We start from the raw sequence: 215,369 nt of genomic DNA, 5'->3' as shown, positions 1-215,369 counted from the left end.
ACTTCTCCCCACTATGTAAGGGGGTTAGCAGCATTTTGTTATTTGACTTTCCAATAACATCTTGGCATTTATGTTTGAAATACTAAAATTGGATCCTAGGCTTGAAATGATCGATTTTTAACGTTTTCAGGGCTTGAAAATGTGTTTCGCACATCGTTGTATGTACAAGGTTCTTCAAAAGAACTTTGAAGTCCATATATATCATGTTCAAGAAATCATGTTAGGCATCATTCTTGTTAACTTTGTACTGAACATGTCTTCTTGACATTCAAATGTTTACAAATGCTGAAAAGTAGGCACAATTTAATTGTAAGAACAAATAACCAAGGGGCAAGGGGAAAGGACAATGCGGTGGCAAAATGTTCCCGCACATAGAAGCTTGTCGTTTGTGTAATAATAAGAAATAAGTTGTCAAAAGATGTTCATCGTGAATATTCAGATTTGCAGGAGCTTTGAGAAGGAAGGAACATGGCCAACAGTTACAGTAAAATAGTTCAGTCGATGGCCTTTTTGTCTGATTCATTGTAGTTTTATCTATTGTAGTTTTATCTATAAGTTACATTATCACACTAGTTTTAACGATCAGTTTTGAGTAATGTATTCATAATCTGGTTATCCTACTTCAAAAATTATTTGTAAGAGTTTAAGTTATAATTTATAGAATTTATAGACTTATAATTTATATTGTACATTGGCGTCCTTAGATTATATGTAGCGGCCAAAACTAAACTTTCTTTGCATTTTCAGCAGGGAACTGGGAAATTATATGGAATAAGATTTCTTTTCTTTCGGCACTATCTCTTTTCAGCGTTCTATTCGGCCTTCTGTGTATTTGCACATTAAAGAGCCGCTGCAAAAATAAATGGCTTAAAAAGTGCCGGCGGAAAGAGAGGCGGCGTAAAGAGTGACGGCGTGAAGAGACGGCAGCGAATTAGAGGCGGCATAATGAGAGGCTGCGAACGTGAGGCGGCGTGTAGAGAGGCGGCGTGTAGAGTGGCGACGAAAAAAGGGCAAGCCCTTTTGGCGAATCTGGTCGCGTGACCCTTGCGATCGCTCGATTGCGATCGCAGAATTGATTTCCTCTCTTGAGGTTTGGTCGCACGATCGCTGGCAGTGCCCCAGTAGATTTAGACGCGTAAACAATATGGCGATTACAAGGCGACAAATTTTGATCCTCATCTTGTTGAGGCGACGATTAACATTTGTAAATGTAGTATAAATAGTAGGCTCTAATTAGCTGTTATATTAGCTAAAAAAATTTTGCTTCGCCTACTGTAAATAATTTTATAATGATAATAATAAAAAGAAAGGCACTGCAGATTCGCAAGAGAAAGAGATTTCGGGTAAGGAAAATATGCGCAGAGAGATGTGAAGAGGGAGAGTATCATCAGCTTGTTAGAGAAATGAAACTTTTCGACAAGGAATTATTATCATTATAATTTATCATTATAATTTATCATATTCAAACACAGAAACCTATCAGCTAGTAGGCCCAAAACAAAAAGAAAAAAAGTAAAGATAAATTTACATATAATGCTGGTCTTCCTAGGGATCATGCTTCGGGAAAGGATGCTCATTTTGCAGCAATTCCTTTAACTTCTTTTTGAGCGTGGTAATCGTGGAGCTCATTCTTCTTTGTAATGGGATTTCGTTCAACGCTCCAGGTTTTTACAACATTTTTTCTTGCAACATTTTAGAATGAGTCCTGATAGTCTTGAGGAACTTTTTAAGTATGTTGCCCCAAAATAACAAAGTTTTCTCTCAGAAGAGAGCCAATTGATCCGGTAAAACTTTTTCTCAAAGTAGCAGAGCGTGGAGTTGATTTTTTGGATAAGCGCTAAAGAAAACAAGACAGGGTAATGAGGCATTTAACGTAAACCAGATAAGACCAAAACATCTCATTGGTTCTTGAGAATCTGGTCGCAGAAAAGATAAAATCTATTCAACTCCCAAAAGCAGTCGATCGCCATTGGAATGGGGGATCACTGCCACTGGGTTGCGCATGCAAAGAACCGTAGCCGCGCGATCGCCGAATCACCAAAGTGGAAACCCGCCTTGCGCTGTGGGAGCCGGCCTAAAAGGACTGCCCTTCTGCCGATCAGTTTGGCAAAAATTAAGGCAGCTTGGCAAAAAGCCTATATGCCGGTACCAGCAATGTGACTTCACCTTCGCAAAGGTTTTTCATTTCGTCTTCCGTTTAAATGCGAGGGTTTATATAGGAAAGACATTCGCCGATTCTAGCCCGTTTCTATTTCCCCTGGAGAAAAATGTCCGTGATCTCGACCTTTACGATTTTTCTGCTGAATGTCCTCATAACATTATTTATGTAATGATGAGCCTATAGCAAGCGAACAATTCTGACTAACATGATGTGCCCAGCAGCAGAAGATTATAGAAATGCCAAAAGAGAGCTGGGTTCCAATAGCCTGTATTCCGGACCCCTGACTTCAATATTTCTACTAACAGAGGTGGTCTAGAGAAATTTTTCTTTCATTTGCATATTATAACTAGCCTAAAGAATAAAAATTTCGGTTTTTGATGGAACATACGTTATTTAGAAACGCTAAAAAGTTCGAGAGAGCGCGTGTCAACTGTTTATGTTATTGAATTGCATGATGAACTTTTTGCAATGATGATGGATTCATACCTCAAAATTTCAACACGTTGATTATCCAAGCGCGTGTTAGCAGAAAAAGAGACTGAAGAAAATGCATTAAGAACTGCATTTCAACATTTCAGCTTGAAATCCACTGCTTTCACAATACCCCCACAATAATCACTGCCCTGTATCATAGATAAAGATGCTTTCTTCCACTACATCTTTCCATTCTAACAATGAATTAGTTGATAAACTGAATAAAGGACGCCAAAAAACAAGGGTTGACCCCATGCTCTCAAGCAAACGATTATATAGAAATGCGGTACAACAGCCTAATTAAACCCCAAAGCAAGGCTATTCTTGGTCCACTGAAAAAATGAAATGACAATTAACAATCGAAGTTGTTGGGAGGACACAGGTTTTGCGGTAACCCGTACCACCCTTCCAGTCTGATCTGATACATTATCCACCACGAAACGAATAACGCTATAAGAAAACAACATCATTGTAAAAGGTCAAGGAAAACAGTTTCAAAACGCCTTCTCAACCTGAATCAAAGAATTAAAGTTGATAGAAATGTCTCGACAATTTTAAGGAGGCATTCAAGTTAATTACCCTTGAATTTTTCACCACAATATGGATAAGAAATTGATGAGTGATGACACTCAGATGAGGAGCTTTTCGAAAGCGGGTTGAAATGGCGGGTCAAAGCGCCTATGAGACATTTCATTCGAAGAGGAAAAGTATCATGTTCCATGTGAATCCATGGTATTAATTTAGGACTTAGGGTAGAACACCGTTGGTTATGAACGGTGATCAATATATAAACTTCGTCCACGATTCTAACAAACTGAAGTAAGATTGTTAAGTTGTAGAATGTATGTGAAAAGAGTGAGGCTATGCACGGTTTTTCCTATTGCGCTCGGTAAGAATGTCCCTTTTGGGTGAATGCATACTTTGTTAAGGTGGGCCAAAACCTTTAAAAGAGCCCGTTCTTAGGTGAAAGAAAACATGTAGACAATTTCAACATTACTGGAATTCAGAATAATATTACTACCAAACACAAACAGCACTCTGTGACAAATTCAACGAAAACAAATGTCATTGAAAGAAGGATAAAGAGAACCAGAGGATTCAGACAAAATTGTCAAAAAGTGGAAGGCTCGTTGGCCACGACTGAGCTTTCTCAACACCAACAAATCCGTTGGGTCACGCACTTTCACTGTTCCAAAAGTGGAAGGGCATTCTAAATGCACGTATTTTTCTTTCTATTTTTAAAAGACCAAGTGTAAATGAGTCCATATTGCTTATGGTGTTAGCTTGGGAGAATGTCCAAGAATTTACCGTCTCAAATGAAAATGAAAATATTTCGTCTAATGGTTGTGTTGTTGACCGGTCTCAGCTGACTCAATATACAGAATTACAGAAGCTCTTATCATTCAAAAAACTAAACACAGAGTTTCGAAAAAATGTTATCTTGATCTACATATATATATATATAGTTCCCTATATGCAGCAAAGAATGGTAAAAGAAAGCCGTTTAAACCGCCTGACTTTCATTAACATCATAAGCAGAAATGAATTTCTTATCCATATCTAGAAAATTTCACAATTTCACGGAGAAATGCATAAGTGAATCGAACGTCTGCTCAGTAGCGAATATGAAAGCCATTGAACAAAGAATATGAACACTCTTTACCAATCATTTAATATTTTTGCCTGTTCGCAAAAAATCTTAAAAATAATGCATAATTACTATGGAATTTGGAATCAAAGATTATTCCATTAAAAAATTTATCAAAATTTGCTCATTTTTCCTTCTTTGTTCATAAAATAATTCTTTTTTGCTCTTCCATTCTCTTGTTGCTTTTCCATTGATAAATTTTGAGTTCTTGCCACCTTTCTGTTACTTTCAAAGTAAGCCCGACCTATATCTGATCTTTTATCACTGAATAAAGCAAACAATTTATAGTCGGGATTAGGGCTCTGTTTCACATGAAAGCAGGGATGGCGCTATGGGGTGTCATGGGCAGATGACACCCCGTCGGCAGCCCAATAAAAGAAAAAGAACTGTCGGCGCTTTGAAACTGTCGCGTGAGAGTTTACTTCTTTTATAAGAACCATTAAATTGAAGTTCAAAGCCGACAGTTCCAAGAAATTTTCTGGAATGTATTTTAAACTAAAGGACGCAGTCGCAAAACTTTTCTGCTCGCTTCGCTCGCATGAAAGTCTCTTCTGATAATTCCTTTATATTCAGTTAAAATAGGCCTAGATGCTTGACCTTGACGTTTTCCTCGATCTTTTTTGAATAACAGGAAGGTCATACTGTCTTTGACAGAAACTAAGCAATAAATGGCTCCAACCTGCTTCGCCAGTAAACGGTGTAACGGCCTACAAGCTAGGCACATACAACGAAATTGTTAGTTTGAAGTAAGTATACAGTTTTTCGTTAATTTTTAAAACGTTTTAAAATTTAAAGAAACTGTGAATGGGAGCTCATGAAATATGTCGGCAACCATTTCTAAAGTCGTCGGCACTTGAATTTTTCTATAACTGTCGGCACATCGTTGTTTGAGTTCTAGCGCCACCCCTGCATGAAAGATTTAGGTTTAGGCCATTTTCTTGGCTTAGTACTCAAAACTATGACCATGTGCATTGTGATTTCAAAATAGCAAAAATTTTCCCTCCTGTTTTCTTTCCAGTACAAATGAAGCTCTTTGCTACATTATTTCCAAAGTGTTAACCTGAAAACCAAACAACCGTTTGATAATTGCCTTCAAACGAGACTCTTTTTTACAGAAATGGCTAAAAACGTTTGAAATTAGACAAAGATTTCCTCCACAAATGCGCACGTAAGCATTTAGGAATAAATGTGAATTGTCTTCGAAGAACTATATTTGCTCACGTAAACCGAAAAATAAATAGAATTCCAATATAGCTCTTAATCAGGAGGGTCCGACGGCCCAAATCACTCTCCTTTCAAAGCTTTAATGCTTCCCCTCAGTTGGCCCAAGCCATGTAAGCCAATACTCAACATTGAACAAATATTCTTTGAAATATTTCAAGCAAGTCCAGATATTGGTTTGATTATTTAAATTTTCTACTAAAAAATTCCATAGGGTACGAACCTCATCCAGCTAATGCTCGAAATTTTAGTGATTCGTTTTCGTGGCCAGTGCTTTGTAGGGTAGAGGCTGGGCACAGGCTAAAGGAAGCTTCACGCCACAAATTTGAAAGTGGGGGGAGGGGGTCAAAGGCTAACGAAAGTGGAGGCAAGGCTTCTTTCACCTTTTATTGCAGCTTTGAAATTATTTGCTTCGCAAAATGTGAAGCAAAAGTAAGTAGTATAAATAAAATACTTTCATTTTGTAAAATGCTATTTATCAGGGCTGCCCCCCCCCAAGCAAAGAGTTGTATCTCGGTTTGTGGATGCAACAAACTGCCGGCGATAATACTGGAGACCTGATTTCTTCCGTTGCCATAAAATTTCAAAGGGGAACTAAAGTCACCGCAAATCCCTCATGCCGATAGAAGAAAATCTGCGTAGGAAATGAATTGAATGCTATTCAGCCTTGTTGGGCGTGTTTTATTACCCCCATTAAAATTAGGCTGACTTTATATAGCCACATCTTCCATCATTTTGAAGAGAAACATTGCTCCGCCCTGGCTCCGGGAAGTTGCATGCTACACGAGTTTCCGCAGTTAGGAAAAGTGAAGACAATAGCACATCATGAATCCAACTCTTTAAGCTCATAAAGTCTTACATAAACAACCCACACATCCAAATATAAGCTACAGCAAGAGTCCTTAATGAACCCTGTCTGGAACATAACTCACAGAGACTTGATAAGGGAACTTTGCGCCAAGTAAGAAACGCGAAAAATCAGTTACTGTGAATTGCTGAAAATGCCGCAAATTGAAATTTAAAAAGCAAATAATTGAGAAGTAATGCATGTCAATTCGACAACTGGACTGACCAGGCAGCCCTAGGTTGTTAATCTAGGCCTTCGTCCTTTTTGCTGTAGATTCACAGACAGGGTTTTATCATCATTTATTAAGAGCATGAAGCCTCTCTGCGCCTGTTTACAATAGTGCAAATTAGATTGACGAAGGGCGTTTGTGTGGGATGAAGAGTGACCACAGTGGCAAGGAATCGAATCATATATGCGAATTTGAATCTTTTGAACACTGCATTATTCATTAGAGGCAATTTCATAAACTTGGATTTCTGCGAGGGTCGCCAGGCCTTAAATAATTCATCCGTTCCATTGAAAACAAGACAGAGTGAAATTTGGATAGTGGTTGTGCCCTGCTTCGCACCGTCATTCTTTTATTGAGCTGATTTCGACCATTTTCAGTAATTGAAAATGTTAACGACTGTATTGATAATAGCAATGGGAGTTTATAAGCAACGATTGCGTATAATAAATCATTGGTTAATGATAAAAAGACGCCAGTTATCACTTTCTGAGCCCAATTAAGCGTGCCTGTTGACAAGGATTTAAAAGTGAAACACTAAAGCAGATGTTTGATGGAAGTCGTTAATTAAAATGTACCAATATTTTCACAGTTTTAGTTGCAGTTGAAAGCCTAACTTGCAAAAACAGGTGAAAATGGCGTGCTGATTTTCAATATTTCAATTGTTTCGATTAAAGCCACAATCACAATGCGTTTAATTCAGAATGACTCTGTTGGGAGTTTTGTGTTGTAAAGCAGGCCACATAAAGACATTGTCCTGTCTGCAAATTACGTTAAGTTGGCAGAACAAAGGGCGGATTTACCAATTTATCATGTTATTCATGCATGCATAGCACATAATATTTGTGTAATGATTATGAGTGTTTTGCTCAAGGTCGACTAATCCAGATTAGCAGATACGTTCTAAAATTGTCCGCCGCACAGCCTTATTCACAGCCTTGTTCGCATCGCCATCGCTGGACAGCGCCAGACGAAACAAGACCTAACCCTGTTCACTCATCTCGTCAAGAGACTGAAATCAGTTGATAAACGGGATCGAAGACGACAGCCACAGAACCCAATACCCTGCTGCTGCAGTTTCTTATGAGATTATATAAACGAATATTTGCCTCGCTGTTTCGAGTGATATCGCGTTGGAGACCAGACATCTGGCTGTTTATTTACATTTTCATTCAAAGATGAAGCTTCTTTTGATTTTCCATTTGTTCGTTTTATTAGCGTGGATTTGCACAGCACAAGGCTCGGGATCGAAACAGATGAAGTGTGAGCGTATTACAATCCCACTTTGCCAAAAAATCGAATACAACTTGACGTACGTTCCTAACATGTTCGGGCATCCAACACAAACGGATGCAGCGCTCCATGCCCATCAGTTCTGGCCTCTGGTTCGAATCAACTGCTCGCCAGATCTCAAGCTTTTTATTTGTGCGACGCATGCACCGGTGTGCGAAGAGAATTACGGAAAGCAGTTGCTACCTTGTCGAAGTTTTTGCGAGAGGGTTCGAGATGCATGTAGTCCGGTGATCAAAACACACGGAATGAGTTGGCCTGAATACCTTGATTGTAACAGATTTCCCGAAAACTCGAGATTGACTGTTTGCATGGAGAAAGATTTTGGGAATGTTAAAGAAAAAGTGAAGCGCCCTACAAGCGGTGACAAGAAAAATCGTTCCAGACTCATTATAAAATCCCAGCCTAAAATAACGAAAGCAAAAACAATTGATAAACCTGACCGTACTTTGAAAAAAACTCGCTTGAAAGATAAAAGAAACTTTTTCGAAAAAGGTCGCAAAATGAACCAAAACAGGTTTGAAACTTGTGGCTGCATGTGCCAAAAACCGTTTGTCTATGTGAACAGAAGTATCGGTGACGGGCCCACGGATGTTCCTTCTTGTGCTCTCCAATGCAAAGAGTATTTTTTCAGCAGGAGTCAACAAAATCTAACAACCTTTTGGATCACTCTCTGGTCTTTTCTGTGCTTGATATCAACGTCTGCTACATGTGTTACAGCTCTTATTGATACAGACCGATTTAAATACCCTGAGCGCCCTGTCATATTCATTTCATTTTGCTTTTTCATGGTGTCAGTTGGGTACATTATAAGATTAGCACGAGGATTTGAAAAAATTGCATGTAACCCTGCGACAAATTTATTGAGGTACTCTGCCACAGGCCCCGCTGACTGCACTACAGTGTTTTTACTGACTTACTTTTTTGGGATGGCCGCTTGTATATGGTGGGTTATTTTAGCATTGAACTGGTTTCTGTCGGCCGGTATGAAATGGAGTGTCGAAGCAGTAACCTCTTACTCTCAGTATTACCATTTTGTGTCGTGGTTTATTCCCACCGTGCAAAGCATGGCTATACTAGCAATGGCTGGCATTGACAGTGACCCCGTATCTGGCTTGTGCTTCGTTGGCAATCACGATAACGCAATGCTAACCATCTTCGTCATAGCACCTCTTCTCGTTTTCTTGACTATCGGCAGCTCCTTTCTCATTGCTGGCCTGCTAGCCCTTTTTATCAACCGTAATGTACTTAGAAAGAAAGGGGCGCGTTCGCCAAAAATGGACAGGATGCTTGTAAAGATTGGAATATATGCAGTTTTTTTTCTTGTGCCTGTTGCAATTACCATCCTTTGTCACTTTTATGAACACAATAATAGAGAAAGCTGGGAGAAATCGAAGAACTGCCCATGCGTGCGGGTAAAGGATAAGCCCAAGCATTACGTGTTTTTAGTTAAATATTTGATGACCTTAGTAACTGGACTAGCCACTGGCTTTTGGGTTTGGGGAACAAAAACCGTTGAATCATGGCGAAGATTTATAAACCACATCTTTAGGAATGAACAGGAAAGACAGCCAAAAGCGGTGGCATTGTAGTGTAATTATGTTGCTGGAATCAAGACCTACCTGGACAAAATTAGTGTTGCCTTCCAGCGCTGGAACTTGATTTCTGAAGAAGATAGCAATTTCATTCCTTTACTTACATGATAAATTTTACTTGCATTAAGTATTGGTAAGAAATAACTTAAAAGATTATTTCTCGTTAAGTATTGCAGACTGTAAATGGCAAACGTAGAGATATTTTTCAGAAGTGTATCAGGTAACCTCTCTTGAATAATCTTTTATGTGAACATATTGGTTGATATTTAAAGTGCAAACATTATTTTTTAATTATAAAGGCCACCAGCACGAATTTGGAGGCTCTTGTAATTCAGTGTAGGATTGTAAAAGTATCAAGGAACGTTAACTGTTGACAGAAAATAACGACAGTTAAGCTAATCAGATTCATCCAGCAACATTTCAAGAAATGGCTGCTAGAGTTATTTCGTAATTATTTTCAGCTTCGTCTTTGTAGCTACGAATAGTAGCTGCAGTTTTGAAAAATAGAGCCGTGAACTCGTAAAAAACCGTCTTCCACCAGTGTTATACCTCAAAGACACAGTAACTATACTGCTGTTCAACGAGGGAAAAGACGAGGGGCGATTCACTCTTGCAAATAACGTACGAGATTTTGCCTAAAACAAAAGGATTTCTATGGATTTTCAGATAAAACAATAGGATTTTTACAAAAGGTGTACGAGAGATTTTCTTAGAGTGATTTGCCCCTCGGGAAAAGATAGACTTGTAAAACTTGAAATCTCTCCTAACTATTGCTCATTTGTCCCATAGCCAAATCAAAATCGCAACAGCCAAATTAAGATTCATGTACACGCAAAACGACCTTACGCTGCAAGCTATAATTCTATCTGCAAAACGCACGAGTATAATGGTATGGGTAATGATTATATGCGTCTCCATATACTTCCCTCTGTTCGTTTTTGTGTCTCTACTCATCGTAAGGTTTCCAATCTGGAAGCGAAGAATACTTTATTATCCCTGGATATTCACAGATTAATTCTGACCAGCAAAACTTAAGATTAGCCCAGTAGATGAATTAACTTTTAAAAGAAAAGATTTCTTAATTTTGATGACGATTACACGTAAAAATTCTCCTCTAAGATTTCACAAATGACCTAGCCTCAAGTAAATTGAAAATGTGATATCCAATAACAATTACATCCAACGATAAAGAACTTTATCCAATGATAAAAAAACACAGGAAAGTGGTCTGTTGTTATCCTCAAAGCCATGATTTTGTGGAGGTGCGTGTGGCATGCCTATTGCAGTGAAAAAAGGTATTTGACAATTGACACACATGAAAAGAAGGTTAGTCTTCACAAATTTAGCATGTCTGTATTTAGATAATCATATGCAACGTCGCTTAAAAATAACCACAGAATTGATGTTTCTAACATAGGGGCCGCGCCACTGATCCTAGACATTAAAGGGACAAGCAATGTAAAGAAAGTCGCATATTACCCCCTTCGCTTATAACGCTGTTCTGCCAGGATCAAATCTTTGATTGAATAGATATTACTTTTTGACATTTGCATTCATGTGTGACCTCAATATCCCTCTTGATTATTGAAAACTCCATAAATGCAGGCAAATTTTACTACTTTGAATTCTAATTTCTTTATTTTTAAGATTTTTCTATCCAAGTAACAGGTGGACATTATTTAACCTTAGAAAAACTGGAAAGGTAAAGAAAGGAAGAGCCATGCAAACGAAAATAACTGAAACGTTCATTTTATATACAATAACGATAAAGCTCTATGGCCCCCTCCCCTCAACATTTTTTGGCTCAAAGAAAAAATTAACGTTGACGTCAACCTCATAAAAAAAGGCTGAACAAAAGAGGAATCTAATCCAGCACCTTTTGTGAAAAGGGGTAAATGCGAATATGTTCTTATTGATGGAAAAATAATTGTGCCAAAGGTGTTGGAGAGAAGCTTCATTGTGTTTTGACAATCACAACACAGTTAATCATATAGGAGTTAGGAGTGATGACATAGAAGTTGAGAGTTTTAAATTATGACTCAAAGGAGATTTTTTGCAACACAAAAATCAACTCCATTCTTTATCCAAATACTGTTAAAGAGACAGGAGTTCCTTTAGTGAATAGCGTGTGATTTCTCCAGCGGTGCAGTACTAAATGTCTCGATAAAGCGGCATGAAATGCTGTAATCCTACTCTTAAAACCTCTTATCGTTGGATCAATGTTCAAAGCAAATTGCATCAATCACCTTCTAGAGAATGGCATCTTTTCCTGATCTTGTTACCAACTTAATTTTCCTCTTTACAAAAGGCTTTTATTAGGCCCAATCGTGATTTCATGCAATTACACGTCATTAGATTACAAGCATAGTCAGAAACATGAATCTTGAATGCGCATATGACCTGAATTAAGTCTCTACCAAGGAAACCGATCCGGACTACAATTGTGTTCCCTCATAATTGTCATTCAACAGCAAAACACTAGTCCACATGTCTTTAATACTCACTCTTGCTGATACGATTTAAAAAGATTTCTGCAATGTACAACGTCACCCTAGCCCGTAGGCCAAACCATTGATTCTCCAATACAATCAAGTTAGAATTATAATTATTCTTATTGCCATTTTTTCATAAAATTGCACGGATCTAAATTCCTTCATTAATAAAAACTCTATACCTGGTCTAACTATCTTTCAAGCAATTTTTTTCGCACACCGGACTAGAAAAACATTAAAATTTACAAACTTAATTTTCAAATTCACACACAATCCAGGAAAGTCAAGATATTCATACTTCTTTCCAAAATTCGAGCACTCCTTCCAAGAAAATATAAATATTCATAATTCTTTTTCAAATTTGTGTACTTTCGAAAAAGATACAACTCTTATTCCCAAATTATGTTATGTTATGCTGCCAAAAAATAAAGAAATAATGGGTTGGGCGCAAAATATTAAACGAGTTTAGTCAATTGAGACACATGGACGGCATTCGCTGTCTGCATTATCAAGAAGTGCTCCAGAATATCAAAATGATGAAAATGATTTCCATACTTTCCCCAAATCGCTGGAAAAAATAACAATTGACAAAATGGAATGGAAGAACTGCAGCTTTGTCCAGTGGGATTTTAAGAATTCCAAATGGTCTAAAGTCACTTTTTTAAAAGACGAGGAATACTACCTTTATGATGCATCACTGAAATACGTAACTCGCTTTTCTGAATCTACTGTACAACACAGACGAGAGATGCCTCAGTTCACAAGGTCATCGAAGAGTACAAATCAACACACAACAAGTGGACATTCATTTTGAACCTCTAGTAATTCGCATTTGAAAGCTGTTAGTGCATCTGTCAAGAGTTTTTGTACAAAAGGGCAAAAAATGCAAGGTTTCAATTTTTAGCAGCAAAGAAACGATATAAAAGATTTTCGCACCAAGCGAGAAATTTGCTTTGCATTGAACTAGATGGTGCTGTGTACCAATGACATTTCATCAACAGAAGCAATTATGCAATTCTCAGGTTTCATGGTCTTTTTGAATATTTTTCTTCTCTTGTGTTCAATTTTCTCACTTTTCAACCTACAAAAATACCTGAATATCTGTCTAGCTATTATGGAGTTTCCTCTAATTGTTGACACTGGCGCATTTCCAAGATTTTCTAACTAATTTTTTACCCTAACAATCACAAATTCCCAGAAAGTGAATTTTCACTCAGGTTTTTTTACCCAAATTTAAACACACCAACTATGGAGAAAGCTTTGATATGGAAAAACAGCTCTTTTTTATCAGTTTTCTAGTTAAAAATTAAGTGGCTGCAATTAGTTTTAACTAGCTTTTCCTGCTGAGCGTACAGTCATGTTGTTAGCAGGTCCGCTCCGCTCTAAAAGCACGCGTCCTTTCTCACTTAGTACCACAAGCATTCACATGAACATCATAGTGATCGAAATATAATTTTTGAACTTTATAAGGGCAACAAGCTGGCGCTTATCGAGGACCTTCCATCACATCTGCATCATTCTCAGGAGTAAGAACAATTTGCACTCCTCTCATAAAATGTTAATAAGGTGATTTTACGAAGAACATCATTTTTCACACAGGGTGACGGCTTTAAATTAGATAAACAAAGTCATCAAGGGTCACATTTTTCATGCAAATATTATCAACGCATATGGTGAATACTGACAATGCCGTATTTAGGGTCATTAGCTTTCACTACTCATCTTTTATCAAAACTTGGGTCCTTTGGCCACGCAAAATGAAAGCGTTCTAGTCCAATGAATTTTTCAAAATAAAATATTCGTCTAGGCAGGAGTCAGCTCATTGCATGTTGAGATAAACAGGCAGTTCGTGATAAAGGAAGGCAGTTGCAGAACCTGAAAATGGTTTTCAAAGAGTCTTCTTTATAGTCTGTTTTTCTTGTTGACTAGGACTATGTTGACTTAGGTTATTCTACCGCGTTGACTTAAGAGACAATCCTACCGCCATCACGAAATGACTTGCATCTCAAAGCGACTTGCACCTCAAATTGACTTGTTCTTCAAAGTGACTTGTTCTTCAAAGTGACTTGTTCTTCAAAGTGAATTGCTCTTCAAAGTGACTTGCTCTTTAAAATCACTTGTTCTCTAAAGTGATTTGTTTTTCAAAGGAACTTGGTGAGAAGAACCTTCTTCATCCCGGCATCTGCCTTCATCCCGGCATCTGCCTTCACCCCGGCATCTGCATTTCTACCGTGATCTCTTTCATATGAGGCTGACGCACATACAACTGCCACACTAGTCATCTTCGCCACTTAGTAGAGGATCGTATGCCTCAAACACGTATTGATTTTCATAATCGTTCCAATTTGACTGAAATGGAGCCCTAAAGGTTGCAAATAAACAGTCGAGGTGTCAGAACTATGCAAATGTTTCAAGAGAATGAATATACCATGTGATTGTTGGCAACAAAACTACACAAGATGTACCATTTAGACTGTTGAATAAAAACAAGCCTTTAAAAATTGAGGCACAAAAGCTGTGAACGCTCATCAGGTACAAAAATAGCATCGATATAATATTAATGGCCGCGCTGTGTCGATTTTTCTTGTAAAACCAGACTATCTTGTAATAGTGAGATTTGTAATTGTAGCTAAAGTTGAATTGAAATGTTTCCACATTTACAACTGGGAAATATAAACATTGCTTAATCATAGTTATTAGAAGCCTACCTCTTACATGATAAGAACTATTTAAGAACTATTTACAGCCTACTATAAGAAAGTATAGCAGTACATGATCGTTTACATTGTTTAAGGCTTGCAAAAAAATCTCTAGTTTAAAGAAGAATAACAACAATGTCATGGAGACTCGTGTGAAGTACCTAGCCTGTGCCACTAAATTCGTGCACAACTGAATATAAGTTAAGTATTCTAACGCACTTTAATGTCCCTATTCATTTAAAAAATTACTCGCACTGACTCGACACTGATACCACTGTGGAGGTCATTTTCTATGCATAATCAAAATAGAATGACAAAGACATTGCTGATAACGCGCGCACCATCTTCTGACCCATGAGGTTGAGACCAATTGTAATTTAGCTAAGCGTTGCTCATCGACTATTCCACAAATACCTCATGCCCATATAAGCCATCCTTTACTATCCTTCCCACCATCATGCTCATAGCCATCCTTTTAAGTCATGGATAGCGAAGAAGGATTTTCACCCAGGGATTTAGTAATTTTATGCATCGATTACAAGAGTCATATTCACGTTTGCATGAGCAATCTTTTGCAAAAAACTTACAAATGTTTTAAATGCAAAAGCAAAAAAGGTCCACGAATCGCGTTGCAATGAGCGGGTGTACTTGACTTAAATCTGTTAGATTCAAAATAAATTTTAAACGTTGTGAAGTTGCTAAATGTTTTAGTAAAAGTTTATTGAATCATATTAAATGACAAAATGTTGGGGTTATCTGACAAAAGTAACAGACATTTTAGGCCAATAATTTCTCTTCAAATGATTCAGCGCAAACTGTATGCAGATAAAAATAATCGCCTTACCAAATAACATATAAAAATATAAATACCATTATAAAAATAACATTTAGGAATCAGACAAGCCAAAAAGGCATTATCGTGAAAAAAATCCTCTAGCAGGAGAAGCCAAAGGACAGAATATACTTTAAACAATAAAGGAAAGGCAAGTAAAGTAGAAACATTTTTTATGAAAATGGAATAAAACATCAAAGTTGGCTGACCTTCCTTGGAAACTTGAATGTTCTAATTCATCCTCACTACTTGAATCGGTTTCACTATCATCTGAAACAGAGAGGCTAGGCTCAAATATAGAACGAGCGAGTTGAAGAGAATCATGTACATAAAATGATTGATATTGCTAGTCTGAGGTTAGAATATATTTCGTTGTCTTGTTGTCTCAGTAGTCGGAATAATCTTATGACTCAGGGAAAAAGGTTAGAAAATACGGCAACATTATCAAGCATCACCATTATCAAAAAATTATCGGAATAATCTTATGACTCAGGGAAAAAGGTTAGAAAATATGGCAACATTATCAAGCATCACCATTATCAAAAAATTATCGGAATAATCTTATGACTCAGGGAAAAAGGTTAGAAAACATGGCAACATTATCAAGCATCACCATTATCAAAAAATTATCGGAATAATCTTATGACTCAGGGAAAAAGGTTAGAAAACATGGCAACATTATCAAGCATCACCATTATCAAAAAATTATCGGAATAATCTTATGACTCAGGGAAAAAGGTTAGAAAACATGGCAACATTATCAAGCATCACCATTATCAAAAAATTATCGGAATAATCTTATGACTCAGGGAAAAAGGTTAGAAAATATGGCAACATTATCAAGCATCACCATTATCAAAAAATTATCGGAATAATCTTATGACTCAGGGAAAAAGGTTAGAAAACATGGCAACATTATCAAGCATCACCATTATCAAAAAATTATCGGAATAATCTTATGACTCAGGGAAAAAGGTTAGAAAACATGGCAACATTATCAAGCATCACCATTATCAAAAAATTATCGGAATAATCTTATGACTCAGGGAAAAAGGTTAGAAAACATGGCAACATTATCAAGCATCACCATTATCAAAAAATTATCGGAATAATCTTATGACTCAGGGAAAAAGGTTAGAAAACATGGCAACATTATCAAGCATCACCATTATCAAAAAATTATCGGAATAATCTTATGACTCAGGGAAAAAGGTTAGAAAACATGGCAACATTATCAAGCATCACCATTATCAAAAAATTATCGGAATAATCTTATGACTCAGGGAAAAAGGTTAGAAAACATGGCAACATTATCAAGCATCACCATTATCAAAAAATTATCGGAATAATCTTATGACTCAGGGAAAAAGGTTAGAAAACATGGCAACATTATCAAGCATCACCATTATCAAAAAATTATCGGAATAATCTTATGACTCAGGGAAAAAGGTTAGAAAATATGGCAACATTATCAAGCATCACCATTATCAAAAAATTATCGGAATAATCTTATGACTCAGGGAAAAAGGTTAGAAAATATGGCAACATTATCAAGCATCACCATTATCAAAAAATTATCGGAATAATCTTATGACTCAGGGAAAAAGGTTAGAAAACATGGCAACATTATCAAGCATCACCATTATCAAAAAATTATCGGAATAATCTTATGACTCAGGGAAAAAGGTTAGAAAACATGGCAACATTATCAAGCATCACCATTATCAAAAAATTATCGGAATAATCTTATGACTCAGGGAAAAAGGTTAGAAAACATGGCAACATTATCAAGCATCACCATTATCAAAAAATTATCGGAATAATCTTATGACTCAGGGAAAAAGGTTAGAAAACATGGCAACATTATCAAGCATCACCATTATCAAAAAATTATCGGAATAATCTTATGACTCAGGGAAAAAGGTTAGAAAACATGGCAACATTATCAAGCATCACCATTATCAAAAAATTATCGGAATAATCTTATGACTCAGGGAAAAAGGTTAGAAAACATGGCAACATTATCAAGCATCACCATTATCAAAAAATTATCGGAATAATCTTATAACTCAGGGAAAAAGGTTAGAAAATATGGCAACATTATCAAGCATCACCATTATCAAAAAATTATCGGAATAATCTTATGACTCAGGGAAAAAGGTTAGAAAACATGGCAACATTATCAAGCATCACCATTATCAAAAAATTATCGGAATAATCTTATGACTCAGGGAAAAAGGTTAGAAAACATGGCAACATTATCAAGCATCACCATTATCAAAAAAATATCGGAATAATCTTATGACTCAGGGAAAAAGGTTAGAAAATACGGCAACATTATCAAGCATCACCATTATCAAAAAATTATCGGAATAATCTTATGACTTAGGGAAAAAGGTTAGAAAACATGGCAACATTATCAAGCATCACCATTATCAAAAAATTATCGGAATAATCTTATGACTCAGGGAAAAAGGTTAGAAAATATGGCAACATTATCAAGCATCACCATTATCAAAAAATTATCGGAATAATCTTATGACTCAGGGAAAAAGGTTAGAAAACATGGCAACATTATCAAGCATCACCATTATCAAAAAATTATCGGAATAATCTTATGACTCAGGGAAAAAGGTTAGAAAATATGGCAACATTATCAAGCATCACCATTATCAAAAAATTATCGGAATAATCTTATGACTCAGGGAAAAAGGTTAGAAAACATGGCAACATTATCAAGCATCACCATTATCAAAAAATTATCGGAATAATCTTATGACTCAGGGAAAAAGGTTAGAAAACATGGCAACATTATCAAGCATCACCATTATCAAAAAATTATCGGAATAATCTTATGACTCAGGGAAAAAGGTTAGAAAACATGGCAACATTATCAAGCATCACCATTATCAAAAAATTATCGGAATAATCTTATGACTCAGGGAAAAAGGTTAGAAAACATGGCAACATTATCAAGCATCACCATTATCAAAAAATTATCGGAATAATCTTATGACTCAGGGAAAAAGGTTAGAAAACATGGCAACATTATCAAGCATCACCATTATCAAAAAATTATCGGAATAATCTTATAACTCAGGGAAAAAGGTTAAAAAACATGGCAACATTATCAAGCATCACCATTATCAAAAAATTATCGGAATAATCTTATGACTCAGGGAAGAAGGTTAGAAAATACGGCAACATTATCAAGCATCACCATTATCAAAAAATTAGTTTTGAATTGGCAGAATGAATACTAGGATAAGGCATTTTTGAAAAAAGCATCTTTGAAAATGACATTATCGAAAGAGTTTTAATTTCGAGGTTTGACCGATAAACGATGTTATTTCAGGGGTGAACTTCGATTCATAACGGAAAGAATTTAGCACACTTTGAGCAAAGGTGCAGCAACAAAAATAGAGATCAAAAAGAACTCTTAGCATATGATACGTTGTGTGGGAGAGGTAGAAGGTCGTCATGAGAGAATGCTGAGAAAGAAGGCAGTACGCACCATCCTTTTGACTAAACTTTTCTTCATCTGAAGAGAAAAAATCATCCTCTTCAGGATAATCGTTCCTCCAGTTGTTTTCACCTACAAAAAAATGTAATAAAAAGCTTTATATGGGTAGCTAATCGCATTCTGAGCCTATTAATGTTTGCAGCGAAAAGAGTAAGCTAAATGTATTCTAGACGGCAAGAAAAGAACTAGTTCGAGGAGATTTTTCTGCTCTGTTTCACATTGTCTTGAAATTTTACAGCTTGGGAGTCTTCATTGATCTATTGGCATCAATATTATCTTCATCAAAACAAACGAGGAAATACAAAAAAGCACACCATTGGAATCATCTTCATCGTCAATAGCAGGCGAGTTTTGCTCATCTAGTTCAATATCACATAAGAGATCTTGATCTAATGACTGGATGTACAATCTAAAACAAAAAAGAGGTTAATGACATTGACAATCTATGGATAATTGTTTATTAGAAAGATTCTGAGAATTCTAAGCAGGATTCCATGGGAGGAATTTGCAAGCGGCTGGATATTTGGTTTGCTGTGATTGATGTAGGAAATGGTTTTTTAACAGGTTTTCATGTCATTGCTTTGCTGATAAGTTACTTTGCATTTGGCTTCGTGTAAAAGAAGGGTTGTCAAGCGATTTTCGTCACTTGAAAACTGGAAAGGATAAAATTCAATTGATCTAAGCAAAGACAGGTTCTCTAATAATGTTTGGGTTTTTCAAACATAGCTGCTCTCTGATTGAGCCAGAGAGAGAGAGAGACAATGTGTTAAAGTCTCAACCCAATATATACTACAAAACATTACAGTCCCTACACGAAAAACCAACATTCAAAGGGCAATTAGTAATGCCATCTTAGTTCGCTCTTCCTTCAATAAAAAAGGGCTCAATATAAAATCCTCTATTGATCAGCAACAAGAAATGATTATACTTAAAAGTAATCATAATCAAATCCCTTTTAAAATATGGGCTGAGTTCTCTTGATTCAAGAAAAATTCAAGAAACAACAAAAATTCTTTAAAGACTTACAGAGACTCGGTGTCACCTAAAACCTTTTCCTGTCCATAATAAAGATCGTAGACATATTCTGAGTCTTGTATTTCAGAATCTAGAATGACATTTTAACACATCAGGACGAAACATATCAAATGTGATGAGAACTTAATTGATTGAGAGTTGTCGACCATTTAGAAATTTGAATGTTTTTACACAGCTTTTACCTTTGTTATTAGTTGAAAAACCAAAGGGAGAAAGTTGGGTTTTAGAAATTTTGGGATGTTTTTTCTGAAAATGGATGTTATGCAGGCAGGATGGTGGCCCTCAATATTTAATTTCATAGTCTCGTTTTCAAGCAAATTAACCCAAACGCATATTTGGGTCCACATTCCGCGTTTGTATTTCAAATCAAGTAGATTTACATAAATTTGGGGACGTTTATATATTGGAGACGTTTGGCCTCAGTTTCATGTTCAATGGCTAGGGGTTTTGGTAGCTTTTAGGGGTTAGGTAGGAGTAACAAGGTATCTAAGTTTTGGCTAGTAGATGAAAGAATATTATATTGATGTCATAATTAAGAAACAAGTTTGAATTTTTGTTTAAAAAGGAATTCTGGCAAGAATTGATTTACCCAATAAAGTTAAAGATAACTTTCACCTTCAGAAATAGTAAGTTTTTCTCGAAACATTTTCATTGAATTGCATAAAATTTCTAGTGTATTGGATGAATTCCCATCAGAAGAGCCACAAATAAGATCCTCATCATTCTCTTGTATCAAGTTTTCTTTTGAGACATCATAAATTTCCATAAGCAGTTCTTCTTTTTCTTTTTCCTCTTCAGTATTGAATCTGTTAATAACAATGTTCCGACATAAACAAAATATAATGTTCTACTCAAATGTTTTGTTATCTCCAAATTGGCACAAGAAATGTCCTGACTTAAAAATAATTTTGCATTAATTAAATGCTATTAACTTAACAGCCTGCATCAAATACTTCAAAGAGTAGTCATAGGGAAATTGAAACTACAAGACAAAACAAACAGCAAATGAAGGACCTTGCGGCATCATAACTCTGTTTCTTACAGTCAAAAATTTCCTATCTTTATCAAATCTTTAAAACTACTAATAAATTTAAAGTCCTTGACAGTTAACCAATGCATCAGGCTGTAACAGGGGCAGGACACAGTGTGCTTGAGATTCAAGTCAAACTTTGTCAAAGGTTTTAGAAACAGCAGCAGATAGCAATAAAAAGGAAATCGGAAAGCAATTATTCACCAGGGTCTCGTTCTTTTGAGATTGATTTCACAGATTTGTGATTGACTATTGTTGCTAAATATGAATACAAAAGCTTGATGAAAACAGAAGACCAACCCTTGATGGTTCAGGACATCAGATTTTGATGTAATTTTGTATGATTCATATGTCTTCTTCTTCTAAAGAAAATAGTTTTTATAAAAACTTGTATTTGATCTTTAATATTTTGAAACAAAGAATACTTTTTATTGAACAAATATAACAATTTGATTAATTATCACAGCAATTATTCTTATCATACTAAACTTAAATATAAACCAAGGGCCTGTTTATATAAACTAAAGTACAGTTTGAATAAACTTTTATTAAACCTTTTTATTGCAAGAACAAATATTCTCTTCAAGAAAGCATCCACAATTCTAGCAAAACTATACAGGCTGAGAATGAATTTCAGTTCAGTTCAGTTCAGTTTCATATTCTTAAATCCTCAATATGCAATTTATATATAATAAATACAAAGAAATTATCAAACTAAACTACATAATAGTATAAATACAAATACAGGACAAAATAATTTGTATGAAGGGAATTCTTAAAGGAGGAGATCTCTCAATAGGTAAACTAATCGAGGAAAGACCCTCCCCCTACTATTCTAGGACAATAATTGAGCAGTTTTTGATGAGTTTCAATACAAAGTAATTGGCTAAAATGCACATACTCTCTTCACATAAAATGGGGACTTTTCAACTAATTAAAATCAGCTGGAAAGATTCAGAACGGAAATTTAGCAGTTATACTAGCTCACTGGTTGATCTTGTTGAACAAGTGAATTCTAAGTTTCGATTTGAAAGGTGTTTTTGATGGAGAATTTCGTAGTTCAGAAGGAAAATTATTCCACAGTTTACCACCAAAATATCCCACCGACTTTAGTCCATATTGAAGACTGTTTTTACGGGACAAATATAGATTACCTTGACTGGCCTTTCTTGTGGGGTTTTGGTGAACAGAGTTCAAAAATCTCAGAAAGTTCTAGAAGTTTGAGATTTTTGAAAATTTGAAGTGAGGGGGACACGCCTGGCTGAAATGAATTTGCTCTGACTGCTTTTTTTCAATTTGAAAATTGGCTCAATATATGATGAAAATGTTTGTAAGAAGGAAATTGTAAGAAGAACACTAAGGCCACATTGTAAGAAGAAAAGAGACAGAGAATTATACAGGCAGAGAAAGAAGTCTAATGGAAGTAGGTTTCTAATTTTGAAGAAAATTCCACATGTTCTAGATAATTTTTTTGAAAGTTCATTAAGATGGTATTTTCAGCTTAGGTGCTCATCTAAAAGGAGTCCTAAGAATTTAATAGCACCATCAGTAGAAATACTTACAGACATACAGATGAAGAGGGAAAGATTATGTTATTGGATCTTTCAATATTTAATGATAATTTATTAGCATCTCACCTTTTTTTGACTGATCACAGCTTTTTTTCTCAGCTCTCAGTTCACTTTTTTAGTTCGATTAGCAAATCATTGGAATCACAATAAATGTTTGTATCATCAACCAAAAGATAAAACTTAAGTTTCTTGGAAGCATCAGGTAGACCATTGATGTATATAAGAAACAGTAATGGTCCTAGCACAGATCCTTGTGGAACACCACAAGAAATTTCAAGCAAGTCAGAATTACAGCCATTAACAGAAACAAATTGCATTCTATTAGAGAGATATGAGCTGAACCACTCTAGTGCACATCCATGAACACCATAGTGTTCTAGTTTAGATAACAAAATACTATGATTAACAGTGTCAAAGGCCTTTTGTAGATAAATGAAAATACTGCAACCAATCCTTTTATCATCAAGTGTATTCCTTACAGCCTGTGTTTGACTCACTAGAGCATGATCAATGGAATGATTTTCTTGAAACCCAAATTGTAATGAGAAGAGAACATCTTGTATTTAAAGAAATCTATAGAATCTTCTGTACATTAACTTTTCAAAAATTTTGCTGAAGATAGATAAAAGAGAATGATGGTTTGATGGAATCTCATGATTTCCTTTTTTGAACAATGAAATCACCTTGGCTATCTTGAGTTTATCAGGAAATATACCAGAGAGGAAAGATTGGTTCACAAGACTAGTAAGAATTGGGGAAATAGAGTACCAAATGACTTAAGTAATTTGATAGGAATACTGTTTGGACCTACAAATTTTGATGGGTTTCAAGTGTTAATCAGGTCAATGACTTCCATTTGAGTTACTGGAGAAAGAAAAAGGTGAGTTAGAAGTTCTGTTTGATACATAGGGAAGAGGAGATTTGAGAGTCTTTGGAATTTTCTTGGTTATATCACCAAAATATTGGAAATTTTATTGTGATCAGATATCACACTACCATCTTTATCTTGAATTTTGTTGATTGAAAATTAACTAGATGATTTATGTGAAATTATCAACTTTATACCGGACCATAACTTTTTCATATTTTGGTTATTAGTTGAAAAATAAGTATGAAAATATCTGGCTTTATTTTCCTTTATTTCGTTAGCTATGCGGTTTCTAAACTTTTTATACAATATAAGATTGATATCAGATTTCTTTTTCTTTAATTCCTGCAAAACTCTGTCTCTGATTCTCATCATTTTTTGTATTCTATTGTTGATCTATGGTTTCTCTTTGAGCTTCATTTCCTTTCTGCTCTGCTGTTTAACTTGGGCATGTTTATTGGTCAAAGATGTAAGATCATACCAAAATCTATCAAAATTATTGTTTAAATCTGTGTCACTGTTTTCCAAATAGGTAAAATCAAGCTTGTTAAAATCCTCCAAAAAAATTTCTTCCTTGAATTCAGAATAGTCATATTTTAAAGATACAGATTTATTTTGACTAATCTGAGTATTTTTCAAAATGAAAAATTGAGGGAAATGGTCTGAAACTTGCGTAAGTATATTACAACTTGATATGTTAGCATTGGTACAATTTGTGTATATGTTATCAATAATTGATGCTTTGTTTTCAGAAATTCTAGTAGGATGATGAATAGAAGAAAGAAGGCTATAAGAAAAAAAGTTATTGACAAAGTTACTTGTTGGTGTATGAGAGGCATAATCTAAGAGATTAACATTGAAGTCATCTATAATAAATACCAGTTTGTTTAAAGATAATTTTGATAGGATATCTTGAACACGAGAAGTAGGGTTACCAACATTGGAATTAGGATGTCTATAAACACAGCAAAATATGAAATGTTTGTCATTTTTTATTTCAATTTCAACCCAAACAGTTTCAAAATCAGGATTGCAGGCATCTAAGTCAACTCTTGGAAAGTAATGAAAGAATTTTTGATGTACAAACCAACACCACCATTTTGAGTAAGTGATGAAGTCTTAAACAAAGTATAGTCTGGAAAATCAACATTAGATAAGATGGGATTGTCTTTAGAATGCCATATTTCAGACACTCCAATCACATCAAGATCCAAGTTTGTGTGAACAGATAGAGAAACTAATTCATCATGATGAAGGGGTAAGCTTCTTATACTCGTGTGAAGAATAGAAAAGTCATTGGAAGATAACTGTAGGGAACAAAGTTCAGCTAGAGTGAAATGACGAGAATCAATATTAAGAGGCATACGTTCATCAACATCATAATCGCTAAGATTAGGTAAGTTGATTAGGTCAGAAGAAGTTTCAAATTGCGGTTTCCAGTCTACAAAGGGAGGCAAATTAATATGACGAATCTCTAACAATTCATCATCATTCAAGGAACCAAATGAAAAGATCTCTGTGGTACATTGCTTACAAAACCAAGGAATACCACCAGCTTCTCTTTTAAGTATTTTAAAGTCTGAGGCAGAGATATCATTGCACTTAATATGGATATAATTATTGCAATTATTACAAAGAAGAGCCTTTTGATAGTTTGGTATATGTTTGTGGCAAATACCACAAGAGAAATTATCTTATGAAAGGTATACAGGAACAAAGCAATACGACGACGAGAATCCAATGTCATGAAAAAGATTTTCAAAATAAATTGAATTTAAGAGTATACTAATATTTCGCCCCGGCATACAGGGCTTCATCAGAGTAAATGAAACCAACGAGTGAATGGATTTGAAATGTGAGATGGTGGTGCCGGATTGGTGGATGTTGAATGGTGTGAATGCAGCGCAGTGGAGAGAAAATTGGATGATGGAAGTGGGGGAGGGAAAGGTGGTGGGTGATGTAAGGGGACGTGGGTGGTGCTATGGAGATAGATGCAATGGGATGATAATGATGACTATAAACATGAGAAAAAAAATTATCTAGGCTTGTCAATGACTTCAAAACTGAAGCTCAAAAAAACAACATAAAAAAACAGAAAAAAAGAAAAAAATTAAGGAACTTGCATGCTCAAATGAAAGTTTATTAAAATACAACTGACTTTGAAAAGTTCAGGGCTTACTTGACCAGTTTTAAAGATTTATTAACCAAAGGAAATGTTACTATCAACTGCAACATGTGTGCTCCTGTTGCTTCTGTTGGAATCAGCTTTTCGATTCCCAACTTCAGGGGGTTTCTCTTTCACTACCAATTTGTCCTCAATAAAGTAGGTAATCTTACCCTGACCATGAGGTGCCAGCAACTGAGGAATCTGTTCCTTTCTTCATTCTAGGGTCTGTTGACTGAAGACTCGCAAGAATAGGGTGGCTTTAACTTTCTTGCAGCTGCCAAAACTTGTACCTTCATTTTCCAGTTAAGGAATTTTGCAATGATAGATTTTGCTCCATCTTGATCACAAATGCCATCCCCACGTGCAGTATTCATTCCTGTCCCAGGCCTGCTTGTGACTCTGTGAGCTCTCTCAATACACAGTTAATCTATAATTCGAAGCAGTTCTTTGACTTTTGACTTGATACGGGCTTCTGTGTCTGCCCATGTTTCCTTTTCTTTCTCAGGAATACCAAATATCTTGATATTGTTGCACCTGCTCTGAATTTCAAGATATTCCTGCTTCCTCATCACATTTGATATATTGGCTTTATGGCTGCTCATTGCCCCATCCAGATTTTGAGAAAGAAATTCCAGATCTTTGACTTTATCCTGAATTACCTTCATATCATTCCCAGTGAATTTTAAACTAGCTTTTGCATCATTCAATTCAGATTGGGCTGACCTTACATCGTCCTTCAGTTCACCGAACAACATGGTCACCAGTATTTTCTTGCAGTTCAGGGAGTTATTTGCAAACTGTTAACACTATCTATTATGTCATCATTAATAAATGTATAACAATTAAACTGAATATTTTTAAATGTAACCAAAATGTACCATAATCATAAAATCAAGATTGCAGAAATTAGGCCAATGTCTAGATCACATAAGAGCAGCGTGCACTTCCGCCATGCTCAGGGACCAATAAAAAAATGAATAAGGAAAAACCTTTGACTCTAATATTTTCTCAGCTGGAATGCTTTGGACTTCATCCTGTAAGAAATTAAATTGCCTTATTAAAGAACTATCAAATAAGAATTAGGTTACATAATGTTGCTTCCTGAATTTGACAAGTTATGTGCATAAATATGAACAAATTGGGAGAAGAAATCACATTGATGAACTACAAAAGCTGAATAAAAGTGGATAGAAGTACAAAAGCAACTTTATCACAATAAAGAGCTTTTCTTATCTGACATTCTCATATTCAAATGACGGCTAACAGTGACACCAATGTTTGTACAAGGTTGTTAACTAAAAAACCAGGCTCTTGATTAAGTAAGCAAGTTTAAAGAATACAGGTGTCATATAAATAATCTATGTTGAAAAATGCTGTTATTTGCAGCCTTTAACTGCTACACAATTAGAGAGTTGTAAGGTACAAAAGGAACTACTCAACAATTAGTTTGGTAGCATCCACATCTGTATCCTTGAAAGATGTTTTCACAAGTTTGAATACACAATCTAAAATTGAGTTTTTGTGGAAAAAGATGGTTTGTCTAACCAAGAAAGTCACATATTTAATATCAACGATGAAAATTATCTCTACATGTTACTTGAAGCCTGTTAACTTATCAAAAATATTTTTTAAATGCCTTGCAATCCTTACAAAAAATTACTTTTACACTATAATGTAACAGCAAAAAATTTAATAATAATCATAAAAATAATTATGAAAATAACAACACACATATGTATATAGAATAGGCCTTTTCAGTATAATGAAGTACTGCTATCAGTAAAGGTCCTCTATGATAGCTACCAACCTGTGCGTAACAACCATATATTTGGTTAATGTACATTAATAGTATAGATTGACAGATAGATTGATAGAATCAAAGGCCTTAGTCTATAAATTCTATGAAGCAGAGATATACATTCCTACTTGGCTATAACTAAGCGAAATGGCAAGGTTCTACATACATGTACACTTATGTTCAAAAAGTACTGGGACACATTTCGAAATTTCAAAGACATTTCATGCAACAAATTTGGATAGACTCTTTTAAAACCTCATTAAATAAGTACAGCAGCTATTTCCATGAAACTTTCACAAGACATTGTTGATGTTTGGAAGCATTTTATGTAAGCCAAACAATTAAAAAAACCTCAACCATAAAGTTTCTATAGGCCTTGAGACGAAAACGTGCGCTTACAAATTACTTTCTACTAGAATAAAGCAAATGGATTTTGTGAAATTGCATCAATTGTCGGATGCTCAATGAGTGCAACTTTTCTGGTGTCTAAAAAGATTTTCCATACAAGATCAGTAAAAATTTACCAAGGGATGGCAGACGGAAGAAGTTTATGATGCCGTGGGACAAAGGTCTTTACTGAGGGAACTGCAAAGTAATAGGTTTGAATCCTTACTAGAAATTATGTTATCATGTAAAAAGAAGCTAAATATTGGAACATAAGCAAAAACATGGCTATAAAAATCATGAAAAATACAAATTTTCCAGCTTTATAGGAAGAAAATGCTCTCTCATAACAAAAATTAAACATCCCCAACGAATACAATGGCTTCTCCTTGAATGTTACGCAGTTTTAAAAGTGACTCGAGTAAATGGCAATAATTTAATAAGATTGTAACGTTTTCGTTGATGTAGCAAACTTTATTTGAAGCTTAAAATTTTGATTTTGTAATTTCTTTTATAAATTTCTTGGCCTAGATTGTAGAAAGACTGTCCAAATTTGAAAAATTTTCCGTTGCAAAACCGAACCCAACGCAACGCCATAATTCGTTTATCGAATTTGTCCCAATACTTTTTGAACGTAAGTGTAATTGCTTTTGCATCGCTTCAATTTCTTCTTTATAAAAGCAAACATTCAAACCATAAATATCAAAGTTATTGATAAAAATCAAGATCAAACCACCTTCGTCTTCAAAACGACTGGGTGAATCTTTGGACTTCTTTGCTCTTACCACTAAAATGAAACCATTCCAGATACTTAAATTAGCAAAACAGTCAAAATTTAGGTTAAAACTTTCCCTGAGCAACCTTTTAGCAAAAGATGCACACTTGTCAGCAGTTGACTCCCTTTTAGACGAAGAAAGTTTTTAACAGATATAGACAACGTAACCGAAAACTATTTACGAGACTCACGTAGCGCTTGGAACGGGTCTTCTGTCCTTTTCCTCTTCAGACGCAAAAGTGTAACTCGCTTGTTAGCAGCCATGTTTATCCCGAAAGTGAAATCGAGGCACCTGGACCTGGGCTCAAGTTGCACCGGGCGACGATAACCCGATGATATAGAAGCGCCGAAGGCGCTAGGTTTCTAACTGGGCATAATTGCCTATTGAGCTCCGGGTCAAACTGACTCCGGGTCAAAATAAAATCTCTACCATCATTTTTTTTCAAAGGGGCCGACAAATTCTGACGTCATGTCAGCCCCGGGGAGAGAATTTCGAGACTTTTTAGTAAGTATTCGCGTGAAGAAAAGATTGGATTCATGCTCTGAGAACTAAAATAGTCGGGGAAGGTAGTTAAAACGGGCAGGGGACTATTTTTAGATAAAAAGAGGTTCGGGTTTCACAAGTTTTCTTTGAGAATGGCCCGTCATTAGCTACACATTAAAGGTTTTGAGCAACACAAATATAGAACAACCCATCCAATAGACAAACTGCACATTTAAAAATTATCTGGACCTCGCCGGGAGCATAAAATTTTTACTGAGGCGGAAAGTTAACCTCTTCTTTAATCCAAATTATAAGTTGTAAGAGGTTGCCCATTGTATTCCTTCCCATGCAGTACATTGTTATAAAGGAAACATACTACAGTAAGACAATTATTGGTGGGGCTTCAGAAACCCCCCCAGCCCCCCGGCTCCGACGGGCCTGAAAAATGTGATTGCAACAGGGCTACATGTACAGATTTACACTATGGCATGCACATCTATTTGCAACAGTGTGTCTGTTGTGATCGAATTTAGTTAACGAATTAAATATTTTCCATTTTCATAGACTTCAAGAAATTTCATTTTTCTGCATTATGGTGTTAAGATATCAGTTACGCTCAAATTATATTAAACAGCAAACAGAAATTATATTAATAGCTAAGAGACAGTGGCGTCGATAAGAAAATTCACAGGAGAGGTGAGAAACTTTCCGCCAAAAATCTAACAAGCATTTATATTTTTTCATAAATTGTAACAAAATATAACGACATCAGAACTGAAATAAATATTTTGACATATACCCCTTTAGGATTGCTTTACTATTTATTTATTTTTTGTCCCGATCCGGGGTCGATAGATTCTCTCTGTCCGTTGGCAAAATCACAAAGCCTCCGAAACAGACGAAGACATGATTGACGGCCTCTTGATAGTTCTAGCCCACACGAACTTCAGAGAGTTGGATTCCGCTTGTTACTGGGTTGTTCTGCTTGTTACTGGGTTGTTCTGCTTGTTCCTGGGTTGTTCCGCTTGTTACTGGGTTGTTACTGGGTTGTTCCGCTTGTTCCTCGTTTTAGTAAGGTCTGTTTATGCCCACAAATGTTTACTATCAACATTTGAAAGCAGCGGTATAGGTTATCAAATGTGATTAACAAACATGCAATGCTGGCAATGTGTCATCACAATGCCTCTCCAGATAAGATATACTAGAAATAGCTCTTGCTAGTACTGCCCGCAAACAATTAGTTCCTTGATAATGATTGTTTTGAAAATTCAGGTCAGGATATTCGAAGAAGACACCATCTTGGGTTTTCACAATTTTATAAAAACAGCTGCTCTAGTTGATGCTAAACTATTCTTTTTATCAAGAATTTTTGGCGTTCAGTTTGCCTTTGATTTAAGTCCAATGCCCTTTTGAAAATCATGAAAGTTTTTCAAGGGTTTGACATTTATTTTTCGATAGTCACGCCAATCATAACTTTTGCTCGTATGGTCTCGAGTTTTTGGGAGAAAGGTGTGGCATTCGACTGGTTTTGATTCCCAAAACTTCGAATCAAAACTTCCATCCATTGCGGAGAACCGAGCTGTGATGCAGCACCGTTTTCGTGCCAAAAAAACCGAAGGCCTTTAACAGAGTCTTGGCAGAGCAACGCTCCGAAGATAATTCCCCTCCGCACAAAGAGGTGGCGGTTAACGACCTCCTCGACAAAGCCGATTGATTGACAATGAAATTGATTGACAGTTGTCATGGCAGCAGAAAAGTGACAAAATCTGCTGACAAAGTGCTGACAACATGAACTGAAGCTTCCATATGCTACTTATACGCGGGGCAGACTATAAGCCCTTCACTCGCGCGCTATCGCGCGCGAGTTGCGGGCAAAAACACTGAGCGCAGAATGGTCTAATATTAAAACTTAGACGAATCAGAAGTTTCGTTCTTTTCCAGCTATAGTCGGTCTGGGGATTTGCTCTGGAAAAGGTATCGAAGACAATGAAGCCCGTACTATAATTTTTGGCGCGAGCTATAGTGAAGCTATAGTCAGGTTTGAAAATGGCCTTTTAACCAATAGGATATGAGTATCCACGTTACTTCTCCGCCTTCTGTCCCCTGTAAAGCAATAGTGGAGTATAGCTCGTTTTCACATCCTGGGTCCCCTGTAATGTAGCTTCAAAGGCAAGGACCTACTAGGGAATAGACAGGGACGGCGGAACGACCAAGCGGCAGGAGGGGGGGGGGGGGGGCAGGCACAAGTAAAAGGGCTTTTGAAAGATAATTCTCAGCTTCTACAAATTCATACATAACTGCAATTTTATTTCGATCTTCTGTAGGTATCTTCAACATTGGCTAACTTTCGGCATAAGGAATTATTTTACATGTTTTGAGAAGTTCAGAATTTTTAATGAATCGCTCTGATTATTACAATTGGCCAGTTTCAAGGGAACTTTATTAAAAACAACCCTTGCCCCTTCTGTCAAAGGGCAACAGGGGCGGTTGTACCCCCACACCCCCTTCTCTGTCATCCCTGGAAATAGAAAAAGGATGTTCGAAGGAATATTTATGAATACGAAACAACTATAAACACACATGATTATATCATTTGCCCATATAGTGGGCGTGTCCCACAAGCAAGGAGGGCGTGGTCTCAATCCCAAAAGATTTGAGCTATAGTCACCAAAAATCCTGGATCCGCTCCTGGATCGCTACATAAAGGTATTAAAGGAGTACAAACCTTCGGGGAGCGCAGGTGGTGTACCGATTGAGCCAACATGGCCTTATTTCAAGCAGTTGCAGTACCTCGCTCCGTTTATGAAGCACAGGCTGACAAAAAGCAACTTTACTGCTGAGCCAAGTCTCGAATCACAGGGAGAAGCAGTCTTTTTGAAAGCTATAGAGGAAAGTGATATGGTGAATACCAGTGCAGAGGAACTGGCTACAATAGACCATGCTTCAATGTTTTTTGCTTGTTGCAAAAGTCACGCCTTTATCCTTTGCACTAGAAATACTTGCGCTATTTCTTAATAAAAACTATTGATGTGTTGTTTCAGAGCGATGGTACATATGTAGAATAGAGCAAAGCTTTCATAACAAGAAAATTCATCCATCAAACTGTTAACCAACGGATATACGAATAAAACATGTAAAAACATTAAACTCATTACTAAAGTAAGGCCTATTCATGCTACAAAGATATTTATCTAAATGTTGGACGATTGGACCATATGAATTTCTTGTTACATAGTCATGTTGCCAGTGTGCTTGGAATTTGTCTGTTCCAAAAGAAAAATGATACATTCTACCAGTGGCACGAAAAAGGAAATGTCAGCGTGAACTTGAGCTGGATGGAATAGATTTCTGAACAGGTTCTGATTTTGAGGGATTAATGGAATTGAGGGAGGCTTGGATGCCCTCACTTTGAAAGAGGTTTGCGTATAGTGATTTAACATCTAGTGTAACGAAATAAGAGAGATGCTAGTGTGCATATCGAAAGAGCGCAAGAGCTTTGACTCCAGGATGGAACGTTGACTCACTCATTAAAAAGTTTTCTCTTGCTCGTCTTCCCAAGGTCAGGCAAACACATCGGTGAATTTGTGGATGCACTAAGCCAGGGTCGAAGTGGGTACGATTGAGAATTGATTTAGTGTTACGGGAAGCGAGGACCAGTTCCCCACATTTTCAACTTTTGCCAGGGCAAAATTATTTCTGCAGGGCAAATATGCAGCCACTTCCCCAACAAAAAGTACAAAGCGACGCCCCTGCTTGCGTGTAAACCATAATTTTGAACCACGGCTGTTTATATACAATTTTAAGTATATACAATTGGCATGACCTTTTAAGGATTGTTTTTAGGAGCATTTTTATAAAGAACATTGTAACATGAATAATTACAAACGACCTTTGTCTGTAAGAAATTTTTGACTAAGGCAGCCTTTCCACTAGCCTGGGTTAAAACATATCCAGGTTACAAGTTATCCGTCTTTAAAGTCAGTCAAGATAAAACAATCTATCCTAATTGGAGGAGACTCTGCGTACTCCGATTTGAGTTCTTCGAGCCTCCTCGTAGCATGGAGGTCGCTGTGCACCATCCCAAGCCCTTCCCACATCTTTGCCCTATCCTCAAAAAACATACTGTCTTTTCTTTAAAAAACTGATGGAATAGGATATGTACTGTTATGATATATGTAAATTTGATTTGTTGCTGTCAAGAGCGAGTTGGAATAGCCAACAGGAATACATCTCTAATCAGAACGTAATAAACTGTGCTCTGCACAGCGCGCCTCGATGCGGAGATGAAGAATTGTTTTTGTTAAGGCAGATAAATTTAGCTTTTGATGGCTGTAGTAAATTGCTTTGGAGATGCCAAGCAATACAATTGGCCCTTGCAAACTACTTCACTGATACAAGTGGTCCTTGGAAAACCTTCTTCCCTCCTTTGAGAAACGAAACTGGATCCTCTTCTAGCCCTGCTTCAGCCAAATAGTGAGGTCGAGGAGCGTTCAATTCAAGGTCAACCGGGGAAAAAATGGTAGAAAAGCGCATTTTCCACCATCCCCTAAAATCGCCTAAAATCGACCGTGGGGAAATATTTTTATTGATGTTTATATGATATAAGAGGCCACACTCGATAATCAATTACGTAAGGAAAATTTTTTCTATTCTAGGCTTGAATAATAAAGAAGAGTGCTAATAAAGGAAGAAGCCAGTTTTTTTACTGATTTCCCTAAAAACATGGGCGGGAATTTTATAACCGACAGGCAGTTTTTGAATGCTAAAATACAAAATTCGCTAACACACCATAAGCGAGGGACATTTATCTATCTTTTATGGTACATAAAGTTGTTCAATGCCTTAGCAATTTACTCTGGGAGGGGCTATTGGGGGTACTGGGGGCATGCCAGCCAAAGATGTAATGTCCTTTTGTGATTTCGATATGAAGACAGGTCATTATTTCCCGATAATTGGTACAAATTAACGGCTCACTTTCTAGAAACTGGTACTCTTTGGATAAAATATGGCAGAATCGCTAAGCAATTTAGTGGATTAAAACTTTGTGATGTGCAAGCTAGTTTTTAACAATGGAAAGGCAGTACACGTTATGAAAAGGTGTCTCAAACATCATAAAGCACAGTGAAAGACACGTAAGACTTGATTTAAACAATTATTCAACAAACAGAGACGACTGTCGTCGAAACTTTCTTAACCCAAGAAAGGCACCTCGAATAAGTAAAGATGGTGGCGCAACACCTTGTTTTAAAAGACTGCAATCAAGTTTTACTGAGTTCAGGTGGAAAAATGTTGCTTCCTTTGTGGTAATGCTGCTACAAATTACTATATAACGATGAAGCATCATTCCAGGTAAGGCTTTCTCCCGTAGAGGCCCCAAAATGCCTGAAATTAGATATTAAAGTATTTGAAATTAATTCTGCTTTTTTTGTATGGTTAAAGCGTCTTTTCGACGGCCTTGAACTCAGGCTAGCAAAGTGGGTCCGTCAAAGTGACAAGGATTGATGGCTAAATAACTTGTCCTTGAGTATCAAATGTGATATTGCTAAAAAGATTGACTTTAGTAATGTTATCGACATTTCTGCCTTAACAAAACTTGTAAACTGGTACTGCAAAGGCTTGAAAATTAATGAGCAATCGCTAATAAAGTGGAACTGCCTCTTGTCACTTAAGACATCATCTTTTTCATTGCCAGCAAAATCGAAGCTGTTCCTAACCCTCTTCTATCTGGGAACTTTTCCACTTTTCCAGATTCATGGAAATCGGCCAGAGTTACCCCAATTTTTGAAGAAGGGGACAAAACTGATAAGTCTAACTATCGCCCTATTTCAGTTTTACCCGTCATCTCAAGGCTGTTCGAAAGACTTGTGACTAACCAATTGTACCAGCACATGAGTGATAATGGATATTTATCCCCAGAACAGTCTGGCTTTCGTAAACTTCACTCTACCGTAACATGTTTGCTTAAAAACACTGATGGCTGGTATAAAGGACTAGATTTGGGAAAGCTAGTGGGATTAGTTTTATTGCCCTAAAAAGGCATTTGACACGGTGGACCATGGCATACTATGCAAAAAGCTAGAGTTTTATGGTTTTCAGCATCAGCCGTTAGAATGGTTTAAATCATACCTTTACAACCGGAAGCAATACTCTAGGGTAAACGGTGTTGATTCATCAATTATGGAAATAAATGTTGGTGTACCCCAAGGCTCATGTCTTGGACCCCTCTTATTCCTCATTTATTTAAACGACCTCCCACTAGCTGTCCAAAAACAAAGGTGTCTATGTATGCAGATGATATGAGTCTTTGCCATCAATCGCATGATATCACTTAGCTGAATGAGGCCATTAATAGGGACCTTGCACACGTTGAAAATGGCTCAAGGGCAACAAACTTTCACTGAATGTAATGAAAACACATGCCCTGCTTATTTCCACCAAACCTAAGCATAAATCATTAAAGAATCAAGGCGAATCTTTAGAGCTAAAAATTCAGAACAAAGAGCTGGATGTTGTTCAAAAAACCAAATATCTTGGAATACAAATCAATAACACACTAGATTGGAAGGAACACACTAAAAGCTTTTTGAAGCATGCAAAATCCTTTCTGCCAAAAGAAACTCTGAAGACTTTGTACACAAGAATTGTGGAGCCACACATTCGCCATTGTTGTCGGTGTGGGGCTGTTGTGGTCTTTTCGAAATCAAACGCTTACAAAAACTACAAAACGGGGCTGCTTGCATTGTATCTGGCAGCAGTTTTGATGCACCGAGCCAACCACTCATAAAGGAGCTGGGCTGGAGGACCATAGACGAGCTGATCACTAATGAGTCAAATATCATGGTCTTCAAATCGATTCATGGACTGGCTCCACAATACATGTGTGATCTTTTCACAGAGAAATCCAAGTTAAATTCTAGGAATCTTAGGAATACATAAACTGACCTAAGGCTACAAAAGAAAAAATCTAAAAATGGACAGAAATGCTTCTCGTTTAGAAGTGCTAGGTCTTGGAATGACCTCTCAGCTGAGTGTAAACAGGCATCTTCCTTGATCAACTTCAAAAAAATCTTGCGAAATTGTAAATTGTATATTTGAAATTACTATTTCGCCTTTCGTTAAAGATATTTGTAATAAAATGAAACTCAAGTTAAAATAGGATATTTTTTAGATTGTAAATAGTGAATTGTAATTAGGATAATTTGTTTTTTTATGATAATTATGTAAGTATTTTAGGTGGAGGGCTCCTTGAAAATCAGCATTGCTGAAGGGCTACCCTCTTTAAACATTTGAAATGAATGAATAAACTAATGAAATGAACAACAGTTTGAATAAAATATTTTCGGGAAGGGGCGGGGTCTGGGCTCATAAGTTGACTCACTTTTATTTGCCGCGTAACACTGCATTCATATCTATTTTGTATAAACAGACCCCAGGCCGAAGATTCGCGAGAAGGTTTAAGAAAATATGAACATTTTAACCATGCTAAAAAGCAACATATAAAGCCCATACTAGCCTTCAATTTCAGAGCAAGGGCATTTGGCCTTCGCTGCAAATTGGGAAGTCATGATGACTTTAGCTCCAGGGCCCGTACCACCTAGCAGCGGCGCTAGAAATCTATGTCACAACGATACCAATACAAGACAAGCTTTGGAAGGATGCGGCATTATTCGTGGACTGAAAATGTATAACCTCGTCTTCAAGGCAGCATTGATCTTGTAGCAGCAGACGCAATATATAATCATATATCATGACAACTGCTCTTCACATTTCATACTGGGCAAAGAATTCCAAATACCAGAGGTCCTTATCAGAAAGAATTGATCTATCTGTGAAATTGTTGAAAAATTAGTGCTCTCACTTATAATCAAGAATTTTCAAAAATTTTGGCGGGTTAGCAACAAGATTTTATTATCCTTCTACTGTTCAACCTATACTCAGGGCCCACGCCACAAATTTTAAGTGGAGGGACCAAGCTCTATACATTGAATTTGAATTTAGGGCTAGAAAACAGGACATCTATGGAAATACTTTTGTTTACCAAAATAGTAGGGGGCATGGCCCCTCCGGCCCCCTGATGGCGTGGGCCTTGATATACTCAATTTTATTTTTCAATTGTCCACTCGAATACCTGTTTAGCTACCAAATTCCGAATTTACACCTTTAATTGCTGCAAGCTTTTCATATTTTTCAGAATCCCTGGGCAGATGATATTGAGTATATTGTCAAAAAGCTCATGTTTTCAAAAGTATTCGCCAAAAGTTTTTCCCCAAATTGGGTTTTAGGCGATTTTGGATATGTTATAAAGGAAAAAATTCAACGTAAAATGATGTATATAAGTTTTTCTTTTTTACTAATTTGTTCCTGGTTCATCATTTCAACGACTGCACCGAAAGCCAACCTCTTCCCATCAACCCTTGTCTCCAATTTAAAACTTGGCGATCGGGGATAACGACCTTGTCATTAACCTCCTTCTTAGTTATCCTCCTTCTTTGTTATCCCCCTTCTTTGTTATCCCCTTTCTTTGTTATCCCCCTTCTTTGTTATCCACCTTCTTTGTTATCCCCCTTCTTTGTTATCCCCCTTCTTTGTTATCCCCCTTCTTTGTTATCCCCCTTCTTTGTTTTCCTTCTTCTTTGTTATCCCCCTTCTTTGTTATCCTCCTTCTTTGTTATCCCCCTTCTTTGTTATCCCCCTTCTTTGTTATCCCCCTTCTTTGTTTTCCTTCTTCTTTGTTATCCCCCTTCTTTGTTACCCCCCTTCTTTGTTATCCTCCTTTTTTGTTATCCTCCTGTCATCATCAATGTTACTAATCAAGTTCTCCAACTGCAAAGTTCGCAAAGCTCTTCTACTTCTAAACACTTCTAAATCTGGTATACCAGCAATTGTTCTCAAAACGTTTACCCCCGAACTCGAGTCAGTTCTTAATAAACTATCCACGCGGTCCTATTCACTTGTATACTTCCATCGTCCTGGGACTAGCGAATGTCTTCGATTGATGACCGGAATTTCATCGTACAAGACCTTATAACTAGAATGTTGCTATCGCAATAAAACTGGATAGAAATAGAATAGTGTCACTTTGTTTATATTTTGCATTTCAAAAGTTTAATAATTATCAACTTGGAATATAATTTACTTCCATTTCCTGTGTACAAAAAACCCACGTCGCAAATCGCATTTGTTTACATGCTTTGGGTCTAAACAATCCGAAAAAGCCATTTCGTTCGCTTACAAAAGGGAACAAGACCGGGAGGCAATAAAAGTCAGAGTGAACGTTGTACGTTGGAATGTCACATTGAAGATAAAAACTAATTTTTTGAATTTTCAAGAGACTAAAACAACCAAGTGGAGTAGAAAATATTTTACCATCCTTGCCAAAAGCAATAAACACGCCCCTTCTGCTACCCGCCGAAACCTTCCTTCTTTACCCCCAAAACAATATTGGTTAGCAAACTTTTTTCGCATTCGGTTGTAGCACCATCTTGAGCATCAACAGCCACATTCCAAATACTTAAATGTATAAATTTTCAACACGGAAAGGACTGCAGTGATACCGAATCAAGCGTTCACGAATATTCGGCTTCTCGGTAAGTTATTCTGGTTTTGTTGGGGATAAAAACGAGGTTTTTCTATGACAAAAGGCCAAGACGACATAAACTCTGGTCACAAGTAGCAATTTCACAGAACATTGCTTTATAACTGATATCTTCATTTTATCCTAATGCAAGACACTGAATATTGTCATTAGAACAAATTTCTTTTCCCTTAACTGGAAAAGAATCGGAACTGTCTCTAGTAAGTGTAAAATTTTTCTTTTGTGCTGAAAAACATATTATCTGACACGGGAAAGAAGGAATGTTATTAATAATTCAACTAAGGGAGAGAAATACACGTTTAACTTTATTAATAATTGTCCAAATATTCCTAGAGAGTCTTTAAATTGTCGCACCTTGTTCTTGTAAAAATCCATTATAATCCATTATAAACTGTCTGAGATGATTCCTGCTTCAAAATTCTATTTATATCTGCAAAAAAAGTAATGCCGCAAATTACAGTTCAACTGGCAAATAATGTAATTAAAAATATTAATCAAAATGGAATGAACAATACAGAGGAGCGTATTTTAAGTAGCGTATTTTCAAATACAAACCCCTCAAATTGAGGCAGCGTGGAATCCGAACCTTTTTGAATGTAATGTGAATAATAACAAAGGGTCTTTTAAACACCATTATAGTCGCGTGTAGCTTCAACATCAACCAAAAGGAAATACACACAATTTTCATTTCTAGTGAACCGTCTGGCCAAACCTTATACAAGGAAAATGTAGGGAGACTGATGAAAGATGATGAAAGTCAGGGTTGACTATAGGGAGACTGACCGCCCAATTAATCTCAAAATCAAGGCTTTCTAATGCGACTTAAACCCTGTCTTTAAATAATAACTATCGTTATACACGACACAAAGACCTAGAAAAAGAATACTACCGGAAAAGAAGGTTATTATAAAAAGTTCTGAACAATGTCTAACAACATAATGACTCATGTTGTTACAAGAAAAAACTAGAAAATCTACCTTGCTTTTCTTCATTTGTTAATTCTCCTTTTGGGAAATTGACATCAAATGTTATGTATAAAAATCCTTTCTGTAGGTTGTCTGAATAGTTTGGCATGCCTTCATTTGCTTTCTTGATTTTTGCGCCGGGCCAAGTTATTTTTTCTCTGTGAATGTGGACTTTGTGTCCATCAAGGTGCTGGATGTCTAGATCAAAGCCATTCAATGCATCCACCAACGACAGTGTCACATTTGTGTACAAATCATCGCCCCTCCGTTCAAATCGGTCGTGCCTAAAACAGGATTCAAACTTAGATCAAGATCAAAACACATACTAGTAACCTACCCCAAAACCTAAAGGGGAGTGATGATCAAATGCTAATAGGAGAAACCCATCAAGCGCAGGGGTCAAAGATATTCGTTCTTGTAGCTATCAAAGTGGGAAAGTTAAGCGGAGCGGTGATGCATACAATTTGCAATATATTTGTTTAATACCCCTAACTTAATCATCATAATTTAAAGAAAAAGTCTTCAACTTATTTAATATGCTTTTTTGGCCTATCATCTGTGAAAGTTTCAACTCACCATCTAAAGATTTTTTCAGGCAAGATAACAATCCAAAGCAAAATTATGGCTAAAGAGAATTTGGAGTTTTGATTCGAGTCTCTGCCTGAGAGAACAATCAACGAATATTTGTCTTTTTAGAGCTGACGTTACACATAACAGAGAATACAAAAAGGTGGACTCCAGTCTCTACCATTATGCTACCAACTCGTTTTTAATAGCAGGGCACCACCTGCGTAAATTCCTTGGCACCCACTTACTTCAGAACACTGATTTTGAACTTCAGATCTCCAGGGTCACCATCAACATGCGGCTCTCCTAAAATATGACAAAGGTTCAGATAAAACTTAAAAAAAGACAAAGGTCCAGATAAAAAACGGTGATAAACAGCTTGACTAAGAGACAGTTCTAGCAGTCAAGTCCACTTTTCATAACTATCCTGTTCTTTACATGCGACCAGTGCAATGAAATGTTTTAAAACCGAGAGTAGGTGAGCCAGCTTACATATACCAATCGAATGCACCAATCTATCTTTACAAAATAGCTCTCGAGTTGCTAACCTTCAGCAAGAAAAGGGTATTCTTGCCCATCAATCATGCCCGGCTCAATCTCCACTTCCAAAAGTTTTTCCTCGGTTACAAAATTGATCTGCGGACAATCATCGCAAACTTCTTCTTGCATCATTTGGAAGCGACCGGGTCCAAGCTGGGTGGTCTTCATTTCCATTCTGCAGTTGCACTTTCTTGTACCCGGAACTGTTTTTGCAACAGGCTTGGCCCGCATTACCTTGAATAATAAATAGCAGCAAACTTAGCGAAAAGACAAAACGGAATTGGAGTCACAATGGTTCAACTGTAGATAACCAAATGGAAGGTTTGACTGCTTCATATATACTTTACCTCGACAAACTCTCCAGTGTACAGCTCCTCTAATGTTACCTCAAGGTCCATGACAACCTCAGCACCTTTTGGCGTCTCAGAATGGCGGTTCCCTTCATTTTGAGATCCAAAACTAAAGCCGAAGCCACCAAAAAAGCTGAAATCAAAAGAATTACAAAATGATAAAACACTTCATAGCCTGAGTTTTTATTCAGCTTGCAAAGCAACCTTCATATCAGAAAAATGGCATATATAGTTTTTTAAAACAGCATGAACTTTAATTTTAAAACTTGAATTTTTGTTACAGTTATTTAGGGTTTCTTTAAACATAAGCACAGAAGTAAGAAGAAAATCTGAATTATATTCTATCTGAAAGTTAAAAATTAAAGATATGACCTTAAATAAATTGCATATGAAACTAATCTGAAGAAAAGAAACTTTCTCATCTTTCAAGGTGTGAAAGCCTTTATAGACAAAATGAAAATAACTATTAATACAGAGACCAATGAATGCAAATTACAGCCAGTAAATTAGAGTCAGATTCTTACCACGTCTTCACAATGCAGAAAATGAAGTGCATCTTAACGGAGGCAAAACTTAAAACTTACGATGAAAAAGGGTCAAATCCCCCGCTATCTTCGAAACCACCCATTTTCTTGACACCTTCTTCTCCGTGTTGATCATATGTTCTTCTTTTATCAGGGTCAGAAAGAACCTACATAAAAAAGGGAACACCTCTTACATTTTGAGTACCGCATTTATTCCAACATAAGCCGTGGCTTATAATTATTCTTTGGCATGTTTTGCTGTGGTTGATAATCAAGGGTGTATTGTAAACGAGGGTGCTTTCATTGTTTTGCCCAAGCCTTGCCAAACTTTCCTTACCTTTAAGCTGAGGATGATACTGTAGAAGATGAGGAAAAAATACTTCTGGACAATATTGATGATCCGTCATCTAGACGGTATTGTTCTTGGTTGAACTTCTAATGTTTAATTTTTTGGTTTATGCACATAACAGGTTTTAATCAGCTTTGGTCCGTCATTTCAAACAAAGTATCTCTGCGTGGTTTTGCTGGTGCAGCTAATAATCAAGGGCGACTTTCGAACAAGGATGGTTTATAATCGAGTAAATAAGATAATTTCTCAAATTACTGACAGAAATGTAAGTAGAATGTAGAGAGTTTCAAGGCGTTTTATTAAAATGGCCTTGTAAATGTAAATTTTATTGATATCCTTGCCAATTTCTTTTTCCAGTTGACTTTTTTTATTGAAGGGATATTGTTGCAAAACAATTATTTTTATTAATATGCTTAGCAACCTTGCACAGCTAATCAGCTTGCTTTCTTATATTATCACTCTTTTATCTTAAAATAACACTACTGACCAATTTACTACAAACATGTAAGACAGGCATGGTAAAGGGCGCTATACTCTGTCGATTGGATAGAGAATCAGTAAGAGATATTGTTTATGGTACTGTACTCTGCATCATGCACTGTTATAGTAAATTTTAGGCAAGGTGATTTGGTTGCCAATCTTCCTGATTACCTCATAAGCTGCTCCTAGATCTTGAAACTTTTCAGCAGCTGAAGGATCATCAGGATTCTTGTCAGGATGCCATTTCATTGCCAGCTTTCGATATGCCTTTTTAATTTCCCTATCTGTTGCATCTCTAGACAATCCTAAGATTTTGTAGAAATCTCGACTGTGAAGAGACAAACAAAACAATTAAAAAATTTTGAATTGAGCCAGCAATAAATAGAAAAAATTATATAACAAAAATTTTCTTTTCAAGATATTCAAATGAAGTTGTACACATTGAATTGAATTTGAAGTCCCGCATAAAGGCCAAACTCTATCCAGCAAATTGTAGGATCTGTCAATGTTGCAACAAAGTGCATTTTAGGATTTAATAAAAGTTTAAAGCTTGTAGCAGTTTGTTCAGTAAGAACAAAAAAAAAATAATCCATAAAGGATTTTGGTTTCTCTAAAGTCAACATTTGCAACATCACGGAAGTGTCTAATTGCTGTTAGGGACTATGTTATGAATATTTGTCTTGTTAGAACTGATGTTACACATTAATAGAGATTACCAAAAAAGTGGAGTCTAGTCTATACCATTATGCTACAAACTAGTTATGCCAAATAGTAAAATGCTTCAGTGCAGGTACTTCAAAAATATTATTAACCCTGCAGTATCTGCAAAACACTGATGTCCATAAAAAATTCAATTTTTTCATCTTGTTAGATACCATTCATATCATCTATAACCACTGACAGATACATATTGTAACAAAACAGCAATTCATTTCATTGACAATGGTATGCTCTTTTGAAAATTACTAGTCTGAATCATATTTTGCTTCAATTTTTGATTTTTCCCACTCAAGCAAACATTAGTACAAAATTTTCAGACTAGACTATATTCAAGTTGCTAAGGGTAGCAATCAGGGACGGACACTTGGTCAAATATTGGGGGGGGGGGGTAAGCCTTTTATTTTAATAAGATGATGTCAAAGTTCCCATTGTTTTGGAATAAAAGACCATTGTCCTCTAAAGTATTAGGGGGGTGGCAGTTGCCCCCCTTGCCCCCCCCCGGGTGACTGGCACTGATAGCAATGTGAAAGTAATTAATTTGGAAAAAAGTTTGAAATGGCTTTGAAAAAGCAAACATTTTACAACATATTGGCTAAAAGCTTTTTTACCTGACACTTCTCAGAGCATAAAACATCAGAATAAGGGTCCGAAAGAACACAATGAAAAATATGTACCTAGTTGTAGATGGAAATAGGCCAATCAGAAAAAGGCAAGCACAAGACTGGTAAAGTTGACCAATCAGTGCCGCGAGAATAAAGAAAAAATTACCACTGGAGTCCAAAAAGGAAAATAATTCTTTCTGTCTACACAATGGCGGTTTTTGTGTGTGTGTGTAGATCAATTCCAAAACTGCTAGGTGGAAAGAAGACCGGGCTCAGCCAATTATCCGAAACATGTTGTCATTATAGAGTTTTGCACAATCTGGGTTGTCTAAAAGATGTTGACCGATGGCAGAATCACTTGTTTTAACAGTATTCCTAGACCTACAAGATCTAGGAGGCTGTTCTCTTTGAGGGGTAGTTTGGTTTCTTATGTGGAAGGTACATGCTGTTTTATCCTATCCCCCAATCTTTGGGTTGTGTGTCCTACGTAGCCAGAATCACACTGGCATGTAAATTCATTAATAATAGAACTTTTTTGTTTTAGCTCATAAATAACGCAATCCTTTCGATCTATATACAAACAAAAAATTTGCCATTGTGTAGACAGATAGAGTTTGTTTTCTCTCTTGGAATCCAGTGGTAATTTTTCTTTAAGCACACAGCACTGATTGGTTAACTATACCGGTCTTGTGCTTGCATTTTTCTGATTGGCCTATTTCGATCCGCAACTGGGTATATATTTTTCATCGTGTTCTTTTGGACCCTTACTCTGACATTTTATGCTCTGAGGAGTGTCAGACGAAAGAACTTTTAGCCAATATTTTGTAAAATGTTTTCTTTTTTCAAAGCCATTTTCAAGTTATGTACCGCCATAAAATTGTTCACAAAAATGTTTAAATTGCCAAAAGCTACATTTCATAATTAAGCAAACAGTAAATTGAAAAATGTAGCCTTCATAACTGAGTTCAAAATGCAATGAATGATTCCTAGTACAAATGAACTTATAAATGCTTTTAAAAACTTCTAGACAAATGGCAGGAAGCTCTTGAAAAATCAAGAGCAAGATTCTTTCAATTGAATTGCCAATAATGAGCAGCAATGAACAATGGCAAAGAAATAACTAAGGAAAATTTTGTAAGGATTGGCATTGCCCTCTTGGTGCACCCACAAGAATCTGCATGATTTGAGTACCTCTTGTAAAAACGTAGACTAGGGCCTAGTTTTTTAAAAAAAATATGGGAAAATAACTCAGTAATGTCTAATCTTCAGTTGTTGGCTATTTCTGATTTTTTTTTAATTTCCACATTTTTACTTAGTTAGAATAAAAATTGTTTTCTTGTTGTTAATAAAACTGTCTTTCTGTGTTTACACAATGTGTCTATGTCAAGGTTAAAAAAGTGAGAACAAATCAGGAGGTGTATTACTAGATCAATGTTGATTGGCCAGAGATTGCCCTCTTGGTTCAACTGTTGCTCACTATGAGTATTTTGATTGGCTTTTTAAATTTCACAGGGTCAAAGTCATTTGGTTTCAAAACTAAGTAAGAAACTGTGTTGGGTTTCAGTTGTGCCAAAAATTCAATGAATTATTATGGATGATTTTATTTTTGTACCATCATTTAGAGTTTATAAAAATGCCAGTCTGGATTTCATGGTAGTTTTCAATGAGATCTCAGGCGTGCACAAGATATAACCCAGGAGCAAGAATGCATTTGAAATTAAATGTGCACCAAATTTTCCATATTCTTGAGTGTGTGCACTTATTCTCTTTATACATCAATTTTACACAGTGGCTGTTATTCAAATTCCAAAAAGTTTCCAAGTAAAGTTATAAATGGCCAAAGACAAATGGTTATCTCAAGCAGGGACACTGATGAGCTTAGCAAGGGGCAAATTGGTCAGAGGGACAGGGGACCAATTGCACAAGGGCCTCAAGGTCTAAGGAGCCTCAATAATTTTCTTGAAATAATACTAAAACATTTGGTACCAAAAGCACTCTGAAAAGGCAGGAAATGTATGAACATAGAATTTAAAGAGTTTTTTTCAATTGTTTTACTTCTAAGTTGATATTTTAATTGCACCTAATGGAGAAGCCGAAGAGAAGTACGCTGAGAAAGGGCCTTCACCGCACATAGTGAATCTAATTTTCAAACAGCTAGAAATACCTAACTTTGATAAACTTCACATGCTTGAAACAGCAAAAATGATGTTTCAAGTTAATACTAGCAGAACTTCTATCAAAGGCGAGCTTTTTAAAACAAAAAATGTTCATAAGTATAATACAAGATCTTATTATCAAGGATTTTCTCTTTCAATTATCTCTACAAACTTTGAAAAAACTTTCTTACTTTTGATGGTATCAAATTATGGAACTCTTTCCCCTTAGAATTAAAAAAGATGCATAACAAACGTCATTTTATTAAGCAGATGAAACATTTTCTCCTGGGAAAATTGTAAAATCTTTAAACTTGATTATTTCATAACTGCATTCAGTATTATTTTATCATGATAATCATTACGGTTTTATTCAAATTTGAAATTGTATATAATGTAAAACACGTGAAGCTGGACACATGGCTCGATAGCTTGCTCTAAATTCCTTTTCATTTGTTCATCAGCCTAAAATTTTAAATAATTTGATATATTTGCATTATAAGTAACTAATTTTATGCTGAAAAAATATTTTGAGTTTGAGTTTTGTTTTGACGCTGGCAAATCATATACGGATAACGGACACGTCAAGATCTTAATTTGTAATGGCAAATTACATGAAGTGTTTTAATAAATTTCACAAAATAAAATTAAACAAAGAAACAAATTGTTTACACAACAAAAGCCACTCACCCAGCTAATACTTGGTTAAGGATATTTAGAAAAATTACAAGGCAGCAAGCGTAGGAGAGCAGTTTGATAGGAGACGCCATTTTGACGCGAGTTTCCAACTCAATGTGGTAACAACAGCAACATCAGGTTATGCCCATAATGCACCGCGCTATGGAATTGTTGCACAGTATAATCAAAACGGTGGCTGCCGGAGAATGTGACAAAATGGCTACTACCCATGTAATTAAACATTTCAATGAAAACAATGAAGTCGGCGACATAATCAATCGCGTCATTAAGATATGCAGAGATGATATCGCTTTAGAATCTGACTTGGAAAGACTAACTGGTGTGATATAACCTTGCATTTATATTAATTAATGTAACCAAATCCATTGAATTCTATTTTTTATCCTGTTGACGACAGGGCCGTAAATCCCGGGGAGGGGGTTAGAACCTGACAAAGTTTTGCTGAGTTATTGCAACAAGCCTCAGGGCTCAGCCACTGTGTCATGGTGTCCAGCGCAAGTTGACTATTGTAGATGGCTGTTATTTATGTTTGCAGAGTTGTGTCGAGTCGGTGACGATGCCCATGGAGGGGATTAGCCCCAAATATCTTATCCACCGGTCACCCCTGTGGAGGGGAGGATCCAGGATTTTTGGTGACTATAGCTCAAATCTTTTGGGATCGGGACCACGCCCTCCTTGCTTGTGGGACAAGCCCACTATATGGGCAAATGATATAACCATGTGTGTTTATAGTTGTTTCGTATTCATAAATATTCCTTCGAACATCCCTTTTCTATTTCCAGGGATGGCAGAGAAAGGGGTGTGGGGGTACAACCGCCCCTGTTGCCCTTTGACAGAAGGGGCAAGGGTTGTTTTTAATAAAGTTCCCTTGAAACTGGCCAATTGTAATAATCAGAGAGATTCATATAAAATTCTGAACTTCTCAAAACATGTAAAATAATTCCTTATGCCGGAAGTTGAAGATACCTACAGAAGATCAAAATAAAATTGCAGTTACGTATGAATTTGTAGAAGCAGAGAATTATCTTTCAAATGCCCTTTTACTTGCGCCTGCCCTCCCCTCTTGCCGCTTGGTCGTTCCGCCATCCCTGTCTATTCCCTAGTAGGTACTTGCCTTTGAAGCTACATTATAGGGGACCCAGGATGTGAAAACAAGCTATACTCCACTATTGCTTTACAGGGGACAGAAAGCGGAGAAGTACTGTGGATACTCATATTCTATTGGTTAAAAGGCCATTTTCAAACCTGACTATAGCTTCACTATAGCTCGCGCCAAAAATCATAGGTTGGGTTTCATTGCTTTGATGTCTTTTCTAGAGCAAATCCTCAGACCGACTATAGCTCGGAATATCCACTGTAGCTCAATTCTGGTTGGTTACTGTCAACAAAGAACGAAACTTCTGATTCGTCTAAGTTTTAATATTAGACCATTCTGCGCTCAGTGTTTTATATCTTATCTGGAGAGGCATTGTGATGACACATTTGCCTATACTGCTGCTTTCAAATGTTGATAGTAAACACTTGTGGACATGAACACATTTTTAGGGACTGCAAGGAAACTTTGTATTTCAAAAATCAAACACTGAGAATTTGACTATAGCTCGAGCTACAGTTGCTATAGTCTGGATCTGCTCCTGCCTGTGAATAAATCTAAAAAAAGATGTAAGGAAGCCTTTTTATAAAAATCCTAACTCAAAACCTAGTTCCTAAAGTTCCTAACTTCTGAACCTCTATTAGTCGAATTGCGGTACCAAGACCTCCATAATAGCTCCTTATTTTTAACTGCACAGGAATAAGACAAAAAGACAAAGAGGGCAAGAAGCATAAAATTAATTTGCATAAAAGTACTATGTCAACAAAGAAGTACTTTTGCATTTAATTTGATATAGAGAGAAGCAATTGACTAAACTATTTATTATTAGAATGCAATAAACTTTGCCCAGCCTTGATTTTTTTAAGAAAATTTAAATTTGGAGTCCAAATATGTTCTTAGATACATCCTTATTTTTTTCGAATCCGATATGGTTTAAAGAAAAAATAACACATTGCTCTCGAATAGAAAACCTTTTATTTTATTTCTCCAATGTCTGTAACTAGGGTTTAAGCATTTTCCTTATATCTGTCACTAGACTCTTTGCCCTCTAAATTTCTCCTAGAAACAATGATTCTCAGCCCCCAGGTTCAATTTATTCAATCTGTCTCTGAAAAATGTTATCAACTCAACTATAAAAAAGTCAACATGCTAAGAAATATCTGTAAATACCTTCTATGGAGCTGAAAAACCTTACTAAATCTAAAAAGCCTTTTTTGCTTATTAAGTTATTGTCCCTCATACTATTTCCCTAATACATAATAATAATAATAATAAAAATAGTAATAATAATCAAATTGTAGATCATCAAAGAATTTATCTTTGATCTTGTGTTTGAAACTATTGACATTCTTTGCAGATTTTAGTTTTGACGGTAGATTGTTCCAAATTTTGGGACCAAGATATGAGAGGCAATTTTGCCCTATGTTTTTCTTTATATCTCGATATCAAAATCTATAAAGATATCAAAATCTTTTTTTATTTTTAATGCATAGAGTTATGACATTATCATTTTTGTTAGAGCTATTTTGAATGTGCAAGAGCTATTTTAAAATATATTTGTTTCAAGATTATTTTTTTTCAAAATAAATTTTTATCTGCTTTTTATGTAGCTCTTAATTTGTGCTTCATTTCCTTTTTTATGAGTGTCAATTTCAATAAAATATGCCTTGCAATCTTACTAATGTTTTTTGAATATGATTAATGTTTGAATAGAAGTGAACTTATATACATGTATTCATACATAAAAACTGTGTACAATTTTACGAATATTCTGCCTACTTTTAATCTAAAAGTGTTCAGTTCTCATCATTTCACTTGTGAAGTTTGTAAGTTTGTATTGTATAAGGTATCATATATAGATCTGTTCTATTATTGCAGTTATTCTAGATGAATATCAAGAGCAGCCTCATTTGCTAGATCCATACTTAGGTAAGACTAAATTCATGCCATATTTTTCCTTCTTTTCATGTAATGCTTTTGTTATGTTGATAAGGGGATTCTGAGCCAAAAACACTTTTTCAAATGTTTTGCCAACTGCTTAGGCGATTGCATTAAAATGTGATTTTTTGTCAAAAATGCCTGCAAGTTTCCTTTTTATTATGAATTTGCTACTCTATTTCATTTAATTTGCTACCAAATGTACAGATGTTTTCTCTACATTTTACAGAAGAAATAATTTGCAGTTGCCTGGACACTGTAAAAGACAAAGAAACCCCAGAAGAAGCCTTTCACCAAACCTTTAGATACCTCTATTTGATTTGCAAGGTATTTATTTATTTTAAAAAAGTCACTGATTGGTTTGCAGAATGTTTATTAAGTGTAGACTGTTACTTATGCAGAAAAAATTGCCTTGTGTTAATTAACTTTTTGTTTTACATTTTAATTTGAAGGGTATGATTTATTTTCTTTGGAATCTAGACAAGAGGAGCAAAGTATGTTTTAAGATTTTTCACACATGAGGTGGCTGATATGGAACCTGTCCTGCATTCTCTATCTCAGCAGAACATTCATGATTTTAAGGTTAGTGCCTGCTTGTATTGCCATCGTAATTTTGCATTGTGATTAAAATTTGTAGTATACTCTTTAGCTAAAATTTTCAAATTGCAAAATCTGCTGATGGTATAGGGGAATATAAGAATAAGATGTGTAAATGAAGAAAAGTCACTGTAGCAGGCTGCTTGTACCAGTGGTGTATGCAATGGGCAAGGCAGTTTTCTGAGCATTAATATTATGATTTGCCAGGTATGGGAACCTGAGAACTAATTTCCTCACTTGTTCTTCATAATTTCAGGTAAGCTAGAAGCATTAGATGTGAAGGTGTCACATATCTAAGTTTATCAATTAATTAAAATCTTTATGAAGTGTGAAATTATTCAAATTATTATGGGTACAAAGATTATGGTTCTTACTCAACATGTTTTTTCCAATAATTTTTCCAATAATTCCAGTTCAGATTTTGAACAATTTTTCCTTCAAGACCTTTTTTTGAATTATTTCTCTCTGACTACAGTTCATGCTCAAATTATTTGCATTTTTCTAGACATGGCAGACACGGTATTGTTTGTTGCTATGGCTGTCAATCATTTGTATGATTCCTTTTGACCTGGTCAGATTTGATGGATCATCAAATGAAAATGGAAACGGCATAATAGATTCCATCCTTAGCAATGTCAAGGTATTTTTATACCAAGTTTTACCGGTATATTTACAATTTTGTCTTATAGAAGTAAAACAATTTCTCTTTTTACTTTTTAAAACCATTTATTTTTCATTTTATTTATGTCAATAGTCAATACTTGAAGGTATGAATCCTGTATTTTAGAAATTCATTTCTGTTGCTGATAAATCAAGAGATGCTGCAGCTTACCTTCTTGCCAAGTAAGATGCTTTTTTCATAGTTTTGGTTAAATACAATTAGCATTCAATGGCAGATCATGAAAGATACCTTATTGGAAGGAGGAATATCGACATTATAGCTGTAAGAAGACAGCAATGTTCTCAGTGTATAAAAGTCGATCAGCCAGGTCGAAAACGCGGAAAACGCTGAACACGCGGAACATGCAGAACACGCCGAATATTTGAAATTTTGCTTTAAGCTTGTAGAATGCAATTACATAAACAAAGCAACAGAGCACTTTCAAGAATTAAAATGTAAGAACTTATTTTCAAAGGAATGAGAATTCCACATTTTCCATGTTTTCGATTTGGACGAAGGTGAAAACCGAAAACGTGGAAAACACGGAGACCTTTATTAACAAATCATATTTGCTAATTTGATGACAAGAGAGGTATATAATGATTTATTAAACCTTTGATAAAGTTTATCACAAATATTGCCATTCAAACTGTGTTATGAATACAACGCAGTTTGTCTTAAACATCTCTTACGTTGGCACAAATCTTCAACCATTTTCATTGGTTAGACCAGTAAGGTAATGATGAAATGTCCTCGATTTGTTTTCTTATCAAGCACAGACAAGATTGTGTAGGAAAGTTCCATGTGAAATCTGCTGGGACCGATTTCCACGTTTTCGATTTTGGACGAAGGTGAAATTCGAAAACGCGGAAAACGTGAAAACCTTTTATAATCAATCATATTAATCAATCGACTTATCAAAGGCTCAATAAATCATTATATACCTCTAGGTCATCAAATTAGCAAATATGATTGATTTTAAAAGGTTAATAAGTTCTTTGAAAATAAGTTCTTACATTTCAATTCTTGAAAGAGCTCTGTTTGCTTTGTTTATGTAATTGCATTCTAGAAGCTTAAAGCAAAATTTCACTTTTCTGCGTGTTCCGCGTGTTCCGCGTGTTCCGCGTTTTCCGCGTTTTCGACCTGGCCAAGTTGATCTGGTTTATCAGAAGCTTTGAATCAGGGGAAAGTGCTTTTATAAAAATTAGTTTCAGCAAGATACAAAACGATCCTTATTTTATTTTGGCTTAAGGTTTAAGCCTGCACTTTTGCTTCCGCATTTTTGAGCGAAATCATTTTGATTTATATCTTTTCAGATTTCTTTCACGCCCTGATGTTAGAAAGTTGCACCTTTCAGAATTTCTACATTGGTGCATTGATGTCATAATGAGGGCCAATTACAGTGAGTATTTATAGTAAGAGTATGCCTACTTTAAAGCTTTGAAATGCTTCAAAGTTATACCATGAAGTTGTTTCTTCAGAAATTTGTAGAAAACAAACAGAAGGTTTTTTTAAAAAAAACAAATCATTTAATGGAGAGGGCTGATGGTTGAAATAGCTTTGTATCTTTTGGCAACATCTAATAAGATTTTAAAACTCAATTTGGAGAGGAATATGTGTAAGTAAGTTCTAAAAAGTATAAAGAGTTATACCTGCCAAAAAGATTTTGTCCATTTGAAAAACTGAAGGATTCCAATTTGCTGGGTTACTAGCTAGCACAATTCGTCTATCTAACACTTCAAGCTGGCCTTCAGCTCATTCTCTAAGATTTAACATGTGGCACAAAACTATTTCAGCAGCCTTACCAGATCAGATCTGATTATCATTGGCAATTCTAAGCAATGTAGTTAATCCTGAAGCAAAAACTGCATGTTGACTCTCATGTTTGTGACCGAGATGCACCATTTGAAAATTACAAAGTTTAATGCTATTTCAGGAAAGTTTTACATACTCAAATCTGTTTTCATTGCAATGGAGATTTTTGAATAGGAGAAGAGAAGAAGTTATTCGGAAACATACTAGAAATTGTCTCATTAGGAAAAGTTTTGATAATTCTTCTCACGCCAAGCTTCTTGTTATTGCTTTTCAATGATGACTTTAGAAGTTTTGGCTCAATCGACTGGAGGAAAGATGACACCTTTCTGGACTCTGTCTGGCCGAACCTTCCGAAATTCCGGGCTGTTAATTGCGAAAGAAGCTGTATTTTCGTAAACATGTTTCATTAAAACGGCGGGTAGTATTTCCCTTCATAACCAAATTTGGAGGGAGAACGCATATTTCGGACGAACGGAAAATCTAGAATGAATCCCTTTAGATGAAATGATAGCTAAGAATCATTATTTTTATCAGACTGTTAGATTTTATCATTAGGCTTTTTTTGGCCTTGAATAGTACGTCATCATAAACATGGACTCTTTTTTAGCTGCGTCAATGGAAGGCTTAAATTCAGTCTATGGCAGTTTATCAGTCCTTGTAAGTATTTCCTTCCCTTGAAACTTTTGTTGACTTGGCGACACTGAAATGAATGGACGATCAATCATCAAGTTATTGTTTTTGAAAGGTTTTTAGACTTTAATGTAAAGCTGTATCAGGATTTAAGCTGTTTCTGGCGATCCTCCACTTTTTATGTAAAATTGCATGGTGAAATCACATTTATACGATTGGATAAATTGTAGAGTCAAGCTAGTAGTATTAGACTGACTGCGCATTTTTTGCTTTGTATAAAGGCAATGCGAAAAAAATGTCAAGTATGGAGATCCTAATATCAATAACAGCGTTGACTGTCATTTGCTAAAATTCGTTATATATATATTATGACAAGTACGTTCTGACAATTGTAGCAATTTACAGAAAGAAAAGAATACGGCTAGGCCATGAGCAGCAAATAACCTTATTTTACTCAAAACTTGACAGTTTACGTATACAAAATTCTACAGCTGAAGATTTTCTCAGTGGAGGGCATTTAACTTGCAACTTGAACGATGTCACATATTGCCAGCACCTTTAGCAAAAGTAAAATAAACACAAAGTCACCAGCCCGCCTCATCAGTTGCATTTAAAATTTCGTTATCTTTGAATTTTCTTAGTTATCTGTACTCGTATCAGGTTCATTTTGAGTTATTTTGGTATAAGCACTTATCAAATTTTGTCACTAAAATACTTTTAAATCTTAAAGTGCCACTGAACTGAAAAAAATGAAATTTTTTTTATTGTTGATTCTGGTAGACCTATCATCGCTGATTTCGGAAAAAAGTTTAGTTTTTTAATTTGGGGCCCATAAATAGGGGTTTCTGGGGTTCTTCTGCGAGTAGGTCGTGCGAAAAGAGGCTGGGGCGAGTGACGCATTCAGATTTATATAGTCATTTCAGCCATAGTGAGGGCTGTAAGAAGATAAAAAGATACAAATTGTGTAAAACATGACACAAGCATGAAACTTGATAGAGATAGGCAGTTTAATACGCCGAAAAAGATAGGGTGTGAATAGACGCTGACAAATATACCCTTGTGCTATTTATAGACTGGGGTACTAGGTTCCAAACCTCTAAGCAGTAATTAACATAATTTAGCCATTAGATCGCGATACCAGCATGGAACTTGGTAATAATAGGCAGTTTGATACGCTGAAAAAGATAGGATATGAATTGACCCTGAAAAACCCCCTTGTGCTATTTATAGAGTGGGGTACTAGGTTCCAAACCTCTAAGAAATAATTGACATAATTTAGCCATTAGATCGCGAAACCAGCATGGAACGTGGTAGTAATAGGCAGTTTGATACGCTGAAAAAGATAGGATATGAATTGACCCTGAAAAATCCCCCTTGTGCTATTTATAGAGTGGGGTACTAGGTTCCAAACCTCTAAGCAGTAATTGACATAATTTAGCCATTAGATCGCGATACCAGCATGGAACTTGGTAGTAATAGGCAGTTTGATACACCGAAAAAGATAGGGTCTGAATAGACGCTGAAAAATATCCTTTGTGCTATTTATAGACTGGGGTACCAGGTCCTAGACCTCTAAGCAGTAATTGACAGAATTTAGCCATTAGATCGTGATACCAGCAAGGAACTTGGCAGTAATAGGCAGTTTGATACGCAGAAAAAGATAGGGTCTGAATAGAGGCTGAAAAATACCCCTTATGCTATTTATAGACTGGGGTACCAGGTCCTAGACCTCTAAGCAGTCATTGTCATAATTTAACTTTTAGATCGCGATATCGGCATGGAACTTTGTAGAGATAAGCAGTTTGATACGCTGAAAAAGATAGGATATGAATTGACCCTGAAAAATCCCACCGTGCTACTTATAGGCTGGAGAACAAGGTTCCGGATAAAGCAAGTTTTTTTCATAATTTTCATTTGGATCACGATACCATGACAATGATGCTAACAATGATGTTACTGCTATAACCAGGGACGCCAAGACATTCTGGAAGCCAAAACGGATAGGCGATATTTGCAACCACGAATTCTAGATAAGCCTAAATTGATTCTTTTTCATGCAAACGTTTAAAAAAGTTTTACTTTTAAAGGCATAATTTTGTTACTTTTAATCAATTCCATTTAAAATGAACTTCTACTTTTTGAGGCCCCCTGACCACGGGGCAATTTATCCCATCTTGACGGCCCTGGCGATAACTGATGCTTTGACAGTGGCAACGCAAGTTGGAAAGTGGGAAAAGCGCCGAAAAATGTGCAATTTGTTTGGTTCTTTAATAGAGCAACTTTTTCCCTTGATCAATTTGCTCACTTCTATTCATAATTTGTAAAGCTGTTTGTAAGAGCATTCTTATTCGACACGCTCATTTATTCACAAAAGGTAAATGATCGGGATGAAGTCTTGGTAAAAACTGCACGCAAAAAGTTCGCTTATTTCGTATCGGCTCGAAATTTTCGCAAGAAAATACCTTGCACATGTCTTGTAGTTAGATAGCTAGTGATATTTAGAGCACAAGTATCGCACTATTTTCACCCACTTCACGTTTTTTGGTTTTTTATCGCACTCGAAATACAGCTTTCAGTACTGAAGTCCGCATCACTTCCGCGACTCATAAACGTTAATGCGTCACACATTCCTGAAATTCCTCACAGACCGCGCACAAATTTTCGCACAAAAAGTCTTGAAAATCGCAACTTTGAAGCGTTGTAGCTTCAAAACACTTCACAATTCCGAAAAATGAACTTCACCATCGGATTCAGGAGCACTGACTTGACTTAGAACATCAATAAAAAATTTTTTGATTTTTTCAATTCAGTGGCACTTTAAAGGAGAACAAGATTTTGGAAAATGTACCGAGAGAAAATGTGAGCTACGAGTGGCACGACCAGGGCAGGACTTGGATTGCGTACAGAGGTACCAGGTCGCGGATTTGAGTCCTGCCCTGAACGTTCCAACCGCTCACATTTCACATTTTATTTCAATGTTAACTAAAATCTTTAAGAAAGTTTTTTCACCACGGAGCTTAGTTGCTTTTAAACCATGATACTGAGAAAGGCTTTTGCTCGGCAAAAGGTATTCCGCTCAGTTCATCTGTGCTCGCACTTCTACACCATGATATCCATGGAAAGGAAAATAAAATTACCGATGGATTCCACCCACAAATCCTTCTAGACTCTAGTTTTCTTTGTCGCCGTTTAATATATTACAAAAGAGTAAAGATTATTACCAATACCAAAGCATCTTGACTGTTCAATTTCATTTCATCCTGTTTTAAACTCTATGCTTTTTTTACAGTGTTATATTTTTAAACACGGGAGTAGAGAGGACTTGTTGGTTCATGGTAAGAATTGCTACTGCATTATTTAAAACAGAATAAATTCATGTTGCCTTTATTTAGCAAAATGATATTGTTTGTGGAAGGGAGGAAGTGAAGTTGTAGTTATTGTTGCCAATAGCATTGATTTGACTTCTTTGTATTTTCTCTTGCAGCTGTTGACATATTTAGGAAAATAGAAGAAAAAGAATTTGCTTACACATTCGACATTCTTTTGAAAAAGCTTACCACCAAAGTTGTCCAGGTATGCTATTATAACTTTGTTTCTTGGTGTGTTTGATCAACACCAAGTTATTAAGTGGGGCCTGTAGATGATAGACTATCATTCACCTAATTACCTAATGACATTTACCTAATGAAATTTACCCAATGACATTTACCTAATGACATTTACCTAATGACATTTACCTAATGACATTTACCTAATGACATTTACCTAATGACATTTACCCAATGACATTTACCTAATGACATTTACCTAATGACATTTACCTAATGACATTTACCTAATGACATTTACCTAATGACATTTACCCAATGACATTTACCTAATGACATTTACCTAATGACATTTACCTAATGACATTTACCTAATGACATTTACCTAATGACATTTACCTAATGACATTTACCCAATGACATTTACCTAATGACATTTACCCAATGACATTTACCTAATGACATTTACCTAATGACATTTACCTAATGACATTTACCTAATGACATTTACCCAATGACATTTACCTAATGACATTTACCCAATGACATTTACCTAATGACATTTACCTAATGACATTTACCTAATGACATTTACCTAATGACATTTACCTAATGACATTTACCCAATGACATTTACCTAATGACATTTACCCAATGACATTTACCTAATGACATTTACCCAATGACATTTACCTAATGACATTTACCTAATGACATTTACCTAATGACATTTACCTAATGACATTTACCTAATGACATTTACCCAATGACATTTACCTAATGACATTTACCTAATGACATTTACCTAATGACATTTACCTAATGACATTTACCTAATGACATTTACCTAATGACATTTACCCAATGACATTTACCTAATGACATTTACCTAATGACATTTACCTAATGACATTTACCTAATGACATTTACCTAATGACATTTACCTAATGACATTTACCTAATGACATTTACCTAATGACATTTACCTAATGACATTTACCTAATGACATTTACCTAATGACATTTACCCAATGACATTTACCTAATGACATTTACCTAATGACATTTACCTAATGACATTTACCTAATGACATTTACCTAATGACATTTACCTAATGACATTTACCCAATGACATTTACCTAATGACATTTACCTAATGACATTTACCTAATGACATTTACCTAATGACATTTACCCAATGACATTTACCCAATGACATTTACCTAATGACATTTACCTAATGACATTTACCCAATGACATTTACCCAATGACATTTACCTAATGACATTTACCTAATGACATTTACCTAATGACATTTACCTAATGACATTTACCTAATGACATTTACCTAATGACATTTACCTAATGACATTTACCTAATGACATTTACCTAATGACATTTACCTAATGACATTTACCTAATGACATTTACCTAATGACATTTACCTAATGACATTTACCTAATGACATTTACCTAATGACATTTACCTAATGACATTTACCTAATGACATTTACCTAATGACATTTACCTAATGACATTTACCTAATGACATTTACCTAATGACATTTACCCAATGACATTTACCTAATGACATTTACCTAATGACATTTACCTAATGACATTTACCTAATGACATTTACCTAATGACATTTACCTAATGACATTTACCTAATGACATTTACCCAATGACATTTACCTAATGACATTTACCTAATGACATTTACCTAATGACATTTACCTAATGACATTTACCTAATGACATTTACCTAATGACATTTACCCAATGACATTTACCTAATGACATTTACCTAATGACATTTACCTAATGACATTTACCCAATGACATTTACCTAATGACATTTACCTAATGACATTTACCTAATGACATTTACCTAATGACATTTACCTAATGACATTTACCTAATGACATTTACCTAATGACATTTACCTAATGACATTTACCTAATGACATTTACCCAATGACATTTACCTAATGACATTTACCTAATGACATTTACCTAATGACATTTACCTAATGACATTTACCTAATGACATTTACCTAATGACATTTACCTAATGACATTTACCTAATGACATTTACCTAATGACATTTACCTAATGACATTTACCTAATGACATTTACCTAATGACTGCGTTTTTCAATCAAGTACAATGCACATGGAACAATGTGCTTATAAGGCTGCAACGTCACTATTTTTGGACTCAAATCACTTTGACAAGTAATAATTATTTATTCATTTATTAGTAATAATACATTTTTTTACAGCGACTTGGCCTTTGCCTTTTGAAACCAAGACTAGCGCCGTGGAGGTATATAAACCTTAATTTCTTTCAGCCTTCAAAAGAATGTCTGCCATAGTGACGTCATTTGAAGCCATTTGAAACATGCTGGAAAATATCACAATTGAAAATTATTGATCTTGTTATTTCAGATATCAAAGAGGAAATAGATCTCTGCTTCATAATCTTCAAAACCCCTACAACAATGCTCAATGTGTGAGTGTTTTTTTTTAAAAATCTCTTTGAGTATATAGATGTCAAAATATGTAGCAAATTAGGATTGCCATTTCGTTACAACATGAACTCAAGAATGCAATTAATTAGAAAAGTGATAATTCTAAATAGTTTATTTATTGAAAGATGTCCCACAGTGTCTTGTTTATTGTAAAAATTAAAATAAACGGGTATTATTTTTAAAATCGGTTTCTTATTATTTTGTTACATTGAAAATCATTGAAGCAATAGTGATTCAATACTTTTTTTAAAGCTTTCAGGAAAAGGACAGGGTGTTGATGACGATGGAGGCTGCGAAGAGGTTTGTTTGCATCAATTGTTAAGCAGCTTGTTTGGTTTTCATTACTGTTTGTAGGTGAGGTAAGCCAGGGTATGCATTGACTATTAATTGTTCAATTGCTGTTTTATCTATTGCTTATCTTTTGCAGGAGAACTACGAGGTACCAGAAGATATTGAGCAAATCCTCCGTAAGCGAGCTTTTGATCAAATGCGTTGTTCATTCAACATTGCGCTTTAGTGTATTTCCTGTTAGTCCCTTACTCACATTGACGCATTGACTTTTCGTATAGCTATCAACCAATGACATTTGATTTTCCAGAGCACATGCTTTTTGCACTGAAAGATAAAGACACAGTAGTTCGATGGTCTGCGGCAAAAGGGTCAGTACTCATCACTCTTCACTTAAATCAATATCCTTACTTTCAACAATTCGTGCATTCTACAGTTAGTAATGATACTTTACCACAAGCTTTGTTGATTGCAGGATCGGAAGAATATGTGGCCGATTGCCAAAAGATTTAGCTGACGATGTTATCGGGAGTGTTCTGGAGTTTTTCAAGTAAGTCAGTATCCGCCTCTTTTATTGATAGATCTGACACCACAAAACTATTATGGACATCAGTTCTTTCTTATAAACTCCATTATGAACGTCAGTCACCAGGCTCTCATAGTTGGTGTATTATTAAAAGTGAGAAAAATAAGAAAGTAAAACATTTAACTTGATTATGCCTCTAATTCTCTTTGCAGTCCAATGGAGCCGGATACAGGCTGGCACGGGGGTAAGTCATTGATGATTATTTGAAATGCCTGCCCAATCAATCTAATTTTTGCATGTTAAAACCTCTGACATCATTACAGCTTACTGCTTCTCGTAGAATGTCTCACAGTTTCTAATACATATTGTTTTTCATAGGGTGTCTTGCGTTAGCAGAACTTGGAAAAAGAGGCTTGCTTTTGCCTGAGCGATTACCTGAAGGTACATTTTCACTGTAACTATGGAAACGTAGGAAAATTAAGTGAGTTTGGGGAGAGCCAAATTTACTGTATAATGTAATTTGGAGAAGCTTTTCATCTGACGGGAGAGTTTTTTCTTTAATTGCAAAGTAGCTGTCACTTCTCACATCTATGCCAGTACACCGATAAGAAGTCTTACTACGTTGCACATGCAGCTTACTTGTTTCTTATTAAAATGAACTGTGGCAGGATTGATTGAGCAAGAGCATTATCAATGCCAAATTTTGTCTTATAGTCAGCAAATTATCGTTTATGGAAAATTGTATCTTGCAGTGGTTCCATTGATTTTAAAGGCCCTTGTGTTCGACGAGAGGCATGTCAGTTATAGTTCAGGTAAGCATGAAATTCTCGTTCTGCCGGATAGATTGATTTTGAATACAAGCGCATTGTATCTTCTATTGCACTGCTGCCTTCAAGCAAGTTATTCATCGTCAAAAATACTGTTTACAGGCGCAAATGTGCGTGATGCTGCTTGCTATGCATGTTGGGCATTTGCAAGGGCATACGAGCCCAAGGAACTAACTTCTCACGTTACAAAAATAGCCAGGTAAAAGTCCAACGGGCTTTGTTTGTAATTCAATTGTCGGCCTAATGGCTATACATGTTTTACTGTAATATCGCACATTTTTGTTTTAGAAAATTTGGTAATTTGACATGATATTGTAAATTGAATTTAAATCATGACATAGCTTTCCTTTATGGTTTGCAGTGCCCTGGTCATCGTGTCCTTGTTTGACAGAGAACCAAACTGTCGTCGTGCTGCTTCGGTAAGTATATCCTACATCCACGTGACTGCACTTGGTAAATAAACCAGACTGCATCATCAGGATTGGAAAAGACCAGGATTGGAAGACACCAGGAATTGGAAAACACCAGGAATTGGAAAACATCAGGAATTGGATAAATCCATGAATCTTCCCTTAAAGCAAGCTTGCGAAGAAGCATACATGAAAACACATCTAGAAAATCAATGGGAATTCAGAATGTTTGTTTACTGAATTTCTGCTCAAATCTTTCGAATTTTGAAACAATTATGTACATTTGTGCGATTATTGTTTTGTTTTTTCCGTAGGCAGCTTTTCAGGAGCACGTTGGCCGACAGGTTTGTTGGTGTTTGTATTGTAAACAATTATAATCATAAATGCACGTAAAAAAGCGAGTAGATAATAGCTGTCATTTCGTCTCTTTTAGAGGTGCATGCGCCACTAAAACGTAGAAAGGTAGCAACGAATCCTGCTCCTTGCATTACATCAGAATTGAAAAACCTGATGAATGAGTGTCGCTTGGTATAAATGAGATCTGTGAATGATGCTTCCTATTGTTCAGTTTATAAGAAACTGCCGAACTAGCCTAATTTACGACACCCAAAACAATCCCTTGGCAATGTGGAATATAATTAATAATGTTTTGCGTAAGAGCTCAAATCACACAGTCACTCAGAAGACAATCTTTGATAGTACAGAACTAAAATCAGAAATAATAGCTGAGAAAATTGAAAAACAGGAAACAAAAACAGTTGTATCGAATTCAAACTACAACCAGTACGCGTATGTAGAACATATGATAGGATCCCCGTCAAAATATTAAAAGATGCGGTACACTTGTGTCTAAACCATTAACACTGGTATACAATGCATCTTAAGAAAAGGGTTTTTTCCCTAGACCTGGAAATTGGCCGGAGTAACACCAGTTGTTATGGCGGGCATTAAAACGGACGTCAACAATAACCGGTCAATTTCGGTGCTTTCAGCTGTGTCGAGGATTTTAGAAAAGCTTTAGTTTACTCAAACGTTTGCTTTTTTCAAAGCCATTTTAGAAAAAATTGTACACGATTAATTAACGGTGTATCTGAAAGGACAAAATAACCTAATTCGTCATAAGTTCGCTGAGAGATCCCAGAGTGCAAAGTATAGAATAGAAAATTTTAGAGATTTGCAAAAGAGTTAGAATATGCTGCCAAAAATATGCTTCTTCTCTGCTGCCAAAAACTGGAACAATATCCCTGACAGCATTCGAAAGAAAGAATCAATCGCTCGTTTTGAAACAGGGTTTATAAGAGAGTATATTGTGAACCTTCAAACGTACAGATTCCAAACACGTCTCTTTGGTAGAGCAGCGATTTTGTTTTCCCTAGACACATATTGCTAAAAGTTATGAATTTGTTACTTTTTTTAAAGCTGAAAGGATGTAAATATTCTTGTGTAAATATTGATAAATATATTTAATGCACAATAAATCCCCGACTTTACGATATATTCTTACAGTATTACTTAATTTGCAATTTATTTTCAAAGTATTACCAAAGTTGCGATATATTTTTATAATATACGTGTTTTTTTGAAGGGCACTTTTCCTCATGGCATAGATATTCTCACAACTGTTGATTACTTTTCCGTTGGAAATATCACAAACTGTTACATCAATCTCAGGTAACCAAGCAAAATGTTTGTAGTAAAAACATTGATTTTGTATATAAAGAACTGGAATGTTTTAGGTGGCAACGCTGAATGTTGCAACGTTCCACGCTTAATGCAGTCATAAGGCAACGGTACAGCTTTGCCTACACGGCATCGAGCTCTATAAGACCGACCGGTAAACATTGATTTTTATCTTTAAAAATGTAAACATAATATAAGATGACGAATTATTGTGACCATTTGTTTCATACCAAAGTTGTTGCATTGATATTTTATTACCCTTTGTTTGTTATGGTGTCTTTCCTCCTAGTGTTTTCGTCGCCAAATTTCCAGAGTATACACAAGCAATCATTGACCATTTGGTTGATTACAAAGTTTGTCATTGGGACAGGTGAGGCTGACTTCTCTCTCCGTTATCTGCTTCTACATAAACCATCTTGAAAGAGTTAAGTCTCTATGCGAACACGACAAACGTTATACAACCAGAGGCAACTGACATTTTTTACTTTTAGGAACGTCCGTCAATTAGCATCGCAGTCTCTTGCGAAGTTAACAGCTGTATCACCTCATTACATGAAGTGCAACGGTAAGCCTCTTCCTAGCTTTTTCATTCAACTCCCTATTTCTTTTGCTTTCATTTTAAACTCTCTTTTAAAAAAAACGTTTTTTGACGACCTTCTACTAAGAGATTTTAATCTGCAAGGGCGAGGCTAAAGCTTTTGTGTCAGCATTAGCAACAAAAAATTTCCGATTTGACCTTGACGAGTTATAGAGTTATACCACATCCTTGTTGTATTAATTGGGGCATCTACCAAAAAACGGTTGTTTGAGACTTTGTTGCTTGTTGTAATGTTTGGCCTATTTATCCGCAGTTTTTCCAAGTATCCTTTTGCTGATAAATTCAACGGATTTGAATACAAGACATGGTGCCTTGCTTGCAGTCGCAGAAGTCGGCGAGGCTATCTATTCCGTTTGTGCCGATAAGAGGTATCTATTTTCATCTAATTAGGAATGCTCATATTTTGGCTCGTTGGTCCACTTTCAGTTGTGATTGTTTGGTTTATTTTGCTTTTGCAGTGGCTTGTTAGATGGTGAAAGTTTACATCGAATAGAGAATATCGTATCTTTTGTAAGTAAAAATTATTTTTTCATATTCCCACCAATTTCTATCTAAGGCAACTTTATATTTGAATTGATCATATCACGTTTTAAGAAAAAATGCGATTTGCAAGAAAATAATTGTTCAAGCAATCTTTTTCAGCTAAAGGAAAACAACTATTTCAAGTGAGTTTTTCAGTTTTTTATTTGATTAGAAATGTAGATTTTGATATTCTGTTATCATACGTGAGACCAAATCAAAGCAACATCTGATTTAACTTAAAACAACTTTGAAGGTTTACCTATATTTCTACTTTTTTACTTTTTGATTTTTTCACCGTCTTATTATTAACCGTCTTTGAGGAAATTTACTTTAAATTTTGTTTGCTTTTTTCATTATTTTGTCAATTCTAGCGGCCTGGAGGGCGACTTCATGAGAACCGCAGGTATTCAATTTTTCTTCCTCATTTTCAACCTTTTCGACAAAGCAAGTCTTATTTACAACCCAAGAAGAAATTCTTAAATTGAGATAGTTTTCAAGATGTCGAACAGAATTGGTAGTTTACAAGTTGCTTGCCTACTAAGCACGAGCTTTTGGGTTTTATGATAAAATGGTTTTCTTGTCGCTTGTGGCTGTCTTCATGCAGTTAAATATGCAATTACTCGAATTTAAATTGGTTTAAACTGTATCTAATTTTTATTATGGGATTTGAACTTGCCATATGTTTTCAGAGGAAACATTCCAAAGTGCACAGTGTCTCTCATACTAGTTTTTGTTATTAAGTTACTTTGTTTTTCTAGTTTGCAAGTTGATTGAAAAGTTTTCAGCGGCTCGAATACCAATAAACTGGAACGTTGTCGTAGGTAAGACTATTTTAGCTAGTTATCAACAAATCAATGTTTTTATGACAAGTATAACCACCAGAAATAAATATTTTTATGATATATGTGACAGGCTCCATTTGAAATGCCCACTTGAAATGTTTGACTATCGAAAGGGATGTTGTAATTCGCGTGGCCATTCATGCTTCACTTTTTTCGTATCATGTTGCTGAAAATTAATTTCAATTTGATCTAACATTTAAGATATATACTGTCTTAGCGTATATATACACGATTACGAAATCGAATGTATTTAAACAAATAAGATAAAAGATAATATTCATAATTACATTGATAGAGACCAAATCAGAAGGTTAGATTGCACTAACAGCAACCCCCAAGTGTTGTTTGATACTGTGGTAAGGAAGGGCCGGGAAAATTAAGTCAGGGAAAAGTTTAGTCATTGGCTATGCAATTGGAAGATTTGGGTTGAAACAATTTTCGGACTTCATTCAACCATTTATACTGCTCTGAAAACAAGCAATTCTATGAAACATTTTTAACTATGAAATAATTTTTAATTATGAAACATTCTATGAAATAAATAACAGCTTCATTTCCTTTAGAGAAAAGTGGCGAAAGATATTTTTCGAAATTAAATCGGTGAAAAAGCCTACTCGGTTAAAAAATATAATTGGAGAAAAAAGTTAGTCAGGTATAAATGTCGGGGATAAGTACTGGTACCGCAAAATACTATAATATACTAGTATGCTGTGTTTCCGCTATTTCATGCCATCTTCAAATAATCACTTTCCCTCGTTTTTCTTTCCTTTACCTGAAGAATTTCAATTTCAAATTTTGTTAAGCAACAAACTACTAAAGGGTATGACCTGAATAAATACATCGATAAACTATTACTACGAGTTAGCTGCTTGGGATGCTTTTGATTCGAAAAGAGCTTTTGAGTCCAGCACTCCCTGTGCTTCTATTAAAAAACAGTATACTTTTGATGCCAATACTTAAAAATTGCAGCACAATCAGTTTTTGTCTACATTGGGCTAATCAGATACTTCATTTTTAGGGGACTGGCAGGAGGTGATTGACGAGTGCCTGGCGCATACAGTAGCATGGATCCAAGTATGATTTGATCTGACAAAAATTGTGTTTGCTTTTTGTAATAATTTTGAGTTTAAAAATCGCACATCTTGAGATGAAAAATAATATGTCCCTTTCCTCTTCATTTTTATCCTGAACTCACTTTTCTCTCTGCTTGCGGGGTTTTAATTTATTGAAAGTGAATAAATTGAATTCAGGATATGGGCGTGGTAGCATTCCATGAATTGTGCAAGTGTTTCTACGGAAGAAAGGGTGCAGAAGAGCCAGGTATGGATTTTTTACATTCACTTTTCGAGATGTTGAGGTATCTCTTTCATCTAGTTGACTTTCATCTATCGGTTTATCGAACGAAACCGTCGTTAAATTTTGGTTTCAAAACCGGCAACATTACGGGCATAACAATGCATAAATGCTTAATCAATCATTCTTCTTGGACGGGGGGGGGGGGGGGGGGTTGGGGCTGGAGGGGGTTTGCGAACTAGAGTCTTGGGTGAACAGCTAGATGAATGCAAAATAGAAGCGTAAATGTTTGTAGATGTATCCCAAAACGGGAATAAGTACTGCGTCTTTACCTCATTTCTCCTTTGTTAGGTAATTCATTGGTTGATCGCTTTTTGGAGAAACTTCAAAGTTCCTTTCACTTCGACAGGCGAGTACTTTTACATTTTTAAAATAGAGAGCTTCAAGGAGAAAGGGGTTTAAAAAAAATTATCTGAACGACACCATACAGATAATTTGTTTTGAAGACTTTTTCACTTTTTTAAAGTTCATTTTTAAAAAATAAGAATTTTGCAAATGGATGTTGACAACATAAACATTTCGAAAAGGCTCCAGTTATTTTGTGTTTCTTTTCCTTTGAATTTGTGCGTCTTCCTGTGTTGTAAAAATTAAGACGTTAGGTTGGAAGGCTATTCTAGTGTGAGGAGTTACACATTGTTTGTTATCTAGGATTCGAAATTTCACTTTTAATGTTTACCCCCAGTAAAATGCTGTTTTAATGCTATTTCGTCATGAGGTTTTCCCTTGCATCCCAAATAATTGAAATTTTAAAACAGGGAAACTTTCAAGGTAGCATAGTCATTTGAAAAGTAAAGGGGATTTGGTTGCGAACTAAATGATCGTGTTCTCTCTGTTAATTTTTCAATGTCGAATATTGATTAATTGATTTAAGATGACGTAACTTTTTTATGTTCGCTTTGATATAACTTACGGGGGAACCTGCTTGCTAAAGTTTATCATTTGTTTGTAGAATGGGATATGCCCTTGGCCTGGGGGCTTTGCCAGCATCCATGATCGAAGAACGTAAGACCAAAGTGAGTCACTATCCATCTAGTTTCCTTCTATTTAAACTACCTACCCACTTTAGGTTCAACAGTGAAGCATAATGAACACAGTTTCTACATTGATGTCTGATCTACTTTGTTCTCAGACTCTCCAGCGTCTAGTATCATTACATGTATCCTATCACATGTATCCTGTCACATGTATCCTGTCACATGTATCCTTTCACATGTATCCTGTCACATGTATCCTGTCACATGTATCCTGTCACATGTATCCTTTCACATGTATCCTTTCACATGTATCCTGTCACATGTATCCTTTCACATGTATCCTGTCACATGTATCCTTTCACATGTATCCTGTCACATGTATCCTTTCACATGTATCCTGTCACATGTATCCTGCCACATGTATCCTTTCACATGTATCCTTTCACATGTATCCTGTCACATGTATCCTGTCACATGTATCCTGCCACATGTATCCTTTCACATGTATCCTGTCACATGTATCCTGCCACATGTATCCTTTCACATGTATCCTGTCACATGTATCCTGTCACATGTATCCTGTCACATGTATCCTTTCACATGTATCCTGTCACATCTATCCTTTCACATGTATCATGTCACATGTATCCTGTCACATGTATCCTGTCACATGTATCCTGCCACATGTATCCTTTCACATGTATCCTGTCACATGTATCCTGCCACATGTATCCTTTCACATGTATCTTTTCACATGTATCCTTTCACATGTATCCTTTCACATGTATCCTGTGACATGTATCCTTTCACATGTATCATGTCACATGTATCCTGTCACATGTATCCTGTCACATGTATCCTGCCACATGTATCCTTTCACATGTATCCTTTCACATGTATCCTGTCACATGTATCCTGCCACATGTATCCTTTCACATGTATCCTTTCACATGTATCCTGTCACATGTATCCTTTCACATGTATCATGTCACATGTATCCTGTCACATGTATCCTGCCACATGTATCCTTTCACATGTATCCTTTCACATGTATCCTGTCACATGTATCCTGCCACATGTATCCTTTCACATGTATCCTTTCACATGTATCCTGTCACATGTATCCTGTCACATGTATCCTGTCACATGTATCCTTTCACATGTATCCTTTCACATGTATCCTGTCACATGTATCCTGTCACATGTATCCTTTCACATGTATCCTGTCACATGTATCCTTTCACATGTATCCTGTCACATGTATCCTTTCACATGTATCCTGTCACATGTATCCTTTCACATGTAACTTCACATTTAGCTTCGTGTCGGTATGAAGAGACAGTTTAAAAGGCCTCCCAGATAAGCATGTTTCTAAACTAAAATTTGTCACAAACCCAGAGAGTAAAACACCAAAAAGAAGCTGTGTTTATAACTCAGACACTTTAATACAAATAAAACATACGAAGCATACTAGGCCCTAACCTAACTTAAAGCCTTACGACGAGTGACAGAGTTTCGTTCAAATAGCTTCTCCTGTCTCCATCCAACTGACTCTACTTAAACTACAACTTGTATATATGTACGAATGGAATCTAAAATTAGCAATACACGATAATTATGGTTACTAACCGATAACAAGTAAAAGGAAGGGCTAGGTTAAATGATGCTATGCAACGTAAACACATCTAAATCAAAAGTATGCAAAAATGGTATAAAACTACGCAAATGGTAACCTATGACTAGGCCTAAACAATGCTGGGAAAATCCCGCACCTGCAACATAAACAATGGAAGAGGGCGTCGCCAACATGAGACAATGCTATGACGCGAAACAAATGACGTACGAACGAGAGGTATGCCACAGCTAATGGTATGCAAAAAGGAACATAGAGAAAATCCTAACAATGAATGGGCTAAGGGGTATCTAACAAAATGGCCTAACTATACTTAAGAAAATTGTGACAAATTTCAAGAATTCCCTAATTTATGACTTATACTCAATTTAAGCTGGGAAGAGAGAGGAATATCCTGGAAATAGATCTACGGCATATGCCTAATGTCGTTTACTGCTTCTAATTTTTCGTTGTGTTCATTTAAGATCATCGATGGGTTGCTTCAGTCCCTTGTTATTCAAGAGAAAACTGCCGGAATATACGCAGAGCCAAGAAGGAATGCAGTGAAGGCATTAACAAGGTTATATTTTACCAATTTCATCCTCTTGTTTATTTTATACCTATATGTCATTGACCTAGCGGGCGTAAACTTTCAGATTTACAGTGACATGTCTTCTAAAAATTCTTAGAATCTGCGAAGAACTTGGCCTTGCAACAACTGGAGAAGAAAACAATGGCATAAACGAGGCAGAACTTCAGAAAATACTTGAAAGCTTTTTCACATCGATGCAAGATTATTCGGTCGACAGCAGAGGTGATGTTGGGGCTTGGTATGTCCAGTTGAAAATTGTTTGTCTTACCATTGATAGATCAAAACACCAAGTACCCAAGCCACTCGACATTTCTCGTGTAGGTTTTGTTTGGAAAAGACTTGATATTGTTTCCATTCTTCGGACGATCTTTCAATAATTGAACATATACTTATAACTACGATTGTGTTATAGTTGAGTAAATAGTGGTTTGTTTTACAGGGTTCGTGAAGAAGCCATGACTGGGCTCGAGAAGTTATGCAAGTTGATGGTGGCAAAAGATGTGTCGATATGTCCCCAAAACTTGTATGTGATTTGCCAATATTTACTTTCAGTTCTATCCATAACGTCATGAATTTTAGCATATTCAACTTTTCAACTTGGATGGAGGTTATACCTCGTGTGCATCGTATGCATGTTTTGATCAGTGTTCATATCAGAACTTCGAAGTTCAAGTTAACGCTTGTTTGAAACCGTACCTTGCAGATTTATCCTGAAAGATCATCTATAAGAAAACAGTATTGATATTTTTATCATTTGGCATTTATTTAAAATTTGAGTTTTGATGGCTTGAATTAAGGTAAGGATTTTCAGCAAATAACACCTGTTATGTGCATTTGGTATAAATTTTTATAACAGAGTATTCCAACAGCTATACAACGGTCTCACAAGCTCATACTGCAGGGAAAGTTCGTCCCATCCCAGTTGATTATAAATCCCCTTAAATACACTTATTTCTCATTTAGCACAGGCTTCTGTGTAGACGGTTGCAGATCTCAAGGTCCTTCCTTTTAAGACCATTCCCATCACAATCAAGGGAAAGTGAATGAAGAAAATGATATATTTATATAGAGAGATGCCAATGCCCTTTTTTAGCAAGGAAGGGTATAGCAAAGTAGGCGAACAAGCCACTATGGTTGGTATTGGACGGGATCATTAACAAATTGAATAACTTTCAACAGAGGCACTAGAGTTTTCTGCTGTTTGGTGCAGCAGTCGGCAGAGAAGATAGACAGAACAAGAGGTCACGCTGGGGAGACCTTGTTACGCATGGTCCACATGAAGTGAGTTTTACGTAAACTGCAGTATCTCCAGGCGCCATCTTGGTTGAAATTGTTTTGATTATTATCGAACCATACTAGTTAATTTTTTTTATCTATTTTTTTATCAGATGTTGATATTTTTGTTGACTGATGTAAGCCCTGCAACTTGAAAATTAATGCACTTGGCTTTTGTTATTATTTCTAGACACAGTTTTACTAAGTATGATTGAACAAATTAAAGGCATTTGACATCCATAAGTACAGCGAATCCAAAAATAACAAATTGATCAGAGCACGCGCACAAGAAAGGAATTGGAAACTGCTCACGTGAAACCACTGCGCGCTGCTCTAGGATTTCACCGATTTGCAGAATGGCGGAAACTGTTCACGTGTTTCACTCTGTGCGCAATTTGATTGGTCAACCGCTCGTGGTCGAGTGGCTGTCAGCCACTTTTACCTGTGTCAAATGCCTTTAACCTTTAAATTACCAAAAATAAACAAATGTCGAATAAATTTCCCAAACAACTGCGGATTACCGTTTCAGCATAATATCTTGATGTATCCTATTTCACATTTTTGAACAGAAGTGTATCAATTTTGTTACAGGCCACCTTTACCAGACATACCGCACCACCAGGAACTAAGAGAAGTTTTTCCAGAGTAAGTCAAACATCTACATTTTAATATACCAAATCTTAGATATAAATTATTGAAATCTTTAATGAAATCTTGATAAATAAATTCTTAATAATATTTTCTGTAAACTTAAATGTGTTCTTAAACAGTTTTTCATATCTGCTGATTGGAAAAGCGTTCGTTTATGATAAGAATAAAAATAGTTTCTAGTAAAACCGGCCTACTCTCAAAGGGCATATCAATTTGAATCTAGGTCAGACATTGAGAAGCTCAACTGGACAGTTCCATCTGTTGCATTTTCAAATATAATCAAACTTCTTCCTCTTCCTGCTTATCGTCATTCCGTCCTTCTTGGTATAACTGTCAGCGTTGGTGGATTAACTGAATCTTTGGTAAGTTGATGTGCTTAATTTATTGTAGCTTGTCGTTCGTAATTCATTTTACCTTTATTTGTTGTTCTGTATCTCCGAGGGCATATTGTGGCCCATTCGCTTTGGCAGGGTGCACATGCCTTCTTGCCATCTTAAGCGTGTAACAGTCAAACGCTCCCTCCCTGAATTTGTTTTCCATGGTAACCAAATGTTTTCTTTTCTTGGGAAAAAGACTTGTGTCAATAAATCGATGAACACATTGACTGAAGCTCTGATTATTTTTAGGGTCATGTTTTTAGTTAGGTCCAAAGTTTCTGGGTACATTGTGACCCTGAAGAAGTACATTCTTCGCTCGTTTGTTAAAGTCACTGGGATACAATTGTGAATTTTCGATTTCTCTGGACAGGTTCGTCATTCATCTGAATCGTTGCTTCAGTACATAGGTTCCATCCAATCGAGGTAATGCTTGCTATAAAAAGTAGAGAAAATTCCGATAAAGTACTTACTTTCAATTTTCATCTTAAATCGACAGACTATTTTCAAGCTACTGATATTGTCGAGGTAATTTTCAAGTTGATCGAATCGAATACAGTGATTTTGCAAAATGCTCTGTTGCTGCACAGGCTAGCATAAAGGAATTTATCATATTCCTTACCTTATTTAACAAGACCTTACATATTCCAATGAAAGCGAATAAATCATTCCTGAAGCATCTATCCTTAAACATCTATGCACCTATGTCTCACAGTTTCAAATTGTGGCTGTTTTCATTTCAGCAACAAAAAGATGAACGAATTTACCAGCGAAATATTAACCATTCTAGAAGAAAATAAAAAGAATGACAGGTATCTGATTGCGCAATTCAAATCATTTCACTTTTTTATTGCCACCACAATTGTCGTTAGGCATAAGATTTGGGTGACTCCTGCGGATGTCAAGGATATCATTTTCTGGTGTTTGGTGCCCTGACCAAGACTCAGTTTCACTTAATTCCACGCTTGTGGCCATGCTAATTTTTTCAAGGGTTGGACACTACAAATTATTTAAATGAACTTCCAAATTTGCGATGCAGCAATTGTATGACACGCAATTGCTGTCAATTTCACGGTGTTAGTTTCTTAGATGGAAGGTACGTAATAGCCGTTGATAGATGTTTGCTCAAATTCAGTATAAGTTTTGATTAATTGCAAAACTTGTATCTTGCAGGGTCGTACTTCCAATGTTGAGAATGGTTGATCTTTTAATTTCAAACGGATGTTTTGATATGTTCACAGAGGAATCAGCGTACGTCTTTGATCTGAATTTTCCCCTGCTTAATCATTGCACATCGATATCTTCTGTATTTTTACGCATTAACTCTTTGTGATTATTCCTACTATAGTCTTAACTTGTTCAAAAATGTTTACCTTGGAATTTTTGAGTGATTTTGTTCAACTCCAGTAATGAAATTGATTGCCAGGCTATTGATCCCTTGGATCTACAAGAAATTTGAAAGAAATGGTTCATTGCAGGAGCGAATTTTCAGAAAAGCTGGCAACACTTTTGAAATGCGAAGTTGCTGGATCTGGGGATACGAAGAAACTGATGAGCAGTATAAAAGTGTGGGTAATCTGTTACTCGTACTTTCAGGAATGTTGACCTTAAAAGCATTTCATATTAATTGCATTATCATGCTTAAGTTAAACTTAGCCCTGAGGTTTGATATTGCTCCATGTCACGCAGCCACGTGCAATGGTCTATTTAAGATTCACGTCTCCCTTATAGTTTATTATTTGATAATTTTCAGAAGTGAAAGATTTTTAGTAAAATATGTAAACTTTCGTACATCATCCACCCCCTTTGAGAGATCCACGATTGCATCCACTATTTTTCTCAATCATTTTATTTTATTTATTAGCGATACCCAATCAGTATTAATCTGAGAGTAATATCTTCCATCGGTTCGTTCACAGAAAGATTTATTTCCTCAGCTTAGAAAATGATTTCTTAGCCTAGTATAAAATCGGGTGAGTGTGTCAGACTCTTTAACGTCTCTCAATATTTTAGGTTTTGTGGGCTTCTTCAATTTTCCGGTGAAGGACGAAGCCGCTCATTGTCGCAGCTCATGCTGTTCCTCTGCCAAAAGTATCCGCTGGTAATGATTTAGTAGCAATGACACTCTCTTTTCAATTTCTTGAAACTTGGAATGAAATTAAAACCAACTTTACAAGCAATCTATCTTTTTCTTCGTCTTTCAGGTTAGGAAGGAAACAGCTGAGACTCTTTATACAACGCTGATTACATTCGAAGAGGTTGTTGATGAAGAAAACTTGGAAGAAGTTCTGACTAAATTAAGTGATACAGAGTGGTATGAATTTATTTCTCCCCTGCCTGATTGATTTCTCATACGACCTTTTTGATAAAGCTATCAGTGGCGGAACAATCTTCATTCACGGTGGTTTCTGTTCAAGTTACAAGCCTACGGAGATAACCTAAGGAGATTTTTACGATATTTTAACATTGCATTTCATTTGCCGGCGAGCCAGTGCAAAACCCTACGTTCTTACCTTGCAATGCAGAGAAAAAAGGCGTACAGGTTGGCAATTATATAGCGTGTAGGTTGGCAGTTTTGAATGCTAAGGTATAACGATAATTTAGGTTCAACGACCCCATCTTTTAAATTCTAAAGTTTTTCCGCATTTTTACTCTGGCTTCTGTATCTGGTTCTTATTTAACCCAAAAGATCTTTGTCCTTGAAAGAGAATCACGCAATGTTAAGATATTAGAATCCTTCCCAGTAGTCTGTTTTCATTGCAATCAGGTGGTATTTGCATTTGTTTTTTGAAAGAAACATACGAAACAAAGCTTGAAGTTTACAATTGCTTTGTTAAGTTTACAAATGGTCCCATGGTTACTTCGTCTTTCATTATCCTTACTACGGTTGATTTAAAGTCAGCAATCTGAGTCTCCAAAACATGATGATAAAAATATAGCTCGTCGAAGAGCAGAAGCCCTGAATTTCCATTTATATTTGATTTTTATTTTCCTGCATATTTTTGGTACAATTTTCTCTTTTTAACTTACGCTGAATCACGATAAATTTTCTCTAGGGACGATAATGTCGAGGAGCTACGTGAACGACGGAATGCTATATGCAATTTGTTGGGTGTACCAGTTCCAAAGCTGAAGGTAGATTGACTTGACAAGGAAATCTCTCTTATTTATTGCTGCTGCAATTGTTTCCACTATAAAAGACGGAGCGCAATGTGTTGTTGTGGGGTAATACGTCCTCACTATTCATTCACGGCATGATCCCTTTCTTTGTCGAGCGGAAGTCAACTATTGAAGAGCCAAAGTTTCCATTTCTTTAAATGTCTCTTGATTGAAAAAAAGAGATAGCAAATCCTTAATCCCAGTGTTCACTTTGAACGATTCTTTATTCCCGGTACCAAAGAGTCGACAATTCTTGATATATTTGTAATTTATCCTAATCCTGCCCAGTAACATCCTGCGATATCCCTTTTCTAACATTCTCTAAAAACAATAACTTTCCTTAAACATTATGCACAATTCTTTTTGCACAGTCCTCTACTACAAACATTAATAAAATACTAAAATGTCTTCACTTCACTTCCATTAATATAAGTGACAATTGACAAGACAACGTGTGAAGCGCAACATTTCCAAAATAGATGCAGTATTTCTAAATTACCTACCACCTCGTTCTGAATTTATAAAAAACCGCCTTAAAAAATCGTCTGGGATAGATGTTTACACTGTTCCTTTCAGAAACTTTCCAAAGGGTGGGACGAACGGGATCTTGACTTTTTAACGAGGAAAATTACTCGAGCATAGTGGGGTTATGTTTTCTTTTTTCATGTCATGTTGAAATTTCGTAGTATAAAAGAATTAATCGCGGGAAACCTTGTTTGGACATCCGGTAGCAGAGACTGACGTTGTGCTGGATTGAGAAAGTTGCAAAATGCAATGCTGTCTGCCTAGCCCTAAGCAGTATATTCTAAAGCCATTTTGAAAATTTTTATTGATTCCGCGTATTCATACTGTATATATTGTGTTTATAAAGTTTTAATTTTATTTGTCTGTATCACAGAAAAAAGCAAATAAGAACAAAGGAAGCTCTGAGCCTAAGGATGCACTAGAAAGCTATCAAGGTTTGTGCCGTTCTTTCTTTTCGTAAACTCTAGTTTATGACAGACACCTTTGTATCTTTGGTAGCATAATGTACCATAGGAAATGTTACTCACGGCACTTTTGGTTCTTGAAGTACAATATGTCTTTTAATATGTCATCCTTGCTGTCATTTTAAGATTATAACTAATTCACTACGCACAAAAAACTTGTGCTTAGGTGATTTGGATCGAGAAAAAAATTTAGAAATGACTATAAAGTAAAGATTGCCTGCGAATCTGTCTTTCTCTAATTAGAGAACATTTTGTCCTGTATCTTTATTGTTTAATATTCACATGTTAGTTTACTTTACATCTCAAAAGATGCTACAACGACAAAGCAAATATGAAAGTATACACATTGTTGAATAATTCTAACAGATATCGAATCAAAATTTACACTATATTACACTCTACCGAAATGCAGCGTAAATATTTAGGAAATTGTCCTATTCGCCCTACAAAGATGCAAATACTAAGTTCTGAAACGTTTAAATTTTCCGGTGATTCTTCTAGATTTAGTCACCAGACATGGCTACTAATGCTGAAATCAATGTCCTGGCAAAGATGTCCAAACATTAATGAGATATAACCAGCACACAAGGAAGTTGTGGCGTTCATGTATTTCCTTAAAGTTCATATTTAACTGAGAGATCTACATCTGGGACCAAGTGCATATACCAAGAAGAAATTATATTTTAGAATCTTAGATTTCTAACTAGAAATTATATTCTAGAATCTTAGAAACACGAACCTTATTTTGTTTGTATCACTTCTAGAAAATACGAGTAAACTGAATTAGAAGACTAGCTGTCATAATATAATTAAAATCAATAGCTGAATTCAAATTGTCTAGCTCTCTTTACTTTTACTTTCTTCCCAAGGCCGTGGTCCTCTCTTGTTCTCCCAAACATCGATGTCCAGGTCCTCTTGAACTTTCTGTCGATTAGGCAACAAAACTGATTTTAAAACAGTCTCAAAATAATCAAATCAACATTGATATTCTTAAAATGGTATAAAGGTTTGGCACACAAAATTTAGTTAATTAAAACGTTTGGCACAGTCTTTTTAAAAAAGGAAAGGCCCTTTAAGCTTTAGTCTTATTGAAAGAATACCTCAGTAACTCAAACAGGTACATAATTAGTGGAGAGATCATAAACCAAGGTTTATTATCATTATTTTACGCATAGATTAAGTAAAATTTTAGCAAAATTCATGTACCTGATACACGTGTTCAATGCTCAATGGTGTCTTCCTTCGATTTTTTTCAAACTTAGAGGCTTCATCGGCCGACAGCTGCGAATTCAATGGAAATATAAGTGGCATTCCACAACGAGGCCGCCCACATTATGCAATATCAACAGGTAGAGGCACAGAGGGCAAAAATACTTAGGAAAAAGATGCAATAGCGACTGCAAAGTTATAAAGAGTAATCTTTTGGTAAATGCTAAAATGAAGCAAAATGAGCAGAAAAAAATTGTTTATAGACTCAGTTTTTTTGTAAAATATATACTCATCTTTTAATGCTGCTAACATAGAAGGGTTTGTGCAAGAATAAAGAATAAAAACATCAAGAATGCGCAAAAAGCTAAACACAGATCAAGTGTATTGCAGAAGCGTGCTGGCAGGGGGGGGGGGCAAGGTCAAATATCAGGGGCGCCAAAATGAATTTCCACGTTATAATGGCTACCGAACTAGGGCAATTTACATAAAAGAATACAACAATACTAAAGGCAGACACTGTATAAAAATCCATGATAATTCGCGTTATCTAACACGCTATTAGTTATCAGTCTCCCATAGAGCTTAATTGACAGGTGCACCATTAAAGATAATTTACGAAGAAACCGCCGAAGATAATAAAAATTTCAACATTTTCGACTAAAAACTTTTTTGTGCTTTGATTTAGACTTTGATGTGATATTTTAGAAAGAGTTATTTAGTGAAACTGTAAATTTAATGAGCTTGAACATAATGAAAAAGTACAAAACGAGCTACGCTCATTTTTTTACAAGACACTGGCTATAAGAAACGAGTACTGGCCAGTCAGAAAAATTAAGAAACTTCAGTACTCGAAGCAAAAAAATTAAAAAACTATTTAATCGTGATAAAACTGAGAACAACGAAATTTTGTAAAATCCAAGAACATGATTGCCCTGATGGCCTAGAAATTAAAACACAAGGGATAAAATATACTTCTCACATCTAAATACAACATCAGAACCAGGGGGCGGCTGGGAGTAAATTTTTTTTGGTATTACTTTTTCAAACGTATGGAAAATGCATGAAAAAGGAAAATTAACAATTTCTTTATGAAGGAATTTTGAACCTCCTCAGCTGGAGGGGTATAGGGGCTTTGCAACACCCCCCCCCCAATTTGGCCCAGCCATACGTTGGGGAAATATGCATATCTTCAATTGACTCTAAACAACAAACAAAAAGTCACTAAAAGACATAAATTGGTCGGGTATACACATTTTTGTAAGCAACTAAGAATCTGAGCGAATGCTGAAAGTTTTAAGTCAATTGGCAATTTTAGTGCTGTATCTCCTAGAAAATAAATGCAGATACTTCCTTGCTAGCATATCAAAAAGAAATCTATGAAGAGCCTGATTTCCTGTTGGTCTTTTTAAACAAACTGGAGGGCTGTAACATTTGTCTGAAGGGCTTTCGAGTGGTGATTAGTCGTGAAAAATATTTGGCGGCCCCTTCCTCTGAGCCACCATGTGGGCCCGTTATTAGAATCGCGATTGTAATAACGGAAACCACTGCGTGAAAGCCCTCTGAACACACTCAAGGTTCAGTTCAGTTCATCATTCATTTCAAATGCCTTTACATAAGCAACTTGCAACATTTTGAATAGCTACAGTTTACAAATGTACAAATAAAATTTGAAAGGATGCAGGCCAAAAATTTATTATAGAAAAATACATGACGAGATATATCTGGCACGGTCTTTCAGTTCGAGACGTTGCTAGTGAGTTAATTCCACCTGTTTCAAAATATTAGAGATACAAAATAATAACACTTTGAACACCCAGACGATGGTCATTCACTTGATCTTTCACAACACGATTCATTTTGAAACAGCTAACTTACAAGCAAAATCATAAAACAGCACTGGCAAACGGTAAATGGCCGCGTTATTAGAATCCCAGAAGTAATAACGGGGCTGCTAGGCTCGTTTATTTCAAGGACCAAGAACAATTGAATTTTACGTCATCGGTAAGTCCCGTGACAAAGACTTTGCTGTTTCCGTTATTGCCCGCAACTCGCGCGCGATAGCGCGCGAGTGAAGGGCTTATAGTCTGCCCCGCGTATAAGTAGCATATGGAAGCTTCAGTTCATGTTGTCAGCACTTTGTCAGCAGATTTTGTCACTTTTCTGCTGCCATGACAACTGTCAATCAATTTCATTGTCAATCAATCTCTTTGTGCGGAAGGGAATTATCTTCGGAGCGTTGCTCTGCCAAGACTCTGTTAAAGGCCTTCGGTTTTTTGGCACGAAAACGGTGCTGCGTCACAGCTCGGTTCTCCGCAATGGATGGAAGTTTTGATTCGAAGTTTTGGGAATCAAAACCAGTCGAATGCCACACCTTTCTCCCAAAAACAAGAGACCGTACGAGCAAAAGTTATGATTGTCGTGATTATCGAAAAATAAATGTCAAACCCTCGAAAAACTTCGTGATTTTCAAAAAGGCGTTGGACTTAAATCAAAGGCAAACTGAACACCAAAAATTCTTGATAAAAAGAATAGTTTAGTTTAGCATCAACTAGAACAGCTGTTTTTATAAAATTGTGAAAACCCAAGATGGTGTCTTCTTCGAATATCCTGACCTAAATTTTCAAAACAATCATTATCAAGGAACTAATTGTTTGCGGCCAGTACTAGCAAGAGCTATTTCTAGTTAGAAACGCGAAAGTAATAATGAGACCTTGTTGGGGATACGAACGGCCAAAGTTTAAAATGTAAACGAGACTTAGACATACTCCATGAGCCTCTGTTTCGCTACTGCCTCACTTGACGGACGCTACAACAGACTTTCTGTTGAGGTAATGCGACATTAAGTTAGACCAATATAACTGCTTTCAACAAAGCAAAAATGCTGTAATCAAAGGATACCCTGGATACCAAACCAACATATGATGGAAAAGAAAACAGCAAATTAGAAAAATGATAAGATAAACACGAGGCACATCATTTTTCAGTTTCCATTTTCTTTTCGCTCTGCCAAGTCTTTGGCACTCAGGGTCAAGATACGATTGATTTATGTTTATTACGTTTAATGATAGAAAGAAACTCTTAATTAATGCTATGTGTAACAGTTTGCATGCCGTTTCTGCTGTAGCGTCCGTCAAGTGAGGCAGTAGCGAAACAGAGGCTCTTGGAATAAGTCTAAACGAGACTTTTGAAAAATGTATTGATGGAACATGCGCAGTAAGGTTCGGGAATGCCAGCGTTTTGGAGGGAAAGTTTGTGAAACTTCTATCTCAACGCAAAGTGAACCAAGGAGCGATTCTAAGCGAGTTAGGCATCAATATTCAACAGACGAGCAAGGGGAAAAAGTTTCAATTGACCATACACTCTTACAATTGCTCTCTATGCCAGGATGCTGTCCGTCTGCATTAGGCCTGTATCGCAGCTACGCGTAACAACCAGAATCGCAAATTACCACGAGGAAAAATCACTCCGTGGAAATCTGATGCACCTTTGGTTGAAAATCCCATTGTTTTGTTTTTGAAAGCCCCCGGAAATCTGTTTGTTTTCTTGGAAATCTCGCACTTCAAATTCTGATGATAATGCCCCTTCTCCTTTATCTATTTTTATTTGTTTGAAACAACTGCTTTGCTGCAAATTGCATAGGAGCAAGAATCTTTGTGAACACGGTATCCAGATTGAAATAACTTAAATTTGGTGCTTTGAAGGACCCTGAGTCCCACATACAGCTAATAACCTGATAAATTTTTTATACTGGGCAGGACTATTTGGAGTTGTTGCACAAAATTGTTGCTTATGTCTTTTTCTAAATAAACTCCTCATGTCAATAAGCAAAGGTCTTATGTCAGTTTTTACAATTTGTTTAAAGGAAACATCAATTTGGTTACTAGTTTTTTGCAAAGTATGTCCATTAGGTAGTCTAAAGGAACCCAATGTTTGTTATTTGTAATAAATAGGAAACCCCAGTTGATTGCCAATTGCACCAAGTACAAAGTAGGTATTTGGCACAATTTCAGAAACATATTTTGCTGTATCAATGAAAAAAAAAACAAATGAACTTAGAAAGTTACAATGAGGTGCATGTCCACAACTGTCAGGATATATAGATCAAAGTATTTTAATTAATTTGATTTCCAACAGCAGTGAATATTTTGATTTTGTTGATTCAATGCATTCTTTTCCGACCTATAAATTATTTGATAAAACATTGATCATTTATCACTGCATAACATCCTTTTATAACTACAGCATGGACTGCACCATAACTACAGTTTGTGCAAGTAGTGTATTTTCAATAATACTCTACTACATTTCCTTTAGAACTATTTGCTGAATGGGGAGTAACACTACGGGCAGCACCCCTCCCCCCAATATAAATTTGTTCACCAACACTGTAACTCCAGTTCAAAGTATGAAAGACAGAAGGCTTCATTCTAATGCAGAAAGATAGAAGAGGAAGTCTGTCACTCTCTCTGTTATATAGAAAGGCTGCATGCTTTAAGTAAGCAATTTTTATAAGTTCAGCAGTCAAAAAATAGTGCTTAAAATGCTATAGGTTACCTCATAAGAACAAATAAATTATGTTTCTATTACTTGAATTTTCCTTCACTTTCCCTAATAAATCAAGAACAAATGGCATTCACTGGAGTTATCTGATTGACCATTTCTCATTTTTGCAGATGTGTGGGCATGATTTAAAGGGGATGTTTGCTTAGCTGTGAATACCTTAAAGTGCCCTTAAGTTTCCCATTTTGATAACTAAAGTAATCTTTCACTGTTCTGTTCAGTGACATGCAAGTTAAAGAAAAGTTTTTAATTCGTAATTCAGACATTTTGAATAAACAAAATAACATTTGGTTGATCCAACCCCACCAAAAACTTTTTTATTCTAAGGGGTCATTATTTAAGACAGGCAAAGGGATTTCTTATGATGAACAAGACATATTTTCAAAATTCTGGTAATCTCAATGTTACAGTACCACTTCAATTTTTGGAAGTGACAAATAACAGCAAAAATATGACTCTAATTAGATCAGTCTATGATATGTTCAAATGAGTAAGGGTTTTTCAGTAAACAGAATCAGTTCAGCCCCTGCCTTTTTCCTTGCCAGTTGTTTTAAATTAGCATATTTTAAACAACCAAGAACACTATGCAAATTTGAAATTATTTCAGAGTTTAGATAATAAACTAAACTTGCTAATTTGTGCGTCAGCGACAGAAATAAGGGGGAGGGAAAAATCTAGAAATGAAGAGTGTGAATACTTTGCCTTTCTTTACAATCAAAGACTTACGGGAGTGGGGGTAAATCTGGATAACTCTGATGCAAGCAGGGGGTATTACAGGGCCTCTGACGAAGGGGGCCATGAGGGGTGCCATACCCCCACTAATTAGCGAGACAATAACATTTTTAAAATTTTTTGTTATGATTGTTAAAATCTCCCTTGCCCCCCCCGAACTTTCCAACCAGCGTCGGAGCCCATGCGTTATCTAGTTTCCTACGGATTTGTTGGTCGTAATTGAGCTTAGAGGCTTAGATAACCGAAAATATTAATATTAAAGCTTTGGTTGACATTGAAGCTCTGCTCAATGATGCAATTTCATTTATGTTGTTAGGCCCAGACGAAAAATATTTTTCCGTTCAAGATTGTGTATAGCCAACATAGTTCCCAAATTTATAGTGATAATACCCGATGTCCTATTTATTCGATTCACAGTCCTCACTATAACAAGACTTCTTGATAGATAAACATAACGGAACAATTCTGCACCCGGAACCCCGCCATCATAATTCCTTAGGTTCATAATAAATCCAGCTACAAACACAAGACTAATTTCCTGTGAGCTGTAGCCTAATTTTGCTTAGATTTCCACTCCATCTAGGCTCTTTACAAGAAAGGTACTTTATAAACATCAACAGAACGATAAAAATAAAACATCGTGCAACTCCAGTTTCATCCAAGCGAGTGAAGCTGCGAGAGCGAGATATGAAACCAGTATTTCGCGGCAAAATGGAAGCAACTGCGCATGCTCTATTAATACACTTTTCTCTGATTGGATTTAAACTTTGAGCGACAAACAAAAGGAAAGACAATAGCCGTTTCAGGTCGTATCCCCAACAAGACCGGGAGTCTCGAACTAGCTTTGAACGATTTTGAAATACCATTGAAAAACATAATAGGCTTCCTGTGGTTAAGGATTAGCAGGTAATTATCATCCCCTTCAGATGAATAGAGGACAGATACCATATTATTTCTACGTCATTGGTTGTGTCTAGCAGACGAATGCACCAAACTGATAAAGACTTTGGAAAAAGTTTTATTACAGTAATAACGGTAATAACACTGCCCGCCGCCTCTGAAACCGAAGCAAATCTCTTGACATGAAAAAAAGGTCACGAACATTTCATAACATAATTTATGACATCATAATTAAGTGAGTATTGAAATTTCTAGAATATTAAGAAACTGGAATACTAAACATTGACCTTTGTTTCTTATAAAAAATGAGTGTATTTGTATGGAAACTTGGAGATTGCTTTTACAAGCAAACCCTCGTATAAGCCTCCCTCGAATAGGCCCCAATCTAAAAATTGTCTAAATTGATAAGCCCCCTGGAGCAAGAATTTAAGGTACTCAATAAATTATCCTCCGCATAACTGATAACTACCAATGTAGATGTAACTACCACTGTGGCGTCAACACCCGCCATTTCTAGAACGAACGTAGGTAATAGGGCAATAAAAATTGAGTAATAGGGCAGAAGGAAATCGGAAAGAGTTTTTATACATTTTGGAAGGAATTTTTAGCAAAAACAAGGATTTTTTCGGGAATTTGGTTGAGCAAAGCGGAAGCACTGCGAGAATAGTAACAAACAGTGATTTTGATACATCTGCAGCACCTTTGATTCAAGTTTTAGGATGGTCTACAGTCGAGACACTTCTTCACCGTGAAACTTCAACTATGGCCTTTAAATGTCTGAACAATCTAGCCCCAGATTACCTTAGTGGATGCTTTTCTAAACTGTCAGATTGCCATAATCGCGGTCTTCGTAACTCGAAGACTGACCTGCTATTACCCCGAATAAGAACATCCTACGGACAAAAATCCTTCGCTTATCGTGGCGCAAAAGTTTGGAAAGATCTTGAATTAGAATCAAAATTGGCATCCTCCATCCATTTCTTTAAATCGAGACTTATAACTTACAACGGTCTCTAAGATGGACAAATCCGTCCTTCTTTCTGTTTCTATGTCGTTCTTTTTATTTTTTTAGCTTGTATTATATTGTATTTTTATATTTAATTAAAATAACTCTGTATTATTAATTTTCACAGGGCCAACTGTAAAACAGGTTTCTACACTGAATTGTTACCCTGTATAAATAAGTTTAAAATGAAAATGAAAGAATGAAACGTAGCAAAAGCTTACAAAACATAGATAATGTCGTTAAAAAGCCATTCAAGTGGACAACTGAGTTAGTTGCCGATCTTATACCATGGCGTATGATATGATACCGAGAATCCCGGGCAATTTTGCAATAAGAAAAGAAATAAAATTGATATTCGCCATTGTTGTGAAAATTGATATTCATCATTATGGCACCAAAAACAATAAATCTCGTTTACAAATTTCAAATAAGATGCCAGTCCATCTGTGTGGGATAGATGATGTTATTCTGTTAACACTTGCAAAAACGATCACATGCTGTGTGGAGACCAGCCAACTTAAGTGGGCTAACACATGTCATGCAAACAAGCCTTATTTAGAAGGGCAACAGCATATCAGCCTCAAAAAAGAGTTTTTGTTTTCAAAAGGAGTTTCTCGAGGGGACTGGCCAATTTCAGCAATGGATCACGAAAAATTAACAGCATCCGAAAATTGCTCTCTCCAAGAGAAATATTCATCACTGGACGTGCGTTTTAGTGCTCTCAAATGAAACACTGGGCGAGTGCCTGCGTGTTCGCGTGCCCCCCACTGAAAGCCCTGAGTATTATCGTCACACCAAAAAATGTTTAAATCTTTTTAAAAAACAAGTTGATCACCTTTCTGGCCTTTTCATCTCTCCTTTTCACCTTTATCTCTGTAAATTCTGCTAGTCCAAAAGATCCAGCAACAATGAAAACCTTAGAAAGATAGAGAAATTTTAGACAAATCAGAACATTATATTAACATCCAAATATCAACATCATGGAGAAATTAATTTTTGACGATGTTTTGGATATTCAATCAGGCTGAAATTTTTAGATATTCTGCTAGTGTAAATTTCATTTTGATACTTTCTCAATTTCAAAAATATTGTAACAATAAAGTTTCTTTGTATTTGAGTTTTGCTATGGTTATCAGCTTATAAGCCTTCCTGGAAACAGTCCCTTTTGACTGACCAAGCAACCATGATTAAGAAATAAAATGAATGAACACGAAAAGAGATTTATTTGAGGGGCTGTGGGAAAACTTTACAAGATAACAAAATTAACATTAACAATGATAACTTTGAAAATCTACTAATACTAATAACAATAAACTAATTTTACCTATACAGTCGACTCTCGTTATTACGGACACCATCAGGACCAAAATGTTGCGTCCGCAATAACGAGAGTCCGTAATAGCGGGATGAGAAAAAAATCACTAATTTATTGGTTGAAAAATTATTAAGTTTTTTTAATCAATAGCAATCGTGTAATTTTGTTAACAGAGATTTGTAGTGCTGGAGTTTATAAATTTTGTATCATTTTGTAGTTTGTAGTTTTATTGTTGTAAAAAGTACTCTTCAAGCGTCGTCTGGTGTGATTGCTTTTTCAGTGCATGTGCTGCAACTTTACTACTGAGGCATGCGAATTCACTTGCTATCGTCGCAAGACCACGCTGGACGAGAAAAACTTCTATGTCTCTCACCGACCTTGCAACATCGTGGTAGCTCTTCAAGCTGGTGGTCGGAGTGACTTCATGTATATCATTATCATCGTCATCATCATCATCATCATTATCATCTGATATAACCACCTCCACTTGCCCATTTATCACTAAAGAATCTAGCAGTTCCTTTTCATTTTCCATGCAGTAGCATATAGGCAGCTCAGTATCTGATAGCAGGTATGTATATGGAGTGATGGTGGTTTCGGGTGAAACTTCTTTAATTAGATTTTCGGGATCTTCATCGATGTCATCGAGGTCACTGAAGGGATCTGCCTCCTCGTCTTCTATCAGTGTATTGCTGGAAATTCCCCCAGAATTAAAACACTTACTGGTTGTCACCTTAACATTATGCCATGCTTCCCCCACCCAATTCATTGCCTGTAATACGTTGAGTGATTTGCTGATCTCTGAGGCGTTCCTTTCACTTGAGGTCATTGCGATGATGAAGCGTAGCAATAGCTTTCTATAATGAACTTTCAAGTTTTGAATAATGCCGAGATCAAGAGGTTGCAACTCAGATGTGCAATTTACAGGAAAAATACGAGCTTGACGTTCGAGTAGCGTCCCTTCAAATCATACGGATGGCAACCAGCTGAGTCGAGAAACAACAAAATTGATCTTTTTTTCGCTTTACATTCCCTGTTAAATTGACTCAAGATCTTATGCAGAATGTCGGAGGTCATCCATGCATTTTTTTGGCTGTAATATTGACAAGGAAGGTCCTCTCTGTGGACATTTTTCAAGCACCTTGGATTGGCATACTTTCCGATAACTATTGGTTTCTTCTTTTCTCCAGTTGCAGAGGTCATCAGGGCAACAGTCAGATGTTCTTTGGATTTCTTACCACCTTTACATTTCTTTGATTTGGCAAAAAGGCATTTGTCTGGAAGAGCACGATAGATGAGGCCAGTCTCATCTAAGTTCCAAATGTCTTGCATTTCATAACCAGAAATGATTGAGCCAAGCCGCTCTTTCCAAGACTTCATTGTATCCACTGCAACATCAGCAGATTCTCCGCAAACTTTGTGTTGTGAAAGGTTGTGTCGTTCTTTGAATCTTGTCAACCAACCACTTGAGGCTTTGAAATCAATGTAACCTAGCTTTTCGGCAACTTGAGATGCAAATTCCTGGATCATTGGACCATCAACTGGAATTAGTTGATCATTCTTGTTTTTATACTGAGAAGTACGGTTTCGTTTCTTTCCTTGAGAAAGTCCTTTTTCATATTGTTCTCTTACTGATACCTTGTTTTTGATGATGTTGCTTATTTGCGTCTTTCCACACATGTATTTATCGGCTAATTTTCTTATTCCTAAAGAACCATTAGTACTTCAACGAGAACCAGAAAATGGTAGAGACAGAAATGCTGTGGCAATTATTGAAGAAAATGGGCGAATTGTTGGGCACATCCCCTTTGGATTATCTAAAATTGTTTCTTCTTTTTTGAAACGAGAATACAACAGTGGGGTTGCAGTTATTTGTGGCAAGCGAGTAAACAGAGGGGCTGGATTGGGACTCGAGATTCCAGTTATGTTTAAATTTTATGGGAAAGCAGATTTCTTAGAGAGACTCGATATCCTGATCAAGAGCAGTAAGACTGCAAAAAAGGCGTTGCGTTTAGAATCAGAAGGGATATCAAGCGAGGAGTCATTGAAACGACCACCTGGAAAACGCAAATCTGTTGCTAAAAATCAACACACGGCTAAAATTCCGCGGAAATAGATTGTACAATGGATGCTTAAGATCGACACTTAATTAACAATATTCTTAATTAACACTTAATCTGACAGTTATATTCAGCATATGTCCGTTCTATCGAGAGTTAAATATTTTAAATGTTCAAATGGGACCACACGTAGTGTCCGCATTTCCGTCATAGCGAGAGTCCGTTATAGCGAGAATTACGTTCAGTCATTTCTTTGTATTTCAGTCGGGGATTTTTTGTGTGTCCGTAATAGGGGGGGTGTCCGTTATATCGGGGTGTCCGTAAGGCGAGATTTGACTGTATACACTACCAGGACAAAAGTAATGCAACACCTGCGAAGACGATTAATGGCGGATCATGCAATAACTTTTGTTGTTGTCTGTTTAAGCTATTGTTTAATCAGCCAATGGCAGGCAAATAAAATTGGAAATTCAATGAAGCGTTAATTCAAATATTCCATTTTCATTTTTCAAAAATTTAAATCAGCAATTCAAGTAACTCTTAATCACACAGACATTTTGTGGAGGTGCTTCTGGCTTTAATAAGTACGGAAAATTGCTTTGGAATTGATGCACAAAATTTGTTGATGAAATGCACTGGGATTCTGTTTCATTCTCAATAAACTCTCTAAGTCAGTTTTTGTTTGGACCTTAGAGAACCTTGTGGATTTCAAATCAGTTCATTTTTACTGGCAACAAGAAATATTCGCTTATTTTAAGGTTAGGTCTTTGTGATGGAAGACGAAGGACATGGATTTTGCAGATTTTCAGGTAAATTTGAGTAAAAATGGCCTTGTAAGGGGATGTATTGCTTTTTATGATAAAAAATGCCTTCCTCATTTTCCTAGCATTGATTTGATTCCACCAAAGAAACTGTTTTGCATTATTTTGACATGTTTCACTGCATTAACTCGCACGTCACTAGTTTATGATTCACTAATTTATTTGGGCCTAACTGTACCCAAAAAATTACCCATGGTGAAATGGAAAATTTTGGAGCTAAAGAAGTCGGGAATATTGACTTGATTTGTTGTTTCCTGATCTCTTACTATTTTGCTTTCATTTTCTGTAACAAGTTTCAAAATCTTTAGAAGTAAAAGACCAGTTACACGAAGTTTATCACAACTACTAACTCCTTATCCTCTCGATATTTTGATTTTACCTGCAGATGTTTTTTCTTATACTTGTAAGATTTCTTAGGTTAATATTGTAATTCTGAATATTTCGAAATTCTCGATAAATTTCAAAGAATATGACTACTGGTTTAGCCTGATTATTTTCTCTTTTAAGGAGAACATTTCAGTGTAAAGATATTAGTGTACAAAACTTCCATTTTTTTGGATGCCATTTTCGTTTGGGTGTTGCAATACTTTTGTCCTGGTAGTGTATTTACATACATAATTTTCTTGAATGAAAAGTGAACTTGATATCCCTCCTGACCCAGTTCACTCCAAATTTCACATTGATTCCATAGACTAGTTTATTCCACAGGTCAACGATTCACAAATGTTTACTGCTCTCAACTAGTTTCCAAAAAGTGTCTGGGAGTAAATATCAACATTTCTTAGACACTTTTTAAGAGTTTCTACTAAATAGGTGTGAGGGATAAAATGGTACAAAATTATTAATGGACTGAAATTCAATGGTTGTTGTCACACTTTGAATTATATCTGTATCAGTTGGCAATTTTTAACTCCTTATGGAAGAATTTGCAGTGTGACCTTAAAATAGAACAACTTTATTGTATTTTTGGGCCAGTTTCCCACATTTTCAACTTTTGTGAGGGCAAATTTTTTTTGCAGGGCAATAATTTTTTACTTTGTTGGCTTTTTTGTTGGTCTCTTGTTGGCCACAGAGTTGGTATTTTTGGTTGCAATTTTATCTTCTAGGCTGAACATTTTTCAACTGGTGCAGGCGGCAGAATTTTCTTAAAATTGCTATAGCTATAAGCTTCAACTTATTTAATTGTTTGAGAGCAATTATCCGTCTCCGGTTGATATCATCAATTTTGCATATTGCTATCTACACCCTTCTCAAAATCAGACTTCAGATTTGAAATCTTTATCTTGAATAGTTTACACAAGTTATTTTGTTTTGAATATTTAGATACTTCTTTAGATTTGACCAGTGGCGTAGCGTGAGCGCAGAACAAAGGCATGCGGTAACACAAAATATATGGCCATGTTGAATGAATTTAATCGTAATTTCAGCTTCTTAAAAATACAAGTGCTAAAACCCTTTCGCAAAAGATCTCATTCTTATTCATACTCCTCAAAAAAAGGCATCACCTAATGGCCACCTAACGTAATAATTTTTTATGCTATAATGCAGCTGTGGATTCCTGCAAGAGGTGCAGAGCCTAGGCGAACAGGAGCAAGTTTCTGCTCATTTTCTACTCTCATAGTTAACAAAGATGACGTTGTGAGAGAACAACTTTGTTAGAATTGAAGGTGCTTACCCGTGTAATGGTTTCAGAAAGTTGTTCCTTGCAAATCATCAACTATTTGGAAGGGCTGGCGCTCAGGTCTACCGCATGCCCTGGTCCGTAAATTCTGACTATCCTAGCAAGCCTTTTGACTTCAATTACGGAATGCGGATCATGACAAATAGACTTTGACCCCACTTTGATGAAACTTTTTCTCTTTTAAACAGTCACAAAGTAGAGAATGGAATATAACTAGATTTGAAATGATGTATCACACAAAGAATATTCGCAAAAAGCAGCGTATAGGCAGAAAAATGTTGTGAATAATCAAATATTTGGGAATGCTTGCGCTCAGGCTGACCGCAAGCTCCAGTCCAGAAAATTCTCACTGGTCTCAGCAGCTTCTCTCGAGCTGCACTGAAGCTGCACTGAAGCATTTCACGTTTCTCTTATTTTCGACAGGCAAAAAGAGTGATGTCAAGGGGCTTCAGTTTTTTAGATTTTTCGAATTTCACAATTTTTGGCCATCTGTCTACTTGGAAAAATAGCCAATTGGGATGTTGGCGCTGGAGTTCACTGCATACTGCTCATGACAAGAAAAAAACAGTTTATTGCGGAATATGTTATGCATTGACTTTAACACTACAACGTATTTATTACCGTTAGAAGTATTGCAAGAATTTTAGACCTTGTCTAGAATTTTTGACGTTTGCGCCGCAAGCGTAGCATACATAGACGCTACGCCACTGGATTTGACCGTTAGTTTCTGCAGTCCACACAACACGAAATGTTGAGCGCAGACTAATTTTAACAGATTCCAATTCTATGATCCATTTTTGGTAAATGCAAGCATAAAAAAATTGACCGGATCCGAGTTTCTGTCTTCTGTGGTGCTGGCTGTGACGTTACAGCTTCGATTTGTCGGGCACCCGTACCGAATTTAGAGCCTTCTATCTTACACACATAGAAACAAAACATATGGAAATTTCATACCACAAGGGGTACTCCAAATTTAATAAACCTTGAAGTTGCTCTTGTTAGCTTCATTCCTTCGCCAACACCTTTTGAAGATTATTGAATACGAGACAGAGCATGGCGGAAGGGTTCCTTGCGAGGCTATTCGATCATGACAGATTCATAGAAATAAACTCCAAGTGAAGCGGTATTTGGCAAGTGATACCATTTTCGACTGTTGTCATGAACTTCGTTTTGAAGCAAGTACTTAAGCTCGACATTTCATGCATATTAGCTCCAAGAATAAACTCTGGTTTGCAAAAAAACTTTTATACGTTAGCAGTACATGGTATGTTGCGATAAAAGATTTCATTTCTCCAGCTACTCAAATCTACTGTTATTTAAATTTACTGAATTTGTCTTCTAATATTGTTATTCATACAAGGTGTGTTTGTCCAGACGATGTCTTCATTGGTATACTTTTGGAGCCTGATAATCAGAGAATTTCGGGGTGAACGTTTGCAAGAAAATTGAAACTGGTTTTGCTCTTGAAAGTAGTTCAATAACCTGATAAAAGTCTAGGCCATTTCCTTCAAGTTTGAACATCTTAAACCTCTCCTTCCAAATTCGTATTCAAATGTTCCAAAAAATGCTAGCCTAATCACTATCTAGGTTTGCTCTGAAATGGGTGGTCTGCCAGCAATAATTCCCCCCCCCACCCTCTCTGCATCTGTAGTTACAGTGACAGACTTTCCTGTCATCTTGAATAGAATCACAATGGTGTCAATGAATGGTTGACTTATTCCCTCTCCAGGTTTGAAATCTCTGTCCTCAGAGTACTTTTAATGTGTTGAAGTCTGTTGGGAGCAAATGATTCAGATAAAAGTATAACCAATAAGCATAAAAACTTGAGTCGAGTATTTTATTATGCTAAGCAAGAAGAAAACTTAGGATGCATGTAATTTTCATAACTTTTGGTCCTTAAAGATCCAAAAGCATAGCCTGCTGATATCAGGCAACTTTTCAAAGCAGCACTTTTGAAGGCACATGAATTGCCTACTTCAGGATAATGGCGACCCATTTTTTCATAGCTCAGCATAATTACTTAACATAGTCCAGCATGTTTAATTTGTTTGGGTATAAATTGCGGGTATAAATTGGGTATAAATTATGACCTTTGAAATTCTGTTTAACCATTCAATTTCAATTCCAGGAAAGATCTTAGCAGGAGCATAATCTTAAAACAACAACCGTAACTAAAATGGATTCAATAAAGAGCCAGCAAAAATTCGGAGCATGAACTTTTGTGCCAGCAAAAAGGATTTGTGCGCTGGTGCAGATTAATGAGGCATGTCGAAAAATGTTTTATTTTTAAAGATATTGTGCCGAAAATTTTCCTTTTTGTTTTAGGCAATTTTAGAAATATCAAGCTTAGACAGTTTCCAAATGTGAAAATCAATCGAAAGTACGGGAAAGGTATGAAAAGCTTAATTTTGCCTCGGTGATGGAAAATGCTCATGTTCCATTTTCTTCAAATGTTGTTTTAATCAATTTTCAAAAGGCGAAAACAAAACATACTTCATTCCAATTCTGCAATTATAAAACTCCGTATAAAAGTATACAAATATGAAATTAAACTGAGACTTTTATCCTGAAGCAGTTAGAAAGCAACGCTAGGGAAAAATTGCGTGTTTCACTGATTCCTTGTTTTTGACCAATTGTTAAAACCTCATGTGTCAAAAGAAGGAGCGAATCACATGTGCCTTTTTCCTTTTATGTAATTTACTATCCGCTTCTTGATATAAATTCCTGCTAACCTCTAATCATTACCTGACATTTCGTGTCGGACGAAAGTATCAGACGAAAGTATCGGACGAAAGTATTAGACGAAAGTATCGGACGAAAATTACTTTAGTTTGCTATGTTTCCTCTTTTCTGTGCTATCCCCAATTTTGTGGTACCTAAAGCCTATTTAGAAGCAAAAAAATCAGTTTGTTGAGAATTTTGTGGTTGAGGATTGTGTTACGGATTATTTGGACAACCTGTTATCAAAGTTCTTTTTTTCAATTTAATATTGTATTTGTAACTTTGCTTGGTGATTTTTCCGCAATTTGGCTAAGCAATAACATAGCCATCCTAGTTAAAGTATCCTAGGTTCTACTTTCAGTCTAGCGAATCTTTTGTGAACACGCATCATTGCAATTGAAAATCTTGGATTTAATGTATAGATTCCTAGTTGACAAGTCCTGAAGAATCTGCCTCATGAGTAAAGTGATTAGAAATCAAGAAATCTGAAAAAGCGAGATGTAAATATCTAGACTTCTGCAAATGCTTAGATGGAAAGCAAGATGAAAAGTTCGTTTTTAAATGATTACAGCACTGAAGAGCACTCTCAGAGTCAGTTTTTATCGCCGTTTTCTAAGTTGATCACATAATGTCAATAACGTATTTTGATTTATGACCTTCTTATTTAATGTAACAGGAAAGTATGAAAAGCTCTGGGCTGCTGCAACTGGAGGCCGGGGCGTAGGTAGAGGAAGAAAGAGAAGAATTGACATAGCCGCCAATCCAGAAAATCTCTCTTTTGGTAAATATTCAACCTCATCAAACTTTCTCATCGAAATGGATGAAGTAGGAAAAATGTAAACGGTAGGCCTCAAAGAATATGGCTGGATGACACGAAAACGAGGCAAAGGGCAAATAATTTTCAAAACCCAAGTATTCACTTTGTTTAAGTTCTTTAAGCTTTCTGGAAATCCATAAAGAAATTTATAAAATAGAATATTTCACGCCATTTAGAACTTAAATTAATTTCGAGAAAGCATACGTAGAATTAGGTCTGTTCTGAAAAATCTGTTCAAAGTCTGTTTAAATAAGCTTTTGAACTATCTTTGTTCTCTACCCATCTTTTCTCCATTAGCTGTAATTTCCATGTGGTGCGTTGCTGCCTATTCATTCGATTATAAGCCCTCTTTGTTTTTAAACCGCCCTTGTTTTTAAGCCGCCCTTGTTTTTAAGCCGCCCTTGATTAAGAACCCCACCCACAAAACCAAGCAGAACTACTTGGTTTGAAATGCCTTAAGCAAAAGCTGATATATACTTGATTGTGTGCTTATATCATTAATTAGGCATTAGAAGTTCAACCAATAACAATATCGTCCAGATCACGGATCATCAACATCGTCAATGAGTATTTCTTCCTTATCTACTACATTATCCTCACCCTCAGCTTCAAGGTTGCTGGAAAGCTTGGCAGGATCTGGATAAAATAATGCCGCCCTTGTTTGTAAGCTGCCTTGATTATAAATAGCAGCAAAACGCGCTAAGAAGTAATTGTAAGCCGCGGCTTATAATCGAATAAATACGGTATTGTAAAAACAAGTTCACGATGCATTGGTGCGGTGAGTGAACACCTACCCGTGAAAATTTTGTTCTATGGCCTAAAATGGTTCGTATCGTCCAAGCATTTTTTGCATGGAGATAAGCAACTGTCCTATGTTCTTTTTGAAATGTCGAACTAAAAGGAGATACTTTACAGGCAACAATAATATGTCGCTTAGCATCAGCTGTTGAACTCCATTGAGATGTTGGCTTAAAAATGGTGGCAATCCATCGCAATTCGTAGATCAGATTTTCAAAATCAAGTAGCGTCATTAAAGAAGATTTTTCTCAATTAATGTTCTTCCAAAAGATTACAGAAATTGAAGTTTGGAAAAAAATCATGAACAGTTTAATTCTTTCTAGCATGCTATTTATGCTTTTACCAATGTGAATGCGAAGTTACTTTTATCAAAGCATCAAATTTTTGATTTGGTTCAGCAGCTGCTATGATTGTCTAGTGCAAAAGGTGCTCATCTGTTGCCCATCTTTTGTTGTCCTCTAACGATCTTGGAAGCATCCATATTTAAGCTATGTAATGTATAACCAATAATCCTATATTGCTTTCTCACGTCGGTTGCCAATGACATGATTGCCAATAGCATATCCTTAATGCAGAAAAAGCGTTCCTGCGCTGATGTTAAGTTCAATGTTTGCATCCCAACAAGTCCCGTGTCACTGCTAATGCCCTAGTAAGCTTCAAGTACATTCACGAAAAATGTTTGAATGCATTAACCTTTCTATCCAAGGAAAAGCTAAAGTTGTTTGGCCCGGGCTGACCAAGCCAATCAAGCTTGGATTACCGGACAGGAAAGACAAGGAAGAATTTGAAAAATCAGATGACCGAGAGCCTCGTGGGTTCGGACGATCTTTGCTTGCACATCAAAGTTCACGGGGATGGAGTGGCCGTTCGTGGCCTGGAAGACACGTTGGGCCACCACAAAATGACCACGGAGGTTTGTTCCAATAACTGATATCCCTTTGTTGCGAGCAGCCAAACTTCTATCCGTTTACATTCCGTTTTTGAAGAGTTTGACTAGTTTTCATTATGTATAATCACTGAAATATGTATATTTATCATCTTAGAAAAAAAAAACAGAAAATCAGTTCCAAGGTCCGTTTCCAAACATTCTTCCACATAAGTTGTTCTTTCTTCTTCTTTAAAAGCGCATCAAGCGGGCTTTTTTGATGCACACTTCTTTCTACTGGCTCTTCACTGCTTTTGACGTTCTACTTTGAAAAAATGTCTTCTGAACTTTCACAGTTTGCAGAATCAGGATGATTGATTTTCAATATTGGCAGGGTGCAGCGTGTAAAAGTTTGGGAAGCTAGAGATCTGTTTGATTTACTTTTATCAGGCAGTATGAACATATTAGCGATGAGCCTGTTGTTGTCGTTAGTAAAAAGAAAACGTTGGTGTTTCCCTGTTTGTTTTTGTCAACTCAAGATGTAGAAAGAGTAAGCTACAAAGCCCCTTAGTAGAAAGGTAATCAGAAAATGCAGCAACGAGATGTAAAGTATTTTTAACAACAGTAAATTTTAGTTCAACTTAATGTTTCTTATACCAGAAAATCATAACTAAACTTAATAACAACATACTTTACCTCTTCGCCATTGACAGCGGGAGAAGTAACGTAGTCACCCAGTTCCAACTGACAATGGCATTTATATCTACCTGACAATTGATTAAGGAAATACGATAAAAAAGAAAAAAGGGAGTCGCCGCGACAGTATTATCATGCCTCTGAGGGAAAATACACCCTTGCTCCGATATTGTAGCTTCAATTATCACTCTATTCATTACGATAATCAGACCACCAACCTTGTATTCCATATCTGTAATATATGAATCTGGGTCTTCTGCAAGCTGACAGAACAGATCCACGCGTTCTAGGCCAAAGTGGGGGCAGTACAAGAAATAGTCCTCGTTACAATAGGGGCTAAAGCAATCAAAATGTTGCCAAAATCCATCCTCATCGAGTGGGCTAAATTTTAGGCGCAGTTTTATTAACTTCTTAATACTTATTCTGTCATATAGACATTGTAATCTGTTCTGCGTAAACATAGAGAAACCTTGTAGGCTATTTCTTGAGTTGGCTAGCAAAAGCAAGATTGATAAAGAAATTCTTTGAGTAGAGCATCAAGGTTGCCTGTTTCAGTGAAACAGTGGCGGTTGTTTTGATGACGTTGCTTTGATGAGGCACCTATTTTGTAAAGAATTGATTTGAAAGTCCTTTTTTGCTTATCAGCTTTATTTGAACGCTGCAGCAATCGATCCTGCTTTCTCTCCTGCTTTCTCTCCTGCTTATCTATTTATGGAAATGTTAATTTTTTTTCTTTTTAGAAATACTGGATGGCTTTGATTCAATTGTCATAGAGGTGGGCAATCTGTAGACTTCCATATTTCATGCACACTTCACTAAACTGATCTCTTATCTTATGTTTACATAATGACGGTCTGAGGATGACGGATATCTAACAGTTCTTTTCTCATGCTAGCAAATATCGGAACGATTGTTAGGCAAGCTATTTTTAAAATGAATTCAAGATTATTATCATCACCTTTCTGAGGTCAATACTTTTCCTGTTTTAATAACGAGGCTCATTTGTTATTTCTTTAGTTATTTTCTTTATGACTCGTTATGTTTGCTTTCTATACAAATTCCGTCGCGTACTTGAATAAGATGCTGCCTCCTCTTGTCTCCCAGGTAAAGCGGACTGCAGTTCAAAAGACTCTAGGAAAGAAAAGAACAGTGAGTGCTGTTGTTGTCACCGGAAATAAAAATGGGGCTGTTGGTATGTTTCGTTTCCAAAACACTTCTTACTTGCATGACTTTGATACATTTATGTTTTATTTCCAAAACAGGTCCCACTTGCATGACGTTTTAACATTGATATTTCATTTCCAAAACACTTCTTTCTTGCATAACACTGAAACACTTGTTTGTCATTTCCAAAACACTTCTTTCTTGCATGACGTTAAAACGTTTATGTGTAATTTCAAAAACAGGTCCCACTTGCATGACGTTTTAACATTGATATTTCATTTCCAAAACACTTCTTACTTGCATAACACTGAAACACTTGTTTGTCATTTCCAAAACACTTCTTTCTTGCATGACGTTAAAACGTTTATGTGTAATTTAAAAAACAGGTCCCACTTGCATGACGTTTTAACATTGATATTTCATTTCCAAAACACTTCTTACTTGCATAACACTGAAACACTTGTTTGTCATTTCCAAAACACTTCTTTCTTGCATGACGTTAAAACGTTTATGTGTAATTTCAAAAACAGGTCCCACTTGCATGACGTTTTAACATTGATATTTCATTTCCAAAACACTTCTTACTTGCATAACACTGAAACACTTGTTTGTCATTTCCAAAACACTTCTTTCTTGCATGACGTTAAAACGTTTATGTGTAATTTCAAAAACAGGTCCCACTTGCATGACGTTTTAACATTGATATTTCATTTCCAAAACACTTCTTACTTGCATAACACTGAAACACTTGTTTGTCATTTCCAAAACACTTCTTTCTTGCATGACGTTAAAACGTTTATGTGTAATTTCAAAAACAGGTCCCACTTGCATGACGTTTTAACATTGATATTTCATTTCCAAAACATTTCTTTCTTGCATAACACTGAAACACTTGTTTGTCATTTCCAAAACACTTCTTTCTTACATGACGTTAAAACGTTTATGTGTAATTTCAAAAACAGGTCCCACTTGCATGACGTTTTAACATTGATGTTTCATTTCCAAAACACTTCTTACTTGCATAACACTGAAACACTTGTTTGTCATTTCCAAAACACTTCTTTCTTGCATGACGTTAAAACGTTTATGTGTAATTTCAAAAACAGGTCCCACTTGCATGACGTTTTAACATTGATATTTCATTTCCAAAACACTTCTTACTTGCATAACACTGAAACACTTGTTTGTCATTTCCAAAACACTTCTTTCTTGCATGACGTTAAAACGTTTATGTGTAATTTCAAAAACAGGTCCCACTTGCATGACGTTTTAACATTGATATTTCATTTCCAAAACACTTCTTACTTGCATAACACTGAAACACTTGTTTGTCATTTCCAAAACACTTCTTTCTTGCATGATGTTAAAACGTTTATGTGTAATTTCAAAAACAGGTCCCACTTGCATGACGTTTTAACATTGATATTTCATTTCCAAAACACTTCTTACTTGCATAACACTGAAACACTTGTTTGTCATTTCCAAAACACTTCTTTCTTGCATGACGTTAAAACGTTTATGTGTAATTTCAAAAACAGGTCCCACTTGCATGACGTTTTAACATTGATATTTCATTTCCAAAACACTTCTTACTTGCATAACACTGAAACACTTGTTTGTCATTTCCAAAACACTTCTTTCTTGCATGACGTTAAAACGTTTATGTGTAATTTCAAAAACAGGTCCCACTTGCATGACGTTTTAACATTGATATTTCATTTCCAAAACACTTCTTTCTTGCATAACACTGAAACACTTGTTTGTCATTTCCAAAACACTTCTTTCTTGCATGACGTTAAAACGTTTATGTGTAATTTCAAAAACAGGTCCCACTTGCATGACGTTTTAACATTGATATTTCATTTCCAAAACACTTCTTACTTGCATAACACTGAAACACTTCTTACTTGCAAAACACTGAAACACTTGTTTGTCATTTCCAAAACACTTCTTTCTTGCATGACGTTAAAACGTTTATGTGTAATTTCAAAAACAGGTCCCACTTGCATGACGTTTTAACATTGATATTTCATTTCCAAAACACTTCTTACTTGCATAACACTGAAACACTTGTTTGTCATTTCCAAAACACTTCTTTCTTGCATGATGTTAAAACGTTAATGTGTAATTTCAAAAACAGGTCCCACTTGCATGACGTTTTAACATTGATATTTCATTTCCAAAACACTTCTTACTTGCATAACACTGAAACACTTGTTTGTCATTTCCAAAACACTTCTTTCTTGCATGACGTTAAAACGTTTATGTGTAATTTCAAAAACAGGTCCCACTTGCATGACGTTTTAACATTGATATTTCATTTCCAAAACACTTCTTACTTGCATAACACTGAAACACTTGTTTGTCATTTCCAAAACACTTCTTTCTTGCATGACGTTAAAACGTTTATGTGTAATTTCAAAAACAGGTCCCACTTGCATGACGTTTTAACATTGATATTTCATTTCCAAAACACTTCTTTCTTGCATAACACTGAAACACTTGTTTGTCATTTCCAAAACACTTCTTTCTTGCATGACGTTAAAACGTTTATGTGTAATTTCAAAAACAGGTCCTACTTGCATGACGTTTTAACATTGATATTTCATTTCCAAAACACTTCTTACTTGCATAACACTGAAACACTTGTTTGTCATTTCCAAAACACTTCTTTCTTGCATGACGTTAAAACGTTTATGTGTAATTTAAAAAACAGGTCCCACTTGCATGACGTTTTAACATTGATATTTCATTTCCAAAACACTTCTTTCTTGCATAACACTGAAACACTTGTTTGTCATTTCCAAAACACTTCTTTCTTGCATGACGTTAAAACGTTTATATGTAATTTCAAAAACAGGTCCCACTTGCATGACGTTTTAACATTGATATTTCATTTCCAAAACACTTCTTACTTGCATAACACTGAAACACTTGTTTGTCATTTCCAAAACACTTCTTTCTTGCATGACGTTAAAACGTTTATGTGTAATTTAAAAAACAGGTCACACTTGCATGACGTTTTAACATTGATATTTCATTTCCAAAACACTTCTTACTTGCATAACACTGAAACACTTGTTTGTCATTTCCAAAACACTTCTTTCTTGCATGACGTTAAAACGTTTATGTGTAATTTAAAAAACAGGTCCCACTTGCATGACGTTTTAACATTGATATTTCATTTCCAAAACACTTCTTACTTGCATAACAATGAAACACTTGTTTGTCATTTCCAAAACACTTCTTTCTTGCATGACGTTAAAACGTTTATGTGTAATTTCAAAAACAGGTCCCACTTGCATGACGTTTTAACATTGATATTTCATTTCCAAAACACTTCTTTCTTGCATAACACTGAAACACTTGTTTGTCATTTCCAAAACACTTCTTTCTTGCATGACGTTAAAACGTTTATGTGTAATTTCAAAAACAGGTCCCACTTGCATGACGTTTTAACATTGATATTTCATTTCCAAAACACTTCTTACTTGCATAACACTAAAACACTTCTTACTTGCATAACACTGAAACACTTGTTTGTCATTTCCAAAGCACTTCTTTCTTGCATGACGTTAAAACGTTTATGTGTAATTTAAAAAACAGGTCCCACTTGCATGACGTTTTAACATTGATATTTCATTTCCAAAACACTTCTTACTTGCATAACACTGAAACACTTGTTTGTCATTTCCAAAACACTTCTTTCTTGCATGACGTTAAAACGTTTATGTGTAATTTCAAAAACAGGTCCCACTTGCATGACGTTTTAACATTGATATTTCATTTCCAAAACACTTCTTTCTTGCATAACACTGAAACACTTGTTTGTCATTTCCAAAACACTTCTTTCTTGCATGACGTTAAAACGTTTATGTGTAATTTAAAAAACAGGTCCCACTTGCATGACGTTTTAACATTGATATTTCATTTCCAAAACACTTCTTACTTGCATAACAATGAAACACTTGTTTGTCATTTCCAAAACACTTCTTTCTTGCATGATGTTAAAACGTTTATGTGTAATTTAAAAAGCAGGTCCCACTCGCATGACGTTTTAACATTGATATTTCATTTCCAAAACACTTCTTACTTGCATAACACTGAAACACTTGTTTGTCATTTCCAAAACACTTCTTTCTTGCATGACGTTAAAACGTTTATGTGTAATTTCAAAAACAGGTCCCACTTGCATGACGTTTTAACATTGATATTTCATTTCCAAAACACTTCTTACTTGCATAACACTGAAACACTTGTTTGTCATTTCCAATACACTTCTTTCTTGCATGACGTTAAAACGTTTATGTGTAATTTCAAAAACAGGTCCCACTTGCATGACGTTTTAACATTGATATTTCATTTCCAAAACACTTCTTTCTTGCATAACACTGAAACACTTGTTTGTCATTTCCAAAACACTTCTTTCTTGCATGACGTTAAAACGTTTATGTGTAATTTCAAAAACAGGTCCCACTTGCATGACGTTTTAACATTGATATTTCATTTCCAAAACACTTCTTACTTGCATAACACTGAAACACTTGTTTGTCATTTCCAAAACACTTCTTTCTTGCATGACGTTAAAACGTTTATGTGTAATTTCAAAAACAGGTCCCACTTGCATGACGTTTTAACATTGATATTTCATTTCCAAAACACTTCTTACTTGCATAACACTGAAACACTTGTTTGTCATTTCCAAAACACTTCTTTCTTGCATGACGTTAAAACGTTTATGTGTAATTTCAAAAACAGGTCCCACTTGCATGACGTTTTAACGTTGATATTTCATTTCCAAAACACTTCTTTCTTGCATAACACTGAAACACTTGTTTGTCATTTCCAAAACACTTCTTTCTTGCATGACGTTAAAACGTTTATGTGTAATTTCAAAAACAGGTCCCACTTGCATGACGTTTTAACATTGATATTTCATTTCCAAAACACTTCTTACTTGCATAACACTGAAACACTTCTTACTTGCATAACACTGAAACACTTGTTTGTCATTTCCAAAACACTTCTTTTTCGCATGACGTTAAAACGTTTATGTGTAATTTCAAAAACAGGTCCCACTTGCATGACGTTTTAACATTGATATTTCATTTCCAAAACATTTCTTCCTTGCATAACACTGAAACACTTGTTTGTCATTTCCAAAACACTTCTTTCTTGCATGACGTTAAAACGTTTATGTGTAATTTAAAAAACAGGTCCCACTTGCATGACGTTTTAACATTGATATTTCATTTCCAAAACACTTCTTACTTGCATAACACTGAAACACTTGTTTGTCATTTCCAAAACACTTCTTTCTTGCATGACGTTAAAACGTTTATGTGTAATTTCCAAAACTTTTCTCACTTTCATTGCGTTGAAATCATTGTCGTTAAATTTTCAAAACATTTCTTACTTGCATGACACTAAAAGAATCTATGTTACATTTTCAAAAAACTTTGTAGTTACACGACGAAACGTTTCTAGAGATTGGAAGGTATTACTACAAAACTGATATTCTGGTCGTTAGGAAAATTCCTGTAGAGAGAAGTTCGACGACTAAATTGGCATTGAGCTGAACGGAACTTCTGTGAAATCAGATAAATTCCTGACTCTTAATATTAATGGCAATATGGATTATACAATAATAATTATCATGATAAATTTAATTAGCAGCCTTTCCTTCTAACTTATTTTTCAAGTAAAATTATAATAAAACCGAACAAATAATCTAAAGATATGTGAAATAAATTGTTAAAATTAGTTTGTAAAGATATATTAGCAACGGGCAACAGCCAGAAAGAAACAATTTATATTTATAAAACATGATAAAGCTAATTAAGTCTTTTATGTAGAAAATTCTTGTGTTTCTGCTTTTTACGCAAAGGTTCCAGGGTAAAGCCCCGGAATATTTTTGTGTCGAAATTCATTGCCAGTTTATACTATTAACGCTTATTAACACAATTTTTGTACACCCGCTCTTCTTGAAGCATACCATATTTCTGACTTCTGAATACCTATTTATTCATTCCAGTGCGACCGAGAATTTAGCAAAGTTACCAAAAATGACATGTTTCTCATATTAGCGTGAAAATATCATGTTTGGCAAACTGTGTCATGAACCCAGTAGGAGCATACCTTTTTAAACCTTTGAAAGAATCATGCTATCGTAGCCTGTGTTGAGTGTCATGGATTTTAAGCCACTCCCCGCCTCACCGACCTCAAAAGCAGAGGAGTATTTAGTTAGCTTCGACACCGGAGTGGCAGTTTTGAAAGCAGAAGAGAAACATCAACAGTGTCTTTTTCTTGTTGTTAGTTGGTCCCTCTTGGACGCTAACACATAACTCATTTTTGAGAAGGCAGGTCTTCTAATGTTCATTCTTCTTTTGATCTCTTTTCCGCACATGTTATTATTTGTTCTAGGTGGGGAAAACTGATCATTTTTTGTAATGTTTACACTGGAGGGTGATTGTTTTTTTGGAGATGACCTTGACGTTTTCACTCTGTAGTTCATTTTGACACTTCACTCTATAGTTTACTCAGGTATTCCTCTATTCTGTTCCAATTTCTTCGGAACATTATCTTCAGATAGCTTTCTGGAGATGAATCCTGAGTCAAGTTCCGGTGTTTTGTGCAAATAATTGCTTTTGGTTTCTCTGCGGAGTACTTCAAAGATTTTTTCTTCCAGCGCTGGTATTCTTCAGTCCTTTCATACCGTACCTTCCAGGGGCTTTGATAATTTCAGCAGGTATTTTGATCAGTTAATAGAAGTGAAAAAGAATCTCTGGTTCTTTTAGGTCTTCATTAACAAGAGCATCTCCGCATGCTCAGTGACTTATTTCTCCTATCTTTTTCTATCATTTCTCATTAAATAAATGTTTTCTATTTTTATCTCTGATGCGATTGCTTCCTGAAGCAGTATTCATTTAGTCTAAGGTCTCCTTTAATCTTCAAAGATACTTGCAAGAGCCCTCATATTTGTTATTAATTGCTATATTGACTCAATATTTACCTCCCCAGCTTAAGTCTGTACGATAAAAGTTTTTGTTCTCTCTTTCTTCATTTCTTCTTCTTTAATTTACTTGACCACAGGATTCTTGCTAGATCCGATGCCTGCTCCAATATATACTCTCACTTTTATTGATACAGTAACGGAACTTTTGATTCAAGCAGGATCAAGGCTTTGAATTCAAGGGATCTGGTTTTGAATTGGTCCCTTAAGCTTTCCAGGAATATATTTACTTTTCTGTCGTTCAAACAGTGTGTTAGCGATCGCCATACTGTTGGTCCCTCATAAGTTCATCAATTTCTCTCCTCTCTCATTTCTGTCTCCAAGAATAGTGACTTCTTTATTTTAGCTTGCCATTCCAAGCTCCGGAGATTTTTGTTATTTCTCCAGTTTTATTTTTGTAAATTGTATTGCAGGTAGTATTGTTTATGCTTGAATAAAGTCTTGACTCTCTTCTTTCTCGGATGCTTTTGGGAAATACACTTAAAGTATGTTAGCATTGAAAGGCTTGCCATCGAGTTTCACCACAATGATTTGATGGAGTGTGGCCAGAACCCCATCATTGCTTCGCGATGTTCGTCTTCATGAGGATTACTGGTGCTTTTTTCTCCTAATTATAGCACCTCATATTAAAATCCTGAGATTGTCCCACTGCTCATCCAAATGGTTTCTGCAATTGGAAAAATGTTTATTTCCAGTTCATTAATTGTTGCCAGTAGGCAGCTTCATTTTCCTAGTTTGGCGAAATTGTTCCCTATGTTTGCAGTTTTCTAGGGTCAGCTAATGCCCTGAAAGGGTTTTGGTTTGGGAGCATATCTTCATGAATCAATTCCGTGGTTACAACAGAGTTAATACCTCATCTGAAACTTTGAGAAGAGGTCTCAGCAGAAAGCTAGATTCGCCTTTTAAAACATCTGCTGCTTACTACTTTTGCTAACTATAAGGCCCTGGTTCCTTTCCAAGATTGCAGGCCACTTTCCTAATGTTCTGCATCAGTAGCTGTCATACCTTTCCAGTAATCGGCCGTCCTGTTAGACTGGTCCATTTTTCCACTGCTCCAGTCTTACGATTTAAGAAGGAATGGGGCCCTGGTTCCTTTCCAAGATTGCAGGCTACTTTCCTAATGTTCTACATCAGTAGCTGTCATACCTTTCCAGCAATCGGCCGTCCTGTTAGACTGGTCCATCTTTCTTTTCCACTGCTCTTGTCTTACGACTTTAGAATGAGTGCGGCCTTGGCCCCTTTCCAAGGTTGCAGGCTACTTTCCTAATGTTCTACATCAGTAGCTGTCACACCTTTCCAGTGATTGGCCGTCCTGTTCTTTCTTTTCCGCTGCTCCAGTCTTTCAATTTCAAAATGGAGTGCGGCCTTGGCCCCTTTCCAAGGTTGCAGGCTACTTTCCTAATGTTCTACATTAATAGCTGTCACACCTTCCCAGTGATCGGCCGTCCTGTTAGACTGGTCCATTTTTCCGCTGCTCCAGTCTTACGATTTAAGAAGGAATGGGGCCCTGGTTCCTTTCCAAGATTGCAGGCTACTTTCCTTATGTTCCACATCAGTAGCTGTCACACCTTCCCAGTGATCGGCCGTCCTATTATACTGGTCCATCTTTCTTTTCTTCTGCTCCAGTCTTACGATTTAAGAAGGAATGGGGCCCTGATTTCTTTCCAAGATTGCATGCTACCTTCCTAATGTTTCACATCAGTAGCTGTCACACCTTCCCTGTGTTTGGCCGTCCTGTTAGACTCACAAAGCCACCTTCAGATTCAATGATAAGACCAATAATTATTTTGAAAGATTCATTTTCAAATTTAACTTCAACGGAAACGTTACATTAACTCAAGCGGAAAAAATTGGCAATTTGAATTAGGAATAACGATTCCTTTATCTTAGGGACGATTCTCATCTACTCCATTTTCTCTTAGTTTCCTAAAGCTTTTAAGAGAGATCATCCCTTAAAAGCCACAAAATGACATAATGCTGCAGATAAATTCTTCAAAAATCTCTCTTCTTTAATCCGTATCTCGTGATGGTTGCAAGCAATCAAAATTAAAACTACTCTTTTTGAAAAGGCTGAAAGATGATCTAAAAATTACCCACAAATTTCGCTATTTCCCAACGTTAAAAATATTATAAAACGTTATTCCTGGTCCAGTAAAAAGATTCCTTGGTAGAAAGAAAATACTAGGTGAATACAAATCCGGCTACCTCGCACAAATCTAAAAAAAAATTGATATTGGTATGCTTGGGCTGTTGCGAGGCTGCCATTTTATTGCTTAAATCTTTCTTTTAGGACCGATCATTTCACGTAAATGTATTGAGAAAGAATTCTAAAAACCAGTCCACTTTCCTCTTGTGCGTGATTAACACTTTTAAAACTGAACACTAGTGAAACATCAGTCAAAAACTCTTATCGAGGAGCCTACATCTGGAACAGCTCGAGTAAGATTACTAAAATGGCACTTTCCCCCAGTACCTTCGAACTGCTGTCAAAGAAAGATTTCAAGTACTGAGCTCACTTTATTTTGTTTTTCAAGATTCATATCTCCTCTAATGAAACCTTTAGCTCGTGTTAATACTGTAATACTTTCATCTGATAGAGTTAAAAAGAGTTATTATCTAATAGAGTTAAAATCTTCCTAGGCGTTACCCCTTTGCCGATTATCTAACAATTGCCCCATTTCGTTCTTTTCAATTCTTTCAAATTGGCTTTCAGTTTTCAGTTGGACTGAATGCTAGTTCTAGTCTATCCTTGATTTAAAGGCCCCTGCTATGCAAGGAAGGTTGCCCCTGTTATGTTATGTTATGTTATGTTATGTTATGTTATGTTATGTTATGTTATGTTATGTTATGTTATGTTATGTTATGTTATGTTATGTTATCCTATCCTATCCTATCCTATCCTATCCTATCCTATCCTATCCTATCCTTTCCCTATCCTATCCTATCCTATCCTATCCTATCCTTTTCCTATCCTATCCTATCCTATCCTATCCTATCCTATCCTATCCTTTTCCTATCCTATCCTATCCTATCCTATCCTATCCTATCCTATCCTATCCTATCCTATCCTTTTCCTATCCTATCCTATCCTATCCTATCCTATCCTATCCTATCCTATCCTATCCTATCCTATCCTTTTCCTATCCTATCCTTTTCCTATCCTATCCCATCCTATCCTATCCTATCCTTTCCTATCCTATCCTATCCTATCCTATCCTTTTCCTATCCTATCCTATCCTATTTTATCCTATCCTATCCTATCCTATCCTATCCTATCCTATCCTATCCTATCCTATCCTATCCTATCCTATCCTTTTCCTATCCTATCCCATCCTATCCTATCCTATCCTTTCCTATCCTATCCTATCCTATCCTATCCTATCCTATCCTATCCTATCCTATCCTATCCTATCCTATCCTATCCTATCCTATCCTATCCTATCTTATCCTATGCAAGGATGGTTGCCTGTTAATACGATTGAACATAGAAAACGCAATAAAATACTTTTAAAATGTAATGAGAAGCAGGCTGGCAAAGCAGGAACAAACCAAATCTTCGAGGAACAACGAAAATCGACGATGAACGACGCAAATCGACGATGAACGACGCAAATCGACAATGGACGACGCAAATCGACGATGAACGACGCAAATCGACAATGGACGAAGCAAATCGTCGAGGAACAACGCACAGAGCCTGTAAACCAGACTTTTCTGTCAGATACTTTTGCTCTCTTATGTTTCAGCGTAAAATTGGCGAGTACAAACATTTTCATTTTTTAAAAGTTTATGTTGTAAAATCAGGACTCTAATGTTTTAATGTTGTTTAGGTTGGGCAATAGGAAAGGCACAAACTGCAACAGCTGCAATAAGAAAGGTAAGTGTTATCCGTAATTTTTAATGAGTGAGGCTCCCCACAAGGATGCCGATGAAGCTGTTTTTTAATTAGATAAAAATAACTTGGGTCTGTTTTCATAAAGACAACCGCATTTATAATAGTTTTGCCTAAACATCTCTACAATTGTGTTTTGCTTAAAAATCTTTACGATTGATTTTTGTATAAACATCTCTACAATTGTGTTTTGCATAAACATCTCTACAATTGTGTTTTGCATAAACATCTGTACAATTATGGTTCTCACTTTTAATTCATGTTAAAAATCTCTAGCTTCTACACCAGATCTATATCGACGTTTGATAAGACATTAATAATTCTGGAAAAGATTGAAGCTATGCAACGAGCATAGGGCTTCATGACAGCTTTATTTTATCAGGTTTACTGTCTAACTGACTGGTCGATAACTTCTCTCCACAGTATGAACGGACGCTTCTCTTCTGTAGTTGCTTCTCTACTAGAGGTACTTCCCTTCTAGAGATGCTTCTCTTCTCGTCAATGTGATTTGGCCTTGGCTCTAAAATCTATGAACCGTGTCAGAACAACAGTTATCCAGTTGCAATACTAGCCATGTTTCATCAAATCAACAAAACTTTGTTTCGTACATCTAACTTCATGCTATCTCGACAAACGCAAATTTACAAAATTTGCATGGAGTCACCACTTTGGGATTTTATAAGTATTTCAATTGCCTTATCTAAGCCAACTTATAATAAACTTTACAGTGTAAAATTCTGTAACTAACAAAAAATACCCCATCTTTTACGTGCTTTTTTGTTGCTGTAAGAGCTCATGTTGTTAAAAACAAACTTTTGTATATAGCATCGGTGCCATGGATATCACAACGAGGATGGTTAAAAGTCAGTGAAATGATTAATTTCGAGTTAGCTGCTATAGTTATACCCAGTTGTGGATCGAAATAGGCCAATCAGAAGCACAAGCACATGACTGTTGAGGTTGACCAATCAGTGCCGCTTGCCTATTGAGAATGTTACCAATGGAGTCCTAAGGGGAAAACGACCTCTTTTTGTCTACACAGTAGCGGTTTTTTCGTGCTTATGCAGATAGATTCCAAAACTGCTAGGTGGAACGACGATCGGGCTTTACCAATAATCCGAAACATGTCGTCATTATAGTTTTTTGCACAACCTGGGTTTTCTAGTAAATGCTGCCCGATAGCAGAATCGCGGGTTTTAGTTGTAATTTTAGATTTGCAAGACCGAGGTGGCTGTTCTCTTTGGGGACGAGTTTTGTTTCTAATACTAGGCGAAACATGTTGTTTTATTCTATCCTCCAATCTTTGGGTAGTGCGTTCTACGTAGCCAGAATCGCACTGGCACGTAAATTCATAAACAACGGAACTTTTTTGTGTGGCAGGAACGCAGTCCTTTTGAATGGACCGAAGAGCCTTTTTCGTACTGTAAACAACACGTGGGTCGACTGCAAAGAAACAATTTGTAATGGCCTGTTTTATTTGACTTTCAAAACGTAGGGAACTGTCACCGAACCAGGGTAGTTTTAGATAGACCGGGCACTTTTGAGGACTAAATTTTACGTCAGCCGAGAAATTTCCTATCTTCTCCTTAATGTAAACTGAAATGACTTCCTCTGGATAGCCATTCTTCAGAAAGATCTTAGTTAGTTTTTCAAGTTCCGAGTCGAGTTTAGACTTGGAAAAAATCATCAGTGCCCTATGTGTAAACGTTTTGATGAGGCTGATTTTTCTTTGTTTTGGGCAAAACGAACTCCATCGAGTGTATAACCCCGAAAATGTGAGTTTACGATATACACTGGTGAGAAATCCAGTGCCAGCCAGATTTTTCAACCAAAACATCTAGAAATGGCAAAGAGTTATTTTCTTCCTTTTCAGTATACGATTCCTTAAATGGGCTTGCACTTCCCTATATACTTTTAATCTTTCATGAATTGTCGCGTTCGTGCAACAGGTCCTTACGTTATACCGATACTGACCTTAGGATAAACCCGTGCAAGACCTCAAATTTGCAATGGCCTGTCGTATCAAGACGTTACAAGACGTAACCAATTGAGCTATATTCAATTAATACTGCCCATTCGCTACCTACTTTCAAAAAAAGAGTAAATGGGATTTTGGAGTACCAAAAAGGCCGATAGTCTAATTCAACGTACAGCATGTTCGTTTGATATTTGAACTCCACTATTTTTAGTATGTTTTCTTGTCTCTTATATAGTATCTTCAAGTTTATTTAATTGTAGAATCGTGGAAGTAAAAGTACAAGAGCTTGAGTTTTTGGAAATGACTTTGAATAGCTTGAAGCCTTGTTGGGTGGCGAAACATTGTAGAATTAATTTTTGCTAGGGATTGGGTATGGGAAATATCCTCTGCAGGATAGCTCAACGCTCGCTTTTAGGCCGTCAACTTTGTCCCAGGCAAATAACAATATTCCTGATATTATTGCTAAGGCCATATCTATCTGTGGGTTGAGGACAAAATATCATTGACAAAATAATTTAGGGGGCTGCAGATGCGCTAATGGGATTTAAGGATTGATGCTACAGTGGTGTGGAATGATCTGCCAACAAACTATGGTTTAGAAGCAAATGCAATGATGTTAATTTGGCAAGATCTTGTTAGTTAATAAACGTAATGTAATATAATAAATGTCTTCATGTACTTTTTGTAGGCCCGAAACAAAGCTTCCAATTACCTTCATGCCATTCCTGTCTGTGACAATCATACAAGTGAGTTGCACATATTTTTTATTTAATTTGAAAATTATTTCACATCATTTTTAGGGAGACGAAATTGTTAATTGTTTGAGACAAAAGGCTTAATGGTTTGTTTGAGCAAATCAACGTCGAGGGGCCATGACGCATGTGTATTCTAACGAGTTTTCCCCACAAAATTCCCGGCCATCCTCAACACGCAAAACCAGGAAACACAACCGCTCCCCGCTCACTTTAAAATGTTTAGAATTTTGATCGCCAAGTTCTGTTAGTTCCTTTCTCGGGGGGTTCTATGCATCTTTGAATCTAGATATATAATACGCATGTGCCATGGCCCTAAAAAGGGGGTACTCATTGCACACTCCAGAACTTGCCATATCTCATCTCCCCAACAAAAGAAGGGTTACAGTTAGATCCGCCGTGGACAATACAGAAAGACGAGGCCCCCTGCGAGCGATGCTTGGAGAAAATTTTTCGACCACACTCTTTAGATAATCTTAGAGTACATGACAGAATATCTTTTACAGTCATTTTCTTTCAATGGTTAAAAATGTTCTATTTTTTAAATTATGTTTTTTTGCGTTTGATTCATTCATTTCGTAAAACGGAATTCATAACTTTACGAGGGCTCCTGGTCCTCGAGGCCCAGGTTAGGCTCATCCATATTCAAGAGTTAGGCTCATCCATAGTCAAGGGTTAGGCTCATGCCATAGTCAAGGGTTAGGCTCATGCCATAGTCAAGGGTTAGGCTCATGCCATAGTCAAGGGCTAGGCTCATGCCATATTCAAGGGTTAGGCTCATCCATAGTCAGGGGTTAGGCTTATGCCATATTCAAGGGTTAGGCTCATGCCATATTCAAGGGTTAGGCTCATCCATATTCAAGGGTTGGGCTCATGCCATATTCAAGGGTTAGGCTGATGCCATAGTCAAGGGTTGGGCTCATGCCATATTCAAGGGTTGGGCTCAGGCCATAGTCAAGGGTTAGGCTCATCCATAGTCAAGGGTTAGGCTCATGCCATAGTCAAGGGTTAGGCTCATGCCATATTCAAGGGTTAGGCTCATCCACAGTCAAGGGTTAGGCTTATGCCATATTCAAGGGTTAGGCTCATGCCATATTCAAGGGTTAGGCTCATCCATATTCAAGGGTTGGGCTCATGCCATATTCAAGGGTTAGGCTCATGCCATAGTCAAGGGCTAGGCTCATCCATAGTCAAGGGTTGGGCTCATCCATAGTCAAGGGATAGGCTCATCCATAGTCAAGGGTTGGGCTCAGGCCATAGTCAAGGGTTGGGCTCATGCCATAGTCAAGGGTTAGGCTCATGCCATATTCAAGGGTTAGGCTCATCCATAGTCAAGGGTTAGGCTTATGCCATATTCAAGGGTTAGGCTCATGCCATATTCAAGGGTTAGGCTCATCCATATTCAAGGGTTGGGCTCATGCCATATTCAAGGGTTAGGCTGATGCCATAGTCAAGGGTTGGGCTCATGCCATATTCAAGGGTTAGGCTCATGCCATATTCAAGGGTTAGGCTCATCCATAGTCAAGGGTTAGGCTTATGCCATATTCAAGGGTTAGGCTCATGCCATATTCAAGGGTTAGGCTCATCCATAGTCAAGGGTTAGGCTTATGCCATATTCAAGGGATAGGCTCATCCATAGTCAAGGGTTGGGCTCATCCATAGTCAAGGGATAGGCTCATCCATAGTCAAGGGTTGGGCTCAGGCCATAGTCAAGGGTTGGGCTCATGCCATAGTCAAGGGTTAGGCTCATGCCATATTCAAGGGTTAGGCTCATCCATAGTCAAGGGTTAGGCTTATGCCATATTCAAGGGTTAGGCTCATGCCATATTCAAGGGTTAGGCTCATCCATATTCAAGGGTTGGGCTCATGCCATATTCAAGGGTTAGGCTGATGCCATAGTCAAGGGTTGGGCTCATGCCATATTCAAGGGTTAGGCTCATGCCATAGTCAAGGGTTAGGCTCATCCATAGTCAAGGGTTAGGCTCATCCATAGTCAAGGGTTAGGCTTATGCCATATTCAAGGGTTAGGCTCATGCCATATTCAAGGGTTAGGCTCATCCATATTCAAGGGTTGGGCTGATGCCATATTCAAGGGTTAGGCTGATGCCATAGTCAAGGGTTGGGCTCATGCCATATTCAAGGGTTGGGCTCAGGCCATAGTCAAGGGTTAGGCTCATCCATAGTCAAGGGTTAGGCTCATGCCATAGTCAAGGGTTAGGCTCATGCCATATTCAAGGGTTAGGCTCATCCATATTCAAGGGTTGGGCTCATGCCATATTCAAGGGTTAGGCTCATGCCATAGTCAAGGGTTAGGCTCATCCATAGTCAAGGGTTAGGCTCATACATAGTCAAGGGTTAGGCTTATGCCATATTCAAGGGTTAGGCTCATCCATATTCAAGGGTTGGGCTCATGCCATATTCAAGGGTTAGGCTGATGCCATAGTCAAGGGTTGGGCTCATGCCATATTCAAGGGTTGGGCTCAGGCCATAGTCAAGGGTTAGGCTCATCGATAGTCAAGGGTTAGGCTCATCCATTGTCAAGGGTTAGGCTTATGCCATATTCAAGGGTTAGGCTCATGCCATATTCAAGGGTTAGGCTCATCCATATTCAAGGGTTGGGCTCATGCCATATTCAAGGGTTAGGCTGATGCCATAGTCAAGGGTTGGGCTCATGCCATATTCAAGGGTTGGGCTCAGGCCATAGTCAAGGGTTAGGCTCATCCATAGTCAAGGGTTAGGCTCATGCCATAGTCAAGGGTTAGGCTCATGCCATATTCAAGGGTTAGGCTCATCCATATTCAAGGGTTGGGCTCATGCCATATTCAAGGGTTAGGCTGATGCCATAGTCAAGGGTTGGGCTCATGCCATATTCAAGGGTTGGGCTCAGGCCATAGTCAAGGGTTGGGCTCATGCCATATTCAAGGGTTAGGCTGATGCCATAGTCAAGGGTTGGGCTCATGCCATATTCAAGGGTTGGGCTCAGGCCATAGTCAAGGGTTAGGCTCATCGATAGTCAAGGGTTAAGCTCATCCATAGTCAAGGGTTAGGCTTATGCCATATTCAAGGGTTAGGCTCATGCCATATTCAAGGGTTAGGCTGATGCCATAGTCAAGGGTTGGGCTCATGCCATATTCAAGGGTTGGGCTCAGGCCATAGTCAAGGGTTAGGCTCATCGATAGTCAAGGGTTAGGCTCATCCATTGTCAAGGGTTAGGCTTATGCCATATTCAAGGGTTAGGCTCATGCCATATTCAAGGGTTAGGCTCATCCATATTCAAGGGTTGGGCTCATGCCATATTCAAGGGTTAGGCTGATGCCATAGTCAAGGGTTGGGCTCATGCCATATTCAAGGGTTGGGCTCAGGCCATAGTCAAGGGTTAGGCTCATCCATAGTCAAGGGTTAGGCTTATGCCATATTCAAGGGTTAGGCTCATGCCATATTCAAGGGTTAGGCTCATCCATATTCAAGGGTTGGGCTGATGCCATATTCAAGGGTTAGGCTGATGCCATAGTCAAGGGTTGGGCTCATGCCATATTCAAGGGTTGGGCTCAGGCCATAGTCAAGGGTTAGGCTCATCCATAGTCAAGGGTTAGGCTCATGCCATAGTCAAGGGTTAGGCTCATGCCATATTCAAGGGTTAGGCTCATCCATATTCAAGGGTTGGGCTCATGCCATATTCAAGGGTTAGGCTCATGCCATAGTCAAGGGTTAGGCTCATCCATAGTCAAGGGTTAGGCTCATACATAGTCAAGGGTTAGGCTTATGCCATATTCAAGGGTTAGGCTCATCCATATTCAAGGGTTGGGCTCATGCCATATTCAAGGGTTAGGCTGATGCCATAGTCAAGGGTTGGGCTCATGCCATATTCAAGGGTTGGGCTCAGGCCATAGTCAAGGGTTAGGCTCATCGATAGTCAAGGGTTAGGCTCATCCATTGTCAAGGGTTAGGCTTATGCCATATTCAAGGGTTAGGCTCATGCCATATTCAAGGGTTAGGCTCATCCATATTCAAGGGTTGGGCTCATGCCATATTCAAGGGTTAGGCTGATGCCATAGTCAAGGGTTGGGCTCATGCCATATTCAAGGGTTGGGCTCAGGCCATAGTCAAGGGTTAGGCTCATCCATAGTCAAGGGTTAGGCTCATGCCATAGTCAAGGGTTAGGCTCATGCCATATTCAAGGGTTAGGCTCATCCATATTCAAGGGTTGGGCTCATGCCATATTCAAGGGTTAGGCTGATGCCATAGTCAAGGGTTGGGCTCATGCCATATTCAAGGGTTGGGCTCAGGCCATAGTCAAGGGTTGGGCTCATGCCATATTCAAGGGTTAGGCTGATGCCATAGTCAAGGGTTGGGCTCATGCCATATTCAAGGGTTGGGCTCAGGCCATAGTCAAGGGTTAGGCTCATCGATAGTCAAGGGTTAAGCTCATCCATAGTCAAGGGTTAGGCTTATGCCATATTCAAGGGTTAGGCTCATGCCATATTCAAGGGTTAGGCTCATCCATATTCAAGGGTTGGGCTCATGCCATATTCAAGGGTTAGGCTGATGCCATAGTCAAGGGTTGGGCTCATGCCATATTCAAGGGTTGGGCTCAGGCCATAGTCAAGGGTTAGGCTCATCCATAGTCAAGGGTTAGGCTCATGCCATAGTCAAGGGTTAGGCTCATGCCATATTCAAGGGTTAGGCTCATCCATATTCAAGGGTTGGGCTCATGCCATATTCAAGGGTTAGGCTGATGCTATAGTCAAGGGTTGGGCTCATGCCATATTCAAGGGTTGGGCTCAGGCCATAGTCAAGGGTTGGGCTCAGGCCATAGTCAAGGGTTAGGCTCATGCCATAGTCAAGGGTTAGGCTCATGCCTTAGTCAAGGGTTAGGCTGATGCCATAGTCAAGGGTTGGGCTCATGCCATATTCAAGGGTTGGGCTCATGCCATAGTCAAGGGTTGGGCTCAGGCCATATTCAAGGGTTAGGCTCATCCATTGTCAAGGCTTGGGCTCAGACCATAGTCAAGGGTTAGGCTCATGCCATAGTCAAGGGTTAGGCTTATGCCATAGTCAAGGGTTAGGCTGGTCCATATTCAAGGGTTAGGCTCATCCATTGTCAAGGGTTAGGCTCGTCCATAGTCAAGGGTTAGGCTCATGCCATACCTAATTATTAAAAGTGATTATATAGATCACATTTAAATAGCAAATATTTTCTGTAAAAGTTCGCGGTTACCCAACAAAAACCTGAACTTGCAAACTGTTACAAATTAGATATGTAAAATTAGGTATATAAGATTTGATATATAACTTTAGATATATAAAGATATCCTTTCTAGACAGGGAATTTTGTAGAAAAAACTAGCAAACTGCCTAACCTCAAATTTTATTTCACATTCTTACTAAATCGACCATGGAGATTCCAAATCCAAGATGGGCCAAAAAAAATTATCACCGGAAGTTACTATTTTTGATGACGTCATCAAAAAAATGATAAAAAATCTTTAAAAATCGGCCAATAACTCGAACTCAACTTTTTTTTGCATTTTCGCACTAAATTAACTATGCAGATTTCAAATCTGAGATGAAATGAAAAATATCTTGAACGGAAGTCAAATTTTGTGATGACGTCATCAACTTGGAGAAAATTCACTTTGAACCTTTTTATTGTTTTCTCGCAACTTTCATTGTCAAATATGTTCCATATTCGAATTGCACACATTCAGTGCTTTTAAAAGATGTATTGAATTTCCATTATACTTACTTTTAAACGTTCTTTCATCACGTCATCATCATTTTATGACCTCATCGCCTTTTAAAGGTAATTGAATAACGCGTGAAAGGATGCCTAAAAATCTTTAGCTAATTAAAAAAGTCATTCAAAATTGAAATTGAAAAACAAAGATGAAGATAATCCAAAGGCTTTACCAGGGCTAAGAAGGAAAGCAGTTAATTTTGAAAGCACTCGTGTTTACCAATAAAGAACAAACCTTAAAGATAATCAAAGATTCCACGACATACTTGCTTAATTGCAGCTATGAAGAGGCTGACATCCACTTGATATTCCATTCTTTCCTCATCGATAAAATTTATTAGTTGTCGAAAGGACACTAATGTAGTTTTCTGCTTATTGTGTGAAAAGCCTTCAAGGAAATATTCCTTAAAGATTGACAACGAGAAGTACGTTAATTTTGGAACGTCGTATCTAACCTGGGTTTAGATAGTTCCAAAAATCTACCGGCTGTTCATGCAGTTATTGGCTGCGAAACAACACCGGTAATGTTGTTGTAAAGAAAGCTAACATTTAAAAAGCTTTAGGAGTGTTCTGGAAAGGGAAAATTGCTCGAGAGAGTTAGGATGAGACAGGAAATCTGCAAAGACATTCTCACGAAAGCGATAAAATTTGTGCAAAAATAATCATACAAAGGGAAATGTGATGAAACACTTGTGCAGATAAAAGTAAGAATTCGCAAGGCAATGAAAAACAGATAATCAGAAGCTCTACAACCAGATCCATACTGGTTGACACAAGCATTTACTTTTGGTTACATTATCAAAAGAAGATTGTAAGAGAAATTGCCTTTAAGCTTTGGTTAGACATACGATGGAAAGAATGATCTGGCCTACAGGTGGTATTAGTGTGGTTTATAGGAAAAAAATTTCTTTACATATTCTAATTTTGAACATACATTTACTAAATAAATAGGAAATGGCACGAAGAGGATATACAGAGAAAAACGTTTCTTAACGGCTTGAAGACAAAAATATCCGATCTTCAACGTTAAAATAGCTGTGAATATCTGCAGAAAATACTGGAGTCAGCAAAATAATCCAAAATTTTTTTCACACAAATTATGTTCATCCTGTGCAGGGCCCCGCACACTCTCCGCTAAAAAACTGCAAGATCTGCAGCGCTCTAGTGATGAAATCGAAGAAAATTCCGTAACGAATGAGGACTAGGCCATGGGAAAAATTATGGTGAGGTGATCAGCGTAAAGCAGACGATGATGAGTGGAACTACATTTTCTTCTGGAGTTCCAGCAAAAGAGACAGTGATGAAGGATGAATGGATCCATATCATTTTCTATACAACGAAATTTCAATTTTGAATGACTTTTTTAATTAGCTAAAGATTTTTAGGCATCCTTTCACGCGTTATTCAATTACCTTTAAAAGGCGATGACGTCATAAAATGATGATGACGTGATGAAAGAACGTTTAAAAGTAAGTATAATGGAAATTCAATACATCTTTTAAAAGCACTGAATGTGTGCAATTCGAATATGGAACATATTTGACAATGATAGTTGCGAGAAAACAATTAAAAAGGTTCAAAGTGAATTTTCTCCAAGTTGATGACGTCATCACAAAATTTGACTTCCATTCAAGATATTTTTCATTTCATCTCAGATTTGAAATCTGCATAGTTAATTTAGTGCGAAAATGCAAAAAAAGTTGAGTTCGAGTCATTGGCCGATTTTTAAAGATTTTTTATCATTTTTTTGATGACGTCATCAAAAATAGTAACTTCCGGTGATAATTTTTTTTGGCCCATCTTGGATTTGGAATCTCCATGGTCGATTTAGTAAGAATGTGAAATAAAATTTGAGGTTAGGCAGTTTGCTAGTTTTTTCTACAAAATTCCCTGTCTATTCGGGTTCGTTGTCACTTGGTTATTGCTGAAATGTGCTTTTTCTGTTTGCTAGTTTTCCACGATTTATGGACGCAGCATGAAGCAACAAAAATATTTTTCGAGCGCAGGCCACCAGGTAACCTATTCTGTTTTTTCCACTTAAATTTTTCTTTTCACTTAAATATATAACCCCAAGGCTTGTTTAGGTATGGCATGATTTAAGACTCCCTAAAAATTTGCCTTCTTTTTTGACTGTTTCATGCACCTCTTTGTGGCAGGCTATGGCTTAAGATGTCAAAGAATAATTAAAGCAATCGCAGAATTAGCTGGAATCAAAGACATGAGATGCAAACTAATTGGGTCGAATACACCGCAGAGGATTGTTAGAGCTACTTTCCAAGGCTTGGAGTGCCAAGTGAGTCGCAGCAAATGTAGATATTTTTTCGCTAGGGCCTGAAAACTGGTCCGGATAGTTAGATGAAAAAAATTTGATTTTTAAATAACGGTTTTCTTCATGAAAATGCACTTTTTGCTGACGCCATAAAATACCTAGTTAGAAATGTAAATATTACGCAAAAACATTATTGTTTGGAAAAATGTAGACCATGCTTAAGGGAGAAAATTTGTCAAATGAGAGGCGAGTCCCTATAAAATCTTTACAGGAAAGTGGTCTTTAATTTTTGTCAAATTGTTGACCAATTTAGATGCAGCCACACAACAGCTTCAATAAATCAAAAAAGGTTTCTCGAGAGTGTTTCAGTAGTAAGAAACCGAGAAGTTATAATTGACGTTAAAGGGGGAGCGAATTTGTCTGTTTTATTTCACCATGTTTACACCAAGGAACAATAAAAGACATGAAAATCGACACTGAGCAATTTTTTGCAGCTCAAAATTCTTCCAAACAAAAAATAATAGAGTGTCTTACACAAGTATAAAATAAAAATTCACCTGCATAAAAGGAAACCATTTTTACAACGATTTATTTCCGAATAAGAAGGTTTCAAGTTTTTCCGTGGCGTCCTTCAAGTCTAGAATTGTACATCGCTGGAAATGTTTGGCTTCGTATGAATAAAATTACGAACCATGATTTAGAAGGTTCTTGGAGAACCAAAGAATCGTTAATTAAAAGAATTTTTCAAGTTTGGCATAAAATTCCACAATTTATGCAACCAATTCAAGAAGGCATAAAGCGGTTTCAAAAGTTCATAGCTCCCGTCAAAATATTAAAATTTGAAACTGTTAAAGACGTTTTGAAACTGTTATTTTAAAAAAAGTGCTCGAAAAAGATTGAAGTTTTGATTGGTGGTTGTTTCACTTCCGACCCACTCCCATTCGCCACTTAAAAACACAACGAATTCGCACAACAATAGCTTTCGATAATTCTTGCGCCATTTTCCCTCCTTCGAGGTGGTGCAATACTTTTGTGAGGGGAGCATATAGTCTTTATAAGACTGATTTTTATATCCTTCTATTTAATAACATTATCAATTAATGCAAGCTTTTGTGGATTTTTGCGTCTTTTATTGGCATTTCATTGAAATTCCACAGTCGCTCTTCAGATCGCTTTTTGTTTTGTTCTTAATCAGGAAACACATCAGGAGCTAGCAGAGAGAACAGGGAAGAACGTCATTGAGTACAGACCAGAAATGGGGATGCGGCCTACTGTTGTTGCCGCTGCAAGCCTAAAGGCTATCGAGGCAAGAATGAAACAAGAAACTTCAGTGTCTGACGACATTGCCAAATACTTTGACCCAACGAAGGGTCTTCATAAGGCTAAACTAACACGTAAAATTTGAAATTTTGTTGTCTTTCAATGTGCTGCTTTGTGAATAGAGATTATATTGCTTGATCGGTTGACCTGAGGACCGTAATTCGGATCCAATTAGAATCTTGTTCCTATTTTTGTTACTACTGTGAAGCTACTTTTCGATTCTTTTCAAATCAAACATTTTAAAGGGGAATGTTTCGCCTGACCTGGTCAGAAACTGAAAATGCTTTGTCTTTAATAATGTAAAATGTAAACATTAAAGACAGTGATCTACGTCAGTAATAGTGGTTATCTTTGAGTTTAAATTTTATTTTTCATAGAAGTAAACAGGTTGCTAAAGAGAAAAGTCAATTGACCTTTAGGGAGCGTCCTCGAAGAACAATATTTTTCTAAGACATATAATGATTTTTTTTGCCCAAATCATTTGTTTCCAATTTATTTTATTTTCGCTTACGCTTTATTCTAGTAAAGTTTTGCTTTTGCAGAAATATATTTTAATGTTTCAATGGAGTTAAGTAACATGTCCTCTTTTGAGCAGAGACCTTTCAAGTAATCCTATCCCCAAAGGCTCTCTCTCTACCAGTATCTTCGATGTGAGTGTATAATGAAGTACAGTTCGAGAATTATTTTGCTTTAGAATAAAAACGTTGACAACGTTTTATCATTTTATAACATTAACAAGAAAATGACTAGGCTACTAGATGATTCGAGTGGCTGGTTTAAACTTTTACCAGAATTGCTTTTAGCTAACGGCTGTTGAAAATGGTTAAATTTATTTAATTATTATTGCAGAACTTCGTGTGTGTAGGGTCAGTTCAATTGTGTCGGTCGGTTACTTGGGCACCAAAGTTCTTCGCTTCCGATAAGATGTGGCTCCGCCTGCTACCTCTCCTGCAATTGTGACACTTCTTCTAGAATATCCAGGTTTTCCCTCTTTTTTTTGGTGGAATACACTGCTTATGATAGTGACTGTTTTTGTTATTCCCTAATGCCCTGCAAATAGAATAAAAAATGTAGGACAGTAGCAAGAAAAAGCCTTAAAGAATTGCCAAATAATAAATATTGCTAACGTTCTCTATGATATTACCTAGATACCAGCAGAAGCATTCTGTCTCGGGGCTTCATAAAAAACTCCTTCAAATAACGGGAAACTCTGTTTACCAAAGTCCATATCGAATCTATTTGCTTTTTCTGTCAAAAAGGGCTTCCATCATTTAGACTGCCTAGGGTATTCGGTGCAACGAGACCAGCTGATTAAAAGTTTTGACTTTGGGAATTATGGGAAGTCATAAAATGTTGCTCAGCTTCTTCCCTTTCAGTCGATTTTCTAAAAGGTTTTAATTAAAATATTAGATTGTATGAAAGCTTTCATCGGATAAGAAAATAAACTACCGGGCAAGAAAAGCAGCCAGGGAGGGAATAAATCCGAGTAGATGAAGAGTATCTCGGTCAAATTGTAGACGACAACAACCAGTCAATAATGATAATGTCACAGGCTACACTAAGATCTTGACATTGGTAGCTCGACACAGTACCAAGAAAAATGTATTCCACGCAGAAATCTGGCAGCCACTCTGAATTTCCAAGTTAGTGGATTTTTGTCCCCTGAGATTATTCGGTGTAAAAAGTTGTTACAAAAATTCCATTTCGTCAAATGAGCTATACCATCGGTGCAGCAAAATAAATTTGGTCGCACGGTGCCTCTTGGTGGTTCGTTCGTGATTTGATACTAATTTCTCTCTAGATGGGTCATAATTCCTTTCGAATAAGAAGCAATTGCACACATAAAAACATTTTTGTCCTGAGAACAGCCAGACAAACAGAGCCAAGGTTCCATGTTGAATTGACCATGCCAGCGATTGAAAGTTTCTCTGGAAAGCATTGATAGCTTTCAATATCAATTGAAAATTGCGTACATTTGTTTCTATAAGTTCTTTGAAAGTGGATATGAGAGAAGACGAAGAACGGCTTCACGTTTCCAGCTTTTGATTCTTTCCTTCAGCTTTATATGACTTATTTAATATTCTAAAGTGTAAATTAAGGTTAGATGAATTATGAAGACCAAGTTTTGTTTTGGTTTTTTAAAATATACTATTGTTCAGTCTAAACCGTTTCAATTCAAATTTACATTTTTAATTTATCCTATTCTATTGATTTTGCGGCTTTATTTTAGTCCACCAGGCAGCCTTATTTCTCTTTGTTCTAATCTACAATCTAAGAGGAGGTCGCCTTGCTCTGGCAATATTGATTTGTTGTGTAACACTATTTAATAGGCAAGAAAAAGGCAGATTAGTGTTAAAAATTCTCTCCTAAATCGACGAATTAAAAAATTGTCCAAAGAGGCAAGAAACCTACCTTTGAGCTTTTGATGACCCATCTCTTATGATTGGAGGTAGTTTTGAGGAGCTGTCTGCAGAACCCTTAGAATCAAAATGGGAAAAATTCTCTGAGAATCAATAAATTTTTTTCTACAAGAACCTTTGTGCCCCAGCCAATGTGCCCTAACAGAAGAGGTGCGTTGTGTCACTGTTTAGGTTCATACAACTTTTACCATACAATCCCTATACTGGGAAGGCTTATAAAATGAAAACAGGCAAAAAGAACAAAGTAAATAATTTCCTGAAAGTTTCCTGCTTTCTCCGGCCCTTGCTGATAACAGAATCTTCCTCTACTTAAAAAAGTTAGTGCCCAGTTAAGTTAAACTGTTGACGAGGACCCATGCGAAGTTTGGTAGAGAAATTGATCTGACTCTTGTATGTCATAAATTTGTAAACAGAATTGACTAACGTACGTTGCGCTCTTCCCATTTGTCAATCATATTTTCTTGGTCCGTTTGCGTTAAAACATTCGTTCTGTACAGCTCTTTTTGGAAGTTGAGTGAATGCTCAATCATACTACAAGCATATTTAATGGTGTTCATTGTATGTGAAACAACAGGATCTGTTTGGGAGCTATTGGCATTATTATGTTCATGAGTCTGGGTTCCGATTTCAGCAGTTTCAGCATCATCCGTTTGTATGAAAGAACTGACTAGAGGTGCTTCATAATCATCTTTGTTATCTTGCCTCTCTTCGCTTACATCGGTTGATGTACTTTGGTCTCGATTTTCCACCGAAAGGCTCTCTGTCATGGCGGCTGCATCCTTGTGCCCCAATTTATGGTCGTCTGTCATCGTATGTTGATCCTTTAGATCAACCGTCCGGTCGTCTGTCATTGTAGCATCTTCTACTAGCTCAAGAATATCTGTTTGAGTAAACTCGTCACATCTACCAATATTGTATGCATTTTCTGCTGAGTCAAATTGTACCTAGAAGTTATCAAAATTTATATTTACAATCAAGTCTATTCTTACGCCAAGAACAAAAGTTCAAGATATATGTATGTATGTATGTATGTATGTATGTATGTATGTATGTATGTATGTATGTATGTATGTATGTATGTATGTATGTATGTATGTATGTATGTATGTATGTATGTATGTATGTATGTATGTATGTATTTCTAATTCACCACAATCATTATATTTACAGGTTACAAAAGTTAAAAGATTAAAATACAATTATGTAAATCAAAAACAACGATAAACAACCATAATTTCAGTGGCAGAGGTAGCATTAAAAAGTCAAGCTGACCTTATTTCCATAATGGTCCCCTTAGAGATGCTGGTTTAACAGGAAAAATCAAGGAAAAACAAGAACGATACAGGAATGGAATTTTCGACTGTTGTTAATTCGGAATTTTTGACTCTTGTTAGTTACAAACCGTCCCCTAGTAGCAGACATACATGCCATCTTCCTTTTTTAACAATATTATTAAAAGATCTCGTTGACCTCATTCTTGAAGGTGTTGATATCGGATGTCGATTTTAGTGCTGATGGAAGACTATTCGATGTTCTGGGCCCTAGGTAGGATAGGCACGTTTGTCCGGTATTGCTTTTCGAAATGGCAGGCCTAGTTTAAACTTTAATCTTCGCGTTGTTCGGCTCTGGTTGACTGGATGAATGATCTCCGCACTATACGCTTGGAAACTAAATTTCATAACGTTGACACAAACGCTCTATCCTGTGCTTTACTGGGAGCCAATCTTGAATACTGTGACCCCAATATGTGCAGTGTATTTTAGGTTCAGATAAAAAACGAATGCAATTATTTCGTGCTGCCAGGATATAGTGCTTGAAGACAGTTCGAATTTGATATGCGCCATTGATATTATATATAACATGCGCCATTGTGCCAGTGATACTTGAAAATCACTGTCATCACTTGGTACAAAACAGGAAAGGAATCAAGTCATGACTGAAATAAATTCAACACTTCCTTTATAATACAAACCATGGCATCAGAATACTGCTGCTTTCAAGGATATTTTTTATGAAAATGAATTTAATGGCACTTTGCTTGCATTAATGAGAGGAGATTTAATGAGAGGTATTAATCTACCTATTTACATATTTTACAGCTACATTTGTCTCCATTCCAAGCATGTATGTCTTTTTTAAATGTACTTTAGGTACCTGAAGGTACTTTAGTTACTCTTGCCAGAACACACTCACCGATTCAGTTTCATCATCTTCGCTCCCTGCTGATATCCTATTTTCTTTTAACTGCTTCTTAAGTTTCTTTATTCTCCCATTTTTCAGACCAAGCATGTTTCGCATTCTGTTCGCATACAACACAAGTTATAACAATCCATGCAATTTAACAAAGTAATTCATAAATCACTGTGCATTTGCTAGACAGTTCGAAGTGTTACCCAGAAACAAGGAAGATTAAAAAAGACTTTTTAATGTGTTTCAAGCATGTATAGCAACATCATTGTCATGACACCGATTTTTCAACGAAACAAGAAAGTGTTGGTGTTAGCATTTTTTAAGTTGATGCTATCAAGTTGGTTTAGCAGTTCTACACCATGCGTTTGCTGTTTTTATTCTTTTTTAACAACATATGGAGCAAATTGATGATCAAAATGATCAAAAGATGCAAATTCAACTCACGTCAACAATACACCTTATCTAAAGATACCTTTAATATGAAATTAATATCATAAGTTACCATAACAAGATGCCATCACACGAAGAAAAATCACCTGTTTATTTCTTGCTTGAGCGTTGCAAGCTCTATGCACAAATTTATCACTTTTTCTTGGTCTTTTTTAACGGATAAACCAAGTTTCTTCACCATTGCTATCGCTTCATAGATATGTATACTATCGTGTGGGTTTGCCTCTTGTTGTTCTGATCTACACAAGCAATAGAATTGATATAAAACGATTTTCTGATTGTGTCCCGACATGTTTGCAGATAAAATGATAGAGATATTGTTTTTACAGCTTAATCTTCCAAGTAAAGTGATCACTCGTTTAAGACATCTTGCATAAAAGAGAACCAGATATTTGGTATAAAAGAAAATCGGTAATATGAAGCATTTACCTGCTTCTGCCTTCCATGACACAATTTAGAATTTCTTTGGCACTCTTCTAAAAAAGTTTCCAATGCAAAGCAGAAAATCGTTGGCTCATTTTGAGTTGCAAAAAATCCTGGAGGAAGATGGTATATTCCGGCAAAGTGATGCACCCAACCTATGAAATGGCTTTTCCTCTTTTAAAACGCGAGGATCAACAAAGCTCTGTAAATTTTCATTTTATCAAAGAGAGAGCCACCTGTTGTTGCCAAGGCAAAAAAAATAGCGCTCGGCGTTGGTCGCCTCAATCCCCTTTGAATTCTAGTAACATAATAGAATACCTTGAGCTGTATCTGGCAACGCCTCACGATAAGCAAATTACAATGTGAAAGCAGCTACCAAAATGCAAAGTCTAAACGTGAATATTTTATTGCACAATGAATAGCATAGAATGTATAGGACATACACCTTGTCAGCGTTCAATTATTTCTATTTATCAAGGAATTACGATATTTATTAGCAGCTGCTCGTGCACAGGATCTTCAAACTAAGAAAACGTACAGCGTATCGTTTTATGCCTTCTTCTTGTTTGAATTTTAAATCGCTCATTAAACTCGGTGGCAACTGGAAATTCGAGACGGGATTTGTATTCCTTGCGATCTCCGTAACCTGTTGGGAGGCATCTACTGGTGTACAAATTTGGCAAAACTCAACCGTTCATTGTGGAAATAGATTGTTGACATTAATCTGAATCAGAAATAAAACCAAAAACAAAGAAACACACAAATGTCTTTCAATCTCTAATAAACAGGATAAATAAGATAATCAATTTTATTTCGTGGAAAATTTTGAAGATTTGAATAAAAACTTTATCTCGTTTTCATGTTTTCACATATTCTTTTGTTTTCATTGTTGTTGGAACTTGTTGGAAGCAATCTTCTTCTTCGAATTAACAATCTTAAATGATCAAATTGTTAAAAATCTTCAACGTTTGTTAATATTAGAAATCAAACATCAAGAAAATCAAGACCTCTAATTTTCACAGGTAAGATGGCATATTAATATCAATACGTTATTCTATGTAGTTAAATTTACTACCTCGCATGTATTTATTTGCGATATAAACACTATATAATTATGTATCAATAATATTCTTTATCAGTTATTCTTTTGGCGATGTGCTTTACCCGATAAATAAACAGACAGAACACGGGGAAACGCAAAGAAATACAGTCCTCTTGATTATTGATGTTCGCCTCTTTTTCAAAACATTAACTAGCTGCGGCAGGCTTGTGTTGAAATGGGTTAAAATACTGTAATCTGCGTTGTTTACAAGAGGAACTCCTTTGATGAAACAAAACAGGTCATTGATGTAAAAAACGAAAAGAATGAGACGTCAGACTGACCCTTCAGGTAATCCTGATAAAGATCGTGCAGGATACAGTAGAAGCAGGGACGTTAATTGACAGATTATTTTGGACGGTGAAGGGTACGAAATTTCCGCTTGACAATAAGTCAATTGCAATTTGGTTCAAAAATTTAACAGAAATAAATCTAGACAGTGTTTTCTCGAGATGTGGACTAGCTTGATATTTTATTATCTTTTCGTACATCTTGGAAAATGTGTTAAGCACACTTACGAGGCGAAAATTTTTTTCTTCTGTCCGAATAGGTCGGCCTTTGGGAATTGGTGAGACTGCTGTTTTGAATACTAGGGTTTATGGCTTTTATTTGTGGACTGGGTAGCCCATACACAGCTAAACGGACAAGTTTAGGGGGTGTTTTGTCTTTATCCGTTGATGTCATAACATTTATATACAGCAAGAGATTGAACGGAACGGAAAACAGCTAGTTAACTAGACTGATTTTGGTGTTTCTAAAAAATCAGTCGAACTGTATGCTGATCGTCTGGAATGTGTTTCTACGACGTTTTTGAAATAGCGAAAAAAGTTTTGGCAGGTCTTTATCATCAAATATGATTCTATCTTCTTTGACAAGGGAAACTTCATAACCATGGAACCCATTTATTGAAGAGAAAGGGTTTGAGAAGACTCCAGAAATCTTGGTTTGAAATGAAACGATTTTTTGCATTTTTGAAATGAGTTCTGATCACACTTTTTCTTAGTGACGAAAAAACAATTTTTTTGCTTTTCGTTAAAGTTGATTTCATTTGCTTTTGAAGATACCTTTTTAGAGATTCTTACAAAGCCTAGAGCAAGTATAGATTTATCTTGTATAGTGCAAAGAAAAAGATTGAAAAACACCTTAACACTGTCCAGAAATAAGTAAAAGGAAGAGAATAACTAAAGATGAAGTTTAAAGGGCATATATCGCGTTAGCAGTTGGATAATGCAATAAAAATGTTTAGAGTGGAGGCACTTTGTTTTGTCACTTTTCATTTCTTCTTCATGAATTTTTACTGCCATGAAAATTCGACCGTGATCCCATACATACATGCATTCATACATACATTATTCATTTAGCAATGCAGGTTAAAATGTGTCAATCTCAAGTTGATTGATGTGGACATGCAAATAAAAATGTGTTAATGTTCCTTTTTCGAAAGTTACGTAAAAATGTTACATTTCTTGGTCAGGAGTTTTTTCAAATTTTTGCAAACTGAAGACTTTACTAGCATTTTTAGATTTGTTGTTTAGCTGTTCCATACAATAGTTCCTCTGTAATTTAGCGTGTTCCTTTTATTTTCTGCATTCAAGTGAGATACGGATTTCAGTTCAGATGCTGTTCCATAAATTGCTGCCTCTCTTCCAAGCAACTTTCTATTTAAAGGTAAAGTTGGCCATTAATTCCAATTTCTCCTTTTTGTTTCAAACTTTGGTGATCTATTGAATCGAATGCTTTACTGCAGTTGATTAATAGAACTCCAACTGTTTGCAAGATTTCTGATAGATACGGTAGCAACATGTGTTTTCCTGTATTCCCATTGCTTTCTTTGTCTGGTAAGTTTACTTGAACATCGAGTTGGCAACATAAAACTGCTTCAAATATCTTGCTGGGAATGGATAGCATGGCCAGTGGTCGGTAATTCCCTCCTCTCTATTCTCTTCCCAGCCTTGTAGGCTGGTTTCAGCTTGCCAATCTTCCATTTAGTTGGAAAGTTCCCCTCAAGGTAACTTTGTCGGCAAACACTAGACAAAAATGGACTCATATTCTCAGAAAGCAATGTCAGTTCTCTTGAAGAGATATTATCGTGGCCTGCTGCTTTCTTAGGATTCAACATTTTTAGTTTTTCTATAAACTTCTCAGTTGTGAGATACAGTTGAGACATCGTTGATGTTACTTTGCAGATGCATTGTGCTTCATCCTTGCTGGTTTTCTCGAATTTGCTAGCAACCTGCCCTCCTGTGCTAACACAAATTTATTCATACCTTGTGCTACCTGCTGGTATCAATTTTTATTGGTCCTATTAACTTTTTTATCTCCCCGCTACCTCTCATGACTTTCACTGTTCTCCAGAAATCAGGACTGCCCTTGTCTACTTCTGCTAGCTTTTGTTTCCATGTTTCCAGCTCCTCATTCTTCTGTACTCATCCCTCTACTTTGAATCTCTGGTCTGATTTGCCCTCCAGAGTAATGCATATCGCTGATTCGTTAATTTTCCGATTTTTCTAATCATCCTAATCAAAGAGAGAGACTGTGACCGGATCTTTTCTTTTTGGCATAGCATCTCTCACTACTTCTTATCCAGATTCTCTACCATCCACAGGTTGTCGTCAACATCATCGTTACAAGAATGCCAAGGGCTTTTCCTTTGGTACCATAGGATGCAGTATTTCATTCTATGATTAGCTAGAAAAACATCTATTATTCCTGCCGAAACAACTTTATCTTTATTGCTTACGACCATTACATCAATTAGGGTCTTTGTTGAATCTGTGATCCTTGTTTTGTTCATTTATTATATTCTCTAGACAGTTTCTCTATATTAATTTTCTGAGCTTTTTCCCATTGGCTTTGTTTTTAAATAAATCACTGTTTTGATCTCCCGTAATCGAGATATTTTTCTTGTTGTTTACAGGTACTGTGTTGTCCAAACAATGGAAAGAATTCTCTGTTATCTGGTGATCTACATACAACTGCTATTGATACTACTTGCGAGTGCATTACTACATCGGCCCAGAGTGCTTCAATATTGTCATGATCTTTACTTTGCTTCTTTTCGATGATGTTTAACTCATCTTTGTAGAATATCATGCATCCTCTTCCGCTGGGAAATTTGTATCCTATTATCTCCAGGTCCTTATCTGCCACTTTTTTATGCAAAAGAGTGGAAGAGTAGTATCGGTTATGCCAAAGATGTCCTTTTTAGCGTGAAGTAGCAGGATTTTAATTTCTTCAAAGTTTGTACATGTCAAGATTCCATTTCAGTTGATTTGTGCAGTGCTCAGAACTCTCTTTTTCCTTTTTGAAACAAAACTGTAAAGCCCTGAAGCTGTACTGTTCATTGGCAACCGTTTCAGTCTTTTCGCTTTGAGTGATTTGCTCTGGGGCTTTGCATGATTGGCAGCTCCAGATTATTGAGCTATCTTGTGGCATCTTATGGTACTAATTGATTTGAACATTCTCACAGGGCGGATGAGCTCTTAATGTTTTTTTTCACCTGGTAAAGGCGCTATTGTTCGGAAGCCGATGTGCGCTTATGAGCCCTGCTTTTAGCTGGACGTATGGCTGGTAAGCAGGAGGATTGATGAGGGAATCGCCAACTTCCTGAGCAATTTCTGGCTGTAAGTAGGCAACAACTTCTGGCCGTAAGGAGGCAAGGGCTTTATGTTTGTTGACCCAGATCTCTCGTCGATTATAACGGTGAAAACAGTGGCGAATGCAAACCGCAATTTTTTCATTAGAACCTTCAGGCTTGATGGATGAAGCTTCTATAAATTTCTTAAGAAGGTTAGAATCACACTTAAAGCAATATCTACGTCGCTTCATGTTTGAACTTCGACAATGAAAGCTATGATGTCTTAAAAAGTATTCAAAATTGAAAATTTTTAACAAAATACTTCTACAAATTACGTTTTACTCACGTTTCTTAGTTTTATAACAAAGAAAACAGTTTTGAGTTGATGTTGATTCTCAATTTTGATAGCGTCGAAGAAGCTATTAATAAATATAACTCATGGTCTATAAAAAAATAAAAATTGTCTCTTATACAACTTTCAAAATCATGCCTCTGATGATAAAGAAGCTTGTAAGTAGCTAAGTTTCACAACCAGAGAAATATGAAACACATTATATTCGCAGGTAAGGTTTTCAAGTACACGTAGAGATTACAATTGCAAAATTTATTGATTAATGATTACAAATTTTTGGAGGAGCATTACACTTTTCTCTGTTGCAGCTAGAGCAGCAGGCTGCCGACGATGAAAATTGGATTTCATTCTTTATGCATTTAGCACCTTCCTTTGTAAATAGGACGAAACAAAGCGATCAAAATAAATTTTGCAAAACAAGCTTGGTTACTAGAATCCTGCCACTATTTCTATACTTAGCCAAAGAGACCATTTGGCGCATCTAGAAAGGTTTTTGCTTATTCCGAGCCTGCAATCGTGATTCCAAACGACCTATTTCTTTTTCATTTGAATAGTGCTACAAAATAAGCTTTGGTTATAAAATAAGCTTTGGATATAAGATCTTTGTGAAAAGAGTGGCAAGAATGGCTTGGGTAATAAATGAAGAGTGCGCAATTAAGACATTTATTTTTCACAAACTTACACAATTCTTAACAACTGTCCTTTCCTTGGAGAGCAGCTCACTCCACGATGTGTCTGTGCTTATCTATGCAAACCATTCGTCAAAAGTAAAATCCAATGCTAGAAAACTGATCATAGTAAAACACTGATCACAATAATCACTGACGAAAGATAAATGATCACAATAAACACTGACGGTTTTTGACAATCTGCTAGTCACGATACAAGAACATCCTCTCGGCAGCTTCGCCAGCCAGTCTACAGTATTCGCGAGCCTCCTCAATATTTCGTTGTTTCTCTTCTTCTTTAACCAAAAACATATCTAAATATATCTAAAAATACGAAAAAGATGGTTATCGAAAAACGAATACTGTTCATGCCACGTAAACTTCGGTAATAAGTAAGGCGACAAAACTAAACAAGGCAAAAAATGACAAAATGACCAAAAAATTTCATAAAGGGAAGAAATATTTTGAAAGTGTAACATTATATGGACTGCGGGAAACAACATCTAAAATGATTTCAACATACTAATAAAATAATAATAAAAATAATAATAATAATAATATAATTATTTATACAGGGCTGCCTTTTCAGCCACAAAAGTGCTATTATCAATAAGGTCCCTGCTGAAAACATATACAATATTAGAAAAACCTAAACTTGAAAAAGGTGTTACTTACAATCAGAATCTTGAAACTAAAGCTTTAAAATCATTCTCTACTTTACAATCTCTCTTACGATTAAAAATGTTCTCTCAACTTTGATTTAAAAGTAACAAGCGATTTCAGGGACGTATGTCTTGTGGAAGTTCGTTAAAACAGTATTGTCCTTGAAAGTAAAGGGACCTTTCCGCGTCTTTCGAATTAAGATTGAAGATTGATTGATCGAGATTGAACATCGATGGAGGTCGAAGAAAGATCCTTGGGAATATTCATAAAAACTTTCTTTTATCATGAAGCCATAATGTTTAGATCGTATATGGGTTTAATGAAGGGCGCCACAATGTTTAGCAGCAAGGAAAATTTTACAAATATGACGCTCTTGAAACTCTAAAAACTCATCTAAAATATTTACAACATAAATTAGAAGCCAGGAAGATCCATGGAAATTTCATAATTTTTCTCTATCAATACGCAAAAAATCTCAATAATCTAAAAGGGTTTAGCAAAAGACGCCACCATGGTTGGCGACAAGAAAAATTTTGAAAGTAAAACTTTCTAGGGATGACCGGAAACTGCACTCGAAATATAAACAACACACGTCGATTAAGGCGCACTGGAGATAAAAGAAAATAAGCTATTTTTATCATTATGTACCATGGTTTTATCTGTTTTGCATTTGAAAAGACCACGACATGAAGACGGTAAAGGTATTGCAAAATTTTAGGAACACGTTTAACACATAATACATTATCACGTTTAACACATTATCACAATAAGGCCTGAGCATAATAATAATATTAACCGAAGAACAGTTCTATTGAGAATACAAGGCAAAGTATCTCTGTAAAGTTGAAACATTATTTTTTAAAATCTGATCGTTAAAATTTCCCATCGTATTTATGTCTCATTTCCAACCTCCGTGAGGTCAAGTAAGTCAGTGGGTTGCTTACGGATGTTCGGTATCTTCTAGTGGGCTGTCAAGGGATGCTGGGATGCCATCCCTACCCTGGGTTCCAGAGCGTCAAGGGTTGTGAACTGATTGCACAGAAGGCGTATTGACGCGGGAGTGCGGAGGAAGAAAGAAAGAGACGAGAGAAAGAAGTCTTCATATCGAAATATGCGCCCCTTGAGAGCTCGGCTATTTCAAGTGGTTTTTTTTGCTTTCTCTTCAATTTGGTTTTCCACGTGATTTTCACGTCCCTTTGAAGAGTTAGATCGCCTTCGGCGCCCCCCGATTCCTGGCCGCTGGAGGGGCACGTGCCCCCTGCCTCCCGGCCACCACGCCACTGGGAGCGAAATTCACGCTTGTGGCTGTCGTTGATGAATAACTAGCTTAAGGGATGGATTGCCTTTAAAAACTTTTAATTGAGATCCGCCTTATTCATTGATATATAATCTTTACGTAGGTAATATATTATATACAGTTGTCAAATCAATGTGTGACAGATAAAAACATACCGGAAAAGGCATTATTTGACCTTGGTGCAGTATAAGGGCTTTCTTTTCATTCGGATATACATCTGTGGAAGAATATAAAAACCTTTGTGGAAAAACAACGACAGAAAAACTAAAGAATAATCTTATCGGCATGTGCTAGCTTACCAAAGCCATAAAAAAATATCTCGTTTCAGAATAAGTAAGGGACAAAATATTCTGATCAATATTAAATTCATTTTTAGCAAAGTTGGAAGAAATAAAATCAGATATGTTCAAAAGGATTACACTAGCGTTTCAAAAGTATTGGACCACGTGAATGTCACATTTCTAGTCCATTTACTTTTGCTCTGATGAAGCCCCGTATGCCGTTACTGAAATATTAGCCAAAACTGACTTACGTGTGTTTGTTATTGTTCATTCTCGTCGCGTTGCGGTGTTATTTATTTACTACATTTTATCGATTTTTCGTTGCAAAAATTCCATCGGAGTCCGTCAAGCAGCCTGCTATCGTGGTCTTTTCTTTATTTTGATTTATCTAATCTAGTCAAGAGCCCGACCTGTTTTAGGTCTGACAGACCTAGATGCATTGATCTGATCCTGACGAACAGGAAGATAAGTTTTCAGAATACTGTAACAGTGCATACAGGGCTGTCGGACTTTCATGCCATGATAGTCACTGTACTTAAAGGTGGATATAGGAAGAAAAGGGCCCAAGATCATTACATATAGAAATTACAGTAAATTCCGTGCTGAAGACTTTAGGAGGGATTTTTGTGATCAGATTACGTCTGAATTGCAGGGTAACGATGATAATGGCGCTTTCGATGCTGTAGTTATAAACACACTTTATAAACATTATATGACAAAGGCCCTTATATGACAATGACAAAGGCCTTACGGAAAGCGATGATGCATCGCAAGAAATTACGCAATAGATACATCAAAAGTAGAATTGAGGAGAATTTTGAAGCTTTTAAAAAGCAGATAAATTTTTGTGTGAAACTTCTGCCCAGGACGAAATCTGATTACTATAAGAACCTTGACCTTATAGACCTAACAGATGACCGTTTTGGGAAGACTGTCAAACCTGTTTTCTCAAATGAAATACAAACAAATTCAGCTGTGACTCTGATTGAAGATGGAAAAATGATAACTGAGGGTTCAAAAATTGCTGAAATTTTTAATTATTATTTCACAAATATAACAGAGAGTCTGGGAATTTCCAAAGACCAGACATTGCTTTCACCAACTAATGGAATCAATGATCCAGTGGAAAAAGCTATCAAAAAATATGAAAATCATCCCAGCATTAAAAAGATCAAAGAAAGCTGCGAACTGAATAAGTTTGAATTCAAACCAGTGACTATTAAAGAGGTACTTTCACAGATTCAAAAACTGAATTCAAAAAGGTATCTCCCCTAAATAGCATCCCAGCTAAGTTCTTCATACAGAATGCAGACATTTTTGCTGCCCTTATCCAGAAGATCTTCAGGTCTAATTTTTCTGAGTGCTATTTTCCAAAAGAACTGAAAGCTGGTGATGTTTCGTCCCTGTTCAAAAGTCTTGATGCCTTTATTAAGAAAAATTATAGACCTATATCGGTTCTATCGTCTGTTTCCAAAATTTACGAGAGAGTAATGAAGGGGCAGAAAAACCTCATACCCTTAGCTTCCTCTCTCCTCTTCTGTGTGGATTCCGAGAGGGATATGGAACCCAACATGCACTTTTACGACTCATAGAAACCTGCAAAAAGACCTTAGATAAAGGGGGTGTCGCTGGAGCACTACTGATGGATCCCTGAAAGGCTTTTGATTGCTTGAATCATGGCCTTTTGATTGCTAAATTGAGTGCTTAGGAAGCAGAGGGTAAAGATGAATGGGTCCTTCAGCACATGAAGAGAAACAACAATTATTGTACCACAGGGCTCGGTCTTAGGACCTCTTCTATTCAACATACACCTCCATGATCTCTTCATGTTTGTGAATGATGCTCAGATATGTAACTATGGAGATGATACAACTATCTATGCTTGTGACAACAGTATTGATAGTATCATTGAAACATTAGAGAGTGATGCCCTTAAAATTGCAGAATGGTTTCCGAACAACTGTATGAAATTTAATGAGGGCAAATACCATCTAATGGTCTTTGAGAAAAAGTAATGATATTTCTTTAAATATCGGAAGTGTCAGGATAAAAGAGAGCACGGAAGAGAAGCTGCTTCGAGTGATTCTGGACAAAACATTATGCTTAAAAAGCAATTGAGGTCCATTTGCAAAACGGCTGGGCAAAAGCTACATGCTCTCTCGAGAATCTCTCACTTTCTTGATACTGAACAACTAAAGAGAATAATGAAGGCATTTATCTTGTCCCAGTTCAGATTTTGACACTATAGGAAACATATTATGTAGCATGAATTGCAATGGTTCCTATCATATCCTGTGACTTTCCATCGTTGGTGTTCGCTTCGACGAATCTTATTTAACGTGCAGAGAACACGGAGCCAGTGAGAGAGACAGTGTATTGCTTATAACTCTGGTCTGACTGAACTGAACTGACTTGACTGACTCACATACAAATTAACATACTTATATACAAAATAAATGTGCTGAGTAATGATGTGTTGTGATGATGTAATGATGATGCAATGGAGAAGGAAAGATCTAGACGTGAGAAGAAATCAGCATGACATAGATGTGTGAACGTGTGTACAATGGCGAAGGGCATGTCCTGTGCTAGGTGAGGCTGTGAATGACATAGGTGGATGTCATGGTGATGGCATGATGTAGGAATATAGCCTAATTTACAATATTAAAATCACTACAACACGATGTTACTCAGAGACAATGCGGTCCCAATCCATATCAGCAATTTACAACTGTTGATGATTGAAATTTATAAAACAAAACGGGAGCTCAATCTTACTTTCATGAAGTATATCTTTATTGAAAAACACAGTACTTATGGATTAAGAAGCTGCCACAATCTACTACTGCTACAAGCGCGCACTACGTGCTATGACTTAGAGACGATATCATTTCCAAGGAGTAGATTGTGGCAGGCACTTTCCAATGACACGAAACAATCAGAAACCCTCTCCAGTTTTAAAAGGAGAATAAAATCAGAGGAGAGGAGAGGAATGCACCTGTACACTGTATAGACCTTTCGTGGCACAGGTTGGGTTCTTGAATGGATAAATGTATTGTATTGTAACTGCCAAAAAAATGCTGAAAAACATTGTAAAATATGTATATATGTATATATACTTAATCATTTTTTATGCTAAATATATATGTATTTTTATTTTTTAATTTTTAAACAATTTTACTTTGTAGTAGGCTTGAATTAGCTTTTATTCTGTAGCTATCTATATACACCTACTTTAATTAAATAAAAAATAATAAATTCGTATTTGCCCTAGTGTCCGAGCTAAAAGCTCACTTAACATAAAAGGTATGTCTACTAGGCTTGTGTTATCCACCACATACATAATCACTTCATATAAACTGTGAGACACAAGATTTAGAAGTCATTCAATGTGAAAATGTTATATAGAACTTATTGTATCTGATCATACGCAAGGGCCGAGAGAAAATAGATTCACATGAATAACTTCTTAACCCTGTGTCTCCATATATAGTTGGCCATTATCAAATTTGATACCGAGCACCACTGTAATGTGCTCTTTACAATCAACTTATCTACTGACAATGATCTCATAACAGTCCAAACATCCTTTTTGATGCAACCAAGTGAGCCAAAGCAAAGCACTTTCAGATCCACCTCCCAACCTAACAACTGCATCAGACTGCACAGCGGCTGATACCGTTTCTATTTGGTGTTCAGCGCTTGCTCAAAATACAGATCGTAGCAGACAGTCACCTCTAAGATAATGCATTTACGTGACTGATTGTCAATGATAATGATGTCAGGTTTACGATGCGTAATACGCTGTAATTCATCACCATATTCCGTTATTATTGATTCTGCAAGTTTGTTTGCATGAAACTGGAAACCACTTATACTTCCTGAGATCACCTCAAATATTTTGTCAGCAATGCGATTGTGACCTCGACTATAAAAGTTGTGAAACTCTCTACATCCATTCATCAGATGTGCGACATTTTCCGTGTGCTGATGGCAAAAAGGGCAAGAAGGGTCATTATCACAATTCCATACATGCTTTGTGAAGTTTGTTGGAAGTAGACTCAACCGTGCTTTTATTGCAAACTTCACCAGTAAATCACTTACTTTCCAGTTGTAAAAAATTGAACGGGAGGATTTCAACTGAACATCAGTCATGCAGAGAAAGGGGCCTTGAACTGACAATTGCTTTGCTTTTTGCAAATCTCGATTAACTGTCTGTTTGAATAACAACTTCTGAAGTGGAGCACCTTCATAAAAAAATTCACTATTAATAATTACTCCAGCCTTTCCTTGCCTGAACTCAATGGAAACATCTAGCTTTCTAGCATATCTCAGAAGATCTGGCCAATCTGATTGACACCCAAATATTGGTACGACTATTCAGGTAGCCGTCTGCACTAATCTCAAACCCAAGGAAGTTCATATCATTATCTGTTGAAGCAACTTTCCGTTTTTCCATATCCAAATTAAGGGATTGACGTGCAATGTTCTTGAACTGTAATTGGGGATGATTCAACATCTTAATGAGAAATGCAACCCTTGTTGACCTATACACATCTGACACACGCCTAACTCCAATCCCTCCGTGCTCGCGTGGTAAGAAGATGATGAGCTGTGTTGTTGTTTTTTACAAATCGTACATATTTCGAACTGCCTTCACCAAAGACTTCTCCATGAGTTCCAACTGCTCCTCTGTAAACCTTGTATTGTAAAAATGGTGGAGAATCTTCGCGAGAGCCAAGTTATTTAAAGCACTAGCCTTTAGAACAAGAGGCAATTTGCAGCTTGTTATTTTCTCCATTAAATCTTTATAACTTTCTATAACTTCATACACCTGCACAGCATCTTCGCCGGAAAGTGAGAGAGACTCTTCAATATACTTATAGGACTTAAAGGGTCACCTGTCTTTGTTCCTCTGATTATATTGAACTCTTTACTCAATTCAAACCCACAAATCACAGAAAACGAGGAGTAACGGTAAAGATCTTCGACCAAGCAACAATAAATCAAAGGAATAATAATAATAATAATAATAATAATGGAAACTTTTCATTTTGAATTCCAGTTAAAACTACAATTACAAATCTCACTATTACAAGGTAATATGTAACTGGCTAGCCTGTTTTTACAAAATAAGACTATTACAATCGTAGTAAAGAGAAAAGAAAAAAAAAACGTTAAAAGGGGAGTAGCTCTGGGTTAGTCCATGTTTTATTCCTACAGCAAAAAATGTAATAGGTGGTACGAATGGATATCGTAGAAAGCTTAGAAATGAGATATCGTTTGTGTTGATCATCGATGGAAAGAGAGTCACACATTTCAAGGAATGAGCTGCATGAGTCGCTGAAGATGCCAAGAGAGCTGATGGAGAGATTTACAAATATGACAGATTTGAACCTTGGTCTTAGATCTGAGACAAGGCGAGCATATTTTAAACGTTTCCTTTCTGCATAATAATAATAATGGAAACATTTCATTTTCAATTCAATTTAAACTACAACTACAAATCTCACTATTACAAGGTAATTTGCAATTGGCTAGCCTGGTTTTACAAGAAAAAACTATAACAATCGTAAGGTAAAAGGAAAAACTGAGAAAAATAAAATAAAACAACTAAAGTTAAAAAGGATGTAATTCCGGATTTGTCCATGGCTTATTTTTGCAACAAAATATGTAGTACGTAGTACGGATGGCAATGTTGGAAAGTTTAGAAATGAGATACTGTTTTTGTTGCTGATCGATGGAGAGAGAGTCACACATTTTGAAGAATGAATTGCAGGAATTGCCGAAGATGCCAAGAGAGCTCATAGAAAGATTAACAAAGGAGACACATTTGAACTGCCGCTGTAAACCAGATAAGAGAGGAGCATACTTGCTGTGTTTTCTTGTAGCATTTGTCTCAAGATTGGATTCGAAGCCAACAGTTAGCTCTAAAATGTAGAGGTAATTGTTGTTAGTCCTCAAGAGAAGATCAGGGCGACGGTTTTCTCCAGTTATGATTGATGGTGAAAGATAGCCAGGTATATCAGCGTAGATGGTAGATTCATTGACAGCTTTTAGTGACGTAGCTAGAAAGTTTAGGATAGAGTTATGTCTCCAGGTGTATCGGCCTTGTTCCAGATATGTTTTGCAGCCAGCAACAACATGAAGGAGGGTTTCTGGCAGAAAACAGAAAGAACAGTCAGAGGTCTGGCTCAAGTTCCATTTTTTCAGGTTTTTCTGTGTGGCAAGGGTATTGTTCAGGTACCTTATGGTGAAATTGAAAATATTCTGAGGCATGCTACTTTGCACCTTGGACCAAAGTCTGTTTATTTGTGGAAGATTCTGGTTAAAGAGATGTGATAATAAAGATCCTTGGGAGGTTAGGATGTTTTGCAGACGATCTTTATGCTCATGCTGGACAGCCTTTAATGCTTCTTTGGTGTTCCTATATATATCATATTGTATATTTGTGCCAATGCTGGTATTTTTCCATAAAGAGCGAATGCTATCGTTTGGTGAAGATTTCAATGCGTTTCGTAAAACTGTTTGACACTGTAGGAATTTGGTGGATGGTAAAGTTAGGCTGAGTCCAAACTGGTTTTTAGAAAGAATAATGCTACTCAAGGTAGCACTTATTGGGAGGTCGAGCCACTGGCAGATGTATTTGGCGGAAAATAATAATAATAATAATAATAATAATACTAATAATGGAAACTTTTCATTTTCAATTCCAGTTAAAACTACAATTACAAATCTCACTATTACAAGGTAATTTGTAACTGGCTAGCCTGTTTTTACAAAATAAGACTATTACAATCGTAGTAAAGAGAAAAGAAAAAAAAAACGTTAAAAGGGGAGTAGCTCTGGGTTAGTCCATGTTTTGTTCCTACAGCAAAAAATGTAATAGGTGGTACGAATGGATATCGTAGAAAGCTTAGAAATGAGATATCGTTTGTGTTGATCATCGATGGAAAGAGAGTCACACATTTCAAGGAATGAGCTGCATGAGTCGCCGAAGATGCCAAGAGAGCTGATGGAGAGATTTACAAATATCACAGATTTGAACCTTGGTCTTAGATCTGAGACAAGGCGAGCATATTTTGAACGTTTCCTTTCTGCATTGCAGTTAAGGTTAGTTTCAAATCCTATCGTTAGTTCCAAAACATAAAGAATGTTTTCCTTTGTACGCAGAAGTAGATCTGGGCGCAGATTGTCTCCAGTTATGATGGATGGTGAGGAGAAGCCAGGTATATCGGCAAAAAGAGAGGATCCCTCTATTGCTTTCAAGGAGGTTGCAAGAAAATTTAGAGCAGAATTATGACGCCAGGTATAACGACCTTGTTCGAGATAAACTTTGCAGCCTGCAACGACATGGAGTAAAGTTTCGGGAAGAAGGCAGAATTCGCAATCAGATGATTGGCTTAGGTTCCAAATAATAATAATAATAATAATAATAATAATAATAATGAAAACATTTTTTATTTATATTCTTCTACTTACAACAGTAACCTCACTTTACAGGTAGTTAGCAGTTAACAGGTAGAGAGCAGTTCAGGGTTTGTCCAAGTCTTATTGCGCAAACAGAATATATAATAGGATGTGCATATAATTATTGCTGACAGTTTTTTAATTATAAAATTACGGTGTTGGTAGTCAAGTTTTAGTTCATCACACATATCGATGAAAGAATCACAGGAGTTACCAAAGATACCGAGACAGCTGATAGATAGATTAACAAAGTTTACTTTTTTGAACTTAGGGCGTAGTTCCTTTAGAAGGGAACGGTACTTCTCAGCTTTACGCGAAGAGTTATTGTCCAGGTTAGTCTCGAACCCAACAGTTAATTCGATGACATACAGACAGTTAGAAGCAGTTTTGATTAGCATGTCGGGACGGAACGAATCGCCAGTTATGATACATGGTGATAAATAAGCGGGAATGTCAGCATATATGAATACATCTCGGATACATTGAAATGATTATGCAATGAAGTGCAGGGCAGAGTCGTGCCTCCAAGTAAAACGCCCTTGCTCAAGGTATTTGTTACATCCAGCTACGACATGAAGAAGTGATTCAGGCTGAAGGCAGAATGAGCAATCTGGAGAAGAGCTAATTTTCCATAAGCAGAGGTTGTTCCTTGTGTTCCTAGTGTGTTGTTGAGATACCTTATCGTAAAGTTGAAGATGTTTTTTGGAAGTTTACTTTGAGCTGCAGACCAGAGTGAGGCTAACTTTGTATAGGAATGCTCAAGCAGGAATGAAATGATGAAGCCTTGAGATGTTAACTGAGTTTTGAGCTTTTCAGTGTGTTCATCCCTTACACATTTCAGTACCGCCTTAGTGTTCTTGTATGCGTCGAACTGTATATTAGGTCCATAATTGGTGTTCATCCATAGGGATTTGATGTTTTCGTTGGGCGAAGATTTGAGTGAGTTTCGAAGAACAATCTGGCACTGTTGAAACTTTACGGAAGGAAGCAGAAGCTCAAGACCAAAGTGTTTACGAGAAAGAACTATGCCACTCAATGTCGAAGATATTGGAAGCTCGAGCCACTGTCGAACGAATTTTGTGACAAGCTGATCTAAGTTTTCGCAAACCCACGTTTTGGAGAGATTAGCAACTGTGAGATCCCGAGAGAGCTTTGAAAGGATGTATTGATTAAACAGTAGAATTTTGTTCCGCGGGTGAATTTTCAAGGAATCGATAACTTTGAGCATCTCACGGAGAGAAGAGGTCAAGTGATCCTTGTGTTCCTGGTTCTTCATATCATAATTGAAGAAGCGACCCAGGTATTTGAAAGATTCGCCATGTTTCACAAAAGGGACAGGATCGTTGTTAATGAAGAGTTTAGGCTGAAACTGTGCAGATCTAGTTGCAAACTTTTTAATTCCAAAGGTGATGCACTTGTCTACGCGGATGATCATATTTGCCCATTGGCACCATCTTGTAAAACAGTTTAGCAATAATTGACTTTCGCGTTCATCACTTGTGCAACTGCAGCATCATAAGCGAATTGAAACCAGTGAACCGGGTTAAACAAGCGATCATTGCCGTCATGAGGAGAAAATCCAAGTTGTTTATATTAGTCTTGTTTTACCAGCTGAATAAAGGTGTTGAAACATAAATTGAAAATGAGAGGGCTGAGGCAGTCCCCTTGCAGTACTCCTCTTTTGACTGGAATGGCCGGAGACCTGAAATTATCGGTTATAATTGAAGTGTGGAAATCAGTATAAAGATTAGACACGAGATCTTGAAAGTGAGCAGGGATGTGATGATAGTCCATAGTTTTAATGATTAAGTTATGATGGACCTCTCCAAATGCGTTCTTTAAATCCAAAAGAGTGACAACCACAGAGCGTTGCTTTATGCGTGCTTTATTGATAATATGGGCCATCAGTGAAGTATGTTCCAGCACTCCAGAGATGTTAGGAGTGAACCCTTTCTGGATCTCGTGTTCAATGAAATTATTTTGTTTGAGAAAGGAAAACAGAGCATCACGCAGGCAAGAGGTAAATATTTTTAGCGGTACAGACTCGAGGGTAATAGGTCGAAAGTTTGCCGGATCATCAATGCTGCCTTTTTTATAGACTAAAACTGTACAAGCTTTTTTCCATTCGCTAGGAACGTGGCCCGTGGTCCACATAACACGTATTATTTCAGTCAGAAATGACCGGAGGTAAGGGCATCTCTTGAAACAAATAATAGAAATCTTGTCCAAAGGGCATGGAGATCCTGCTGACTTCATTTTGCGAATAACTTTTGTCACTTTTTCATAAGACGGGGGTTCTGTATCAAATGGAACTGAAGGTTGAGAAAGAGAAGGAATACATGGAGGTATGACAAATTGCCGGTCTGGGAAGACTGCTGAAAACATTTTAACGAAAAATTGTGTACAACGGTTAACAGAGAATGATGGCAGAACGGCAGATTGTTTTTCGATAACATTTTTTACGAAACTCCAGAGGTTCTTCGAGATGAGCTTATCGTAATCCTAGGATGTTGTTGCAGAGCTGCATATGTTGCGATCCTGGCTGAGTTTTGATCGAAGAAGGCGGGATACAAATTTAATTTCAGTAGGTGGAGCACTTAACAATTTCAGACGTTTTAATTCTTTCTTGAGTGATTGTTTGGAGCAGTCCTTATATTTGTTAAGTAGATCATTATCATGAGTTCCGTTGACGGTTCCGTATGAATGTTTAAAATAGTTGTAAATTGAATCGTTCATGAATTTGCTGCATCGTCTTTGGTGCATTTTCAGTCCTTTAGCACCCGAACATTCTTTCCCACAGACACATTTAACTATACCCGACGTCTGGAGGGCATTTTTGTCAGACTCTGATGTGATATTAATCGTGTTGTTTGGTCCAGCACTCTCGGGCAATCTTTTTCTGCAGCGCCATGTGTGGCGGCCTAGCACCTGAAAATCCTTTCCGCAGTACGAGCAAACCACTGAAATTATTAGAAGCCATAGTAAGCGAGGTCGCAGCATAACGATTCTGGCTCGGTTGAATACAATATACTAATTCGTATCTTTAAATAAGCGTTGTAGACATCCAGGCTGTTTGAAAAATCGAAGAAACGAGATCGTGTACAATGTGCGTGTGAACGCCACTGCTCAACGATAATAATGGAAACTTTTCATTATCAATTCAATTAAAACTACAATTACAAATTTCACTATTACAAAGGTAATTTGCAATTGGCTAGCCTAATAATAATAATAATAATAATAATATTCATACAATATAAATATATCGGCGCATTAATTATGGAAGATAGAGAATGCTTACAGGAAATTAAGAGAGGAATGGAAATAACAAGAGAATCATTCTTAGAATTGAAGGGACTCATGAAAAGCAATGTCAACATGAAAACAAAGAAAAGGTTACTGAAGACATAGATATTTCATATCTAATATACCATTTGAAGCATGGCCTATAAGCAAAGAAAACGCTAGCATGATCAGTGCATTTGAAACATGGTGTTACCGTAGAATTTGCAAAGTTAGCTTGGTCACTACGATCAAAGAAATGTTTGACCTAGTAAAAGAGCGACCGAATCTATTAAAGCAGATTACTCGACGTAAATCGTCATTCTTTGGTCGTATAGCAAAAAGCACAAATCGAAAGTTGTTTGTCAACATCATGCAAGGATTTGTAAATGACAAAAAAAACCAAGGGTAGCCCTTGAATAATGTGGATAGATAACATCCAAAGAATGGATCAACATTGAAGAATACGGACAATTGAAAAAGAAAGCACAATGCAGAGAACAGTGGAGATACGTGATTTCGAGGACGCTTTATAGACAGATTGATAGATTCTATAGCAACTCGCTTCTCATTTGACAATTTTCCTCCTATACTTCCTCCTATAGGCGTGGTCTATATGTCTACAAACAAAAACATTTTTGAGTAACTTACACATTGTTTACTACGATTTCTATGGCGACAGGAAATTTTTCAAGAATTTTTTCCGCCAAAACTTCCTATAATGTACGCCTATTTCACTTAATTCTTGCATTCAAATATTTGGTCTTGTCGATAAGTTGTCAAAAGTTCCGCCATTTTGAGCCCGGTGATGCAATACTTCTGAAACGGCAGTGTATAATATGTTCACAAGAGGGATTTCACGTTTAGACCTCACGGCACCTAGAAACAGTAATCGTCGTACTTACAAGATAAAGAGTATAATATTGGTTTATATGAAACACAATTTCAAGCTTTGATTATTTAGAGGAATTAAGAAATTTGCGTCTTTAATTTTTACCAAATGTAAGAGCGTCGCGCCGTTATTGGGAACGTTAAATATTTTCGAAAGAAAAATGCTGCGCCCAATGACAGAAAACGTTTCCATGCCGTATAGCTGGAACAATGAAAAAATTCAACTTGGGTTTAAGACTAAACGGACTTAAAGTGCTTTGCTGTTATCAAATGAAAGGCCCAGCTAACAATACTTAGAAAAGGACATAAAAATGGGCGTTAAACATGGGCGTTAAATATGGGCATTAAACATGGGCGTAAAAGGGGACATAATGAGTTATTTTAAGACACTCGTTAGACTGTGAAACAAACAGAATTTTTCGAAAAACTTAAAAAAAACATTTTGAGCTTTCTCGGGTCTTTTTGCTTCTCAGTTCGACTGGGAAAATGAGCTCGATGAAGAAAAATTCATTAGCAACAAATGCTCATAGGCAAGGTAACGGTGTATGTATCAAAATACCGATAATTGCTGTATTATAAGGTTATGAAAATGAACCTGGTTCTTCAAGTGGATTAAGTCGGCAGTATTTCGTCAAGTCATGCTTCTGGATGCAAGATTTTATTGGCACAAATTTGTACGATTTGGGGCAAAGCAGAAACGAAGGATCGTAGTTTCCCTGCAGTTGGAGCAAAAAATCTGTCAGCAGAAATTTAAATCATGGAATAGAAGATGAAAAGAAATAAGATATCAATGAGTGTCGGGTCCCTAATTCTGTAATTGGCTTCCTGTTTAGGAGTGATAAAAGAATTTAGGTATTTCCATTAATCTAACTTTTAATGGTAATATTTAATTAAAGCTGATAGAAAACTAAAATGGAAAAGAGCATTCTCGAAGAAGAGTGAATTATCTTGATTGGCCATTACCCAAATGTATCACGGTTACGATTGCCACTTATCTATCAAGACTTGGCAACATATGAAATTGAATTATTTTGAAGGTTCAGGCACTTACTTTATATCGCATCTTTTGACAAGCATGGAGATAGTAGCCAATGTAATAATACTTGAAGGACGGGCAGTTTTTCATTAGACTTCTTACAAAGTAGATTTCTCTAAAAAGAGAAGTAAGATTTATGAATACTGACTTCAAAAAAACTGTAAATAAAAGAGTAACTTCTTACCATTTTCACAATTTGCTGAATTACATGTGACGTGACAATAGTACATTCCCCTCACAGAAGTATTGCACCACTTCGAAGGAGACAAAATGGCGCAAGAATCATCGAAAGCTATTGTTGCGCGATTTGATTGTGTTTTAAGGGGTGAATGGGAGTGGGTCGGAAATGAAACAACCACCAATCAAATCTTCAATCTTTCTAGAGCACTTTTTTTAAAATAACCGTTTCAAAACGTATTTTAACAGTTTCAAATTTTAATATTTTGACGGGAGCTATGAACTTTTGAAACCGATTTATGCCTTCTTGAATTGGTTGCATAAATTGTGGAATTTCATTCCAAACTTTAAGAATTCTTTATATTAACGATTCTTTGGTTCTCCATGGTTCGTAATGTTTTTCATACGAAGCCAAATATTTCAACGATGTACAAATCTGGACTTAAAGGACGCCACGGAAAAACTTCTTGTTCGGAAATAAATCGTTGTAAAAATGGTTTCCTTTAATGCAGGTGAATTTTTATTTTATACTTGTGTAAGACACTCATTATTTTTTGTTTGGAAGAATTTTGAGCTGCAAAAAATTGCTCAGTATCGATTTTACTGTTCCTTGGTGTAAACATGGTGAAATAAAACAGACAAATTCGTTCCCCCTTTAACGTCAATTTTTTTGTTCACCCACTTCTCGGTTTATTACAACTGAAGCACTCTCGAGAAACCCTTTTAGATTTATTGAAGCTGTTGTGTGGTTGCATCTAACTTGGTCAACAATTTTTCAAAAATTAAAGACCACTTTCCTGTAAAGATTTTATAGGGATTCGCCTCTCATTTGACAAATTTTCTCCCTTAAGCAAGGTCTACATTTTTCCAAACAATAATATTTTGCGTAATATTTACATTTCTAACTAGATATTCTATGGCGTTAGCAAAATTTGCAAACTTTTCCCGCCGAAATTTGTTTTAAAATATGCCTATTTCACCCAATTCATGCATTCAAATGTTTTGTATAGTAAAAACATTGACAAAAAGTGCGGCCATTTTGAACAAGGTGGTGCAATACTTTTCTGAGGGGAGTGTATGGTAAAACTAGTTTTGAACAATGTATGGATAACAAACGGCACCGGAGAAACCGATCTCAAATCTTTTCAGCACTACGGAGTTAGAGTCTGGAACTCGCTACTTAGATCTATTAGGGACATCAAATCTTATATATTGTAAGTCTGCCTTTATTTACTTTTGGCTTTATCTAAGCCCGGCTGAAAGCAAGCTTACAAGATATTTTTTATACCTTTTTCATACATACATAATCAACACAAAGAATTTAAAAAAATTAAAGAATAATAATAAATATGATAATGGTTATACAGGAAACTCTTATCACCGCTTCTTGATTCTGATAGCAAACATACCTGTGCAATATTCGTTCCAAATATAACATAGATTCCAGGTTATAATGGCAATCCAGTCGGTTAGCCTGTTGCTAGGGCCTCGCTTGCATAGGGCTTTGATAAGGTGATGGAAACATTCAAGTTAAACCAATAGTCTTTAAACCAGCGTTTTTTCTATTCACTATGATCAAATACTTTTGCAGCATATAGCTGCTTCAGAGAAATCAGGTACTTACTGGACAACTCAGAAATCATAGTAAGATATTTGCGTTTGAATCTATGTGTTCCCAGGCATTGCTCCAAGAGGACAGCTGAATAAAAATGGGAAGAGCTGTGATCGACTCACCTCAAAGCAGAGAATGTCCCAAGTGATAAAAAGTCAAATTCTGGATCATAAAAGAAGTACTTTGATGACAGGCAATGCGGTAAAATGTCAATCACACCAACGGCAATGAGTTTACCTAAAAAGTGACATATGTATGTGACTATGAAAAAATTTATGCACAGAGCGATGGTCGCTTTGTTAAGATATGACAACATTAATTTCATTTAATTTCATTTTAAATATTTAAGGAGCGTTTCCCTTAAGCATAGCTGATTTTAAGTGGCGCTTAGTTCAGAATTTATAACTACAATTGAAATTTTTGTCAAAAAAGACAATAAATCTACTACTAAAATATTTACAATTAACAGATTACAAATAAAACTAGTGTATGAAAGATTTGGATGTATATGACTTCAAGCTCGTGATTCCTTCGTCTTTTTAGATCACTGGTTGAAAGCCAGATTCAGCTAAATGACCTTATCAGATTGGTTAATAGACTAGTTTCATCAGCATACACGAAAATAGAAAAACAGAATTATGTATGGCTTGCGGAAAATTTTAGTATTTTTAAGAAATAAAAGGGGAGCAAGGAAAGATCCTTGTTGTACAACGATATTTATGGCCGCAATTTCAAAATTGACACTATTAGCCCTTCAAAATTTTTCCGATTTAACAATTAGAACTTAAAGCATAAAAGTTTCCTTTGCTGAACCCCAAAACGAAAAAACTTTTGACAAAGAATGCCATGGTTAACTGTGTCGTATCTAAAGATTTTAAAACTAAAACCATTCAAACTCAAACCGTTAAACTTCAAACATTTCAAATTCATAACTTTCGGGCTAAAACCTTTAAAACTCAAGCCCTTCAAAGTGAAAGCTCTTAAAGTTTAAACCTTTACAGCCTCTTTAAACCTCTAAGGCTCAAACATCTGAAATTCAAAACTCTGAAACAAATCTTTAAAATTCAGACTGTCAAACTCTAAATTTAAAACTTAAACCTTTAAAATTCAAACTCTTTAAACTCAAAATTTTAAAATTAAAACCATTCAAACTTGGAAATTTCAAGCAAAAAACTTTGAAACTCAAACCTTTCAAAATCAATCATTTAAAGCTCATATTTTTCAAGCTAGAACTTTTAAACTCAAACATTTTAAAACAGATATCAAATTAAGTTACAAGTGGCAGTGAGTGTCTCTGTGTCATGCACTATTTATAATAAACCCAGTAGCAATAAAAAGTCTAAAAGCGACCTTAAAACAACACTTTCAAAACTGACGCAAAGTTTTTTTGTAGTTATGTCGAGGGCAGCCAATAGCTGTAAAAACTTTTCAAAATTATTGAGTGTTTAGACTGACGTTGAAAAAGAGCACTAGGATAAATGAACGCATTTTAAGGAAAGGCATATTTATGGGCAATACAGAGACTAAAGGAGGTCTACCCAATCTGAATGTATGCGTCCACTTTTCATTAGAAATAGGGGTCCACATTGAGTACTCTAACTTCTTAGCAGTGCAGCAATTTTTAGCACCCATTTTTCTTTACTTTTTTAATTTGGGGTCCTGTGTGTAACTTTTTGTGCTGAGAAATGAGTAACTTTTGTTTTTCTAAGTATCTTTAAAATTTTCTAAAAATTCTTTTGTTTTTTCATTTTTCTGGTTTGAGTACTGAAATTTCTTGATTTTGTTTCAGAATCTCTGGTTCTAGTTTGTTATAGCATGTTGCAAAGGATTACCGAAAGTCTTGAATATAACAAGCACTATGAATGGACAATTACTTTCTCAGCAATAGAATGCTGAACTGGAAGAAGCTCCCTTTGGCATCATTCCCGCTTTACAATGAATGCAATGCACGAAAATTACAACAACAATCAATGCCACCTGCTCTTTATATAAAATGACATTGAACAGACTTTGAAGATGAGGGAGGCAATACTCTACTTCTAGGAAAGTGACAACGTGACGCCAACATAATCCATGGCGTAATCCAGGATCCATGACGCAAGCAGCGTAATCCAGCAGCTTACACAGAAAATGAATAAAATATCAGGTTTGATTTGAGGGATGGAATCCAACCAGCATAAATGCAAACAATTTGAAGACGGTATTTGTGACTCCAACTTGCTTGCATTCAGGACCGGTGTCAGGTTTCAGGACAGTATGACCAAAGACCCTGGTAAAGACACTGTCACAAACACTGCGGCAAGGAAAGCAAAAATGATCCCCCCTCCTTAAAGCTGAAATACACTATGCATTTCAATGGATTCAATTAAATGGACAGTGTTGTTTTTCATTAAACTGGAGTTGTGTCTAATCAAATAAGCAAATATTGAAAGGAGGATAAAACTTCGGACCTAAAAGTGATACATTCAAAACCAAGCAGCTTACCATCCATGAAATATTGCTGATGAAATGCACCAAGACCAGTTGATGGCCATCCGGTTGCTGCCTCCCTTTCCTAAATGTTAGAAAAACTAATACTCTAGAGTTATTACGCTTAGAAAGGAATTGCTGATACCTGGTATAATTAGAAAAAAATTGCTGAAACCTAATACACCTTCATTAATGTTCACAAATGCATATAATGAAACGACATGATACAATGACAAAGCCGCTGGGAAGCAGGAATGCTCGGCTAGGTGCATGTTTTCTTGGACAGCAACACCTAACAATTAAACAGTTTTCGTCAATTTGCTGAACACAGCTCGATACAGTCCTTGTTTCCATTCTTTCCATTTTCAAGTAGGATCTTTTTATCGTTGGTAACATTTCTTTAAAGATTCAAAAATGGCTTTGAAAAAAGCAAACATTTAGCAAACTAAAGCTTTTCGTTTGCACTTTTCGTTTCGTCCGACACACTTCTCGATGGAGTTCGTTTTGCCCAAAACAAAGAAAAATCAGCCTCATCAAAACGTTTACACATAGGGCACTGATGATTTGTTCCAAGTCTAAACTCGACTCGGAACTTGAAAAACTAACTAAGATCTTTCTGAAGAACGGCTATCCAGAGGAAGTCATTTCAGTTTACATTAAGGAGAAGATAGGAAATTTCTCGGCTGACGTAAAATTTAGTCCTCAAAAGTGCCCGGTCTATCTAAAACTACCCTGGTTCGGTGACAGTTCCCTACGTTTTGAAAGTCAAATAAAACAGGCCATTACAAATTGTTTCTTTGCAGTCGACCCACGTCTTGTTTATAGTACGAAAATGGCTCTTCCGTCCATTCAAAAGGACTGCTTTCCTGCCACACAAAAAAGTTCCGTTGTTTATGAATTTACGTGCCAGTGCGATTCTGGCTACGTAGAACGCACTACCCAAAGATTGGAGGATAGAATAAAACAACATGTTTCGCCTAGTATTAGAAACAAAACTCGTCCCCAAAGAGCACAGCCACCTCGGTCTTGCAAATCTAAAATTACAACTAAAACCTGCGATTCTGCTATCGGGCAGCATTAACTAAAAAACCCAGATTGTGCAAAAATCTATAATGGCGACATGTTTCGGATTATTGGTAAAGCCCGATCGTCGTTCCACCTAGCAGTTTTGGAATCTATCTGCATAAGCACGAAAAAACCGCTACTGTGTAGACAAAAAGAGGTCGTTTTCCCCTTAGGACTCCATGGGTAACATTCTCAATAGGCAAGCGGCACTGATTGGTCAACCTCAACAGTCATGTGCTTGTGCTTCTGATTGGCCTATCTCGATCCACAACTGGGTATATATATTTTCTAGCGTAGAGTTTTCGGTCTATGTTCTGACGTTTTAAACTCTGAAGAGTGACAGACGAAAAGCTTTAGTTTACTGAATGTTTGCTTTTTCAAAGCCATTTTCAAGTTTTGTACTACCCAAAGATTGTTTGCATGCTTTAAAGATTCCTTGTTTGTCACTTGCAACGCTGATAAAGAAAGCATGCATTCTGGATGTTAACGCATATGTGTTCAATTTATTGATTACTAAGTGCATTAAAGAAAATGCAAAAGTCTTATGATATACTTCAGTCTACTCACCATAAGCGGACAGTCAACAAGAAACCTTTTGAACTGCAAGGGAAAAACATTTATGAAAGCGCCTTACAAAAACTATTTAGAATAGAATACTAAAACGCAAACGTAAAATAGAATACTAGCATCGTAAAGCATCGCAAAGTAGCCTATCTGCTGTCGGCCATCTTTGGTGTTTGGGAAATACATATTTTCAACTTCAGCGCTAATAAAGAACAATACTCTTTATCAAATATTCAGAGAGAAATTTCATGACACAGATAAGCAGAAAGTAAGAAACTGCTATAAAAAACCTGTTTAGAAGGCAGAGGTTCAAGATTAAATAGCACTTCATTTCTACTTGAAAATTATGACGAATTTATAGCAGAAAATGGTACTTGTATATTACAGCCTACAGTTGTACACATTTCACATCCTTGAATCTTTGAATAGGCATAAAAAAGCAGAAACTCGCGTATAATTTGAAACCGGTCCTCACTCGTATGAATGCAAAAATAATACAAAAATTTAAAGTAGCGAAGCAAGAAACTACTTTCAAGGACAAGAACGTCAACAGTACCTGTGAAATTGGGTTTTCAGACGGTGTTTCCTTATGGATCGCCACTTGATATTTTAAGAAGAGTTCATACTCTGACTGAAAACTTTCCAAAAATTCTTTGGATTGAGGATGCGAGCGTACCGTTCTAACCTAACAAATTGAAAGAAAATCGTTGATTGATCACTTTCTTACCCGTTTTACAGTAAGTTTCTCCTTTGGATCATTGTGTATCACTCTCTGATACTTGCAAAACAATTCGAAAGATTCTTCGAAATGTATCTTGAATTCAATATTTGATAAATCTACTCTGCAGCTTTTGACCTACGACAATAGGAATATTTGGCTTTCGTCAGCAATCTCATTTCATAATAACAGGACCCATCTCATGCTAAGCAACCAACGTTCGTAGAGATAAGTTGGTATACATAACCAAGCCAACATCAAATTGAACATTATAATATCATTTTATAGCTGTGGTAAATAACTAATTAACTTTCTCCGTGTTCACCTTTACCATCCGCATGCAAATATGACACTGTAATGGATATAGAAAAGATATGGAGATAAATCAAAGTCTGAAAGAAGCACAAGAAAAGTTGCTTTAATAGGGAATCGAAGGAGCCAAGGAGACAGAGCCTTTCTCAATATACCAACGTTAAAAGGAAGAGTAGGAACAAACACGTGCTCTTTATCAGGTAGAACAGTCATAACGGACAAGGATAGGGTACTACAAATTGTAAGAAGGTATTGTTCAGCTCTTCGTCAACAAATCTGTTATCAAAAAGAGCATAGACAGTCCCAAAATATTGAAATCCGACGTGAGGGACGAGGGCATTACCACTTCTAAAAAAGGTACGATTCCAAAAAGATTTGACAAGATTTGACAAGGATTTCATGTGGATTTATACAATTCCGGATTTCCTGTGGATTTTTCAGGAATGTTTAATGGATTTCGAAAGTTTTCAGATGTGCTTGAAGCCATTAAATCGCTCTAAATATCAGGCGCGAAGCACTGAAAGGTTGGGCGGGCAACAAAGGCGAAGCAAAGACTTAAGTAGCGGCATTGAAGATTTTCATTTCATTTCAAACTTATTTACATAGGGTAACAATTCAGTGTAGAAACCTGTTTTGCAATTGGCCCTGTGAAAAAAATACCTAATAATACCAAGTTATTTTAATTGAATACAAAAATACAATATAATACAAGCTAAAAGAATAAAACGAAAGACCGGGAAACGAAAAGAAGGACGGATTTGTCCATGTTAGAGACCCTTGTAAGTTTTAAGTCTCAATTTGAAGAAATGGATGGAGAATGCCAATTTCTATTCTAAGTCAAGATCATTCCAAAATTTAGCACCATGACAAGCGAAAAAACCTTTAAAATTTTTAAATCTTGCAATTGATACAGAGTTTGCTATAGATTTATCATCTTGCCCCGGATAAAGATATTTTGCAATTTAATGAACTTTTTGTAGAGTTAATCATCCTTAAGCAATAAATCTGGCATAGTACGAAATCTAGCATAATTCTGGCATAATTTGAATATTTAATAAGAAAGTCAACCTTTCCATTGATAAGTGATTCGCTGTCTATAGTAAATGCGTGGCTATAATTATGCGAGTAAAACACATTACACCCACAAATGTGGCTATAATTATGTGAGTAAATTGTGGGGCAGTCTTATCATAACATACCAGTACAAGACAGCAAGGGTTAATAATGGCATCTGCATTTAGAGGTAGTTGATTGGCTACTATCTGAGTTTGCAATGCTGATTTCAAGAAATAGCTCTGTAAGTAAAAAATATTGGCCAGCTAGATTTACATAAATACAACTATATATACACATATTTCATATTTGATGATTAATATTTGGTTTTTTTGGTATATTCAGTATTCTGACCACAATTTCATTTAGCATGCGCTAGCCTGTTTTTCATAAAGGAAAGCCTTGATTTGAAATTTGGCATAATATTTGTAAACTTAGCATAATTTTATGAACATTTTGGCATAATTTCTAAATGCGATCTGGTCACACTGATTAGAAACGGAAAAACTGAAGAAAAGTCTTGTTTTTACTTACTTTTTTACAGAATAAATAAAAAAATCAACTGTAAAAGGGAATTAAGCCATAATGATAGGTGCAACAAAGCCTTGTAATTTCGTCTATTTGAAAGAGAGTTTTCAGGGTTTTAGCTCCCAAAATAAAATATTATCAAACCGCAATGACATCAACGATTATCGTTCAAAATGAACATAGCCTTTTCCAAGGGAAATTAGCTGCGGGGGCAAACCTTTGTTTATGAAAAAAGGGACAATAGCCTATTGTTTAAACAACGGAAAGCCACTTGGGCTGCAGGGGCAATTGCTCCCTAGCAAGTATGTTAAAAAGGCCTCGATTTGCAGCTTGGTGTCTTCGTTGGGAGCATCTACGTCGCTTAGTGCCGAATACAAGCATTCAACGCAGGCTGCTTGATATAGAATTGTGTGGACTGGTGCACAGTCGATATTGGCTTTACCATAAATGCACAGATGCACAGACTTTGTTGATACCAATTTTTCGACAGTCATGTAAACAAAACATGCTTTTTCTAAATTTTGAGAAAAAAACATTTTTTGATTCTAAAATTTTTGGACGGGCACAGAGGGGCAGAAAATTATAGTTGGGCGGGCAATACCCCCGGGGCCCTCTGGGTTTGTGCCTGCTGATATGTCAAAGCAAATCTGTTGGAGCATGTTAGATGCTACCTGGCAAGTTCTACATAAAATGAGCATGCACTACGATATTCTAAAATATAAATTTGCCTAAAAGCAATAAAAGAAAGTCATATCTGTGATTCTGCCTTTTTTACTTTATTTGCTTTTCGCTTTTTCATTTTTTATAGATTGGATTAAACAATGGTAAACAAACTGCAAGTGTAGTTTCGTCCGCATCTAATCCTATAAGTGAAACACCACTTTTCATCACAAAAAATTTCATGTCGTGCTTCTGTAATATTGCTTGAACATGAAAAACTTGGGCCCTGATCATGGCTTAACAAAACAATGTTAATGTCTCGAATTAAAAATAATTACGAAATATCATATGTAATCCTATTTTCCCACTGTGGAAGGACATGTGGTAACAAACCAACCGGAACTTAAATGATAGGTCGATAATTGAAACTAAGAATAGGTCACTGCAAAAGTAATTTTCCAACAAACTGCAAAAGTTACTTTCCATGACCAACATTACCCAAGATAGGCAGGGAATTCCATGTAAGTGACTGAATTTTTGCCTAACCTCGAATGTTATTACTAATTTCCACTAAATCGACCATGTAGATTACAAATCCAAGATGGTTCACTTTCGATTTTGACCGGAAGTGCCTTAATTTGATGACGTCAGAAAACAAGAAATTAATCCATTCTACCTGCAATTTTTCGGTATCCTTACACCCATTTTCAAGAATATTTGCATATTTTGATTCAGCACCACAAGGGCTATCGATTGGTATATATTTTATTAATTTTACTGACAAATTTATTTTTAGAAATGACGTCATCATGACATAAAGCGATGTTTTCCTTGGACTTCACTAATTTGTTGTTACCAACATGTGTTTTATGATACAAAAATGCATTCCTTTGCAGGGCAATTCTTAGTATACCAAATTGGGGGCAATTTACCCCTCACCCTCTCGTTCTATTAATTACTGAAACAATAGTTTATCTTGTTCTTCAAGAAGAGACTTGTTGTGGGACTGGGATATATTGTATGTTTAAGAGACTGTCAAGCTCAGTCATATAGAAAAGGAAGTCAAACATTTTTTATAATAAATTGTCTGTAAGGGACTCAGTACTCAATATTCATGACAATTAAGTAACTTTCAGTACTTAGACATGTCTAATGTTCGCCTATGTTTCTCATAAAAAAACTGTGTATTTAGTCTTCGAAAGACTTTTGAATAACAGCTAACACAATTTCATTGTTACGCAAATGAAAAACAGTTATTTTGCGTTAATTGACTGCTTTTTCCGGAAATGGCAAAATTTCCAATCCTCTGAAATATCAGAGAACATTCAACACAGAAATTTTTGTGTTGTCAGTTCAAAAAGCAATAAACCTGCTTGTAAACTGTGACTGACTAAAGCAGAACAGTTTTGACAAGAAACATGGCCTCAAGTAGGTCTTTTCTTGCTTTGCACGATGAAGAAGAAAGAAAATGTTTGCTTTGTGGATATTTGATTAAAGGAGGAAAAGTGACTGAATTTAAGAGTGCAGGTTGGGCGGCTTCGAAGGAAAAGGCCCAAAGATGGTCTATGATAAACATTACCTTTGACGATCAAGAATACTGCTTTACGAAAGTTCATGAAAAGACAAAGGACTGTGATACCGCTTTTGGCAAAGCTCATACGAACTGCAGAACATCTGTTCGAACCATGATAGAACGGAGTGAAGCAAAGCATGGTGCTATTCAGGAAGGGATTGATGCTGGTGGTAGCGAGGACAATGCTGACGAATGTGGCACTGGAGGGATTTCACGTAGATCTGTTAGGCAACATCTGAAGAACAAACGCTTGTGTTTTGTTTGCAACAGCCGAAGAGAAATTGATGACAAAAATGCTTACAATGAAGGTGGACTAGGCCGGTGTACAGAAGGCAGAGCTGCAAAGCGAATTCTTGAAAGAAAGGATGAATTTTTGAAGTGTCCAGAGCATCGATTTTACGCAGCTGTGAACCGCTTACAGCTGTTAACAAGTGGTGAGTCACATGACGTGTTTGCAGCAGACATCTTTTACCATCAATAATATCAATGGTGATGCTGCACAAAATGGGCAACTGCATATCATACAACGATATTAGAATGCAAAACCAAGCGTGGGCGAGAATGGTTTCAGCCAACAGTCAGATATCTCACAATATGGCCAAGGGAATAGCAACTCATGCTACCATCGACAATAATGACGGATGCCATCGACAATAATGACGGATGCCAAGATACTATTACTGGTGAAGGGACCACTCAAGACACCAATTGCACTTTGTTTCAGCCAGTGCTGCAGGTTGGTGTCAATTAGATTTAATTTTTCATTCCCTGTGCTCTTTACAAGAAGCAGATATAAATTCACAACTTATACTTTTGAATGTTGATACAGAGTAAAAACAAAATGCTTTAAGTGAACAGTCAGAAAGTAAATGTCGTTGGAGGATGTTCAGAAAGGAAGACTAAAAATTTTGTAGCCCTTTTTTAAACCTACGAAAAGATTTCTCAATCATTTGAAATATTAATCTATCACTCTTTTTGATATTTTTAGATGAGGCGATTGCACCAGAAACAACAATTGAAATTTTTAACTTGTTGCCGATGAGGACGAGCTAGAAACAATACCGGAGTTAATTTTGGTGTCAGGAAACCTCCCCAACTGTTCCCTAATCATGAAGATGATGATGAATTTGATCTTCTCGAACTTTGTTTGAAAAGAGATGTTATGTGGGCACTTCTTGAAGGTACTAAAATGCGTGCGGTACAATATGATGAATTTAAATAACGATCAATGCAGGTAAATTGTACCAGGAAAACTTTTTTTTTTAAAAATAATTAACATTTTATTTTTTTACGTTTCGAGCATAGCCCGTTATCAAGTGAGATAGAAAAGCGACGTTAGAACTAAAAACCGTTAAAAGAATATGGAATTCGACGAATGGAATAGGAGGACGAATGTGAGAGCATGGAAAAGAAATATATGGAAAAGGCTAATAAAAATGAATATATATATATACATATACACAAATACAGAATATATGCACACTTATATGAAGAAAAGAAAAAAAAAGGAAAAAGGGAGGGGAGGGAGGGGGGTTTAATGAAGATACGTAAATTGTTTATTGAGTCCAGAAGTATATAAAGTTCCAAGTTTAAAAATTATCCGTTTTTCCAGTGACTTTCTCTTAGCACTGTCCGTTGGGGCAAACAAAACTACCATGTCATCTTCTGTGTGATTCTCCAGGTTAAATGTTTGGAAATGTTGCTATCAGGATCACTGTCGTGTTTGTTGTTGAGGTGGATTTTGTTCCTGACATTACGTAAATGCTCACCAAACCTGTTGTTAATCTGGCGTGATGTTTCACCAATATACAGAACATTACATTTGGTGCAAGAGATGCAGTATATGACACATGAGGAAGAACAGGTGAAACTTGATTTAACAGAAAATGACTTGTTACCATTATTGTTAATTATTTTAAAAAAATTTTCCTGGTACACTTCTTGAAGGTCTCCGGGACAAGGCGAAGAAACTGATTTGATTGGTTCATGGACGGTTTTTAATAGAGCAGTAACAGAGTTAAGTACGAGAAAATCTCTTTTAGAGTACATGCCAGTTATTCCAGAACCACCGGAATACCCGGTGTGCAAAGCCTTTTTGACAAACTGTTTGATCTGATGAAGGAGTTGGAAATCGGTCATGTATTTGCGCATGCAGACGAACAGGTGTATGCTCGTCTTGCGCATATTTTATGGAAATATCCAGAGGTGTATCAAAAAGTCATCATTCTGATGGGAGGATTTCACCAGCTGAGAGTGAGGCAAATAATACTCTATAAACGACAGGCATGCAAAGGCTACAAATCTTTGTGGGTGGATGCTGGGACAATTGCTGCAGGATCTGCAGACAAAGCGGCGGAAGGGGGGCATTACTACCGCAACATGCGACTTCACAAGGAGACTTTCAATGCTTTAGTTCAATTTCGTGCCCAAAGCTTAACTGCAAATTACGAAAAGATGGATCACACTTTGATTCAGCTGCTACAGAAATTGAGGTCTGAACCGGATTCCGAGACAGTCAACATGGTCCTTGAAGATCAAAAGTTTAACCTGTTGTACAATAAGATTATTCATTGTAGCGAAGGTACAGAGTGCCAAATGACTGTGGCATATCTAAAAGATGTTTCATCTTTGCTTGCTCTAGTTTCTGCTGTCCGTGAGAGCAATTTGGAACAACATTTACAAGCAGAACGGGAAATATTGAAGCAGTGCTTCGCATTTGATCATATCAATTATGCAAGATATATGTCGTTCCAGCACGTTTATTTACGAGATTTGGAGAGAAAAAATGATCCAGCTTTTACAGATTTAAAGCTCAGAGGATTTGGAGGCAGTTTTTCCGGTGCAAAATTTTCAAATATTCACGGGGATATGATCACAGAAGTATTCAACGGAGAAACAAAAAAAAGCTGGTCCTTTTAGAGCTGGATTTAGCACTAGTCCAAGCCAAATTACAGTTAGCATTAAGAAAAAAGATCAATATATCTACTTCTTCAGTTCACAAGGAACAAACACCATCTGGAAAGAAGATGCATGTTGCTCATGTTAACGCTCTCAAAGACAAACTGATAAGCTATCAAATTGATCCATTTGCAGATGGTTCAGCCAGGCATCTAACGACTGGCTCAGAAATTGACAAAAAAGTCATTGCAGGTTTGCTAAATGCACCTTTATTGGAAAATGACAAGTATTTGCAGTTCTTTGATGAAAGACTTGTAAAAGGAACTGTAGATTTCTTTCAGCCGATAAAGAAGGTTATGCTACCAATAGGGTTAAAAAAGGAAAAGAAAGTTCCTAAAGTAATGGCCGCATTAAAGCAAGATAGACAAGCGTTTGGGACAATGCTGAGCAATTCAGTGGATCTTCACATCGCCTTCGAGTATCCGCTAACTGCTGTTCCACTTAGCATTGCAACACCGGAAGGGGAACTCCGCCAGTCCCCTAAAAATGTTTTCAGAAACTTTATGGTGGAGGAATCAAAGTCAGTGACAAATGAATGTCCAAAAAAAGCACGATGGTTAATTGATGGTATGGCGGCAGTACGTTCTGTTAAGGCAAAGGAGACCTACCGTGAATGGCTTATTTTATTATTAAACTTTGTTACGCCATCTGCAGCTGCCAGCCCCTTGTCGATGAAATCATCAATGATACCTACTAAAGTATAAGTGCGAAAAACGGGAAAAGGCTTAAAAGAGGTAATACACTACAGCGTGCTCACATACAAGCGATCGACCAAAAAATTGCTCCAAGGTAATTCATGGTCAAGCTTTTTCAACCATATCGAGAATAAAAAGGACTTGATATGATTAGCTAGTAAATTTTTCCGAAGTGAAGAGGGTAGGCGACATTTGAAAATGCCATTGGTTTTCACGGAGCAGGAACAACAATGGGAAATAACTCGTGATGGTGCTTCAGAGTCTTTTGAATGCAACCATGAAGAAGCCGACTCTAGACTTGTTTTACAGGCATGTGAAAAAGATACAGTTGTAGTGGTAGTTGCCAAGGACACAGATGTACTAGTAATACTTGTGCATGCTTATGCCATTGTCAAGCCATCTTCAAAGTGGTTTATGAAAATAGATCACGGGAAATATGTCGACGTTGGAAAAGTGTACGACTTTTTGGGTGAAAATGTTTCAATGCATTTACCCCACATTCACGCAATCTCATGGTGTGACACAACCTCCTTTTTTTATGGTGTTGGGAAAGTCAAGCTCCTAAAGAAAGTAATGAAGAATCAAGATTCACTAGATCTCTTAAGTTCATTGGGAGAGTCTAAAGAGTTGGATTTGCAGAGTATCAAGAATATCATGGTTTTCGTCCAAACTGTTATGTATTCTGGGAGAAGGGATGAGTCGTCTGTGGACACAAGAGTTCGCTTGTATAAAGCCATGAAAACGAAATCATCGCAGTCATTGCCTCCAGACCCCGACTCAATTCATCAAGCAGTTAGACGTGTCCATTATCAAGTCTATTATTGGTTAAGATTTGCAGAAAAATCTATTCAATCCATATCTCTCGAGGATAACGGTTGGACTATTGACGTTGCAAAAAGTCTGGTAGAGCCTGTTTGGTTCACGGGTGAGTTGTTGTTTTTTTGAATCAACGCGTCTCTGTGTTAATGGACCACTCCTATTCGACATATAAAAAAAAATCATTTGTACCTTACAGAGCCATTATATTTTAGGTGAACAAATTCCATCAACATTTGCAGCGTCATCATTATCATCTGAAAATGAAGAAACAGGACAAACAAGCTCCTCCTGCTCCGAAACGGCGACGAACAAGGAAAAAAAGCAGCAATAAGCACAAGCACCCATGAGTGTACCGCGAAATATTCAAATAATGAAGAAGAACTCGGTACTGAGATATCTACAGAGAGCAAAGAGCTGGATTATATATTTTTGGTGACTCCTCGAGCAGTGATAGCGAGTTGGAAAGCGATGAGTTTGTCTGGACGTCTCAAACCACAATTCTTGTACATACGGATTGGTATGGTCATAGATAATGGAGGGAGGTCCTCCTTCTATTATCTATAGTATGGTAGATTTAGAAAAATTTAAATATAATTTGCTGTGATTTCCATTGCTGTGACCTCGAACTTGACACAGTTTTCACAAGGACAGGCCTAGTTGCACAAAAACAAGCTTCAACAACGCTTCTACATGAAGGAATGCGTTTTTGTATCATAAAACACATGGTGGTAACAAAAAATAAGTGAAGTCCAAGCAATACATCGTTTTATATCATGATGACGTCATTTCTAAAAATAAATTTGTCAGTAAAAATTAATAAACTATATATCAATCGATAGCCCTTGTGGTACTGAATCAAAATATGCAAATATTTTTGAAAATGGGTGTAAGGGTACCGAGAAATTGCAGGTAGAATGGATTAATTTCTTGTTTTCTGACGTCATCAAATTAAGGCACTTCCGGTCAAAATCAAAAGTGTAAATATTGTATAAAAGAACGTCTTAGCTTTTGATGGAATAAAAGGAATTAATTTTGTGTGTCAAAACGAATCATTTATTCGCTCGGACAATCGCTCAAACAATGAATGGTGTCAGGAATTTTACAAGAATGTATCAGCAAATTTTACACAGCAATCACGCCAACATCGCAAGAGTAGCTGCAGGCTCTATTTACAAAAGTAAAAGATGAAAGCAGGAAAATGGGTCTCACAAAAAACTTGAAACCAACCAAATATATGTTTGTTGATAAGAAAATGCAACACTTAAGACAAGTCAAGAATTGTAGTTACTTTGGAAGCATGATAACCGATAAAGGAAATTGCGAGAGAGAAATCTAAGACGAGTCGGTTTGAGAAAAGCTTCGTTTCAGAAAATGCAAAGACTGGAAAAGCAAAACAAAATTCAGCGCTCTGCAAAGCTAGATCTATACCACACTGACCTATGGCAGTGAGTACTTGAATATGTTCCATTCATAAGTAGAAAGTCTGCAAGCTGAAGGAGCAGCGTTGGTAGCGCTCGGGGTCAAATAGGGAACGGGATCAAATAGGGAAATCGGGGTCATATAGGGAAATCGTTGATAACTCCAAAAATTGGACAGATATCTCAAAACAAACCTCAGAATCAGATTCGGCATGCCTCAATCTACCTTTTAGATGCTTATTTAATTCAACTACGGGAATTTTAACAGATTAAATGATAATGTTTTTCTTCTACGTTAGCTTGATGCGTGTCTCCTCCGTAGCGACGGGCGCAAATAGGCAAAACACGTTGAAAAGCATCGATTTAACCAAAAATAAATAGCAAAAGGTAGAAATAACAATATAAAATACATATTCTCTTCATATTCATCCAAATTTCACACATCCTGCAACGAGGGTTACATGATTTCTCAAAATAAATCGACGCGCTCGGGTGATCGACGCGCTCGGGGTCAAATAGGGAAATCGCTGTTTGGGGTCAAATAGGGAAATCTTCAAAAACAGCAAGGAAAAAACACGAAACAAGGAACTAACCTCATTTCAGCACGTAAAATCGTCCAATCTATTGTTAACACCATTTAGCATGTTAGAAATCAAGGTATATCATTTGATAAATTCATATCAAGTCAATGCATCACATAAATTTAGGCCCTTGTTTACAGAGAGATCTCCTTCGCAGTTTCGGGGTCAAATAGGAAAGCAGTTGAATTTGCATTATCAAATCCGTTTTTTTTGCCGGAAATCATTATTCCAATAACCTTTTTGATTCAGGAGAATGTCCTCAACTAAAGATTATTGCAAATTAATCACTCTGGGTCTTTGAAAATGATGAACAGATTTTTCTATTGACAATAATGTTTTTCAATACATTTTTATTTTATTTTCAATTAAGAACTAGTTAACAGTTACCATGCAATAATATATAAAAATACAAATAAAAACACTGCTCAAGAGTTAGACCAAATCTAGTAGATATTACAACAGTGAAAAAGTTATATAGCAGAAAAGTTACTGTCTAACGAAAACCCCCAAAAATCAGGCAGCAGTTCATGGACCCCAGAATGGCCAAGGGGCAAGGGGGCAGGCTTCAGTAAAAAGGCATCTGAAAAATTCCCAGCTTCTATTGATTCTGTTGAAACTGTATTTTCATTTTGGTTTCGTATAGGTATCTTGTAAATGAGTTAACTGCTCTTATTAACAAGGCTTTTATATGAATTTAATTAGTGATTAGAAAGGGCTGCTGTCAAGGGCACGTTTTTGAAAAGGGCATATTTGCTCCCTTTGTCCCTCTTAGGAATTTGCAGGTGAGGTTGTTACCCACCCGACCCCCCATTATGCTTTCCCTGCAGCAGTAACTGAATAGGGCTCTGCCGTGATTCTATACAGTTCTTTTTCTAAGAAAGAAAGGTAGTGTAGAGATTGTTCTGTAAACCTTAAAATGCCAATACCTCTTTAAGTCTTTTTTGGGGTCTTTTCCATTTGAGTTCTTGATCCTCTAGAACTCTTAGGCATTTGACGTTGTTCACAAGTTTGATATCTCAATTTGGAAACAATCGTTGAGAGACAAGTTCAGGTATTGATAATTTCCGCAACTGTATTAGACAAAAGGACCTTGAGGCCTTACTAAAAGACAACTCATGCAATGGACATTGTAGGATCTTTAACCTTTCTTGAAATTCTCAACATTTCACTTTTTGTAGATTACGTTTTTTACTAAATTGTATGTAAAAAGTGTCCCCAATTAGCAGAAATGCTAAATTAATTTGACACTGAAATAAAGTTATAATAATTATTATTATTATGAAGATATGTGGCTACAACATTTGTTGTACTTTTTGCAAGTTTGCAATGTACTCAGGGACGGATTTCGTAGGAGATGTGTAGAAGGTGTGACACCCCCCCCCAATATCTCTGTGTCCTTTTTGGCAGCGAGTAGTAACAAAGTAACGCAAAGATTTTACTTTTTATCTTCTTATCAGTAGCTTAGCAATGGAGGGGGGGGACGAGGCTCGGAAAGTTGGTGTATGGGTTAAGTGCAAATATGCAATAAAATTAGTACCTCAGTGAGGGGGAGTTTATATTTCAGACAACATTAAAACATCTTTGACGACTTCAAGCAAACGATTGTAAGGAATATTCTGAAATGTATTTCAAGCTTATCTAATGGGTGTATCGCAAAATGTTTTGTTCAAATTGCTTGCAGGAGACCCTCCTTTGCACCTCTACAGAATATTTGACAATTTCCCCCAGTTATAGGTTTTGGAACTTTCAGCTGAAAATTGCAGATTGTTTAGATATTATCATGAAAGTACAGGGCCGCCGGAGCCAGGGGGGCCACGAAGGCACAGGCCCCCCTGTTTGCGAAAAGTATAAACAAGTGCCCTTTTCGAAAAATATATTGCGTGTATTTTTTCACTGCCAGATATTTTGCCTTTAGAAATTAAGTAAAAAAACATAACTCGGGATATTGTTGGAGGACCATTCACTGAAAATTCCTTAAATTTTTACTTGGTCTTGATGCAAGAAGCGCAAGCTCCTGTGATGAACAATATCAACTGCGAAGGAGACTGCCAGTTTCGCGAGAAAATTTCCTTAGTATGTCTTCAGCAACAAAATCATTAGTGAAAGGTCCGATCAAGTCCCCGGTGGGCACAGTCAGTCGGTCAAATGTATATCGTCTGTGTTCTTGAAAGTAAAAACTGGACCCCTATCTCTGATTCTGGGTTGAGTAAAATGTACCTTATTCTGTGCCTTTGCCAAAATTGTGTAACTCCTCTTACTGAGAATATTCAAGCTTGAGCAGGAATTTTTGTTAAAATCAAATTTAGTGAACTCTGCTTTTCACTGAGCATGTTAGAGCCATTCTTTTTCTTAAACTTATGACCAGGCAGACTTAAATTTTTCTTAAATTTTTCTTATGACCAGGCAATCAGAGTTCACTAAATTTGATTTTAACAACAATCCCTTATGGTTCTTGACATATTTATTAAAAAAATCAGACATCTGTAAAACTATAGCTGCGACATATTGCTTGCTTCACAACATTGTGTTCAATGTTTTTTATGAAGAAATGGAAAAGTTATGTCCCTGAAATGAGTACCTGCTAACAAAGACTTAAACAAAGACTTGAATTTCTTATCTAGGATTAGAACAATATACAAGGCTAGACGTACTGCAAAATTTGTTGTACTTCAATATGCCATTGATTTACCTAAACAATTATCTGTAACATCATATCAGTAAATTCCTGCCCTTTTTGTGCTTCCTCTGACTGATTAAGAATGTAACTCTATTTTCAAGATTCTATGTCCCAGAATTCTAGCTTTTTTTAAATCTTCTGAACTCATATGTTATACGTTTGACCAGCTTTTATTTTGACCAACGTTTGAGAAATTTAAAAATTTGTTTTGTTCATAAGACTGATGAGATAAATCTAATCAATGTTACAAATTGAATTTGCTATGGCAGTGAAGAATGTGCCCGCACCTTCAGCCGATTGTGTGAAGATGACTTAACCATAAAATTTGTAGCTTTTAAAAAATATTCCATGGAGACGAACAAATGTGTGTTTAAGTGGGGATGGGGGGTGCGAATACCAAGGGGGACTAAATTGTTTAAATATATAGGTAAGAAAATTAAAATCATTATTCGAATGGGGCTGAAACTTTGTTTAGAAAGAGATAGGGACTGGAATTCGCTTTGAAGTATATAAAGACTAAGAATTCAAAAATTCCATTCAGTTCTTATTTTGGCACTTACTAATGTTTCGGGGAAAAAATATTCGTGCCTTTTTCATTCGTTTTGGCCCCTCCCCCCTGTTCAAACCTGCGTCCGGCGGCCCTGAAGTAGGAAAAAGCTGTAATTCTGAAAACTGTCGTATATTGATGGGACTTATTGAAAATGTCAATGTAAGTAAACAAATTTTGTGAAAAGATTTTCATCGTCACGTCAATGTAAGTAAAAAAATACCGCCCAGCATACATCAAAGTCTTCAAATTTATCTTTAGAATATTTCTGATTTCGGGCAAAAAAGCGAATTTTAAAGATGTTTACTGAATTTTTCCTATTTATCCCAGCTATGACAAGGTGTCTCTCCCTCTCTCGCCGGTAGCTGTTTTCCTATTTGTACCCGAAACTGCGAAGGAGATCTCTCTGTAAACAAGGGCCTAAATTCATGTGATGCATTGACTTGATATGAATTTATCAAATGATTTACCTTGATTTCTAACATGCTAAATGGTGTTAACAATAGATTGGACGATTTTACGTGCTGAAATGAGGTTAGTTCCCTGTTTCGTGTTTTTTCCTTGCTGTTTTTGAAGATTTCCTTATTTGACCCCAAACAGCGATTTCCCTATTTGACCCCGAGCGCGTCGATCACACAGCTGATTTATTTTGAGAAATCTTGTAACCTTGGTGCAGGATGTTTGAAATTTGGATTGATATGAAGAGAGTGTGTATTTTTCTTTGCGATTACTACCTTTTGCTATTTATTTTGAATTAAAACGGTGCTTTTTTAACGAGTTTTGTCTATTTGCTCCCGTAGCTACGGAGGAGCCAAGCGTCAAGCTAACGTAGAAGCAAAACATTGCAATTTATACTGCTAAAATTACCGTAGTTGAATTAAAAACGCATCTTTAAGGTAGTTTGAAGCATGCCGAATCCGATTCTGAGGTTTGTTTTGAGATATCAGTCCAATATTTGGAGTAATTAACGATTTCCCTATATGACCCCGATTTCCCTATTTGACCCCGTTCCCTATTTGACCCCGAGCGCTACCAACATGATTGGGCTGAAGGGATGCAGTTCACGAGTATGATGCTAATAATATCGTGGTCAGAACATGTCAGCAACAACGAGATTCCGGAAAAAAGCGGTACGAAAAGAAAATGTTTCTATGAAGGGAAGATACCAGATCTTGTAGACAAAGAATGCTATTTCACGGGATATCCATCGTTACAAAACGGTTGTCAGTTGATCGTCTTTTGTATTCCGATGAATATGATGAATATAGAATATGATTAATTGTATTTTGATGAAAGGAACTACCCCTAGATGAAAATAAAAATATTTATTGAATTGTTGGTCTTGCTATCCACTTTTAAGCCAACCATCTTTGAATATGAAACTTTTCATAAAAGCCTTATTGCACATATTCGGCAAAAAGATGTTGTACTTGGCACTTGATAACGAAATCGCTTACCTCTAGCCTGTGTAACATTTTGGCATCGTCTATATCTGACATATGGTCTTCAATAGTCTTCGCAGGGTTTTCTTTTTGCTCTGTGTGACACTCAGTCATTTCTTGTTGATCCTGCAAAAAGTTAACTTCATCAGATAAAGTCGATCGGAATCTAATACAATTAAATACAAATCCAATCAACAAAAACAAAACATTACCTCTGCCTTCTTCCATCCTATTTGTTTCTGTCGCGTTTCATTCTTCAATCCACTCTCCCCCTTTGTTGCATCTGAAGTGAAAAGCAAAATGTTTCATATGAAGAAAGAATAGGAAAAAAATCTCTAAAGTCATTAATTCAGGTTCTTTAAATTTAATATTTACGTAAATCTATCTATAAAGCTGCATCACACTGGATGCGTCATGGTGCGGCGCGTCATCTAGCGTCACGTCATGCTTTTCTTCACGAAGCGTCACGAAGCGCCATCTGTTTTCCAATGCTGTTCACAGCGAACTTGCAAAACTCTTGACAAGTTGTACTTTTTTCCTACATTGCAAAATCAAGCTGGAAATTTAGCTTTATTTCAGAAAAGGACGAAAGGGTGATCTGAAGCTAATCTATGAAAAACAGCATCTTGACCAAAGAAACGAGGCGTTCTGTAAATTTGTGTATTTCAACTACTCTTATGTGGTTTCTTTGACATTTCGGCACTTTGGTTCGAATGGTTGGCCTATGTTTTCATAGGAAGAATAATCTCTTTTGCAAGCATCCAATGGAGAACCTAAATTTTCATTTTTTTTAAAGATTTGGAAGGTCTACTACAATTTGGAAAATGCCCAACTAAAGAAAAGAAAAGTGATGGCAAGGAAAACTTTGACACTGGCTTTACAAATTGATGGGGTTTTCCTTCCTGCCCAAATTCGAAAGAATATTAAACAGCCTAACTTTATCAACAATCCTCATGTTTACATGAATTAAAGCCTACGCTTCAAAGCTTAACGGGAAGTGACTGAAATCCAGAACGGAACGTACTTTAACTCATCGACGAGGCAACTTTATCGACAGGGACTCAAAACACTTATCGACAGATAAATGTGATTTGTTTTTAATTGCATTATGAATTACAATTTACATTAAATTATAACATGGTTGTCTTCGCTTAAATCTTTCCCGATGCTTTAATTAGAGAAATTCATTAAAATTTATATTTCACATTTATATATATATTTCATACTTGATTTGTTTAGGGAGGGGTTGCCCTTCAACGGAAGTTGTTTTTCAAGAGGCCCTCCAATAAAAACTAATTACAATATATAATTAAAAGACTAGAAAATAAAAAACCATAATATTAAAAACCTATTTACAATTACATGGTATTGTACAAATAAAAGATTTACTTCATCGTACGAGCAACGCAGTTTTAGAATGGCCTATATCAGAAGCTCTCTAAGTTTTCTATTGTTCTGAAGCGTCACTGAGCGTCAAAGTTAAATATATTTTGGGCTAACGGGTGGGCTAAAAGAACGCGCTGTGTGCGCGTAATTGCGAAAAATGTTAACTATAATTGGTCAGTGTCATGACTCGCCGCGCCTTGACTCGTGCAGTGTGAAGCTAGCTCAAGGGAATCCAGATGGTTTTACCAGGATATTGAGGGTTGCCTTGGCATTCCAGGTGAGTACTCGTTCTCGAGGGTTTGACAGCATTGTCATTTGATCTCACTTCACTTGAACTAGAATCCTTCCCAGCTGAAAATTGAAAAAAACTACCAAGTCATTCTTGAAAATCTATGGAAAATAAACTGGCTTGAAATTTTAGGACGGAAGACAGTCGCTTAAGCAACCATATTGATACTTCTTTACCCAAATCAAAGCTACTTACTCAATTTAGCAAACTTCCAAAATGCTTACAACCCATCGAAACAATATTTAGTTAAAAAATTGCGTACTTGTTTGATCTAATTTAAATATATTTAAAAAAATTCACAGCTAAAATGGGATAATGTCAAGGGGCATTGGTTGTAATACCGTTCCACAACTAAAAAAAGGAACTAACTTCATTGTGTACAGCAGACAAGACAATAGAAGCTGACAAGCCATAAACCACAACCAACAGATTGACATCAGAAGCAGACAAGAATGGAGGGCCTACCGAGACCACAACTAAAAGACCGAGAGTCCTAAAAAACTAAGAAACAGATGAGCGTATCTCCAAGGGTATGTGCCAAAGCAACGATACTATATGAACATAAGAATGCAAGATGCTGCTTGAGTCGTTATACTTTTGCTTTGAAAAATTGCAAATATACACGAAGAGGAGCTAAACTGCCACATGAAAAATCTAGATGCGTGTTCTTGTTATTTTTTATTGCTTTTGTTGTTGCCATTTGTAAACCGTAGGCCAGTTAGGCGGTAGGATTCTTTTTTCCAAACTTCATCTTGCAACAACTATGTTCCCTTCCAGCTTTGCTGCCTATCCACGCAGCAGCCTTTTCCGAGCTCGAAATTTCCTATTTCACCCTGTATCGTGGCTAGAACAAGATGGTCTCCATTCCTCAATCCTGTAACGTGGCTTGATTCCGGGTAAAGTACTAATTGTTGCTCCATCGCAGGGTACTTAGAAAAATTCGCTGTTGTTTCGTTCATGTTCTCCAGCCTGTGTTTGCAGATTTTCGAACGTGTTTATAAAAAATGTGAAAAGCGTGAAAAAGACATTCTAATCATTTCATTTTTTCAATAACTTAACCATAAAAGAGGGTTCGAGAGCGTACATGACTTTAAGCAGTGATTTGCCCTTCGTGGGCGACAATATCTGGACAAGGAAGATCAAAGGTTTACAACACGTGCTTGTGTTCATAAATGACGATGCACACAATTGGATTTGCTGTTGAATGAGTATTTAGGTATCTGATAGAAAATTCTGATAGAGGCAACAATAATGAGTGGAAAAGTCACAGAAAACGAATATTAATTACAATGCAGAGGATGGTTAGGATGGAAGGGTGAGGTCAAATTATGATCCGTGATATGGATATTCATGTCAAGGTCAAAAAATGACATCCATTAGTGAAAAAATGAGTCATTATCAAATGGTCTGCATGCTTACTTTACACGACTTTAAAACATGCAAAAAAGTGGACAGTAATTGACATTAAGACAGAGCAGTGTAAAAGTAAACATGTTAGCACAATAGGTTTGTTTACCTGACACTACCTGGTGCGATATGATCAACAATATGAAAATTTAATTCTTGTGACCAAGCTATCAGAGCATTAAAAAAAATGAGGTGCGTAGTGATCATTTTCTAAACGTAATCATGCCCTCCATTGTTTCACTGTAATTAACACTTTCCATTGTCTTCGTATCCACGTAACGTAATAAACAACACATGTGTAGCGTCCCCTCGTTTTATATGTATACGCCCAGTATTGTATTTATTTAATTAGTCAGTAAACTCATCAAGACGCAACGGTCACGCAACAACGTATCTTGCTGGCTCCGTGTTTTCTGCACTTTAAACTAGATCATAAAACGACAGCATGCCCATAAAAGAACTTACAAAGGAATTAATAAAGGAACCATTCATCACCAACATCCGTTCTTATAGGTGTTTTTTAAAAACAGAAGCAACAATAGAATTTTTGAAGAAATCGCTTTTGTAACACCACATACCTTTCCCATCTTGGAGGAACTTTTTCATTTTCTTCAGGACTTTCTTCTGTGATTTTGATAGCTTAAAGTTTGTAACGTCACATCTGGTTAAAAAATAACGATTTGCAGCTGAATATCCTCATTTTAAATAATCTTTGAAAATAAATGCTAACTTAGGTCTACTGTTAAATTTGTACGAGATAGTGCGGTAGCATATGCGAACCAGAATATAGAGCATTCAAACATATTAGTGACGAACAAGTATGGTGGAGGATCAGTAAAGGAAAGTTCTTTAAAATAAAACCAAGATGCCTAACAATATCACATTGCCGAACAGCAAGTGCTTAGCAGCCCAAATCAGAAATATTGTAGTTAAGATACATTTCTTGTATGCCTACAATGGTTTATACCTGTCCTAGATAGGTAATAAGGCCAACTTGCGCAGTCCTTTATCCGCAGAAATAGCCACAGACACCAATAATGTCAAGATTTAATGATTGACACTCGGGTGAAAAAATTTTTCAGTCATGTCTATCTGTTCTGCTGGATTCTACTCAGATGGGAATGGTGAAAAAGTATGTCGGAACGGTATTCAGACATTGATTGGTCGTTGTACTCGTAGTAGGGTGACATGTGTTTCTCCTGTGCTGGATTCAACTCAGATAGGAATGGTGAAAAAATAAATCGGAACGGTGTTCAGACATTGATTGGTCGTTGTGTGCTAATCTTCTGTGCTGGATCCAATTCAGCTTGAAATGGTGTTCAGACATTGATTGGTCGTTGTACTGGTAGAAGGGTGACATGTGTTTCTCCTGTGCTGGATTCAACTCAGATAGGAATGGTGAAAAAGTATGCCGAAACGGTGTTCAGACATTGATTGGTCGTTGTGTGCTAATATTCTGTGCTGGATCCAACTCAGCTTGGAATGGTGTTCAGACATTGATTGGTCGTTGTACTGGTAGAAGGGTGACATGTGTTTCTCCTGTGCTGGATTCAACTCAGATAGGAATGGTGAAAAAGTATGCCGAAACGGTGTTCAGACATTGATTGGTCGTTGTGTGCTAATATTCTGTGCTGGATCCAATTCAGCTTGGAATGGTGTTCAGACATCGATTGGTCGTTGTACTGGTAGAAGGGTGACATGTGTTTCTCCTGTGCTGGATTCAACTCAGATAGGAATGGTGAAAAAGTATGCCGAAACGGTGTTCAGACATTGATTGGTCGTTGTGTGCTAATCTCCTGTGCTGGATTCAACTCAGATAGGAATGGTGAAAAAGTATGCCGAAACGGTGTTCAGACATTGATTGGTCGTTGTGTGCTAATAGTCTGTGCTGGATCCAATTCAGCTTGGAATGGTGTTCAGACATCGATTGGTCGTTATACTGGTAGAAGGGTGACATGTGTTTCTCCTGTGCTGGATTCAACTCAGATAGGAATGTTGAAAAAGTGTGCCGAAACGGTGTTCAGACATTGATTGGTCGTTGTGTGCTAATAGTCTGTGCTGGATCCAATTCAGCTTGGAATGGTGTTCAGACATCGATTGGTCGTTGTACTGGTAGAAGGGTGACATGTGATTCTCCTGTGCTGGATTCAACTCAGATGGGAATGGTGAAAAAATAAATCGGAACGGTGTTCAGACATTGATTGGTCGTTGTGTGCTAATATTCTGTGCTTGATCCAATTCAGCTTGGAATGGTGTTCAGACATTGATTGGTCGTTGTACCGGTAGAAGGGTGACATGTGTTTCTCCTGTGCTGGATTCAACTCAGATAGGAATGGTGAAAAAGTATGCCGAAACGGTGTTCAGACATTGATTGGTCGTTGTGTGCTAATATTCTGTGCTGGATCAAATTTAGCTTGGAATGGTGTTCAGACATTGATTGGTCGTTGTACTGGTAGAAGGGTGACATGTGTTTCTCCTGTGCTGGATTCAACTCAGATAGGAATGGTGAAAAAGTATGTCGGAACGGTATTCAGACATTGATTGGTCGTTGTACTGGTAGTAGGATGACATGTGTTTCTCCTGTGCTAGATTCAACTCAAATGGGAATGGTGAAAAAATAAATCGGAACGGTGTTCAGACATTGATTGGTCGCTGTGTGCTAATCTTCTGTGCTGGGTCAAATTCAGCTTGGCATGGTGAAAAACGTTTGTTGGAATGGTGTTCAGACATTGATTGGTCGTTGTACTGGTATAATGGTGACATTTGTCCGTCCTGTGCTGGATCAAACCCAGCTTGGAATGGTGAAAAAGATTGTACTGGTGGAAGGTTGAGATGTGCTAATCTTCATAAGGAAAGCTTGATACAACTATGCCTTGAGGTAGCTGCTTTGAAATGTAATAGTCTGCATACACAGTGGAACAATATCATACTGCTTCAAAGGGTACTTGACAAAATGACCAAAAAGAACTCATAGTTGATAAAATGTCAAACAAATGTCAAGAAATGCAAAATTACATAATTTTTCCCTTCTGACTAACAATTCCGTAAAATGCATTATTGAAATACATATGATAGGAGGCTCTACTTGCAACAAGCACCAACAAAGTATACATTCAAATTTGCAATGAAAAACTTAGATTGCCAGCTTGAATTTTAATAGTTCGTACCTTTATCTTCAGTTGAGAACTATTAAGAAAAAGCAAATTAAAACGATCTCACCCGTTGGTGTGTTGAGAAGACGCGTAGAGAAAATCGAGTTCTGTTTGCTTCAATTCGAGAGAGCTTACTAACTTGATCTACGATTATTTATACTTTAACTCTAAAAATAAATCTGCTGACGAAGGATGTGTGGGTATGATGTAATGATGATGTAATGGAGATGGAAAGTTCTAGATTAAGAAACGAGAGAGGCTGAGTAAGCATGGCGCAATGTAGCAATGAAAAGCTGAGATAAACAGTTTAAATTAACATCACTATAAACAGAGTAAATACTTTATCGCTACAATAGCTCCCCCCCCCTAGAATGCAAGCGGAGGAGAAGCATTCGATTAATAGATTACAAAAAACAAAACAAAATATTCAAGCTATATAAGAAAATGAACTGTCAATATACGAGTCTATCAGGAAAATGTACTGTTCGTCCGGAGCGGGTAGTGCGGGATGTTGCTGGCATGGAAATGTTCGGAGGTGCTTGTTCAACAGATGCGGAGGAGAGCGCTACCTCGTGATGCAGCGAAGGCAAGATGTCGGTATCAAGGTATGCTACTTTGAGGCGATCAAGACTGATGTTTTCACGCTTGCCCCGTATCTCTAAAGCAAAATGTTTGTCATGGCGGGCGAGAACTTTGTATGGACCAGTGTATGGAGGTTGTAGTGGCTGGCGAACAGCGTCAATGCGTACATAAACATGTGTACAGGTATGGAGGTCTGATGGGATGTGTGATTTTCTAACTTGAAAGCGAGGCGATATTGGCTTGATAGTCTGCATTGCGTGTTCCAGGCGATGAGAATAATTTGTTGGATCAAGATCTGCTAGTGTAGAGGTTGTTGTGAGAAATTGTCCAGGTAAACGAAGAGTGGTACCATAAACAAGTTGGGCAGGTGTGCAGTTCAAGTCAGCTTTGACAGTGGAACGGATGCCGAGAAGAATGATTGGTGGGCTTTGAGGGAGGCTTTCAGCTGTCGGTGGAAGCGTTCTATCATTCCATTGGAGCATGGATGGTAAGCGGTGGTGCGGATTCGCTTGATGCCAAGGGACTTGGTGAGATGAGAGAACAACGAAGATTCAAACTGGGCACCTCGATCAGTTGTTATAGTGGAAGGAACACCAAAGGCAGAGATCCAGTGTGTCACGAGAGCTCGAGCCACGGATTCAGCAGTGATGTCAGTGAGAGGAACTGCTTCAGGCCAACGAGTGAAACGATCAATGATGGTAGAAGGTATCGAAAAACTTGTGATGGTGGAAGTGGGCCGACAAAATCAATGTGAAGGTGATCAAAACAGTTTAAATTAACATCACTATAAACAGAGTAAATACTTTATCGCTACAGAATAATTGAAAAATTGAAAAATGACGACAGTACACATAAAAAAACAAAACGGGAAACCATTTCTATTTTCTCTGAGAAAATGCTACGAAAAAGCAGTCTTTGTTTATTTCAATAGAATGTGTTATGACTCTGAAATTCAAACTGAACAAAGAGCAGCCTTTTTAACAAGAAAGGGAAATTTTGGATTACCTGATGGTAAATAGTTTGCAGCAGGTGTTTTCCATAAGTGGTTTGTAGACATATTTACCACTTCTAAAAGGAAAAATTTACATTAAGAAAATTCAAATGAACAGTGTTTAAGTCGCTATTTGAATTACAGTGTCATTTTATCAAAATTTATTTTTGCTTTGATGAAAATATAGGCAATTTTACGAAATCGGGAGTCTTTCGTAGAAGTAATAAAAAGGGCGAGCATGTGTAAATCTGTATCACGTGTGTGACCAAAGCTGCCTTTATCTTGGGGAAAATGCCTGCATACACCAGATATCTGTAATTTGGAACAAAGAATTTCTGACCAGTTCATTGAAAAACGAGCTGCTCTGAACGAGCAATGAAATGCAGATGATAGACCACAACTAAATTCATTACATGCATTGCCATGGTTTGCCCACCATTCATTCTATGTTACAATTGACGTCATTTGAAAGACCTTAGCGAATGTAAAAAATATGGTTTTCGGAAACGAGGTCATGGTCAAATATTTGCCTTACGAGCCAGAGTGATACATTTTTAACACTTCTGAAAGTATATACATCATGGCAGGTCCAGATACCCCTGCTGCAATGGTGGAGAGTGAAATGAATTACATAATTGCTCAGAGAACAAACATTACTTGAACTTTCGCAACGCCAATGCAGGGCCAGGAAACAATCAGAGACGTGCATAAATACAAAAACACATACTTACAAACATTTGTTACTATTTTGAGCAAGATAAAACTACGGCAACGCTAGCTGTTGCAAAAGTCAGTGCATGGCAGAAACGTTCTTGACAGACTACCAGTTTGATCCTCAAATCAGACTCTTTAGCCATTAATATTTTACAGGAGCAATTTTTCATCATATACTCAGAAAAATTATTTGGGAAATGGTAGTATTATTTCAACAGCAAGGTCAGTATCAAGCAAACACGAATTTAAAATTCAAAAGGTAAAACATTGTTCAGTTCCGAACGCATAGGTTTTATTATTAATACATGAAAAAATAGTTAATATTCAAGAAATTCTTCTTTCCGATTGCAATGCTGTTTGGTTCTAGTTCAAGTTTGTGTGCGTAAGAGTACGGTCATAGCAGCACAGAACCAAGCCCTATGTACAAGCAACACAAGGAAAGTGGTATTTGGGAAAAAGTTGCTTCATTATGTCGTATATGTGATTTTGTGAAATTGTCATGTGGTGTGAGGTAGGGGTTCCTAGAGAGAAAGTGTTTTCGAAACTATCGAGGGTTAGAAGGCAAAACTTTAATAGCAAAGACATTCAAAGAGAGATATAATTCATTTGAAATAACCATTTTGGGCATGGCAAGGGCAAGGGGGACTGACAAGCATAGAAAAATTCTAACCATTAGGGTGTTTTTGTAGTAAAAAGTGTCGTGACATCGTAAAAAATAGTTGCTCAAAGCAGCATCAAGCTCAATAAGAAAATTGTTGATTTGCCAACATGACTTGATTAAGCTAAATTTGAACATGAGACAGAAATCAATTAATCGATCATTAGTTGATCTAGGTAATATCTTTAGGAAGAACAGCCTACCGCCTCCAACCTCTGTTTACCAAATCCTCATAGTCAGTGCATGTCAAACGGTGAGCCCACATACCTAAAATTGAAACATCAAAGATGAGTTGCATTCTTTATATGTGTTGTTTAAGTTGCAACCCTTCTTGGCTTTTTCACCTTCTAACCCTGCTAACAAAAGTTAACGGACCTGGTTTAAATACTCCAATTGAATCATCTCAACTTGACTTCTTGACTACCTGGTCATAGATTGGGACACCAAAATGATAATGCAAACCTCTACATTTATTTTCTTGCTTGGTCAGCGATTGATTGCTCCACTTTTTCATCAAAAATCAATATTGAATGGGGTCGATTTCATGCTACAGATATTATGCTTTGAAGAAATTATGGTATACTTTTTATCAAATATTAATACGACAAAAGAAGAACAAGAAAGATCAAGAAAAATGTCCAGCAAAAAAGCAATAAAATCTTGTTGAATAAACTAAACTTCCAGTAACATTATTTAGGAATATTTCGAAAATTCTGTTTTGTTGCAGAAGTAGCAGGGAAAAGGACATGCCTATCAACTTTTTGAAAAAAATTAAAATTTCGTATCATGTGTCAGTATTTACTATAAGTAGTTTATAAAATAGGAATTGGAGAGTTAGAAAATATGCTGATATCTTTAAAAAGCTATTATAGATTTCACTTTTGAACCAATTGATTAGCAGGTGATTATAGATCGTATTGGTCACTTGATATGGACCAATATGACCAATCATATCTAACAACAAAACTTTTCACACTCAATGGCTACCAAGTGAAACACATGTAAGCATAGCAAAATATCTTTTACCAAAATGTTATTTAATTGCTGAGTTTTGCTTTGCTTTTATGTTTCTGATGCAATAACATGTGAACACATGTATAGACCACAAAAAGACGCTGGACATTCAAAACACTTCTACAAAACTACTAAAGATAATCTAAAAACAATATCAATCAAAGGGGCATAGAGGGAACTTTCTTAATAATCTCAAAGTGCCAATGATTTGAAAAATTGACATTTTTTTAAATCTTGTTTTATGTCAATGCAGTATCTCTGAATCTGTTGGTGAAGTTTTTTCTCGAAATTATTATTTTTTTGTTGTCACTTGACGTGAATTATGACGTGCTACGATGGGTGGTGCTGGTTTTTTTGTTGCCTCGTTCGAAATCTGTCGAATATGGTTGACTGCTACTGCTTGTTGACTAGAGGCTTCTGGTTTCCTTGTTTCATCGCATGTTTGCTTTTCAGTGGTTTTTCACACCCTAATTATGTAGCAACTTTCTGTGTGTTTCTTGACAACCATGAATAGTACAACCCCTGCTTCGAGTACAGCTGTGATCATCCCCAAGGCAAGGAAACCACAACTTCAATTTCTTTGTCACATTCCATCACTGACAAATTTCCCTGTTTTGAAAGATGTCATATGCCTACACACCATGTTTACCATTGCATACTTTGCAAAATCGCTGCTCACCATACCTCTCACCAGTGGCAACTTAGTAACTCACTTGAAAGCGCTTCGCTTGAAATCTACCGTCAGTAACACCAAAAATTGTGGTTTTCTTTTCTCCTGGAAGGCTTTTTGATCCACTACTTCTATTTTCACTGCATTCTACATGATCAGTGTCTCAACGCATTTCCTTCTTCGATTTTCAAAGATCCACCGATTTTACTGGTCAGCGGTGTTTCTTGAAGATTATTCAACAGCTTGACATAAGAAGAACAAATTCCCAATTCTTCTTGATGTCGTCCGTCTTGTAGATTCAATTACTTTCTTTTTCTATTTAACATCCTACTAGAGCTTCTCTACAGAGCATCAAACATCGATGGCACATACACAAATGGCACCGATGCTAACATAACAAGTGGCAATATACTAACGGAAATTGCATACCATTTTCCTCCGTTTTTTATCTTGAAAAGTACTCAGATTGGTCATAATAAATCTGTATCTTTTAAACATGATTATTCCATATTCAAGGAAGGAAATTTTTAAAGGAATTTGACCAGCTTGGTTTTACTTTTGGAAAACAGAGACATCGATTTAAACAATCAATTTGATAGATTTTGGTATGATCTTACATCTTTGACCAACAAATATGCTTCAATTAAAATAGGGAGCAAAAAGGAAGTGAAGCTCAAAGATAAACCATAGATCAACAATAGATGCGAAAGATGACGAGAGTCAGAATCAGAGTTCTGCAGAAATAAAAGAGAAAGAAAACCGATGATAAAATCAATTGTACAAAAAGTTTAGAAGTCGTGTATACAATATATTTTCATGTTTACTTTTCAACTAATAGTCAACTTCAACTAAAGTATGAAACATTTATGGTCAGGCATCAATTCGCTCTTGTAAACACATGAATCGTCTAGCTCTTTTTCAATTAACAAAATCCAAGGCAAAAATGGGAATGTAATGCCCGATTACTTTAAAATATAAATATTTTCATTGAATTTTTATGTTTACATTTTTAGTAATATAACCAAGAAAATCTCAGTGAGTCTTAAATCTCCTTCTGAGTTCTTGTCAAACAGAACTTCTAACTCACATTTTCTCTCTCCATTAATTCAGACGGTTAACATTTGAAACCCATCAAATCCTGTAGGTTCAAAAAGGATTCCTAGAAATTACTCAAAATCATGCTATACTAGGATTCCCCAAATTATACTAGCCTTGTGAACTAGAATTCTTACTTACTAGAATGTTTGGGTTCACATACTGTTTTGCATGCTTGATTCCACTATTCGTTTTGGTTTCCTATTTATTAAATGCTGAGCACATTTTTGCATAAATAAAATTGCCATGCCTTTGTGTACTTGGCCCATTTCGAATGCTAGATTCAAACATTCTTTTTTGTTCCCTATTGTTCAAAGGTTTGGTTACGTTTCTGTAAAACAGAAATTGTCATGCGTATGCATATGCAAATGCATACGGTTAAGGGAATGCATATGGCACCGGCAAAAAACAGTCTTACAACTGACTGACTTAAAAGTAAGATTCTACAGGGAAACTCGCGAAATGAATATATGAAATTGCCAATAAAAAGGAAAGTTCCCAGAAAAGTAACGTAAAATATATTTCAGGCCTTCCTGGAAATGGCGTGCGATTGCACTCACACGTGTTGGAACTTAGTGCGTTTAATCGCACACCTGTTTTTTTATCATTCGTTTGTTTTAACCAACGCGCTGGAAACTAATAAGGTGACAAAAAGCAATAATTCTTATTTATTTCAAGTTATGTAATGTGTTTCATTGCTCTGGTCCACCGTGCTGGGTCACCTTACTTTACAACTTTGTACGACATCAACATCACCGTCCAACAGATAGCGTTCACAAAATCCTCTACCTATCTTGTAATACTGACACCTTAGTGATATATGAGTATACTAGGTTTCTACTCAGTGATCTTCTTTGCCCACTGTCTTGTTTCCATTCGGGCAATATAACCTGCCCATTGCAAATTTAACTTTTTTGAATTTGCTACAACATCAACAATTTTGGTGTGTGACCTTAAACTTTCATTGTCCACTTGTCTAGGCATTTGATGCTCCTCTTCCTTTGATACTCTATGTCACCACCAAATTATGTTAGTGTTCATGTTTAAGCACAACTGCATTGCTGCTGGAATTAGTAATACATATCTAACATCAATAGTCAACTCACTTTCAAGTTTAGGAATTTTTTCAAAAATCCAAAACCTTACAAACTTATCTGGTTATGACATTAATGAGAATTTTGAGCCTGAAATTCATTCCAGCTTTCATAACTGAAGGCTATCCAAATCTCATCAAAAGGTCACTCACTTTTTCATATGAGTATCAGCAGTCTTACCCTTCGTTTTGATGAACTACATACACTGACTAGTAGGAAACACATACTAGGAAATACTGGCATTGACTTTCAGCTGATAGGCTTGTCAGAAATCAAGATATTCCACTCCATAAAAAATTTCGATCAATTTACTGTATTTATTTATAGCAATTTTCTGTTTTTTCATCTTTTGTAACTTTGTTATATAATCTTTGTTAATTTTTGCATATACAATGATTTTTGTATGTAGTGGAATTCTAGAATCAAATTAAATGAAATGAATGAAATCAAGATATCTGTAGATCCACCTCTTCTATCAAAAACTGACACTTGCCGATACCAATTTCATCATTCACTTTCACTAACTTCTGCTGATGGTGTTGGTTTTTATGTTAAATCAAAACCTTATAGCAAATTAGCGGTTTGACCTTTGCACTAGAACTCACAACTTTGAGCTAAGGTTATTTCAATTCACAAAAAGATGATATAACAATTAAAGCAAATTATAGGCTGATCTCTCTATTATCAGTTTTTGGCAAAATCTTGGAAAAACTTTTGCATTAGCGACTAAAAAAATGTTTTAGAACTCCATGATGAAATTTGGCTTTCGCAGTGGCCACTCTATTGACCATGCTTTGATACGCTTAACTGAGAAAATGAAATATACTCTTGACTCTAATAGAATTGAATGTGAAATCTTCATAGACTTATAGAAAGCTTTTGATGCTGTGAATCACCAAGTTCTACTGCAAAAACTGAATCACTATGCTATGCTATAAGAGGTTTTACATTAAAGTGGCTTTCGAGAGACTTGCCTGACTGACAGATTCCAAATCGTTCCAGTAAATGGATATTCTTCTAATAATAAAATAATAATCTGTTGCATTCCTCAAGGCTCTGTACTTGGACCTTTACTTTCTTTGGTATATATAAATTACTGGCCCAATGAATCTAAAAATTCCTTCTTTTTTCTACTTGCAAATGATACAAATATCTATTAATATTAGAACAGACTAAAACAAACTAATCAGAAAAATTAATAGAGGGCTTCTGAAAGTAAAGTCCTGGCTTGAAATAAGCAAACTAGCGCTTAACATTCTGCTAACCTTGGAAGAAACTCACGCATGAGTTGTATATTTGACCGTCGTTTTTGACCTGAATAAAATTGTTTTCTTCAACGAAACCTTGGAACTTTTGGTTTTTCATAAGCTGAGCAACATCGGCTTATTCTTTAAATAGTGCTTATTTTGCTTTCTATCGTGGCTTATCGCTTTGCTATGTTCAAATTTCCCGGAAACATGGCGATCGTCAAGTAGTGCCCAAAACTTTTACCTTCCCGTTTTCGCCATTATCGGGGTAAATATTCGTAAAAGTAAACGTAATCACTATAAGAACTATTTTGAGAATTTTAAAAATAATTCGAAAAAAATATGGAAAGGCATAAACGAACTAATAAATAAGTCTAAAACTAAAAACACAGACAAGATTCAATTAAGAATAAATAATAGAATAACCAATGATAATAAAATTATTTCCAACCATTTTAACAGATACTTTACAAGTATAGCAAGTAACCTTGTGGACAAGCTTGGAACCACAACAGCAATTTACAATAATTACTTAAAAAATCCGACTTCAAAATCATTTTTCATTACTCCAGTTGTTTCAACGGAGGTACAATCAATGATCAATAATTTAGATGAAACAAAATCTGCAGACTCATATGATCTGCCTCCTAAACTAATTAAATTGAGCTCAGAGTCTATATTAACTCCGCTAACCAATCTTATAAATGCCTCTTTTAGCTCTGGCTATTATCCTAAACTTCTTAAATATGCTAAGGTAATTCCTATATACAAATCGAAATGTCCATATGAAGTTTCAAATTATAGGCCCATCTCATTATTGCCTTAATTTAACAAAATATGTGAAAAATTAATGTACAAAAGACTCATAAGCTTTATAGAGGAAAAAAAATTATTTATGAGCATCAAATTGGCTTTCAAAAAGGAAAATCAACTTCTCAGGCAATTCTAGATATGTCTACAAAAATAGTAAACGCAATTGAAAAAAAAAGAATTATCTTGCTGCGTCTTTTTGGATTTTGCTAAAGCGTTTGACACTGTGGACCACAAAATACTGATTAAGAAACTAGATTACTACGGTATCAGAGGAACTGCACTAGAGTGGTTCAAATCATACCTAAGTGACAGAACGCAAAGTGTAAGCACTAATGGAGAACTGTCGGAAGACCGTGAAATAAAATATGGTGTTCCTCATGGCAGCGTTCTCGGACCTCTGTTATTCTTAATTTTTATAAATGATATCCAATTCTCTTCCAGTACCTTAAACTTTCATTTATTTGCTGATGATACTAGTATCTTTCTTTCTGATAAAGACGCCGATAACTTAGAAAATATAATAAATTAAAAATTAAAAAACGTCTCAGATTGGCTGATTGTTAATAAGCTGACATTAAACCTCAACAAGTCTAATTTTTTGTTCATCAACCCTTCTCGAAGAAAATCAAACAAAAAATTGAACTAAAAATAAATAATGAACCAATAAAAGAAGTAGAAAAAGCTAAATATCTTGGTGTTCTTATTGATAGAAATTTAAGTTGGAAATCTCACATTCAAAATGTAAATACAAAAATCTCAAAAAGCATTGGCATCCTAAGTAAAGTAAGACATTCTGCACCGCAAAAAATATTGCTTTTGTATTACCAAACATTCTTAATGAGCTCTTCAACTGGGGAAGTGCCTCTAAAACTGCCCTAGATCCACTACATAAAAAGTTAAAAAAAGCTGTACGTCTTATAACATTTAAAAATAAAGCCAAACATAGTAAACCAATTTTTAAATGCAATTTTTAAAAACCTATTTTGAAGACTGTTACAAACTCGAGTGTGCTAAATTTATATATGATATTAACAAAAGTATAGCCAAAACTTCTATCAGTAAACTCTTCAAAAAAGCCATAAATACTCATAATTGCAAAACAAGATATGCTAGCTCAGGAAATTTTATTAAACCAAGTTTTAGAACAGAATTTGGTAAAAATTTCATAAAAAATGTTGGTGTAGATGTTTGGAACTCCATTCCACAAGACATCAGACAATCAGGATCAAAAAAAACTTTTGCTAAAGCCTTAAAAAAATTTGTGATTTCAATATACTAGTACCCCCTTCCACTACATATACTATATTATTGGCACACAAAGAACAACAAGAACTCTAACAAAGTTTAAAAGCACTCCACCACCTTTTTTTATCCCCTTTTTAATTCCCCCCCCTTTCCCACAAACAAATAGATTAGAGTAACATTTCAACTATCATATTCGAAACCAACTTTTCTATTTTTCAAAATTTTTGTTCAAAGTTTTATAAAAATGTTATTGTTGTTTATTAATATTGTCTATTGATCTATAATTACTTCAGGCAAAATTCACGTAAGATGGCACATGGCTCGAAAGCCCCTATGGGTTATTTCCATGTGTCATTCAGCTATAACTTTATAGATACGAATAATTATTTTAAATATCTTAACCTTGTGCGTATTGAAGTATAACTGAAATTGTATCGTGATAAATTGTTTGACTAGATCAGTATATTGTAATTAAGCTGAGAATACACATGAAAATTGAAATTGAATTGAAAAATATCGACAAAATTGCTCAAAAGAAAGTGGGCTTTTTCACCATAGATGCGAGAGGCAGGCGGCAAATAGACCGGCAAAAAGAAGATCTTCCGACAATCAAGGTTAATATTAATCTAGTGATGTAGATGGGAAAATTCATAAAAGGGGCGAGAAATTTATATTTTCCGACAAAAATTTTATAAGAGCTTTTATTTTTCCAAAATTTTGTACATAACTTCACGTAAGTCACGTGTCAGAAATCATACTACTCGAAGATTAGCTGTACAGGGTGGGGGGGGGGGGGGTTTCGCCCTGCCAATTTTGTACCATCGCGGTTCCGTTTTTGAACAGGACTGTGTAAACGGGGTCCGAAATAGCCTGATTGTTAAGAGTGTGAATCGCACGCATGAAAGAACTAATGCGTGTAGCAAACCACACGCATATAGGTCTTAAATCAATTATCTTGGTGTTAAATTCTGGAATTATATTCAATTTTACATTAAAAATCAGCTAGAAATTTTCAAATCAAAATTGAAAGATTTTCTCATGAATGATTATATTCTTTGACAATAATGAAGAAATTCCTAAGAATCTCCATACTTGAATTCCTTGCTTCTTCTAATGTAAATTGTTCTTTAGAGGCTTTCTGGTTTTTTCTTGATTTAAAAAAGTTATCTTAGCTGAACTGAACTGAGCTGAACTCAGTTTTCAGTGTCATATTTCAAAATTCCTCTACATACAATACAGTCAAAATATTAAACATCAAAAGCTAAAGCATACCAGCTGAATAAAATTAGAGACAAAATAAGACAAATTAGGAACTCTCCCAGTAGCTAGGCTAATCAAGGAGATGATTAACTATTTTACAGATGATTAATGGACTTGGTACAACTAATTCATGACATAAAGTCAGCTCCATAATCTGGCAAAGTGTAATGGCTCTGAACTTAGGACTTCTATGGTTAATGATTGTTTTCAAAGAAGAAGGCTTTGGGTTTATGACAAAAGCTACAAGGAGATGGCGAATTTTTTATATCAATGGGAATTTCATTCCAACACTTAGCACCAAAGTAGCGTATAGACCTGAGACCATACTGCACTGTGTCTTTATGAGTTACAAAAATATTGTTCTTGCCAACTTGTCATGTACCATATTGATGAAAAGATCCAACTAATGCAAAGAAAGATCAAAAATAGGATGGAGAAATCTTATTAAAGAATTGTTGCTAACAATGAGCCATTGCAATGAGACAGTCTGAAATCAATTTTGGTTAATCCTGTGAAGTTTACTCCCATTGTTTGGACGGTTGCCACGCTCGCAAAGGCCCATTGTTAGCAATGAGTCTTTAACACAGTTCTATACAAAACTAAGCAGTTTCAGCTTAAAGAGATCATGCAGCTTCAAAATCTTTAAGTTAGAGAAAATAGGTGTAGATGGAGAAGTAAAACGTTCAAATGAAATTTCCATTACAACCGTTTTCTGCAACAAGAACACTGGATCTATACAAGTTTCATACGTAATACTCCAAACTTAGATACTGTATCGAAGAAACGGCGAGAATAAAGAATTGTAGAGAAAAATTAAAACATTATTGGGTAATAAGTGTCTTACTTTGAAAAACAAACCACAAGTTCTAGAAAGTTTTTTGAAAGCTCTGTCAAGTGATATTTCCAAGAAAGATTTTCATCAAAAAGGACACCAAGGAATTTGACATAACAAGGCAGTGCCTGATTTAGTGTGGTCTTATACACTAATAGTGGTTTTGAAAATCCAAATTGTGGTCATGAAATCAAGAATAAGTGGGAGAATTGTCTCTCTATGCGTTATGTTTATTAAAAAATCTTAAAAGTAAATGTAAATTTCATTCTTCCATGGGGTATTTTTTCATATGATATTCTAATCATTTTATGTCTCGAAAATGCATTTTTTGCCAATTGAGGGCATTCAGTTTTAAAAATTTTCTGGGCCCCCCTGGAGGGGCCTAAACATTTTTAGGCAGAATTAGTGGTATTGTAAAAGTCCCTTAAATTAGGCACTGTAACAAGGTTTTTTCACATGGAGGTTTCCAACCTTTACATTAACTGTATCAGAGACAGGATTTTGAAGTGACTTGAAAATGATAAAATTGGTTTTATCAAAATTCAATGATAGTTTATTCACTTTGAGCCACATTTTCACTTTTTCTAGTTCTTTGTTTACTGTCCTGTGAGGTAGGTCAAGATTGCCAGCGTCATGGTAACTGTTAGAGTCATCTGCTAATAGGTAAAAGGTTAGTTTTGAAGATGAGAAAGCAGTGGCAAAAATTTGAGTGGGTTTCTGTATGGGCGTGGTCCCATATTTTTCTGGCAACGCCTTTGACTTTTGTCCAAAATTTGGTGACACCCATTCTTGCTTTTTGATAAGATTCACAATTGCAAGATTTAATTTTAACAAAATATATTATTTCGCAGTGACAATTTCATTATTATTCCAAAGCAAACCAGGAATTGTCATCATGAAATCTAAAAGAATGGTTTCAATTTCTTGCCAAACAGGGGACCTTAATAAATTCCTTACCAAATAATAAACAAGACAAATTTACAAATAGTCATCAAGATTGTCAAAAATGGATAACGATGGACAAAGCCTCTCATCATATATAGCAAACAAACCCAATTATTAAAAAGTGCAAATTAGGACAAATAAAATCATCTCATCCCATTCTCTACAGCCTTTCATTATACCTTGATAAAGTTGAGGGGCAATTCACTCTTTCAAATAGCGTACAAGATTTTTCGAAAAGGATTTTTGGGGATTTCCAGATGAAGCAATAGGATTTCCACCAAAGGTGTACTGGATTTTTTGGAGTGATTTGCCCCTCGGAAAAAGTTCTCACTTTATAGATAAATATATTATGTATAGCAGGCCTGGCCGTTTGTATTTTTATAGGTGAGCTGTGAATCGCTCCCCTCATTTGCTGAGGCGAGCTAAATCAGTAACACATAGAATGTACTTTAAAGACAATCGACAGATGACTTAATAAGCCCCTTTAGTATCTGTCGGTTGCCTTAATGTAATAGCCTCAGTCAGGAGTGTGCTGTTTTACTTCTTTCAATTTGTATTTGCTTTAACCGTGACTTAGGCACCCCCTTTACTTGAAGTATTTAAAAGAACAGACTCTTTCAGTTTCATGTAAAGCTAGCACAACACAAAAACAACAATTCTCTTGCAAAACAATCTTTTTGTTGTACAGAATTTGAAAATGGCTTTGAAAAAAAAATTTTTAAAACAAGCTGAAGTTATACGTCTAGCACTCTTCAGATAATAAAACGTCAAAACATAGATGGAAAACTCTACGCTAAAATACCCAGTTTTGGATCGAAATAGGCCAATCAGAAAGCGCGAGCACATGACTGTTGAGGTTGTCCAATCAGTGCAGCTTTCTTATTGAAAATGTTACCAACGGAGTCCTAAGGTGAAAATGAACTCAGAACGGAACTCTAGATGGAACGATGATCAGGCTTTGCCATTAATGCCAAACATGTCGCTGTTATAGTTTTTCATCCAATCTGGGTTTTTCAGTAGATGCTGCTGGATAGTGGAATTCCATGTTTTGATTGTCGTTTTTGATCTGCAAGACAGAGTACCTTGTTCTCTTTGAGGGATAGTTTTGTTTCTATTGCTGGAAGGGACCTGCTGTCTTATTATATCCGCAATCTACAATTCCTACCAATTTCTTTGACTTTCCTTCCAAAAATATTCCTGTTTTCTTAAGATTGAAAGGTTCTAATCGCTACAAATGTACCTTTCAGTTAACTATCCTTTTCCAAATAGATCGAAGTTTATGTCTATCATAACAAAAACCGCCCAAAAAGCAAAAAGTTAATTGCAAAAAATGCAATGACGGGGGAAATCGCTGCTACAAAAATAAACCAATTAACCCTTGTGCATTTTCATAATTCTCTGATTAGGAAATTTTAGGGGAGCGATTCTTCCTTCATATCAGGCTATCGCTCGCCTCAAACTGCCAGGCCTGGTATAGGGCTTCAAGAGTTCTATAAACTTTGCATGTCAAAGAGAAAATGACTTCAACATTCTTCAGCTTCCTGCCAAGAATTCTCAACTGCTTATTGCAAAATCTTGTGATCGTCCCTTTACAACTATCTTAAATGGACTTGATCCATGAGCAAAAAAGCAGTGATCAGTCTTCTCCGGGTTAGCTAGCCTTTTGCAAATCAATGAATATACCACAACCAAATTTTCTGTTATCTAACAAGTTCTTGATAGCTTCTATTAGACTAACCAGGGCATGGTTTATGGAATAGCTAGTATGAAAACCAAATTGCAAATTATATAAGATTTCATGTTTTACAAAAAAATTATAAAGACGCTCATACATAACTCTTTCTGAGATTTAACTAAAGACAGAGAGAAGAGAAATAGGTCTATAATTGGATGTTGTCAGTGGGCAACCTTTCATTAAAAGTGGGATTACCTTAGCTAACTTCATCTTTTCAGGAAATACCCCAGACAGAAATGATTAATTTATAATTAGAGAAAGAGGAGTAGATATCACTGGGGAGAAAAATTTGGTTCGGTGTAGCAAAATTAGGTATGCCTAATTTTGCTACACCGAACCAAAACCCTCGGAATGTGTAAACGAGACTGCGAATGTCTAATCGAATGTGTAAACGAATGTCGCATTGTAAATTGCAGACCGGTATGCTGTTAGGTTGCAGAGATTTTCCAGACTTCAGAAGTGAAATCATATCTTATAATAATGAAACAAGTGCAGTAAAGAAGGAATTTTCAATTCTATCAGTCATGAAATCCAAAAGTGATTTATTAGATCTTAGTATATTCCTAGTGTTATTGTGAGAAACATTGACAAAGTACTTGTTAAAAATGTTAGCAATAATGGCAGAATCAGATGAAATGTTACCATTTGAATCTTTAAGCTTATTTATCTCATTTACGTTACTCAACTTTCTTATGTCTATGACTGATTTGATGTCTGACCATAATTCTTTGAAAATAGTTATAGAAATAATTAGCTTTACTTTCCTTCAAGCATTCTGAAACCTGATTTCTAAACTTTTTGTAAAGATCTCTTTGCGAGACATCATTGTTCATTTTGAGCTTACCAAGCAGCAGCCTATTCCTAATTAATGCGCATCAATTTTTTTATTTTACTATTGTTTATTTAAATTTTTTAACTTAATAACTTAATGTCTCTTAATTTCATAATGAAAGTTCCTCCAAAGGAGCATGACTTTTAACTAAAGTATCAAGGTTGGATAAGAACCTATTGAATTTAATATTGAGATAAACTGAAATACGACTTAGAACTTTCCTGTTCTCAACACCAGAGTGTGTCCAGCTCTGCCTGCACAGCATTAAATACTATATGAAAGACCGCTAAAACAGAAGTTTTCATTATATGCTTACATACATGTCACATCATACATATGAAAACAAAAATGGGACTTAACATATCGGAAACTTTAAACTCTTGGCCAACTTTAAGTACCTATAGGAACTTGACCAAATTACAAGAAATTGGAAAACTTTGAGCATACCATGAGATATACTGGTGTCACTGTTACCACAATATCCACATCTATGCCCTTCACCTTTCCCAAAGTATTCGACGATACTTCCCTCCATTCTTGTTTTCCTTCTTAAAACACAACACAGAACTTCCTTACGCTCCTCCGTTGGAGGTGGACGCTGCGCGGGATGCGGGGTGGTGGACGATGTGCAGCAATTTCTTTTCTCCATCCTTGCATTTTTATTTCATTTCATTGTTTTATTGAAATTCATTCAAGCAGCATCTATATACCAACGTACACAAATCATCTTGATTTTCGCCACTTTGCCTTGACACCAGTATTCTATTCGCTGATAAAACCTGATTTTTTAAGAAAAATATCTCAATTAGCGAATGTATCTGAATTTCAAGATGGCTTGAAAAAGTCAGAAATTTGGCAAAATGCAGAAGATTTTCGTCCGATTTTCGGGTATAAAATGTCAGATCGTAGTGTAAAATGGACGTTTAAATTGAGAAGAATGAAACTTTGAAGAAGTGATTTCCGCGAGCGACTGGACTTTTCTTTCCATTTCCATCTTCTAACATTCCAAGACCAATCTTTAATTCAAACGGCTAACATATATATATTTTTATTTGGAATTCTTCCCTGCTCTCCTGATACGTCTAGCTATCTGAATGAGAATTTCGAATAATAATTTGATGATTTACAGGACACTGCCTTATCTGAGGAGAAGGAAACTATAATTATGGGTGACATAAACTGCAATTACCTGAAAGATGCAGATCATAAAAGCATAAGAAATGTTGTAGCTAGCTATGGACTAAAACAGCAGAGTAAGGAAACCCACACGAATAATGTTGTGATCGGTAGTTACGACTAGTAATACACGTGTAGGTAGGCCATCTTTTAATCCACTCACAAACAACTAAAGTCCCATAAGTGGGGAACTGGGTCTAGTATATTATGATACTTATAGAGTAATAGGTTATGACATCTCCTTTTCTTGCCGATTCAAATAAGTTGATAGTAACTACGATAACAACAAAATAATAGCAACAACATGATGTGTGCTATTGTTCCTGGTCGTGAGATTGGTATTTTGGTATGTAGTCTTGTAAATATGCTGGTCTTTTTTTCTGTCTTTTGGGTCTCTCTTTGCTTAGTTGGGAGCAACTTGGTGGTGGTCTGCAGTCTGTTCTGGTTGGTGTCTCTGTATGTGAAGTCTGTTGGTTGGTTTCTGTAGGTTTCTATAGGACTTCAGTCTGATCACTGTAGCTTGTTGGTTCTGCTTCTTCTGTAATAGAGTTCTTTAATAGTTCTTCTATCCAACCAATGTCTGGTACACTATACTGGTACTCTTCTTCCGGTCACACATCTCTGTCGTTTTGCATGACAGCATTTGCAAGTTTTATGTGGCTTGCGTCCCTCATCAGTTCTCGTCCATCTAGTAGACATCTCACCGTAACTCTAGGTCCTTGAATTTTGGTAATCACAAAGAATGCGAGTTTATATGGTCTGGACCACTTGTTGGTTTTCCTCTGTTTCAGGATTCTATATTTACCTTTTATGAAACTGTGAGCCTTTGCTGATCAATTGTTGTTCATCCTAGCCTTGTACCGTTCATCTCGTTCATTGGTTAGCGGACCCTGTCTGTTCGGTTCGTCGTTGATAGTCCGTATTGTTCGGCTGTTCATAGCTTGGTAAGGTGACACACCGGTGGCTGGGTGTGGCGTGCTCCGGTATGCAATTAGCATGTCTTGTGTTGCTATGTTCTTCTCCAGTTTGTCTTTGCCTTGGAGTTGGGCTATCTGTTCTGTTTTGTTTAGGAACTGCATAACGCGTTCCGACTCTCCGTTGGCCCTCGGATGGAAGGGTGTTGTGTTAACCCTTCGTTCTCAGCAAACTCTGTAAATTCTTTCGTCATTGGTATCCCAAAATTAACACTTCTTAGCTTTCTTTCTCAGTCGTGCCGTGTAACCTGTGATTGATTCGCCGTGGTTTGGTCTCTCTTTAAGAAACTGATATCGAGCGTGGTGTTTGTTTTGTCTTGGTACAAAATAGTTGTCCAATTTGGTTTTTCAGCTTTTCATAAACATATCCGTCCGCTGTGACTGGTAAACTCTTCTCCAACCTTGCAACGTCCTTTCCCCGTAGATGATTAGAGCGTCTTTCTTTTCAATCGGGTCAGCAATTTTGAAGTAACGGAATTCTCTTTCGATGCCGTCGAACCAATCTTCCTACTCGCGTGTTTCCCAGTCGCCTTTTGTGATGATGGTTCGAGCTTTAGGAGTGATACATCTTATCTTGTTTTTTCCTTTATCTTGCTTAGGAGTACTGATAGTCTATCATTGATGATAGCTTTCACTGTATGTTCTGCATCTTCATCATTTGTGATTAGTAAAGGATGACGTGACCAAAAGTCCAAAGGCCCTTGTTCATCTTTTCCGGCAACGTACTTCATTTCAATATCAACGTCTTGCATGACCATTACCCATTTCTCTATGCGGGGTGGTAGGTTAGCTGTTGCTTTGTTAAAGAGTGTTGACAGTGGTTTGTATGTTGTGATGATATTGAAATGTGGTGCTCCAAGTAGGTAGATGCTGAATCTTTCTTTGGCCCATTTTACGCAAAGTGCATTTTTGTCTGTCTGGTTATATTTCTTCTCAGTGTCTGTCAGCGTTTTACTTATAAAGTGAACTGGTTGTCATCCTTTCTCGGTCGTCTGGAATAGTTCTGCTGATAGTCTTTTGTTGTTAATGGCTTCTGTCCTGACCATTATTTGTAGCTTTGGGTTGAAAAATGCAATCACATCCTGGCTGGATATGCTGCCTTTAAGCTTCTGAAAAGCTTCCTCCTCGTCTTCATTCCAGTGAAATTGTGTTTCTTTTAATGTCAAGTCTCTCAGTGGCTCTGTCAATGATGTGTGTCGAGGGATAAACTTAAATAAGTATCCGGTCATGCCGAGGAAACTTCTTACCTCTGTCTTGGGTTCTGGTCTTGTGCATTTCTTCGAAGCTTTAACCTTCTCTTCTGTAGACCTTGTGAAGAGAATTTTTATCCATAGAATTCAATCTCACTTCTTCCAAACTGGCACTTTTCACGGTTTAGAGATATACCGAAGTCGTCAGCTCTCAGAAAAACTTCTTTCCAGTCTTTTGCTCCAATGAGTTTATCAGCCCTTTCGTTTAAGCAGCGTGGGATGTCGCCGTATATCGGAAAGGGGGAAATCTTTGGAATGCCCTCGTCTGTTGCACATGAAGCTACTGTTAAATGTCGCTGAAAATTTGAATCATCATAAGAAAAAGAAACTGGACGTAGAGGCAGTGGTCCATGATGCAAGCATGCTTTTAGGCCTTAGTGATGAGGTGACATAATGCCTGTGTTAATTAAAAGAATAAAATGGATCTCTCAAGTTGTCTGGTAGCAAAATTCATGGAAAAAACTCCAGAGACTTCGACAGATTGCTTGGATTCAGAACATCATCAGCCGCATACCCCAAGCTTTACTACTACCTCGCCCCAAACATTCCCGGTTTCCAAGGACATTTGCAGCTCCTTTCTCCATCTGGCTTCCTCCTTTGTAGAGGTTCAGAAAGTTGACTAAAAGGAGAGGGAAATAAATCGATGTTTACTAATTGAGAACGCTAAATTTATATCGCAACTAGGAGATTCTGCCGTAACGGTTGAAAGCCCAAGCAGGTGTGAAAGTCATTCAAACCCCGACAATAAAGCTATTGAGAACAAACAAACACAATTGTCCTTGAAGATATCAGATCGAAAAAAACGAATGAAACTGCTGAAAACAGAGCTAGAACCAACAGAAAAGGGAAATTGAAGAAAAAATTTTTAACTCTTCGCAAGAAGAGATAAGTACATCTTCAGACAGTAAAACAGACCTAGAAATTGCCAATGAAACCGTCAACTCTTCTGCCACTGCCTCTAGGTCAAGGAAAAACAAACAATCGGTGAAAGACAAGGAAAACACAGATGATAACAACATCGAATCTAGCCAAAAATCAGCGAAGAAAACTCCCAGCGTTGGATCAAATTCGCAGCAAACAGATGTGTTGCTAGCCAACCACAGTCATCGACATCCAGCACAGATAACCAAGGAGCAAGGCCAAAAAACACGGTTCTTATCGCAGGAGATAGTATGTTGTCAAACATTCACAAAAACACCCTAAGTCAGCGATACCACACAAAGGTGCGATGCTTCAACGGTTCTACGATCGCTGATTTGTATGACTATTTGAAACCGTTGATCAAAAAGAAGCCCGCAAAAATCATCCTAATGGTTGGAGCAAATGATTTGGTGAACCTGCCAGCCGCTGAAATGACGAAAAGCATCAAGTCCCTCTGTGATTGGATACTTTCATCCATTCTAGACTGCAATATTATCGTTTCTGAAGTTGTAAGGCGTGAAGATAAAAAGTTCCTTAATGGAAAGATTAGTGAATTCAACCGTGCTTTGAAGATGATGAACATGGACATTCTGCGCCAACAAAACATCACAAGTACTTATCTGGGTAAAAAAGGGTTACACCTTAATTTTGAAGGCAACAGACGACTTGCCAAGAACATCATAGAAAAACTTCGAACAATATCTTTATAGCAAAGAGTATATTCATGTAATTACGGGGAGGGTCTGGTCCCTAATTTCGCTATAAACACAAGTTCCATTTCAAACTCAGATCCTGTCAACAATTTTAGTAGTGTCGATGAAAATTCCGTTCAAGGGCCTGTTATTTGCCTTTCGAGGAGAAGAATGGGTCTGACCATGGCATCATTAAATGTAAATAGCTTCATCGCAAAGATTGATGAAATGCGGTCGCTTGGAAAAAACGAAAACATTGATATTTTGGCTATAAATGAAACCAAAATCGATCACAAAATTATGACAGGCTTATCTCATTAGATGATTTTTCTCTTTGTAGATATGACAGGAGTAGGCAAGGAGGTGGCGTTGCTCTCTATGTCAGAAATATAGTCAGGTTTAAACCCTGGGTAGATCTTCCTTATAAATCGCTTGAATTGATTTGCATAGAGTTAGAACCCCCGAATTCTAATCCATTCATTGTCATAGCTTAAGTGAGCCTATTTTTTGCTTTGACAGCCTTCATAAAAACCTGAGTTTTCTTGATGAAAAGGGGAAAGCAATTTCTGTCATAGAGACATTACTCCGAGCCATATTTTGCAGTTACGTGAGCTGTACGACCATTTTGATATGAAGCAGATAATTAAAGAGCCCACTAGGGTCACACTAAACAGTTCAACTTTGATTAATCATATAGCTACCACAAACTGTAGCAATATTACAGAGAGTGGAGTGCTTAAGGTTAGTCTTAGTGACTATTATCTTGTATATTGTGTTAGAAAGCTGCGTGGTGGTGTTAAACACCAGCACAAATATATTACATCTCGTCAGTTGAAGAATTTCAATCAAGAGGCTTTCCTCTCAGATCACTCGTAGCAGATGCTCAAGACATTGATGATGCAGTACGCAAGTGGACCCAAATATTTTCGCTTATTCTAGAAAAGCATGCGCCTACATTAAGAAGACGCGTGTCGGATAGATATACGCTTTGGCTCAATGCTGATTATTTCAAATTGGCTAAAGCGAGAGATAAGTTAAAAACTCGAGCTTTAAAAAGCAACTCACAATTGTTGATGGAATCCTACAGGCAAATTCGTAACATGTTAAATGACTTGAATACACAACTTAAACGTGAGTATTTTTCTGAAAAAATCACGCAGTTTTGAGGTGACCTCAACAAAACTTGGAAAACCATCAACCAAGTCATTAACCAAAAGTCGAGCACTACAGCTGTGCCTTACCTTACTGTAGACGGGCAAACAATTAGGAGTAGCAAAGCAATTGCATCATCAATGAATGAGTACTTCTGCAGCATTGGGAATAAACCTAGTGAGAAAATTCCAAATAAGGGCAATCCACTCTTTTCTGGCGAATACCCGTTTGAAACTCCTCCATTAAGTTTCTCTTTTTCTGCCATCATGACCGATAAATTATCATCAACCTTGAATAAGATGAAGACATCGCATGTTTCAGGTCACGATGGCATTGCGAGGTTATTTTTGAAGACTGCTTTGTCAGTTGTTGGCGGGTCCTTGTGTATTGCACCTATCTTCAAGAGTGCTGCAAAGGAAGACAGGTCGAACTGTAGACCGACATCAGTTCTTCCTTTCATATCTAAGCTATTTTAGAAATTAATTTTCAATCAGTTTTATGAATACCTGGATGCAAATGAATCACTATATGCTCTAATCTTTATTGACTTGAAGAATGCTTTCGACACGGTTGATCATAAAATCCTACTGAAAAAACTGAAAATGTACAGAGTGACCGGCCTGGAACATGACTGGTTCACATCATACTTGTATAACCGTAAACAATTCTGCAGGGTAAATGGCACTTCCTCCGATGTGAGGGAATAAATTGTGGAGTTCCTCAAGGCTCTTGTCTTGGTCCACTCTTATTCTTGATTTACATCAATGATTTGCCTTTTTCCTTGCAAAAATCTAATGTCAGCATGTATGCTGATGACACGGCCATTTCCCTCTCTTCAAAAAGTATTGATAACTCGCAAAATGACCTAAACTTAGATCTTTTGTAGCTACAGGATTGAATGCATGCAAGCAAACATTTCCTGAACGTTGTGTAAACGCAATCACTTGTTATTAGCTCTGGTCCAAACATCCGTAAGATCGAAAGCCAGCCTGATGCTCCACCATCTTTTTCAATAGATGATCAGGACATTGAAATGATTACCAACACAATATACTTCAGATAGACAGTAAACTTAACTGGGACAAGCATATCGATACTGGGGACAACTTTTATTTCATCTTTACGTTCTCTTTTTATAGCCTCAGTTTTATATGATATTGTAAATTAGGTTAGAATAGTAAATTTATTTTGTTATTAGTATTAGTGCTTATTTTAATCTTTTAAACAGGTCAGATTGAAAAACATATATATGTATGAACCCTCAAGCTGTATTAATATTATAAAATGTAAAATGAAATGAAATCCTGCATCATCATCATCGAAAAGGTCTTGCAACGCTTTTGCTCCGAATACCATTCTTTTTGGTCTGTAATTACCCCCACGTTGTGCTGAAGGTTGCCATGGATCTGGATTCGCGATCAATTCAAGCTGGTGATATCCTTGGCGTAAGTCTAACTTTGACCATATGGTGCAATCATGGAACTTGTTTACAAAGTCTTCTTCTGTTCTTAGTTGTGTTATTATGCTCGGCTGTTCATAGCTTTGTAAGGTGACACATTGGTATGGCGTGTTCCGGTATGCAATTAGCATGATTGCTAACCTACACGAAAAGCACCTGAATCTTGTACCCTTATTGACGTTATTGTCTCCACCCACCCAGGGAATGTAAAATCATTGATAGTTATTGGTTCATCCTTCAGCGATCATGACGTAGTTGCATTAGTCAGGAAAATAAATTGTTAACGGACAAATCCAAGGGAAACTCTTTGCAGAAATGTTAATAGATACTGCCGTTAGACCATTCAGAGGGACCTAAAATCAGTCTCGCGGGATGATATAATGATGCAAGATGATGTGTAAACCCCTATAACAAGAGATTCCAATTTAAGCCAGTAACAATAGGCGAAGTCATGAAAGTGATCATGTCCTTAAAACGTTCGAAGTCCCTTGGAATATATCACTTTCACCCAGGAAAGGTAAAGAATGCAGCAAAGGAAATTATCCACCCTCTCCTCCACTTAATAAATCTTTCTTTGACAACGTTAACCGTATCCTTAGAATGAAAATTAGCGCGATATGTTCCCATATTCAAAGGTGGAGATGCAAAGGAATTTGACAACTACAGTCCAGTCTCATTGCTCTTTGTTTTCTCAAAAATCCTAGAAAGGGCTGTTTCCAATCAGCTTTATGAGTACCTAGCGATTAACAGATTTCTTTCATGTCAACAGTTTGGATTTAGGAAAACATCGATCAAAATCTTCCACAGTTGTCTACTTCACTGATATTGTGAGAAAAAACATGGACAATTGCCCTGTTTATAGACCTAAGACAAGCTTTTGACACTGTTGACCACTGCCTCTTTGAAAGCTTCCTCTCTACGGAATTGAGAAAGCAGAGAGAAGATGGGTTCAAAATTATCTTGCACAGAGATCACAAATTGCCTGTTTTGAAGGATTGATATATTCAAGAATAGTCATAATTTTAGTGAAACAATCAACCCGATGTGTCTGATGAACGATGGTCTCGAGGATTCGGAGCACTTTATACTGTCGTACCATTCTTTTGAAGAACACAGATATGACCTCCTGAACCTTTCTGAACTGGAGTCTTGGAGTTCTAATACTAACTAACTCTCAATCCTACGTACTAACATAAGAAGTCTGTCTCGTCATTGCGATTATTTGGTAACTGTGCGTGCAAGCTAAAAAGTCTTTTGATATCATTGGAGTTTCGGAGACATGGAGCTCTGTACAAAGCAAAATACTTACTAATGTTGATATAAATGGCTATAAGCTTTATGATACAGTATTAAAGAGCCAAAACGGAGGTGTTGGTTTACATGTTGAAACATCTCTTAATTCTTGCACTCGTCTAAGCTGAAGTTGTGATGGCTTTGAAACTGTATGGGTTGAAGTTGAAAATAAGAATAAAAATAATTTCTTATTCTGTTGTGTATACAGACACCCGAATTAGACATACTACTTTCTCATCTTAATTTCGTTTTGCCAAAATTAATTAATAAAGAAGTTTTCATTATGGGTGATTTCAATGTTAATCTACTAAATTATGACTTGCATACGCCTACGTTTGACTTCATTAATACTTTCTTCTCAAATAACGTTTTACCACGCTTAAATCAGTCAAAAAGGAATTCCAATGTTTCATCGACAATCATTGACAATATATTTATTAACTTAACTCATGCTCAAATTACTAGTGGCACTTTATTTTGACACATATATCGGATCATTTCCCTCAGGTTCTAATAGTCATCATCAGGTACCATCTTCTATCAGACCCTCCATGACCCTCCAGCTATCCCAAAATCTGAGTTGATAGTAGTAGAAAGTCCTGGTCATAAATAGTAGTAGAAAGTAGAAAATGTAGTGAATATAAAAGTAGAAAATGTCAAAACTTCCAAAGAAAAAGACGAAATTTTATAACATGACTATTCATCTTTTAATGAGAGAGATTCTATAAATGATTTAATCGACTTGATCTGAACTATCTTAACTCTGTCTCTGATATTGATAAGGTTTATGATCAATTTCTCAATGACGTTACTTCACTAGCCGAGAAGCATGTTCCTATTAAAAAATGCTCTAAAAAATCAAAACTTATGGAAAAACCTTGGATTAACAACAGATTACAAAAAATGATGAGAATTCGCGATCGACTCCTAAGGAAGTTAAAAAAACATAGCTCGGAAAACATTACAAAACTTTATAAAAAATTTCAGAATCGCGTAGAAAGTGAACTAAAGAAAAGTAAAATTCACTAGTTTGAAGACTTCTTTGCAGCAAATTGTATGAATATGAAGAAGATTTGGAAAGTCAAAAATTTCACATAAAGGTTCTGTTCAGTCAAATATTTCTCAATTATAGATGAATATGGAAACTAAATATCTGTTCCTACCCAAATGTCGAATATACTTAATAAATATTTTTTAAATGTCGCAGAAAACAAAACTAAAAACATCCCAAAAACACCCAAGTTTCCCCTTAAATATCTTAATAACAGAATTGCATATTCTTTGTTTCTCTCTCCAGTCACTCATTTAGAAGTTGAAGATATAATATCAAATTTTCACTTTTCAACATCTGTAGGTCCTCATAGTGTTCCAATAAATTTAATAAAAATTCTTAAACAACGCGTCTCCCATCCACGGGCTAAGCTCATTAATCAATCTATCTTAACGGAATTTCCTTACAGAAATTAAAGTTAGCTACAGTAGACCCTCTTTTTAAACATAGGTATCCTGTCGCTGTGTACGAAGAATGCCGGTACTCTTTTGATGCTTTGTAGGTAGTTTCATAGCATCCGCTACACCCATGGGTAGTTATACTTTATACTTGAGTTGCTTTTTGGAATGGAAACCGTTATAAAGCTTTCATTATTAACTGATGCGATGATCTTCGAACCTTTCACCTACAGCACCTAAGGGCAGAAACGCTGAGCCGCGAAATTTAGTTGTTTGTTGCGACAAAAATATTCTTTGCTTACTTGCTTTTTGGATTTAAAATTGCTTCAATTGGAAATTGTGGTGTTATTACGTTGCAAAGTATTAGTTTAGTTGACACGATTTGTAAGATCTTTTCAGTCGCGAAGTGCACAGCTCTAGGGACGTTGGAGCGCTAGAGTACGTGCTGAGGTATCTTCATGGTAGGAGCACAGGGCTCTGATATGCAAAGAAAAACAATGGCAAAATTGACAATAGCAATACACTTTTACCAATCAAAACTTTTATTGCCACTATATCCGGTTCTTAAATCACGTCATGCCACAAATAGACCAGAGGTGAGAGGGGGAGCATTATCACCTGAGCTGGCAATTAACCAGACTAACTTTTTCTGACTCAAATTTTTGTGTAGATTACGAATCCGGATGTTGCTTTGGCGTTTAGGGGGGCCTTTTCTAGATATAGAGGGTCAAAGACCAAAAAACACAAATTGTCCCAATTTGACCGTATTTAATTATTGCACTTTAGAAAAAGTTTAATTTTATTAAAAATTGGTGTCTTAATCAATGCTCTGTCAAAATTGGCCTTTCCTGGCATTGATGGGGGTGGGGGGGCAGGAAATTGCAGGGACGGGAAATTTCACTACTATTGTATTCCTAAAGCGTTAACTTTATTCGCTTTCTCCTTCTGATTCACTTTCTTTTCCTTCGCTTGCGAACAATAGCTCCGCAATGTCCTCAGGATAGTATAGTAGGGCTCCGTGAACCAATCAATTAACAAATGTTCTAACCAGCCGTGATTGGCTGGTTCTTCTTTGTTGATTATGCTTTGTCAAGATTGTCTCTATACCCTTGCTACAAAGTTTGCACGCTTTAAGTGTTTTTCGAGGTTGCTTTTACATGGGGGCCGCAGTAACCGACCAGTTACTTTGTTTTCCTTTTGAAAGGTCCACCAGAATATAGCATATCTTGCTTCATTCACTGACAGCAATCGTTTCTCTCCATACAGTGTGCAAACAAACCTTTCCAAGCCAAATAACAAATTACCACTTGCACAATTTGTCTTACCAAGCTCTGAGAATATTTTTTGGAATTATTCATCGCCTCTAAAAAGCGCTTCCAAAATGCACGCTTTCCTGTTCGCAAGAAGAATGAGATAAAGAAATTTCCTGAAAATGCATGCAGGCCAAGGAGCGCTTGCTTCCACAATAAAGATAGCGCAAAAGCATTTAGATCCAGTAGTCTCCTGTATTTTCCTCTTCCGTACTCCATAAAGACATGCAAGTTTTTAGCCTCGTTGGCTAAAAGGATAACAAGAATATCAACATCTCAAGAGCGCACAATGCAAACTGTCTCCTGTCCATTATTCATCCGTAGGGCATGGTGAAGTAGGTAGCAGATTTTGGTATATGCTTTTTCATGCTTTGTGTTTAACTTCCCCACCTGAGTTACCCTTTGCTGTCAAGAGTCTTTTCTTGCAAAGTATATTACTCGATCGTTTAGTTGAAACTGCTAGTGGTGGCGCTAGAAATTCTCCGACGGAGGGGCTTGACCTTCCGACAGGGGGACTATGCAAATGGAGAGAAAACATGGAATCCCAATTGCAAGAAGACGCACAGGACATGAATGTAACAATCAAAAAGAATAGCTACTTAGAGCGTGATTAATATTCTTTTGTGGGGAACTCGCTTTTATAACAAAATATCCCTAAAAAAAAGACATATGTTAAGAAAATTCTTTGTAGATATTTTTCCATGATTTTTCTATATTCACAACGCTGTAAACTTTTTTGAGTAATAAAAAAAGACTTCGTGTAATCATTAAACAGAATAGGAACCATTACACGAAAGTTACTATCTAAGGAAATTTTCAAACTTTGATGCTTCCAGTTTGCTGGAAAATTCACTCATTAAAGACGTTTTTACTACCTTACAATACAATCTTTTTCTTAGAACCTTATAATACAATCTTATTCTTAGAATAAATTTCCGCGGGTTGAACGCTGTTTGACGGTTTTTATCGATTTTCTGGTAGTCATTCTCATCATTCGCGCACCTAACGCTGAAAAATTGTTATGTGGAGTTTAGCTCCCACTGGTTTCAGTTTGCAAATTAACGGTTGAAATATTAACGTGCCGACGAGCAGAGAAGAACAAATCGAAATGAAAACAAAAACAATCAAATGCCACCGCCAAGTTTGCTGAGTAAGCACCAAGAATGCCGAATCTGCCGAGTAAAGAACAGATTCAGAACTCTTTGGGGAGGGGTATTACCCATGTGTCCCCATGTGTGGGTTATTTTATGTCAATTGTTTTTTATGTCTTTTCAATGCTATCCCTTTATCTTTTAAAATTATGTCCCAGAGATCTTTTAGAATTTTCCTTATATTGATATTTCAATTGTCTCTTGGTATGCATCAAAGTATTCGATTTTTGTAACTTTTATGATTGTGCTCCAGATAGTTCTATGTTAAAGATAGAAAATAACTTGCAGAAAGTTTTTCATTTCTTTACTTATCGAAATCGTTTTTCCGAAGATTTTTCAAGTTTTCACTGAAATTTCACCGATTATTTTTCCACCGAAATTTTTGGCACCGGGTTTTTGGTACTATGATTGATTTTAATGCATTATGTAGTAGCACACATTATGTAACAGCTCTTGGCTGTTTGGCGTCTGTTTCCGTCAGTTGTTGCAAGGGCAAGAGGATTAGTAAGAGCTTTGTCTATATCAACGGATCCCTTTTCTTTGAACGATGTTGAACTACAAGTTTTCAAAACTTCTTATATTTCAAGAACATTTTAAAACTATTATCACTGTCGTAATAACAACATCACCAGATAATAACAAAAATTACCAATTTTCAAAGTGTGATAGCGAAAAACAGTTAAATTAGGTCACATCGCGTGTTTTTTGGCTTTGACCCCCTATATCTAGAAACGCCCCCGTAAACGCGAAAGCAACATCCGGACTCGTAATCTACACAAAAAATGCCCCCTCTCACCTCTGGTCTAAAAGGATTGATTGTTTTCGCGAAAAACAGTGCCAACTTCCCTTCTGGCAATGATACAATGCTTCTTTGCATCGTTGACTTTGTAATGACGTTGAGTCAACATCATTTCGTGGCCGCAAGCAATAGAAATCGGTACCTTAACTACAGGAAAACGAGCATGCCTCGCATAGCAAAAAAGTTACGGAAAAGTGTCTCTATATATATAGTTGCATGTTTTCTCGTTGGTAGTGGTGGGATTGGTGTTGATAATTTTCTTGTTGTGTTTGTTGATGATGGTTTGCATATTATGCATGCAACTGTAGCTGACTTTCACGTTGTTCTTGTTGAAAATCTGATGGAATTTGTGACTCTTGGGGAAGTGTATGTGTATGAGCTTGAGGAAAGTTCTGCCGATGTTAGTTTGTACATTCTTGCTGTATGGTGGGTTGTACCAGATTATTTTGCGCTGTCTGTATTTGGAGCGTAAAATAAGGAATACAAAACAATAGAACAAAAGAACACATTTTACAAGCAAGGACAATAATGGCTAATTATACGACACAAGTAAACTTTCTAGGCCCAGCTGAAGGTGAGAAAAGCGGAATATATACAATAGATAAAAGAACAAAAGAGAAGCGTGAAGGCAGATGGTTAACTACCCAGGAATGCACAAAAACGAGAAAGGGTGAATGCTGTCTGTCCCTACCATGAAGATTAGAAAATAATATTATGTGGAAATAATAAATAGCTGTGAAAAGAAGAAAATAATCCAAGAGATTGGAAATAAAAATAAAACTATGTTTCAACTAACCTAATATAAAGGCCCCGGGGCGCGAAAGTTTCTAACTTATACTGCCAGAAACTTTCACGTATCCTACCATTCCCATTAAGTCTATCTATAATAGTTACTTTAATATCTTCGAGAAACCCATGATGATCCTTCCCTGCAAAATGCCGAAAAAAATCAGCCTGAGGTATACCCGAAGAGCCCCCGATAAACTTACGATTGCACGCCTTGTAGTTATTAAACCTAAGCCTAAACGGCATGCAGGTGCTACCCACATACTGTACACCACATACTTTACATTCCATAAGATACACAACATTGGACGAATCACAGTTAAACGGAAAATTTATCTTATATTTTCCTTATCAGTTATAAGGGAAAAAAAAGTATCACTGTCACACATAACATTACACAATTGACATCGAGACTTGCCACATGGAGTACAACCCCTATTATGCGTGGTCCCTGCTCCCTCATTATAAAGTTTCGCCCTAACTAGTAAATCTTTAAGGTTCTTACATCGTTTAAATGATATCAAAGGTGGCTGAGGAAACACCTTCCTATGCTCTTACGATATCGTCAGCATAGAATGGAGTCTCCCGGCCACCTTGCTCAAATTATTCAAGGCTGGATGGTAAGTGGTAACCAACGGAACCCGCCCATTCCCATTGTGATCTTGTTTCCCATTAGCCCTATCTAGTAATGTGACCCTATCCTGCTTACGTGCCTTATCTATCTGTTCTGTTATAAGTGATTCCTCATACCCCCTTGCCTTTAACCATCCAGCCAAATCCCTTAACCTATCCCGTAACTGGCGATCGTCCGAACAAATCCTACGTAACCTTAAAGCCTGACTATAGGGTATCGCCTTCTTGGTATGCCATGGGTGACAAGACTTCTTATGTAAATACTGATGTGTATCAGTAGGTTTACAAAACAAGTCTGTCGTTAGGACTCCCCCCTCACTTACACTAACCTTAACGTCTAGAAAACTTATACTCTCCCTGGAGTGCTCCCCTGTAAACTTAATGGTATCGTGGCTACTGTTAAGAAAGTTGATGAAGGTCTCAAGCTTCTCCTCGCCATGTGTCCAGATAAAGAAAACATCATCGATGAATCTCATCCAGACAATGGGTGTGTCCACTGATTCCTTCAACAATCTTTCTTCCAACCCAGTCATAAAGAGGTTTGCATAAGCTGGAGCGAACTTAGTTCCTATAGCGGTGCCTAACTTCTGTCTATAAAACTTATCATTAAATTCAAAGTAGTTGCTTTCGAGAACCAGAGATGCCAATCCCACTAGGGTATCAGTAGCCACGTTTGGGCTTTCCCTTCTATCCAGCGCTTCCCTGATGGCTTCCAGACCCTCCCCATGTGGAATGCTAGGATAGAGTCCCACAACATCATTTGTGCACAGTATAGCCCCCTCTGGTATCCTAACTATTTCACCTAACTTAGACAAGAAATGATTAGTATCCTTAATGTAAGACCTACCGAGGCTAACCAGTGGATTGAGGTGGTGATCTAGATATTCTGATATATTTTCTGTAACGGTGCCACAATTGGAAATGACTGGTCGACCCCACTTAATCCCTTATGAATCTTAGGTAACAAATAGAGCCTACCTAGTTTCCCCTCATTAACTTTAAGAAAATCAGTCACTTCCTTTAACCCGGGATCCTCCACCCTTAACTCATTAATCCTATTGTTAACGGCCTTACCCAATTCTATCGTGGGGTCCACCTCAATCTCCTCGTAAACTTGCCTATCACCTAATTGCCGATTAGCCTCTTCTAAGTAAACCCCCCTGTCCCAAACTACAACCACTGAACCCTTGTCCGCTTCTTTGATAACTATATTCCTATCACATTTAAGATTATTTAACGCAGTAAGTTCAGAAGAGGAAAGGTTACTGTGATACTTACCCTCCGCCTGGACAGACAGCACCTCCTTTTCGAATTGAGCAAAATAGGATTCTAGCAAAGGATCAGTATTAGAAGGTCTCCAGCTGGACTTACATTTAAATTTAAGACTATTCTTAACCTAAAGAACCCTAAAAAACCACTGTCCCTAAAAAACCAACGTAGACGCATCCTTCTCTTAAAGATGTCCAAATCGGCCTTGAGCTGCGCCTTGTTTAGGTCAGTTGGTGTCGGTGAAAATTTCAAACCCTTTGAAACAAGACTTACTTCCCCTTCCGAAAGGAACCGATGTGACAGATTCAACACATTTTCACTGACAAACCGCCCAGTTACTCTGCCAGTGGATCCATTGCATTCCATAAAAGCTGATTGACACCCATGCTTCTCCGATTTCACTGTTTCTGCTGGACGTTCTCCTGGACGCAGACCTTCTTCGCTAAACAATTCCTTATCGATGTGTGTCTGAGTCAGTAGCCATTTCCGACCTTCAGAGTTTTGTCGATCAGCCCCAGGAATCTTTAAAGCCTTACGAAGTCTCCACTTCCTCAACAAATCATAAACCTCTCCCAACTGTTGCTTGACATGTTTCATCTCCTCTCTGGTCAAGTGCTCCCGAAAACCCGCCATTTGATCATAAGCCATCTTTTTGTTGATTAACAAGGGACTCTTCATACCCCCTATCCTTAAGCCATCCAGCGAGTTTACCTACATGTTCCTTAAACTGGCGATCATCTGAGCAAATCCTACGATACCTAAGAGCCTGACTATAGGGGATCGCCTTCTTTGTATGCCAAGGGTGACAAGACTTCTCATGTAAGAACTGATGGGTATCAGTTGGCTTACAAAATAAGTCTGTCATAAGGACTCCCCCCTCTCCTACTTTTACCGTGACATCTAAGAAACTAATAGATTCTGTAAAATGTTCACTGGTAAACTTAATTGTGTCGTGGCTACTGTTGAGATGGTCAATGAATAACTTCAGCCTATTCTCCCCGTGTGTCCAGATAAAGAAAATATCATCGATAAATCTCATCCAGACAAGGGGCTTGTCGGCGAAGGTATCCATCAACCTCTCCTCTAACCTAGTCATAAAAAGATTGGCATAGGCCGGAGCGAACTTCGTGCCTATAGCCGTACCTAACTTTTGCTTAGCCAGTAGCCACGCCTGGATTTTCCCGTCTATCCAGCGCCTCCCTTACGGCCTCTAAACCTTCCTCGTGTGGAATGCTAGGATAGAGTCCCACAACATCAACAGTGCATAAAATTGCCCCTTCTGGTATAGTTCCTATATTTCCTATCCTAGATAAAAAATGGTTTGTATCTTTAACATAAGACCTACTTTGGCTAACCAACGAGTTGAGGTGGTAATCTAGATATTCTGAAACATGTTCGGTTAATGTACCACAATTTGAATGACTGGACGCCCCTTAACCTTACTAAGACCCTTATGAATCTTAGGCAACAAATAAAATCTACCTAACCTAGGATTGTTTACTTCTAAATAGCCAGCCACTTCATCTAACGCCGGGTCCGCCTCCCTTATTTCTTTTAACTTATCATTTATGGTCTTACCCAGTTCTACAGAGGGATCCACCTCAACCTCTTCATAAACCTGCCTATCGTCTAATTGTCGGTTAGCCTCCATTATATAGTCCCCCCGATCCCAAACTACAACCGCTGAACCCTTATCTGCTTCTTTTATAATTATGTCCTTATCACACTAAGCTTATCGAGTGAAGAGAGTTCTGAAGGAGAGAGATTACTAAAATTCTTACCCTCCGGTGAGACAGACAGCACCTCATTCTCCACCAGCGAAAGATAGTTCTCAAGAAGAAGGTTATTCTTAGGGGGCTACCAGTTAGACCTATTTCTAAATAACTGTTTTTCTGTTCTAGTGTTGTCCTTAAAATGCCATTTTAATCCCATTCTTCGTTTAAACTCCTCAAGGTCCGCTCTCAGTTCCGCTTTGTTTATTTCCTTTGGTGTTGGGCAAAACTTGAGGCCTTTGGATAGCAGAGAAACATCATCTTCCGACAGCTCCTTCTTCGAAAGGTTGACAACATTTGTGCTGACAAACCTACCCGTAATGCGTCCCTCCTCTGACAGCCAATTCATTTCCCCAACACGAATCCTCAATGGCCCTGAATCAGTAGATAATGATCCTTCGTTGACTGACGCAGGGGCCTTGGACGGCAAGTCATTCCCATCAAATATATGATGCTCATGGTATTCGGTTGTCCTGAGAAAACCAGCGTTATCCTCTCAAAACTCTTTCCCATTTCTCGCCAAAATGCTAATAAGTTCACGTCGTCTTTTCTGGTAAAGTTGATTCCATTTAATCTGCAGTTGCTCCTGTACATGGGCCAACTCTTCCTTTGTCAGACTAGCGCGTACTGCACTTAGGTGGTGAAAAGCCTTAGGTGATGATGAATATTTATATATTCTTCTACAGTTTTAAATTTTTAAAAGTTTTTTTTTTATATTTTTAATTTTTAATGTCGGCTCTTTTGTTTATAGCTTATCTTTCGTTATTTTGTTTTTTGCTTTTATGGTTTTCATCTATCTCTTGTGAGACAGCCAACACCAGCATCTCCATCACATTCTTTCTTCTACCTTTCTTTTCACTTCTCTCCCAGTTCCCTATAACAGTTTGCGTTCTAACACATTTGACAATATGTATTGTATTAGGCAGGTGCCCCTTAGGTTTCTATTGTATTGTAGTGTTCTATTGTAATTTAGGTTGATAAGTAGGCTCCTCTGATTTTGAAAAGTTATTACTGATGAAGCGAAAGCGAAACGCCTTACGAAAGTGTTTTCTTTGATTCTATATACTATCGTTTAAACATTTTACATTATGAGCTTTTGAATACATATATATATATATATATATATATATATATATGTTATATATATATATATAGTTAAAGCAACTTCCGGAGACTTCCTGGAGACCTTGTTCGCAAATTCGGCGCTGGCGGCCTCTTTTGATCGGCTTTCTTTAAGAAGCAATCCCTCGCAAAGTGACCTTTCCTCTTGCAATAGTGGCATTTAACCCTTTTTAAGTCCATAGACTTCTTCTGATCTTGTCCTCTACTGCTTATTAAAGCTTCCTGGGTAGAGCTATTACTTCCAGCCTGTGCACTTCCATTCTGAATTTTATCAGACTCGTGAATAAGTCTACCACGTCAGTTTTTCAACAGCGATCGTTTCTAAAGCTGTTATTAAGTAATTGTATTCTTCAGGGAAGCCACTTATCAAAATTATCACCAAATCTTTCTCAGCGATAGGGTCATCAACTGCTTCCAAATTTTCCGAAAGAGTTTTCAAATAATTTATATGGGTAATCATGTCCTCGCCTTTGTTCATGCGCGCAGAATACAATTTTCGTTGATAGAATATTTTCTTTGAAAGAGACTTCTCTTCGAAATGACTAGCAAGATTGTCCCATGCCTCCTTCGAAGTTTTAGCAGATCGCACGTTGATTTGAAGATTTGTTGAGACGGATAAACATACGCATGCCAAGGCCTGATTCTCTCTTTTCTTGAATATTCTTGTGCAGACGCGGTCTCGTCCAATACCTCCGACCCTGTTACTATCTCTCACAGATCCTTACCGATTAAATACATCTTCATTTGGAATTTCCAGTTATGATAATTCTCACCAGCTAACTGTTCTATCTTGAAATCGATGTCCCCTGCACCAGCCATTGTGATCGATTCCGACAAGACTTCAAAAAGCTTCCAGTAAACTGTATTAAAATGCCGATACAATTCCGACAAAGAAATCGTTAGTGGGCCCATAACCTATTAGAATTCCACGGAGAGTATCTTGAAAGATAAACTACGGTTGAACGAACATAACAAAACAACTTATACGATCAGGATATAAAACTAGGCAACATTACGTATTCAGCGTAAGAGCAATAAAGCGTGTTCACAGCATGACTAAACAAGGCTTAACTTAAAGTGTCAATCAATGATACTATGAGTCAACACGTGATAATAGTAAATGTCTTGTCATACCCCTCCACGATGTTACAAAAAACTGCTCCACTTGATCCTCTTGCCACATGACCAAAGAGTGCAGCTTTTCTCTTTGCTATGATGATAAGAAGCATACGGGTTACATTCATTCTTCGTAGCACTTCTTCGTCGGAAACCCTACCTGTTCACCTGATCTTCAACAGTCTTCTATAACACCACATCTCGAATACCCGAATCTTGTCCATCATTTCTTTCCCAATAGACCATGCTTCGCATCCATAAGTAAAAACAGACCAGACATATGTTTTCAGGAGGTTCATTTTCGTTTTCCTGTTGATGTTACTGTTGAACAATTCTATGTATCGTTGGAATGCAATCTTAGCCTTGCTGTCCTTTTTCTTATTTCGTCTGTGCAGCGTCCATCCTCTGTGATTTTTGATCCTAGATAGCAGTAGCTTTTTACTTGTTCTAAAACATTCTTTCTTGATGTTATTTGGATTTTTGTTCCCCTGAAAATTTTCGATGACCATTACTTTGGTCTTTTTAGCATTTAATTCCATCCCGTAGATCTTGCATGTTTCATTTAATCTTGTTATCATTACTTGGAGATCGTGTTCTGTTTCTGCGATGATGATCGTGTCGTCTGCACATCTAATATTAGTTATTGTGACACCATTTACTTTGATTCCTCTTGGGTCATCTAAAGCTTCCCGGATAAGTTCTTCACTATACATATTGAATAGAATTGGTGAGAGGATGCAACCCTGTTGTACACCTTTTGTTTCTATCTTAAAACTTCTTGCCTCACCGTTGATAGTTCTGACTACTGCTGTTTGGTTCCAATATAGATTGCTGATTGGCCTTTTACTTTCTTGTGGTATGTCATATTTTTCAAGAACTGCTATCAATTTATTGTGTTTGATTCAATCGAAGGCTTTTGTGTAGTCAATGAAGCAGATAAACATTTTCTTCTTTTTTTCGGTCATTCTTTCACTGAGTATACGGAGCTGACAGATACCATCTCTTGTTCCTTTCCCTTACCTGAATTCTCACCAGGTCTCCTTTTTGCTAAGGGTGTTATTACTTATTACTTTATAATTTATATAACTAGCTTTTCTAATACTATAGAAGAATTTGAATTAAATCAAAATCAAATCAAAATCAAATCAACCTCCGTGCTTGTTTCATTCCGGTACTGCACTCAGACCCCGTTTACACTGTCCCGTGCAAGTTTGGAACCGTGACAAAACTGTCGCGGTTCGCCCTTCCGTTTACACTAGCACTGTGGAACCGTGACGATTTTGCTCTGCTATCCGGAACAGTTTTGACCCTGCTTTGAAAGCGAACGAATTTTGTACCGTCACGGTTCCGTTTTTGAACGGGACAGTGTAAACACCTATCCGAGACGATTTTGTCACGGATTCACAAAGAGGTCTTTTGTATGGCTGTTTCAGGTAATCGAGGCTTTGATTGTGGCGTAACTACGTTGTCAAATTCTGAAGAAAAGACGACCACAGAAAAGGCTTGTATTGTTTCCCAGTTCAAGCCTTGATTGGACTTTGCAGTTTTGTAGTCTAAAATAACACTGAAAATTAAAGCCACCTTTTCGTTCGCCCAAGGGAAGTTTTTATCGGCCTTCTTCTCCATTTGATCTCTTAATAAAAATTCGATTGTTGACTTCGGCGGCAAAATAAAAGCCTTGGTTGAAAAAATACAGCTTCTTCTAAACAATGTTCTACCATTAAATTAAGGTCGTACCGGTACAGTGTAAACGTAACGGCTAAACGGAACAATTTGGAACCGCAACAGTGTAAACACTTGCGAACCGTAACGGTACAAAATTGTCCCGGGACAGTGTAAACGGGGTCTCATTTGAATTTGCCAACGTTCCAAATCCTGTCCCTTGACAGATTCTTTTGTACGGAGACAAAAAATTGCCATTTAAAGTAAATAAATTCATTCTGGAATCTACTACACTGTATATTTCAAGAACGGAATGCTTTGAATGATAATATAATCATTTTCATCGATAATAGGAAGCTATTACAAACAAGACTACATAGGAAATCCACTGACAGACAGAAATCTCTTCATAGAGCATCTGAACATCCATTACCACTAAAAAATAGCCTAGCCTACAGCCAAGCATTAAGAATTAAGAGAAACTGCTCCGATAATGCAGAGTATGAAAATAACACAGAGCGACTTGTCAAAACATTTACATCACTTGGATACGATAGAGAAATCATTGAAAAAAAGGGGTCGACATCATTTCATGCAAAGAACTACTAAAACAAATTCAAAAAGATAACAAGTAATAGAACTCCATTTATTACAATATATAACAGAGCCCTTCCACCTATTGGCAATAGATTACGTAAGAACTGGAACGTCCTCAACATCAATCCCAAAATCGCTAAAAAGCTTCAACAATTCTCCCATGATGATAGCATATGAACGTAACAAGAATCTAATGGAAATCCTTAGAAGTAATAAAATATCCAACAATGAAGTAGCAAAATCTAAAAGCCGTCATGAAAAAGGTTATTGTTATACTAAACAGGGTTACTTATGTTGCCAGCAAGTTTTGAATACATCATCTTTCATGAGTAACCAACCCAAGCGTACTTATGTGATCCGCGTGATCCGCCATAAAGTTAACTGCAAAAATAAATATGTGATCAATCTACTGGAATGTATTGAATGCGGATTACAATATATTGGTAAATCAGAACCACTGAAAAGACTCTTGCCTGCAACGACGAGTAGACTTTTGGGTAAAGGAACTGATAACCCAAAGTCCGCTTTGGTTAAACATGCAACTCAATAGCCCTATATAAAGCAGTACATTTCATAGCCTCATTTTCCCCATTTCGAAAACAGACTTTATTTCTGGGATGAGGTTTTACATCAATTGATAAACAATAAAACGTCACATTGAAATAGATTATATTCAGATATGCTTTATGTAATTGGAATCATTTGATTGCCATGAATACGACAGAAAGTTGAAACTAGTCGGCAAAATTAGTTCTTTTACTAGTGTATACGTCTCTTCAACTGTACAATATATATGTATATATATAAATATATATTTCGTTTCTTTTTTTTAACATTTATTATGTGTACGTGAAGAGTTTGTATTTGTTTACCTAGTTGCATGTAATGGCCATGCTCCCCATAATATCGTACCTGTAGTATCTAAGACTAATTAGCAAGTATAGTAGAATGTAACGACGGTTTTTCGCGAACTCATTAGCAGGGACGCCGGAGCAAATTTTAGAATGGGAAGTTTGCCAAGGTTTCTACGTAGTTTGCCATCATTATCTTTGAAACCACAAACATTTAAGCGAAAAAGTGGGGGGCTACAACCCACCTAGCCCCCAGTACTGGCGTGCCTGAAAACCGCATACGCTCTTATGAAAATTTTTTACGTGGTGTCAGGACCAGTTGGACCGACTTGCACACTAAATGGACCGACACCAGATGTAGTAAGGAGAAAAGTAGAGAAAATAGGACTCTTTATTGAGATTTAACTTTTGTAAAAGATTTATCTAATGTAACTGAAGGCGAAAATATGAATTCCGATCAGCATTAAAGCCATTGGAGTTTGTAACAAGATTAAAGAAATGCATCTGGTTTCCAGATGCCACTTTTACAGATATCCTATGCGGCCAATAAGATTAATTTTGCTTGGAAAGTTGTTTCTAATTCTCTTTTTAAAATATACAATCTACTAAAAAATTTTGTAAGGTCGTATATCTATTTCCACTCTTCAGCAGTCTCCATTCGAACTGCGAACTGAAAATTGCAAATTGTGTCTAAGGAACACGAATTTCCACTGGTGCGATTCCCAAGGTACTTTGAAGGAAGTTTGACCATAGTGGTTGAGCCGAGCTTTCCAGCCCATGTTTGAAGCAATCTTGAAGCACTGATAATCATTGATGGTTTTTCGCAAATGTTACAACTAGGAAAAAGAAGCAAGAGGAATACGAAAAAATGACTTGATAAAGATAGAATTCATTTGACATGCGTGGCTGGAACATGCTGCTCTTTTACCTCTAGACGGTTTCATAAACGTTTTGAATTGACTCTGACTCGACACTCTCATGATTCATGGACATCAGTTTTAAAAAGATTCTGTCCTTAAAAGATTCTGAAGAAACTTTTAAAGAAGCCCGTTATTGACGGATTGAAGGAGACTTTTCTCGATATGATTCAGTCTGCAGTTGCTATAAAAGAGGACAAATTGCCCCAGGGCCTCAAGTCCTGGTGGGCCTCAAGGTCTAGGGGGCCTCACAAAGTGATAAAGTAATATAATAATAATAGCCAATCTATTTACAATTAAAGAACGGAATTAATCCAACGTAGCAAGAGAATGCCTAAAAATAGTAAAATGCTATGAATCATTGCACAAAATGACTGCAAAGTGTTCTGCTTGTTTCGCTTGTTGGGGCCTTATCTTTTTGTTTTGCCCCAGGACCTCCGCGACCTCGCGGCGACCCTGGGTAATACTGCAATTTTTGATGGTCAAAAGGGCATAACCCTGCGTCGTACAGGGTCTGGCCAATTATTTATTATATCATATGTGGTCTTGGAAATTTGTCTCTGCAGGATCTGGCTTTCCTAAGAGTGGCACACAAGCATGGAAGGAATATAGAGATAAAAGTTAA

General features: G+C 36.6%; 8 protein-coding genes and 1 long non-coding RNA gene across 16 annotated transcripts; 4 read left to right on the top strand and 5 right to left on the bottom strand.

Moving 5' to 3' along the window:
• Window positions 1-6,330: 6,330 nt before the first annotated feature.
• LOC135681307 (putative RNA polymerase II nuclear localization protein SLC7A6OS) lies at window positions 6,331-28,990 on the bottom strand. Of its 5 annotated transcripts, XR_016144440.1 has the most exons (12): window positions 28,828-28,978; window positions 28,598-28,648; window positions 27,120-27,184; window positions 26,669-26,713; window positions 21,374-21,435; window positions 20,659-20,849; window positions 20,035-20,113; window positions 19,323-19,417; window positions 19,000-19,080; window positions 15,695-15,755; window positions 14,177-14,316; window positions 13,586-14,140 (listed from the first exon to the last, which is right to left on the bottom strand). XR_016144440.1 is itself a non-coding variant. In XM_065195702.2 (11 exons), the coding sequence occupies exons 1-11, from the start codon at window positions 28,898-28,900 to the stop codon at window positions 10,413-10,415; spliced, it is 822 nt and encodes a 273-aa protein (XP_065051774.1). In that variant the 5' UTR covers window positions 28,901-28,985; the 3' UTR covers window positions 6,331-10,412. The 5 variants fall into 5 exon arrangements, 4 of the variants coding, with proteins under 4 accessions (XP_065051774.1, XP_065051772.1, XP_065051771.1 ...); XM_065195702.2 differs by lacking the exons at window positions 13,586-14,140; window positions 14,177-14,316 and adding an exon at window positions 6,331-10,431 and having other exon boundaries at window positions 28,828-28,985; XM_065195700.2 differs by having other exon boundaries at window positions 13,586-14,316; window positions 21,374-21,432; window positions 28,828-28,979.
• On the top strand, window positions 7,756-9,688 carry LOC135681301 (frizzled-8). The gene has a single exon (XM_065195687.2). It carries the CDS (start codon window positions 7,756-7,758, stop codon window positions 9,457-9,459), a length of 1,704 nt encoding a protein of 567 aa, XP_065051759.1. The 3' UTR covers window positions 9,460-9,688.
• Window positions 28,991-38,389: 9,399 nt separating the features above from the next.
• On the bottom strand, window positions 38,390-46,807 carry LOC135681305 (dnaJ homolog subfamily B member 11). Its single transcript, XM_065195695.2, has 8 exons — window positions 46,656-46,807; window positions 42,662-42,818; window positions 41,722-41,828; window positions 41,135-41,270; window positions 40,796-41,021; window positions 40,496-40,553; window positions 39,693-39,964; window positions 38,390-39,145 (listed from the first exon to the last, which is right to left on the bottom strand). The coding sequence occupies exons 1-8, from the start codon at window positions 46,733-46,735 to the stop codon at window positions 39,090-39,092; spliced, it is 1,092 nt and encodes a 363-aa protein (XP_065051767.1). The 5' UTR covers window positions 46,736-46,807; the 3' UTR covers window positions 38,390-39,089.
• A 3-nt stretch (window positions 46,808-46,810) lies between these two features.
• Window positions 46,811-76,993, top strand: LOC135681693 (tubulin-specific chaperone D). The gene is made up of 49 exons (XM_089111696.1): window positions 46,811-46,983; window positions 49,636-49,686; window positions 49,925-50,022; window positions 50,176-50,277; window positions 50,798-50,932; window positions 51,080-51,135; window positions 52,270-52,355; window positions 53,376-53,425; window positions 56,688-56,733; window positions 56,883-56,971; window positions 59,240-59,283; window positions 59,406-59,469; window positions 59,741-59,788; window positions 59,916-59,955; window positions 60,087-60,147; window positions 60,252-60,326; window positions 60,515-60,546; window positions 60,681-60,743; window positions 61,055-61,114; window positions 61,232-61,328; window positions 61,491-61,548; window positions 61,854-61,883; window positions 63,125-63,210; window positions 63,509-63,589; window positions 63,711-63,784; window positions 64,071-64,185; window positions 64,276-64,327; window positions 64,460-64,482; window positions 64,711-64,742; window positions 65,098-65,160; window positions 66,200-66,255; window positions 66,432-66,501; window positions 66,826-66,883; window positions 67,484-67,547; window positions 69,606-69,700; window positions 69,810-69,950; window positions 70,152-70,235; window positions 70,892-70,993; window positions 71,579-71,632; window positions 71,862-72,000; window positions 72,386-72,438; window positions 72,756-72,824; window positions 73,186-73,263; window positions 73,491-73,580; window positions 74,026-74,113; window positions 74,217-74,326; window positions 75,069-75,147; window positions 76,070-76,130; window positions 76,662-76,993. The coding sequence occupies exons 1-49, from the start codon at window positions 46,860-46,862 to the stop codon at window positions 76,685-76,687; spliced, it is 3,552 nt and encodes a 1,183-aa protein (XP_088967822.1). The 5' UTR covers window positions 46,811-46,859; the 3' UTR covers window positions 76,688-76,993.
• On the bottom strand, window positions 76,368-91,505 carry LOC135681308 (cytochrome c oxidase assembly protein COX16 homolog, mitochondrial). The gene is made up of 4 exons (XM_065195705.2): window positions 91,399-91,505; window positions 85,403-85,483; window positions 77,367-77,441; window positions 76,368-77,084 (listed from the first exon to the last, which is right to left on the bottom strand). The coding sequence occupies exons 1-4, from the start codon at window positions 91,450-91,452 to the stop codon at window positions 76,998-77,000; spliced, it is 297 nt and encodes a 98-aa protein (XP_065051777.1). The 5' UTR covers window positions 91,453-91,505; the 3' UTR covers window positions 76,368-76,997.
• Window positions 91,506-91,518: 13 nt separating this feature from the next.
• LOC135681304 (small ribosomal subunit protein uS5m) lies at window positions 91,519-121,330 on the top strand. Its single transcript, XM_065195694.2, has 11 exons — window positions 91,519-91,708; window positions 92,770-92,835; window positions 93,842-93,946; window positions 95,487-95,693; window positions 97,082-97,116; window positions 97,446-97,533; window positions 108,348-108,394; window positions 111,076-111,133; window positions 118,828-118,890; window positions 119,033-119,169; window positions 120,341-121,330. The coding sequence occupies exons 1-11, from the start codon at window positions 91,603-91,605 to the stop codon at window positions 120,548-120,550; spliced, it is 1,122 nt and encodes a 373-aa protein (XP_065051766.1). The 5' UTR covers window positions 91,519-91,602; the 3' UTR covers window positions 120,551-121,330.
• On the bottom strand, window positions 121,175-128,650 carry LOC135681306 (uncharacterized). 2 transcript variants are annotated; one of them, XM_065195698.2, is made up of 6 exons: window positions 125,955-126,939; window positions 125,612-125,764; window positions 125,079-125,184; window positions 123,314-123,829; window positions 122,878-122,942; window positions 121,175-121,515 (listed from the first exon to the last, which is right to left on the bottom strand). In XM_065195698.2, exons 1-6 carry the CDS (start codon window positions 125,969-125,971, stop codon window positions 121,434-121,436), a joined length of 939 nt encoding a protein of 312 aa, XP_065051770.2. In that variant the 5' UTR covers window positions 125,972-126,939; the 3' UTR covers window positions 121,175-121,433. The 2 variants fall into 2 exon arrangements, with proteins under 2 accessions (XP_065051770.2, XP_065051769.2); XM_065195697.2 differs by having other exon boundaries at window positions 125,612-128,650.
• Window positions 126,860-139,801, top strand: LOC148958674 (uncharacterized). The gene is made up of 2 exons (XR_016144441.1): window positions 126,860-126,970; window positions 128,643-139,801. It is a non-coding gene; the product is annotated as an uncharacterized LOC148958674 (long non-coding RNA).
• LOC135681302 (arginyl-tRNA--protein transferase 1) lies at window positions 131,605-191,057 on the bottom strand. Of its 3 annotated transcripts, none has more exons than XM_065195688.2 (15): window positions 190,841-191,057; window positions 177,815-177,878; window positions 176,254-176,316; window positions 172,093-172,175; window positions 170,065-170,169; window positions 168,645-168,715; window positions 168,448-168,558; window positions 153,008-153,136; window positions 152,455-152,487; window positions 150,838-150,907; window positions 148,476-148,590; window positions 146,580-146,679; window positions 146,124-146,244; window positions 133,760-133,821; window positions 131,605-131,968 (listed from the first exon to the last, which is right to left on the bottom strand). In XM_065195688.2, the coding sequence occupies exons 1-15, from the start codon at window positions 191,040-191,042 to the stop codon at window positions 131,849-131,851; spliced, it is 1,449 nt and encodes a 482-aa protein (XP_065051760.2). In that variant the 5' UTR covers window positions 191,043-191,057; the 3' UTR covers window positions 131,605-131,848. The 3 variants fall into 3 exon arrangements, with proteins under 3 accessions (XP_065051760.2, XP_065051761.2, XP_065051763.2); XM_065195689.2 differs by lacking the exon at window positions 153,008-153,136 and adding an exon at window positions 153,179-153,307 and having other exon boundaries at window positions 190,841-190,993; XM_065195691.2 differs by lacking the exon at window positions 177,815-177,878 and having other exon boundaries at window positions 190,841-190,944.
• Between the last annotated feature and the right edge of the window lie 24,312 nt (window positions 191,058-215,369).

The sequence above is a fragment of the Rhopilema esculentum genome, chromosome 12 (assembly GCF_057945365.1).
Source record: "Rhopilema esculentum isolate cy_ngs chromosome 12, ASM5794536v1, whole genome shotgun sequence".
Classification (NCBI taxonomy): domain Eukaryota; kingdom Metazoa; phylum Cnidaria; class Scyphozoa; order Rhizostomeae; family Rhizostomatidae; genus Rhopilema; species Rhopilema esculentum.
Note: the sequence above shows the minus strand (reverse complement) of the source record. Positions and strands in the feature narration are given on the sequence as shown.

Coding starts and splice junctions, on each gene's coding strand:
- LOC135681304 (XM_065195694.2), top strand. CDS start 91,603: ATGAACTTCGTTTTGAAGCAAGTACTTAAGCTCGACATTTCATGCATA. Junction 92,836..93,841: donor CAATCGAAAGTACGGGAAAG/GTATGAAAAGCT, acceptor TTAATGTAACAG/GAAAGTATGAAAAGCTCTGG. Junction 119,170..120,340: donor TCCAAGGCTTGGAGTGCCAA/GTGAGTCGCAGC, acceptor GTTCTTAATCAG/GAAACACATCAGGAGCTAGC.
- LOC135681305 (XM_065195695.2), bottom strand. CDS start 46,735: ATGGCGTCTCCTATCAAACTGCTCTCCTACGCTTGCTGCCTTGTAATT. Junction 42,819..46,655: donor CTTAACCAAGTATTAGCTGG/GTGAGTGGCTTT, acceptor GTCTCTTCACAG/TCGAGATTTCTACAAAATCT. Junction 39,146..39,692: donor AACAAATGAAGAAAAGCAAG/GTAGATTTTCTA, acceptor CTTTTTTTGCAG/ATATAAATAGAATTTTGAAG.
- LOC135681302 (XM_065195688.2), bottom strand. CDS start 191,042: ATGGAGAAAAGAAATTGCTGCACATCGTCCACCACCCCGCATCCCGCG. Junction 168,559..168,644: donor TAGGATGGAAGAAGGCAGAG/GTAATGTTTTGT, acceptor AACTTTTTGCAG/GATCAACAAGAAATGACTGA. Junction 133,822..146,123: donor TAATCCACTTGAAGAACCAG/GTTCATTTTCAT, acceptor ATTCTTCCACAG/ATGTATATCCGAATGAAAAG.
- LOC135681693 (XM_089111696.1), top strand. CDS start 46,860: ATGGCTACTACCCATGTAATTAAACATTTCAATGAAAACAATGAAGTC. Junction 50,023..50,175: donor ACCTCTATTTGATTTGCAAG/GTATTTATTTAT, acceptor TTTGGAATCTAG/ACAAGAGGAGCAAAGTATGT. Junction 63,211..63,508: donor AACTGTTACATCAATCTCAG/GTAACCAAGCAA, acceptor CTTTCCTCCTAG/TGTTTTCGTCGCCAAATTTC.
- LOC135681308 (XM_065195705.2), bottom strand. CDS start 91,452: ATGAAGCTAACAAGAGCAACTTCAAGGTTTATTAAATTTGGAGTACCC. Junction 85,484..91,398: donor AATTTGGAGTACCCCTTGTG/GTATGAAATTTC, acceptor TATCTTTCTAAG/GTTTTCATTGTTGCTGGATC. Junction 77,442..85,402: donor GAGATGAAAAGGCCAGAAAG/GTGATCAACTTG, acceptor TTGAATTCGCAG/CTGTCGGCCGATGAAGCCTC.
- LOC135681306 (XM_065195697.2), bottom strand. CDS start 125,817: ATGTCGGGACACAATCAGAAAATCGTTTTATATCAATTCTATTGCTTG. Junction 125,185..125,611: donor CTCAAGCAAGAAATAAACAG/GTGATTTTTCTT, acceptor GTATGCGAACAG/AATGCGAAACATGCTTGGTC. Junction 121,516..122,877: donor GGGTCATCAAAAGCTCAAAG/GTAGGTTTCTTG, acceptor TTCTATTTGCAG/GGCATTAGGGAATAACAAAA.
- LOC135681301 (XM_065195687.2), top strand. CDS start 7,756: ATGAAGCTTCTTTTGATTTTCCATTTGTTCGTTTTATTAGCGTGGATT.
- LOC135681307 (XM_065195699.2), bottom strand. CDS start 28,900: ATGGCTGCTAACAAGCGAGTTACACTTTTGCGTCTGAAGAGGAAAAGG. Junction 26,714..27,119: donor TGGATGCTACCAAACTAATT/GTTGAGTAGTTC, acceptor AATTTCTTACAG/GATGAAGTCCAAAGCATTCC. Junction 20,850..21,373: donor GATGTCCTGAACCATCAAGG/GTTGGTCTTCTG, acceptor TGTTATTAACAG/ATTCAATACTGAAGAGGAAA.